The sequence below is a fragment of the Tauraco erythrolophus genome, chromosome 3 (assembly GCF_009769465.1).
Source record: "Tauraco erythrolophus isolate bTauEry1 chromosome 3, bTauEry1.pri, whole genome shotgun sequence".
In the NCBI taxonomy this organism is placed as follows: domain Eukaryota; kingdom Metazoa; phylum Chordata; class Aves; order Musophagiformes; family Musophagidae; genus Tauraco; species Tauraco erythrolophus.
In genome coordinates this window covers 96,687,269-96,892,772 of record NC_141467.1, presented here as the reverse complement: position 1 = coordinate 96,892,772, position 205,504 = coordinate 96,687,269, and the positions used below count along the sequence as shown (strand labels likewise).

Sequence of the window (205,504 nt, the reverse complement as noted above, 5' to 3'; positions counted from 1 at the left end):
TGTTTGCCAACCCAAAAGACGCAGTCCCGAGGCAAAGAAAGGGAACGGAGCACAGGAGGTGACCTGTAATGCCAGAGCAGGCCACTGCTCCAAGCTCTGCTGTTTGTGATCAATGTCCACCTTGCTCCATCCCTGCCTCTTGTAACAAAACTTTCCACCTTCTACTGGACTGAGGGGACCACACAGAGTAATCCTTGTTTTCTTCTGGGCTTATTTTCCCTTCCTTTTCCTCCTGTCAGTGTTTTGGAGCAGATGAGGTGCTACAGACTTGTATTCAATCTGAGGGAAAGGAGAAGAACAAGCTGGAGCGAAGGCCTGAGCCTCCATGCTCAGGGTAAAGGTTGCTGAAGGCCCAGCAGCCAACATCTACTTTGATCCAGCAAAGACTTTTCCTCTTCATGAAGTAATAAAATGGTTTCACAGGTTCTGGCAGTACTTCTTTCCCTTTAACACGGCTTTGGTCCATCTCCCTTTAATCACGCCTAAAATGGTTGAGTCCCTGAGGAATGGCTGGGCTGCACATGTTCAGCCAGGACAGGCTTCCCAAAGGGAATTTGGACAAGGAGGACATGTTTTGGGACACTGCTGGAGACAAGCACAGAACAGGAATGGGGAAGGAAGAGAAGATCCCCTCATGGGATCCACAGCACTGTGCTCCTGAGGCTGCATTAGTTATTCCTGGTTTTAAGCATTGGAAAAATATACAGAGGGTAAATCCTGTATCTCCCACATTTAGCAAAAATTGTGGCCAGTGTGTGTTTTTATTAAAAAAAAAGAAAAGATAAAAATACAACCTGTACATACATCAGCCCTGAAAAACAACCAGTTTCACTGATGGTTGCACCTATTATTCATAAATTGGAACCCAATTTGGCATTAGTAGCACCGTTAGGTGTCAAAAATGAAAATTCTTCACAAAGTTCCACAAAATAATTTTCTGCCCTAACACCATCTCCTTTAACAAGGGAAAAGTTTGTTAGCTTAAGTCCAGAAGGAACCAACTTGACTTCAGATTTCGCAGATTGAGGACTGTGGGACCTGACTCGAGTGAATCAAAGGGACTTTCTCACTCTGTTCTCACTTGAGCAAATTTTTGATTTAGCTATTCCTTTCTACTGGGTCACAAAGTGTAGTCTTTACGTTTGCAGAGCTCAGGACTGTTGTTAGGGTCTGTCATAACATAGTTTCAATCCCTGAATAGTGTGTTTAGGCTGCAATACAGTGGGAACTACTTTAGCTGTAGTGAGGCTGCCTCCGTGATCCCGTAGGGTCCTTCAGCTCCATGCAGGCTGGTTTCCGTTACTCCCACTCACTCTGGCTCCTGACCTCCGTTTGGTCCATCACAACATGACCTACATATCTCAGATTGTCCTTTGGGGCACCCCACAGAAACACCTCTCATAATAAATACAAGTGCTCAGTTTTAAAGGAGGAGACTGGAATTTCAAGCAAAAGTGTTCACTTCCGACGGTTAACTTCTAGCTTAATTTGGCAAGCTCTTTCTGCTGTCTTTTACAGTCTTATCTGTTTGCTTTTACAGTGTCAAAGGCATTGCTCTAGCATGACGTCCCTGGTTTCTGGTGGCAGCCCTTGAGGGACTGGCTGGCTGCACTGCCAGCACCTCACAGGGCAGGATTCAGCATGGAGCCAGACAAATGCACAGCTTGCCCTCATGACTGAGACACCAAAATGCCCTTGGGGAGTAGATAGTTTCTTTTATTTTCGATTACTTTGAGTTGTTGTAGGCCATGGAGGTGACGGGTTTCCCAGGAAAACCACTCTTCTCTTTGCACAGTGGGGACTGCTGTCCTCGGCTTGTGTCACCTGCCAGAGGCACCTTAGGAAGAAAAACCTCTGACCCATTTGAGGCCTCAAGGTGGCTGGTGAGACTACAAGTAAGGTGGCCAGCTTAGAAGAGCTTTCATGTGTTAAAGTCTCTTGGCTTTATTTATTCACCATGTGGTAGGTCAGGGTCCTTGAAATGTGCCTGGGTAATGTGTGCCCAGGTGATGGAGAGCGTCTGCATCCTGCAGGATACCTGTGATGGAGTGTAGCTCCAGCAAGGCACCTCTTTAGGTGGGAGCCATCAAAACCTCTTTCCTGCCTCAGGACCTCAGGCTTATTGTTTTTTTTGAGCAGGGAAAGGCCTGGGCTGAGAATAAGGCCAAGACACTGAGCCTCTAGTGAGCACTCAGGAGCTGAAGAAGAAAAATGGGAGGTGAAGGGAGGCAAGGGACTACAACTGAGGCACAGTCAGAGGGCTGGAAGAAACTCAAGGGGTTCTCTCATATCTTCCATGCCCCAAGGCACAAACCACATTACTAAACTCTTCCTGACAGATGTTTGTCTAACCTTATCTTCATGGAGCAAGACTGCTTCCCTCTAACCACTCTGCAGCTACCTGTCCTGGGTTTTCACTGTCCTCAGAGTTAGAGAGTTAAGCCTAATGTCCACCTTAAATCTCCTTTGTTGCAGTGTAAGTCAGTCCACTGTTCCTTGGGCACACTGGAGGAATTATTGGTTTCCTCTTCATTGCAGTATTAAGCAGTTTAAAGACAGTGCACATGTATTTACTGCAGCCTTCTCTCCTTCCTCATTTCTATCACTCTTTGCTTAGACATCATAACTTCTTGCTCTCCTTGTAATCTCTGTGGTGCCCAAAACCAGAACTAGCACTGGGACTAGACAAAGACCTCCTGTTTACATTTCCTGGAGTTCACTTACTTTTTCTTGACCTGCAATCCCTAGATTACTTCTGCAGGAAGCCACCTATTCCCACCTCACTGGTTGCTCCCACTGAGGTGAATGACTGCCAAGCCAAAACAGGCAGTCATCTGAGTAGTCACAACCCTGTTAGCATCTGGGAAAGCAACTCTGGTCACCACTGCAGCAGAAGAGGGAAGATGTCTGTGACATCAGTTAGATCTACTGGGATAAAATAATTGACAATAGCAAAAAAATCTCAACAGTAGCAGTAACGACCCTCAGATATGCCCTGGCAGAACCAGTAATCTGCAGGGTTTTACTTTTCTCCCACTCTGTTATTTCTCCTGTGTTAGTTTTCTTGTGGCAAATGCGTGTCAATCCTGTTCCTTCATCCTTGGAGAAAAAAAAAAATCAGTGCTGTTGATACAACCGAGGAGCCTGAGCCAACCCCATGCCTGCTGTTATCCGGAGCTCCTTTATGAACTATTTCAGAGGGTCTCTATGGGATTTTTTGTTTTCAAGCCTTGACTTGCATCATCAGTGAATGTAGCACCTATGTGCTGCTGCCCAAGACAAGGAGATTTTGAAAGACCCCAGGCTACATCCCAGAGCCTCACTCCAGCTATTCCTCCAGGGCAAGAGAGCAGCACAGATAACCCCCACTGAGGACAACTCCTACTAGATAACCATCCACACCACAGGATTTAATCTGGGCTATATTCCCATCTCACATGTGAGATAGTGTCAAAAGTCTTACTATAGTCGAGATCGAATCCCACCACAGGAGCTTCATCACCTTCTTGGTACAAACTCTGTCTCCCATATTCTCAAGATCTGTCACAAATATGGTATTCTTTTAATCATGATTTGTTTTTAACCAACACATTGGTGTGGCTAAGCTTCTTCTGATCTTCAAAGTGATCAAAAATGGTCTGTTCCACTTGTTTCTACATTTTTCTTGGCATTGAAAGTATGCTTATTGGGTGATAATTCCCTAGCTCTTCCTTTTCCTCCACATCAATAGACCCATATCTGCTCTCTTCTCTCTCTTTTAGGTCTCACATATCCTTCAAGATAGTGGCTAGCCAGTTCTCTGATTTCAACAAAGAAAATTGTCTTTTCAAAGAACTCGTTTAGACTGCCTTTTGCTTATTGTAGACTGAATTCCTCCTTCCCACTCATTGGTGTTAGTGTTTTGGTCATTGGCTCATAGCTGTTTTAGTGAAGGCTGATACGTGAAGGGCACTAACCACTTCAGGCCTCCAGGCATTATTAGCTTTCCTTTCTCACTAAGTGGAGGACCAGCTTCTTCCTTCATCTTCCTCTCTCTGTTGAAATATTGATAGAAAGCTCTTTGTTACCTTTCATGTCCCTTGCTAGTTGTATCTCATTCTGTGCTTTGGCCTTTATGGTTTTGTCCCTACATGCTCCAGCAATTCTTTTATATACATCTTTAGTAAACTGACCTAGTTTCTACTTCTTGCACGTCCTCATAGACCATCTGTCTGATATATGCAATTGACAGCCGTTACCAGCACAAGCTGCATTTTACCTCCGGTCTGGAGACTGGGGGAACCAGGATCCTCTACCAATTCATTTTCATCACGATGAGGTCATTGAGAAGAAATATTGCAGGACCATTGCTTCCGTGAGCAAAGTGAAGAGTAACCTCAGTGTTGAACTGAGTTGGAGAAGCAGATGCCTAAGAAAGAGTTGTCATCAAATGACAAAAGGTGCCAGCTCTCTATATTCAATTATCAATGTCTCTTGATTCAATTATCAATTACACACTCTCCTTGAAAATTGGTGCATGGGAATTCTGAGAGGGATAGGGCATTAAATGATCTCAGACGCACACTAGTGTGCATGAATCTTCTCTCAGCTTTTCTAAAAAGTTTTGCTCTAGAAAAAGTAAAATGGCAATGTATCCATACCAAGTCCAAAGCCTGCATTTCTTGTGCCATGTCCAGTGTAACCATTCCTGGGAGCTGCAAGTACTTACGAGGGATAGCTATTTCCACTGTACTTTCCTGTGGAGAAGTATGGTGAAGAAAGTGCTGGAGTAAATTATCTGCCGTTTGAGTTATTGTCATGAATGATAAAACAGATGTTTCACATGCATGAACTTTTCATGATCTCAAACTGCAGGCTGGCTAGATAATGTGAAATTCTCTTACAGCATGGAACAAGGAGTTGTAGTGGGCATATAAGTTTCAAATCTAGTTCCTGATGATATATTTTTTTCCACAGCTTATCCCTTAAACCATGCACGTGCTAGTCCTTGCACATCCAGCAGCATTTCAGTACCCATTCTTAGCTGGAAGTGAGACTTTTGGCAAATTATTTGGAAAACTTCATAAAAATATATTTCTGTTTCCCCAGCTAATGGTAAGCCAAATGCCCCTCAGTGTGCTCGGGGTCTCTGGAAGGTTTCTGGGCGTTATTGTTTCCGTTGCTTTCTCCCAGGTGAGAACATTTATTCTTACACCTACCATTAGCATGCCCTGGGCTTTGCAAGAGAAAATGCATCAAACCCCTTTGCACTGCCCCAGAGACACAAAGCAGCTACAAAGTAAGCTAAAGTAGTTAATTGCTCTGCTTCCCCAAAGCAGCTTAAAGGATCTTGAGTACCCTGGAGAATCTGGCATTTACAGAGTAGTTTCTGTTGCATGAAAGGCATAACCCTTAAAATCATAGACATAAATGCTCAAAGGGATTTTAGGAGATCACACAGTCAAGGTTAGAGGTATGTTAAAACCGATGATGTTCACTTACACATTTTTAAAACTAAAGGTGATTACACAATATATTTCTGGACACTAATTTGCACCTGCACATGCAGAATGGCTGAGGTCTCAGAAGAGATTTGCACACCAAATCCTCAGTCTATTCTTTCAGTTTGCTGTGTAGTTTTCATACTGTAGAGTGGCTGACTGGAACCAGCCTTGGAGACAGTAGCAGAACTCCCTTCTTCCAGTAGTCCCTGGGACTTGCATCAGGACTCGCAAACTTTTGGGCTTGCTGCCCTATGTAAGATTGTGACCCCACACTTGAGAAACAGGCAAAGCCTTCCTCCAGCTGCACAGCTGGGAGAGAACAAAGCCCCATTGACAGCTGCCTCTCCAGTGGGCCTGAGCACACGTAGCAGAGCTGAATATCCCCAACAAGCTGTATGTGTTGGTCTAAGATCAACCCTAGATTATGTGACTGCCATATTCTCTCTTTGTAAACAGAATGAAATGAGATGGAGTTTTGGTGTAAATGACACTTATCGTGAGTAATTCTTTGCAGTACTTTCATTGCATTCACTCTACTAATCATGAGGTTAGGGAAATATTGCTTGAAAAATGTGGTAATGACTTGGAGGCCAGCACAAGCAGTAAAAAATTGCTCTCTTTTAGAAAATATGGTCATTATCCCATAAATATGGCATATCTGCATAGTCTCTGCCTTAGAACATATGGACCATGGAGAGGAAATTATATTACATCATCACATTGTCATGTGCAGTTGGCAGGAATTCTGGGAGCTGTTCCTTAACTCTATGTTCAGATGAGAAGAGAAAGGAGAAAGAAACAAGTAACAGGTAGAGCTGTATCAAGGTAGAAGGCATGATTCTTTAAATAACTTTTCATCTGAGACAGATGTAGGATGATAGAAATGTAAACCCATCTTCCCTCAATTTGGCCACAATTTCTATGTGAATAAATCCTTTGCAAGCAGTTTATGCGTGTGTTGAAGTCATTTGCTTGGCTGTGTCCTAAAAAAGCAGAGACATGAAGTTTCCTTTACCATATGAAATAAAAGTAATTACAATATAGGCCATAGCAATCTATTCAGTTTGGCCCTATATGCTACTCACATCAAAACCCTCAGCAATAGCATTAAGGGAAGATCTGTAGGAACAAAAAAGATGGCATTCATCACATCTGCCATTGTAGGAAGTAAACCTGAGCTGGCTGTCTGGGCTGCTCATATTCAGTTGAGTCAGTACAGTTTATGCTTCAGTTTATCCACTCATATATAGGTGTGTCCTTCAGGAGATGAACCACCCCCTCAACCCCCTGGATGCTACTGGTTGGTTCTCCATTGACCATAAAGGGAGCCTGGGTTTGTTTGGTCATGTATAGACACCTTATGGAGATGTACATTATCTAAAGTCAAACCCACTTACTGACGTGTAGGGGGATCAGCAGAAGTCGCCCTTCCATGGACCTGCGTGATTTTGGGGTTTGTTTTTTGTTTATGTGTTTGTAGGGTTTTTTTCAGTAGGAAATTTGCTACATGGTGGAAATGCATCACTGGTGCATATGCAATGCCAAATGCATACATGAGGCCTTGAGGCATCAGCCATGTTTGACATACTGGATTTCTACCACTAAAGGAAAAGAAAGGAGTCAAAAAGAATAGAAAAATGGGAGAATTCTCATATATCCTACTTCATAATCCTTCATTTAAAAATGGGATATGCCTGCACATATTAATGCAATGGGTTCTGAAATCTCTGTACAGTAACATATAGATACACCTTGTGCATTACTAGAAGCTTAAGGCAAGGACATTTTTACAGGATTGAAGACCACCTTTCTTGTTTCTTGTGAATTGCAAGTCACAGAATATCAGCCAGATGTCTGCAATCAGGTCATGCTGAAGGATTACCTTGAAAAGCATCCAGCCATGGCTGGAAACAGCAGGAGACTGAGCTGCTACCACTCCTCTTGCTGATTTGTTCCCATGATCTAATCAGTCTCCCTTTGCAGAGACTGATAGACCTTGCTTTTACCTTAAGCTTGTCTCATTTTAACTGCTAGCCATTGTTTCCTGTGCAACTTCTTTTACTTTGCATTTTCTCCATGCCTCCAAGAGGCACCTCATTCTTCTTATCTAGCAAGTTACAGAAGCCAAATCTTTCATTATGAGATATTATTTTGCAGCTTTAGGTTTTTTTTCTGTGACTCTTTGCTTTTTGTACAATTTTTCAACATCCCTTTAAAAACATGGTTATCAGGCCAAGACGCAGTATTCCAGTACACATGGCTGATACAAACCCAGGAAGAAATCACATAGAATCATAGAATGGTTAGGGTTGGAAGGGAACTCAAAGATCATCTAGTTCCAACCCCCTTGCCATGGGCAGGGAAACCCTCCACTACACCAGGTTGCCCAAAGCCTCATCCAACCTGGCCTTGAACACTTCCAGGGATGGGGCATCTACAGCTTCTCTGGGCAACCTGTTCCACTGCCTCACCACCCTCTGAGTGAAAAATTTCTTCCTTATATCTAATATAAATCTCCCCTCTTTCAATTTAAATCCATTGCCCTTTGTCCTATCGCTACACGCCCTTGCAAAAAGTCCCTCTCCAGCTTTCCTGTAGGCCCCTTTTAAGTACTGGAAGGCTGCAATAAGATCACCCTGGAGCCTTCTCTTCTCCAGGCTGAACAGCCCCAATTCTCAACTCTCTCAGCCTGTCATCCCTTCTCTTACTCACTTTTCTCCTCTGTGTATGTCTGATGATTGCATCAGTGATGTCATTTCCCCCAGCATCATTCTGAAGGTTAAAATTCACATGTGTATTCAAGATCAACTTTAGGTCTGCTTTGATCTGTGCTTCTAGGATGGAGATGTCACCTTTATTCAAGTGCATTCACTTTGAATGTGCCCAATTTACAACACATTTCATCATCTTTATATTACTGCCTAGATTCAACCCCAGAGTTGATAATAAAAACCTGGAAGGTTTTGGATCAATATCTGTGAAATCCACTAGAAGTTCTATTGCTTGATAAATTCTACTTACTACAAAAAATTTGATAGCTGTCAGTTAAGTGGTCCTTTAATCCGTTAAAAATGTGTTTTAATGTTGCACAGGGCATATTTTATCTTATTTTATTTAGACTATTATGTGGTACTAAAAGCTTAAAACATCTGGAGTATGTTCAAGCTATGCAATCTCTTTAATGAGTTTGTTTACTGATGTATACAAAATACCAGTTTTGTTAAATAAAAGTTATTTTCATATTAACATGTCATTAATGGTCATTAATTATAGTCTTAGCCTTCAACCTCGTTGTTGACTTATGAACATGTCTCTCTGACACAAATGCCTGGTTGGCTTTCAGCCTATCTTCACGTTGTCTTGTTTGTCCTCAGCAAATATTGGCAGAGAATTAACATTTTTCCAGTCGTATGTAATTTCCCCAGTATTGTGAGATTAAAAGGAAACATCAGGGAACCAGAGACCACATCAGCTTCACTTTAAGATGCCCGAGTCAAAGTTATCCAGGCCTGCTGATTCCAAAAAGAGTTGTTCCATGTTCTCTGAACCACTAAAGGCTCAGCAGGTAGTTTATCATCCTCATGTGATCTTAGTGCATCATCCCGCTTGCTCCCAAATACAGACTAGAAGCACGCTAACTTTATTGTTACTGGCATTTAATTTGTTCCTGATACACTTAAAAAAACCCTTTTCTTTCTTCCTGTCTTTGGCCTTTTCAGGTCTGGATAGGGTCTGTTGTCTTCAGCTTCCCTTATCAGTGACCTAATTAGAGAGAACTCACAAAACATATTTCCAATCTTCTCATTTGTTATATTCTTTTATTTTAAAATTGTTTCCACTCATTGCCTTTACTTACCAATTGCACTTTTAACTAAAACTGGTGTAGTGGTTGTTTTTTTTTCTTTTCTGATGATCTGACACATTCTTCATAAATAAAGACCAATTGCTATTCCTAATGATTCTTTACTTTTCTTCCTTTTAGTGCACTGCAGTGCATTTTTGGTTGCAAGCCACAAGCTTATAGGTAAACTTCACTGTGTCCATTTCTGCTATGGGCAATGTTGAACAAGTGATAAAAAGTGTCTGAAACTTCAACAGGAGAGTCTCAGCATATAGACATGTTAGCTGTGAGCATCTAAAAAAATAATAGTTAAAAAAAATAATCAGTGCAAGTAACCTATTGGTGGTTTTGTCAAAGTATCTGCCCGAGAGCATCAGAGCAGTGCACAGGGCATCAGTTCGATTATCGGGAGAATTAAGGCATCGGCTGACCTCTGCCACTGCCTGACTGTGTGACCAGTCAACTTTTTCTCTGTATTTATCCTTTGAATATGAACAGATAACAATCAATAAATTATATAGTAAATATCTGTGCCCCAGAAGAGTTCAGTGGATGTCACAGATGCGATCACAAATCTGGTGTTCCTGAATCTTTGAAGACTTACTTTGCAATGAAATAATTTTCTTTTGCATATTTCCTCTTGTTTGTTTGTTTTGGTTTGTTTTTTGTTTTTTTTTTTTTTAATATGCTGTTTCCCATGGATTTGGGTTTTTTTTACTAGGGAAGAAAGCAGCTTTCTTTTTATACGTTGCTGTTTGTTTGCTTATTTTTTTAATGAGCTGGTTCCATGGATTTCTCCTTTTTTGTGGTAAGTGAAGAATCCCACAATGTGTTGCATCAGTCTCCCTGCTATGCACCAGCAACACGGCTTGAACCATGCCTTGGTTCATGAGCAGACAGCAAAGATACAGCCAATATTAACCACTCACAGGAAGCATCTTTCAGCCACAGCCACCAGCCAGGTGTTGAGAAGCGCTGTGCTGCTGAGCCTGATGTGGTAGGCACAGGTGAGTTTACAGAGAGATCTTGTCTTTCTTTTTTTGCCTCCTGCTTTCATGTCTCTGAACTACTGTCAATATGTTTTTACAGGAGGGGGCCCTGCTATGTAGAGCACGAATATATGTAGCCACATATTCATGCTCCAGCATTGTAGTAGGCTCACAGAGTTTTCTTGAGTATCATTCATGATGGAAAAATGTTGATTTTTATGACTAAATGCAGCTCAAATGAATTACATCTGGAATTCCACACAACGAAAGAAAAAGCTACATCTCTAGACCCTGGACTTCCTTGCAGTGACATTTCAAAGGCCAGCAGACAGCAAGTCTCTTCTTGCATTTCTCAAAAAGATTAGAAAAATTCAGGAAGTCTGAGAAATGTCTCTGTATCTCTCCCTGTGTTATGACAAGGTCAAGATAAATATTTGCATTGCTCAATTCTTAACCCTGCGATACCATCGTGGCTGCTGCTGTGCATGTTGTGACCTATCAGCTGTGAAGGCAATTCAGGAGACACAGGGACCAGAGGAGGCAAAAATAATTTACCCCCTGGAAGCTACTGAAATCCTGTGGAGGATTCCTTTACAGATGATGGGATTACTCCTGGCAGGGCACGTTCTTCTCCATAAAGCAATCACTGGCTTATCTTTTAAATGCTGAGTGGCACCAGCTGTGCTCTTCTATGCTGGAACACTTTTTAGGAAACTATTAGAACATGTGATTTCTATAGTCATTCAAATTAATTACAGATTGAACAGTTGTATAGGAAACTTAAACTCATGACTGTATTTCCTGACTGTCCTCAGAATTTTTTAAAATCGGATCTTGTTCTAACGATGATGGAAAACAAGTTCTTACTGGAAATTCTATTGAAAAGTTGCAAACAACATGTCATCAACTCAAAGTCCAGTGTCTGTGTCTATATTTTTTTGCTGAGGCCACTTATTAATTCCACATTTATTATCTTGTTTTGATGATTTCAGCTAGCAGGATGCAAAATATCAACAGCACCAGCAAAAGTCAGCATGATCTATTGGTTGATCCTAATCTCTGAGCGATGTACTTGCCCGTTTCCACTCTTTCTTAGCGAATATTGGGTGATACATTTGCACTGTCAGAAAACATCACCTAAAATGTACTTTAAAGTCTACTCCCTTGAGCATTCACTTTGACTGAATTGTAACTTGTGTTTCTTTTGGAGTGAACTGTCTCATCATCCAACACAAAACCCATCATGGGAGATAGTTCACCTAAAGGGCCCTGGGCCCTTCCCAATAAACAAGATGAATAAGACTGCAGCGTACGTGGCTCCAACCCTCACACTACATCCTCCAACACAAACAGTCCTCCAAGGCATGTCATGTACTTTGATGGTCCATGCCATCAAAACACCCCTGGTCCACAGAGTGGTCCACAAACTATTTTGGACAAATGAAACCAAAATAATGCACATAAATGGACAACGATATCTTAGAGGCACAGGGCACCTGATGCCCAGAAAAGACCAGTGTCAAGTGCTATTTAGTGTGACAACTAGCACTGAATGATGTGGATACAAGTGCTCTGCACCATTTGACTGCGGGCCCGTATTCACTCCTCAAAAGGATATAATAGATATATTTATAAACATAAAATGCAGCCTGAAATGTCTTTGCCTTGGCTATGCAGCTTATAAAGTCTTTCCACTTGACTCCTCTGTGTCCAAGTCTCTAGGCTTAAGAAAGAGATTTTACTTTTCTCTTCCTCCTAACATATTCAGAATAAATATTTTTTTAAGTTGAAATATCCAAACCATATGTCTCAATCCCCATTTAACACACACAAATAACCCACTTATTGTTCACTAAGCAACTCTCACAGCATTGTAGAATATACCAATAGCCATAAATGGTGAAAGAGCTCTGGAATCCCCAGCAACCCTCCAAAAATAAAGAAATTAGTGTTATTATCACAATGTGTAATGGGAATGCTATTTGTGATACATCATACTCTTTACACACTGCAAGAAGCATCCTCTGGTGCTTGAATCCCATCATTTCCCTTGGAAAAAGGTCATAGAATCAAACCCACAAACCTTATGTTTAAATAACATTGCAGGTCTGGCTGCAACCCATGACAGTAATGAAAATGCTTAATTAAGGTTTCCAGTTTACCCCTAATTCACTCCACATTGGTTAACTATTACAGCATATGTCTCATGCTGTACTTACAGTGAGATCTCTCATGGACTGAAGGGTCCCTCTACACCCAGTCTGGGTGAACTGGAAAGGATTTTGTCTTAATTCTTGAACTTATTATTTCTGTGGGTTTCTAGTGATCTTTAATGTTATTTGAATACTATAATCTCGGTAGCAGAATCTGGTTTTTACAATAACACTCAAATAATTCAAGAGCAGCTTGAATATGGCGACAATATTAGAAAATTGTTAAAGACTACCACTGTTTTTTTCCTTCTATCACTATAACATTCAAAGACAAAGCACTAAACAAAGGTCTTAGGAGACAGGGCTTTCTCACAAGGTTTCTAGGTGACTCTGGACAATCACCTCGGTCCAGATTTAACTCGACTAGCTTTGATTCTAGGCTTGTTAAATGATAAGAAAGACAGACGAAACAAAAAAGAAGGAGTAGACACTTTCAGAGAGAAGTTGAGTGCACCCTCAGCAAGTTTGCAGATGACACCAAGTTGTGTGGTGTGGTCCATACGCTGGAGGGATGGGATGCCATCCAAAGGAACCTTGACAGGCTGGAGAGGTGGGCCTGTGCGAACCTCATGAAATTCAACAAGGCCAAGTGCAAGGTCCTGCACATGGGTTGGGGCAATCCCAAGCACAAATACAGGCTGGGCAGTGAACAGATTGAGAGCAGCCCTGCGGAGAAGGACTTGGGGATGTTGGTACATGAGAAACTCCAGATGAGCCACCAATGTGTGCTTGCAGCCCAGAAAGCCAACCGTATCCTGGGCTGCATCCAAAGAAGCGTGACCAGCAGGTCAAGGGAGGTGATTCTGCCCCTCTACTCTGCTCTCGTGAGACCCCATCTGCAGTACTGCATTCAGCTCTGGGATCTCTAACACAAAAAGGACATGGAGCTGTTGGAACTTGGAACGGGTCCAGAGGAGGGCCAAGATGATCTGAGGGCTGGAGCACCTCTGCTATGAAGACAGGCTGAGAGAGTTGGGGCTGTTCAGTCTGGAGAAGAGAAGGCGCCAGGGTGATCTTATAGCAGCTTTCCAGTACTTAAAGGGGGCCTACAGGAAAGCTGGAGAGGGACTTTTTACAAGGGCGTGTAGTGATAGGACAAGGGGCAATGGCTTTAAACTGAAAGTGGGCAGATTTAGATTAGATCTAAGGAAGAAATTTTTCACTCTGAGGGTGGTGAGGCACTGGAACAGGTTGTCCAGAGAAGCTGTGGCTGCGCCATCCCTGGAAGTGCTCAAGGCCAGGTTGGATAAGGCTTTGAGCAACCTAGTCTAGGGGAAGGTGTCCCTGTCTATGGCAGGAGGGTGGGAACTAGATGATCTTTAAGGTCCCTTCCAACCCAAACCATAAGTTCATCCCATATTAATGAGTATTGCCCAGGTGACTGACTTTCTTCATTGAAAGCTGAGGAAAGCCTGGCCAGCTGTTTTCCTGCTTGAGGAGCTTCAGTCAAGTAAATAAACTAAATAAGAGACATTTGGGCATATGTCTCCAGGCAGCAGATCTTTAACTGGCAAATGTTGGCCTTTGTGCGATGGGGAGCATTGAAGAAAGATGCAATAGAGAGCAAGAGATGCTGCATCCACAGTAGCTCAGGTGGGCAACTGCCCAAACACAAGTCCTGTCAGTAGGGTATGATATTCATATGGTCCTTAAACTCACATAGTGGGTAAGGTCTTCACTTGTGCATTGGTTTCATAGGACATAAACTCGCACCATTAATAAGGTCTGGAATATTTTAAGCCCTACATAGTCTGCAGAAGAGTCATTTTTTTTCCAGCATCCAGCACATGAGGTTTTACTCCATGTCCTGCAACAGCAACATGCCATCCTGTCAAAGTTGGTCCAAAAAAGTGTTTAAAGAGCAGCCACCTAATTATTTTTTTTCCAGACTAAAACAAGTCAGCTCACACAACCAACCATCCCTACACAGAAGTATGGCCTGCCTTGAACTCCCATTGCAGGTTCTGGAGGGAGTCCTGGGATGTCACGCAGAGGTGCAGCAGAGTCATGCAGCGCAATTCCAAGAGTTACCTGCCTGACTCTGGGCGTTGCTCTGATGAATGGTATACCCCAGAGAAGCACTGCAGATCAGTTGAAGACAAGCTGAAGCTTCACTGTTGCTGTCCTTGTTAGTGTCTGGTTCATCTGGCCTGCTTCAAGACTGCAATTTATCAGCTCAGGTCCTGCTGCTCATTTTAAATTACTATTTACCTCATACACACTTCTTTAATAACAACCTAAATTTACAGCAAATTTAACACAGGCTAAATATGAAACGTGTTTGGCTTTGTAAAGTTGTTTCAGTGCTATGTAGACTTTTATTGACAATTGTATTTATTTTTACAGGGATAGTGGTTTTCTTTTCCCATGTCTTGCAACATCATTAAGACACAGGCAGAAGATTAACCCTTCTATGTCCAGACTGTTAAAACCCAAAGCACATCCAGCCAAGCTGCACAGCCATACACAGACTCTGCTCAGGGAAAAATCTCTAAACCCGTGAGGCTTCCCAAAACCAGGGGCATCTTTGTACAGGGAGGATATGTTTTGCTCGGAGAAAGTTGTGCCCTTAGTGAACACAACACAGTAAACTATTGTTATAACCAAGTTTATCGTGTCTTGACTCTGGCAGCTTCTTCAGTGAGTGGCTTTGCCTAGCACAGTCCTACTGAGTCTGGAAAATAATTTCAATTTCGAAGGGGTCTGTAAGCTCTATCTATGGCAAATGACAACCATGTATCATACAGTTACCCAGATATGCTTTAAACTGGCTAGGACCATCAACAGCCCAGAGCTGTGTGTTGTTTTTTTTTTTCTCAGGCAGATAAACTAACTCACTGCTGAGCCACGGACAGGCTGCTTCAAACATCGAAGGCGAGTGCTGATCAGCATGGGTCAAAATTGTACCAGCGTTTGTGCTAGCAATTAAACTTTAGGCATGACCACAGTACAGTTCAGCCTATTGCCCTATTTTAACAGCTGTAGCCATACAAGCAAGTCTGAATCTAGCTTGATGTTCCTAATCCTGATGTATGCCTGCAAGTTAGCACAGACACTAAAAAATCCAGAGGGTCGTACTTTATTAAGACCTCATGTTATTTCATGAGGCAGGGTTATTTCATGGCAGTTGAGGCTCACGTTTTTACAAGATATAAAACAAAAAGAGGTCGGTTTGCCAAGAATGGATGTGTTCATTACCACTCCATATATGTACTGCAGATGTCTCACAAGACAAAAAGCTGAGACTGTTCTGCAACAGCACAGATAATTTATGTTCCCCTTCCACAGCTAACTGTCCTTCCACGATTACAAAATATTTCCTTCTCTTTACTCCTTAAAAAAAAAAAAATAAAAGTACTTGTTGGGATGCTTGGTGGGACGATGGAATGTCTGAAATAGGGGACTGTGCTGGCTAAACATTGGTATGTGGAGTGTAACTTTTATTTAAGTTATCATCTTTAAATTTTTAACAGCTGCTCCTCACACAGGATGCCCTCTTTCCCTGCAGAGTGAGCACACAACGAAGCCTGGGGTGCTGAAATGTTTTGTGCTCTGGGATTTAGAACGTTTCTTCTCTTAAGGCAGGATATAATAAAAAACTAACCCATGGATCATTATGAAGAGTTTAGAGGGTGAGAAGGCAGGCAGTGTTTTTATACCCAACTGAGCCCCTGTTACATGGTGGATAATAGATGTTTTCATCCTGAGATGAAATGCAGATTCAAGGTTCAAAAGTAGAACCTGTTGCCAGCTTGTATTTCTGAGATAGAACTATGGGAGTTTACTGGGACTAAAGCAGATAATGTCTTCCAAAACAAAGGACATGGAAACACAGCAAAACTTTGAGCCCAGTCATGGGATGAGAACGCTATCATTTTTTCTCATAATGGAACCAGTTAAGGGCAAATCTTTTGTGTCCTCTTTTTTTTTTGGTTCTTTGTCATTGTTTATAGGGAATAGGATGGAGAGGTTTTATTATTCTTGGTTTTGAATTTATTTCGGCAAGTTACTCATCTGTGACTAATTATATTTGTTATAATGCCATGGTCATTTGTTCTAGGAGAGTTTTCCTGTGTTTTTTTTTTTTCTTTAATGTGTGCTGGATATGAATTTCCCCTATAAAAACCTAGCTAGGATCTCACAACTCTTATTTATGAATATTTATTAATCACAATAATTTGCTTAGGAACCAGGAAAAAAATTACTGTCAGCTAAATACCACATATACCCAGAAAAGAAAAGAAGATATGACTCCAAGACCTGCATTGTTGTCCATGCTCTAAGTTCTGCTCTTTAATAACACAGTATCTCAGGCATAGTATGGAGGATAAGCCTGTTACAGTAAACAGATTCTTTCTCTGATAGTTCTTCACCAGTAATCCCAATTCCACCACTGATTCAGAAACCACAGGACAAGGCCATCACTAATACCACTTCGCACTCAGAACTTGTGGCTGTTTTCATTTGCCTTCCACATTTTCACACAAAGAGATTTGCCTTTTTAACGAAACCACTACATCTAGAAACATACTTTTATTTAAAAAGAACAGGAAAATCCTTGCAAAATCACATGACCCCAAAAGCTGGTTTTTGAAGAAAATCAAAAGTCACGGGTCTTTTGATGATATCATTCATTCTGCGTCCAGTTTTATTCTTACCGATTGCCAGTCGGTCTAATCCTACATCCCTTGCTAAATAATAAAGACAGGATGGAGAGCAAGAGAGACAGAGTTCATCAGTTTGACCACGAAAATGTTAAGATGTCTGAGCTAAGCTAACCATAGGCACATTCCAGAGTTGATGGACAAAGACAGAGATGGAGGATTGAGCCGATTTATTTTAAACACTTGTCTTAGTATGAGAACAATTTCCCTCTGGGATTGATCAAAGAGAGAGTGTAGTGCACTCTTTGGAATACATGCATAACAGATGCATAATCTAATTATTTTAGATGATCTTAATTTTACCCTATATGCCTTCAACAGAGCCCCCGGAAGTCATGGTATGCCTTGCAGCATGAAAGCGTTCTGGGAAAATACCAACCTCTGCAAAAGGCCAGAGAGAAACCATACATGAAAGAGTGCTTCCAAATAGCAGTGAAGCGGGGCATAAACAACATGCATCCTCTGTGTAAGGATGAATTCTGCCACCTCATTGATGTCCCGCTCCTGAACTTTGGATATTGCAGCCCTCTGGGATCTGGTGATGTTGCAGCTCTCTGGGATTTGATAATAGGGCTAAATTATTTCACTTATGAAATCAGTTCTTGTCATTCACATGGTCACCTTAAAAAAGCCAAAATCCTACTGGAAGGGCAGTGTACCCAAGATGGAAACATCTCTAAGATTGCTTATTGGTTTTCTACCCTGTGCAAGTACTTCCCACTTGCAGTACATCTACACAACAATATCTTTGGAAAATAGAAACACACTGAATATCTGCTGAGGATCTTCAGCTCCATCTTCACCACAAGCTCTCCCTGGTCTGATGTTGAGGTATAATTAGAACACATGCTTTCTTTCGCCACACAAATCCAAGCCGCAACAATGCGCGGTGATGGGTACTTCCGCTGTTATTATGACTGTGGGGCAGACAGGGTCTAGCTCAGAAGCACGATGGTGAAAGAGCACAACCCTAATTGCCTTGAAATTGGGTCTAGAGGGAGCAGTTTCCTGTCTAAATCTGCTGGGCTAATTATAGTCCTGCAAAATGAACATGAACTTTGACCCATGGTTGCAGACATAGCTTGAAGACAGCCCTTGGCCAGGCTCCAGTAACAACCTTCAGGCGGGTGGGTCCCGGCACTCATGAATCACCACAAAAGCAGATCCTCCATGTGCACATTGAAAGAAGTGAAACAAATGCTGGCTGAACAAAAAAGTTATAAACAAAATCTCTAATGCAAACAGGGCGGGTAGAACTGCCCAAAGACTGAGGATAGCAGATGGACCTTGTGAAAGTGTATTGTCTAAGCACAGCCTGGAACATAAAGATTGTTTTATAATTAAGATATGAAATTGAAGGGAATCTAAGTTCAGACTCCGGCTCATGTAGATACTTGTTACATATTTTTCATCAAGACATTGATTCAATCCTTCAGAGCTAATAAAGACCTTTGAAGGCCTGGGTCCCAGGTCACCTTCTCTCTGCAGATGGAGAACTTGTAATTCCTTCTCTTTTTTTGCAGGTTCTCCTCCCCACACAGTCTTGTAACCTTATGAAGGATAGTTAAAATGTGTAGACACAGCTATATACTTCACATTCATAACTTACAGAGATTGCCATAAAACTCTAGGCTCTGAAATAAAGAAAAAGGATGAAAAGTAATTAAGAGAATCCATTTAAATGTGTCAAAAGTTTAACTTCCTGGAGATTTTTCAGCAGCAACAAAGTGAACTGAACCTTCTTGGATCCTTGGTAATTATCAGGCATCCTGAAATGGCAGTTTAGTTGATGTTTTACATCTGTGGACTTTTACTGAGATTCTATATTTAAATATAAATGGGCATTATGTTGTTTAAAAATTTTGAAAAGAAAAATAATATCCTAGAGGACATAGAATCATAGAATCATAGAATCATAGAATGGTTAGGGTTGGAAGGGAACTCAAAGATCATCTAGTTCCAACTCCCCTGCCATGGGCAGGGAAACCCTCCACTACACCAGGTTGCCCAAAGCCTCATCCAACCTAGCCTTGAACACTTCCAGGAATGGGGCATCCACAACTTCTCTGGGCAACCTATTCCACTGCCTCACCACTCTCAGAGTGAAAAATTTCTTTCTTATATCTAACCTAAATCTGCTCTCTTTCAGTTTAAATCCATTGCCTCTTGTCCTATCACTACACATCCTTGTAAAAAGTCCCTCTACAGCTTTCCTGTAGGCCCCCTTTAGGTACTGGAAAGCTGCTATAAGATCACCCCGGAGCCTTCTCTTCTCCAGGCTGAACAGCCCCAACTCTCTCAGCCTGTCTTCATAGCAGAGGTGCTCCAGCCCTCGGATCATCTTCGTGGCCCTCCTCTGGACTCGTTCCAGTAGCTCCATGTCCTTCTTGTGTTGGGGACTCCAGAGCTGAACACAGTATTCCAGGTGGGGTCTCATGAGAGCAGAGTAGAGGGGCAGAATCACTTCCCTCGACCTGCTGGCCACAATCCTTTTGATACAGCCCAGGATACGATTTGCTTTCTGGGCTGCCAGCGCACATTGCCGGCTCATGTTGAGCTTCTCATCCACCAGCACTCCCAAGTCCTTTTCCTCAGGGCTGCTCTCAATCCATTCTCCGCCCAGCCTGTACTTGTGCATGGGATTGCCCCGACCCACGTGCAGGACCTTGCACTTGGCCTTGTTGAACTTCATGAAGTTCTCACAGGCCCATCTCTCCAGCCTGTCAAAGTCCCTCTGGATGGCATCCCTTCCCTCCAGCGTGTCCACAACACCACACAACTTGGTGTCATCTGCAAACTTGCTGAGGGTGAATGAATGAAGAGAGTGTATATTTGTGTCTCTCAATGCATAAGAAAAGTGTCTGTCATTTAGGTCAGCAGTGACATATTAATTCACTAGAAGTATCTCGTAAGTGAGCAGACAGATAGGCTAATAAATGTATAAAATACTGAGTGGGAGGGGTTAACTCATCTTCTGATCCTTCTTCTAATGTATTCGTATTTTACATCACCTCCTGCCATGTCAGCCCTGGCTCTAAGATGAAGTGTGTTGATGTGATTGGTGATAACCCTGTACTGCTATAGTGACAAAGGCAGCTACTCTGCCTGTGTACTCCTTTGATTAGCTAAACACTTGACGTGAAATGCAGCTCAGCAGACATACACTACTACAGTGTACCAAAACGTTGGCCCATCACACTGAAAGAAGGTGTATGTCTTGTGCTGTCCTAGGGTGATTTTTTCCGTACTTTTGCTTGTAAAATCTGGCAAGCTAACCTGCTCTGCATCCCTCCCTGCTCATAAGGTCATCCCAGGGAATTTAAATTTCATGGGCCTTTGATTGAGATAAACTCGAGACACTCAGGTGAAATGTGTCCATTTTTTTGGTCTAAAATTCCAGGAGCTAAGGCTGACCTAGGTCAGATGTCAGATCATGATGTCTGAACTATTTAGTAAAATAAATCCCTCCGTTGGTATTGTCTCAGCGTAATTTCTCACTGCACCTGAAAGACAGACAAACCTTTCAGAAGTCAATGGTATCACTGTAAGGTGGCAAGACATGTTAACCAAGAAAATAGAAAAGAAGGAAAACTATCGTCAGTAAGTTCCCCCAGAAAAAAAAAATCAGTACAGCAGGGAAATCATCACTGGAATTGTTCATGAGGATCTTGGGGAATGGAAGGACTTTTATAAAAGAGTATTTATAAACAGGTCAATTCATCCACTGCAGCCACTCACAGATCCCATTTCATTTTCCTTCTAAGCCTGGCAATGTCTTGCACAAGGCACTGTAACCAAGGCTGCATGGTTAAATGCTGAGTGTTAAGGACAGCAGGCTTTTCATTAAGGAGGGTTTTCAAAACCATCCCAATTCAAACCTGTTGTTCAGCCTCCTAGGTGCATGTAAAACACCTGCAACTCATATAGGATCATGCATTGTTAGTAGGGGATGCTGATCATTTCGTCTTTAGCCTCAAAAGAGTAATTGTTACTCAGTTCCAAAAATCTAAGCACTGACAGTCTGAGCACTATTTATCAATGCACTATATTAAATACATCTGACAACGGCACAAGAATTTGAAAAAATATTGCAGCCAGGGTGGAATTACTGATGTCTCGTCTGTTACTACAGGTAACTGAGAACAGCAATCAACACTAGTGATGTGATGACAAGAGGAAATGTCCAGAAGTGGATCTCTCTTTTAGTAAAAGGTTCTCTGAACTTGGCAGTGTGAAAAATTGGAGTAAAGGGAACGTTCAGCTTCCAGGTTTCCAGGTTATGTTAGTCACACTGGAATTACTAATGCTTAGAAACAAAACGCCTTCTTTCAAAAATACAAATTTAACTTTGGTAAAAATGATAATTTTTTCATTGATACAGGCACTGAACATAATCAAGAATAAATCTGTGTTAATCATGTGAGAAGCCCACAAAGCACAGACAATCTCTAGTACCTGTGTTTTCCGGGTTAGGGAACAAAAGGATCATACGGCCATAGGCACAGTGGAATTTCCATCATAGCAGACCAGAAACCCATGTTTTCTCATCTCAACACAAAAGAAAAAATGAACACATGCTTTGGAATTATGAAACTGTGGTTGAATTTCCAAGAAAGCTTAGCAGCTGTGATTGAGCCAAATGCCTCAAGCCAGGAATCCTGGTGTGCGCACAATTAGAGGAGGAGAGAGTGTTTGGGATGCTTGTGGCAAGGAACATCTTCAGGCTCAGGGAGGTCAGAGAGGCTGCTCAGAGAGTGGGACAAGCTACCGTGCTGGTGAAAAGGATGTGCAACTGGGTCTCCTGCCAGAGGGACTACAGCAAAAAACAGTCGGAGATGGATGTTTCACTAAACAAGACCTCCTTGACATTTCATGTCTTCAAAATTGACTGATGTTGATGAGCTCTAGAGTAGTCAGGCAATTGGGAATCCCAAGTGAGAACGTTTCAAAGAAAAGGCCCCAAAACTGAAAGATGGTTGTGAAATGAAAACCGATCTTCAAGAGAAAGCCTGGGTTAGTAATGTATCTTTCAGCTGAGTTTTCTTTAATCCCTTGTCCTTTCCTTAGCTCCCTGGTCTCAGACACAGCCGTGAAGATGGCTCAAAGGAAAAAAAACTCTGCATATTAAAAAAGAAGAAAAACTAAGAGGGAAAAACAAACCCTACTAAACTTGTCACTTCAAATTTTTATTCAAAATGTATTCAGAGCTCTGTCTTCAGGACAGTGAAGGAAGAGGAAAGTGGAGGTAGGTAACACATTGACTGACATCTGGACAGTCTTTACAGCAGATGAGACTGCCAGTATTTCACTTTGATGGTTCACCCTGGGAGAGAGCTGGTCTGAATTGGGAAGTCCCCTGCTTACACCGGCATTTTAGGATCTCAGTGTGGGATTCCTCTGGCTACACTGGCTTGTCTCACAGGCATCCCTTATTAGAAAACAACCAGTCAGTAGACTTTTAGGCCATGAATAATCTGCTCCATGAGGTGCATCAGCCCCGGGAGAAGCCCTTAGGCCATGCCCCAGGCTGCTCTGCCTCTCCTGCAGAGGAACGTGTCCAGCCGAAGGCACAACCTCTGTCAATGCCATGGGTCATTCCCTTTGAAAGGCACCAGGAAAACCTACTCCCAACATTTTGTAACTTACGGGGAAAAAAGAGAGATGTTATGAGCAAATCTTAGAAAATGGAGCCATTTTCTGGAGTTACTCACTTCTTTCCATTATCTACAGTGGTTACACCTGCATTAGTGACTTAAATAAAGCTGGGATCAATCTCTGACCCTGAGTGTATGCATTGGGTGTCTCTGCGCAGGCACTGGCAGTGGGGCTGCAGGGCAGCCTCTGGAGGAAGCGGCAGAGGCAGAAGAGGAGGAGCCGAGGAGGGCGCAGCAGCAGAGGGAGCCCGAGGCCGGAGGAGGAGGAGGGCAGGAGATGTTGCAGCCCGCAGCGGGGATCCCCTGCAGCCCTAGAGAGACCCGGCTGGAGCAGACATCCAGCAAGATCTGTAATGTCTTCCCTAAATCTGAGCTCAGAGCACTCATAAATGTTTGGCCAGTATTTTTTTATTCTCACACGATTGATAAGGAGAAAAGTGTCAAGTTGAGGCCCTGAGCAACCTGATCTAGTTGGAGATATCCCTGTTCCTTGCAGGGGGGTTGGACTAGATGACCTTTGAAGGTCCCTTCCAGCCCTAACGATTCTATGATTCTATGATTCTATGATTCTAAGTTCCTAAATGTTGCACTACTGTTAAACTTTGTAGACTTCAGGAGCTGCAAGTGGAGGAAAGGATTTTTCCTTCTCTTCCTACACATCCTCCTCTCCTGGGTGTTTCCTAGAGGACTGGGACCAGATCTCGCTGGTCCTTCATTTGTGATGTTGAGGGTGCTGGATCTCCACTTGTCCTACCTCACTCCTTGCCAGTTTGAGATCTCCAACTCTAATGCATCTTCTGTGCAAGACAGTCAATTGTTCCTGTGTTTCCTGGCCCTGGATTGTCACCATCACTTCATATCATCCTCCCTTTCAGAATGATTTGTTCTGAAGGATGATAAACAATATCAGGGAACATAGGATGAGGCAACAGAAATATTTTTGTGAGGATAAAACATTTCAAAACACTATTTAGACAGAGATTAGAAAGGATTGAAGTCATCCAGACGTTTGGAGTAGTAGTGAAACACCTGGCCCCAGATTGTGATTTCTTGCAAGATGAGGAAAAATGAGGACCCTTAAGCAGCTTGCAAAGCAAATGATTCAGGGACTCTTGTTTGCTACGCAGGCTTATTTTTTTCAGTCATTTAAGATTAAAAAAAAAATGAAACTTGCATTTTCTATTGTGTTTGTTGCTCTTCAGAAACAAATAGAGAAAGTATTCTATTTCAAATTAAAGGTCTGCAGACTGAAAATTTCTGCCTTGGCTTTCATGGTGAAGCGTGACTGGAGCTTCCACAACAAAATCTCCCAAACAGCCACGAGTTTATGCAAGCAGGACTATATCGCCATATCCTTCCCCTTTTTTTCTCTTTATCTGCCTTTTGTGCAGCAATTGGATCTATCAACACTTTATTTTTCTTCATTGAGAAACAACCTTTAATCCCGAAAGGACCACTGAATGGTAGCCTGAGGCTTTTCAGAGCTTTGAATGTTTGGATTCCTTCAGCAGACAAGAAAAATGAAAGAAAACTTCAGCCCTTCATCTGAAGGCTGTCTCTGACTCACCAGCTACTGGACGACAATCTGGAAAGTTTTAAACTCTCCTGACAGTTTCAGCCATTAATAACTGAGATGAGACATGCTTTTCTGAGACAGCTGACATCCTCATCTGTCACAAGCTTTATTCAGGACTCTGTAGATGATTTTTATGCCACTTAACGCTGCCTCTGCAGACGACATTTCAGTTAACAAAGTTGTTCACAAGAGGACACTGAAAAGTGGTGAGGAAATTCGGCAGGTGGCCATGGAGGGATTCCTGGCTCCACAGCCCTTATCAGCTCATCCCAGTACTGATGCAGAGCCTCCCAGGTCCTTCACCGGGATTGTGCTGTGGATCCATGGATATCTTGGATATCTCCAACCAAGACCAGGTTGGACGAGGCCCTGAGCAACCTGATCTAGTTGGAGATATCCCTGTTCCTTGCAGGGGGGTTGGACTAGATGACCTTTGAAGGTCCCTTCCAGCCCTAACCATTCTATGATTCTATGATCTTTGTCATCTGCTATTTCTGTAGCCATACACTAACAGAGTGGTGCTGTCTAGAAGAATGACTGAGAAACCTGCTACTATTAAGTGCTTTTAAAGTTCCCCTTTAGCTTCCAATGGTACTCTGTGTTTTGAGGACAGACGATAAGAGGTCTTGTTGCAGCTCTCAGCTGCTGCAAGTTATTTCTGTATTCATCATATCTGCTGTCTGCCTGTAGGGATTTCCCCAAAGTTGCAATAAAAAATGACATGTCACCAACTCTGCAGGTTCAGATTATAGACAAAGAAATAGCGTTCAGTGAAGGCTGTAGCCACTGGGGCAAAACAAATATATGAGTGAAGTTAGTGCCTCACGTTATGAAAGATGCACAGACAATTGATGCACAAGAGAAAGTCTGCGGTGTTACTGAGCTGTTAGCCATGCACCTGAAAGCCGTGTAAAGACTTCATCAGTCATGGGGACCAACTTACACTGTGTCTTACTAGAGTGAGCAGATATTGCGTGCATGTGTGTATATATAAAATGTACTTTCTTCTAACAGAGACTAGCACACTGTTCCTGCCCAGGATTTGTTGAAAATGGTCTGCTTTGGGCTTTTGTTTAAATGATACTAGCAAGTGGCAGGAAACATGCACTCCAGTGATGCATCGTGCTTGGAGATTTGGCAAGTAGTGAATTGTTTGTACCTCCCTGTGTAATCATAGCAATAGTTTGGTTGCATTAAGCCTCTGGCTTGGCTGTGTGATGCTGCACACCCTTGAATGGGGGCTTACACTGACAGAGGGAGCCTCTATCCTGCTGGGCATGGCTGTGTTCAAATGAGCACCCTCCTTAACTCTAGCCCTGCTCCTCCCCAGCACTGCTGGCTGATGCTTTGAAGGAGTCCCCCACTCATTCTCTGCACATGGCAGTCTGTCTCTTCTCATTGACCCTGCAGATGGTCCTTCTTCTTGCAAGAAGCGAACACCTGAGTTAGTTATCAAATATCATGATCTGATATGTGATGTTCTTACCTCTCGCCCTGGTTCTGTCTATGCTGCAGCCCACAGGGTGGTAGGGGTTTGGAGCTATGCCCCAGTTATTTCTAAACTTAGTCAAGGGCCAGGCTCAGCCCTGCATCATCCCCGGTTTTTAAGGCTGGGGCTCGGTGGCCTCATAGTGCCAGCACTTTTGTTTTACCCTTCCCTGTCCACTATTCTCATCAGGGAAGTCTTTGACTTGAAGTCAGAGAGATCTTTGCTGCAAGTTTCAGTGGGAGGAAACCTCAGCTCTGTTTGACCCTCTACTTTCTTTCAAAGTACTCAGAACTTCAGGCTGCTTCCAGGGCTAGACACTTTCTTGGCCAGTTGCAGGAAACCTTCCTGATCTGGCTGCGGTACAAGTAGTCAGAATTTCACTTGGATGAATTGTTCTCAAACAACGTCTCCAATGTATTAGGCAAAAAAAGGCTTTTCTTTTGATGTCAGCTGTGATGCAGGTTTTTTTTATCTCAGCAGACTTTTGTCCACAGACCTATTTACTGTGGTGTGTGAATGAAAATGTTGAATGGGAATTAACCATGTCATGTCTCAGGCACCACTGTAGTGCAGTTTTGTTTATTTTTTCCCCTATAGTATCACCATTAGATTTTATTTACTACCCTTTGCTCTCTGGGGCTATGAATCAGCCCCTTTCTGCAGAGCTCCATTCTTTAGTTAGCACAGACTCACTCCCCAACTACCTTTTAACAATATAAACACTATATTAATTTCACCGGTTTTTGCTCTATTTTATTTTTCTATTCAAAGCCATCATAAGCTGTGCAGTAAATTTCACGAAAAATGAAAGTGGAATAGCTCCAAGTTCTCCACAGCAGCAGCACAACCACAAACAACAGTGAAATTGCAAAGCACAGTGGGTAAAAAAATTTCTGTTGGGCTTTGCTGCGGTTAAGGACAGCATCACAGCACAGAAGCCCAAATGAACAGGAACTGGATTCCTTGCTGAATGCCAGTCATCTGGAGAGAAGAGGGGTACCTTGCTAGGACTTTGCAATGCACACCAGCTATTGGCTTTGCATCAGAGGCTCGTCTTGAAGACAGGCGAGAAGAGTAGCATGAAATTAATATGGACAGTGCGAAGAAATTGGATGAAGTGGTGATAAACAATTAGGGGTTAAAGAGAATAGAAAAAGCAGCTGCAGAGGGGAGAGGGAAGTGGAGGCAGGAAAGAGACTGTGTGCTGGAAACCTAAGCCTCAGCAGGCCAAGGAACGGCTGTGGACATAGAGCAGGACTCTTCCAGGACAGCATTTCCTGTTGACTCAGGGGCTATGATGAAACCAGTATCAGTTACGGAATGTGGATTTCTTGAAACATTTCTATACTGGCAAATGCACCACCATTGTAGATGAAAAGGGCCTTTTTTTTTATTTTCATGAGCAATAGCAATGCTTCTTCACTAATACAAGTTGATTTGTGTAAAAGGGCCTGGCTGGACCAAACAGTCCAGTCCAAGTGTCCTCACAAACCTTTTCTAGCATAGACCTGACCTCCAGCAGTGTGTTGGGTTCATATGGTGGGGGTTTGGTAGTGGGGGAGGGGCTGCAGAGGTAGCCCCTGTAGGGAGCTGCGGGAAGTTTCTCTGGCTCGAAAAACTCGTCGGACCCACCTCAGTCCATGGAGAACCCTGAGCTGGAGCAGAGATGCCTGTGCCTAAGGGAATTCTTAGAGGGCTGTCTCCCATGGGAAAGGACCCCGTGCTGCTGGAGATTAACAGTGGAGCAGAGATGCATCTGCAGTCTGTGAGAGGGGACTCTATTCCAGGGCGGGTGGCTGCACCTTAAGAAGCTGTGACTCTGTGGGAAAAGACCATGCTGGAAGAATCTGATGGGCAAGGACTGTACGCCAAGGGAAGGACTCATGTCGGAGAAGTTCGTGAAGAATTGTCTCCTGTGGGAATGAACCCCATGTTGGAGCAGGGGAAAAGTGTAAGGAGACCTCCCCATGCGGAGGAAGGAGCGGCAGAAACAATGTGTGATGAACTGACTGCAGTCCCCATTCCCCATCCCCCTGCACCGCTGGGGGAGGAAGATGTAGAGCTGGGAAGAAGGGAGGAGTGGGAGGAAGGTATTTTTAAGATCTGGCTTTGTCTCTCATTATCCTCTCTGAGTGAACTGTTAATGAATTAAATTGATTTGTCCCCAGGCTGAGTCTGCTTTGCCCCGAGGCCATGGTGGGTGGGTGATCCTCCCCTGCTCTTATCTCAACCGTCAGGCCTTTTGTTGCATTTTTCTCCTTTCCACCCCACCCTGAGTGGAGGGGTAGTGAGCGAGCTGCTGTGTGGCAGCTCAGCTGTCGGCTGGGCTGAACCACCACAGGCAGCATCAAGAGCAGGATGGGAATGTGTTCTCCTCCAATTTACCTCTTCTTGAGAGTAATTTTGTGCATTGCTATACCTTGAAACCTACCTGGCTTTCCACTCTACCCCCCTCCTATGGCCCTCCTGAGACAGTGGTAACAGAAAAAGAGGAGTCAGGGAAATGATAGAAGAACCTCAGGTAAATGTGTCTGAGGGCTTGCAGCTCTGCTGCTCAGGCTTGATTTTGAACCAAGGCACTGCAGAGCCGTAAGCACGACACTGCTGGCAAGATGAAACACAAGAGCCTGCTGAAAAGCTGGAAGAGGTTCTTATCATCTGGGAGTTGGGCTACTTATATCAGGTCTTTATTATATTTGTCTGACTGTAAAATGGGGATAATAAAAACTTCAGTCTTTGCAAGCAGGAAACAGAAGTAGATGCCTCATATTAAAAGCTATAAAAAAAATAGGATTGATTTTTTTTGGTTTATGAAAAGTGGAGAAAAATTCTATAGGGACATAAGTTCTGGAGATAGAGAACACTCACCTTCCCTCAAGGACTGCTGTTGGGCATTAAAAATAGTGGCTGCTCTTGAGCATCATGTTGCACAGCCTCTAGTGGGACACACCATGCGTGTCATTCTTACACATGATGTCATCATGGTCTGTAAGGACCATGTTAACTGAATTCAAAGTGATGACCATTGCCCAAGGAGGACCATAAAACTTGGCAGGTATTAAGAGTGGCAGGAGAGGAGGATTAGCCGAAGGAGGTGAACCACTGACAGCAGCCTCTTGCAAAGGGAAATATGGAATCCTCTACCAGATCCAGCCTAGTCAGCCATGGGGAAGTGCATGCAAAAGAGAGCAATGAGAATAATAACAGGCAAAGCAAATTTCACTCAAAACAAAAGGTTATGGATTAAAGTAGTAGGTTAGATTTATCTGGGCAGATCCCAAGCACCTGATCCCTGGGAATCACCATCAACGTTTAGCTTTCTAGTCTTCCACGAGGCTTTATTGAGCTCCAGTCTGTGACACAATGGCCTTACTGAGAGCTAAGCATAGGCCAAGAGGTTTATTTTTAACATGTTAAAATATTCCAAAAAGGTGAAAAAAGGGTGTAAATCTGGAACTGGATTCCAGGGTGGAAGGTTGCGTGTGGTTTTCTTTTGTGAAAAAATGGCTTCTCAGAGAAAGTGCTCCTTTTGGAGCACTTGTGGCATCTTGGCAAAGGAATAATTCGTTCCCTCATAAACACAGTCACCACTCTGAGTGCAACTGCTATAAATCAGCGCAGCTTGCAGCCCCTGGCTCTGCTGGCATTTCTGACTTCAGCTGAAAGGCAGGCCCATGGCTTTGGATAGAAAGATCACTGCCAAATTTAAGAGCTTCAGCCCTTGTTCAGGCGTTTATGACCAGGCGCGAAAGGAGCGCAGACTGCCGTGGAAGCAAACGGTCTGTCAGAGTTTGACTTCTCCCTCTGCCTGTCAGCCCTCTGCTGCCTTTGAAAACAGGCAGGCTTGTGACTGCACGTTTGACTGTGTTGGCTGGCTCAGAGACAATTTGCCAGCCTGATCCTTTAACTGTCTCCATGGCAGCCTGTCTACTGAGAGTGCTCATCCCTGAGGATTCCCAAAAGTGGGCATGAACCCCTTGTGTCGTGATGTCCAAGAGGTTCAGCCTTCATCTCACAGGAGGCTGTAAGAAAAACTGTGAAAAAAACAGGCTACTGCAGAAATCAGGCCATCAGGCACAACTCTGGCTAGTCTTGAAAGTCTTATTTCATGCCCACATCTTATGTAGGATTTACCAACCAGAATTAAGGATAAGACAACAGGTGTAGCAGTATGCTCAGCTCCTAAGGTGCTAAGTTAGGTGCCTAAATAACTTGCTGAATTTGGACCAAATGGGGAGATGGCATAGGGCTCTCTTCAGCACATTTTGGGAAGTGACTGCCTCCTTTCTAGGTGCTTTGTCCCCCATGGAGTCCCTCCCTGCCAAGGGAGAGACAAGGTGAGGTCCATCCTTCCCCTGCTGTAAGCATTGCTGGAAACACCTCTACTACTTCTGAATGAAGTGCTGTTGGTCACCGCCCCAAGCTGATCTACATCCCATGTGATAGGATCTGACTTGTGTAACTGCCATACACCTTCCTCTGTGACAAATTAACATTTCGAATGAAAACTATCCATTTGGAGTTTTTCTGCACTTCAGGCTGGACTGAGATGCTGAACCTAATGATGATGCTTCGTCCTATTCCTTTGATAAACCGATCAATCAGTTGGTTATTTGCTTTCACCTGAACGTGGGTTTTAATTCGGAGTTAAATCTCCCAGTGACCAGCATCCCAGACGATCTAACCAAATCCAGGTACTTCATATCCCCATCGCAAACTGCAGATCCGAGGTCACATCCCTCTGACCAGTGAGTTGCCAGCCTTCCTACTCTGATAGCATCTCTCATCTCCAGCTGCCTGCTTGTGGTCCTCTGCATCTCTGCTCTGCGCTGCTAAATACAGTAGTACCTGCCTGCGGGTTTCATTACACCATGATGCTGCAGAATTGTCTCTTGATCTACTACATCACTGAAGTGACTCATGACAGCAGAATCATTTCTGCTTCATTTCAGGTTTCTTAAGCTCAGTGCTTGCCGTTGGGAAAAACTGTCATCATAGTCATCATCATAAAGGGTTATGCTAGATGCAAACTGAAAGCCTGCCGGAGATGGGGACTACCAGTCTTTCGAGCTTCAGCTGTGCCAGTTTTGGTAGTTACAGAGTGAGGCTGTCAGCATCCATCCACTCGTGTTTGACTTGTCACTCCAGAGATCAGCCGTTAATTCAAACTTGTATTTAGTGCATCTTATGATACAAGTACTGGGCAAGCTCTTCAGAGCCAGAATAAATCCCTGCCTTATCTAGATATTCTGTTGTTAAGATATCTAGCCCAAATCTTTTAAATAAAGGATTTTTCACTGAAAATTCACCCTTCTATTATTTAAAATTGATGTATTTCAACAATTAGTATTGCATAATGTAATTCTTTTTGTGAGAAGCTTAAAATCAAAACCATAGCTTTCCTGGTGTTGGTATTTTATTGGTTTTATTTTTCTCCTGTTCCTCCTCCTCAAAAATAAAAATAAACAAACAAAAAACCCCCAAAAACCCAACCAACCAATCAGAAAAAACCAGTTCATCTGGAGTCCCCAACACAAGAAGGACAAGGAGCTGCTGAAGTGGGTCCAGAGGAGGGCCATGAAGATGATCCAAGGGCTGGAGCATCTCTGCTATGAAGACAGGCTGAGAGAGTTGGGGCTGTTCAACCTGGAGAAGAGAAGGCTCCGGGGTGATCTTATAGCAGCTTTCTAGTACTTAAAGGGGGCCTACAGGAAAGCTGTAGAGGGACTTTTTACAAGGGCATGTAGTGATAGGACAAGGGGCAATGGATTTAAATTGAAAGAGGGCAGATTTAGATTGGATATAAGGAAGAAATTTTTCACTCAGAGGGTGGTGAGGCACTGGAACAGGTTGCCCAGAGAAGTTGCAGATGTCCCATCCCTGGAAGTGTTCAAGGCCAGGTTGGATGAGGCGTTGGGCAACCTGGTGTAGTGGAGCATTTCCCTGCCCATGGCAGGGGGGTTGGAACTAGATGATCTTTGAGGTCCTTTCCAACCCTAACCATTCTATGATTCCATGATTCTATGATGACTCCTGCAGGGTGAACACAGTCTTAGAGTTCCTTACAAAGCCATTTTTTCCTTTATTTTTTTTTTTTTTTCCTTTCAGCTGAATTTTTGACCAGGTTTGATTTTTAGCCTTTCAGCCCAGGAGGACTCCATTTGCTTTGCTGTGGAAGGCGATTCTACTTTACACACTCTCTGCACATGATGTGTCAGTCTGTGGGAGAACTGAGAAGAAACAGCAAGCCTCTTTCCTCTTCAACTTGGGCTCTCATTTTACTTAAACTTTCTGAAACATGCAGACCAGATCACTACCTTGGGTGGCACATATAAAACACTGTTGTAAACTGGCTGTGACTCCACTGACTTTTTTTATATTGTTGCAAAATAGGAGTATGGGGCGTGAGAAAGTACATGTATGTTCATAATGAATAATAGTTGTGAAAAACGCTAGCTGCCCCTGAAAACTGGCCAGCTATTTACATTAAACAAAAATAATAGGTGGACTTTTTTTTTGTCTCTCTTGCTAAAAATCTCAATCTTCACTAAGGAAGCTAAGCAAAAGGCTAAATTCTCAAATTCTCCCTTCACAAGCCCATGAACGGCTGCCAATTGCAATGGTGCTTTTCAATGTGGACATCCGCTCATTACGAAAGGGCCAAGACTCCTAAATGAGCACTGACCATTGCACAGATGTTGGGTGGGGTTTCCAAAGCCATAATGGGAACCGGGCATCTGAATTCCCTACAGGTTAGTGGGATCTGACTTACAGAATTCCTTAGTCAGCTTTGAAAAACAGCTGTCATGTTTAAAAATATCCAGTCCTGGCTGACTTTGATATGGTGGTCTACAAGATACTATCTATCAAACAGCCTCGTGGAGTTGCTTTCTAGCATTTCTATAGAGTGATTGCATAGGAAGCAGCCAAGATAAACTACTGCTGAGATGTTGCCCCTCGTAGCGTGATAGCAGAATACATAGGGAATAACAGCAGTAGAGGTCTCCTTAAAACAAGAAAACAAAGACAACTCAAAATCTGTGCTGTAAAAAGTGGCATTTTCCACACCCAAACATGCAGCCAGCCTCCTAAAGAGTGAGTAAATTTGGCAGAAATCTTGATGCAAAACTGTCTTAATTCTCCTTGACAGCACACCATCTCTCAGCTGAAGTTCGCTGAGTTTTAGTTGCTGCTAGAATCAAAGGGTCTTTCTTGGACGGCTGGAAAACTAGGAAAGGGAGCATACATCATCATGACCAAAGGCCACTCTAGAGGATTCACATCTGCAGGGGCAGGAACTGGTGACCTCTCGGCTTTGGGCTAGACCAACGTCATGGAAAGAGAAAAAGTAGAAAGCACTGACTATCACACTTCCTATTAATCAAATTCTCTCACCACCTGAAACTTATATAAAATCCCTGCTAGGCCAGGGTCTATGTTTCAAAGACCAAATGAAAACCATGTGGAGGATCTTTGGCTTTGTGATCATGTTTATTTTTTTAGCTTCATATAGGGAGGGGCAACGGTCCATAAATGTATAATTACTACTACATAAGCCACTGCTATATACTGTAGCCGGAGCAAGTTAGAGAGAGAATACGAGCCTTTTGTATAACACAGAGCATTGACTGTGATGGGGAAAAACTGAGTCATTAATTTTAACCAAGAGAATTACATGATGTGGGTGCCTGCAACAGCAAGAAAACAACCATGATATTCCAGCTGTATGCGTCAAGCACTTAAGAAAACAATTAACATTCCAGCATTGCCATTTAGCCAGTTGTTTTCTTTCCAACTCTGCATGGTAAAATCTTCCTAATACTCTACTTTTGTTTTTCCTGTTGTCTAATATCTCCTATGCAAAAGGATCACACAAAATGCTGTAGGTTGGATATTCAAGCCTCAGCTCCATTTACAGAAAGCTTCTGATGGCTTGTCTTTCCAAAAGTTCAGATTAAATGACTTAATTGGCATTAACTTCATTTGTCTCTGCGTGTGTTCATGAAGAAGTTTCAAAGGATGCATCACTTTTGATAAATTATAGCTATTTCCAGCAGGAGGGAGGAAAACATAGCTCTGCTCATCATGCTTCTGTGCCTTGTTTCACTACCAGGTCACTGAAGTCTTTGGCATTTCAGCCTAGAGCACAATGACCTGAATAGTCTGAGTGCATTTTTCTTACTAAGAATTGTATGTGGGAGCAGACTTGGCCTCTCAGTATCACTAAGGCTAAAGTCTCCTGACCTTTCTGTCAGTCAGCACAAACGTAGGCTTTCCTAATTAAATCTCCTTATTGGATTTGGCTGGGCTATTTCTAACGATGTGGTTCCCCATAAGGAAGAGTAGTAAAGTCAGGAAGGTGACCAGATTTACAGCCAAAGACTGGATCACTTGTACTGCTGCAAAAGTCTCTTCAGATTTCAAAGATGTTTAAGGACCCAGAATGGAAGATGGGTGAAATATGGGATTAGAGGAACACATGAGATCATGAGTCCGCATCAAAATGCACCGAGTTAAAAGAGGTATGGAGAATGAACAGAACTAGCGTAAGGGAAGAAGAGGGTGGAGAGAATTGGGAAAGAGTATTGCTTTTTTTAAAGGAGGAAACAAATTGTGGGCTACAGAAAAGAACATGAAAGCATCTAGAAAACCCAGAGAGAGACAGAACGGTCTAAAGCCCTGCAGCCGGTGCAACCAGGTGGGTTTGGGGCAGTCAGTCACTAATGAAATAAAGATATTTTACAAAAATTCTGTACTTGAAAAAGGCCCTTTTGCCAAACTGGTAGTCGAGCTGAATACCTCAGGAAGGGTGACCTAAAAGCCCAGTCATACCTACCTACCTGCCAAGCCTGCCAGATGTCCAAGACTGTAATTAGGAGGCTACAAGGCTAAGCTGCTGAATTCCTAGCTCAAAATTAAAACCTCCTCTCAAATTCCAGAGGCATATCTGGGCTCAAGGTGGAGCTGAATAGTAGGTGGGGATAGATGATATATTTGGCTTTCACTAATATGAGTCAATACTGAAGCCTTTTAAATCTGTTCTCTGTTTACCAGCTCCATGAGCAGCAAATTAATTCTGGAGTTGCTGTGTACAATAACGACTTCTCAAAGATGTATTATTTTGTATGTTATATTTTATGCTTTATGATTTTGTGATGCGGAAAACATGTTCACAGTACTATGAAAGGAACTCTGATGAGCTGAGCATTTCCTTTTGGAGTTATGGAATTTATTGGAGGTGTTTGGATTTTTCTTTGGATCTGATGGTTTAGAAGCTAATTGAGATTAACTACTTTTTGGGAAGTTGGCCTGTTTGGAATGACATTACCAAAGTTAGTATACCCAGCTGGGAAAAAAAATTCTTCATATACATTTCTATTTGTAAATGTTAATCTGTATAAAATAATAATTAAAATAATATGTTTATAGTTTACTAGGATTTAAATTATTTAAGCATTATATTTAGCATTCCAATGTTCCTACAACAGCTTTTTAACATCTCTTTAACAGGGGCTATGTGATATTGGGTTGATTCACTAAAAATGTTAGCCCATTTTTCCCCAAAGTGATTATTTGACTCAGTGTAACAATACAGCCCGGCATATGGCTATACTAAGCCCATTCTCCACTAACAATAGCCCATTTAACATCAGTATTACACAAGGATTTGGCTGGTGTTCTGATTTCCAGAAGCAGTCTCAACAAAGGAAAAAAGTAGACCTAGTCTTGGCCAAAGAATCGCAAATGCTGCAAAGAAAGCATCCTCTGTTGTGCTACACAATTAAGATCTGGGTTTTTCGAAAAGTTCTTAAATATTTTCATTATTAGTTAGCTAGCATAGGTAAAGGTAATGATGGAAACCAGTTTGATTTCTCCTTTATTTTTTTTTTGTATTTCATCAGTTAACAAGCTTCTCGATTCTTCTGTTCTTTTTATTGTTTATTGAACAGGAGATACGTATAAGAACTGTAAGTGTCACACAGTTTTTCTTCTAGCTAGGTAAAATCTTTGGAAACCTGGATACATGGCAGATAGCAGTAACTGCTCATGCACTGGCAAAGGTCCCAAGCAGAAAACACAACTTTATGAATTGTTTTATTCATTTCAACACTGCACAGGAAATTTGGGTCCTACTGAAATCAAGGGAAATTTTGCTATTAGTTTCAGGGCAGCCTTGATTTTACTTTTTGTTCTCAAGTACCATGAATGTGTGTGATATACTGTCAATTGAGGATTATCTGGTGCCAAATGATCCCAGCAATGAATTAACAACCTAACCCAAACTACCTTCAGAGGCATTAAAGATACCCTATGATGCACTTTTCCTTATGCTTTGTCATGTCCCATCTGGGAAAAAGGGGGAGTGACTCAGATTCGCAAATCCCCTCAATGTGGACAAAGGTGAGATAACACTCAAGGTCCAAAACGAACATCAACTTTAATGGGGAACTTCTATACAACGAATACTTGGAACATTTGGAACCTGTCCAAGTTATATTGGCCCTCTCACAATTATATCCACCCAAGCCACGCAGCTTTACAGAAAATGAAGGTAACCCTTGTGCTACCTAACAACTTTAAGTGAAAAGGGGGAGAGGGAGAGAGAGAGGAGACAGAGAGAAAGAAAGATCACCAGTGTTGGTGATCCAACTGGATCCAGTGTTGGACCTGCCTATGGGGGGAAGAGAGTCACTAATTGGAGGAGCGGGAGGGTTGCCCTTGTTTGGGCCCTATTGGCCCCTGTTCCTGGAGTTCTGGAACCTTCCCTGATCCCTGTTCCAGGAGTGGTTGAGACAAGAGAAGAGACACTCAGCCCCTCCACGTAACTCAACCCTGTCTCGAGGCGGTGCTTACAACACAGAGACTTGGGGCTCGTCCATTACATGCTTCCGAAACTATTCTGTATCTCACCTGCTTCTTACAAACCGGAAATATTCCAAGGACAGCATATCTAAGCTTTAATTAACATATGCTTTGTATTACCTCTGTTGTGTGTTGTGCTTTACCCAATTGGTCTTATACATATTTTCACAGGCGATCATGAGCTGAATATAGCATGTGCCTGACTTCATGTGAACACACTCAATACACACCCTTGATTCCCTTCTTGCATTGCTCTTCCTGGATCAAACCCATCCCCATTTTGAAGCTTTTTAATTTTCTCTGGAATGCCAAACCAGGCTCCCACTCAATAGGAGTGTTTGAGATAGGATGAGTAACAAAAAAGAACAAGTCAGATATGACATGTGGCAAATTTAAGCCTCATCAGATGAGGGACTTCTCAGAGTTTCAATGTACATCCTTTTCTGGCTGTGGGTACTATTATGTGTGGGCATTTGGGTACTTGCAGGAAATAAAGTCCAAGTACTTCTGTTTGAGATTTTTGCATTTTTTATTGATACTTCAGTTTTCAAATTACAGTTTTGTTTGATCTAAAGTAATAGCTTTAGGGCTTATTTTGTGCCATATACAACAATTTTCTTGAAAGACTACTTTCTTGAAAGGTCTAATTTACTTGTTCAGAAATTTAACTCAAGGAAGCAACTTGTTCATCTGGTATGCCACAGTTGCATGGATGTACAATTGCATGACAAACCCATCCAATAGCACTGTGACTTTCTATCTGCTGTAAGCCACCTTGTCTCCCACTGGCTGACTCTCCGGGGAAGTACGTTCTTCACTGGGAGCTTCGCTGGGGCTGTTTTCTGCAGATGGCTCTCCATTACTCGCACTTCCTGAAAACACAATGTAATTAAGATTAAAATAAATGTAATACCTTTGATGCCGCAAGCTAGAAGGTACACATACACTTTGTCAATGCCACTGAAAAGCCTTTTTATGCAACCATAACTGTTGAGGAAGCTATTTTTCTCAGTGTGCAGTCCATTTGCCAAATGCTTTAGAGTAATGGTAGATCACCTAATGGTAATCAAGTATCATGCTTCCAGTATGCTTTAAATAACTGCCAGTGGAATGCATAGTAGTTTGCAATCCATTTGTGCAAGACTTCTTGTCTTCTTTGTATTATCTCCTGATAATTACCTACCAGGTAAGAAATGTGGGGAGCATTATTTTTCTTTTGTCTGTCTGGAATATGTAAAGCACCAAGCACCCACCTCTTGATAGATTTCTTCTTCCTTATTCTTTAATGTTAGTCTTAGGTTGCCCAGAGAAGTCGTAGATGCCCCATCCTTGGAAGTGTTCAAGGCCAGGTTGGATGAGGCTTTGGGTAACCTGGTGTAGTGGAGGGTTTCCCTGCCCATGGCAGGGGAGTTGGAACTAGATGATCTTTGAGGTCCCTTCCAACCCTAACCATTCTATGATTCTATGTTTCTATTCCACCCTGTTTCAGAAACGCAGTTACCTCAACAAGACCAAACTGTGCTATAAAATGTACTGATCGTGTTTATTTAATCTGTCCTAGCCAGAGTGCTCTCATTGCTGTACAGATGTCGCTCATACTAAAGGAATCTGTTTTCTAGTGGAGATTTCCAAAAAGGTGTGAATAGAACGAGTAAATGATGAATGCTAACCACAACATTCCTGATGTGGTCTTGATTCAAGTCTAACTATGAACACCGTTGCTTTATTTGGACTCCTGTGTGGCTACACATGGTGTCTCAGAGCTAATGGAGAAAGCGTCAGCTTTGCTAGGCATTGAATTCTCTAAGCCTGCAGGTTAGGTCCATTCTGGCTAATGTGGACACCTAAAATATACCTAAATGTCTAAATTTAGGCACATGAGTTAGGCAGACAAGATTTCACTTTGGAGACACTAAAGGTATCTCCTCCCCAGCTGCGACACTGCTTACAGAAGTACTTATTTTAGGAGAACTGATACTGTTTAGATATCAATTAGATGAGTAAGAGATGTAGACTGAATCCAAGTCTACCTGTTTGGGATGCAGTCTGAGGCCCCTTATAAAGGGACTCACCGATATGCAGTGCAGTCCACCACACTATGCAAGAGGAATTTTAGCATTCAGATATACTGTCTGAATATGCATAAACATTCTGGAGCTCCTGTTTTTAACTGAATTTCAAGTTGTTAACACATTCCCTGGAAAAAGCCATCCACAACTTTTTTCCACAATGGCCACTCTTCTTGGTTTTGGTTTTGATGATTCCCATGGAAACCATCATGATTCAAAATATAAAGCATGTCTTCGAAATGCAAGCATGGGAACTCCATTTACTAAATCCCAATCTTTTCACGCACCCTTACTTTCGTAATTCCCCAGGTAAACTGCCCCTCAAAATGCCAACTTTACAAACTGGTTTCAAACAAAACTTCAACAGATTTATTGATCATCTGCAATGAAACAGATTCAAACTTTCCTCTATAATTTGTAAAGGCCCTGCCAGTAAATACCATGAAGAATCATTGCATTATGAAATGACTTTTGGTAAATTATCTTCAATTAAGACAACATACATTTCAGGTATATGCCAGAAACGAATGATACATTCTGTCACTAAATATTACAGTCTGATTACAAAATGAAATATCTACTTCCCCTTGGACAATATTTTTACTAAATGGAAAGAAAGTTACAGGTATCAGTTATGCTGGATATATACACAACAGCTTCTAGATCCAGCAGTGAATAACCTAAAAGACATGTAACTTCAGCTGTACAAGAGATGCTAAATATGAGAGGTTTTATTCAAGAAATTGCAATTTATGAGTTTAGGAGTAACTCAGTTTTCTGTTGGACTGAGATCTAGGGTCTAAGACACTGGGCTTTGAGCCTTTAGTTATCCCTAATTCGACATTTCTAAGTCCAGGCATTTCACATGGCAGTAAACAAAGGATCAAGAAAAAATTTTGAAAAGCCAGTTGCAGTTAGATTTTATGATCACTGGTTTGTCCAGTACTTCTCTATTTTACTGAAATATGTTGATTTCTGTTTTTGCTTATAGATGACATGATATATGAAGTGGGAAAGATACTGATTTGAAGGAAGAGGTGAGATGGACAAAACAGGATTCATCACAGTTGAGATTGCATCAGAATAGACCCTCCATAGCTTTGCACTTGAACATGAAAACTGGATCGTTTCATTAGCAATGCCTCTTGCTGGCACACTCGTGAACTCTGTCTACTTGGTGTGAGGCCGCAAATCGCAACACACAACAACTGAAAGTGAGCAGTCAGAATGAAGTGTATCATACAGTTCAAAACTGCTATCACGAAGATTTATAATTTCTCGAAGGCAGGAAACTGCTCTTTCTTCCACTAAGTATGTGTCATGTTGGATCTCACAGTAGCTGACAAATAGTTCCCCATCAGGATAGAGTGCCAGGTATATGAGCCAAAAATAGTTTTCAGCATTGGTCTCTCAAATCTAGCATCCAACATCACACCAGGATCCCATATGATGGCCTGGAAGCACTCCAGAAACACAGTCTCTGGCAGTCAGGTAAAAACAGAGGTGCAGTGCTTCAGCTCGGAAGGGAGGTACAGCAAGGTACCTTTGGTTGAGGGAGGCACACCAACCAAGCAGCAACATGATGTTCAGTGGCTTAAAAAAAATACGAAGAATTCAGTTCTTTTGACTGAACAGACTGAACACATTCTACTGTCCCACTTCTCTGCTCCTGCTGAACGTGATTTTTGGGAGCAATGCAAGCGATAAACTTGTACTGATGGACTGACACTGCTTTGGCATGAATTTTGGCACAATCTCCTCTCAAAAAGAAATTGAGAGTGTTCAGCATCTGAAGTTCATACAATCCTTCTAGCTGAACTGCTGAACATTATGAAGCTTTTTTTCTGAAGGAGGTGGGCTCAGATTGTTACCAAGAGACCACTGCAGGAGTCTCTGTAAATTACCATCCTATGCTGAGGTCTGGAGCAGAAATGGGTTTGATGTGATACCTATTTAAATAGAACTCATACGAAAAGTTTCAGTATTCCAGGGAGAGATAAGATTAAAGATGACTATCGAAGCAAGGTGACAAGCCAAGGTTGCTATGAGATGGAATTACAAGTGAACTGTAGCTGCATTACCATGGTGCTGAGGCCAAGCAAATATTGGCTTGAACAGCAAGCAGGGTGTACTCACTTCTGCTTGCAGAATAACATGTCGACATGTACTTTTTAAACCTTCTCCTTGACAATCTATACTCCATAAATCTCACACTGTGTGGCTTGCTTTCCAAAATTTGACTCATTTTATGAACTCTTTCAGTGTGTTTTTCTCTCCCTCTCTCAATTTTTATGTCTAACATTCAAGTATTTGGTTTTGGCCACTGATGAGGGCAGGATATTGAGCTAGGCAGATCTTTGGACTGACCCATATATGGATATTGTTGTATTCTTATGCCAGTTTGGATGGTTTTAAACTTTCTCCATCTCAAAAGTAATCTGCTCTGGTAGAGGAAGGTGTCCCTGTCCATGGCAGGGGGGTTGGAACTAGATGATCTTTAACGTCTCTTCTAGTCCAAACTTTCTATGATTCTATATTTTCCCATCTATTTCTGGGATTTTCTGTAAATGCTGGGAGTAGCCTCTGTCCGTGGTGCTCGGTCAACAGTCGTTCTGCCAGAGCTGTGACTTCAACTCAATCTGGTGTTACATAGCCATAATGCTGTGACATTAAGTCCCAAAAGATCTAGAAGCTCTAGTCAGGACTGTTTAAACATCAGAATCAAGTTTGGCAAATGACAAATATCTCGACCAGCAAAAAGTCATCAGAGAGATCAAAACATGCCCTCTGATCTTGAAAGACACTGAGGGATACCAAAAAACTATAGAAAAGGCTTACAGCCAAATCTTGAGTGCACATTTGAAGAAAGACCATGAATAATGATTCAGACTATCTCTTAATCAAAAGCATTGAGGCTTTGTGCTTGTGTCAAAACCACCAGCTTCATGGTTCTGAGACATTACACTTCGTGTCACTCAAACATTGGCCTCAGTCCATTTGAGGTGGTCTGTCAGGCGTAGATAGCCTAGGTAGCTCAGTGTCCTGGAGAGTACATTTTGTTCCCAGAAATACAACTGCCCTCCAAAGCAGAAAGGGCTTGGACTGTGCTCACAGTGAAGATGAGTCCTTAGGACATAAAAAAACACTTGTAAGCTTGCAGGCCTCCAAGAATAATTCAAAACATCTCAGCCTGCCAAAAAGGGATGGTTTTGTTTGCTTTTCTTGAGGCTATCCACATTTATTTACAACATACACAGACATGATGGGGAGTTTATTTACCAGAATAGATTGAGTGTTCAGGGCAGAACAGCAGATTGAAATCTCAGCAGAGTTGGTCTTACTGTTCTAAGCAGTAAGAAAAAGTTGAAGGAATCTCACAGTTGCATGGAAATTTATGGCAACGAAGGAGAAATACAAGGGGCATAACTAGCACAGCTATAAAAAAAACTCAAAGAAACTATGTAGTGTGAAGTCAAAGCATGCAGGATTCATACTGAGATATATCTAAAGCCTCAGTTACAACTTTACAGTGGATAGAAGTTACTGTGCTCCTCCTAAGTCATATGATTGTCAACATTCTCATGTTAGTTGCTTCCAGTAGACAAAAGAGGCCACTTCTAGTTTAGTCAAAGTCTACATTATGACTGCAAATAGCAAACTATTAAAAGATATAGCTTTGTCATATCTTCTATAATCACTGCATGAAGATTTCTCTAGCTCTAACTCGAGGACAATGAAACTTTATTACATGCTGTCTGCTCTAAAATAAATTTGTTTGGCGTTGCAACAGGAGAGTCTCAACCATATACCCTGGACAGTGCAAGATGTTTCATCTATGAAAACCACACTGACATAACCATTATATTAACAGAACTACAGACAGAGGGAAATATTAAGTGGAGAATTTAGGTTTTATTTAATGACAGATAACATTCTTCTTACCTGTGAATGCTTTCAGTCTTCTAATATAATCAGACCAAAAGGAACAGTCTGCTTTTTTCAATCCTTTGAGAGTCGGCAAGGAAACAGTGAACTCCTTGTAGTTATCACCATCATCATTTGCCAGATACATTGGCCAAGGGGGCATCACCCCTGACATTCTTCTTGAGAAACTATGAGGGTAGTTTGGATTCCTAAGGCAATGGAAGAAATGATCATTAGAAAATAATGACATGATCAGTAAAGTGCAGAAGGAGATCAGCTGGGTCAAGGACATGTATCCAGTCCCTCTGACCAGTAAGGTTCAAATTCATTCCAGACTGGTGAGTTGTTCACAGTGTCTCATCTGGCAGTAACTTTTTAGTCCTGTCCACTTCCTAAGGAACAGGTTCACAGAACCTGTATAGACACAGGCTCATGAACACCCTCAACAGCTTTCAGTCCCAAAGCAACCCAAGATACTCAAAAGCGTGTAAGGTCACAGTTCCCATACTAGCTTTCCAGAGATAGTCCTCATTCTCAAGCATGGATATAGCAAAGTAAAGCTGAGGGTTATTTGCAGGGTAGTTGGTAAAGGGTGCACTGTGTCTTCATGTGCTTTCCCCTTTCTTCTGGAATAAGGGAACTTTCAGCCAAGACACTTCAGAATTGGGGTCCTAGAACTAAGCTCTGGAAACACCAAGGTCTTTGTAGCCTCCATATATTTAAGTAGAATTTTCAGCTGTTCCACAGAGATAAAATTCCTGTTACTTCTAGCTAAATGTCATACTACAAATCTTTGGTCTCTGCTTGACAACTTGGCTATGACTTTCCAACAGCGTTGACCAAATCCCCCTCTGTAGGATTACAAATTGTTAGAAGAAATAGAGGCTACTTGAGTGAGGGCAGGATCTGGATTACATTCTCCCTACTCCTTAACCCCTCCTCAATCATAGTAATTCTTAAATGTCACATTCTTACCCAGAATTTACAAAATTGGAGATATACTGCATAATTTGCAAGGAAAGGCTCTTTTCTTCCAGAGTAAATTGTTCTTCATACTTTGGGTAGAATGGCAGTCCGAATGCATACTGAACATCCAGCAAGAACTCCTGACCTGAACTGAAAAAATATTTATATAAAGATAATTAAAATAATCATGTATTTATTTGGGGGAGAAAGGGAGGTAATTTAATTCAGAGAGTATGGCAGAGTTTTAAACAATTAATGACCATTAATTAAAGTGTGGTGAGCTGTGGGGCTTCTTCAAACCAGAAAACAAAAGAAGAGCAAACAATACAAAGGAGAATTTGTCATTAAGTTAATGTAGGGTCTTTAACATTTGTTACAAGAGGAAATTGTGAAAGCCAGCAGGGCACATTTTCTAAATTAACTGGCCATATAAGAGAAAACGATAGACAGAGAAAGCCACTTGGCTACTCCTTAAATGCCTTTTAAGTTTTGTACAGATTTTCACTATAATTAAATTCAGAAAGTGGAAGCAAGTGGTGACATGGAATCTGGCAGCCATGATGGAAGGTTAATTATGGTTTATTTAACAGACTTGGAATAAAATCCTGGCCCTTCTTAACAGCAACTGGAATTTTTCCATTCAGTTCATTGAGGCCAGGATTCTGCCCCAAATCTTTGGACAAAGAAAGATGTAATAAGAGATGTTTATGAAGATTTCTCTTAGACATAGTTCTAATCTAATTTCTCTGCTGGCTGGGTGGTTTTGGTTTATACAGTCTATTCTCCTCAAGTTTTCTATAGCAGTCAAGTCAAAACAGCTTGAGATAATCACCTAGATCGGATTTAAGACAGATCAATTGTTTAGTTCCATGTAATAATTAACACATATAATAAGGAATATTTCAACAATTCAGAGACAAAACTAGCCGGGCAAGACAACAATGCTTGTAGGACCTAGTAGGAAAGGTTATACAACTCAACATCTTCAAGTCCTGCAGAAAAAATGTGGCCAACTTCTGCTAATAAAATTGTAACTAAACTATGCTCAACACATAGCTTTGAACCAGAGCTCAGGAGACATTTCTGGTGTGGTCCAATTGCATTTTCTGTATCCTACATTTAGACAAAGGTCTTATTGACTTGGTTGAATGCTGCATGAAGGCAGCCAGCATTAGGGGACCTGGGAGAAAGAACAGATGTCTGTGAGGCAGGAATAAACAAATCCCAGATCCACTCCGCAAGATTTCATTTGCAGTGGCTGCAGAGGTTGTTGTCAAAAGGTGGCACAACTGAAACTGTTTTATTTTTGGACATGAAACGCAGCAGCATTGGTATGACCCTGATACTGTCTCTAATGGAACAAAGCTTGTAGTTCAAGCCATTTTGGGCAGGTGGACTGAAAGCAAGATGACTCCTTTACATTTTATGAGTGGTGGCACCAAAGCCTCTATTTTGAAAAACAAACACACAACCCTCGAAATGAAATACATCTTTGGTTGTATTTTCCTTAGTCTTATCATAATACCTCAGTAATACTTTGCATCTGGAAAGTGAATTATTCACAGATTATTCACCAAAAAAATGTGGAACTGAAACAAGATTAAAGCATATTTTTCTTCCCCAAATGTTTATAGAAGGATTAAGCAAGATCATAGTTTAATAATTTTGCTTTTAAAATAATTTGCTTGGCCCAGTATATTACAGCAATATTTAGTGTCAGTATTGCAACAATGGTACTATGTATTTAAAGGAGCTGTTTTCTTTTCAGTAGAGAATCACTTTTCAATAGAATAGAGGCCACAAAATTAGTTGAGATGCAACGAAGGGACAAATGTACCCATTTAGGGAAGGCATAGCAGAGGTAAACTTAGCTCTAAATCTAAAACAAGTGAGCTGGGACTGAGGGTTTCCCCCAAAATAAGACTGTGTTCTCAGCACTCATGTTTCTAGAAGAGAAAACTGTTAAGGTCACAGCTCAGACTAAAATTCAGCAAAATCCCAAACAGAGAACTGATTAGGATTGAAATTATTTGTACAGCTGTAATGGGTTTGATACAGAGACATAAAGTGGTACAAAACTCTACAATTTCATGGGCTGCTTTCAATATTTCTGGTTGACAGTACGACACCCCGGCCAGTGAATATCAATAGTAAGAGGATGAGAAAGAAAACATAAGGTTAAGAGGGGAAAGAGGCACATATATACACGCACAGAACAGCAGTAAAGACAACTGTGAAACATGTAGATGGCAGCTAGATGGAAAATATCAGCGGAACATTTCTGTCTCCTCCCTCAAACTCTGAGCATCATCCATTACTGCCAGAGGGGAGTGCAAAATGGCCAGAAACACCCAAACAAGGCTTTTGGAGTCTTTTGGAGCTCTGAGCATACTCAAGGTAGCACCAAGTAGTGACTGTTTTCACTGGAAGAAAAGTGGAGTGAGAGAAAGAGAGGAGTGACAGATAAGCATATATAACTTTGCTGTTGTGCACTGCGAACTCAGCACGGAGCTGCTCCAAACTGCACTCCTGATACCCCAGGGTGCCATACAGGTGACTCAACAGCATCAACTCTAAATGGGGAAATGCAGAACCCAGCAATTGGTGGACTTTAGAGGACAGTTTGATAAAAGGGAGGACTGCAGAGACAATGGCAAAAGGGATTTTTAAAGTGTTTTTAAGGAAGAAAACTAATAGCAACCAACTTCCCCTACATAAGTCCCTTTTCAAAGAACAGATTTGTTATTTTAATAACAGCAGTGAATGTAGTTACATATAAGGATGATATCTTGGCTTTGGTGACTTCACAGGACTAGTACTTCATGCAAAGGTATCACTTCAAATCTTCTGTGTATACCTTTTCTTTCTTAAGATGTCAACATGTTTAGAAACAGATTCACAGCTCTTCTTATGTGACAGCATGATAGACTGGCAAGTTGAGCCATGGAGAAGCTAGGAGCCAGACCCTACCACTTTGTTCACAGTAAGGTGAGCTCCCCTTGGAGAACTATTACTTCACTTCAGAAGGAGACACTTCTTCTGGAGTTCAGTTATCCAGTTTACAGAAAAACGGGTAGTAAAATCAGGAAATTTGTGACATTCATAGTCAACAATTTAACAGCAGACCCTGAAATATCACTTGCTGGGAATTTTCATTATACAGTGCCAACTCATTTAATTGAGAAGGTATTGCTTCTGAGAAAATTTTCCTTAAGCCTGAGATAGAGTTTCCATTTAAATGTTTCCAAGAAAGAGAGAAAGGGTTTTCTTAGCATCAAATACTCCACTGCTCGCTCTATAGGACTGTGGCTACTTTTGCATAGAAAGAACAGCTTCAATAGGGAAGAGTAAAAGAAGAAAAGGTCAGAATTTAGAACAAAAATACTCAGATTACAGTTGACTTGGTTCAAATTCTTGTTCCGAATCAAACAGAACACAGATGTAAATTCAGATTACCAACAGTTGAAATGAATATCTTAACCACAAGCTTTTGGAACAATAAAACAAACAGACAAAAGCCAAAAACCAAATCATCTCAAAAAACAACCAAAAAAATAAATCCAGAAATACTCAAAAAAATTGTTTGCAAAATAGAATTGTCATTAATGGCTATCCATAATCATGGCAGTCAGAACAGAAGACTATGATCTGGCAGACCACCATGCTATTCTACATTAGGACTGAATGCAGAGCTGCAGTTGGGGCTGCAGAGACCTCACACTGTGATCCATTGTAAATTAGGACATATATCTCATTTTGAACTTTGTCCTTGTTCTAGATTTGGCTAATTCTTTCATACTGGAAACTCATTTCGATGATTAATGACTGACTGAAGCGGATGGCCTCATGCTTCCTTTTTTTTTTTTCCTCTTTAATTTAAAAATAGTCATTACTCTCTTAATGTAACAATTCCAACTAATTTCAAAGCCTTTTGAGTCACAGTTTCTATTCTTAGTTGGCTTAATGCAGTTTTTGGTTATTTTTTAAAACTCAACACACAGATAGAAGCCAATGTAAATTAACTCAAAATTCAAATGACGTCCCATACCATACCAAAATACCAAACTTTCCACTGCTATCCAATCATTTAAATTTTAAAATAACAAGATAAATGTAACTCTAGCTAGAGTTCAGCCAGAGTTACCAGTTAAATCCTGAGGATAAAAAAAGCAAGTTATAGAATTGGTTTGTCAGTAGTGAACATACCAAAGGGTTACTTATTTATCAATCTATCTTTTTAGCTGTATTGACTAATGACAGATATTTTAGTCCTCATAGAGAACAGACAACCATCAACAGAATACTTTTCTAATAGATACGGTTTAGAACAAGAAATTCACATGTGACCATAAGTTTCCATTTCTTATTGTGCTTCATTTTTTTTTTACTAATAACTAGACAAGAGAACCATACAAATAGAAATTAAATCTACTGAAGAACCTGATACCACATCTTAAATAATTTATGGAAGGAATTTATTTGATATTTTCACTTCAAATTTTTTTCTATCTTCATTCATATGAACAATTTTAGTCAATTTTCTTCATACTCCTTTTATACACTCCACCTACTGCCCATTTTATAACACAAGCACCCTCTTTTTCACAAGGATACTATTTTGGCTGTTGGGTTTTTTTTTTATGAATGATAAGTTTGGAACAAATATAGTCTAGCAGCCATATTTCTCAAGCCCCAGCCTGAAAAACCTTGACCCTCAGATGATCTTCGGTCTCGACTAGACTTCTAGTCATCTTCTGGCTTCGACTAGAGATGTTGACCAAAATTCCCATTACACTATGTGACATGGAGCTAGGCTACACAATCCAGTAAGAGAGGCCTAGACAAAACCTAAGTAGATAACTTCAGAGGCTTAAGTTTCCAGCCCCATCACATTGAGGACAGTAGCATCATTAGCCATAGATGGTCTGCTAAGCAACTCCTTACTTCTTCAATGCCTAAACAAACCCTTTGGTTCAGCTAGAGCATTGCAACCCAACCTCTTCAGGAGATGAAATAGAGAGATCTGCTCATTTTGTTTCAGCTACAATGATTGAGAGATGTAGAAGAAATAGTGTACTCAAACTCATGTTAGTCACTAAACTTAGCAGATATTGGTGATCTGTGGCTGATTCGTGAGATAAGAAAACCATTAATCCTTTAAATGTAAACTTTTATGAGCTCATTCCAACAATTCTTTGAAAGGATTCATGTTAGAGATGAGATCATGGGTTTGAGTTTCTAGCCTCATATTCAAGACCCTGTTTAGTATCCCATTGGCAAGCAGAGACCTATCACTAGGAGCTAGGAAAACAAACTAAAATGCCCACCGACAGTCACTTGGCTTTCGTAAGAATAGGTATTTACACGCTGATTGGTTTGAACAACATAGGGGATAGAGCTGGATAGTAGATAGATTGTTGTTTATCAACAACTCTTAGAGTTGGTGATAAAGTTCCCACTGATTTGAGTCGATAGGATTTCATAAAGACCACTTCCTTGAAGAAAAGAGTCATATGATTCATATATAAAATGCCATTGCCTGCAGGATCTTGCGGACTTGTTCTATTTTCAATAAATGAGTTTAAAATATATTTTTTGCAAGTATTGGAAATACTAAATGTGATTGCTTGCACACATCTACATTCTCTTCATATTAATATCAGAACATTTGCAGAGTGAGATCAAGTATCCTAACCTGTTAACAGGCACCACCTCATCAATATCATGGGAGAGGAGCAGCCTACAAACACTGCACTTTGCCTAGACTGAAACATTCATTTTGATGATAAGCAAAAATAATTTTTTAAAAAATTATATATAACCCATATCTTAGAAAAGGAAACGATATGTCATTGCAGGGAGAAAAAAAAATAATAATCAAAGGATAGCTAGATATTTATAGAAATTTAATGAACCAATGTAAGGCCTGGTGTGACCTCTGCAGTTCTAGGGATGCAAAGGATGCATTTGGCTCATTGTGTCTCCTCATATTACAAAGTCCTGCCAAACAAATGGAGGAAAGCATGTGAAAAACAGATGAACATTTTTCTTTCTTTCTTCTTTTCAGGAAAATCAGGACATATGGAAAAAGCCTAACTCCTAATGGGATTAAACTGCCAAGTTTATCCACCTTTGTACCAAAAAAGCCCTATAGATACATGTGACTTGCAAAAGTATCCTGGAGTTTGCCATGTCTTTTCCACTTGGATTACTCCCAATACACGCAAAGTTCTACTTTGCATTATAGCTGTGCCAATTGGAGAAAATAAAACCAAAGTAGCAGATAATAAATTCAAGGACCTGAAAGCTCAGAATAATTAAAAAAATTAAAAAAAAAAAATAACCATAGATCTTAATACAGGAAGGAAGCATTTTTATCATCTTGTCAGAACTCCTAAGTAATAGACTACAGAATTTTGTCAGGGTATGACTGTATTAAAAACCTAATAATAGGCATATTGACACTAGAGTGTGTCTTTGGGGGGACAGAAATTCATGCATTTGTTCAGTATGCCTACTCCTGAGCCGAATGAATGCATGAATTTCCTTAAAAACGTGATGCGTCCATCCAAAGACCCCAGAGCACCAAGGAAGGTCTTTCTAGATTTATGGACTTTGTGCTTATCTTCTAGATTACATTTTGTGGGAATAGCCTGTCCCAGTGCAGCACATGGAGTTCCAAAAATCGCTTTGTACTTTTCTGAGTCTTTTTGCTGAATTTTGGTTAACTTAGGTTGGTTAACTTAACGCGAAAGTAGGTTTCCTGAGCTTGGAACAGGATACACTTTGCCTCAGTGCAAATGTGTATTGCAAATGTGCAAATTATTAATGGCTAATTTCCAAGATCTGAAAAATCTACTGAATGATAAAAGCCCATAAACCACTCCGTGGGAAGAAAAAACAAACTGTCTAGACCTCAAGCCTTTAGCAAGACAGAAACTGTCTAAAGACTTGAGAACGGTATGATGTGGTTGAATCAGTGGGAGAGTGTTTTCATAGCTGCAGCCGGTATAACGCAATAGATAAGGCCAGAAGGGTGAGAGGCAATTCCAACAAGGGCAAAAGAACAACATTTAGGAGATGACTTGGAGTATAGCTTCCCAGAGAAAAATTACAGGCTGTGGTTGCAGCAAGTGTACGTAGCTACCCAAGGTGATTGTGATATCTGCCCAGTTGTGGAGGCAACGTGCGTCTGATCGTTCTTGTTACCATCTCCCTGGCACCTTGCTTGCCTTCTGTGTTTAGATGAGTTTCTTTGAAGCCTAAAGACATAACACTCAGTTCACGCTGTGGCCCCCGAGTCTGTGGGTTGTTGGTACCCATGGACTAACAACTACAGTCAGGGGGAGAGCCTCAAGTGAACAAGTGGCAGCCAAATCAAAGGACTGCAGAGCAGTCTCCCAAGGATATGTTTATTACAAAATCAAGAGAGTAGAAAAGTCTCCTTTAAGTAAAGCGATATTAAGAACAACCAGAATTAGCACAGCATTTATATACTAAATAGAAAATGAAAATACTTTGCATAGTTGAATGAGTTTGTACAGAAACTTTTTTTTTTTTAATCAGTCAGAAGTTCTCGCCTTCAGTGACAGGAATCATAAAAAGTGTCACTGAAATCCAGCCAACTATGTGAGCATTAGCACGGAGCAGTCTTTTAACAACTCACACCAACGCACACAAGAGTGCATAGTAAGGAGGTAAAGAAAACCCCAACTAAAATGACTCAAAACAGACAGCAGCTCATTAATCTTGGATCAATCTGTCCAGTGCACAACAGTTAACAAAACCTTTTGTGACAAATTATGGTAATGTTACTGACTATAAGACAGAGCCTCATTAAGTCTCAGTTTAGACTCCTTCAATGACAATAACGATGCTTTACCATGCTGCTGCAGCTGATGATCTGGTCTCCTCATTGAGGAGAGAGTTGATTTTTATCCACCATCTTTAAGACAGCACATTGGGTACCACAGTGTGACCTGGAATCTACTCTGGCACGGCAAGCAGTGCTACTTCATATAATATGCAAAAATCACCCATAAATCTCTTGAAGGGTTAATGAGGCAACTTTTTGTACAGTTAATAATATTATCCTTGTCAAAACATACTTCTCCTATCACATATTTCTTTACTGTAACGAAAGCTATACTCCAGTCCTCCTCACTAATCCTAGGCAATGCTGAGCAGTCACATTCCTCCTGCATTGTTTAGAATAAATGTTTACTCCAAGGCCTAAGTGTTCTCAAAAAGAGAGTGAGAAAACAGCATCTGGGTTATGTATATATTTTTACCACAGATCTTTAATGCAGGAGTTGGCCATGCATCCTGCTCCTTATTCAAATAGGAACTGAAGACTAAAGCAGACACTGTGTTATGCCAAGCTGGAGAGAGTGCTACCACGTGGAAGGAGATATTAGTTTGCTTTCTGCAAGATCTATAGGAAAACTGTCAGTTCATGGTTTTATGTGATTTTCCACGTCATAGAAATCAGTTTAGCAAAGCCTTTTTAATCCTACCCCTGTTTCTATGCACGCTTGAATGTGTGTATGTGTAATGTGTATCCATTGTAGAAACATCCAGTTGTGAGACAAAATTTTGCTAATTGACTTGTACTGGAAAAAATTCCTCCCTGTTTAATAACTTTTTGACTACTTTGCATCATTACAGTTGGGTCTGTCTTTACTGGCTGACTTCTCCCTCCCTCTTGTTTATCTTGCTGTGAGTTATTAAGGGACTGCTCCATGTGAAACAAGAGGAAATATCAGTATTTTTTCATCTCTGTAATTTAACTCTCTGTTCTGTTACATATTTTGGGAGACACACATAAAGTAGGAGAGAGGTGACAGAGTAGGAATTGGAGAATGGGTTGCTATACTGTGCCTTATCTTAATGAGCGAATGGCCATTTCCCCAGTGAGAATATTTTATCTAAGAGAAAATAGTCTTCCATTGTTGTAGTTATCTGAACACAGTATTAATGTACTCTTTCCAATACCCTTGTGAGGTAGCTATTAGTAGTTATTATAGATAACATATAATTATATTATCATCATCTTTATGATGTGGATAATGAACATAAAGAGGGAAAGGTCCATATCCTGTGTAAACTGAGATATTAGGAAGAATTTAGACACCAAAGACCAAAAAAACCATTATTTTATCTCTTATGTTACCCTATGGACATAATACTATAGAAATTTCCATTTTTACAAGTGAAGGTCTATATCTCAGCAAACACAGATGATACAACATGAAACAAGCTGAGAAATCATTTTTCTGTAAGATGCCTATGAGTGACCAGCAATATCTAATGAGGTGTTCCTCCAGCCACAATGCATCAAGGAGGATCTGATCCGGAATGTGTACTCACAGAATATCCTGTATATGCCTACAATGCACAAAACATGTTGTTAGGTTTTGTGTTCATCAACACAAAGAAACGGCTAAAACAGGGTTCTTCTATTCAGGAATTTAATAGCTAGAGTGTTTGCAGGGTCCCAGATTCAACTCTTGCTTCAGCTGAGCAAGTTCAAACGCACACATCTTACCTACCAGCCTGAGCTGTAGATTACTTGGCGCAGCATGTGCCTCTGCTCCTCCTCCTAAGAAGAGTCACAGTTTTCAAAGAAGAACTTGAGAACTGACAGGACTCATTGCTCCAGTGGTTTGGTGTTGCTCACCAGCCTGGGCTGCAGCACCAAGGACGCTGTTGCATCCTCCGCAGCCAGGAGGAAATGGCCTGCCTCTTGTAGGCAGGATAGGTACCTTGAGTTGATTAGTAATTAGTAGTTCATTATCTCAACTCAGTCCAGCTGTGTAAGAATGATTGGTGCCATAATTCCCCCTTTTTGTTTTACCATTTTTGTTTTCACAAAGGCTTTATGGGTGAGCAGAGACCTGGCCCATTCATCCAACTCCAGCACGCTTCCCTCCTGCGAATACCACGTCGGGGCTTGCGGCTTTACCTTCTTCTCCGAAGGACTCTCGCTCGAGCTCCCGGCTCCGGCTCTTTTGGCTCGGGCTCCTTTGGCTCGGCGAGGGAGTCGGGGCTTCCCAGGGTCTCACGGATGTATCACATCAGGGTCACCAGTTGTCACTCACCAGCCTGGGCTGCAGCACCAGGGACGCTGTTGCATCTTCCACAGCCAGGAGGAAATGGCCTGCCTCTTGTAGGCAGGATAGGTACCTTGAGTTGATTAGTAATTAGTAGTTCATTATCTCAACTCAGTCCAGCTGGGTAAGAATGATTGGTGCCATAGTTTGGGAAGTCCCTTGGGAGTCAGTGGCATGGTTGCCAGATCTTCCCCAAGATTAGTTTATATATTCTACTTGAAAGCGGTTTCATATACATCATTGGTTTTAATTCAGTAGGGCAAATTGCCAATAATATTCCCAAACACCGTGTTTTGTTGGTTTCAGATTACTGATGGTTTCTCACAGTTTTTAGTGGTTAAGGCCACGCTCCCACGTGAAGCTCCTACCCTCGACAGCATCGCTTTGTTGGCATGCAGTGACGCTGTAGGACAGCCTGCAATGCATGTATACTATATGGAGGGAGGAATGCTGTAGGGAGGGTGAGGAAGAGAGGTCACATGGCAAAATTGGGATGAAGAATAAGGAAGGATTCATTTAGGAATGAATGAAAACAACGTTTAAACAAAAAACTTGCAGTACACTCAGTAAAGGAGCTAGGGTGGGATCCCTTGGGAAAACGAGGGTATCACTTCATAAATAGTCACGTAGTAGTGTCAAATGAGATCCCTCTGTACACGAACAAGCTGAATTCTGGAACTTCTGTTTAAGTGCTTGTCTTTGCAACCTAAACAACATTTATTTTAACAATACTTCAGCATAAATAAAGATGAAAGGAGTGAGAATGCAAACACAGCATACCAATTTGGACCCATTCTCCTTGCAAGTGGCTTAGCCTAAGGCATTTGAGCCTCTGCTTCACATTCCCACAAGCCTCAGACAGCATACTGTCCTTGTTTGTTCTTCTAAAGAGGGTTACGGAAAAGATTAAATAATAAGTTTTGTACTAAAATTTAAAGTAATTAGCTTAGAAGACCACTGACAACATAAATGTTATTAAAATCTGTAGCTAAGTGCTACATAAACTATTACTGCACTGAAGGTTGTGAGGAGAGCTAAATAACATGAGCACAAGCAAAATCTTAAATAGGGCTAGACAGAAGAGAAAATTCTCATCAATTCAAAATCACTGGCTCAAAGCCAGTGACTCTAAGTTGTATAAGTACTATTTCAGCTACTTTCAAATGAGATCTTATCATAGACAACTGGGCCACTATCATTCTCTAAAGCAAGAGAAAACTTGCTAGCTAATTTGAGAACACATCTTTTCTTTCTGTGTGGCTGGATTTTTGGCATACCATAGCTCGGTCCTATTTGGAGCCTTGTAAATGTCACTTATCTGAGCCTATCGGTAGCCAAACGGAGCACTGCGAACATTCCCGCCCGGAGCTGCCAGGGAAATAACAGCTCCCCGGGGATTAACTTTTTCCTCGGCTAAAAGAAAGCGAGCCTGTGTAACCGCAGCATAATGGCCTTCATCTGTAACCTAGATCTTGGCTGGTTTCTTTCAAATGCTTTTTCACTGTGCTATCAAGAAAGGAAAAAAAAACCTGCATAGTTCTCAGGGAACTTCACAGTATCAAACGGTGCTGGTAGGAACTCACTGTCCCTCTCCTGAGCCCTTTCGGAGAAAGCCTGAGAGAAAGGAAAAGGTCTCAAAAATGTTTCTTGGAGAGAGGTATGGGGACAAGCACTGCTCCCTCATAAGGAAACAGCTAGAAGATATGCGTCTCCTGTGTGCTCTGCTGCCCTAATGTGTGGATCTAGGGGACCGGAGGGGCTACGGTCACTGCTGTTTCTGATCACTCAGCCTTTGAGAGCAACGGACCTGGAGCTACCACAGTGTGTCACACAGCAGCCCAAAGTGCTGACCACTGCCTGCAAACATCAGTGTCTCATCCTGACTTCTGGGAGGGGCTGGGTCTAAAAACCAGGGAAGGTCACCTTAACAACCTCTGACTACCAGCTCATTCTATGCCCAAGGGAACGAGGCATTTGCATCGCCTACAGGCATTTGGACCTTTCTGTCTAAAATATGATACAGCTTCTCCTGCTGAATATTTTTCAAGTAAGCTTCTAACATGAAGGATGACATAGAGCTTAAGTCTGCAAATACTTGTGTTCAAGAATATTTTTCCTCCCATGAGACAGTCTGCCAGCTGATCAGAAGTCACACTGCTGGAGCAGGAAGGAATAAACCCCAGACCGTCCACACTGGAAGCCAGTCAGCGTAACTGTGGTACAACTGCCTTGACTTCAAAAGGGGGCAGTGTTAAATTAATGTTGAGTCCTTAGAAAATGTTGCCCCATTTTCTTTCAGAGCTGTGGACTCCCGGTGATTCAGACCACATCCTCGTTCTTTGTGGAAGATTTATCAGATATAGAGTAGAAATCTAAAAGGCTCTCTGGAACTGGTAAAGCTAAGTAAGCTGGAAAAGGGAAACTTAATTTAGACATCTAACATGAAGTGCCTTGGTTCAGAAACAGCATTCCTATACAGTCAATAGAAAGAAATAATCTATTAGAGCCCAATTCCTCCTTTGCAAATCCAAACTGTTTATTTGATGTACCTACATCTATCTATTTACTCCACAGGGTGCCCAAACAGACAGCCTTGGGTTTCAAACTCTAAATTGAAGAAATATAATAAAATACATCTCCTTACCTGCTTTGTGAGGAGCTTTCAGGTACATGGTACATGAAGACATTTCCTCTGGAGGCAGCAGCCCAGTAACTGGCCATGTTTATGATGGGACATGTGATAAACTGGTCACTAATAAAAAAGGAGGAGCAGGGAATAGACACAGTCACATAACAGAAAAAAGGAAAGAAAATCCCCCACAACCAACAGATCTCTCTCTGTATTGATGGTCTTCTTTAAATCTTCCAAAACAGCTCATATGTCTGCCTTCAAGTGCAGTGAGGGAAACCACATTCACCCTCTATGAGCCCAGTACATCTTAGAATTCACTAAAATTGCTGTTTTATGGAGCGTTGAGCAATGGTAAGAATACTAAATTAACAAGATCTGACACATAAGGAGCATCCATCTACAAGTCCCGTTGTAGTCTGGTTTATGGGGGCCCATGCTTGTAATAATATAAAGCTCCTTCTTTATAGTATTCTTTAAAGCATCACTAGATTGCAATGGCATCTAGTAAAAGGACTTACATATTTCCTGGATTAAGGATCAATAATATTGTTTCTGCTTTTAGATCTGTGTGATTTTTTGAGGTAGAGTTTCTAGAGCTGGAAGAGGTAAAAGACCACTTTTGGAAATGTCCTGCAGAGCCTCTGGCAGGGCTTATCAATATGGAATATCTGGTGCAGTATGTCTGGGAGAGAAAGGTTAAACGGGAAGAGTGCAATGCAATAGTTAAATGATCGATTTATCACCAGGTATTGCAATACAAAGGTATGAGTGAAGTAAATATATCCAAACTTTCCCAGCTTCCATTGCCCCTAGAAGCAGGGCTTGAAGGTGGCGTGAGCAGTAGGTGAAACGAGCACAAGCAGTTCAAGAAGCAGTTCAAGAAGAAAACAGGGAAAAAAAAACAGAACACATTACTGTGGTACAGAAAACAGGAGCAGAAAACAGGACACTTTACTGCGAGATATCTCTTCATGATTCCTCAAGGCAATATTATATGCACACATATCACCACTTTTCATTCGACATGTGCCTGAAGACTCAGCACGCTCTTTGAGTATCTATATGTACATAACTACATGAGCACACACAAATGTATCTGCTGCGGAAGTGAGAGGTTTCAGTTCTCAGCCTGGTGAATCCGAAACAGTAGCTGCTCCTTCAGACCTGGTCGGTAAAAAAAGAATGACTGATGGCAAGAAAGAACAGTGTCAGAAAAGCATAAAAACATGTTGCTATATTTAACTGGTATGGTTATGAAAGGCACTGTTTGGGTAGGTATCTTGGTTCAGCAGAGTTTATTTTAAGCCCATCTGTGAGACCACAAGCTATGGGCTGACTGACCACAATGCTCTTTGACAGTTATGGTTGACAACACCCATATGAAACAAAAATTACTGTTCTTCACATGCCTGCCAGCATGGGGTTTTACAGGAGTGGATGGCCTTTGAAAACTAGGGAGTCTGTGGAGAGCATTAGCTCTTGAGAAATGCTTTGAGATACGTTTCACCACTTAAAACTGATTCTTAGTTGGTGCTATGAGGGAAAAAAAGTCAGCTATTCTGGGGAAGCAGGAAAAAAAAAAATAGTAACCACAAAAATGAAATGACTGTTTCTTACAGGTATGGAATACCAGAGTTAAAAAAAAAAAAAAAAAGACAGAAGAAAAAAAAGAAAAGAAAAAGAAAACGAAACTCATTTTATATCTAGGAAAAATATCATAGAATTGCAGCTGAAAATTTTAAAAGTGGAAATATTTTAAAACCACAAAATATGTACAATGTATGTAGTTTATAACAACCAGTTCTGTTGCTTTTTCACACTTCATAATCCTATTAAAATTTTAGCAACTAATTATAACTTCCTGACACAGAACTTTTCTTGGGCTACACATCCATGGTGGTAGCAAGTCTTTTGTTAAAAAAACAAACACACACACAAAAAAACAATCAACCAACCACCAAAAAACCATAACCAATCCCCTCTTTTCTCCTCCATGTATGTGACTGTCATTCTGTAACTGCTGTCTCCCGTCCCTTCCTGCTGTAGCCAGAGTAATTTCCAGAGTGTTTAAAGCAAAGGATTATCATCGGATGTCCTGCTTTCACTACTCATCCTTCTGCTTGCTCGTGGTGACTCTTCAAACCATTCACTTCTTTCCTTAGCCCAGTCATTTGCCTTGTTATCATAAACAAGCAGGTAACCCCAGTGCCCACGGGGCTGCTGCGGGATGCTCGCAGGCTGAGAGCGGGAGGAGCTATTTGTGTATGGTATTTCTGCTGCAAGCAAGCGGTGTGCTACCGGTTGTAGCTTTGCAAAAGTCAGTGCTTACATCATGCTGAGCCCTGGGCTGAATGTGGGTGATTAAATGTGACAGCCCTGTGTTATAACAGCTCCTTATGGAGGTATCTCTGGATGGGAGAGCTGGTTAAATTTTAAGTCTTTCAGTGTTTTATTATGGCTTAAAACCTTACTGATCTGACTAAAGAATTATAGCCCCAGGGGTAATGGTGATGATGGAAAGAGATTGAAGAAGAGTTCTGGCTTTAACACCCATGAACCACAGTGCTTCCATGTGTGCTGCATGCAGTGGCTCCAGACACCGCGATGATGGGTGGCCTGTCCATGGGACAGGCAACGAGGCAGGGCAAACGCGGCATGGTGCGAGACTCAATAAATGGCACGAAGCTCAACCCACAGCCTTCTGGCTTGTTTACTGCATGACCTCAATGCATTGGCACACCTGGACCACCCAGAAACCTTCCCCAAACAGATTTGGTCACTGCTGTCTTGGATCAGATGTTTCCAAGTGAATTTTGGCTCCTGTTCGTCTCCCACTCACTGAGGCTCCCCTGGAGCAAGACTCTGCACTTCTGATGGAGGACAAAGACCTACTGAAAGGAAAACCTTGTCTCTAAGGTCTCATGGAGAGGCTCATGGTGGGACAGAAAGCTGTAATGTTGAGAGCACAGATACTAAGAGCTTGTAGCTATGTCTGGGTTCAAAACAGAGGTGAAACAGCTTGGATGGGCACACCAGGACTCAAACTCCAGCTTATAAAACATATCACCTTAGTAAAGAATTTTCATAATGAGTCTGCTCATGAAGCAGAGACAGAAATAGGGAGAGTTTTTTTGATTCATTTTCTGAAAATCTGTTCCACTTAAACATTCAGCCCCGAGTTTGCGCAGAAGCAGGAAAAAGGAGGTAAGGAGGTTTCCCCTCCGTTTGCCTCCTTTCAGAGAAATGAGCTCACCCTCCCCAGCACCCCTCATCTCAAGATCTGTAACTGGCTAAAGTGAACCGGCTCCCCATGGGAGAGACAGCAAAATCTACAGTCCTCTCTGCAGACCAAACCACCATCATGTGACCCAAACTAAAGATATGCACTAGTCTCTACAGCCTACCATAGGTGTCATGACGGCTGGTGAGTCCTAGTTGAAAGAGCAATGACCTCTTCAAACTGACTGGTACCCAGAACTGCTGGACCCTGATGCCATATCCAGCTAAGGGTCAAAGCTATGCATGTATACTAGGTGGTGTGAACATGGCCCACTGCTCATCTTCCACTTCCCAATAGTCCCTGCCTGCCATGTTTTAATGCAAAGTATGGGAGTGTATACACTGAAGGTAAGTTGCTCATGTGTCTGTTGACATTTCATCACAAGTATTTCCTTTGGAAGAGGCTGGGAGGCACAGTGAGTCTACAATGTGTCCTGATGGATCATACAAGGCAAGAGACAGGTATCGTGTGTTTTTCTTTCACCTCCACAAGAAGACTTCCTACAGAAGCATCCTACTGCCTTATTCTGCTTTCTCTCACCATGATAAAAAAGGGAGCAAAATGCCGATTGGGTGACATTATACAATCACTGTATACTGGCATTAATGATTACACAAAGGTCAAGGAAATACATGAATAAGCTTAAAGGAATTCTTCTCCCATAGGTAAAATGGAGATTAGCAATGCACAGAGTGGGCTTGAGAGTCACTTTTCTGGATGTTCATAAATGCTTCAGTTTTACACAGGATACTCACCTGTAAAAGGCCTGACATTGTAAAGAAATATATTTTGCAGATTTCATAATATAAAGATTAGTATAATTGCTGAAATCAAAGTTTTCAAACTTGATCACTCTCCAAATTTCTAAAACCTAGGAAAAGTATCTAACTGTATAATTAGGTGACTGAAAAACAGTCAGTCTATTACTTCTTCTACTATGACAGGGATGAGACAACTCAAGAAATTTTTGATGCAGAGTGTGAAAACGACCAAGACATCTTTGACATGAAAGAGCACACAAAGAAGCTTTAGTAGTTTTAGTCCAATACAAAATTCAAGAAAGACAATTCAAACTTCACAAGGCATAAAAGTCAGTACAATTTCTGTTTGCCAATGATGTTGAAAATCTCAGGGAAAATGAAAACATATTCCCATTTTCTGCTCATTTGCACAAGAATGTCTCAAGTTTTTCAGAATATAAATACATACTTGAGATAAGGAAAACAAACCTTGCTTAACCCCAATCACATGGTTGTAACAGGATGAGTTTCTTACCGGGTGGCATTTTCCAAAGCCCTGGAAAAGGATGAATAATCATCGTTTGAGTGTTCAAGGGAGTAATACCATGTAGCCGCACTTTCAATGAACAAGTTGGAGTCTTCTCCTCCTAGAGAATTTTGCAGAGCCTGATAAAAGGCTGTTTTGCTGTTGGCTCTTCCTTGACTTTCTTCAAATTTCTGAGAACAAAATGCATACATGGAATTTACAAACAAAAATAAAAGATACATTTTTAATGGAAAAACATAGGCTTGGATCTCTCTGCTGGAACGAGTCTTCTCTGCTGTGATCTCTGATTCCTAGGGGAAGAAGTAGGGGAAAGTCCTATAAGACTATCACTGGACAGCAGTATCGGCTTCCTCAATACATACTCTAGGACTGAATCCCTAAGCTGGTTAAGTCCAAATCATAGGACCAGTGCTGTGCAGATTTAGCTCTAATACTACAGAAACCCAGGTGGCTTCTGCAGAAGTAGTCCACATGGATAGTTCTCCAGTGTGGGTGTGCCCAACACTGTCTTTCTGATGAGCTCACTGCAGGTAAACTAAAGGGAAGAGAAGGAGATACTGCTCCTTTGGAAAGTCCAGAAAGCAAACATGCCATATAGCCATTTCATTTCATGGCTATATCACTGTCTCTTCTGGAAACACCTACAAAGAAATGTGACTGCCATAAGGCCTGTATTTAGGTCCCTTCTGAACTAATATCGGCCTTGGCCTTGGAAGAGAAATCCTCCTCCTCCAAATCTCAGTGAAAGTAGCAGCCATGATCTTCAAACTTCGTAACTAGTAAAGAGGGGCTTTTCAGAGAGACCTACCTTGAAATGCCCTTTTCCTGAGATCTATGGTCTGAAACCTTTCCTGACATAAAGGCATTTTCCCCAGGGCAGAGTGCCCATGTCACTGCAGAATTACTGATAGAAGTGGGATCATCTTCTCTGCCAAACTGTTTACCTGACCCTATTTTTACCAAATTTAAACACTGCTGGAAGTTTTCACTACATCTTTCTTGAGGAAGTTTTTTTTTATTTTATCAATTCAGATTTTTCACCTTTTTTTTTTTTTTTAAACCATTTATTTCGAGTTCAGAAAAAGAGCAGAACTTTCCTGTGGATCAAGGCCTTTCTAAAGAAGATACCTTGCAGGTGCATGCTGGCTGAAACTTGGTATAACAGCTCCAAAGAGAAAGATCTAATAAACCACCTATATTATTTTGGGCAGTCAGTCTGATGAAAAATAGGCTGGTGTCTGCCCAGCCCAGTTACCATAGATGCTTTACTGAAAATATTATTTTGATGGCCCACAGCTGGTTTTCATCATGCTGCTAGAAGGTGTTTCCACAACCCTATACAGAAAGTACAGAGGGAATAATTACTTTTCAACAGATTCACAGAAATGAAAGATGAAAAATAAGTTCTCATCTGCTGAGGCTGAGACCTGTCCTTATTGATGTACTCTAATGCTACGTGCATTTTGATGAAGTGACTTTACAAGGGATTTCAAAACACTACCAAATATCCTAAAGTCCAAAAAGATCTTGGCAATTTTCCTTGTATTTGTAATAAATTCTTCTTTTGCTAGATTTTGGCCCATGCAATGTGAAAAGAGTCATGTGGTGCCAGCTTCAGTAATACAGCTGTACTTTGAAAAAGATCTGCGACTCACAGATGACACGTCACTTCTTGCGCACAAGTGCCACATATGAAACTGCATAGCACACTTGCCTGCAAAATCATTCAGTTTCAATACAGCAGGGATATTTTACATATATTTTTCTGCAAGAAACAGAAATTATCACTGCAGACCTGACTGCAGATTGACTGAATTCAAAAGCAATCTAACCATCGGCTTCGGCACACGTCAGTTCAGCTCCCTACTAACCAGCAGAAGCATTGCTGCTGCCTGATTAGGAATCTCTCATTTGGTGACTGGAGCTGGTGGATTTGGCTAGCAGATATGGATAAGAACTGATGCTTTTCTGTGTCAATGCAGAACCCAAGCTCTAATGTGTAAAGCATCCTGTACAAAGCAATTTTCATGCAATGCTTTCCTTTTGTTGTTGGTTTTTTTTTTTTTTTTAACAGATATGTTACTTTATTCTACACCTGTCATGGATAACTGAAAACAGAGAAAAAAAAAGAAAGGGAAAAAAACCTTAGGGTACTGATTATGTACCCTAGGAACTGATCCTTCACCGCCTCATCAACCAGCAAACATCAAATAAACATTACAGTTGAAAACCACAGAAAAGGAGATGGGTCATCATACAACACATGGTTAAGCTGAGAAACACCTTGCCATGTGGTTTTGAGGATGCCAAAATTGGTGAAGATGAAGTTTCATGAACAAGTTCTTGAATTAAAAAAAAATAAATCAGATAATGGTTATTAATTACGGAAAGATCAATTGAGGCTAGGAATTCCCTGAGCTGCAAAGTGCTAGAGGTTTGGAGAGCATTGAGCAGAAGTATCAGATTTTCTTACCCTGTTCTTACAAACATCCACTCTTAGCCACTGTTGAAAACAGCATTTTGTGCTAAATGGGCTTTGATCTGACTCAGTGCGGTCGATCTTAAGTTTTTACTGCACCTATGTACTAGTTTCTGTGATCTTCAAAACGCCCCAAAAATTCTGGTGACCTTTCTCAGCAATCATTGATAACGGAGTGGGGTCCCTGAGATGGGCTGAGTCAGATGAAAGAAAACTCAACAGCCAGAGACGGATGAGAATCAGAACCGGCATTTGTAAGACATTTTGCGACTTTTCATCCCAACCAGCGCTAAAATAGCACAATCTGAAACACATGTCGAAAGTGCTGCTTTCGCTACAACGTAATATGATTTAAACTTCTGACTTTAACATGATAGTACAAAATAAAGCAATACATTTGTGATAGTTTGATGTGTGGGGGTGTTCTGGTGGCAGGAGAGGGGATTTGCTCCCTGTGCCACCAGATCTGAGTCCCATCCCCCTCGGGCGGTTGAGCCAAAGTGGCGCCTCTGCGAATTGCCCTATTTAAGTTGGGACAAAGGGGTGGAAAAAGGTGTTTTGCTCAGGAGCGAGGAGAGAGCAGGAGGGCGCTGCCCTCGCTCCCGGCTCCCGGCCGGGCGGCCGCTCGGGCCCGGGCCGGTGCCACGTGCTCAAGATGGCGCCGGGGGAGCCGTATGGGGGACTTGGGAAGCAGCTCGCTCCCAGGGTGCCCGCCGGGCCGAGCTCCCCCAGAGAGAATTAAGATCTAAGAGAAAACAACCACAACGACCAGGTCAGTCAAGATGGAGCAGGAGGAGGTGTGCTGGAGCTGAGGTTTCCCTTGCAATCGGTGTGAAGATGGCAGGCGGCCCCCCTGCAGCCAGGGTGCACTCGGCGGAGCAGAGACCCACTTGCAGCCCGTGGAGAAACCCACGTCGGGGAAGAGACGCCTGAGCCCAGGAGAGGTCGTGGAGCAGGGGATGCACAACGAGGTACTGTTAATCATGGGCAGGGAATGCACGACGAGGTCGTGGAGGCATCTGGAGTCCGTGGGACGGCCCACGCCGATGCGAGTGGCAGCAGCTCCCTAAGAGGCCGAGACTGGTGAAGCCCGAACTGGTGCAATCCATGGGGAAGGATTGCAATCCTGCGGGCAGGACTCATGCTGGAAAAGTTTGGGGATTTTTTCCTCGTGAGTAGGGGATCCACCGAAGCAAGGGAAAAATGGTGTAAGGACTCCTCCTCCTTTAAGTAAGGAGCAGCAGTAACGACATGGATGAACTGACCTGCACTCCCCCATTCCCTGTCCCCCTGCGCCGCCGGGGGGGGAGGTAGAGCCAGGAACGAAAGGAAATAGGAGGTGGGGAGGTGTTGTTTTAAGATCTGGCCTTGTTTTCTCTTTCTCCTCTCAAGTAACCAGTTTCGTTCCCTTATGTCTCTTGTTATGTAACTGTTAATAAATTGGGTTTTTTTAAGAAAAAAAAGCCTGAGTCATGTTTTGCCTGGGACCATGGTTGGTGGGTGCTCCCACTCGGTTCTTGTCTCGACCCTCAGTCCAAAAACCACGACAACGTTGAAAATAAAACCCATGAAACATTAAAAAGACAAAGCATTTTAACTTTTCAGAAATTGATTCAATTTGACAAACTTTCCATGTCCAAGAAATGTTTCCCATTAGAAAATATATGACCAAGGAATAATTTTCAAATAACAGTAGATACAACAGCTGCTATGAGATTAATAGAAACAGCTGCACATTATGTAAAATAATTTACATTCTGCTAACCTTTAAAGAGGTATTAGCAACTGATCTCAGAGTTATAGTGAGGTTTTCAACTTTTGTTAGAAAGTAAGTAAGAAAAAAATAAAGATTCATCAGGTATATTGCTTTCTACTGTTCTGGCAATGCAAAGTAGTCATAAAAATAGTCTAAATAATGAGTTATATAATGCTTAATGTTCTTGTTGCTGCAGCATAGCTTCTGGATCATATGAATCAATCTGGTCCAGTGTTTTATTTAAAAAAGAAATTGCAGCAGTTGGTAGATGAAACGTTTACATTTTCCAAGGGGAAAAAAGTACTTTTCTGACAAACTGGAATAGTAAAAACATTAACAGAGTATGTACAGATCTTAAGTCTTAAATGGCTTTTGATAAACGTTGTCACAAAAGATGGTGGATGAAATGCTGCCAGCCATTCAGCAGAGTATTTCAAAGATACCAGAAAATGACGTAAAGAGGCTGATATCAGCCCATTCTCCTCACTGATGGCATTTATCAGGACACTGCTCCCCTGGTCATTGTAATTAATATGCACATATCTGCCATCTGTTGCATGTTGCTGAATACTTTGATCCATAAAGAAATTAACTGGCTGCAATATGGTGCAGGATGGAAGATCTGGTCTGCATAGATGCAGTTGCTTACACAGGGTAAATAAACTATATTTCTATCTATTCACTCTCCTATGTCCTAGTTCAGGGTTCTGCAGCCAGCTAAATTTGTAGTAAGGAGGGAAAGAAAAAGAAAGAAAACACATGAAGTGCAAACTTAGTCTTCCAACTAAAACAAAAGTTAACGATCCTTGCAATGTGGAGATGACATAGCAGGCACAGAACATATGGAGGATATAAACAGGGTCATACTGACTTATATACATATATAGACAAACACAGATATAGATCAGCATGAGTGACTCCATTTACTTGTTGCCAGTAGGAACCATTAGATCTTCCCACCTGAGCATCACATATAGCACATGGATAAAATTTTGCCCAGCTGGGAATTGAAATCAACATTTTTAGAGGTTTCTGCTCAGCTGCCCTAATCTATGACTGCTCAAAGGCAACATCCCTGAAGGTCTGCCATGGGAATTGCAGTTAACGGGTTCAGGCTTAACAGCTCCATATGCCACATCATAGTGCATTATGGCACCACTTGCCATTCCCTTAACAAACTCTGCTTTGTTTCTCACTTCGTTTCAACCATCTGATGGCTGCACTGGGGACAAGTACGGAGTGCTGCAGGAAGTGGTAAATCTGTCTCAGTTCACATGAATAAGCATTCAAGTGAATGCCATAAAACGGTCATTTCCATGGGCAAGACATTGAGCAGGAATATTCAGCATATTCTCTGCTTCGAGCATCTCCGAGAGATCTCAGCTTTCAATTGTAAACAAATTGAACGCAAATGCTTTGCTAGCACATAAATGGTGCCTTCTGTATTTCTATTTCATTTTTAATAATGAAGTTCTTAACAGGCGTAAGCACAGCGTCACAGTGAGAGTACAGAAACACCTAAAACAACCAAATGCCAGTAAGTCCCCACAGAGCAACATGGTGCCAACTGGATTTACCACCTTCAGGTCTGGTTTTACTTTCACTCCTAAGTCTCGAATGCTAAGAGCTTATAAAACTTGCATTCAACTCCAGTCCAAGGCAATAAGAATTGCATCATGTCTTAAGCTTGCTTACATCCAAATGGCTAAAAGTGTCTCCTCACCATTTACAAGATCAGGATTAATAGAGCAAGACTGGGATTAATAGATCAAGCCCTTTGCATCTGACCACACTGAAATCAGTCATCCTAAAGGAGATGGAAATGAAGGACTTTGCCATTCCATACGCTTGCCACAGGACCATTTAGCTGTGCCATTTGTCCACCCAAATACATGCATGGTTCTTCTCTCTACAGAGTTGGAGCACATCCACAGGTGGATTTTCACTCCCCTCTTTGTAGAACAGGGAGGTTTCGTCCCCTCTTTGTAGAACAGATTAAATAACTTGGTTGTAGTCAGAGGCAAACTAGGAACTATGCTTTTGTTCCCCAAGTTGAGTCCAGTGCTCTGTCCACCAGCTAAGCCCTCCCACCTTACTTAGTATATCAGTAAAACCAGCTTTAGGTTTTCCCAGAAAGACGCAAGTCAGATCTCCCTCAAGGGAACCCTTAAAGTGATTAAAGTAGAACAGTGGTATACAGTGTGGGTTGTTTGAAATCCTTCTTCTATGTCTACTCTGGGGAGAGGACAGATAGCACAGATCAAAGATCCCTTATGACAGTATGACAGAGGAAATGGGGCACAGACTTCTCAATAACAACCACCACCCGCACCAGTTTCTGCCACTGTAGCTAAATATGCCTGTGGCCTACTCAGGACTTTATCATCTGACTTTGATTGCAGCCATGCATGGTCATGGTTATGACGTAGAAATGCTCTTGAGGACCTGGAAAATGCATGTTCTTAAATAGCTCAATGACAGAGGAAGCACTACAATTTCCCAGCAATTAATACACTAACTGCGTGGACAAGGAAGAAATTAGGAAACTTTAAACTTGCAACAGGTCTTGAAGAAAACAATCAGACTGGTCAAACCAGTCATCTTTCCTGAAGCCCTAAAAACCTGAAGACACAGGAAAACAGAAATAGAGGAAAACGTACATTAAAAAAAAATCATCAGCTCTTATTGAGAATATAAAAACAGCTTAAGGAAGTCAAAAAGGAGAAAACAAAATACAGCCATCTACTATGAACATTATGAATTTTCTGGAACAGAGATGGAATCTCACAGCAATAGCACCAAGTAAGGCAGGTACTATTAAAATATCTAGTAAAGAAGTTAATTAACCTTCTAAGATCAGAAGATCTCCAATAGCAGGAGATTTTAAAGCAGGTCTCTCAGGGTGAGGTAGACACGGCCATTTCTTAAGGTTGAGTTACACTAAATTTTTGAGTCCTCTTCCAATCTTATTTTCTGTAAGTCTTTAAATAAAGAAGATATTCCAGGTTTTCTTTTTGGAAAAACAACATTTTATTGCTGAGCTCTCAGTTACCAGCGTTTTTCCTTTCCATTTCAACCTGACAGTGCTAGCTTTTAGCAGTTGAGTCTTTCATTAACACCATAATTTTTTGTATAATTTCTAATACATCATGAAATTTCATTTCAGTTTTGCAGACAACTGTCACATGGAAATAGTGGTAAAGGAAAGAATTTCACTTCCTAGTCTTCATCATATGACTTGTAATGAGGTTACTGAGATTTATTCCCCTCTCACAGAGTCTGGATCACTATCTGCAGGCCTCCAGCATCACAGTCCATTTCCGATGCTTGACTTCCTCTTTTAATAGATTCCAAAAGAGAAAGATACATGAAATAAGAGCAGGAAACTTCTGATGAAGACTAAGTAAGCAATATGAACTTTATTCAGATGGCTTAAAAAGCCTTCTTTCAAAGGGGTAATTTTGTCATTAATTCTGAACTAAACTGGTCTATGTATTATTGGGTACCAGCAAAGAGAAGCAAGGATTAACCTTTCACTGCCTTCTAAGAGATGAAATCCACACCGTTCTAGAAAGATAGCAACAGACCTGCAGCTCACTTAGATAACCCTCAAAATAATCCCTGCTGTGTCACATTCTCCTGTTGATTTGTTAGCTTATCTCTGAGCACGTCGAAACATTTAATTTAATTTGGCAGCGTTAAACAGGGAAGTGCTATTGTTCCCGTTGCAGAGAAGGACAAATGAACTAGAAGAGGTTGATATGCTGTCTCAAGAACAGACAGTGCCAAATGGTTCATAAGCAGATGCAAAATCTGTCTGGATAGACCTTAATGATTTGAGGACTTTTATGTCCTACTATCCCATTCCTGGAGGTGTTCAAGGCCAGGTTGGATGAGGCTTTGAGCAACCTGATCTAGTGGAAGGTGTACCTGTCCATTACAAGGGGGTTGGAACTAGATGATCTTTAAAGTCCCTTCCAACCCAAACCATTCTATGATTCTATGTTCAAAATACAGTATGGATGCAATTCTTTTTCATTTCACTAGTTTATGCCCTGAAACCCTAGCCCACACATCAGGCCAGTGCTATTTTTAGTCATAGCTAGTCCATATTCAGAATCATATTTACAAGAAAATGTACTTAAAGGCAACAGAGAAAAAAGGTTGCCACAAAAAATAAAATAGGTTGGCATAGAAAAGACCAACTTAGCACTGCTTCATGGTGAAGAACCTCATAACCAAGATATGAGCTTGCTTTCTTCTTTGTGATAGACATCTGAGATAGCAATATAATATAGGGTTTCAGAGACAGTAAAACATACTGCTGTATATTTACACATACTAAATCATTGCTGATATTTTACCTTTTCATATCTCCCCCAGTAGTGTTAATCAACAAATATAATAATGCCATTAATCAGCCTAAAGAGGACTGGCTGGAGATGGACAATGCCTTTGCATATTTTCATGGAGTGTAATTCACAAATTGTAGAAATCAAAAAGGATCTGTTCTGGCTGCATATATCATCATCATTATAGTAATAATAATAGTAATACCATCAGTTCCTTAACAGTGAGTCTCTTCCTACCTTAATTGCCTTAGCTCTGGTGATCAAACCATCTTGCTGAGCACTTCCAATAAGCAGATCTACTTTCCGAAGTCGAGGGCGCTGCAGGGCTTTAGCTAAAGGTTCCTGAACGTAAATTCCGTCCATCACTGGACCCCAGTACTGGAATGGACCACTTATAGCTAGAAGCTAGATTAGCAAAAAAACAACGAGAGTGCAGTTAAATTACTTACCCTGGTCATTTCCTTCCATTTTACTTATGTTTCAGAACACTGAGCTGATAGCCTTCAAGTGAACAAGGGATCAGTTAATGTAAGTGCAAACTCACCATTGGCAGGAAGTAATGCTTTTGTTGACAGTCTCAGTAGGTGAAAGGAGCTGAATAGGCCAAGATAATTGATGATTTGATAGCCATAAAAATATTGTTTTAAGTTAGGGATTGGGTCTATGCTGGTCCTGATCGGAAAATGTATTGCCAGCGGATGTTTTTATCTGTGATTAAAGGATCCATCTCTAGAATCATTTATGCTGCAGCTTTCACAAGTCTCCCACTCAAGAGGCAGGGAACTGATGTCCCTACCCACTTCCTTTTCTGCAAAAATGCAGTTACTGAAGCTACAGACACTTGATTCTCCTTTAGAGTAACACCCAGGGGCAGATGAGAGGGGACTGAAAGAAGGTAAAACTGTATTTAGATTAGTTTTGGAAGACATGGTGAAAGTACTGTAAAAGGAATTTAGTCTGAAGGAGAATCAAGCTGTGAGTACTCATAGGTCAGAGGTGGATGTCATGAACATCATCACTCCACTGGAGATAGTACAGTTGCTCTTTCACAAGGATTCAGTCCAATTTATTTCTTAAGCTTCCTCACAGCTACATGTCAATGACAACTCTCTTGATTCCTTGCCAATTGCATATATTTTGCTATGGTGTACCTTAGTCTGTGCATCATTGAGGACACGAGCAGGCAACTGGCGGAGGCAGGCTACAATTTCCTCGCTGTTGGATATAGGGCATCCCACATCTTCGGCCAGGACTGCTGCTTGGGTCTGCGCTCTCCTCTTAGTAATAATAGATGCTGGAGAAAAAGCTGAACCTCCCTGGAAAAGAAAGACAATATCAGTCAACACCTGCTGTCAAAACACCTGATCCCCTGGTGCAGGTAACAAAGATGAGAAGCATAATCTACTCAGTTGCAGAATGTAAAACACTGGTATTTAAACCATAAGAAGTGAGTTCCAACAATCCAAGCAAAGGGGAGAAGGATAGGTTGGGCTGTTTCCAGCTCTGCCATGGTTATTTTGGAAGACCTCTGAAAAGTGTCTATGTTATGTTATGTTTACATTGAGGGTAGTAAGGCGCTGGAACAGGTTGCCCAAAGAAGTTATGGAAGTCCCATCCCTGGAGGTGTTCAAGGCCAGATTAGATGAGGCTTTGAGCAACCTGTTGTAGTGGAGGGTGTCCCTGCCCATGGTAAGGGGGTTGGAACTAAATGATCTTTGAGGTCCCTTCCAACCCAAACCATTCTATGATTCTATGTCCATAACCAAGTCACAAATCTTTCTGAAAACTTTGCTGGAAGGATAAACATTCAGATAGGAGCGGATACAAAGAAGGCACTGCGAGGCACATTGGGGAATGGAGAGTCCATCTCACAAGAGGAGACTGAAAAGAGTTTTGCTTTCATAAATGTGATAACAAGCACTGAGAGCAAGCATAATCTTTCTTTATAAATGAATTCACGAAGAAGAGCTATTTATACCTTCAGCCATTGCTGGTACAAGGCCAAATAGGCATTAACTGTTCATATTGAGTGTAAATAAATTTAGGCTAGAAACGCCAAAATAGCTAACCCAAGGAGCAGCGAGAGTTTAGAAGAGCTATGAGCAGAAGTAGTAGGAACAAAAGGCTAAACCAAGCTGCAGAAGATCAACCAGAGCCAGAGCACATCAAAATCAAAGCATAGGCTACAGTACAATCTCTATCCCAGACTCTCTGTTTCCTTCCTACAGCTGGGCCAGCATGGAAATGGTCCTCACCAAGAAAAGAGGGTACAACATTTTTGAGTAGTCATGAAAACTGCTTATTGAAAATGAAGATAGCATAAATTTGATAAGATCTGACCTAGAACAGAAAGGCTGGAATAGCTCTGATATGGTTCAAATGACTAATTTCCAAACATTTACATCAGTTTGCTACAATAACTGCTAAGATTAGCTCCTGTCTTCTAAAAAAAAACAAACTCTAGATGCATGATATGAAAGACCCTGATCTATTCAGCCGATTAACTTAGCTACTTACTTAATTTGCTCAAAGCATAACTACAAGGCTGAAAAGGCATAAAACCAGGAGCAAGTTAAAAAGAAACAGAAAACAAACAGGAAATCCTTAATTTGAAATTGTCTCAAACCTTTGAGCCTGAAGAACTCTGTGCAGCCCTGGCCAGCACCCAGGACATTTTTTATATTTCAAACAAGCAGACCCATTGATGTTAATAGGATACCATTGCTCATAACTGGAGAAATTGGTTTCCAAAAATAATTTGAAAGAGGTGGTTGTTTGCATGTAGCGACAGTCTTTTTAGTTCACTGTATGTAGAATTTCCAGTGCCACTACCTTCCTGAAAGGTTTCTTTTCCTTTTTAAGGGATCTGGAAAACAAGCACTGTTCTTAGCTTAATGACTAAGATGCAGATGGTTGCAGATAAGCAAAGGAAAAAGCTGAGATTGTCAATCCTGGGGCACTAGAAGAGCCATCTCTGGTTTTAAGAAGGCAGAAGAAAAAAAGAAGAAATAAACATCACTTAGACTTATTCTTCACTTCCATCCTCAATTTAGATGAGAACTCAAGTGAGCAATGGGCTTTTTTCTCATGTGGGATTTGTGGTGGCCTGTTTTATGTTTGTAAGGCATGATATTTACCAGCTGCTGACTAGGTGCACTGACTCAGTTGGTCATGAGAGAAAAAGAAAAATATCCTTGATGAGAGCATCTCTGTGTGTAGGTGTGTCCCCAGGACGCAGAATGAGACCGTTGCTTTTTTGCCTGGCCTTTGGAAGAGCATGTTCACCAGAACTAGAATTAGTGAGACTAGAGAAGGGAAAACATGGCATGCTAGCTTCCCTCAGAAGAGCAGCTTCCTTACTTTTCATTTAGAGCAAGGAATTATGTGCTTCCTTGGCATAGCAGAGAAATTAGATCGAGAATTGCACAATATCCACTAGTCTGGCAAATATATTCTTCAACATCAGATCTGAATGTGCTCAGCATGTTTTAGCAAGTATTCAGTACCTTTATATGGCATTCATTTAAAACAAACAAAACAAAATGAAACCATAAAAAATTAAAGGGCTTCAATTTCCCAAATTCTGAAAGTTTCCCAAATTCTGAAAGTTTCCCAAATTCTGAAAGTTTCACAAATTTTGAAAGTGGCAGTTTTTGTGGAAATTCTGAAGTTGCCTTATTAAAAGGCTAAGTTTGGTAGGGAAAGGGAGTACTCAGAACAGATGACATATAGAGTCCAAAAATTCAATAGGACCAAGCAAAACATCTTAGTGTGTGCTTGATTTCAAACACATCTCCTCGCAGGGATTTTAAAAGCTTTGCAGAGTTCCCCTGTCTCTGACATCTCTACAAACTGAAAGATTGCCCTTGGGTCAAGTGCTGAGTCAAAAAACGATTGCAAAAGGTTCTGGACAGAAGTGTTTTACAAGTCCTCTCTGCAGAGGGAAAGCTAAAAGCCTGGACAGGCAAATCTTCACATCACAGCATTGGATGGGCCACCATTAGATATGGTCCAAGCTTGACGAGTCAAAGAAAAGCCCAAAACTTCTGCAAATACACTTGCGAGGTGAGGAGAGATCTCGTCTGGAGCCCTACTGTAGCTGTGAATATTTTCTCTTCTTTGTGTGTGTGGTTAGAACACGTTTACATGCTCCTCTTCATTCTGTTTTTTTCTTCTATTTTCCATGCTAATGGCCACTTCCTCAGTTTGCATTTTCTTTTTATAACATCTGCTTTCAGGAAGCATGTCTGGTGTTTGGGGTTTGAAAGACATGTGGTATTCACTACCGTTACTCCTGTTTAATTTTTGTTGGGACTGGAAGCGGGTGATAGAGGAACTTGGGACATCATTCAAGCGGTATTTGGAAGCAATACTGTTATGTTCCCTCCCATGGTGCATCTGAAATATGTTCCAGGCTCTGGAAACAAGGCTTCTCTTACCACAGAAGTTAGGCAAGCAAAACTGTACCAGTTCTCTGTTTTTCAAATTCACATCACAATTCAGGATCATTGTTTCCTCATCCTCACCAAAAAACCTCAGGAACAAATAAGTGAGAGCAGAAGTTAGAGACTGCTCAGAATTAAATTTCTTCTTTTTTTGAGCCTGAAATTTTTACATTAAGAAGAAATCTTCCCTGAACGCTGTAGCCACATTAGAGCCAGGCTTAGGACACAGAAGGTAACATAGCGACACTCAGCATTTCCCTCTTTCCCTATAAAACTATAATTTATTTGTGCGATTAGTCTCAGTAATGAAGGAGTTGTGTGCTTTGAAAAATAGGACTATTTAGGCAGAAGCAGAAATAGCAGAGGGACTATTCATTTCCATTACATGACACCCATATTACCATCAACATGACAGAACCATGAATCAAGAAACCAAAAATCATGAGATCAGCTCAAAAATAACAACTACTGTGTTCTTTTCGTTAGTCCTCTGTTTTTTAATTCTCCAGGAATTCTTCTGTACCTATAAACACAACAGCTGAAAAACTCACTTTTAAAACTAACAGCTGCGATCTTCACATAATCCTGCAGAGTAGTTTTTTTGAAAGCAAACTTCTAAACAACATGAGATGTACAATAAAATTGTGAAAGTTAGCCGTCTTGCCGTCACAGGGTATTTCCTATCTCAGCATCATTTAGAAGAGCTTTACAAGGAACTGAAGCCACACGCAGTTCTTGTTTCAGCTGTCCTCACGGATTGACCCGCTGTCATCAGAGGAAGTTCCAATGACATTTTTGACAACAACCTGGATGAAAGCATTCTGTACTGAACTGCTGAGAAGACGCAGCAGCAGCTGTGTTGTGCAATCCACAACAGCAATGTTACACTGTCCTCTTAAATTCATAGGAATAGAAGGTACATTACAATGTTGGGCAATGATACCTACTGTAACAAGTGATGGTGTTAAAAATAGAAGGCAAAGCCTTCAGTACTGTTTAGTTCAGAGACCAGCAGCTTTGCAAGCATTTATTTATTTCTCTTTGCAAAATTAGAGGTGAAGCTATTCAGTAGAAATTCAGATACTAGGAAATGTTGCAGCTCACAGTGGTGAGAAGCTGATGAATGCAAATCGGTATTACACCAAGAAGAATCCTTGCTTTGGTGTTAGGCTGTGATCAGCTGAGTTGAGGCTGGTACCTCTTGCAAACTTCTCTCTTGGGACACTATAGCTCACAGATCTGCACTGGTGCTATCCTGTCCACCTCCATTCGTTGGGCACATCTAACTCTTCTTGTCTAGCCAAATGCTGGCCTTCTGCTTCAGATGTCTTACAGTTTAGGAGCTTTTAGTTAAATAGCACCCCTTACTGCTATTCTGATGAGATAAGAGCAAAGAATATATGGACCATTACTGTAAGCTGTACCTCTGTCTCCCAGCACACCTGGAATGGACAATTACCATATAAGCTGCATATAAGCCGAATGTCTTTTAAATTCCTCATTTACTCTGGAAACTCACTTCCGCAGTTTTTCAAAACTGTTTCACAACAGATCTAATGATTAGAAGTGTCACTGCAACTAGTTTCTATCACCCACACTCTGTTAACCCAAACCCTTTTTCCCCTCCTCACACCGTGACCTCTTGTTTTTCCAACCTGACTTGAAACTGAAACCCCTGCTTGAGCCACATTCTCCTCTACGGCACATGCATTCCCTTCAAACTAACGCAGTTTCTCTGATGGCTGCAAGGCTGCAGAGTCCTGTCCAAGTAGGCTCTCTGTCTGCCCAGAAGCATGCTATAGCCCATACAAACAGTAGTAATGGTAACGCCACCCAAAAAGTGACATCAAAAAATATCTCATGAAAACAGTCTAACCAATGAAATGTCCTGATAATTCTACTTTCCTAAAAGAGCCAGCTGCACAGCAATATTTTATTTGTTAAAGATAGGCATTCTCCAGGCTCAGATGCACACAGTTCAGAGCCAGAAGAATCTGTCAGACCATCTGGTTTGACCAGAGCCAAGGCTCTTCCATTTCCTGACTGCTGAGCTCAAGTGCTTCCTATCTCTTAAAACATGGCTTGTGTTTGTCTAAAGCCTGATCTTGCACGAAGCATTTAAGCTGGGCTCAGAGACACCGAAAAAAGGATACTGCAATCTTCTCCTCTACAGTTCGTGCCTGAAGATAGTCACTCCACTGACAGAAAACTGCACTTTATTTCTGTTTGAGGTTTTTCTGTCTCCAGTTTCAGTTAAAGCCAGATTAGAGACTGTTTATATCCTGTTTTTTCTCCCTGCAAAAATAAGTAAGCTGCAACTAAGTGACCACTATCTCTTCTCTCCAATTAGCTTAATAGATTATTCTCTAAAAGACTGAATTTAAAGTATTTTCAGAAGCTGTTTTTAATTTGGGCCTTTTTTTTTTTTTGCTTGCAGCGTTGTTTTCCAGTGTCCTGCATTTCTTTTCCTTAGACATTTAATTCTGCATAGTGACGAGTGCTTACAACACACCAAGGTTGACAGGCTCTATGTGAAGACATTAATGTCATTTCTTCCAGGCTTTCAAATAAAGTCTGTCTTCAACAGCCTGGAGGAGTCAAAATCTTTGGGACCAACTCAGCAAGTGTCTACCACAGCTAAGGAGGTATGTGGCAGACACATAGCAAACACTGGCACATGAAGTGTAATAGGGAATTGACAGGTCAGTCCAGCAACGGAAAGGGAGACTGAGATATAAACAATTTCCCCTCCATAATCATCTAGGTCCTCTCTCTTCTACCAAAACCAACATTTTGAAGAAGGAAGATTTCTTTTTTATATATGAGTCTTGGCAAATACCACTTTGCTAATCAGAGGCAGTCCTGCAAATCATAGCATCATAGAATCTTAGAATGGTTTGGGTTGGAAGGGACCTTAAAGATCATCTAGTTCCAACCCCCCTGCCATGGGCAGCGACACCTTCCACTAGATCAGGTTGCAAATGCCGTGTTCCTCTCTTAGGTGACTCACTGAGTTCCCATGTCATGTTAGTGACTTGAAAAACAGGATATGAATACTTCTAAGATGACATATAAAGCCCCACTTAATTCATATCAAAACTTCCTTACATTTAGATGTAAACATTGCCTTATCAATTATCATTTAAAATAAGTTATTAGCTGAACACACTGAAAAGGTAAACTGGCTTTCATCATTGTATGAGGTTAAATAGCCACCAGAAACAGGCAGAAATGACATGGAAATGGAGAATTTTATTTACCTCCCTCCACCGCAAGCTCATCTGCTCCTCTACAAGCATGGTACAAACCATGGCTGAGATGTATCGTGTTTCCAGTGGAGTATGTTCTATCAAGAAAATCCAACCTCTTCTTTAGTGTGACCAGTCTTTCCTGCTCAGTCTGAGATCTGCCCCATTCGTGAGTGCATCTTAGGATGTAACCTTACTTCTTGTAAAGGCACAAAGTCTGTCAGAGCCAGCCTAAGGCAGATATTGGTGAGAAGGATCAGGAAAAGGCAGAGTTCTGCCCCTGTCTATTCCTGTGTGTGGTGCAGACATCCCCCAACCCGTGATCTTTTAGTAATTCCAGAGACATTGTGCATCCATTCGGTTAATGCCGTTAAGGACACGCATGTCATGTCCTTGTGATTTGAAGAAAACAATAAGGTCCTAAACAATCAGAATATAACTGGTGGAGATAGTCATGGGCATTATGGTAAAACCAGCTTCCCAGAGCACTGGCTCTGATGCTGTCATGGCTCTGTGTTATTGACTGATTTGCTTATCAAACTCCCTAACGCTCTCCTGTCCCTTCAACATGAAGGCTGCTAGCACTGCCCATCAAAGAGAAAGGATATTCTCCTGAAATTACCATAGCTCTAAATTTTGGCACAGCTTTGGGAATTTAGTCAGTGTCTCCTGGTTGAAATAACGCTTACACAACAGCTCCCACACTTGTCAACTTTTAGTTTTGATGATCAAACAGATTTGCATTACAACGAGCATCTACTCAGACGTACTCTGGTGTGAAGTTGGAGCTCTACTTGGGTTTGCTGGTGGGGTTTTTTGTTTGGTTTGGTTTTGGTTTTTTTGTTGGTGTTTTTTTAGTTTTTTTTTTAAATTCTATTTTACTATACAAGATTAGGTATATGTGCTTTTCAGATGACGTCTTGATCATAAAAGCAAAGGGCAAACCTTAATAAATCCCTTTGACTTCCATACTCGTATCTGCAGTACTATATTCCTGAGGGAATTTAGTCAGGTTATTTAACAGGCTAGTATCTTGTTTTACTCATCTCAGACACTGAGATGAGAAAGGTCCTGGGGCTCCTGCTTCTGAACTTTGTACAACTGATATGAAAACGTGCTTCATAGACAGGCTTTCACTCCACATTCTTTCATTGCTGATATTGAACTTCAATTATTTGAGGACAGAGGTGTTTTGGAGTGCAGAGAAAAGAATAAAGCAAAACTTGCATTCCCATCCAGGCTCAATACGAGTGGAAAACAAAGTTTTGTGCCTCTTCCTGTCTGTCTGAAAAAATTAGTGAAACTACATAAAACAAAGCAGTTGGATACAGAACATCACTGCATAAATAAATTTGGAAGGGAAAAATAATAGAAACTCTTTTGTGTAAGTAATATAAAACAGGTTATTTTGTTCATTTTTTATATCTGCTAAAACTAGCCCTGATGCAATGCCTTGAAAACTTCCCTGTATTTCTCAGCCCATAGATAAAAAGTGTCTTGAGTAGTGACTTGCAACAGGAACCTCATCTGTTGCAAACACGTTGAGCCTTCCTTGTTTCTCAGAGAGGAAGTATGTGGCCTGTTTGGCAAATGCTGCTCTACATGACAGCGTGAACTTCACAACACACTCATTCGACCGGCTGCTCCTCGACTTGATCAGCTAAACCTTGCTGGCAGCATGCGAGCAGTATTATGACTACGGCTTTTTTGAGAAATACTGCAACCTGGAATATCATGCCTAGCATTTAAAGGTAATCATTGCTCTGATACATTCTAGATTATCTGCATACGGGATCAAATGTTTCAATTTTAATCATATAAAAGGGAGTTGTATTTCTTTAACGATGACAGTATTCAGACCATGGATTTCAAGTACCACTAAAGGTAGAAAGAGAAAAGCCTGCCTTGATCCTTTTCAGTACTAAAGATAGAAGGGATAAGGAATATTTCTACTGAAAGCTCACAGTAAGATAGGACCTTATGCTGAAGCAAACTGTATTTCACTATAACACAAAATATGAGCCTACAGATTAGTGGGGTTTTTTATTCAGGTTGTTAGAAGTTTGCATAATGTGGCATTTCTGTGTCGTTTCACAGTTGCATGTTTCTCTGAATTACCTTGGTTACGGCATTACATTGTTGTTTCTAAGCGCAAAGGTACAAGTGCCCCAAAGCTGAAAGGATGCTCATTTTGATTAATGACAAATTAAGGGAAACTCACTAAAAAATAAACAGCTGCTGAAATCTAAGCTGCTTTTTTTCCCACATGAAAAATTACAGGATGCTGGTGTTCTCATGTTCAAGTTAATTGGGATTCAGACATTACCTTTGAACCTGACTGAGAATTAAGTCCTAAGATCATGGGAGTATAGATGTGAATATCAGGTAAAAAAATAAAATAGGGTATACTATCTCAAGAATGATGAATGTCCTAATTTCACTAGTCTGCAGTACTCCTTGCAGAGGGGCTTTACTCACATGCTTATCTCGTCTTTTTATTTATCTTATTATTTTTAATTTCTTTATATTTACTGATTTTCAATCCTTTTAAATATAACTTTGAAAAAAATTCTTACAAAGCAACGGACTTTCCTATGCGCCGTGCTGTTTAACTGCTCCAGAAGCACATTTTCTCAGAGAACAGATTCCACGAGAGGAAACTGTTGCTGCATGTGTCGCACGCAGGAACGGAAGGTGTAAATTCTACCAGAGGTTTTGGGGACGTGTGATTTAGGTCGGTGAGATTCCAGTCTTGACAGGTGAAGTGTTCGTGTCTGCCAAGAGCTCTGCCACTGATAAACAGGACACAAAGCAGGACTGGGGCTGTAGATGTTTCCTCACCTTCCTTTGGCAGCAAAATTAAAGCGGTAAAGATCACTAAACCCCACTGGCTGTGCGTTTGCAAAGAGCTATGTCTGCAGCGACCAGCTTTCCTTAAACAGCATGTGCACAAGTGGAAAGGGGAGGGGAGGAAGGACCAAAGCTTGGAAGACTGCAAATGTGATCTTAATGTTTAAAATCAAATTTCCACACCAGCCTGAGGAGGTGGCCTGTGAGCAGGGAAAGCTGCAGGTAGAGTTTGGCGTGCAGCACAGCGGTTCCTCCGGGCTGAACAGCAGCTGCTGTCCTCCATGCAGGGCTTTGGGTTGATAAGACAAGGCGAGCTTAGAGTCTATCATCTCTCCTTAATTGTTCCCAAATCACCCTCAGTGAACAATTTTCTTTGGATCTGGCATAATTACCTGCTTCTCCGACTGAGGGGTGCCGCCTCTACTCATATCCCAAACTCCGTCACCGTGTATAAGTGGGATGCAGTGCCTGAAGCAGATTCGCCATTTCAAAAGAATATCATCTATAAAACTGCTATCATTCTGCTATTGACTTAAATGATAAAAAATCAGCTCAGCCACAAGATGTTCTACAGTTTCCTGTAAGTTAATTTTTGTAGAGTATCTCAAAATTTCAGAAAACCACCCTACAATTTATCATCCAGTGATACAATGGACTTGTATTGCGCTGCCAATACTCAATGCAAGCACAAGCTACTTAAGCTGTTAAGTTCTATCACACACTTGAGAGTCATATGCACTGTTGTTTTAGAAATACTTAGGATACTAATTCATATGCTGTTACTCTAAAACCAGTGATACGTCATTGCCAGCGAGCAAGTAGGAACAATCTTTTGCTCCCTCTCGCCCCATTTCAAATGAAACTTCCAATTCCATCCCATTTTCAAATGTCTGAGAGTTGAGCCATACTTCAGGGCATGCACTCCACCACCTTTGACTGCACTATAGGCACATATTTACTCTGCCCAAATGCATAATGACAAGTGGCCTTAGTGTTAAAACCTAGTCTGATATCTCTCTTTTTCCTTTTAATCACTTTGGATAAGTGAATTGACAGCAGTGGCCACAGCTTTCCATTTGCTTACTTTTATTGAACACTTCTGTCATGAGTCTAGAGAACATCTTGAACTCTCTGCCCCTTTCAAGACTTTACGATGCCACCAATGGTAATTATTAGTGACAGTAGAACAGCGTGGAAAATGTAATGCGACACAGCAAACTGGCACGTCAGTGACATCAAAGTCCAGAATGTCATTGCTCTTCACTGTTACTGTAAGTACCTTATAACATTTGTATTTTCCGTAAGTCAGATTCTTCCACATCTAAAGCAGCAGCACAGAGCCGCATGCTCTATGCTGTAGACCTCATAGGTCTTTTGAGAAGAACAATGATTTGTATGGCAGAAGTGAGCCAGGCCAGTTTTGGATGTGCTCTGCAAAAATATGTAGTAGGCACATGTCTCTTGGCCAGTACTTAATCTGTCTGGACTAGGCAGCAAGTGGTTTAATTACAAACTGCATATAAACCATCCTTCAAACACGCTTCAGGTATTTTTAAAGCAACATTTAGAGCTCAGACCCCTAAACACCACCTAGGAAAATGAAGGTGCCTTGCTCAAACGTGGTGCGCTTTTAGAAAGTTTGCAAGTGTGAGGTAAAGTTCTCAGAAGTCTTTCCATCACGTACAAATGTTACATACCACTTTCCAAAGTGACTCAGGCACACCTGAAAATTGTATGCACTGTGTCTTAAGTGTAGGAAAAAAGCCCTTGAAAGCACTCTGTCACAAGCCTGATCGCTAGTAGGATGACTTACTTTCCCAGCCCTCAAACACCAAGACCCAAAATAAAGGGGTACATAGAGGTAGGACTATTGTTTTTATTTTTCCATACTTTTGTGACAAGAAATTCAAGTAGTATTCTCCTCTAAATAACAATTGCATATTTTAAAATTACAGATGGACATGAGATATTTATGCTCCTCTGTTTGGCATCTATCTGGAATTGCTCAAAACTTCTGGTAACTGCAGCTTACTTACTATACACTTTGCCAGATTTGAACCGCCCTTTTCAAGTACTGCAAAACTGCAGCTCAGTACAGAGCACAGAGCAGGGAGGTTATCTCTCCAGATATTTATCCCACTTTTCCAGTTGACTTTTTCAGCCCTGTTGAGCTCTCTGTTGCCATGCCCAGGAAATTTTGCTGGCTAGTTTGAAGATGAGCCAGGAACATCTATTTTAGCTGTAGCCAAAGTACTGGCTGCAGTATTCCTCCCCCTGTACCTCTTATTCTTGATGGGATACAACTGAGAAAAACATTGAAGAAATTAAAATTGGGTCTTGTGAAAAACTATTCATAGTTTGTCCAGGAAATTATAATCTTGCAAGTAGACAGTGCCTGCCAAAATGAATTTTGATTTCAGTTTTAGAAACTTAGGCACAGTTAAATGGAGATTGATTTTGCGTTTTCGATCAAGAGAGACCCTTTTATTCAAATGTGGATATCCAAAAGGCTACTTTTTATTCAGCTTCTAGACTTCCTATATCAGGCAAGGAAATAGTTTTTTGTTCTTGTGAAAGCAGATTTCAGACACTTGTCAGAAAGACGCTGGCACAGTTGCATTCTACAGATGTGCCACAAACTCGTTCCCGAGTGCAGGCAGTGAAAGCGTAATGTGCCATTTGGCTGGTGAAACAGAGACTTCTAGCAAAGAGCCTTTGGGAACCAGCACCAAGAAGCTTGAAAATCAGATTAAGTAGAGTCCAACTGTGCCTTACCATCTGTTCTAGCACTGATCTATTTGCATTTGATAAGAGACAAACTCTTTCTCTTTCAAATGGCATTTTATTCTGCAGAATGTCTCCCTAAACTCGCTGTAAGATACCAGAAATTTATGGTGTTCAACAATATACTCAATTCTGCCAATCTTATTCCAAACAACAATCAAAAATAAAGTCTCACTGATTTAACCAGTACTGCTTCTCAACTCGGACACCTCTCCAGTTAACACCATCAAGCTCTAGGCTGTTGTAAGTAAAGAGGAGCATACCAAAGGCAGTCGTCATCTTTGAAATATTTAAGCTAGAAAAGACTGAAAGATGAAGATTGCACTTGAGTGTAGTAAATATCCCCATGATGCTGCTAGAGGTCCTGTTATCATTTTCACAGGGCAACTGACAAATATCTTTTTAAAAAATAATTCATTATCAGCTAGTGGTATTGTTTTGCTTTAATGTACAATTTCAAACAGGTATTATAGCTTATTCTTCTCTGCCTCTGAAAATATACCATATAGTGAGACACCTTCCACATCCATAAGGTTTTTCTCTCTGTCCTCTGTTGGGATGCATTACGATGGCCACAGCAAAGCCATGAGAAGAAATTGTCCCTCTCACCATATTCAGTTCCACAATTGTCTGATGCTGTTTCTTGTGCATCCACCAAGACTTTTTAAGACAACTACATGAAGAATTTGCACCAGTGGCTTTATGCAGGAGGAGTGTTTTGAGATCAAACATTTTGAGGCAAGGTGTTACTCAAAAAAAAAAAAACAAAACACCATTGCCCACATTCGCTGAGAGCACAGCTGCATCAGAAAAAAAACACTGAACAACGTGCTTAGCGTTCAGCAATAAAGCAACATAATATACACACAGCACTGAAAACCAGATATGTCACTCTTATTAATTTCTTTGTAGCTTCAGAACTCCAAATGCTGAAAAGAACATTTTGTATATGAAATGACTGTACGGGCATGGCTTTGCTGTGACTTCCTATTGTGCTGAGGTACTGGTAATGGAAACTTTTACTACATTGCGTTCTTCTGAGCAACTTCCCTAGCTGTGGTTTTCTGCTATTCCCCTGATAAAAGCACCAAAGTGGTGAGAGTTTAGCAAGTATGTAAAACTCTCACATGAATTTGACACAAGAGTTCTCAAAAGCAAAACTGCACAAAATCGGAGACACCCAACCCAAACTAGGTCATTTCTCATCTGTTGGCACAGCAGGTGTTATTCTGATGTTTAATTTCAATGTCTCCTTTGATTTAGTTCTGAAGAGCTTTGACAGAATTAGAGAGCGCAATGGGAAATACGGTGAAAACGCTGAGAGCCTCCGAAGAAACAAGTGTGCCGAGCCAAACGGGTAAGCACTCATTCAATTTCTTTCAAGAGAAAAAGATGTTAAAAATGTTCGGTACGTTCATCCATGTGTCTGCCCTCATCCGCCTGACGTAGTAAAAGTAGGCAAGTGCACGACTGCTGTGAGAGAAGGAGGGCATCCCCTAGGCAGTGCTTATTTTAGGTGCATTCTACTCATTTTCCAATAAGTACTTAAATTAAAAAAAACACAAGTGTTAAAATTATTATTTGCTGATGCCCCTTGGAAGACGTTTCTTCCAATTCAGAAAGCACTGAAGCACTGCTCCAGAAACACTGTATTTTGACATACTTGTAAGTGATATTTTATACAAATTTGTTCCTGAAATTTGGTTTTGCTTCATTTAAGGTTAAAAATCTTTATGATGTTATGCTTGCACTGAACCTGAAGTATCCTGTTAGACAGTTGCACTAAAAGCAGCACACAGCCAACTTGTCACCAGTTTTATCAATAAAGGTTATACAGAAATACACATTTCACAGGCCAAGCTGCCAAAGGGGGATATAACCCATCTGCCCTGTCCATCCACACATGAAAATATCAAGTTGCAAAGCCCTCGCCATAGGCTGGTAGAGGTTGTGCATCTGAAGGCAAAACCAGGAAGGACTCAGTGACCTGCTACTCCCAAACTGCGAGTGAGTACAGCCTCAGCTCTCATGCTGTAGTATGACGGACAGCTGGTACAAGAGCTGCAATAGATCACTCCCCAAAGGTGAGGAAGAGAATACAGTTTTGTTTTTATTCTTTTGGGTTTTGGTTGGTTTTTTTTAGAGGGGGAACACATTAATAAAAATTTTTGAGTTTTCCATGAAAGATGGCCCAGTTGTGCTGCTCATTATTATAGGGAATCAGTCTGGTTTTGTCAGTACTGGAAGGAAACCCAGACCTGCTTTTAGCATGGCCAAGAACTAGCTGACAGGGGCAGTCATGAAGCTCTAGGTCCTAATAAAGAAGAGACCAAATACTGTTAATGGCTACTCAGAGGCCTATAATATGAGCTGACAATCTCTTTTGTGAAGAAGAGTGCCTTATGTTGATATTCCCAACAACTGCTGTCACAATACCATAACCATCAAAACAGACATGCACTTGCATCAGAGCAGGACCTTTCTGATGAGCAGGGGAGTGAGGGGTCGCTGCCATGGTTGTGACCAAGTTTGTATTGTTCCTGCACATGCTAAAAACCAGGATTTATCAAGGCTAAAGCCAACTGCATGCATTCAAATGACGTAAAAAGAACATACCCCTAAAAGATTACTCAGCAAACATTGACACCACAGAGACTTCAAGGGGAAATTACCCATTTAGGAATTCAGGGCTGATCTATTTGCATTCTCTTACCTGTCTAGCACATCTAGAAAGGTGCTTTGTCAGATCTGCTGCCACCTGGGGAGGAAACAAGTCTCCCATAGCTGCCGTGGTGTCTGCCAAGGCCACAGGGATGTTTTAGATGCTCATATTGGGTACCTATGTTTAAGCACCCAAAGGCAGCTTTTTGGCCATAAAAACTAATAGAGTGCCATCGCCCTATGAGGATGGTAACACCTCTCCTATGAGGAGAGGCTGAGAGAGCTGGGGTTGTTCAGCCTGGAGAAGAGAAGGCTCCAGGGAGACCTTACTGTGGCTTTTCAATACTTAAAGGGGGCTTATAAGAACGATGGAGACAAGCTTTCCAGTAGTAATAGGACAAGGGGTAATTGTTTTAAACTAAAAGAAGGTAGACTAAGATTAGATATAAGGAAGAAATTTTTTACAATGCGGGTGGTGAAACACTGGAATAGATTGCCCAGAGAGGTGGTAGATGCCTCATCCCTGGAAACATTCACGGTCAGGTTGGATGGGGCTCTGAGTAACCTGATATAGATGAAGATGTCCCTGCTCACTTCAGAGAGGCTGGATTAGACGACCTTTAAAGGTCCCTTCCAACCCAAACTATTCTATGATTCCATGATTTAACAACCTGCATAGCTCTTTGGATCTAACTCTTAGTTTGGATCAGACCAGCATCTTTCATAATGGCTTAGATGCTGCTAATTAAAGTTGGGAATAGAAACATCAGTCCTATCATCCAAATCCAATGAAAACAGACTTTTGAAAAGGAACTTGGTGCTGAAAGCATAAATTTGGGATAATGCAGTGAGTTTGCGTCTTCCTGAGCAGACCAAACTCCAAATCACATCACCAAACACAGATTTCCCTCAGGCCAGAAACAGCCACCTTTGATTTAAGTGAGGAGGAGGATCCAACCCACAGACTTGCAACAGTCCACATAGTTGTTAGGAAAAGTAGGTTTTACACTGGCTCATTTCAGTAAGGCTAAATAAAATGAAAGACAAACAGAAAGGAAGGAAAGAAAGAAAGGAAAGAATATCCAACAAGAAGGGGGAAGAAAACAGTTAATTGGACTCTGCAGATTTGATCTGCAACACGAATGTGTTCATCAGACCCCTATAATCCCCTCGTGCTGCTTAAGAGCTGCACCAAAAGCGTAACCTTGTTCTTTCCTCACCTGCAGTACATCAGCCTTGGTCCTGAGAAAGGGAACAGTGCATAAGCTGCATTTCCTAAAGAAGCATTTGGACTCCAAATATGACTGCACTCCATCTAAACACACACTGTATGGGCATCCCAGACACAACCTAGGTACTGACAACCAAGTAGACAGATCAACAAGGGGTCATCAGGGGTTGCGAGCCCACCCCCTCTTCTTTCCTCTCTTGGGACCCTGAATCAAGGGTTAATCCTTACTGAGCTGCACCTGCATAAGTCTCAGTTGCCAAGCTGGCTGACTTAGATCTAATTTGGGTTCGTCAGTGCGACTCTGCAGCCACACCTTACGGCTGCTGCACAGACAGCCTCCCAGACACACACGAGTGCCCTCCTTTACCCTCTCTGGTATACACCGTGCCATAAATCATAGTATCTCTGCTGGACAGTAAAGCTGGGATGATGCAAGGAGCTGAACTCTCAGCAGCTTATTCCCACTCCAGACACAGACCCAATGGTGCACAGCACAGCGTTTTTTGAGGGCGATGAGCTGGATCTGGATGCTCTGCTGATGCTCTGCCTATGCTCTCCCTTCTCTCTAACAGTGCTTCCTAGTCCATTCACAATGAATAATTTGAAACATGCAATATTCAGTCTCACACTTGCAAGACATCCAAGGATACAGACATCGAAAATTAGCATGTACTTCATATTCATTTCCTACTCCTAAAAAAAAACCCCACCAGAATTAACACCTGATTCAGTGGAAATGACTGTGCTTTGATATTTCCACTCTAACTTCTAAGGTGTTCCATTTCAGACGTAACCTATGCTTGCACTGCGGAGGAGAGGTTGTGTTAGAAAAACTCAGGCAAATCTTTTTTCTTTTACAACTTGAAAGTGTGGGGAGCTCATCAGATCAAATCTATTAGATCACTGTGAAATTTAGGTGTGGAGAAACAGTGTAATTTGTTTAGTCTCTGTTTCGAGGCTTTTGTGTTTGAAAGGAGCTAGTATGGGTTCCATGAAATGTTGTAGAGTGCAGTGGGGTACTTTACATGACAAAAAAAAACCCAGTGAGGTTTGATTTAAATGCCAATTAAAATGAGGTCTTGTTTGTGGAGTAGGAAGGTTCAAAGGTATTGGGTAACACAAAATCCCTTTACTTTCATTCTAATGTAAGTACATGTAGTTTAAGAGGAAAGTTTGCATGGATGTGGCAGCCAACACTATGATTAATTCCTTCCTTTTCAGAACTACAAACTAATGTGCAAAATTGAAACAAAAACGATTATAAAGATGAAAGTGTAAGCAAAGTAATGCAGATCCTGCTAGAGTAGAGAAAAAGTCATGTACCCCGCAGAGCATAACGAAATGCAAACCACCGATACGCAAGGAAGGAGAGCAGAAAAGCACTTGTTTTCCATCCTTTCAGTATGGAAACAAAACATTTATAAATAAACCACATAAGTTTAAAAAAAGTATTGCTAAAGGGATTTTCACTAAGCTAAAAAATAATTGCATTCCCTGTAGAACTGCTATCTAACAATCTCAATGAGAAATTAGGTGACGGCACTTTATCATCACTCTGTCGTTCTTACAACGTACCTTCTGGCGTTTATTTCTTGTAGCCCTGGGTGAAGATTTTGCTTCATTTAAGAAGTGTCAGCACCAATAATTAGGTCTCGTTAGCCTCAGGCAGTAAGCAGTTTCATAGACAGAGAAGGAGTCTCTTAATTTTTAGTGCAGAACAAGGAAGCAATCAAAGGCATGCTTAGCACAAAATTTCTTCAGTATAGTTGAACTAATTGTGTAACAAGTTACAGTAGACTAATCACGGCAGTTGGCTGATTAATACAAAGGTACTGGACTAGTCCTGCTTAATTCAGTGATACTAATCAACTAAGAAAACTATGGCAATACTAACATATGGTCAAACTAACCAATGTCTATTCCAGACTCCACACATCTATACATCCATAAGGATGCTCACTAACTGTACTGTGGGGCTACTTCAATAGGCAAAAGCTAACAAAACTAAAAATGCTTACAGTCAGCTTGACTTTTAAGGTAAAATGACCCCCTACTCTGCATAACACAAGTCCCTATGACATAACAACAAACAGCTACTCAAAATCAACTGAGAAAACACTACTTTGTATTTCCTTCAAACCACAGATGTGGAATGTTTTCCTTAATATGCATATTCTTATTATCACTGCTATAAGGATAACAATTGTAAAATCTCTCCTCTTGAAAATATTTATTTTCTGCAGACTTGCATGTTTCCTTCAGCTTTTCACCATTATCGTTATGAGTTATTTGTAAGGCCCTGGGACCCAGATGCTGCAAACACAGAGCCAGTCTCAGCATCCATTCAAGATACTGTTAGTAGGTTTCCCTGAAACATTGTCTTCCTTAAAGATAAGTTGATGAGGAATCTAAATTAAATGAGAAAATCTAGCAAGATACAGAAGTGTGTCTCTCTCTCTAGGTAATTTCTTTCCTTCCTTCCTTGAATTCATTCCCATTTTCACACATGTTGAGCGGCACAGAGTGGGGAAGGATGGACATCAAACCACCTCTGCAGATGTACTGTGAGATAGCATTACTAAGGAATGGGGCGCTGATCCTGCGGGAGGCAAAGGGAAAGTTTTGTCTCCCCGTGTGCCAGAGGAGGGTGCTGCGACATAGAGAGGGAAGGGACCCACGTCCAGGAGAAAAGAAGGCAGCGTATTGCACGATCCCTCTTGCCAAGACTTCTGCCAAAGAGCTCAAAACACCCGGCAAAACACATTTCTGAAGCTATCATCTGCCAGCGTTTCCTGGACACCACAGATTCCTGCTGGATGAGGAACTCTTGAATATTTGATAGTCCCAGCCTTGCAAAAAGTACCTCCTCCATCCCTCAGGAACCCAGGAGGCTCAGCACATGTCCTACACAGTGCTGCAAGGCCCAGAGTCATCCCAAATGACTGTAAAAGGTCTTCTTATTTCTTTACTGACCTCAGTTCTGTAAATTGCAGTTGTGCACTGACTTAATTATAAATACCCTTGTTGACCCTCTTCTTTAATTGAAGATAAGGACATCATGTGCTACCTCCAGGACAGTTTCCATACAAGGAGGGAGAATAAAGCTCTCTGGCTGTTCATCAAGATAATTTACAAAACTGATGGGAAATGGGCAATAGCGGCCATGCTCTCATTGCTGTTCTTCTAAACTAGTTTCATACCTTTGAAAAAGTATCAGCGCTGTTAAATGATGGAACAATTCAACATGCATCTTCCTTTCCTTAAATGCAATGCATCAGCTTGGCTCGAAATTGTAGCTGGAGGCATTTAAAGACAGTGGCATTAATTGAACTGGGTTACTTCCTAATACTACAAGTACTTACTAATTTTGCAAGTTTCAGACTGAATATGTCCTTTAAATATGGTAATTACTAGAAAAAGTGGTCTAAAATTAGTGACTTACAATTAACCAAATTACTTTCATTTCTAATATCTTCACATTCTTCTTACAAATTTACAGGCTCATCTTTAGCTCTTTATGTTTACAAAGTGACATTTCAGAGTGAGATTTTTTTCCCATTTGACCTATTATATAAAATACAACATACATAATGAAAAATCCATTTCTGCTTCAGAACTCTATCTTGTTTGCAATTGACATTTTATTTCTTCTTTCACAGGTCAGGAGAGTGATTTCCTTGCTGTCCTCTATGACTATCCCTCAGCAGACATAAGCCAACCTATATTTCATGTAGGGGAAAAACTGCGTGTGTTATCAGAGTAAGTTGATTCTTTTTTTTTAAATTATGTTTTGTTATAATTGATGCAAAGCTCTGTTTTATGCACCTGGCACAAATTGGATGCAGTTCAGCAAAATTAACTGAGTTCAGAATCTGCAGTGAAGGATGTTTAGCCATGTTGTAAATTTCCCTACAGTTTAAGGATTTGGGATTTCAGATTGTTCTTTGATCCTTGGATTCCTCTGACATAGTTTCTGAAGCTCGATTCAGATTCTATTCTAAAGTAGAACTTAAAGCAGAATTCTGCTTTGAAAAATTATTTTGATAAAGTATCCCCCCGCTGTTAGTGGTAAACAGAGTAAGAGCAAAAATAGTTTAAATCACACAGAAAAGGAAAATTATTCTGAATTTCTCTATGTCAAGCATGACTCTCATTTTCTCTCTCACCTTTTTTATCTAACAACTCCTTTATGATTAGGGTTTAGAATTTCACTGTAGATTTAAGACAAACCTAACAAAAACAAGATAAAAAATAGCTTTTTTTATCTTTTATGTTAATTTTTTATTTGATTCTGCGTTTTCTTAGTGGGGGGGAAAGAAAAAAAAAGTCACAGATTTTCCAGCCAGTTCCACTTAAAAATTCATGAGCCTCAGAGGGAAGTAGGCTTAAGAGCACTAGTTCAGACTGAGTTTAAGCACAGTGCAAATATTGCCCCACACAAGAGTGAGCATACCTCTTGAAAAATGGAAGGCAGCAGCCCTGATGTTCTTTTATGCACGACTTGCATTAGCACACAGTGACCTCCTCTGAGTTACTCAGCCCTACAGCCACTGTTTGCACTGCTTAAGCATATATAAAGGATTTTATTTTTGCAGCTGGTGGAGCAGATGGATTCAAGGAAAAACCAGACACATTCGCAGCAGAGAAATCCTCTGAGGATTTCTAAATTAATTTAAAAAATTCTTTACCTGAGGAAGTCAGAACGCCTAATGGTTAGAGGACAGAAGTACTCAAGAGAAGTATCACAGATGGTTGATGAATTATTGGACTCTTCTCCAGGCCATGATGACCCTTTGACAGCAACAAGATATGGGGCTATGTGGACCTTTGGTCTGACCCAGAATAGCTGCAGTTATGTTCTGCTGACAAAGTGCTTTCCCTGTGTCCCTGAACCTAGAGGTCACAAGGCTCGGACAATACCACTAGATGAATTTTCTGCTGATGGACAGCTTCCCTAAACCAGGGGAATTCTTCTCTGGTAACTTTTAGCTGTTTAAACTTTCCTGCAGTTTGCGTAACATACACAACATGGTACAACAATTTCTTTAGCTTGGAAATTATGTGTAGCAGCTATCAGCCCCACCAATCCTGCCAAGAACATGATATATGGAACTTTCATAGAAAATACAACTCCTAACAGATATTTGTGACTGCTTTGGGTTGGAAGGATTAGATGAGCACCACTGGCACAGTTTCTCACTCTTCACACTTGTCAGGTACCTTTCATTACCAGAAGAACAAATAAATTTAGCTGGCAGAAGTCAAACCGAATGTCCTCCAATGATCTTCCCAATCTACATAATTTCTCTGGCTCCTTCCCCAGGAGAGGTGTGCTGCACTGGGACTTTTAATCATCACAGGGATTTTTCAGGGTTAACAATATCATAATTCGGAGGGAGAGAGTTGCTGAGTCTCTGTTATTTTGTTCTTGCAATTCTTGCTTCTGTCTTGGAGAGTTGCAGGGAAAAATCCCAAAATATCCTGAACTTCTTATAGATAATTTCATGTCAGTTGGAAATCCACAAGCAAAACTTGTGGGGCCCTGAAATTTCCAGCTCTGAGCAGTAGACACTTCCCTTTTTTCCCCAGGATCATGGTCCCAGCAGCTATAACTCACGAGGTTTAACCTAAGTGTTTTCAACTCAGCTGTTTCAACACACACTGAGACTCTGGTCCACAGTTTGGTCCTTATTTGGGAGCATTTATATGAACATCCACAAAAACAGCATTCAAACAAAAGACACACTATTACTTGGATTCAAACTCTTAAAGGAAAAGGTGGAGAGAACCCATCAATCATCAGTGCCTTTGCATTAACCACTAAAGCTCCACAGCATCCCTGTAAAAATTCTTGTTACCCTGCCCTTCCTAAGCGATTCAAAAGATAAAGCCAGCATTCAGTATCACAGCAAGAACCTAAGATATATCAGTGAAAAAACATATGTCTAGTCACCTAGTTTCAGCTGAGGTCTTTTTTATTGGAGTCCGGTCAGCAACTCATTGAAGAAAAGAGCAAACCACAAACCGGGTTCTGTTAAACTGAAAACCTGTTCCCAGGAAGACAGGGTCCATTTGCTGAGCATCTCTACCCTGATGTTACAGGATTAACTACAGAGCTGTTCAGACACAGCATACTCAGACATAAGCTGAATATCTTGGATACCAGTACAAGTCTAGCTGTGGGAAGGCAGAGCACAGCATGGTTTAACCACTGAGTATTTATCCTTCTTCTTTTAACTGCAGAAAAAATATTTTATTACTTACGTAATTTAGATGGAATAAATGTAGCTTACTTGTGTGTCCAAATTTAATCCTGATGTAAGTTTAGAAATGGAACTGCTCTAAATGAAATAAACTTGGGTCCCTTTCTGAATACGTAGATTCAGGAACACAGATAAAAGGTTACAGGCTAATATTTATGTCTTAACTAATTTCTAAAATGAGGACAAGCTCTGAAAGTACATCTGAAAATATCCTTTCTCTTGCTTTCACATAGTGAAGGAGGCTGGTGGAGAGTCCACTCCCTCACAACAGGTCGAGAAAATTATATTCCAGGAAAATACGTAGCAAAGGTTTACCATGGGTAAGTAAATGTACTTCATATAGCCTTTCAACACTACATTTCTACATATACTGTCCTGATTAGTTATTCAGTGTCATAGTCAAAATGAAGCCAATAAGTGACTAGACAGACAGAAATTTTATTTATTGACGGTCTAAAACATTTCTTATGAAATCTCAGAACATGAAATCCACATCTAGGTTTAGATTATATGAAAAGGAAAATCCTAGTTTTAAATGCTGGAAAGGGTCAAAAATCCCTCAAATGCCATATAAGATATTTAAAATACTTCTTTTGCATGGACTGATCTCTAATTTTAAGTCATTGATAAAGAGATCCTATTTTAAAAGAATTTTTAATATTTACAAAGAGTAAAATTCAAGCTAGAGTTGCTCATGAAAAACAGATCAAAAAGAACAAATAGAAAGACTAATAAGTTGCTCAAGAATGTAAACTCTCACACTTGTAGAGCTAAGGAAGGCTCAGAGGTTTCTTGTTGCCCTAGGCACCAGTCAGGAAAAAAAACATTAAAGCACACACTTAAAAATTTTCTGGCAAAAGTTTTAATACCTGTTTAATTTCAAGCATATGAACGGTGAACTTCACTGTGATTTATGCAAGTGCTTAAATTTTAATGTGCTTTTATATCCTTCTGAAATAGAGATGCTTTCCCAAAGACAGGTCACAGATACGGTAACGGAAGCTACTGTCGGAAGCTTCCCCAAGACCATTTTGCTGATAGCAGACTGGATCAAACACACAAGAACAACTTTAAAAAGAAGTGCCAGTAACTCCTACAGCAGCCAAGCAACCTCAGTTACATGGTTAGACACTAGCTGTGGCAAAATACAGCAGTGCACTGAGCTATGGTGAAAATCAGTAGGGCTAATTCCACTTTCTCTTATCCACAAAGTCAATTAACTTAAATGTCTGGACTGTTCCCTAACATAAACAGAAAAATTGTATTTAATTTTGGGCTTACTTAAAATACAATTAAAATACAATTTGGGGTTAATAAAAGTGTTATAAATGAAAAAGAGGGATTTAACTAATGCTATAGATATGCCGTCAATATTCCACCTGGATATCTCCCCAACAATTCAGATCAAGACAGCTCAAAAAGTTTTGTTTTCAATAATAAGTCCAAACCTTATTCACTCTTCTCTTAGTCTCACAAAACTTAATGGAACTCAAAGAGGGCAAGATTTTTCTCCATAAACTGGGGAAATATGCCTGGACACAGTTGAGAGAAGAACTACAGAAAGCCACAGTGTTATTTTTGCAGTGACTTTTCCTGGCTAATGCTGTACTTTCACAGCCTCATGCTGTTCTCTGTTTCACTGGTGCCCAAATTTCAGATCTTGTTTTTTCCTGCTTCACAGCTGGTTATTTGAAGGGCTGGGAAGAGAAAAAGCAGAGGAACTTCTACAGCTACCCAACACCAAGGTCGGCTCCTTCATGATTAGAGAGAGTGAAACTAGGAAAGGTGAGAAAATACGATTTTCCCCCCTTGATCTCAGGTGTTAATGAATTTACAACTCTCTAATTGAGTCCCTGTACTGCTTAATATGTATCAGTCCGAAACCAGAAAGTGTATGTAATGGGAAAGCAAAGGCACCCAGTGCAGCATGCCAGTATTCGTCAGTGCCCTACGTTACGAGTGGTGCTGGAAACAGGGTTAGCGATGGCCGTGGAAAGTTCCACAGGCATCAGCACAAACAAGACACAGTTGTTTAAACACTAGTATTTACTTTGGTAGCATGCAAAGCTTATTAGGCAGCAGGACTTTTCAAATGGAGGAAAAGTCACAGCTTTGCCTTGGTCCACAAGAGATTGTCTGAAGAAGAGATAAAATACACACCAAGCAGCGGGGGTGGCTGATAAGTGCATTTCCTATAAAAACATGTGGTTCTTTTATTTACCTTTTAAAAATGACGTCTTTGTTATTTTCTTTCATAGCAATTCTGTTGCTACATGGGAATTGCACTGTACACACGTTACACTTTTATTCTCTTCAACGGGAATACATCTTCCATTGTGCAACATGACATCTTCCCTTTTTCTAAAGCACCAGAACACATCCTAATATCATGATACTGCAGTTAAAAGGGAATAATAAACCATCTACTCTGACCTCTTGCATACCACAAGCCAATTAGTTTCATAATACCTATACTAAATTAAAAAAAAAATTAGGATCAACATTCAGTCCTTACCAACTGAACGCTGCACATTGGTTTTAAACAAAAAAACAGGAAAATCCAAGCTGTCATCTCCTGCCAGGACTGCATTATCAGTTACCACCTACTGCATTATTGGGATCTGACTAAATCAGCATACCAGCCCATGAGTCTGGTCCCCTTCTCCAGAGGAAGACAAACAACTTCTGTTAAGGCCTGTTTCCTTTACACCATTTCAAAAAATCCCATACCAGCAAAAACAAAGGAAAAACACACCAGAAATGTGAATTCAATCAAAATCACAGGCCTTGATACTGAGCCCTTTATTCCCTTTGTTATATTTAAGTATATACATAATATGTACTATAGAAGTAGAAATTAGGATGGCCAGTCAGTTGTTTTCAGATCTTTCTGGGACCTTTTTGGTCATGGCGTCACATCTTACAGATACTCCGATTGTGGTCACTGCTATCCAGGCACAATTATGGCCCCGCTTTAGTGTAATTAGTTCTCCTCTTTCTCCAGGGTTATATTCCTTGTCAGTGCGGCACAGGCAAGTGAAACATTACCGGATCTTCCGCCTTCCAAATAACTGGTACTACATCTCTCCACGGCAAACCTTTCAGTGCCTTGAAGACCTTGTGAACCACTACTCAGGTAAAAAGAACTGCAGAATAAATATATTTTCCACTGGCAACTGTAAAACTATCTATCAAAGGTCCAGAACAACAAGCAAGAGACTTGCAGCTACTGCCACAGAACCAGCAAGGGAAAAATTTGTGGTTTATATGTTTTACTTTATTTTTGATCCTAGATACAAATATTCTACCCTTAACAGTATGACCGAAATCAACCCAAGAACTCAACTAAATAAAGACAGATAGGCTCTGCCCATATTGGTACATGATACTGTACAGCCATGTCAGATCTGTCCCTAACACTATTTGGTCCAAACACTAGTGTGTAGCACTTCCCTAGATAACTTCCAAATACAGCTAGGAGGTTAGTGCAGGCGGGGGATGCCCAGCCCCTCTCAGAGCACAGCTGAAGTCAAAGTTTGGGTGCACGAAAATGTTAAGCTGTACAGATGCAAGTCATGTTTCTGAGTCCCAGGGCCAGAGTCCAACTCCTGGCTCACTTTGTTTACCAGCATGGACATATCTGTCATTGATTTATTTACCATATAGACAGACAGATAGCATCAGGACATGCAAGACCAGGTTCTGCAATCACATTTCTCTTAGGAACCACTACATCACGCAACCTCATCTGCAGCAGAAAATTCTCAGAAATGTTGTTAGTTTCTTCCCTATTACTTTAGAAGGGTATGGCTGGATTTTATGAGCAGTTCTCTCAAGAGGCTCAAGCTGCTAGGTCAAACCTAGATTCAGCTGTCACTTTTACTAATATCAGTCCAGTGGATAACACCTGTTTCAATGATAGCTTTCCAAATTTATGGCAATTTAACCCGTGCCAGAGAGACAACTTGACAAATGACACAATTAAGTGGCTGCAGTTACCATGCACAACAATTAGCATATTTTAAAATGAGGAAGGAAGATTGCAATAAGTTAATTGCATAAAAGTTATAAGAGAACAAGAGGTTCTGTGCATTAACTAGTAACAGGTATTTGTTAATTTTAGAAGCATAAAGCTACCGTATCTCTGTATTTTATAGGTAAATGAAAAAGTGTGTTAGCCAAGGAGTACTCTGATAAACTAGGCAGAAAAGCCATATTCACATTGAAAACATCCAAAAAACTTTCAAGTCCAATGATATAAAGAGAGGAGTGAGAATTTGAACAGGAGTGATTTTTTTGTTTTGTTTTTAACATTTAAGTTCGCTGACATCTTTCTCCATTTAGAAAGAAGCAAACAATCGAAGCCTAAAATTCGGGGCAGGGGGGAGCCCAAAACTTAGAACAATTAACATTTTTCATTGAGTTACAGGTGTGAGAGGAGACATAGTGAAATTTAGCCCTCCTCCTTTCACCATGAGATGATACAGAATCTGACCCTGAAGTAAGGCTCAGAGCTGTAAAACACTAGCGTTCAGCCACGATGTTCCCTGCTTGGGCAGCAGAACATTTGCACGGTTCCTAGTAGGTCAAGGAGAAGAGGATGGAGAGAAGAAACACAGCTGAAAGTAACCTGAATGCAGCATGAACATGTGAACCTTGATTCATTTCATAATTCACAGTAGAACAGGTGCACATACAATCCAATCTGAGTGGTTGTATCTTCCATCTATTTGCACTCTGTTTGCACAGCTGAGACAATAGGAGGCAAAAGCAGAACTCACTGAGGACTCAGGAAATCTGGGTTTGAGTCCCTGCTCTGTTACAAACTTCCTTCTAGATTTTGGGAAAGTCATTTTGTCTTTCCACGTCTCTGTTTCTCACTTGTACTGTGGGAAATATACTCCATGATCAATTAAAAGGCAACGGTATGAGGAAAGGAAAAAGTTAAGCCTGTGTTACAGTGTCCTTGCTCAGGGCAAACAATTTATTGACTCCTGCTACAATGTCCAAAAGTGTTTACTTGAGCATGCACCAGAGAAGGAAAACAGTGAAGATAACAGTGAGCAAAGATTAACTTTCTGTGTATTCATTTTCCCATTCAGAAGTTGCTGATGGTCTCTGCTGTGTCCTTACAACACCTTGTCTTACCCAGTGCACTAACAACAACAGCGTAACAAATCAAGTTCCTCCTGTGGTGATGCGGAATAAAAACTTCAACTGGAGAAGTATTCAGAGGTACCACTTACAACACAGGCTGCCAGAAACAACAAGGGGTTTTTCCCAGCCTTGTATATGCTTGCACTTACAACACAGAAGAAACAGCCATTTCCTTCTCCTGAGACTGATTTTGAAGCTTAGTCAATCTTCAGAGCTGCTGACAGCAGGCTAACAGATGAAAACTGGATGTCCAGCTCGCTAATTGATAATCTTGGGCTAACTTTGAAAGAAAATACAGTCAGCATAAATCATTTTTCCTATCCAGCTAAGAGTGTGGCCACATATGCAGTCCCTCTGGGACTCATGAGACCTCTCCACCAAGGAGACAGGAGTAAGAGCCAGGCCCTAAAGCCTAGTCAGATCCACCACCAACAGCACACGAACATGCAACGGCTCGCAGATGAGCCCTGATGGTCAGAAAAGGCTCCCCCTTGTTCACATGGTGGCCATCCATGAAGCAGTACGCGTACAATGAACGCACACAGCATAAACCTCTCCTGCTGTGCCTCTCTCAATGCACAGCCCAACTCAAGGTTCCTGAGATTTCTAATATCATGACTGCAACTAGAGAAAGTAGGTCAGGTTTCAGAAGCTGGTGAAGCAACCACCTTCAGAAACAAAAGCACCTCTTATTTTTGCAGTATAAATTTCCCTCCACTACCCTTCCTTCACAAAGCAGATTCATTTGCTTACAAATGGAAGAAAATTTTGTGTGGTATAGAGGCCATTTTTCCTACAGATTAAGAAGAAAGAGAGAAAGTATATAGACGTTATTTCCTTTTCAGATGGCAAAAAATATTTAGATAGTACTGTTGTACTGATCGTTTCGGAAAAATCACAAAGTGCTAGAAATGTCTGGTGATCTATGAGCCAGGAAATTTTTTACACACCAAAATTAACATTGTTTGCTTTAATAACTGTTAATATTATACTAATAAGCTCAGTTCAAGTAGTTGAAATGGTAACAACATTTTTTTCTGTTAAAGGCTGGAGGTGACTGAAGATACTGAAAGCACCCTGGCAGCAATGGATGATTCTTGTCTCAGCTATGGCCTGAGGGAAAGTATTGCTTCCTACCTGTCCTTAACAGGGGATGACAACGCTTCTTTTGCAAGCGCCAGAAAGAAAAAAGCCCAATCTCTTATATACACAGGGAGCAAACGTAAGAGTACCTTTCACTTGCCAGCTACATACTATGAAGACTAAAAATAAGTCAACAAGGGGAAAAAAGCAACAACTGAGGGATTAGAAAAGAAATCCAGAACATCCTGTGGTCCTGCAGTCCTTCAACAGCTGAGATACACAAGCACAACAGCTGACGACCAAACACTGGCAGTGCTTCTGCATTTCCTCTTCTGAATGTTAACCTGAGGCCTTCTTAAAGATGCTATCTCAGCCACAGCATATGCAGGGATCATCCCCAGTGCACCTGAAATTAGAACCTGCTCACAAGCAGGACAAACTCAGATGGACTCCAGGTCAAGAGCCAAGTGAGGAAGATGACTCTTCAGCAAGGGAGGTGCCCACCCTTGTACAAAGGTGATTGCACAGAGAAGGACTCGCTACAGCTCTAGAACTTTAATTAAGCCTTACTCTGGTATTGTCCACAAGTTTGAAAATCATCTTTACAGAACCTACCTACACTGAAAAAGGAAGCCTTTTACTTCTTCATATAGAATCGTTCACCCTCATTGAGTTAGAAACTCATCAATAACCCCAAGAAAGCATCTGGCATCCAAGAAACACCTGATCATATTGACTCCATACTTCTGTCACTTTTACCTTTTAGTAGAAAAAACAAAAATTATTGACTTTCCAAGTGGCATTTAATTCAACTCCCGGTAGTGGTCGGCAGTGTCACAAAGATGTCACAAAATTAAGAACAGGCTTAACTCAAGGAGAAGTTCCTGCTTAGCCCTGAGATGGGAGTATAGGTGTATCCAAAAGCATAACTCAGCTGCTCATAATCTAGCAGATACACATCAGAGAATAAAGTGGGTTTTTAAGTGAAAAGTAAAATGTGGTAATATCATGCCTAACTGCAAAGGTGGGCTTGCAAAGGTGTGACCTTCTATGTGTAGAGGATCAGACTTTAACCTCGTCTCCTGAGGGCACCCTCATATTTATGTATAATATTTATATTAATAGCAGCTTTTTAAAAAATAAATAAACTAAGAGAGCAAATCAGCTACAGTGGATGTTAAAGAGTTTTCTGAATTTCTTGTCTGAGAAGAGTAATGATGTCAAATAGCAGTGACACATTTCATCAAATTGATTAAAGATTTGGAACTGGGTTATTTGAAATTTCACAGATCAGAGAATTTTCCCATATATACGTATCCTTTGCTAAGTTACAAATGAGCATGATCCTTTGAGCCTGACTGGTGACTGCTTTCTAAACCAAGTAGTCACATCTAGGGGTGTAAAATGCTGCAATGTATGTTCTTGAGCTGAGGTCTTTTCAATCTAATGTTCTGTCATACCTTTTAGCACAGATTTGAGTAATGAAGATTTGAAGAGATAGCAAATTGGGTTTATATATGTATATTTTTCCCCTGTAAATATCTCTTAGCACAAATGTGTGTGCTCTTTAGATCTTGCAAAAGATCATTTGCACTAGCAAGAGAGACTCAGAGATCAAAACAGTTGACAATCTATTTAAACATATTTCAGAACTTAAAGGGTGAATGTAATTTGGCTGATAAACGTTGAACACCACAAAGTAAAATGAACTCAGGAACTCTAGATGTTTGTATAATCTCATTATCATTACTGATCATTAATATGTTGTGGTGCCTGCATCTTATCCAGTGAAATGTATATGGGGAGCATTACAGATTTCTAAGTCATGACTTGTATTTATGCATTAAAATAATATCCAGTAGTTATTTTTTATTGCTTTTAGAAAATGGAAAACCTGGCATGCACCTAGTACAAACACTCAGTCTTGCAATAACACTGTCAAAAGGTATCGTTGATCATAGAATCATAGAATGGTTTGAGTTGGAAGGTATCTTACAGATCATCTAGTTCCAAACCCTCCACCATGGGCAGGGACACCTTCCATGACGGAACATAAAAAAGAATCCAAGAGCCCACGTAACTTGGCAGCTTGGAACATGCTCTATAGGAAGGGGATAAGACATGTTGTGATGGCGGCAGGTTCACACAATCACAGACCAGTTCAGGTTGGAAGGGACCTCTGGACGTCACCTGGTGCAACAGCCCTGCTCAAGCAGGGTGACCTAGAGCTGGTTGCCCAGAACCATGTCCAGACAGCTTTTGAATATCTCTGCGGATGGAGACTCCACAACTTCCCTGGGCAAACTGTGCCAGTGCTCGGTCACCCTCACGGTAACAGCATGAGAAGGTGACAAAAACTTGTGAATGGTACCATAAGGGATGGCTGGATTTCACAGATGGTCATGGGGCAATTCTGTGAGGTCTGGCCGTTTCTCACAAATAACTGAAAGACTATATTAGGTACCCTTTGGGAAGCACGATCTTGCAAGGGCCAACAGCACCGAGGTGATTCTATACAAATCTGAGATTATCTAAGAAACAGTATCAGAAATACCAAATTTGGGCAGGGATGTAGCGAAACTGGAACCAATGGAGAAAAAGTAATCAGAGATGGCTGGAAAGATGATGGGAAAAGAGGGAAGAAAGGGGATCTAAAAGGTCATCATAGGATCACAGATATATAGGGTCTATATCAGACAGCTCTGCACATGATTGCAGTAGTTTTCAGTAAGGCAATAAATCTGCTCTATCCACTATTGGCTGACCTGCTTCCATAGCAAGGAGGGACCTGGTGTCTTCCCTTGCCTTGAGTGGAGGAAACCTGGGAGCTCTCCTCCATCCACCCACAGGGAACGCCTGGAGGGGACAGCTAAGACATCTGCCCTCCACAGCCTCCACAAGAGATGGAGGCAATCCATACCATCGATCCACTCTTCTACATCAAAATTGCACTGGTAAATAAATCAATTAATCAAAAGATGAAGTCAAACACCATGTTTGCTCTTAAATGATTTTAAACAAGACCACAATCAGAGACTACTTTTTTCCAATCATACTGCTGAAAGATTAAATACGTTATAAAAAGTCCCCATGACAGCTTTGCATTGATTTTGTACAATCTTTTTTCAGAACTGTTCCAAACAAAATCTATTACAGGGCAGACATAGGAATCTCAAAAGCATTTTGCTATTTCAGCTGCACGTCTTCTTGTAGAGAAAGTTTCATGTATCACACCTCTCTGTATGCTAAGAAACAGTATAATTTCTTTTTAATGCATGACAAAGACCAAAACAAGGAGAGCAAAACTAAGCTTTTGCAGAAAAGCTGTTTTGCTTCATGGGATTTTCCCTCAGGAAAGCTATATTCTCAGTTCCATGACTCTTAGTCTGTGTGAACCTCCTTTTTTTTTTTTTTTTTTAACAGTAAAATTAAAAGTATGTAATGATTCTAGTGTCTTGGAACAAAACCAAGACTCATCCCTTTATAGGAGGTCTAGGTGAGACACCTGAGCAAATTAACAGTTGCATTCTGCATCACTTCATTACAAAAAAAAAAAGAAAAGAAAATATAAAGTATATTTTTAAGCCACTGCTCTTAGTGCTTCCGTGTGTTTCACAAGAAAATCAAAGCCGTTGTGACACTGTAAGGATAAATACTTAACATTACTTTGAAATAAGTAGAAATCCTGCTTTTTCCAAGACAATGGTCTGCACAGTCCCCTGGAAGAAAATTGTTGTTACAAACACTAGATTAATTGGAAGAATTGATGCATCTGTCTGCTCATTGCACTTGCTACTGTTTTCTATTTTTTGATGTCCTGCTGTAGGAGAAAGGAGGAGTTTAAACTTTATTTTATAACAGAAAAGACGTAATGTGGAAGTACATTCCAGAAATAACAATAAGCAAAAAGGTCCTTGCGTTTCTCTCTCATCAGTTGCTCAAGTGGTAAATCGCACTGTATCCTGTTACAGCTTTCACAGAGCCCCATCCTGAGCCATGTCAGTAAAGGGTTTGTGAATTCAGAGAAACAGTAGAATGAAACTGTACTCTGAGAGAAAAGGACTCTGGTTCTACTAGCAGATTAGCTGCTATGCCAAGAGCTAAGTAAAAATCTAGGAACTGTAAGAGGAATTACCCGACAATGACACAAGAAAACAACTACTAAAGAGCGATTTTCAACAATTTCCCTTGACTTTCCCACTAGAGTGATGCAATTAAAATAATCTTACTCAGACACGGGGATGCAAAAGACACACTGAAGAAAATCAAGTAGTAAACAGAGTTGTCATTATTTTCAAGGCAAGATTTTATTTATTTGGGCCCTAGCTTTCCTGGACCTAGAATTCTGCTCCTCTGCTCACATTTCCAAGTGACCATTGCTAGCAAAGAGATCATTTTGTCCAAGTACTGGTTCTACCAAATATATAAACCTCCTCTTAAGATTAAGTCTCAATTTCAAGGCACACTACTCTCATCTGAGGCTGTAAAGGTTGATGGCAGTATCAACACTGACAAAGCTGATCTCAAAGTTCTGAGACTCGACATGAGAAGGGCTGTAAAAATAGAGATCGCTTGGGGTTATTGTGAAAATGGTCCAAGCTGGCAGCAAACAAGCCCATGGGTAAACGGATTTTTACCCTCTTTCTGAAACTTGCATTTGCTTTTAAATGAAATCTGTCATGAGATCAGATAAAAAGATTGGATACTTTAAACATGCGGATGTTTGGCTCATCAGTTTTAGATTCTACAAACTGCTGATCAACAACCGTATTTATGGAATGGAAACTAACTTCTAAGTTGTACCTATAAGTTATGAAAGAAGGCTATTTATATAATACACAAAAAACCACAGTGACGAAAACCAGATTCTTACTATGACTAAATCAATCACCAAAGTGCATCTCTTGTACATCCCTGTGAAGCACCCAGCTCTTGGAGACAGCAGTCACAGGTGAGATGAAAAATGATTATAGCAATAACAGCCTTATTAGTGCTGCCAAGGCACAGATGAAATAAACCCAACACCCACATGCTGCAGCATCCTCACATCTGTAACAACATCCTTTCACAATGAAGGTGAAGCAGAAGGAATGGGACTTACCATCAGCAACGTTCTCCTGAAGAGATCCATATCCGCAGCCTCTGTGAGTAGGTGAATGCTGGTAACATCTGCCCCACCACGGTCAGCTCCTAAAGAAACCTGGCTTGGATCTCCTCCAAAGCTAGCGATGTTCTGCTGCACCCACTTCAAAGCTGCCAATTGATCCAAAAGGCCAGCGTTTCCACTCACCTCAGGAGAGCCTATTGTAGAAAATAAGTAAATAGGTCTGAAAAGAAATAAAACTATAAACATTTGAAGTTTTGATTAAATGTTAAGTTTTTAGCAGCTCTTGCAGCTGAACCTTGGCAAAACTGATACTGGAGCTTAAAAGCCTGAAGTGGTCTCTTCCAAGGTCATCACTATATAAATAGACCCTATTTCAGGTTTTTAGCACTCCAAGAATTTAAAAGAGCTAGTATTCATTGCTGTAGTTACCATGTACACTTATTCATTAAGCCGCTGAAATAATCAGGTATTTTGTAAGACAAAGTAGAGAACTTGGCTGTCTCTATCTGAAAAAAAAATACTCTGCACCTGTACTTTGGGTGGATGAAACTAAGAATAATTAAACCTTATTCTGTTTAATTTTCTGTACTTTCAAAAACATTCGATCATCTCTTTCTCTAGATAACATTCTTCAGGAGCTCTATATTCAAGCTCCATAACATAGTGTTTTTCATTATAAGGCCACAAATTAACAAAAATACAAAAAAAGACAGTTCATAAAAAGCTAATATAATTAGCAGTTCTTCCAACTGCATCCTTGGAGGTGCCTAATTATCCTGATTATAGAAAATAACACTCCTATTTCTAAGCTTCACTTGAACACCTCATGGCAGGAGACATGAATCCAGGCTCAAGTATCCATAAATTGAGGCCACAAGATTCTTTTTCTAAATAAGTAACATGATCTTAAAAAGAGTCAAAAGCAAACAAAACAAAAATCGAAGTGTTTGCCAAATTCAACCAACTGTTTCCCTGGAGTACACCTAATTGCATCTTTTTTTTCCTAGATCCCCTTTACACTTGCCTGACCAATTATTTATAAGCCACATCATCTTGCATTTCTTTACACACATACAGATATTATTTTAGAATTTATAATATCTCAATATATATCCTTTGAGATTGACCTATGTCTAACTGATAGAGATCTGAACTATATGTATTGATATTTTTGTTTCCTTGAAAACAAAAGAAAAACGATTAATCACATACTTCCACGCTTAGCTATCACCACTGAAAAAACGACTTTTCAACACCAACTGATGGTAACCTGATACTTTATTTATATAGGAAAGTAATGCTGAAAGCATCTAATTATGCAAACCCCTAGGCAAGCTTAATTTTATATCAACAAAAGCAAAAATAAGTAATTCCTACACAGTCCATAAGAAAGGAACAGAAAATGATTATTTACTATCTGCTTCTTTTCAATTCACAATGAGCCATTCATTTTTAACCATTACAAATTCTCCACATTCAAAACTTGAAAAAAAAAAAAAAACAAAAAAAAACCCAAAACAACAAGACAAGACAAAAGCCAGGAATAGAAACACAGCTGAAACTATTTGTTTCTTCCATTGCCAAGACCAAATAGTACAATTTTAAAGTAAGGGTACGCTCAGAAACTAGAGATTAGCAGGAATAGATAGAGGAAAAAAAAAGCCACCACTTTGTGGACAGGCAGCCCTATCTCAGGCAAAGAGCAATTGAAAGCATCCATCCTGGTAGATACCCACATGCCTACCATAATGAATTACTGAAAAATTATAGAGATTGATTTAAGCAGAAGAGCAGAATATAGAGGACATCAGATTATTGATAGCCTTGCAGATCTTACAGATACTCATATCACAGTAGCCATCACTATAAGTGCCCTTTCAGTAGGACAATCAAGAACTAAATAACCTCAGAAACTACAACCTTCTACCTATAGCTACCATTTCAGATGATCAGGCCAAGCCACACCAGCAAAGCAATGGAGGGAAAAAACTTCTCCTGCTTTAGTTATTAGGTGTTTTTAAAGTTTGTTCTGCACACCATGACCAGTTTCTAGGGTTCTCAATTCACCAATAAACCCATCCTACGCTGTTAAATAGAAACTTCATTTCAAGGGTTTGCTGCCTCATGAGACCTCCCCAGAGGAAGTGAAATCCATGTAAATGTTTTAGCCACACAATGTGCCTGTTACTGGTATACTAAACAAAAAGACAGAGGAGGGAAATGAAATCTGTTCCTTCTACCCTGGCAAAAACCACAGCCAGGTTGTGACATGTACCCTACTGGGGAACAGATGCATTCACAGACATTCATGGTAGTTAGACCAAAAGAAATGTGTCTGTCAGGAATCTTTCCCACTGTTTGAGTGATAGGTCTGGATATAAATCTCATAAGTGGACTTTTTGCAGGAAGACATCACATTCCTGGGGACCACAGGAGAATGAAAAGAAACTGGTGTTCAGAAGGAAGCAAACAATGACAAACATATGCATTTCCGTTATTACTAAACGGGAGAAAAACAATACTGCTAAATTTAAGCACAAAAATCATTCTGATTTATATGACTTCAAGGACACTTCAAAGAATCAGGCCTAAAACATGACTGTCTTCTCCATACTCTTTCCATCCATGTCACTGGCAATTCACCTTAACTTTTCTGGATGCAAAGTGATAGGCGAAGGCACTAGTAAGAATGTGCATCACTTTTTGCAACATTAATGGGTGATAGCAAATTAAATTAAACATACTTTTTACTTAGAAGAATAAGAGCTCTTTGCTTGCAAAGAGCCCTGTCAATGAGAGACCAAAACAACTGCAGAACTAAAAAAAAAAAAAATAAAAATCATAGAATCATTTAGGTTGGAAAAGACCCTTAATATCATCAAGTGCAATCATTAACCTAACACTGCCAAATCTACCACTAAACCATGTCCCTAAGCACCACAGCTGTAAGTCTTTTAAATACCTCCAGGGATGGTGACTCAACCACTTCCCTGGGCAGCCTGTTCCAATGCTTTACAATCCTTTTAGTGAAGAACTTTTTCCTAATATCCAATCTAAATCCCCCCTGGTGCAACTTGAGGCCATTTCCTCTTGTCCTATCCCTTGTTACTTGGGAGAAAAGACTGACACCCACCTCGCTACAACCTCCTTGCAGGTAGTTGTAGAGAGTGATAAAGTCTCCCCTCAGCCTCTTTGTCTACAGTCTAAACAGCCTCAGTTCCCTCAGCCACTCCTCAGGAGATTTGTGCTCCAGACCCTTCACCAGCTTCGTTGGACATGTTCCAGCACCTCGATATCTTTCTTTTACTGAGGGACCCAAAACTGAACACAGCACTTGAGGTGCAGCCCCACCAGTGTCGAGTACAGGGGGACAATCACTTCCCTAGTCCTGCTGGCCACACTATTTCTGATGGGAGCAAGGATGATATTGGTCATCTTGGCCACCTGGGCACGCTGCTGGCTCATATTCCGCTGGCTATCAACCAATAGCCCCAGGTCCTTTTCTGCCAGGCAGCTTTCCAGACACTCTTCTCAAGCCTGTTGCATGAGGTTATTGTGACCTAAGGGCAGGACCTGACATTTAGCCTTGTTGAACCTCATACAATTGGCCTTGGCCCATCAATCCAGCCTGTCCAGATCCCTCTGTAGATCCCACCTACCCTCAAGCAGATCAACATTCCCACCCAATTTGTTGTCATCTGCAAACTTACTGTGGATGCACTCAATGACTACTCTTCATGTTTGAAGGAGTCAGAGGTATTCCACTAACCTGTTGTGGACCAAAGAATGGATCTTGCAGTGGGACCATTGCTCATCAGAATGGGTATGACTGAAAATCCGTGCTGACAGGGAGCCTGGTACAAACATACCACACCTCATCATCTCTACATGGATAAAAGGGGACATAAGGGAGACAGGAGTGTGGCACTGAAGGAATTTTCAGGGCTTCCCATGAACATGGCGCTTAGATTGCTCCAATGACTCTGGCAAAGAGCTTTTCCTACTTGTTCCAGTTCCCTCTGGACCAACGGGATTTTCCAAGATGCACACCAAGGATTTCCCACAGGTGAAGAGGCCAGGAAAGACTGCACTTTTCCCTGGCCACAGCTCCACGGTACAGAGAAGGAGAGAGCCCCCACTTATAATGAACCACCTCTATTTGAAGGTTTGCAGGAATGCAAATTCAGCTCATGCATTGATATTTTGGGACGTGAGTGCAGATCCCTACGAAAAAGAGGCTGGAGCATTTTCCTGATCCCTAATTTATGGACCATCACATAAATATTGCTATATAATATTCAGCCCAGCTAGAAGTTTCCACTTAGGAAGAAACCTAGGTGAGAATCACAGGGCTGAAGGAGGTTAGTGGGTAATGTGTGGGCAGTGCTGCGTAATGGAAGTTTGCACAGCACGTATCCACATTGCATTTGGCCTTAGCCAAAACGATGCCACAGTATCACTTTCATAAGTGTCTGGTTTGCACTGATGAAAACAGTGATTCTTTCCCCAGATACACCTATTACCAACTTCATATCTAAATGAGCAAGGAGTTTGTAGTGCCAGCTCTCTAGTTACTGAATGAAAAAAAAAAAAGAGTTTGCTGGGACTCAGCTTTGAACAAAACAGTAAAACAGAGAAGGGAAACAAGAACCAGTAGCTGCAACTATAACTTCAAACTAGGCAAAATCCACCCAGCGTCACTAGTAGTAAATACTCAAAAGAATCATGAGGCAAATTATGTAGGTCTGGTATTTGCAAGAATGGCAAATAAAACCTCCCACAGGTTATAAAGGTACTAAAATGTCCACTAGAGAGACCAAGGATTGCCACCCGACTGATGGAGCCAGAGCTCCACTTGCAATTGTTGCATTTTCTCTCCACAGCTCTCTACCTTAAATTCCCCAGCCCCAGTCAGAATTTAAAGATAGTAGAAAGAAAAGCATTCCCTACTTGCTTAAACAAACAAATCTAATAAAAGGCAAAATGAAAAAAGCAATCCCAAAGACCAGATGTTTAGGGAATCATGAATGCACATTTTCATGTGTGTATGCATCTTTGTGCAAGGTAAAATCCTACATGTAATGGGAATTTGTATAAATTTTAATGGCAATTAGGAGGCAACAGGAGAGCAAAAGTGTCCTTTGCAGTAGTGTAAAGGGGAAAGGATGCAAGCACAGAACACATGAACGTGCAGTCACCTCCAGGACAGTAAAAGAGGCTAACAGAATTCAAATGAAACATGGCAAGTCCTTCAGAGGAGAAGTCAGGCTGAATTACTGAGGAAACAACCAACTACCTACCTTTGTGCTGTACTTTCCATGCTTTCATGCCTTTCTTACAATTAATCTGCAGTTATCCCTCTCTGCCTCTTCCCCACTCTGACATGTGCACAAATAGAGCATTAACAAAATTTTATGGATGGAACCATGGAAGTTGGAGACATTGAAAACCATATCCACAATGAAAGGCCACTGGAATTAGCAGGAATTTTGATGTCTAACTGCGCTGGTTTTACAGGAGGGGCTGCGGAAATGGCCAAGAGATCTGAGAGAAACGGCCATGCAGACACTAAGGTCAGTGAAGACAGAGCAGGAGAAGGCGTACCAGAGCTGAGATTCCCCTGCAGCCCATGGTGAGATGGTACGCGGCCCCTCTGCAGCCTGTAGATGTTAGCGGTGGAGCAGAGATCCACCCGCAGCCCGTGGAGAACCCCACGCTGGAGCAGAGATGCCTGGGCCTGAAGGAATCCATAGAGAATGGTCTCTGTGAGCTGCTGGAGGCTGACAACGAGGTGGAGAGGCATCTGGAGCCTGTGGAGAATCCCATGCCAGAGCGGGTGGCAGCTCCCTAAGAAGCCCTGACTCTGTGAGGAAAAAGCCATCACTGGAGCAATCCGATGGGTAAGGATTGCATCCTGCAGGAAAGACTCACGTTGGAGAAGTCTGCAGACTGTCCCATGAGGAGCGGATCCATTGGTACAGGGAGAAAGAGTGTAAGGATTTTTCCTCCTTTAAGAAATGAGCGGCTGAAACAACATGTGATGAACTGACTTGCAACCCCCCATTCCCTTTGCCCCTGCAAAAAGAGACAGAGCTGGGAAGAAGGGAGGGGTGAGGGGAAGGTGTATTTTTGAGATCTGGCTTTATTTCTTGTCATCCTCTCTGAATGAGCCATTAATTAATTAAATTAATTTGTTCCCAAACTGAGTCCATTTTGTCCGGGGTCATGGTTGGTGGGTGATCCCTCCCTGTTCATATTTCGACCCTCAGGCCCTTTGTTACATTTTTCTCCTCTCCACCTCACTGAGGGAGAGGAGTGATCGAGTAACCTCGTGGTAGCTTTGCTGCCAGCAGGGCTGAACCACGACACTGATGTACCTTCATGTGTGTCCGCAAAACCCAATATCCACAGTTACATCTGCAAACAGAAGTCTAGCCAGTGCTTTGATACAGATGCTTGGTTTTTGTTTGTTCTTGTCCCTTTGCATCCAGCCTCTTCCCTTTCTCTTCAGATCAAGTCCCTACCATTTCTTGGCCATTTTTTCAAAAAAAAAAAAAAAACAATCAGTGAAAGATACAGATTTCTCAAGTTAAAAAATAAGTTAACTTAAAAAATAAAAAAAAATTAGAAACGGAAGTGTTGCAGAATGCAATTTAGCCCCTAGTTGTGTTTGTTCTAGAAATCCATGACTTACCGGTACTAAGGAAGCCAAAAACACCAACCCGGTAGCTTGCTATCACAACAATGACATTACTGACGGCAGCTAGGTATGATCCATCTACGGTTGTCTTTCCCACCTCAGCATTGTAACTCCCTCCGTTGTGGAAGAACAGCAACACTGACATGTTTTTGACCTGTCATGACAACAAACAGGTTAATACTCCAGTAGCCAACTGCTTTTGTAGGTCACGGATGGGAATACAAGCATTTTCCCCATTAACATTATCTAAGCCATCCACAGCTCTTTAACAGTGACCATAATGAGAGGATATCTTTGCATCTGTCGAAAGTTCTAGAGCTAAATTGTCCACAATGACCTATATACCATTAAAGAGGACACTATGTCCAGTGTAAAGAAGATTTAATGACATCACTGTCTTCCACCAGCAAATGACTATACCAGGTTAGTTCATAGATTTCATAGATTTTCTAGGTTAGAAAAGACCTTAGAGATCATCCAGTCCAACCGTCCCTAATCTCCCATGAAACCATATCCCTAAGTAGTTCATCCACCCTTTTCTTAAACACATCCAGGGATGGGGACTCAACCACCTCCCTGGGCAGCCTATTCCAGTGGCTGACAACGCTTTCAGAGAATACGTTCTAACATCCAACCTGAATCTCCCCTGACAAAGCTTATACCCATTTCCTCTTGTCCTATCACCCATCACTAATGTAAAGAACCCTTCCCCCAAAGCAGACCCATCCTGCTGACTTGGCCATTGAGTATTTGGGGGGCTCATCTTTGTGGTAACATGTCTGTTTCACACAAACACAGAGGAAAAGTTCAAACAAGTGAGAAACAGAAGAAGGAAAAGGCCAGTTGGGTTGCTTCATCTTGAGCAGGACTAACTCAATAGTCGTGCACGGCTGTTTCCTACTCTCAAGTCTTCAACATTAAACACTGCCTAGTCTCAAAAATCTCACTTGACAAGAGCTCCCCATTGCTCCTTCAATCCCCATGGAGGTTTTCCCCTACTAGATATATAGAGGGATCCTACACAGAGGATTTTGTCTCTGCATGGGAGACACTTGCCTCTCATGAAGCACAGAGGGTGTCTGCCCAAGAAAGCCCAGCGAGACTCCCAGGATAGGAAGGAGCTACCACGGGTTGCTGCCCGTGTCAGCACTCTTTGCAGAGCCACCCAGTTTTGCTCAGAAATGGAGGTTTTTTCCCAACGCAGCACCCCATCTGTGCTGACCCTCTGCACATGCAGCACAGCTGCAGACAGGCTGCTGCTGAATGAGCAGCACAAAAACAGAACTGTCCGGGAGACCTCAGCATTTACCAGCAGATGACACCTCTGTCAAGATGACACTTGGAAGAAATACCAGTGAAGCATACAGAGGGGTTTTAGTTTAAGTTTTTGTCTTTTATTTTCTTTTTTTCTTCTCACTGCAGAAAGCAGAATAACCTGTTCCAATGCTAAAAAGTTTTTTTCAAAGTGTAACCGCAATTTTCCATTCAGCTCTTTCATCCTGTATTGCCCATTTTGGGACTATCCTGAAGGAGGTTCTTCTCTCCTCTGCTCAGCACCGGGTCACACACGCCCACCATCCCGCTTTCTGCTTTGGCAGCTGCTGGTGTTTTTCAAAGAAGGGCTGGTGGCCCCAGCAGCATCATCAAAGTACATCTGACGTTTGTTTTTCCCTGCAGCTAGAGGGCATTGGGCTCTGTTGCTGTTATTTTCTGGATGGATCTTAGCTAAACACAGCAGTTCCATCTGCTCTGGCAAAGGATGTCTTCAGCAAAAACACAACTGGCAGTACGAAAGAAGCAGCAGAGAAGTGACGGTTGCAGCCGCTTGCAAAATTACAGGGTAGGAGGCAAAGTCCCCTCAGCTGCCCTTAATTTGTCATGATTGTGTGTGCTCCTCACTTACCTATCCGGAGAATTACTTCAGAGGCTTCTTGTGAACACGACAGTGTTACTAAGAAAACCCAGGAAATAGCAGGCACTGAAACAGGCTGCTCTCTCTCAGGAACTTCTGCTCCTGAATAAAAATTGCCTAACTCACAGTGCCTTGTCTCTGGTTCCCATTTCTGCACCGCATGCAGCACAGAGAGACAGATGAGGGCAAAGAAAAAAAACCAAAAGAATCTGTTTTGACACGGAAATTCATTCTGAAATACAACCACATTGAGCTATATCAGCTGAAATGGTGTTAAACACGATGCTGAGCCTTCTTCTTCCCCTTGGCTCAGCATGGTTAAGTTCAAACTAGGCATTTCCCACATGTCCAGAGCCCACATTCACCATGACCTCCAGCTGCCCTGTAAGTTGTATATTGCATTATGCTGAGCGACTTTACCCAGCGCTCCAGTGATGAAAAGCTTAAGAAAGGCAACGATGAGAAATAAAAGTTAAAAACAGCAAAACAAAGTCTGCTGCAACAGGTATGGAGCAATTCAGGGAAAGATTTAGCACCAGGACTGTGCCTAGTGCCAAGCGTCTGGACGTAGCATTCCCATTTCTAGTCTGCATCGAGTAAATAGAGATCCCTCTCCTATGTAAAGATAAACTATCATGAAAAATAATTTGGGTTTTAATCTCAAGGGATTTCAACCTCAGAGCTCATGGATTGGGGCATTTTAGATGAAGGCTTTATGATATTCTGAACCATCTTCTCTATCTTCCTATAAAACATTTAATGAGCTACTTGGCAAGGGATAGATTTAAACTCTACTGAGCTGGGCAACCTCAAGGGCTTTTACTACTGTACAGTATTGCTCTGTAAAGAATTGAGTGCAACAGGGATGATGCGATAAGGATGAGAGTGACACGTACAGGGAATGGGACAAGAGGAGAGAGGGTGCACTTTCTCTTCTTATTTAGCTGAGAGTTTCAACTCTTCATCTTACATTTAAGCCCTTTGGAAATCAGGCTGAAGCATAGCTTCGCTTTGCTAGTGTGACAGGTAGCGATGGTTATACGTGGAAAAAAGTCTCTCAGAAGTGCCAGTTTTATTTGGAGAGTTATGTGGTACACGTAGCTATGGAAGCAAAATGAGGTGATGTCATTCACCTTCTTCACTGCTTGACACTAAGAGTGCAGGCAGCAGTCATCACACCATGCTCTTGTTCAGGCTTGAAATGCTCCTGAATGACCTCTGAGGTTGCTGCTCTCCAGGAGGCTTTATATTCAGTATTTACTAGCAAATTTAACTTTCCATGGGCCGAAAATACATAACTATAGCTCTTTGTATGTGAGTAAAAAACAGAGCTCACCACAAAAAGAAACAGGAAAATGCCATGCCTTCTGCTGCCAGCTACTTCTGCAAAAACAGAAGTTTTGGTTCTCTCTTAGACTAGACTTGCGCATGTGAAACTGATTGACTTGATTGGACCTACTTCTGTCTTACCGCTCTACAAAAGACAGGAGGGATGCAGTTCTCAGTACCCTCAGGAGAAAAGATAAGCCTGTTTAGTTTATCAGATGGTAGAAAATACGATGCTTTCAAATAAGCTATCTTGAAAGCAGCACTTAAGTGGAGAGGGCAAACTGCCTGGGACAGTGACCTGATGTTTTGAATAAGCAATGACTGCACTCAAGGCAAAATGACAGTCTGGTGCTGCAAGGGGAAAACAGGCTGCTGGTCTTTCTGGTGATTAAATGGGTCTGCAAGGGATTCTGCATGCTGCTGTCAGATAGCTAGATCAGCTCTTTCCAGACACGCAGTATGACAGACTCATAAATTTCTATTATAACCACTGTCACCTGCTGAAAATTACAGTACTGTGGAAAGAAAAACTCCATTTTTGTGCTCTGGGCCCACCCTTCGATGGGATTCACATGTTATTCAACATCGTTATCCCCAGCCCCCCAGGGGTTTGGCCAATCATCTAATCTTGGCTCTGACTTGAAGCTTTATTTTATATCTGTTTAGAATGAGAAATTCAAGAGCTTTCAAATTACAGTCTCTCAGATTGTATCATTGGCCCAGTCATCTTTGAAACATTTATTTTTATGCTCTACGGGTTGTGCACAAATCTAGCATTTGTTACTACCCTCATTCCTCAACAGCTCTCACAGATGTCAACAGGAGAACAGTAAAGATGAGGGTGAAGAAAACCTTATCAGCTGCCGCTCAACTGGTGGTAAGCGTTGATGTGACATGTTGCATTGCGTTATCGTCTCCTGGACAAATGGTCTCATTTGAGGGACATTGCCATTTCTGTCCTTAATTTCTCCTCCTTTGCTGCCACTTTCCTCTTGTGTTTTGTTTCCTTCTTCGTCTCTGTCTTATTTCTAGCCTTTTAATTTGCTACCATCCGAGTTACCCAAACACAGCTCATGGAAAGCCTATAGGGAATACTCTTGTACCAGTACAAAAACCAGAGTGCCTAATTTAACCTTGCAGGGCTTTGTGAACACCACATGAAAAAGTTATTCATGCCAATTAAAAGTACTTTGAAAAGAGACAGTGATCAGCTACAAAAAAATATTCCACTTGTCTCCTACTTACAGTGGTGGCAGGAACAAAGACGTTCAGATAGAGGCAGTCTTCACTGACAGCGTATGATGGGGCGTCTCCATCTCCTGGCTGCCAACAAGCTGCCCTAGAGACATGGATTGAGAAAATTATAATAAAAACGCTTGTACTCTTTTTCCACTGCTGCTATTTCCTTATATTTTGATGAACTAAGTTGAGAAAAATCTTTAAATATGTAGATGTCAATCACATTTAAAACTATGCCCACCTATACCATAGTAACAAATACATCAGTTTGTATACACATACAGAAATGCAAAAAACACATTGCATTTTCATGTCTAGAATCCTTTCCTGAGAAAATCAGCCTCATTTTAAAAGATGAGAACTTTAAAATAAGCCATCAGAAAACTCATGCTCAACATAAAGTGCACAAGATTAGCATCAGATGTAAGGGGAGCAGGACTGGGGGGCTCAGGTACAGGTCCCTCCCGCTATTGCCTGCACATCTAGGTAATCCACTCTTCTGCTGAAATGCCAGTTCTTTATTTTACTTTTCAATAGTCTGTGGGCTATATTTATTTTTATTTATTTTAATTTCTAATAATACATGGGAAAATACAGTAAGTTTATAATTTTAATGTATTTTTAAAATCTATTTGTTTTAAGCGTCATAGCAGACCATTAGCAGTGCCCAGCAATGTTAAAAGTAAACTTTGAGTAGGAATTCAGCCAGCCAGCCACGTAAAGAAAAATAATTTTCTGGCCATTATCTTTATGAGATTCTTATGCTCAAACTCTCTCCACAGCAAGAATCAAGTGGATGACTTTGGCAGTTCAGATATAAGCTATTTCGAGGTCAGTTCCTTCTGCTTCGCAGCCATATTTATATCACATAATGCGTTACGGAAAAGAATCACAGGTTGTTAGGGAAGAAGTCGAAAGAGGTTATGGAAAAGACAGTAATATCTCAGAGAATTATTTCTAAATCATCATTTTTAATGCCTTTTTAAAATTTTTAAATGAAGGTATGAATAATTTAATAGAAAACTACAAGGAAAAGGACCAGCTATAATGCAATTCTACAAAATCTTTCCATAAAGGAGGTTCCTAGGATGGTGATATCACTCAGTAGCTTTCACACCAACTTAGAGAGGCACATCATCTCCAACCAAAACTGCCAAAGCCATTTTAGGCAGACAAAATACAAATTCCCAGGTGGGAACCTGGCCAGGACAAAAGGTCTAACACTACTAATTGTGTAGCTTTCCACAGAACAGTACGAATCATCACACATGCTCGTGGATACTTTTTGAGGGTTTTTTTTAGCAACTCAAAAAGATTCCCAGCACCTCCAACTCCCAGGATCGTCTCATGCCAGGACCGACTCCGGGGAAAGGCTGCCACCTGCTGAGGCAAGTCCACAGCTCCTCCAGCGGCTGGAGACTCCCAAGAGCTGGACAGGTTTTTGGTTGGGTTTTGTTGGTTTGTTTGGGTGTTGTTTGTTTTTTTTTTTAATTTTATCAGGTCCAGGCTGATAAATAAACATTTCTCTTCCATCAATCATGTCACTGTGAATTTCTTATATAAAAATATTGTACACCACCAATACAGAGTCCTAAAAAATATAGATGTCAAGACTTTCTATACACATAGAGAGTGAGGTCCCTGATTCTCCAAGTGCACTTCCATGGTGCTAAGCCCAAAGAATTTTTTTTAGTCTTAAATGAATAATAGAAGATAATGGCCAAGTTCTTCATTGGCCTAAGAAAGCACTGAGAATTCAAAAGATAGGAGCAGATTAACTAAGATCCCTGAATTGCTTTGAAAACCTCAGCTAAGCTGCTCCTTGCAACACCAGGTCTTCAAAGAGAGACCACAGAGGCAGATGGGTCTTACCAAAGTTCTAGCAGACACCACACTGTGGCTGCAGACACAAAGAGCTGATGGTGTGTGTGCTAGCTCATCACTGTGCACTTGAGGAAACAAAAAGCCACGTCTTGCAAGATCCCTCCAACATACATGAGGCTGTGTGGCTACTGTGGTTATGTTGTTAACACCTTCACAATTGAGGTGCAATCCAAAGGATGACACCACCAAAGGCCAGATGCTCTAATAACTCCTCAAGACAATGCTGCATCTCTTTTCACTCAATTCATCACAAGCTTTACTAGAAACCTCTGGAGACAAATTCTGAGTAATGGAGGGACCAAACAGCTTCTACAAAGCTGATAGGTCTCTAAATCTGTAGCCTCAGAGTGAATTTCCGTGAAAGCAGGTGGCTATTGATGTCAGGCCTGCAGCCTGCCACCCTCCCAGCTGCCTTGCAAAATCTATCATTTCCTTAACCATGCAAGCTCTTGGCCAGATCAGCTAGTTAGCTTGAGTAGTTCATCACTAACCACATGAGGACCACTCCTGGTGCCAGGAATTGAACAAGACTGCATGACTAGCTGAGACTGGAAGGATAACACAGGATCACAATAGAACTCAGGTCCATTCTAGCGGCCTTGGAAGCTCTTATAGAATCATAGAATGGTCAGGGTTGGAAGAGACCTCAAAGATCATCTAGTTCCAACCCCCCCATCTCGGGTCACTAAACCTCAGCTCTCAGCCCTGATTTCTTCAACTCCCTCTACAGAAAGTCTACCAAGTCCTTCCACCAGACACTCTCCTTTTAACTGTTCTGCATCTTCAATCTCTTATTTCTTGTTTCTATGATTTATTTTGTCCTCACAGTTCCTCATGTAAGCCATGAAAGAGCCTGCTTTTTATTGATAGGAATGTGATCAGTTACCAGCCCTCTTATATCAGCCTCCTGTGTACATGAGCAGCATGGCTCACTCAAACAGTTTTCATGTGTCTGTAGTTTGCTTTCTATTAAGTGGAGCAGGGATGTACAGTGAGAAAAATCCTGTAAAAATTGCTCCACTTTCATATCTTGTTTCTTGTTGTTGCTACGTTTCTATTTGCTGTGAGTTTTTTTTTTAAAGAAATCCACTGTCCTAACATGTTCCACAGCACAGACCACTAAGTAGTGTCACCCAATCCCTCTTCTCTTTAGAAATACACATTCACAATTCGTCGTTTTTGTTCCCCAGTGAAAGAAAATTAAGACTCGTATCGTAAGAATGAAACACAGACGTGCACAAAGGCTATGTCCATAGAGTATCTCCAATGTAAACTCACTGAACAGTGATGTCTGTGTAGCCCTGGAGAGCCAGGGCCAGCCAACAGGAAATATTAGATATAGAGACTTAAGATAAATTTAGCCCATCTACTAACACAGTTCCCAGCTCTCGTTTCCTCTTAAGACATTACTTAAAATGTTTATAACTTCTGTACTTCTGTCCAAGCCATTTAGCAACTATTTGCCTCTCAACAGTTTTTGGACAGAAAATACTATCTTGGTCCTTCAGCCTGATCTCCTAGACACTACTAGGCAGAGAATTTCTATATGAGGTCCACAGCTTTTTTTTACATCAGCATTAAAATGCCTCTGTTTGATTAAATATTCCACAAATTTATGGTTCAGCAGAAGCAAAATGTATTTGCATAAATATTATAAATATCTGTATAAATATTCAGAATAAAAATAGACTGACAGCAGTCAGTGCGGAGTTATGCACAGATTCAAGGCAATGTACTGGAATCTGTCTTTTTTTCTTAAAGTGCTTGCATGCATTAACATATAGATGGATAAACTATTCTTTTTGCTAAACAAAGTCTCAAACTTGCACTGATCTGTATCCTAAAGGTTCTTTTGCAAGAAAGCACATGAATATTGTGATCATCACTCCAGCTACTTTCATACACCTGGATGGAACAAGCACTTCTGCAGATGATCAAAGGAGTTTCTTACCGAGCCACAGTAGCATTCCAGGTTTCCACCCAAGAAAATGTCCCTGGAGGACTGAAACGCCTCTCTGCAAGGGGAGGTGAAGCATATGGGATCCCCAGGAACCGGCTGATATTTTTCCACTCTGAGCCAATGCGGATCACCTGGGACTTGCCTATCAGATCTCCATGGGACGGGATGTACACAGATGGGGTTAAATCCGATTCAGATATGGGCAGGAATAAATCTATTGCAGGGGGAATAAAGGAAAAATAATTTGCTTTTTTAAGTTATTACCATTTCACAAATGAAAACTAATCCCATTTCCTTTAATTTTAAATTGTTAACTAATTCACTTCTTTAAATGAAACACAAATAAATTTGTGTTATTCTCTCCCTATAAAATACTTCATGCTATGCGAGATGTTACATACTGGATATGGACACTTAACTTTCCAAAGCCTTACTCAAACCTTTATTCCAGATCAGACATCACATTAGAATATAAACCTGAGCATTTCTACAAAAAAAAAGAGAGATTTTCAGACTTTCCCCTCTCTTCTGAGTTTAAAAAGCACAGTGTTAAACCTTTAAACATTTATAGCAAGTCAGAGAGAGGAAAGATAACCCACAGGTCATTGGTTTGGGCTGTCACCAGGAAAGACTGGTGCTTTGGTCCCCTTTCCAGTAGCTGTTTCATCACGCGAGATGGAAGAGTTTCAATAGAAGGCACTGAGCACAACCTGTGTCCAAATTCTCTACAGCCTTGAAGTGGGAATCACCAGTGCAAGTGCTTGCTTTAAGTAAGTCAGGCACATGCATGCCTTCTACATGCCAGAGAAGGGAATGTGAGACTTCAGGGTACCAGAGAGCCTTCATTACCATCTCTCACGTTACACGCTATTGTGAATATTGCCATTTTCTTTCACAGAACTTATGCCAGTATCTGCATTTTAGATCAAACATAATTCCTACCTGAATTTATTTTTTGCTTGCAGAAAATTATGAAATATTACAGGGTTTATAGTCTGATTTAATCTTCTTTTTTGTATAAGGATTATTTGGTTCATAAGCTATCCATCCAAAGAAGAGCTTCTTCAATAATATATTACTTTAAAACAGATCTAAGTGATACCTCGTACTATTTCTCTCCTAAAACAATGTATCAATAGCCAAGAACCAAATTCTAAGTTACGTGACTAAAATCAAAACTGTAAATAAATATCCAAACACACAAGTCTTAGCTTTTATGTCTCAGTCTGTGATTTTGGTTCCCTTAACAATGATAAACCCTTTTTTCACTCATTGGATTTGTCAATTCTTCACAGAAATTTCAGTGAAGAGAAAAGGAAATATTTCTTCCCTCTCCCCTTATTATTACCTGGTTTCTAAATACTTCTAATAAAAGAAATAATCAGTATTACATGAAAGGAAAGCAATCTCTCTTAAAATCAAGGGAAAATCAACACAACTTAAAGTTACAAATAAATACCTAGCTAAACAACAAAATTTTTAGCTGTCCACACAACTTCTATTTCTCTCTTAAATAATTTTCACTTCTTTAAAATATTTGTTCACCTTGGTTTAGGGGTTTGGGGGTTTTTTGGGTTTGTTTGTTTTCTCCAGAGATAGTCTTTAAGACTTTCAATTGACAGTGAGTTTTCAACACTCCTTGTGTTATTCTCAGATTTTAAAAGGAAGAATATATAGAAACATCTTCTGCAGATGAAAAGGAAGGAGCTGGACATTCCTTACCATTTTTTTTCTTTGTTCCTACCAATCTGCACTTTCTGAAACATCTCTCATAGACCAGATGACTTTATTATGCCTGCTTCAACAACAGATGATAATACCATGATTTTGTGCATTTTTATAAAAAGTATTTGGGGACATTTTCCCATCCGTCTTGGCTCTCAACTCCACTGAAGCCGCAATGGACAGCTGTCTAGGAGACATCCGTATTGCTTTGTCTACTGAGGATTTTCTCACTCTTCCATTCACAAGAATTTTGCACAGGCCACCGTGTTGAGTTCTTTCCTCCATAGCCTTAACTTGCTCTTACCTTGTCTCCTATAGGAATATGTAGCTGGCTCTTTGAGTAAAACCCAGCAGCGATGCCCTTGTAGACCATGTGTGCATATCTGTGTATCAGGGTAGAAAAGGCACCTTATCACTGAAGGCTGGATTTCCAGTGTAACCATTGTACATGACTGGTTCTTTGAACAAGCTGTGAGGTGAAACGTGAAGAAAAAGAGCAGGTAAAAAGGAATTCTCAAAGTGCTTTGTATGACATTGTAAAAAGATGCTTTAAAGAAAGGTTTTACAACAGGTCAAGCAATAAGTATATAAAGTAGCTCTAAAGCAGAATAACATGACATAAAAGTCCCCAGATTCCTAGAACATTCTCCAAAATAGCCAAAGGACAAAATGTTATTTTGGCTTTAAAAAAATTGAGCAATACAACAAGAGAATTGGTATCATAGGCTTTAGGAGGAGAAAAATATCTTCTAATAGAATAGTGAAGACCTCAACTGAATTCAAACAGCCCACAAGGAGCCCCAGGGAGACGTTTCAGAATAAGAAAAGTGACCCTCTCACTCATCCCAGTTTGTATACAGAGATGGGTATCCAGTATTTTCCTTCAGAAAAGCTCCTTCAAACAGTTATGGGAAAAGGTAAGGGAAAAAAATTACACTGCTCACCTTCATAATGTGAGGACCATCTACTGCAGAAAGTGGGACCATTCCAAGGACCATCTGCTGCAGTAGGTAGGGGCAGTAACCCGACTTTTCCTTAAATCTACCACTCTGTGGTGCTGGAGGATTTGCCAGTCATGTAAAGTTAAACAACACTCTGCTGTCTAGTCAGGCTACTGACCAAAGCAGTTCCTTTTGTTGGTACTACAGCCCAATCCCTGCTTCATCCCAGCTCTCAGCTAACCTGTCCTCACGCACCACAGCTACAGGTTACTTTAGATAATGGCAGGTGGCTCTATCATCTGTCTCACTCGATGAGCTTCCCTTAACTGTTCCTTAGAAAACAACATCACCCCTTTAATTATTCACTACAATAGTCTCCAATTCGTACAATGCCTGGAGAAGCAAGACATCTCTTTGTCCAAGAGGTGTCAAAATTATTCAATCACTGTGTGATATGTTATGTCTACTGTATCTTTCATTAGATAAACGATTTCAAGTGCCTCCTCTAAAATTTACAAATACTGGGGTAGTCTTTAAAATTAAGTAAAATCAGTGTATCTATGTCAGAAGATGTGGGGGAGCTGTTCTTGTGTTTTTCAGGCTCATAAGCCAGTAGTTTCTGTAAATCTATAAATAACTATTTCTTACCGGATAGACAAAATTCTCTGGCAGTGGAGAAATCATTAGATACATCTCTGCTAACTTGCACAACTTCAAAGTTTGAGATGGACGAATCCGTGAGAATAGAGGACACATTTAAGGGTTTCCATATATCCAAATACTCTGTAAAATTAACCATACAAAGATAATATAACTAGAGGAATCAGTAAAAGTTTCAGAATAAAATAATATAGAAGTAAAAGTATTGAGGAGTTCCCCAATGAAAGATTTTCACCTTCTTTTGCATCAACTGGAAATACATAAAATATAATACTCAAAGGCTTCTGGTTGACTAGAGGGTCCGGTCCCGTTTTCAGAGGTCATGTACAACTAGATTTACAAAGGTATTCAGTTAATAAAGAGATTAATCTGGAACAGCTCCATCCAGGTTTGCATGTAAATCCAACCGGTTTAAATAAAAGATTTCTGAACAGGCCTAATAACATGAAAGGACATGGGTCATTATGCTTGCACACAAGTTTCTGAGCAGTTACAGCCACCAACTCCTTGGAAAGCAAGTCGATCTCCTGCGTGTGACTGAGCACTCCCAGAACCTTCAGCAGACGTCCGCATCTAGATCTAAAACAGGAGCTGGTTTCCTAAGATAGGCTTCACCTTAGTCACCTGCAAGGTAGGTGTCTACATCTGAGTTTTAATTACACTGGACTCCTTGTATGATCAAGAGGAACAGAAAGTTTTGCTGTACATCTCCATCCTGGTTTAGATGTCTGCTTTAGGATGAGACAAATCACCTCCAGGAATCCATTGATTACATGAGCCAGATGTCCATGTTTTCTGTACAGGGAACTTCATGTGATAGCTGAAATGGAGATGTCTATGTTGCCTGCATACATCTACATACAGAGAGCAAGTCCTGACCTTACAGACTAAGTGAAAGTAATTCACAAATGTTATATTTTGTCTTCACTTCCCTAACAAGTAATAGGCCAAAATCCCACAAGAAGCAAATAAAATTTTCACAGATTTACAGACTTTTATTTTTAAAGGTCACAAGGATTATTTTGATCATTTTAATTTGATTTCGTAGACAGAATTACATGAAGTTAGATGAACTCTTCTAATGTCATGTAACTGCTACATAATTAAAATTTAATTCTATTTCATATCTATATATACACATAAACACAAATATGCACATATGTATATACACATGTATTACACATATACTAACATGTATACTCACATATATACATGTACATGTTTGATCATATTTATACACACACATACTGACTCTAGTATTCATCAAGAATTTTTCTTCTGTCTCACAGTGGTTTTTAAAAAAATACCACAAACATTTATTTTCTCATAGACAAACAGATGAAAATATCTGCAGGCTCTCAATTTTGCACACAGACATCAAAAAAGAAGGCTTGGGAAAGAATGGGCCTTTAATTATTTTAGTTTCTTTCAACAGTTCAATATGTTTTAAAAGCAAAAGGGCCCTGCTGTGGCCACCAAGTCCTCAACAGGAGGCTGGTGCTACCGTCTGCATGTGATTATGGGGTGAGCACAGAACTGAGTCAGCTGTTGTCTTGCTATTCCTGGTGAGCAGATCTTGCCCTGTTGCTTGTTCATTTACCACACAGATGCAAAAGTTGTGACCATTCATTACATTAAAGATTTCGTTTAGTCTTCTGAGAAATGGGTGACTTGCAAAAATGGCCAAAGTTTCCTTCCTTCCTTCCCCTCCTCAGAGAAAGATAGCTGCGACCACACCACCCAACATCAAATCTGAAGCTGAGGAAGTTCATACAATCAGGGCTATGTCATGTCCTCCTTGCAACTTGGAAATCCTGATGCTGACATATTTTTCCAGTTGACGAGAACCCAAGATCCTAAACAGACCACAGACTAGCCTGGCTGCATTGTTCCTTGAGCAAATAGGCAGGGAATAGCGATGACTAAATTAGATTTCAAATTTATTTTATTCCAGATAATTCATGACAACACTGGGCATCTCCCACAACCCAAGACTCTACGTTGATGTTAAAAGTCTTTGCTTTTGGAAAGTAAATCCTTCCCAAGGAAGTGTAAGCCTCAAACATGGGCTATCTCCCAGAGGACTAGCTGAAAAGAGTTGATGCGCTGCCACCATTGCCAAGGCTGCTACCTTAGTGCTAGCTCCTTTGCTCTCACCCTTGCTGAAGAAAACATCTGAGGGATTCATGGAGTGATGAACCGACCTACTGTACACCATATACATTTCCAAACAGCCCAGTCACACCTTTGAACTAGAGGCAAGAAAGCAGCACTGGGTTCCATGGGTCCTTTTTAGCCACTTCAAAATCATTCTATTCCTGTTATATATGGGAGCAACTCTTCTAAGAGATAGAGGCTGAAAGTCTCCAGCTAAGTAGAAATGAAGGTTAATTTGGTATTGCATTGTTACGTGCTAAAACGCATTTTATTTTTCTTATCGTTTGCCCTGAATCTCAACAGAAGTGACCCTTGCAACCTTCTACTACCCATGTGGGTTGGTTTTTTTTCGGTTTGTTTGGGGTTTGTGGTGTGGGTTTTTTTTCCATTCTCAGTTCTGGGTGAAACATTCCTAATCAGATTTAGACAACGAGACTTCCAGTGTTTTCCCTTTCTGATCTTCTGCCCAGCTGAACCCAGATGCAGATAAATGCAGAAACACTAATGCTTATTTTTAATGACAGAGCAAAGCCCTTTAACCCAAAGCTGCTCATGGCACCACTATGGACATTGCCAGCCTGCAGTTAGCTGCAAAAATATGCCTATCAGTCCTTCCTCCTTTTCTCCTCTTGGCAGCAGATCCAGCAATGCCCACAGCCATGCACATCCACTTCATTAGGTGGGCAAAACAGAGCCTTCCATGGCTGATCTAAACTTGCCTCTTCTAGAAACTGTTCTCACAGGGCACACAGCTACAAACTGGCACTGCTTTACTGAAAATGTATAGTGCACCTGATGGCCTGGAAGACATTTCTGGTTTATATATAGGTTAAGCTCTGACCTTCCAAACCACATTTTGGTAAATGCTTTGATTAGATAATTATAGCAGTCTGAATCCACTCAGCCCTGAAATTTTCATTGCAAAATTACAGATGTCCCATACAGAGAGGCTCTTTCTTCCAGATGTTATTGTTTGGGTAGGCAAGGTTTAAGTCTGGATTTGCAAAAGGACTCACACAGGCCTTACTCAGTTCCCACTCAAGTCACAGGATCAAAAGACTGGAATAGATTTCCTGGGGGCACAGAGTTCAACCTCCCACTTTCACAGGCAATGACATTATAAAATCCTTTCATAAAGTCAACAAAAGTTTCATCACTGGCTTAAGTGGAAGCAAAGAGAAGTCAGTTCTGAGTTTGCTGGAAAATTTGACATTTGATATAAGGAGACACATACAGAAGTGCAGTAAATCAAGAACTTAAATTTAGAAGAAAAGTCATGAAGTTGAGGAGGTACATAAATCAGACGAGGCTAACATGAGATTAAGGAGGTAACAAATCAGATCTCTGGGTCCAGATGCCTAATTTATGTTTGAAAGAGAAATTCTGATCTTAATTCTGAAATTTTTGAGCCATATTTAATAGCCCTGACTAAAACCAAAAACATGCTCAAAAACATGGCTTTTTGAGCCATATTTAATAGCCCTGACTAAAACCAAAAACGTGCTCAGTTCTTTATACTCCTAGCATTCAGAGTTTTTTTCCCAATGAAGACTGCTAACCTGCCTGTATACCAACAATTTCCGAAAATAGCAAATCACCAACTCAGAGCTGACCTGCAGAAAATATACTCTTTCTAAGTTGCTTCTCATTTTTGTCCATCCACTGAGATTTGAATAATTCAAAACGAGTAATTTTCTTAAAACTGCTGCATAATAACTATAATGACATCTGAGACAAACATATCCCAAACAAACAAATGTGTTATTTATGGCCTTTAGCAGTGAGTTATCCTGCTATGCTGATGTTACATGCAAGCTTTCTGCCTCCTTCAGTAGTGCAAATTATAGTAAACGGTATAGTTATAGGATACTAAAAATGTACCAGATATTTATTCAGGTTTAAAATAAGCTGTTTTCAAAAGGCTAAAGTCTTCAAGTTTATAAACAAAATAAAAATCAAACTTAAGACCAAAGACAGAGTAATTCTACACCAGAGATCCAATATGTTGTATAGGCCATGGTAGACTTGTTCCCGAGGATGGATAAAATAGACTGTCTTTGTTTCACACCAAAGATCTCTCTGACATATCCTCAGCATTGTGGGAAAACAGGAAGACAAATGATACAATTAATCACCAAAGTCAGCTACATCAGCATCTGTACTACCATCAGCATCTCTGTTGAGAATGGAAATACTCCACGTGCTGAGTATAGGTATAGCCCGATGGAAAATTTATTCCCACGTCAGAAAATCTCATAGCCACTGCTCAGTTCTGCATCGAGGGAATGACCATAAATTATCAGGGCATCACAGGAGGCAGAAACGGGAAAGGCCTAACAGATCATTACATCCATATGCCTCCACGGTTTCTCAATTAATTACTTGATTTGGATAGAGTGAGAATGGAGCCCATATGATCCCTCTACACATTTCTGTATACAATCTACAGTCCCATGCAGAGACCACCATTTAAGGGCCATTGTCTTCTAGAAGTTGCCAAATCTAAGACAGATAGCCCTATCCTATATAAAACTGAGGAATCTGAAGACCCAAATGCTCATTAAAGTTTGGATAATTACTGTATACAATTCATAAATCTCAAAGTACAAAAGCAGAAGTTATATATCAGAGTTGCTCCTCCCTTCCACATGCACGGGAATATTTTCAGGCTCTCTAGTTTGCTTTCAGCACACATATTCCTTCTAAAAAGCCATGTAGCATGATTCATAGATTCTTTTGCTTCTTTTAGTCTCCATTGTAAAGACATTAAAGCTTCCACAGCCCAAACCTCTGTGCATAAACCATTTGAACAACAGCATTATACAACCGTAAAACAACAATATATAATTTCTCATAAAAAATCTTTCGTATCTTCCTATATCTTAAAGCTGGCTGCAGAAAGTTCCATCTGAAACCTTATTATGAGACCTGATTCTTTTTTCTTTTACGTAATATTCCTCCATATTCAGACAACTCAGAGGTGGTGCTCTTTAAATATCAGTGTAAGTAAACCAAGACTGCAGCGTGACATATGACCATTTTCAGCATGGGTATTCTTAAAATAACAGCTGTCCTCCCATCATTAAAGGTCACAGACCACACCTGAAACTCACCACAGATGGTTCCATACCCAGTGTCATCACAGCACGTTAACATCTTCAGGGGAAAAAATGCTCCAAACGTAGCAAGTTGGACTTTCCCACTCTGTTCAGGCTATTTATTTTTCAAGCATTATTTCTCAGGCAACAAAAACTATGGGAAAATCACAACAGACCAGCAGGAGCATGTGCTGCTCCGAGTAATAGATGTACAGAAGGCAAATAAAAGTATTCCTGTAGCTAAAGGTGAAAACCACACTCTCAGTTAAACGTACTACGGATTAGTGATGGAGATGACTTCCCTCTTGCTGTGTCTCTCCTGAGGCTGGCCTCGGGTCAGGAAGGGGTTTGGGTTTATTTTCAATTTCCCTTTTCAGCTTTTAAAGTTGCAGTGACTGCAACAGAATTCCCCTTTGCATACGGCGGGACTAACACAGCTGGACAGTCCCTTGCAGCCCCTGGCCTCAAGGAGTTCTACCTTCAGGCAGATACTAGGATAAAATAAATCATTCCATCTTTTCCTTGCTGACTTTGGACAGTTAAAGACTGTATACACAAGCTTTAAAAGAAAAGAAAAGAAAACAAAACAAAATTTAAAAAACAATGAGATTCTGAGTTTAAATAACACAGAAAATGAGGCAAATTAAGATCTGGTGACAGTCCAAAGAAAGACAATCTAGCTGTGGGAGAACTGGCTTCATTGTAGAACAAATGGACAAACAAAATAGTTTCAGGGCCATAACATTTTCCTTTAAAGAATATTCTCCAGCTTATTCAGGGAGAAAATGGAGAATCTTGACTGGTTTTTTGTGGTGTTTTTGTTTGGGTTGTTTTTGGTTTTTTTTTAATTAAAGAATGGCACCTTGACATCTCCAGGGCAGAATGGTTCTACTGGCTCTTCAGAGATGACCAAATCTGAAGTGATATCCTTCCAATAAGAGCAGAGATTAAGAGGAGAGATAACAATCTGGCCTCCTGCAAGATATCAAAGACTCCTCGAAATGCATCTTCTTACAACTACATAAGCTAGCTAGTCCAAGATGTGGCATCAGCTTGTAAATCTTGCTCTCCTGACCCCCTAAGGAAACACAGCAAAGGAGCTAACAGTCCTATTAATTTGAACTAGAAAAGCTGATGCATTTGTGAACATAAGAGAGAATATTGATTTTCCCAGAAGGCTAATTGTTAAAACAGCTTCCCCATACAATTGCTAGACAAAAGCCCTAGCCAGTTTTCAGGCAGAGCTGAAAGACAAGTTGATGGAAGACAGCTTGAGCCAAGATGCAAGTCTGCCCATTTTTCCAGCCTGTTGAGGTCCCTCTGAATGGCGGCACTCTCATCTGGTCTGTCAGCCACTCCTCCCAGTCTTCTATCTTCTGCAAACTCACTACAAGTGCACTCTGTCCCATTGCCCAGGTCATTATTCAAGATATTAAACAGTATTAGTCCCAGTATCAACTCTCCAGGTACACCAGTGGCTGGCCTCCAGCTGGATTACAACTCCATGCCCAGCAGTTCAGCCAGCGGTTAATCCACCTCACTGTTGACTTATCTAGACTTTACTTCATCAGTTTCTGTGAGGACGTTATGTGAGACAGCATCAACAGCCTTTCTGAAGTCAAGATAAACAACATCCACTGCTCTCCCCTCATCCACTTAGACAGTTGCCTGGTTGTAGAAGACTATCTGGTTAGTCAGGCGTGATTTTCTGCTTCATAAATCCATGCTGACTACTCCTAATCACCTTCTTGTACTTAACATATCTGGAAATGATTTCCAGGATCAGTTGATCTATTACATTCCTAGGGATCGAGCTGAGGCTGAGCAGCCTATAGTTCCCTGGATCTTCTTTCTTGCCCTTCTTGAAGACAGAGGTGACATTGCCCCAGGTCTCCTGCTCCATTCAGCAGCAGGCCACATCTTCTCTTTCTTTTGCTGCCCATGTACCTGCAGAAACCCTTCTTGTTGAGGCTTTTTCCACTGCTCTATGGTCCTACATGCTTCTATCTTCTCTATCAAGAAGAAAGATGCATAAAACAAGCAAAGCATCTACTTCCCACAAGACGGAAAATAAGTCTGCTGGTTTCGGTTTCTTCACAACATCTCGGGGCTAGAACACCATAGACTTGGAAAGGAGTCAGCACCCTGACTGCAAATGGAGGGAAGCAAAGCACTGGGCACCCTGTCCTGAGCATTGCAAATGGGCTGATTCGAAAATGAGGCAGTCAAATTAATTCAGTGTCTGTTAAAATATAGGCCTTAATTGTGGTTCAGTAAGCTCGGACTCTAGATTGGACATGACATCAATTTCACTAATTCACAGAACCTTCTGGTAAAGTATTCATATTTTAGTTTCTTTCTGATCTTTAGTTTTATGTATTTGTTTTCATAGAGAGAGAGACACATATGCTGACACGCGGACATCCCCGTATATAAACACACGCACAGCACTACCCTTTAAATAGTGATATCCTCTCACACTCACCATCTGATCACCACACAGGAGTCATAGTATCATTTTTTTTCCCCATTTACAAGCAATACCACAATCTAGCAAATTCGGTCACTGCCAGCTTTTCTTTGATGCCCAATTCTAAACCCATTGATCTTCTATAGCATATATTAGTACAACATATATAATCATAAAGAGTTTGAAAACGATACTTTTAAAAATTTTCAGAAGCCTCTGACAACTTGACAGAGATAGCAATCTGACCTAAAAAAACAGGCTGGTACTTTTATTATCAAAATGAGGCAGAACATAAGAAGGACAGATGGTGTCCAGTTGCATTTTGAATGCGTTACTGCACACACTGGTGTTAGAGACTCAGAGAGGATATGAGTGCTAATTTGACATCCAGGCTAGTTGTGCTCTTTGTAATTCAGTGACTTCTCTTGACTGCTGTCCTCAGGACAACAACTCCAATCCATAATCCTGCCTCCTTGTGGGAGGCTATGCTCACTTGGGTGGTTAACCAGACTTTTGCAAGTCAGAGACTTCCCTAGTTGCTCTGCATTTGGAAAGATGACCTGGAAATGGGTGTGATGGATCAACATAAGTACTAAGGGTAAGGTGAGCACCTTGCTTGTTGTGGCCAAGTTCTAGGAAGTCTTTAGAGTAGAAAATAATTGACAGATAGAAAGGCCTAATTTCCTTAAGCGCTGCTTAGGTCACTGATTTCCCTAGATTTAAGAAAACAAGAAAAACAGAAAGAGAAAATGACAAAATTACTACAAAGCTTCACACTGGAAGGAAGAAACCTTTAGTAAAATCAGTTTTCTACATCCCATGGGAAAAACATTTTTCAAAGGAGTTGAATTGCCCCATCTACACATTACCCCACTATCTCTTTCCAGCATTTTACACAAAAAATATTTCTGCTTACCTATAAAGATAGGAGTTTTCCTTCTAGTACATTAAAACAATCATTATAAAAGCACAAATTCTAATAATAATACAAGTTGTTTGAACATGATCATGACGAGTGGTCATAGACATGATGATGAAACAGTTAGTAATAAATTCCGAACTCAATACCAAATATTAACCATCTCCTGCAAGCCCAGTTGCATATGGTTTAAGAAAAGACAGGTACAAAAAGATCAAGAAATTTGCTCGGAAATTTGCTCAACCTGAGGGTTAAATTGAGTTATCTAATGACTAGTCAACCTGCTTCCTTTCCGTTACACACAGCATTTAGCAGATACACTGTGTATTTCTGGAAAGGACACATCAGGGAAGCCTGTAGCTGTTGACAATTTGCATATATTTTTAGATGGCAATACACATAAAGCCCTGAAAGAGAGCGGTTAAGTTTCGTTTATTGACAGGATCCACCCACTTTTAAAATAACACGTGAGTACCATAAGATTAATTTACTGCAAGACTGAAGTAAATTTTTCTTCCTGATGCAAAACAGATGGTGTCATAGCAAGTTACAGCATCTCTTCAAAAGTGGGATCCAACACACATCTCAAATATTATATTTCTTCTAATCCAGTTCTGAATAATCTTTGAGATAATATTCCCACCCTTGAAGGAATCCACAAACATGGACTAAAGGCAGTACAGTTTATCATTCTTCTGTATCACCAATTATAAAGCAGTATAAAACTTGCATTAATTTCTGGAGGAATTGTCCCTTTCATCATATTTTTGGGGGAAAACTAGACTTGATAAATTTGACTTTGCATCTCTGCGACAATTTTTTGCATCCATTTGAAAACACATTGTCACTCCTCGCGTTCAGCATTACTGACAGAAACTGCTGGTGATTTGTCGAATTTGACATCCCTTGCCATCCTGGCAAGCACCAGATGCCACAAGAAAGGTGCTAGAAACTCCACAATAGTAGACAAATATGCAATAAACAGCTTTTGAGGGGGCTACCCTTTCCAGAGCTTTTCTTTGTCAGCCACTGCACTTCAAGTATGAAGTTATATCTATTGAAAGTGATGTGACATCCACACTTAAAAATGACAAATTTCTTCATCAAACCTGCCAAATATTTTGCCTCAGTGACCTCTTGTGGCAGTGAGTTTGAGAGATATTAGGCCAGCATTGTGGATGACAACAATTCTTCCATTTAAATTATACACAAATAATAAAAATGAGTAAACAACTGAATGAGTAAACTCATGGGGAACATAACCATTTCACTATAGTGTGATCTTTTAGCAATTTAGCTTAATACATGAATACACTTACCACTTTCTGGCCTGAAAGGTAAACTAACAGACGGACACAGGTTAGGCATGGTGTTTTTCAAGTCAGCTAAAAGCAGAAAAAAACCAAAACATTTTAAAACAATTACACTGGAAGGTTTAAATTGTAATCAGCACCTCAATATTTTCAGCATTACTTCTGGGATCTGAATCTTGTATCTTCTCACTACAACCATCAAGAGTAAGGATGTGAGGCTGCTTTGCTATCTAACCATTTTGGGCTTGTCCATGAAACCAGACTTCCCTAATTTTCCATATTTATAAACATTCCTAAAAACACTTTTCAAAACTCAGCTATTTATATACAACTCATTTCAGTAGTTCTGAGGTTTTATCCATGTCCATCTCTGTATTTGGTTTTCTGCACACAAGAGACATAAGATTTTCTCTGCTTCCTGAGCAGCAAACTGGAATTTCTCAAAAGCAGAATTAGGAGCAAGTCAGTTTCCAGCAGGAAGCTTTTAAAATTAAAATTCAAATAATCATTCATTTTCCGCACATGAAACTTCGCATTTACTAACATTTCCCTGAAACATTTTGCCATTTTAAATAACAAATAACAAGTTTCCCCTGTGCAGTCATATTTTGTAAAACACTTTGGCTAATCAAATCAGTTATAAACTCTCTACCGAGACAAAATAAACCGCCGTCCCTACAGAAGCTGAAGTACATCAGATTTTCTGTTTGCTTCTTTGTACTTTCCGTGCATGTAACCATTAGATATTTCTTCAAACTCAGGAGTTTCGTCATTCACTTTGACAGAAGCCAACACTGGGGCTATCCAGATCTCTCCTTAAAATGCTGCTATTTTTTACTCATTGGCTGAGCTGCAGTCATGACTAGACACATGAAGCCAAATTGCTCAAGAGCAGAGCTGTGCAGGCAAACAGCTCACACCTCAACTTGACATATTATGAAACGCGGAGACACAAGTATCTTCCCACAGCAGAAGACTGTGGACTAAAACCAAAGACTCCGCTTCATGCTAACGTCCCACTGTCTACAGTAAATTCTTCCTTCAGATTTCACTCATTTTCCCTTTTAGCCTCAGAGCTTTCTTGTTTCTCTTCCTGGTTCCCAGATCCCCAACACAGCAGCACAACTGATACAAATTTTTGTCTGCAAATATCTCACTTTGCATAAACATCTGTGCCTTGCTGTGTGTTATGGTGGAAACACATCTGAAGCTTCCTCACTACATAAGGAAATGTCATCATCTCTCCTAACACTCCTCTCTTTGCATACACCCCAGGCTCCTTTTCATCATCCTTCTGTCTGTGAAGCCAGGAGCATCCTTTATTTTAAGTTGGTTCTTTGCCAATGAAAGGAAAAACAATTCCAAGAAGTGGAAGTGTATCTATGCCTCCGTTGTCTCCACTTTGCCATTCTACTGTTCTTCATTCTTACCCCTGGTCACCTCTCAGCTCTGCCTGCCCACAGGCTCCTGCCGTTGCTTACGTTACTAAGGTTGTTGTTCCCTTCCTCTCAGTGCTAAACACTCAGCCAATCCCTTCCCAAGCCCACACCAAGGATCTGGGAAACCCTACAAGGGTCTGTGATGCCTCCTCAACTCCATGCTGTCTCCCCTTTAACAAGGGTTGCCCCACTGGGGGACGAAATGGATGTCTAGAGGGCAGAGTGCCAGCGTAGGACTAGGAAAAGCTCAAGGTCAGGTTCGTATTTCAGACACTTCCAGTGTGAATGAGGGTTTTCTTTAAGTTTACCAACACTGTAAAATGCAGTGTATTGCCAGGATATCTGATTTAGCTCTACACAACTTTAACTGGATTATCTTTATATCACATGCACTGGACAGTATATATCCACACTCCATGCCTCCCCTCTCTACTCAGGTATCAGTCCTTCTCTTCTCTGCAAGAACTAAGGGAGTTTAAAAGAAGGAAAAAGCATTCCTTATTGATTTTCTTTCTCTTATTCCGTCAACATCACTAGATCTGCCCTCATGGGGTCTCGCTGCTTTCAGTGGAGTTCAACAAGTTCTGCCCATTTAGATTCAATAACAAGCTATTCTCCCATAAAGGGAGATAGTCAGACAGGTGTTCACTTTCCTTAGTGTTTCAGTTATGTTAAATCAAAGCTTAACAAAGTAGAACTAGAACTGTTCATGAGGAATGTGACAAATGACAAACCCATTGAAATTGTTCAACAAAGTCAAGGAGCCTTTTGGTTTGCTACGGAAAAGAAAATTCACTTTGACTAGATCTGGTTTTGATTCCTCTAGAGAAAATAACCTAACCTCTCATAACTTCTCTTCTGTTTAAACACATGATGGCTTCTTACTGCTTGAAGAATACAGTGCTACCTTGGAATGTGGTCTTGGCCCTTTCTTTATCAAAAAAGTCAAAAGTTAATTTTAAATTCCATAACAAAATGAAAAATTTTAAAGTTATGCATCCACACACACTGTTAAACCACAAGTCAATCAGTGAATCATAGAATCATAGAATGGTTAGGGTTGGAAAGGATCTCAAAGATCATCTAGTTCCAACCACCCTGCCATGGGCAGGGAAACCCTCCACTACACCAGGTTGCCCAAAGCCTCATCCAACCTGGCCTTGAACACTTCCAGGGATGGGGCATCTACAACTTCTCTGGGCAACCTGTTCCAGTGCCTCACCACCCTCAGTGTAAAAAATTTCTTCCTTAGATCTAATCTAAATCTACCCTCTTTCAGTTTAAAGCCATTGCCCCTTCTGCTGTCACTACGGGCCCTCGTAAAAAGTCTCTCTCCAGCTTTCCTGTAGGCCCCCTTTAAGTACTGGAAGGCTGCAATAAGATCATCCCGGAGCCTTCTCTTCTCCAGGCTGAACAGCCCCAACTCTCTCAGTCTGTCTTCATAGGAGAGGTGCTCCAGCCCTTGGATCATCTTCGTGGCCCTCCTCTGGACTCAATCCAGCAGCTCCATGTCCTTTTTGTGCTGGGGAATCCAGAGGTGAACGCAGTATTCCAGGTGGGGTCTCATGAGAGCAGAGTAGAGGGGCAGAATCACCTCCCTCGAGAAACAAAGAATGATGTCCTGAGCAGGACTGTGCAGTGAGTTAAAATATATTTGGATTCTGACATTGGCTGTAAGTCTTCCATACCACCTAAGTAATTAAATTACACCTCTTTGAGGTATTTCTATTCTTTTTCTATCAAAATGGAGACTAAATTGCACCTTTCTTCCCCTTGCACATACTTGTCAGCTTTGTATATTTGTGATCCTTGCAAATCAGTCCTCCATCTGAAAGTTGAAGCTTCCATATGTCAAAGCTAAATATTAAGTTTCAACACACAGAAACCAGTTAGAAAAGCCATGTGCCCTGCATCACTTACCAGGCTTTTCATACCAGCCAAACGGGTGTATTCTGGCTTCAGCATCTGGTGAACTACAATTTGAAACTTGCCAAGCACTTCTTGTTTCCTCAGCACATGTCTGGATTCCCAGGCTGTTCAAAGTCAGGCACACAATCTTTCCACCTGCCAGGGAAATATATGGTTTTAGCAATAATGAGGAAAATTTTCCTCTTCTAGACAGTATTTTGAGGAAAGTGAATACAGGATGGTTGTACTGAGTGTTAAGAGGAATTCCACTGACTTAGAAATCAAAGGAGGGAAATAGCTGAAATGGGCCAAGTTTTACTGTTGTTGAAAATACTGTTGAAAAATCACAATTCATTCAATGTGAGGGAAGGTGAGTAACCAACATCGTAACCCATTAAAGTCACTAGGAGTATTTCCACTGAGCAAAGATCAGGACCTCTTTTTTGAGCAAGGAGCCCCCCCCCTGGTTATTGCAATCCTGGAAATTAAAAATCTGCATGTATGTTGAAACACAGCCCCTACTTACATCAAGATAAAAATTCTGCCTTTCAAACACCTAGTACAAATGTTTCTATACCTGAAAAAAATGGAGGGTTTGAAACACAGCTAGGAGTTTCATTGAAGATTTATCCTAGCTCATGTGAAAATCACTACTGAACATTCTCTTGACCATATGAATGCCAGGACTGGACATCTGAAACACCACAGATAATAAATATTAATCAGATAAATCAAGAGGTGTCAGTTTTGCATGTTCAGTGCTTTAAAATCCTTAACTTATTTTAGAACTACTTAAAGAAACTTAAAGTCATGTTCAGTTAAGATTTCAAATTTCACATGGTCACATGAAGGTATGAAAACCATCAACTATTTTTGATTTGGGCAGTAACTCCAATCTAAACTACATTGAATTAATTTTCCAAGCTACTCATTTTTGACTGAGTGAAAATTTTGTCTGCTCAACAAAAAAGGGAATTAAAAATACATATTTACAAACTGTTGCAAATTCTCAAATGAATTGTACAACCAGCACATCTTAATGGCCTCAGGAAGAGTTGATTAGCACATGACACTTCTGAAAACAAGGCTAGCCATTTTAGTGGCCTAAATCTAAATTTGGAATAAAATATTAAAAACTATTTCATTGACTTGACCTGGATGGCATTCAATTTTAAAACATCTACTAAAGACTTTCTTTTAAACAGAGCACTTTCTTTACAGCCAGAGGAGAGAAAGAAAAGCATCTCCAGAACAGGATTCAGTCAATCATAGCTCTTAATGACCCTATAGTTGTGTCTATACATCTCTCTGCTGACTACAGAGGGAGCTTAGGGTTGACAACACCTCTTAACTTAGCCATCTCCAGTGAGATGATTTCCTCAGACTAATAGAAATGCTACTTGAGATGTCTTCAGTAGCTAAAATATTAAAGAGGAGAAGATAGGCAATCTCTATCCCCAATCAATCTTCCTCAAGCAGAAGACTAAAATTTGGGAGCAGAGAAGTTCAGATATCCAAGAAAGCCAAAAGGCTAAGCTGCCCCAAAGTATCCACAGACATTATGTGTTTAACATGCATTTAATTTCAGTAATATTTAGGCTTCTAAGTCCCTTAGGCTTTAAATATCAAACAAACAAACAAAAACAAACAACAAAAAAATCGCAAAAAGAAGTCAACCAACGTTTTCAAAGAGAGGTTGGTAAATGAAAAGTGAAAGTTTCCTGGAGTTTTATCAGTTTGAATTTCATGCTCTTGGAACTGCAGTCTCTTAGTGACTCATTCTCGTGAAGTTTTCTTAATAACTCCTGAGATGTGGAGTAAGTCATTGGGCTAAACTTCTAGAAATGGTTACTATTACTCAACAAGGTGCTAAAGAGAGTTGCATAAGATCTGCAAGGGCTTTCAAAGTGCCCTTCACAGCAAAAGAACGGTAAAATTTGTAACAATGAAGGAAGACTGAAATTATTTAAAAAATAAAAATACTGAAAAAATACCTGATAGCTGCGAGTCATTAAAAAAGCCAAATCCCGTGCAACAGGGGTCAGCATCACACCAACGCTCACACTCAAAAAAGCTGGGAAAGAAAAAACATCATTATTTTTATTATCAGCAGTGATCTGTCTCTGCCATGGAGAAGGGAAGAGAGGATACTGCACAGGGGAGAGACATCAAGAACCTGTAGAGATGCCTTTCACAATAAGATCACCTCATGGTTCTTCATACTGCATAGACACTTCCATACATTTTCCATTTATAGATCAAATTACTTTCTATCAGTACACATCTACCAGACTACATCTAATAATTTAGATGAGTATTTTGATGTCTGTCCTAAAAATACCAGCTTACATTAAGCTGGTGTATTATTGCCAAGAGATTTAGCTGGCCAATCAGCAATTTAATAGCAGTATAAGTAATAATTCACATATCTATAATTACTAATTATATACATAATTATTTATAACTCAATTATAAATCTCCTTTAAATCATATGCTTTTTTCTTTGTTAAATATTCTCAAATAATGCTTTTCTTGTGTCAATACATCTGATCCCCTTCATCTGTATAACAGGGCCTTGGTATTCCAGGCATGTTTAAACTTCCAGTAAAAACAAAGGAACAGTCATGTCCTACCCATCTGAAACAGATTTTCCGCTCATGTCAGTCTTATTCCTCACTGAGATCCCAGTTACTTTCTGGAATGGTATACGCGTATAGAAGCTCTTCACGGAACTTTTTAGAGTGACTGGAAGGAAAAAGAGAAAAAAATTGGGAAAAAATCATCTTAACCTTATAATTTACGTATGCTGGTCAAGTAATCACATGGTTGGGGTAAAGTTTGTTTCTATGTTTATGTTATGTAAAGTTTATGTTTCTTAGTAGCTTGATCCATCAAAATTTTTACATTATCACAGTAAATTTTGGACAATTAAGCCTGAAGATGAACAAAATTCCAGTAAGTGAAGGCTCTAAAAACTTAGCAAAGTATATCACCAAGGAAAGATTTCCAACCCAGGGTTTCTGTTTCTGAGACTCGTATTGGTGTTACTCCTTCTTCAAGGTCCAAATACTGGGTGACAACTCCAGATTGGAAGACTCCAGTGTACTCATGCATTAGTTAACTTGTGCTGCACTTTGAAATCCCCCAAAAGACATAATTTAATAGTTTAGTTCAGTGAACCTCTACATTTTTTGCAGCAAAACTGTAGGTTCCTGTACAGTGATAACAGGCTTGTTTGTCTAGTTTTCACAAGAGCCCTATGAGAAAATAATGAAACTTCCGAAGCATTGAAAGAGTAGAGGTTAAAATCCATGTTTATAACTGAGGATTTGCTAAAAAATAATTAAAAAAAAATACACTCAACGACTTTCAATTTTTATATTGCTTAACTACCATGGAAATTTTAATGTTTGAAAATGGGATTGGTGACATCTCAATGACTTTTGCATTTCACCTACATTATAAAAAGATCTAAGACCTGGTATACAAATTATTTGAGCTACCCTTGGCCTCTCTGAATTGGGAATAACTGAGGTGGAGAATGGAACTCATGGTTAATATCTTTCCATTCTGAATTGAAAATGAAAAACCATATGCAGAACAGCCTGACCTTCCCTTGCCCCATCACATCCCAGGACTCATTCATACATTCAGACTTTTTATCTCAGAATTAAGAGCCAAAATACCAGCTTGCATTATCAGGGTTAGAGCACATGTTATACATCCGATTCCCAAAACTTGCCTATTTTACGATACAATGTCTGTGGTTGCCAGGGTAGCACAGTCCGACAGTTTTCTGGAATTTGATCGATGCTGCCATCACAAATCTGTGCCTCTGGATAGAGGGTGCACACAAAGTGTATGTCTGTGGCATTTTGAAGATCTGCCATTCTACAAAACTCATCTTCTTGTGCACAACCTAGGAAGCAAAGTCACTGAGTTACATACACACAAGGGTTTCTTCCCCTCTCTATTCCTCTTTATGACTTCAGCACACTTAAAGCTACCCATCAGCAAACAACTAAAAGTGAGAATGCCAAAATTATTCATTATTATGGCGCAAGAGAAACTGTGGCAAATTCTGTTTCTAGTGACACTGAAAGGAAGGTTTACCTGGGGAGCACAGAAAAGGAGCTACACCACAGCTGTTGGAAAGATACATTCCCCAGCTGTGACAAGCATTACCCTAGTGTATTGGCGTCACTCTAACATTGTGATTCATAAAGACCTCTCTCATTTTTTTTTAATAAATTTGACATATTATCTGTATATAAAATAAGCCTGCATTAGTTGTGGATCTCTTACTTTAAAGAATAAAAAGGACAATGAAATCAAACATTTTCTACAAAGTCTTAGGAAGTTTTTGCAAAAAATATTTCTGAAGTGTTCATACATTGTACAGAAATATAAATAACTTTTCCAGAATCAACCGTTCAAGCATCTGCTTGGAGTTATCTGCACTGAAACTTGCCCCAGGGCAATAATGCACCTTCAGATGAGAAACAAAGCAGTCAAACCCATTTCTTAATCACTGTGGCAATGGCTTCTGTAATATGCATGTCAATGTTTCATTTTAAACAAGCGTAGCTCTACTGACATCTTAGAGTGATGTTTGTGCACTGTTTAGTACTCTTGGTCCTGTCTTCCTGGTAGTCAGAGCTCGAAACTCTTCATTTATCACATCCAACTATACTTTATCATTAACCTCAAATATCTGTATTTTACCTTCTTTTTTTACTGTTATGTCATCTAGCTATTTGGAGGGGTACATTTCAAGGACAGCAGAGTATTGCCTTAGCTGTATCTTCTACTTCTTTTGCCCATAACAGGGACATCCCGATGATGGATGATGGGTATACTTTCTACCACATTAGACAAAGATTGTAAGGAAGAAACAAGTGACCCTCCAGCAACTTCCATGAAAATTTTGTGAGTTTTCCCCAAAGAATCTCTAAGTCTAGAGTTTCTACTCATTGAGATTGTAATACCTATTAAAAGATTTTAATCAATTATTATTCCCTACAGAATAACAGTCTCCAAGATGTCTTACGTGTGAGACACCAAAGAACAGCTTCCTCTGCTGAGTACTTCTGCCTGAAGACCCAGTACTGCTGGTAAGGGAGAGAATAGTTCTGGTCACTTCGTATCCGGCTGTTGTCCATTAGGTAGAAAAGATCCTTTGTGGAATCTGAGACGAACAAACAAACAAACTGCTCAAACTCACAAAAAAACTTAACTATGATCTGGAATAAGTTCAGTTTACTTATATATAAAATTCTGCCTTTCACAATAAAACAGCTGCAAGTATTTTGTAGGGCTACCATACACCAAAGGCTGCTTTTAATAACGGAATTGTTCTCCCACAGTCATTGATGCCTGTGTAGGCAGTGCCTCCTCACCGAGCTGCACTGCACAACACAGCGTTGTTAGTCTATTTCCACCACCCAAAAACTAGATGAAAACCACATATCCTAGAAATAAGATGGTTCTCTCTACTCTGTCATGCAACACATCATCCTAACAGTGAAGTATGATGCCTCAGAGGATGTTTACAATACCTTAAGCAATCTAGTTTTATTAATCCAAAATATAGCAGTTTCCTTATATTCCCCTTGAGAAGTTTTACACCTCTCAATGTTAAAAGTTTCCTTAACAAGCTTAATACCTACTTCAGTCATTTAAACTTATTTCTCCTAGTTTATTCTCCCACAGATCAGATTAGATAACTCCTTTCTGTCTCTTTTCTGTGATCTCTAGACATGTATGCAATGTTTTACACCTGCTGAGCTCCCTCTGAAGCAATCAATCACAACTATTTCAGGCTGTTTTCAAATCAATCCCTTTAAATAAGGGTCCAATACTGAAAGAAATGGACACTCTTCACTGATCTCTTACAAATTTCTTCAAAAACACCTTTTTATTTATCAAATGCCATCAGCAGGTGTCATCGCCAGTTACTCCAACATTATGAGAGATTCTGTTGTTTGATCTTACATGTATTGAAACAGACAGACAAAAATGAAAATAAGGATAGTGAAGACACGCTGATGATTGCAGTTGTAACGCTGAAGCACCTACTGACATGCTGGGAGTGCACAATAGCTTTGAATTTTCTATCAGAAAATAGAAAAGATGTGTTATCATGTGCTTTAAGGATGATTATCAAGCAATAAAAGCTCTGTAGACATTTTCCCAGATGTATCCATAACATTTTTTAAAAGCTGACTTATAAGTCTTGTTACCTCTTAAGCCTTAACGTCAACCTTCAGTTTCTCTTGAAACAGTTTCTATAATGACTAAGTCTAAGGGATGGAGGATGAAACTGCATTCCTTGCATAACTTCAGGTTTTAATGATATCATCAGCCACAGCAAGGTAAATGGAGAACCCTGAGGGCTGCACTCGTGCCTTGGCAAGTAAACACAAGAGAATTCCACCCAATGTATTAAGTGCAGTTCTTTCTCATTTTTAAGTCTAGACTTCAAAATGCCAGTAATTGTATAGGAGTGCCCTTCGGTCAATTTTAATTTACCTTCCTTTCAAATTACATAGCAAAATCAGTAATTCACTTCATGTTAGGATTTTATACGTTATTATATCACACAGTCAGGTATTCATCAAGGCTCCTCAGCAAAGATTACAGTTTGTTAAAGATGAACCAGTGCTCTCAACAGGCTCCACTGCTCCCTTTCTCCTAGGATTATGGTGCTGAAGACCCAAAGGAGATCTAGTAACTTAATACAAATTGTTTTGGACATACACATGACTTAGTCTAAGGAAGAGCAGATCTTGGAATAAGAAAGGAGCTAAGGAACTTCACAGGTGACTCACTTTCATCATGCATAGAAGAAATTCTTGTGATTGCAGTATAATCTTGAGTTTCTGTAAGCATCATATTTACAGTCATATTGTTAGTAGCAGTAAATATACCCAGATACCCAAGCTAAGGATTTGATTCCTGGGTTTATGAAACATTTTTTCTCAGCCAAATAATGTTTCCTGAATCTTTGCAGTTCAGTAAGTCTGAAAGAACAAGCTCTCACAGAGCATTTTAACACTTTCATTTCCAGCCTGGCCTGGGAAGGTAAAAAACATAAAGACAGGAGGCTCACATTTTGAATGTCTTTCTCAAAACCTGTATCAGACTTCCTACATAGAAGAAACCCTCTGAGCTTCACAACGCTTATATCATTACAATATATATATAGCAATATATGATATTTTCTGGTTAAATTCTGCATCCTGCTCTGCTACCTTCTGCTGCCTTCTCTGTCTGCCCTTACTATGATACCTGATAATGTTAGATCATTCTCTGTCTTCAAAGCAGTAGCATCGCACGCAGCTTTAGGCCGGGTGACCATATCAGAGCCTGGAACACAACAGGAATTAAAGAGCATAGTAATTCTCTTTATCTTTCTTCTACAAGACAAGATCATCCTTAGTTCCCAAAATTTAACAAATATTTTCAAGTGCACCATTTAGGTAGTTCCACCAACTGTTGAATCAAAAATAAGTGAAACCAACTCCAGGGAAAACCTAAACCAAAACGAGCTATTTGGAAGCTAAAAGCAAATTCCATATCCATAATCACTATGAATTCAGCATCAGTGCTCTGGAGGCTGTGTGCATTTATAAAGCAGTATCATAAATCATTTGTGCAAGTCCTGCTACATAAGTTGCAACATTCAGAAAGTAACTTTCAAAGCCAACACATACATGGTTATCATGCTAACAAAAGTAATCCATCTAGTTACGTACAATGTGCCAAATTATCATGGTACTTGCACAAAGTACTGATAGGACAAAGGTAAGTGTCTCCATGACACCATTTTTCACAGGTATTAAAAGTTATAAAGCATACTCTCAGGCACAAGAATTTAACTAAATTTCATTAACCGACAGCAGCAGAATTACTCCAGTTTACACCTGTTCCTGCCAGAAAAGACTTTTGAGTAGTGTCTCAATTTGAACAGCATAAAATAAAGTGAGAATGACACCTCCATTATAGAACACGCATCTGCCACTGCCTACAGTTCATCATAAGCTTTAATAACAACTTCTGTGAGATAACTCACCTCTCCACAGATAAACTTGCTGAAAGGTAGTAAAATTTCTTTCTGCCTCTTCTGCCAACTTAGAAGCTAATAAAGAAAAAGCTTTGTTAGAATAGTTGCTCGAATTCAACAAATATTATTGAAATGCTCAGAAATTGCATTAAAAACACATCACTAGACTATGCATCACTTTATGTACAAGACAAGACCCTAAGGAGAAGGACCCAGGTGTCCTGTTGCTGGTCTGGTTCCAGGGTGCCAAGGCTTCAAGGCTTTACTCCATTTTCCATCATTGCTTTTTCTGTGCAGCTCTGGGCATCTCTCTTTGTCTTTGCTTCAGAGTTTACCTTTCTTTCAGATTATTGGCTTAAATCTGCCTGAATTAAATGCTGGAAGTATTACAGGGTAACACACTAAAACCAACACATCCTTGATTTTCATTAATGCTCACATAGTAAAACATGAGAGGTTCATCTATCTAACAACACATCTGATTAGGGAGATCTTACTCTCTTGTGGTTACATGGATACAGATTTACTTGAGAAAAAAGCATTAAAGTACAAGATCAGTCTGCTAAAAAAGGCAGCGTCTATACAAGAATTAAATAAAAGAAATGTAAATTGAGATAATTCATTGACATACTTCCACTAAACACTTGTCCTCCCAGGGTGAAGGAAAACATCTTCTCTTTCTCGTCATAGCTCACACCTTTACATATCCTGTCTATGACAGATGTTGGTGTGGGACTCCAACCATTTGCATTGCAGATCAGCACGTCTGGGAAGCTCATCAAACTACATAAAATGGTACCTAGGTTCAGGCAAAGAGAGTTACATTACTCCAATAACACTTGCACCTACACAGAGTTTTTCACCCAAGCATCCCAGTCCTTTCTCTAAATGCCAATTGAATCCATGAACTGAGATAGATACTCCTTTGTATTGCTACCAAAAGAAAAAAAAAAGAAGAAAATCAGAGCCATATGTTTAAATTGGAGTACTAAGGTTAGCTATTCATACCTAAACTAAACATTTGTAACCTGCTTTTCAGAGATTTCAAGCACATACTATTACCACCTAATAAAATATTACAATTATCTGATAATATCCAACAGTGTTCTCAGCACTTCATGGCACCACAGAGACATACTCAATGCTTTGGCGGTCTTACAACCTCAGGCTCTGAACCAAGAAAGCACTTATATTTTTACTGGGGTGGTTTCCTGGGTTGGTGCCTGATTTCAGTCAGCCCAGGCCTGAGTCTCCCCCAGCACCGCGATGTGGGTCAGGGGACCAGCACGCTTAAGGCCAGGTGTTCTGGAGTCAGTCTGTTACCATAAGGTCTAGACAATACTCAGCTCTTGCTTTGTATTTGCTGTCACAGGTCAAGCATTTCTACGGTGGTACAATGACCTCTCTGGTTGTTTCTATGGACTGGGTATGCAGGATATTGAATATGCTACTTTGTTCTTCTTAAAATTCTAGTCCAAAGAACATATTTACCTATAGTATTGATCTAAACAGGCCACCTCAACTAAAGACAGAGCTCTACAACATTCACCTTCTCCACATCTCCTTCTACATTGACAGGTATGGAGAATCCAAACATTTGATGGTAAGTGTATGGAGAAATAGACTTTACAAGATGGTCTAGAATATTTTGATGAAAAAAAATATGAGATGCCAAAACAGAAAATAATTTTCTGGAAACATTTGTTTGACAACTTCCACAGAGAAAGTTTTCTTAAATCCAGGATCAGTTTCCACACCAAACTGTAGAAGTGCTTTCTGCATAGCAGCCAGTAGCACGTGCCTGGATTTGTAAGAGCCCATCTTCAAAAACTTTAGACATCTTAATTAGAACTTCACATTTTCTATAGGACATGCACCTCCAGTGGGAAAGCTGATCCCACGTGAGTTGGAAAAGAAACTACAAAAAGCAGGCGCTGACATGAAGTACATAAATTTGCTAGCAGAAATCTGGTCTCTGCCTAAGTCCCAACTCTGCCAGACTCTGTCCATCCCACTCCCACTTGCTTTCCTAGCTAGACACCCAGACTTAGGAGATTATAGCTTTCCCACATGCAATAAAACACTATGATTCCCTGTTTAGCATCCTCTTTTCCTGCTCTAAAAAGGGAGCTGATTTACATTTGTACTACAAGGGCTCTGTCTGAAGGCACCATCTTAATTCCCTCATCAGCTGAAAGGCACCAACTTCTGGCAATTGAGCTGCGTTATGGGAGGAGAGAGGCTGTTTCAGAATGATGTATCCCATCTGGATGCAGATGTCTAAAGAAGCTTGAAAGAATTATCCTTTCAAAATGTCCATTCCTCTCCAAAAGCAGCTTGCTACCTCAAGTCTTTACTGGTCAAGTCCAAGTCTTGGGCATTACTCAAATTCTGCCTTCACTGAAAAATATCGGTGAAGTAGAGGCAGGTCTACTGGGTCCAAAAATTAGTTCCACTCAGTTAGTGCTGTTTTTCTGCTGCAGAATATTTTTTTTTTTTTGCAGTTAGACAATACCTCCGTCAAGCACAGTCTGACTCAAGATGAAACCATCGCAGCAAGAGTCCCTGCTGCAAGTCTGCCGACAGAAGAGCTGGACATCTGCCAGAGATGCGTTAGCTGCTGAGAGCACCACGGAGCGATACACGCCAGAAAGCACGTTCTGAAAACTGGTCCTTTCAAAGGTCTTGAGTCCAGATGAGTTAAACTCTTGTTCTAGGTAGGCAGAACAGGAAAGAAATGTTTAAAAGAGCTCAGGAGGAGATGGGATGCTTTCGGATTGCCTGCAGACAGGAGCTGGTTGAAAGCTTTAAACCCAGCCCTAAAAGTCCTTTTCTGGACTTTGAGGTTCAAATGCAAGATACAACCTCCAAATGGTTTGGTGCAATTATATCTGAGCAGTTGATTAGAATGTATTGCAAGGCTAGCAAAACCAACCCACTGCACCAGCAAAGGGCTTCTAAATTGATGTACATTTAAAGTTGGTAATATTCCACTTTCCAGCGCTATGTTAATAACTCCCAGGTATAAATGAAACAAACTTGTTAAAAAAAGTAAAATGTGCAATTTGGCCATCAAAATTGCATCTGGAATTAAGGCTTCTGCTGACAAGATACATATGTAAAAGGACTTGACTCATATAATCCTGGATCTAATTAGCAATGTCAACAGACACCTAGCGTAGATCTGGTATCAACAAGATTATGTTGATTGCAACAAGCTCAGGGGACTTGCCTTTTTTCAGGTGAGACTTGCCTCTTTATTTTTATTATTCTTAATAAATAGTGACCCAGAGTTTTGGATAAAAGCAAAAAGAAAGCAGTGACAGCAGAGACTTTTGACTCAAACACTGCAGCATCCTGCATTTGGTCATCTTGTTTCAAATTTGGCATGAGGCTTAAAATTAGACACACACTGGACGGATGTGATACCACTGTGGTATCAATCACACTTAGGCCAAAAAAACCCCATATCTTGTACATTTGTTAGTTCACCTGAATCACTCTGTAATTCACTGGAAATCAGGTTATTTCTTGGCTGGTATATTAGTAGGACAATTTACAGTTAAAATTAATGTAAACTGTTAAATTGTGAACAAACTGGTCATTGATAATGCCTTATATAGTCAAATAATAAACTGGTTAATAAAGAGGAATCATAGTACAACAAATCAGACTACAACAGAACAGAGAATAACACATTGGATAAAATTTGAGCTTTTGCGAGTCTGTCTGCCACACAATGGCTTACAAAAGCTCTATTCCTAATTTCTAGGGAACAAGACATGACAGGAAGATTTGCTGAAGTTTCTGGTCTGTCACTAAATGTTAAACTCTGAAAAGCACTATATCACCTTGAACAAAGATGCTCCCCCACCTTTAATCATGATCTAACATAAAAGTAACTACAAAGTTGAGCACAGCAGTCTAACGTTAGATGCATGATTTGCATCTGGTACCTCTCTTCAAATAGATCATCACTGCGTCTCCCTCTGGATTCCTGACACGAAGCAGGCAGCTGAGACGACCAATGCTAGTGGCAGCAGGGTTCCCCAAAACACCTTGCACCTGAGACAGAAAACAGATATGTACAATAAATACAACCTAATGGATTTCCTTTTCTAAACACATTTTCCTTATCCAGAAACTTATGGGGATGAATTAGCACATATGGTTTATAACCACCACAGGTCCATGTGGCCATTTTTTTATTCTATCAAACTGAAATCTCTACTCTTTGGTGTCTCTTTGTGGTGTTTAAAAGCAGTGAGTAGGAAGCTGTTAGAGAGCTAAAGAGCTCACAATTCAGACCCTGGGCTAGAGGAAGAGATTGAGAAATACGACTGTTTCAGGTGATGTGATTACCAACCTGGATACTTCTAGTTTGGACTGTCCAGATGAACCTCTCTTTCAAATTAACCTGATTTCCAGACTGCGGGAGCTCAGTATGTTTTAAGAACGAAAGTGTTAAGGGCATGTAATGAACATGGGGCAATAGCTTTAAACTGAAAGAGGGCACATATAGATTAGATATGAGGAAGAAGTTCTTCCCTCTGAGGGTGGTGAGGCACTGAAATAGGTCACTCAGAGAAGGTGCAGCTGCCCCATCCCTGGAAGTGTTCAAGGCCAGGTTGGATGAGACTTTGAGCAAGCTGGTCTAGTGGAAGGTGTCCCTGCCCATGGCAGGGGGTGTGACAGTTTGATGTGGGGGGGTGTTCTGGTGGCAGGGGAGGGGATTTGCTCCCTGTGCCACCAGATCTGAGTCCCATCCCCCTCGGGGGGTTGAGCCAAATTGGCGCCTCTGCGAATTGCCCTATTTAAGTTGAGACAAAGGGACGGGAAAAGGTTCTTTTGCTCAGGAGCAGGAGAGAGCAGGAGGGCGCTGCCCTCGCTCCCGGCTCCCGGCTGGGCGGCTGCCTGGGCCCGGGCCGGCGCCATGTGCTCAAGATGGCGCCAGGGGAGTCGCATGGGGGGCTCGGGAAGCGCCCCGCTCCCGGGGTGCCCGCCGGGCCGAGCTCCCCCAGAGGGGATTAAGATCTAAGAGAAAACAACCACAACAACCGGGTCAGTCAAGATGGAGGAGGAGGAGGTGTAGAGGAGCTGGTTTCCCTTGCAATCGGTGTGAAGATGGCAGGCAGCCCCCCTGCAGCCAGGGTGTACTCGGCGGAGCAGAGACCCACTCGCAGCCCGTGGAGAAACCCACGTCGGGAAGGAGATGCCTGAGCCCAGAAGAGGTCGTGGAGCAGGGGATGCACGACCAGGTACTGTTAATAATGGGCAGGGAATGCACGACGAGGTCGTGGAGGCATCTGGAATCCGTGGGACGACCCATGCCGGAGCGAGTGGCAGCAGCTCCCTAAGAGGCCGAGACTGGTAAAGCCCGAACTGGTGCGATCCATGGGGAAGGATTGCAATCCTGCGGGCAGGACTTACGCTGGAAAAGTTTGGGGATTTTTTCCTTGTGAGTAGGGGATCCACCGAAGCAAGGGAAAAGTGGTGTAAGGACTCCTCCTCCTTTAAGAGAGGAGCGGCAGTAACAACATGGATGAACTGACCTGCACTCCCCCATTCCCTGTCCCCCTGCGCTGCCGGGGGGGAGGTAGAGCCAGGAACGAAAGGAAATAGGGGGTGGGGAGGTGTTGCTTTAAGATCTGGCCTTGTTTTCTCTTTCTCCTCTCAAGTAACTGGTTTCGTTCCCTTGTGTCTCTTGTTAAGTAACTGTTAATAAATTGTTTTGTTTTAAGAAGAAAGCCTGAGTCATGTTTTGCCCGAGACCATGGTTGGTGGGTGCTCCCTCTCGGTTCTTGTCTCGACCCTCAGTCCAAAAACCACGACAGGGGGGTTGGAACTAGATGATCTTTGAGGTCCCTTCCAACCCAAACCATTCTACGATTCTACGGTTCAACCAAACACTGAGGCATTCAGATGACAGTTTTGGGAACATTTGGATCTATCTTCTTTACCAACCTGAAGGAATTTATTACTGCCTTAGTGAAGAGCAATGTCCAATGCCTTTCTTCTGTGATGCCTTCTACTTATATTAAACCTACAGTATTATTTTAAATATGAATATTTTTACCAATCCAGAGGTGGTGCAGTTGAAGTTGACTTCTGAAACACTGTATAATTCACACAGAACTTCAGCACCAGCAGGAGTTAGAGTGGCAAAACCACATGCTGCTTCACTCTCACAGCCTGGAAAACAGTAAAGAAACCTTAGGTTTCCCAGCATTTCATGTGCAAAATTTCTGCTGCAAATTCCACTGTTTACTGCCATTTACCTAGTTTTACATGCCTCTTTCAGACTGCATACACATTAATTTCTTTAGCTAGACAATCTTTAGTATTTAAGCATGTTAGTAGAGGGTCAGGTTTTTAAATTAACTTGAATTAATGCAAAAAGCTGTTTGAACATTCATCACCTCATGATACAAACAGCTGCATTAGGTCTAACCACCCACCTAAGCATTTAATATCTGCTAGATAGTTTTACCTGAGGCAAAATTTCACTTCCTGTTCTAGGAGCAGAGCTGTGGTAGCAAGTTAGTGGTGAATCTGCAAGGATAGAAGTATCTTCAGCTATTCCTAAATCTGGAGGGTATGGCTGCTTGCTCCCTTACACTGGCCAAAGGATTGCTGGAGAGGCAGCTGGAATGATTGAAGAGTTTGAAGTTTGCCTGCTTCCTATCACTCTGATGTTTGTCACAACCTATTTGCCTAGTTACTGCATCAGGCAGACATGATATGCTGTGAAAGTGGTTCAATGTTTCCAAATATCTTTAGAATAAAATCAACCACCTTAGAACAAAACATCATTAGAAATGTAAGCTAAGCTGTCTGACTCTGTCAGGAAGCAGAGAGGGAAGGGCTAACCCACATTCTTCAGTGAGCACCTCAACAGTAATAATTTGCAATAGTGCTGCCATTCCACAGTGGATGTAACTTATAAAAAAAAATAGAGACTATATGCACTTGAATCAGATCACTTGTCAAAGGGGCGTCTTTTTCTCCTAAATTCATTCCCATAGTCTTCTCAGCTCAGGGCCTTGATTTGAAGGTCTCCAGTTTCAGAGGAAGGTTCAAGAAACCTTGCAGATGATCTGGTGAGGGAAAATCATTCTAGTAACACATAGAAGGCTTCACAGATTCATCTTTTAGAATGAGACAACTGCTGCAGCTAGACCAGGGTATGTGACACAAAGATGCACCACCTGTTATTAGTGCCAGGGTGTTTCTGTTTTGAACGTAATCCCTCTGCCTCCCTTCACAAGTCTGAGCATTAGGAGACACAAGGCAAGGCACTCTGAAAGCAGTGAAGGGATTCCTCTTGGGTTTAGATGCCTTTGAATCAATATAAACCAGCAAACATGATCTATCCAGATGTAACACAGTATATACACTGTAAGGCTCAGCAGAAGAATATCTCTGCACTCCTTGTAATATCCTTCTGATGTCAGCAAGGATGATTATTCCTCTTTTTTGTGCCAATTAGGTAATTTGGGAAGAGGTGAAAGCTTGATTTTCATATGTCATGAACACCTAATCCTTCTTTTGTTTGTACATCTCAAAAGTTAGATGAATGTTTTCTGGTCTGAATCTCAGCTCTCATTTATACTGCAAACTAGATCAACTGCCTTTAAAGTCAGATGACTTGTCTAACATGGCACATAAAGTCAGAAGACTTCTTTCTGAAAGAAAGACTAATCTCTTCCCTGAACCAAGGTCAACAAAATATATGTAAAATATTGTAAATATCTTGCAGTGAGTTGGTGTTGAACAGCAAAACATATAGTTCACCTAGGAACTTAACTATAAGCTCATCATATGAGAAGATCATTATTTTCCATGTTGATTACTGTTATCTTTCCTCACCTGAGATACACTGAAAAGCTGGACTTTGCAGGTCTCCCCCAAATGACTGAGACTGAAGAATCTGAGCTTCTTCTGACGCATAAATCAATCTGGAGGCAGGAACTCTCTCAAATTTTCTGAGCACTAAAAAACCAAACCAAACCAACCAGGTACTATTATCAGTTACCATGCTGCACAGAGACAAAGACACTTTAGGTAGAAATAAAAATTCACGAACTCTGTAGGAAGAAAGATTTGCTCATTAAATGATGTACCATAACTCCACAAATAACACAGGAGACAGCTGGACTGCAGATAGAATTTCTATTCTGAAAAAAAAAAAAAAGTGTCACGAGATCTTCTAAAAACAGTTAGCCAAGAGTGGGCTGGGAGTTTATATTCAAGTGAGACTTCTTTTCCAGCAGCAGACTGGCCATCTCCCATTACTTGTCCATGGCACGGAACCAACTATTGAGTCAACGGGGGAACCAACTTTCTGCAAAACAGCTACTGAAACAAGAGCCAGCTCCAACAGAATGTGGTTAGAAAAGAAATCTAGGAGCCTTATCTCTTGTTTATAGGAGCACAACAGCCTGGTCTCCACTGACTTCAGGCTTAGGGATCTATCCAAGGTAGTATGTCCTACATGCTCTTTTTTTACTCCTCCATCCGAAAATTAACTCCAGACTATCACTTTACTTACCAAACTCTTTTATCTAATCTCTCTGAATTGGACCCACTGCGCCTCAGTGTAAGGATGTCTGACGAGCAGCACTGTTCATGAACTGGGAAAAGCTCATGGGGTCTGGAGATACAAAACGCAAAGGTCGCTAAATGGGGCGAGGAATGCAATCTAAGCTTCAGAAGTTTTGGCCCTGGCTGTGCTCTGAAGAAGATTGTAGTCTGGTGAAGGGACACACAGTGGTACCACCACTACCCTGCTCAGGTTGCTACTACCTGTATTACTAAGGGGTTTTGGTACAGTGCACCCACATGTTGCTACACTACTATCTTTCTGTGAGCACAGCATACTAAGGAGAAGGGAAGAACGTGGTGACTCAGCATCATTCCTGTGGTGACCAGACTTCTCTTCTAAATGCTCCATATGAAAGCAAACCTCTAGCTCATTGCAGTCAATGCCTGGCCTAGAACTAAAGGAGCTATGAAGCAGGAGCCTTGGTCTGATCTCAGCCCATGGGAGATGTCTGCACGTGGAAGAACCAGAGGCTCAGATCCTCTGCGCACATGGGCACAGAGGACTAGCAGGAGGATCTCAGGCCTTTCTCTCTGAAACGTCTGGATAAACCGCAAAATAAAAGTCAGGGATAAGTTCTTAAAACAGTCATTTGTACTCTTACAGCAAAACAGTCAGGACTAAATCAGAAGCAAATGTCCGCTGTTGTCAGAGCTGAGTCAGCAGGTGCTTTTGATAAAACCATTGTTTCTGCTCAGAAAAAACACGAGGGCTAGCCAAACACTTAACAGAAAAATCCTTGTACTCCAGCTCGGCTGCGGAGAGGGTTGAATTATGCTGTCAACAGAGATAGAAGTTTTTTCCTTCCTAGAAATACAGGACACCAAAATACAAGCATTAGCTTAATTCTGCACCAAACTGAATCCCTTCTACATCTGCAGCTTGCGGTACTGCCTGGTTAAAAATAGAATTCACAAATTTTCATAAAACTGAAAAGAATTACTGTTTTTGTGTTGTTTGCTGCCCTCATTTCTAATGCAAAATTCAAAATTAAAAATGACATTTTAAAATGTCTTTCTTTTCTTCTGATTTTGTTTTCCTAATTCTGGCTTCATCCCATCCCTCCACTTTCTCTGCAATAATATAAGAGAAAAGTAGATAAGAGATCAAAAGTGTAATGAAACATTCAAATGAAAACTTTGCAAAACTAATAGAAAAGCTGCCTTTTTTTAATTCTTGGGTTTTGTTTTTTAATATAAAGAAAGGTTAAAAAAATGCATTCATAAAGCTACTTCGTCAAAAAAAAAAAAGAGTACAACAAAAATATTCTACTGGTTCCCATTTGAACAACTTTAGTTCTCACTGCCCTCTTCTCAACAGTAATATAACTGCTCGGCCAGTTCACAGGCATAGTGCACAGCAGAAATTCTCCATCTCACATACTACTGGAGTAAAGCTCTAGATCCTATCCCTGTCGTTGCAATAAATGTTAAGCGTGGCTTGAAATATAACGAGAGAGAGAGCAATAAGTATAAGCATGGGTTGTTAACAGCTTATTACTGTGCATTCTTACAAGGGAACTCTTCTTCCATCTGAAAACTCTAAAAACAAAGAATAGCTGGGTTGTTTATTGACTCTGCCCAAATGCCAGCCTCCCATCAAAGCAAGATCAGTCTTCAGACCCTGCTGTCTTGTTGCGTGATAAATTCTGTTAAGGGAAATAGAAGGGGCAGGGGGAAAAGTAAAAATAGAGATAAATGGTTTCACTTCATATAATGCTTTCTGGAAATGCAGACTGATCTTTGAAATAGAAAAATGAAATTAAATTAGCCTGTAAATTATTTTTTAAAAGCAACCAGACTTCTTGGGTGTTTGTTGCTGTTTTTTTAAAGCCTGAATTGTCAACACTTATACATATTTACTTGTACTGAACTCTTCTAACATGATCCACAAAAATAAGCACAGGTATCTACAACAGCTCCATCCTGGACAGAGTCAGAAATGCTGGTGAAAGAAGGCTCAAGGTAAATAAGCAACAGGAGAATTAAGCTGCTGTGTCTCCTATGCCCAAAGAAACATCCCAACTACCCCATGACTGAAAGCAAAAGAGACTAACACCTCGTGTTCATGACTACGATCAGTCTCTGAGTATGCTCAGAGAAAAAAATAGCTCTTTTAACTGAAGATAGTTTTGCAGCCTCTTCACAACCAATGGCTTTCATTTCACACTCCTTCCACTGATCGCACTTGTCATAAGACATTGTCTAATTTGGAGCAAACCATGACATCAGTTTCTAAACTGCATATTCCATTAAACCTGATACCAATCATACAATGAGTAATAAAAACTTCTGGAAAACTCTTTTTTGGCAAGAGAAAAGCTTTGAGGCAGAGAAACGTAATTAGACCTTACTGCAGGCAGGCTGGGGACTGTTTGATGGATGACTTTTTCAAATTATTCATCTTTGAGAACTTGCATTTCACAACTGTGTTCAAGCAGAAGTAAGTTCCCCCAGCTTGCAAGGGTTCACCAAGTCTGATACCATACAGCAGGAGCCCAGAGGGTGATGTTATGCCAAGGCTATGAGGTCACTATCAAACACAGTCTATTTCACGTGAACACACTGATAATTTTACAAAGAAATTAATAATTTCCCTTCTTTCCAATTAGCCCTCTCTTTATTCTTTTGGGTTTCCAAACAGAGACCAGGAGATCAGCATTCATCAAAAGCTGTCAGCCATCTGAGAGTGCAAGAAATCTGCTTCTCTCTCTTCCTTTACTGGAAATAACTTCCCCAATGTAGTCAAGAAATGCAAAATTAAGGAGGAACATGTTTTAAGGCAGAGGTCACAACTATGGGAAAGCGAATCCCCATAAGCTGTGTGATGAGTTATGAAACTCTCTTTCATAAAAAGGTTTCACTTGTGTGGGGTCAAAACATACCCAAAATATTTTTCTGCCACTTACCTAGACACTGGTAGTCTGTAAGGAGACTGTCTGTTTCAGTCCAGTCCAGCACTACTCCAAAGCTATCAAGGCAGAAGGATTTCTCAGTGTCAGGGTCTTGCTGGGAAGGTCTATACTGGCCATCTTCATCACACTGTAGACTCTGCTCATCACTTTGACAGTACGTAATACCTGTTACAAGTAAACAAGGAAAGACAAAAAGATACTTTGATAATGCTGTCACTGGGTTTCACAGAATGGTTCTGGTTGGAAGGGACCTTTGGAGGTCATCTACTCCAAATTCCCTGATCAAGTAGGGCCACCTAAAGCCAGTTACCCAGGACCATGTACAGATGGCTTTTGAACATCTCCAAGGTTGGAGACTCCACAACCTCCTTGGGCAACCTGTGCCAGTACTTGGTCACTCTCACAGAAAACAGTGTTTCCTGATGTTCAGAGGGAACCTCCTGTGATTTCGTTTGTGCCCAATTATTGTGGTCCTGTCAAAGCAGTAGGACAATGTTTCAATGCTGTAGAACAAAAGTGCTCTAGGTACAGCAGAGACGCCACTGAAAATCAATTTATAATTTGCATGGTGTTTCATGCTCTGAAACATGGTAGTCTCACTGCTTTGTTGTAAAATAAAAATATTCCAAATATTTTTAGGATTCTCTGCCATGGATCGAATCTCCATTTGTGCCAAGTACTGTAAAGCAAAGAAGTTCGGAGGAGGAACTGTATTTTCATACAGGTTTGTTCAGTGCCTACTGCAACAGATTTGTGAAATCTTATGAACAGCCGCACAAGAGCCATCACAACAATTAATTCAGCAAACTCCTCAGACTTTGTAAGGAGACAGTAGGGAAAGAAAGAAAGAAGCAAGCTAAATGTGTACAACATGGCCTTTTGGAAAGGGCTGGCACTGAGACTCAGCACATGGGTAAGGTGGAAACGGGGCAGAGAACAGATTTAGTTGCAGGCACTTGCAGTAAAGAAAACTCAAGGAGCAAACTTTTAAGCATATAAGTCCAATACCTACACAGGGAACACATATGGAAATGACGAATGACAACTTCAGGCAAAAGCTAATTGATGTCAGAGTGCATTACAATAAACCTGGTTTTTTATTCCATCTAAGAACATAGTGAACATATCAATAGTTGCTTTGTGAGAAGTATTTGTATTTGCAGGGGAAATAGCTTCACAAAGACAAGACTACTTTAGTGTTCATGAAAGTGACAACAAATGAACAACATAAGATGTTTCTCACAGATACCGAACACCCAGATATCATTCCTGAGCGCAATGAACACATCTTAAGGAACCACAACATCCTGGATAAGACTGACCACTCATTTCTCACGCATTTTTGGTCAGAACACCAGACAGTTTGTTCTATCTTTGTAAAATGTCTTTGAATGTATGCAGAAGGGATCATATCTATCAAAAAAACCCAGAGGGAGGATCTTTTTTTTTTTTTTAAGTTAACAGGTGAAAAAAATATTCCATTATTTATCTGAAGACAGAGTACAAAGGATAAGGGAGAAAATGAGTTCAACTTACAGTGATCAGCACTGATTGCCCCATAGGAGTTGGTAGTTTTGCCCACAGGACACTTGATACAGGAGGAACGTCCTGTCTGATCCTGATAGTAGCCAAGAGGGCAGGGAATGCATTCATCTTTCTGGAAATGACTACCTGGAGGACAAACAACTGCAAAGGGAACAATCACTTTATTACTCTTTCGGAATCCAACCAGTTCAGGCTTTTGTGCACAAATGTGTGAGTGTATATATCTATCCCTATATATATTTATATAGAGAGATATATCTATTTCATGCTGGTACACTTGCCATAGGCTTCAAGATCTTAATATACATATTTCTAAGTGGTATGACAAAGGCAAACACTCCTTAAATGTTGATTAAACTCACCAATGACTGGAATATATACTATGGTCTTTTTTTTTGCAGATCACCCTAAAAGTGTTCTTGAATTAGTGCACATCAAGCTGTTTGGAAATGTCAAGTCCAGGCCTGATTTCCATTTGTCAAATCCATTTGTAATAAGATAATGCACTTTGTGGATAAGTTGTGAAAGGAAACAAAGGAATGCAAGCTACAAACAGAGTAACTTCTAACACTACAGACAGAAACAGGAAGGCTCCTAGGAGTAGAAACTCCAGAAACATCATACAGAAACCCACCATATGGTAACACTTTCATTCAGAATTCCTGGTAATGAAATTTTTGGTAAGCACTTCCAAACTAAACAGTAATGGCTGGATTAAAAGTCACTAGCTGTGCACATGACAATCCAAACACAAAACATAAAGGTATTCTTAGTCTGTATATATTTCATTTTCAGAACAATCAGGAGTAATATTTCCAGCAGACCTGTTGCATACTACAAAGAAAACTCTTTGTCTTCTGGGAGGTCATGAAATACTGTCTTTCCCTCCAGCTCGTTCAAATGAACATTAAAGCAGAAGAGTCGCAGACACATTTGCAGGACAATGCCTTTACTTGTTATTTCACAGCTGCTTTCCAGATGTAGCTTTCCCTCAAAACACTATCAAATGTATATTTTGGGACCTTGACAAGGTGCAAAACTTTGTTTGTGTTCTTGCCCTACGTCTTGACAGCACTTTAAGCTTGTATGAGACAGAAACAGTAACGGAAAATTGGCCATCCCTACTGCAACCCATATGATGAATTGATGTTCTGGCCAACACACCGGAATGTAAATTAAACTTATAGGAGCACCTAAATTATAATAGACTAAAAAGACAACTAATAGAAAAATGATTGTATCTTCCTTCATCTGCTCTAAATGGTCCAATGGCAAGGTCTAGGATGAGACAACTTCAAGATTGAAATTTTCGTCCCAAGTACATATCAAGGCAATTACTCTAGGTATAACACATATCTAAAATCAATTACAGAACCAAAATATCCTGGATCAGACAGAATTCTCCTTTCTCAAGCACGTTATTTAATACACAAGAGTGTCTGATACATTTTAAAGACATTTTCCAACACATGCAAAAAGGATCACACTCATTGCAAATGAACAACAGTAGAAAATAAAATGAAATGAGTAATGCATGCTTAAATTGAAGACAAAATGCAAAGGATGAGGGAGACTAATTAACCAATTAAAGTTTTAAAAGGAACAAATCAAGATTTTCAAAGCATTCTCCTGTTTTTGTAGTTTTAGTCACGATATGAAAGTAACATCTGTGTCTCCTATCACATTTTAGGCAAGCAAAATTGCCTCGTCTCACACATTAGATTAACAAAAAGGCACAAAGAACAGTAAAACACTTTGGTGCAGAGATGCATGTTTTCTAGACTCTATAACTCTTGGAGGCACGTATCATTTCAGCTATAGGTTACACTTGACACAATCACATAGAGGTTAATTTTGATTCTAGAAGTCAGACAAATCATCATATTCTTTCAAGCTTTAACATCCATACATTTTAATAATATAAGAAACTACAGAACAGCTTTGAGGCAAAATCTCAGAGCTAAGTGTTAGCACTGGGCCCAAACTTTGTATCCCTAAAATAGGAAAAAATAAAATAAAATATAAAAATAAAACCAAAATTTAATCCCTTGCTCCCACACATGAAATCTGTAACCTGGTCTCACTTCTAACTGTGTACCAGAGGAACGACAGGCTGAGTAGCAAATTCCAGGCTAAAGAACAACTAACTGGAGCAACTGCGCAAGGACACCGCTCCTCACAGTAGCCCCCTTTTTACTTAAGACCAGCTCTCATTGTGCTAAGCATGCTTAAAAACTGGCACAACTGATCATTACCCAATGCTTGTACTGCTCTTTTCTCCTTCCAGGGATACTGCAAAATGTTGGGATATCAGATTCTTGATCTAGATTATTAGAAATGAAGTCTTGAGCTGCCAGCTCATCTACAAATCTAGCACTTTATTTGATTTGAGTTACGCTCTGCTCAAAGCAACTCGGATAGAATTGCCAAGCATTCTAAATAATAAAAGGAACTAGCATAAAAACATATAATAAACCAAAGATAACTCACAAACAGGCTTCAGGTTTTATCCTGAAACAAAGGGGGGGAGGTGGGTTGAGTTCATAAAGCTCAATTTCTAACTCTCTTCCACTCACACCTTTGCAAAGAAAGTGACTTTTGTCTCTTTAAAATTTAGCTAAAATAAAACAGTTACCTCAGGCTCTTAACGAATTATATTCATAAATATCTGCGGGGTAAAGTAAATCAGTGTAAGACTGAGACAAAGAATAAAAGTCACATAAGAAAAACTAACACATGATAAATATTACCCGTTTTACAGGCAGGAAAACATGAAACGAAGCTACAATAAATACAAACCTACAGAAACACATGACTGTAAGAAAAATACAGGAGATGAAGAGGCAGATTCATGCAAACTGCATGATCCTAAATGAAAATATTAAGTTTACTGAGAAAACCAGAAAGCTGCCTCTACTAAGAGCTGCACATGCTCTCTGGTGTAAGGGGAAATGTCACTTACAGGGAAATAAACCCAAACAAATTAGTAAGATCAGGATCTGAAAGGACAATTTATATTTTAACAAAAAGGTGGAACAGGAAAGGGAAGAGAACAAAGAAAGAATCCCTGTCACCCTCACATGACTTTAATTTGTGTAATCACAGGTGATACTGCTTACTTCTAGTCCCTATTATTAGCTGAGAAACAGACAGGATAAATGACCGGAATATATCCATAATGTAAAATAAAATGAAATACATATATATCTTAGAGCAACTAGAAATAGAATTCCTAAATTCCCTGTTCAGAATAAAATATGCAGTCCTACTACACGAACCAGTGTCCAGCAGTGTGCATACCACGACATCTTAGAATACAAAATCTCTGCCAAAAGCCTGAGCAGAAACTGTCTCCTTTCCACGTTTCTGTGATAAGTCTGTTTTTCTGAGTAACTTTTTCTACAGCTAGCTGGTTCAAATTTGTATAAACTAACTTACAAGGTGAATTAATTCACTGCTGCTGAGAGGCCTTTATCCCTGGCAGGAAATACTTGGCAGAAAGATCCAATTCTTTGTAACTTCTTCTGCTCTAAGTGATGGACTCTACTTAATAAATAATGATACTTTTAATCGGTACAACAGTACATCTTGTTAAGTAACTGCAAGTTGTTACAGACTCTGGATTCCCAGCAGGAAGTGATCTTTTTTCTGCATGGTATATTTAAATAATGACAATATGAAGTGTTTCAGACCATGGCGATGGAAACTGCAGTCAATTTACCCTTAGAGGTCGAAGCTAGAAACTGCAGCAGTTCAGAACAGTCTTATCACTTGATTACTTTGAAGCCCTTGCCCAGACAGTAGGAAGCTCTCCTAACTTAAAGAGAACCACCATATCAAGCAGGGAGCTAAATAGTTTTCATGTATTTTGATTTGCTCTTAGGGTCTCTAACTTAAGCTGCATAGTGCTGAAGTTTTCCCATCTGAAAATATTCCTCATATTGGAAAACTTATCCAATACCTGCTACTGTTGATCTTATACCTAGAAGTGGTACATCCCTCCTCCGTTCCCATAAAGAATCTAGACGTAGTGAATACATCCCACACCAACATCAGCAAGACACAGACCAATGAGGCTAACTGGGCCAACGAGAACGACAACGGTTGCACTGTTGGACAGTTGATGTTGACAGAAACAAGAGTGGGGCTGCTAAGGGACAGGCTCTTTGGCAGCGTGACCTGGTACACCGGAGTGCTGGGCACAGCCACGGGGATCCATCGAAAAGGTAGGTCTGGCAGCCCTAGGCAGGATGTTGGCAGAAAGGCCACCGTTCCAGGGAAGCAGACTAAACAGAAGGAAAGAAGACGAAAAGAGGGCAGAAGTGCAATCAGGTCTGGGTGCTGGCCGACACCGAGAAAGCTTCTGTCGTGGTTTTAGGCTGATCCAGCAACTAAAACTCACACAGTCTCTCCTTCTCCAGTAAAGTAGAGAGGAGAGAAAAAAAAACAAAGGGACTGAGGGTTGAGACAAGAACAGAGGGAGCACCCACCAACCATGGTCCTGGGCAAAACAGGCAGAGCTTTTCTCAAAGCAAAACAGTTTATTAATGATTACTTAGAAGGACAAAGGGAAAGAAAAACCAATTACTTGAGAGGACAGAAAGAAACAAAACCAGATCTTAAAACCGACACCTTCCCCCCCCCGCCTTCCTTTTCCTCCCGGCTCTACCTCCTCCCCCCAGCAGCACAGGGGGCAGGGACTGGGGGAGTGCAGGTCAGTTCATTCCGTGCTGTTACTGCTGCTTCTTTCTTAAAGGAGAAGGAGTCCTTACACCCTTTTCCCCTGCTCCAATGGATCCCCTACCCACGAGGAAAAATCCACAAACTTCTCCAGCATGAGTCCAGCCCACTGGAAACAATCCTCCCCACAGATTGCTCCAGTGTGGGCTTTACCACAGTCTCGGGTACTTAGGGAGCTGTAGCCACTCGCTCCGGCGTGGGTCGTCACGCAGACTCCAGATGCCTCTCTGCCTCGTCGTGCACCCCAACACGACCATCCTCAGGCTCAGGCATCTTCTCCCCACGGGCTGCGAGTGGGTCTCTGCTCCACCGAGGCCGTCCTGGTTGCAGGGGGGCCGCCTGCCATCTCACCACCAGCCGCAGGGGAAACTCGGCTCCGGCACACCTCCTCCCGCTCCATCCTCACTGACCTGCTGTCGATGCGGCTGTTTCTCTCAGATCTCAGTCCTCTCCAGGTGAACTCAGCCCAGTGGGCACCCCGGGAGTGGGGTGCCCCCGAGTTCCCCAGCCGGCTCTGCCGCCGCCATTCTCCGTGGGCGGCGCCGGCCCGACGCAGGCAGCCGCCCGGCCGGGAGCCAGGGAGCGGGGGCAGTGCCCTCCTCCCTTCTCTGCTCGATCCTGGGCGAAGCACCTTTTCCGGTCCCTTTGTCCTGACTTAAATAGGGCAATTCGCAGAGGCGCCCTATTGGCTCAACCCCGAGGGGGATGGCAGTCTGATCTGGTGGCCAGAACTAAGCCTAACCCGGTTCCAAAACCGGGGAGGTCGCAGGGAGCAAAACCCTTCTCCTGCCACCAGAACCAGCCCCCCCTCCACATCAAACCATGACAGCTTCCATCTGAGCTGGCTGGACTTGGCCCAGGAATTCACAATCTCAGGACTTTTGCCATTTCTACATCTAGGTTTCTGTTCTGGGTAACGTATCATCATCTCAAGCTCTGGCTTCATTATCTTTGTGAAATCTTCTTACTATGTATCACGTACATTACAGAAAGACCTTCTAATACCAGACAGATCTAAAAAATAAAAAACGTTTGCAAAACGTTCTATACAATGCCAGCGCCATGATGCTTATTTCCAAACCATTGGTTCAACACAAGGACTGAACAGTAATCCAAGCACTCATTCCCATCTCTCCTCAGATTTATCATTCACGTTGGTGCTTCATACCTTTCACATATTGACCATAAACACAAGTTTACTGATGTTTTTATAACTTCAGCTTTATACTGATTCTTAACAACATCAAAGAAGGGAAAGCTAAACTGAGACATACCACATCCTTGTGAATTTGGGACTGCTTTCCCAGGAGACGAAGTTCTTCGAAACCCACTTCTACATCCTAGCTGCACACTTGGAGACAGATCAAACTCTTCATCCCGGGGAAAATCAATGAAAGAATCTGCCAGGAATTGCTTGGAGTCCAAATGTAGCACAAAACTACCATCTTTAATCTCTTTTATAAATGCTCCAATGAGATTTTCTCCAACAATTGCATTTTCTAAAGGGGGGGAAAAAAGGCAGCACAATAGCATGAAAGAAATTTCCAATATAGGAATGGATAACCACACAGAAACCGATGAACTTTTAAGTTAGAAACATTGGCAGATACAGATATACAAGCATGTTAGCAAACAGCAGACAAGAATGAATCTGTAGAGTGTCTATCAGATTTAAGTCCTAATCTAATATACGTAGAGTGTGCTAAAGAAACAGAAGAAAAAAAAATAATAACACCAACAAATAATGGCATATTCAAACACCTAAGCATCAGAGAACAAAATTTGATTTCTGAATTACAAAAATTCAGCAGATGAAAAGCAGGATTATCTGACATTCAGATTTAATTTATTCCAGTTCTTTTCAATTAGGATCATTCGCTTCTTTTTCAGCATTTTGTTGGTTTGTTTTTGAAGGCCAGCATCTGTAGCGATACAGTAATCACCTTCCATCACACTACTGATATTCAGCATATCCACCTACGCAACACACACACCCTTCACAATTGCTGAAGCTGGAATTTAAAGCTGGAAAATGGGGAGTACCTTTCCTACTCTCTAAATTCTTAGCTGCCCAGACAGCTTCCCTTTCAATGACTTGTGCAAGGACAATTTTCAGCGTTAGATCAAGAGCGAATTCCACAGTTTTGCTGGATCAGAAGTACTACAAGAACAGTGTTCCCAGCAGATCTTGTTTGCTATCACGTTCTGTTTGTCCCTGAAGGCCTCATGGCATTGAATGAAACGTTGGAGTGGTTTATGGCTTCAAATTTGCAAGACAAGAGCCTCCTGTAGGTGATGGGCAGTCCAGTAACCCAGCAAATGGGAAGTTCTACACACTATATACTTTGAGTTTTGCAAGCACACCAAGGACCTTGGACATTGAATTTTCACAGGCAGGATGTTATATACATAAAGAGAGCGTGAGGAATGTTACAGCTCACACGCTGTGCAAAGATCATTATTTTGTGACGGATGTGTCCAAGGCAAACAGCTGAGGGTACCGCGGCCTTCTCACGCGGCAAGTTTCCTAACTTTGCACTGTAGCCCAGGGGTGGCTTTTCAGTTGTGTGAGGAGAGAATTTCACAGCCAGGTATGAGGCTCCGGTGACGCAGTGCTGCCCTCCTGCCCGTGCTGAAGAGACCACAGACATACGATGTTTTTTCTGAAAGATCATCCTAGACCTTGAATACTGAAAGCATAGGGGCCCTCTCTTCCTGAATGTTGGTCTGTAGACAAGTGCTGTCGTGTAGATGTTGTTTCCCCCTTTGCAGAGGAGGAACACGAAGTTTTTACACCTACGGGCTAAAGGTGAACAGACCCCGCACCAAAGCTGACAGCTGTGTCGTTGTATTCTCAATGACGGTTTTGTTTTCTCTTTGTATTCTCAATGCTCAGCTTTGAGCAACCTATCCTTCTGCTGCACTGACACATACTGTAATCAACAAAATAGCCCTTAGTTTTGCTCAACTTCAGGCCAAAATGATACTTAGCTCGCAAGAAAGTAATTGGAGAGTACCACATAACCAACAACACTTTGTAAATATTTTGCCAGAAATTGTCTCATAATTGAAAGCAGGAACAAGCGGATTAGACTTTTATTCAAGCAAATATCCTTCTGAATTGTCTAGTGACAAGCTGTAGCAGAATTAAAAATAACCTTGAAATGATAGCTGGAGGGAATTCACGTGTACAAAAGAAGCAAACAGTCAAACCAGTAGGAACTCACTTAGGTCTGTTGAATTTCCTTTACTCTAGAAAGTTTACCCGTGCTGAAAAGTTCTTAACCCTATCACTAAATGTGACTATGTATCCATGCATATATAGTATCCTTTACATTCAGAGTATATAAACAAGTGTTTAACTGTAGCATACATGTTCATACGCTGCAAGTAGACAGGTATGTCGTGGAATGTCTCAACAGAGAACAATTCAGTGTCTGATGGACATACCAGACATAGACTTGCTGGTAACATCTTACATGAGTTGCCTTGATCCAGTCTTCCCAGTGTGGCTGGTTAGCTTGGGGCCACACTTCCCTGCAGGACCAAGATGAGCTTCCCAGGATTATCAGCATGCTCTAAAGCATGGCAGATACAACAGGGCTTTCCTGGTTTTGCCCCTGCTTTGCTGCAGAATTTTGGCAATTCAAGCTACTATGCATCTCATACTTGTTAGATTTACTGGAAGTTCTTACTAAGCATCTCTCCAGAATCTGGTGTATCTTTAGGGACCTGGGCTTCTGGTGGGGACAATACGTCTTTTCACATTCAGAAATAGTCTGCAAATAGTTGCATTCTGTGTTATGCAGTGGGAAGAAGTCTGATTTAGGGCTTGCTCCTGTTGATTGAAACACTAATTTTAGTGTCAGAGGGATCATACTGTTACTTAGAGTTTATATTGTCCAATAAGAAAGTAAAAAAGTAAATTTGTTCCTTTTTTTTTTTTTTTTTTGGTAAGGAAAACACAGTGCACAAAGACAAGCTTAAAATATCAGTAAAAAGCAGGGATTGATTTCCTCCAGTCTCACAGACGGGAACTGCTTGCTATATGTTCATCCACCAAAAGCTCATTTTTTAATCATTAGTATTTTTGCCTGTTGAACAGAAAATAGAGAAGTTGCTGCAAGTGTTCCACACTATTTTAGAGCTGAGGCCTAAGCTACGAAGCCAAATGGCATAAGATCCTTCAGGAAGGGATTTGCACAGCCTCGAAATTTAATACATGAAAATATCTGGAAGAAAAAAGTAATGAAGCATTCATGAGTGATTTAGGTTTGAGGCTCTTCACAGGGAACTCATAGGGAACATATGCACTCTGCGCTGCTGTTTGGCAACTTTTCTCAGCTACTTCAAGAGCAAGACTTCTCATTTACTCGTAAAGAAGCTAGGAAAAGAATAAAGCTATTTTAGTGATGTAGATTTCGAATCAGAGAGCCAATTGCTCACTCTGTGTAAATGCATCAGAAAACACCTCAAATGGAAAGACCCAAAGCTGCCTTAGAAGGTAATGGAAGTTGATGGAGCCAAGAGGATATAGAGAGTAGGTTCCCAGTTCTCTGATCTCCCCACACTAGACTCATACTGCATCTTCTGAAACCATACAATCATTTCCTGAAAAGCAATTTAAGTACTACAGGGAAATTATAGTGTGGAGAGGGTAAAAAATGTAACGCCCTCAAAACAGAACATTTTCAAAAGTAAAGTTAAACATAAAACCAAACACACTTATACTTTGATCCATCTTCTGCAAACTGCTTGAATATTCGTGTTTCCCTTATAATCTGGAGCAACTGAACGAATATAAATGTAAACAGACTGTAAAACCAAGAACCACATGACCACTGCAGCCACTGTCTGCATCTTGAAGGCTTTAGAATTCAGTTCTGATCAGGCAAAAACTGCTGTAGGGAACACTTCTCCAAGTCTCAAAGATAGAGAGAACAACACATGCAGGCAGAGTTATTTCTACTTATTGCTGGCAACACCATTGCAAAGCAGTAAAACTGAAGAAAAGGTGGCACACAGGGCATTTGAACTTGGGATATGTCTTTTATGCCTTTTACTTTAAAAAGAAACATTGACTGTTTTGAAAGAAGTTCCTTACACCATCCCTAACTCACTTGGAAACCACAGTAAAGATCTGCCAATCAGTGGTTTCAGCATAATTGCTCTAGGACTTCTGAGGCAAGGGTCATTCTTTAGTGTCAAAGGTAAGGTAATAAATAGAAAAAGGAGTAAGAGAAAGGAAAAAAAAAAAAAACAAACCAACAACCAAACTTGGAAGAAATTAGTTATACTTTTGGCAATGTGTGAATTGGGTTTCTCTGAGTCCAACCCAGTAAGGAACAAAATCTTTTCCACCACTGAGACCCTGCCTACTGGAAATTAACATCTGGGACAGATCAACTCATGCCCGATAAAGTAATTTTCAATCATCTCAGTTAAGGAAGCTGGGAGAGGCAGTCCTATTTAAAAGAAACATTCAATTACAGCTCCTTTCCACTGTGAAGTCGCAGCCTGAAAAGAGAAACACATCAATACCAAAAGCTCAAAACCACAACTCCAGTATTATAAAGACAGACTACTTCAGTGAGCACTTATAATGCCTTGTTAGTGCCTCCTAAGAGCAGACACAGGGAAGCAAAGCAATTAAAAGTAAAGTAAGTTTAATTCAAAGAAATATCAGAGTAAAAATAATTTACCAATATCATGTAAGTCAGGGAGAGAACCTGTTGGAATGTTTTCCAGCTGAGTCCTCCATGTGATGTTCACCCCAAGGCGGTCCTCACCCAGGCATTCAACATAGACAGTGGAATCATCACAGACAGGAACTGAGCCAGTATTTCCAAATGCATTTACCTCGAGTTCAAAATTAAATGAAACTACAGTCAGTCAACCTGAGAACCTTCTAGTTCTTGCCTTTCCCCATTCATTTGTACTGTGCTATGCTCAAAGGCAACATTTTCAAAATGTTCTGTAAAAACAGAAGTAGGAAAAGATAACTTCAGCAGGCCATTTACTCACTGTAAGAATACTCGAAACGTTCTTCCCCATCAAAACACATTTTTAATAAATATCAGGCTGATGGGATATGACTTCTATGGCTACAATTAAGCTGATCTGCCAATGTAGGGTCAGTGAGACTAAATATCCTATTTTCCCAGTCATCCATATGAGAGTGCTGCCAATCCTGACAGATTTCATGGCATGTTCTGCTTTTCCACCTCTCTCAAATAGGCAAAGTTCTACTTTGTCTCACCTTTTTTTTAAATACAAAAGAAACACCAATCAAACAAAACCAAAAACAAACCAAAAAATAACCCCAAACTCAACTACCTACAACAGAGAATAAGGAATTGAAATTACCTGGAGGTGACATAAACCACGAGCCTTCAACTCATCTAAAATGAATATCTGGAATGCCTGGAGTAATCCAGAGTAGTCAGAACTGCAAGTCTTCTCAGGAGGCAGCAGTAGTTGAAAGTGCGTTTGAGCTTGGACTGTCTGAAATAACTGGAGCTCTAAAAATTAAGTACAAAGAGCATTTAGTAGCCTTACTAATGTAGAAACTGACTTTCAAAGTTACTTTGAAAAGAGACAACATTGATTTGGCATTTTGATTTTGCATCAATAGCATGTCCCCATTTCTAGGTGAAAGCAGTAGAGTTAATCATAGAATCATAGAATGGTTAGGGTTGGAAGGGACCTCAAATATCATCTAGTTCCAACCCTCCTGCAATGGGCAGGGAAACCCTCCACTACACCAGGTTGCCCAAAGCCTCATCCAACCTGGCCTTGAACACTGCCAGGGATGGGGCATCTACAACTTCTCTGGGCAATCTGTTCCAGTGCCTCACTGCCCTCTGAGTGAAAAATTTCTTCCTTATATCTAATCTAAATCTCCCCTCTTTCAGTTTAAAGCCATTACCCGTTGTCCTATCACTACACGCCCTTGTAAAAAGTTCCTCTCCAGCTTTCCTGTAGGCCCCTTTTAAGTACTGGAAAGCTGTTATAAGATCACCCCGGAGCCTTCTCTTCTCCAGGCTGAACAGCCCCAGTTCTCTCAGCCTGTCTTCATAGCAGAGGTGCTCCAGCCCTCGGATCATCAGTTGTCAGTAGTAAATAATAAGCAGTAAGAGACATGCTTAAATCATATATATAATTCATATTCATAAATTCATATGTTGTCCACCAGGGAAAAAGCCAGGTGATATGGTTATGCAATAATAAGGAGATATTTTACACTGGAGCACTAAATCAGAGAAGGATAAGGAACAATCTGGATCATTAATATAACTTTTTACAAGCCTTGGCAGATAGGAATTTCCAGAGAACTAGATGAAAGCTGATGGTATGCCAATATTTAGAAGAGAAACAGGAAGACAGGAATTATTGACCTGTCAACCTTCGTTTCTCTTAGTCACAAACATGAAAAGATTTCTATTAAGAAAGGAATTAAATAGTTAAAGCAATTAATACTAATTCAAATGGGCTTTCAGAAACCTCGCTTGTCAAATTAGCTGGAGATCAAGTTTTAGGGGAGAATAAATTTGATTGTATAATAGTGGCACTGACATGGACCTCTACAAGGGCCTTCCAAATTTTTGATAGCGAACCAAAGTGACGCAAATCACACAAAGCTATCAGAAATTCGTGAATTCAGCCACAAAATGGATATCTATTTAGCCAGTTTCTAGCCAGAAAAAAAAAAAAAGGTGCACATTTCTTGTCATCACTGGAGTTACGCTGATCCCAGGGTTTGTTATCTCAGATTCAAGGCAGTGGTCATGCTGTCATGCCACCTCCAAATGGAGCTGACTTATCACACCAGCCTGGACAAGTGGTAGAGCTCTCTCTCATTCACCTCCTCTACAGACCCTCACTGCAGCATGTACAAGTGCCACTGCTGCAGCACAATTCCCCGTCTCTCGCCCCAAAAGGAGCGTGGGAAAGCCTGGAGAGCATCCAAGGAGAATGGTGGGAGGGACCAGGGGACATAAAAGCCTGCTTCTTCCTGCAAGGCACAAAGCTCTCTATCTGTTTAGTTTATCAGAGACTACTGAAGAGCTGCCTTAACCACAATCTCTGAGTGTATACACAAAGAACAGGAAATAAGATTTTTAAGGGTGTGGGTAATTATTCATTGGAACAAATTGCTAGGTGTTGTGGTGAATTCTCTATTATCGAGAAATTTATTTGATCACCTTCAGAGGTGTTGGGAATTTTTTTCTCTCTCCTTAAAACCATGCTGTATTTCAAACACAAATTAGTGGGGCAAGTCCTTAGCTTGCATTAAATGGCAGCTCATATCAGATTGCCACACGCTCCCCTCTGGCCTTACAAACAGTTATTCAACTGCCGTCAGGTAAACATGGAAGTTGCTTTGTAACATGCTACAAAAACCCAGAAAACATGACTGCAGATAGACAAAAGTCTCGGTCTGAAATTTAAAATTCAAAATCATTTACATCTGGAATAGAAGACCTGGGTGACAACAGGAAATGCGTCAATACAGTAGTTTCCAGAATGGGTTTAACCCATTCTGGAGATGCAGAGTAGCTGCAAACTTGGCATTGAGATCTGCATTTCTCAAAGTTCAACGCTGCTACAAATCGCTGTTTTGATCAGCACGCATCTCTGTTTGAAATAATTGAAAAGGCCAACATTAATATCTAATTGCATGAGCTCTGAATAGACAACTGACTCTTCTAAGATTTAAAGTGCCATATTTTTCTTGAAAGAAAAATAGTTTGAAAATACCACAAGTCAGCCAACGAAGACAATAATAATTCTAAAGAATAGACTGCTGCAAAAAGATGCAGAAGTAACAGTGACTTGATTATGCAAATAAACAGTCAAATTCTGCCAAATTCAAACATCTGGTGCTCATCTGTTCTTCCAGGACTAACTGGTTCCATCAGAATCACTTCGTGGTGCCAGCATCTTTTAACTTGCAAAGAAAAATCTGCATATAGATTGAACGACTATTTATAGCGATACTGTTACAGAAAAGTGGGACTGTTTCTGGCGATGAACATGACAGAAGACAGGACTAATCTACTGCACCTTAATTTAGCAGCTCCTATATAACTGTTGTGTCCTATTATTGTCATTCACACAGTAGCTTCATGAAGAAAGTGTGTTTTTTGTACATCTATTGACGCCGCTCCGCACCCTTCCCAACCCACGGCAGTTCAGACATACTCTGGCAGGCCTGATGGAGCGGGGCAGCTGAGACCCATCGCCGCTGCTGCACATCACACTGAAATGACGTGCTGGAAGATGTGCTGTAGAAGCCCTGCCGACACACCAGCCAGCACTGCTGAACGCCTGGAGCTTCCTCAGAAGCATTGTCACAAAATACAGCTCCGTTGAGAACAGATGAGGCACCGAATGGCAGAGCACACTGCGGACCTTTGGGCACATGAGGAAGAGGATATATTAGTGGCATATTATGAAGCACTTCTAGTACAAAGTCCACACAACCCTCATATCAACGGAGAAAACCTAGACAGCACTCCGTGCGTTTCCCACTCATCTCAGCTTGGATCTGGTTTGATGTCAACATGGTTCAGTTTACTAAAGCTGGTGAAAAGACACATACTGACTTTCATGGGTAATGCCTTGGGTCCAGAAAACTACGTGCATGGTTTATAAGAACAGATAAGTTTAAAACAGTCATGAATAAATGTAAGCAGGAAATGAGAAGGAGGTTTCTAACCATCAGCAGAACAAACCTTTACAAAAGATATCCAGTGAAAACAGGCAGGGCTAAAAAAAACCCCAAAACCTACCACCTCAATTCCCTTTAGAGTGAAGTTTGAAAACTTTTAAGATCAGGAGCTTATGACTATGGTGTCTTCAACAGAACCAGAATGTTTCTGGTGATTCAGCAGGTCCTTAACAGTAGTATACAGTTTTGGAGTGAGAGCTCAAAGTCTATCCTACCAACTTACTCTGCATGGATACAGTCATTTCAACCCTGCTAGCCCACTGTAACAGACTATTATAGCAGGCTAACTACAATGATAATTAACTTCTACTAATCGGTACAAACCAACTGCTTCATTCAATATTAGCCAAATCCCAACCTAATTACTGACTATATCTAGTAATAATTAAACACTTCTTAGTCCTAGAGCTGCAAAACAGGAAGAAAAAACTAATTCCTCACTCAGAAATAAATATGAAGTAAAAGATGCTCTCATATCATATAATTCACTTGCTTGGTGTATATATAGATCATTTTCCAAATTGCAATGCTCAGAACAGTCCCAAGCTGGAGGAAGCTGGAGTCTCAGCTGAAGTCACTGGAGGAAGGTAAACATTGCTGATGGTTCAGGCCTGAGCAGCCTCCCTCTCCCTTTCTGATGGAGATACGGAGATTAACTCCTTAGCTTAGCAGCCACTTCAGTTAAAGCTTAAAACATCACAGGATGAATCTGGGATCCAGTGCACAGTACATGTTTGTTTTCCAACCCTGAACATTCCAATGCCAAAATAAAAGGCTTTCATGTATGTCTCTCTGAATAGCCAAATGCATTTTTTCCAAGTGTCCTTTATAGAATCTTTTCCGCAATAACTCTATAAACGGGGCCACTACATTCCTCCTCTTCACTCACTGACTCTGTATCCAGTCTCTTTTTCAGTAAACGTAGAAACCTGGCATCCTTGCTTAATAAACTTTTAATAAATCTCCCGAGATTCTACGACCAAAAGATATGACTGTAAAAGAGACCGTAATACTTAGCCTGACCATTGTAAACTACATCCACCATTTTGAGTAAATTACATTAATGTCTCTTTATACAAAGTATATAAAATCTGTCTCTTTTCTCTATTGCTCTAACACATTCCTATATCCAGCCAGTCGAACCCAGTCTCAGCCGTATGCTACTAGAGTCTTTCACTGTCTTTTCCAGTGACAGTTGGTGTGTGAACTAGAGAAATAACCAGCTCCCAAAACAAAAGTCATGGATGGTTTCGTGGTGTGGTTCACAGGTTTCAGTTCACAATCAGTAACTTGTTCATTTAACCCTCTACAAAAACCATCTCATTTACTATCGTTGTCAAGCCTGCACCATTTCGTCATTCTACTGTTTCTGCCCCAATTTCTCAAGTGAATTAGAATCCAGCTGAACATTGACATTTCTTCATAGGTGTTTCCAAAGATTTTCATAAGGAAATACTGTCTCCAGGATCTTCTCTGGAAGGCTTTCTCTCCTCTATCCCCACTCAGAGCTGTGGAAAGTGGGCATGAGGATGGGAGATGTGTGAAGACTTCTGGGATACTTGGCTTCACCTCTTCAGTGTATGTCAACTAGAAAAAGTTGGATTCTACCTCTGATGGAAATGATTGAGCTAATGAAAACCTCATTGCATGCGCTGGGCACTGTGAAGTTATTACTTGCTGTTTACAGCTATCTGTTCTGATGTTGGAGAAGTTTATCATATTTTCCTACCACGACAGCTTCTTTTGCTGATAGACAAGATCTCCAAGATAGTGAGATAGTACTCCCTTCCCCTTTTCCTGAATAATAATTAGTAGTAGTTCCCAGGACTAAATGTATAAGGCTGGATAGAACGAGGGGAAAAATAAATTTTCTTCTTTATTCTTACATAATAACTAAGTTGTTTAGCATGAAAAAGTTCCATTGCTATTTCAAAATCCAGGAAAATCATTAAAGATTATTTCAATGGTATTTATACGCAGAAAATAACAAATAGCTTTCAATAAAGCCAGGTTTCCACTATATTTTCAGAGCAGTTCTCTCTCTTGGCGCAGTGTTTTAGAAAAGAAAGGTCATTAATCATTCAGTCAGTATTTCCTCTAGGAAAAGTACAGCATTACAGGATCCCAAAAAACATTGGATGTGCACGCAAAATGTAAAATCACCTTCAAGGCTGTCCTGGGGTATGCCTACACCCTCCTTAGAATGTATTCTATAAATTCTCTTGGAATTTAGGGGAAAATCTAGAAAATGAGCTTTCATGGAGAGAAGGAGATATCGAGGACTTAACAATTACAACTAGTTCTGACTTTTCTCTGGCCTATTAGAAACACTTCCACTTTTCCCTGTTCACCTTCAGAGCCTATGGGAAAGTCAATCCATACTGCTGAGTGCCGGGTGTCGTGCTGAGTTCCTCCAGCTGGTCCAAACAAAACAAATATCACAGAGCCCCACGTCCTACAGAGATATTAGCCCATAACCTGAAAGCAGGATGGCAGCAGCACTGTACTTGCTAGACTGATCAGTTCCACCTCTCTGAAGAGCTAGAAACCTGTACTAGGCTGCTAACTCACATAGCTATGTCACCCGAGCTCTGGAGCTCATCTTTTCAGAGCTCGGATGGGCATCTCTACACAACACTACACTGTATGGGGCAGATACAACCCTGGAGTCTCCTTGTGGCTTCTTATAAAATCTCATCCACATAGCTCTCTGTTGGTACAAAAAAGTTCAAAAAAAAAATTATATTGGTGGTGGTTTCCAAGTTGGCTAAGAAGCTATTTAGTTGATTGAAATGTCTTACAGCCAGTTGGGCTGACACAATCAGGTATTTTGTTGGTGAGTATGTGTTGCTTTTTACATAGCAAAATCACAAAAGAAAATGGAAGAAATTTCTTGTCATGTAGGCTCATTTTCCTAAATCTACCAACAGCTCTCATTTAAAAAACCCAACAGAAGCATGGAAACAGTAGTGTCCTGCAGGCACTAGTTGAAGGTTTTTCTTTTTACATCTCTAGTTTCCACTAGTCATTACACTTTGGAGCATAGCTTTGTAGAAAGTTTAATTTGTTTTGCTTCATTTCAGTGATAGGGAGATGTATAAAGGCTACTGAGAATTAAATTTACCCAAACGTCTCCCATTTGGACATTTCACTGGAAACCATGAGTGAATTCCAGTGCTTCGCAACTCTAGTTATGCAGGAAATACTCTGTGAATATGTAGTGTTTTGGCACATCCTTTTCACAACTCTAGTCACAAGCCAAGAGTAGGAATGGCAGAAGCAAACATTTTTCAAATTTTATTTCAGTCAGTTGAATGGGTTTTAATCCCAGAGCCAGCTCAGACTGGAACAGGTTCAAGTTTCAGCAAGTTGTTCAGATTGGCTTTTTAGCTAAGTTTAATAGCTCAACTGCTTGGATTTAACCAATTTTATGAATAAGGGAAGGTCAAAGATCCATTCCCTTCTCCTTTCTCCCTGACAAGGCACTTGAAGAAAACTGGACATTGTGCCCAGGTAGGTCTGAAAACTGCTATAACACAAAGACAAGCATACTGCTTGAGCAACAGTCTCTTTAAAGCTCTGAACAAAGAAGCTTAAATTCAACTAAATATTGGAAAAAGTTAGGATCTGGGTCAAGTCGCAGATCTGGACTTGCTCAGAAGCAAAGTGTCTCCAGCAGGAACTCACTTGCACATGCAGGTCTTCCTCCACTTACGCGTGTCCCTGGAACCTCTTCTCCATTGTAAAAGACACACCAGCAGCTCTCTTGATCCTGGCTGCACTGCACAGGTGAGAAAGGCCCGTTGTCCCCTTCGCATTGTGGGATGTAGCCTTTGCCAGCTTCTCGTAAACCAGTTTTAGACTTCAGCATATTACAGAGACTGGGGCCTTCAAAGAGAGAAATTCATTGCAAGATGCGGAACAGAAGACAACAAAACGATTATCTGCAGAAATGAACAATACTAATGTACAGAATTGTCCTAAAGACTTTAACAGCAGCACTTTCAGCCTGTTTCTGTATAAGGAAGAAAGATGAGTGATCATAAACCATAAATAATTTGAATCATTACAGAAATATGGAATTTTACTTCCACTAGAAAACGCATTTTTTCTAAAGATTAAAGTGCAGGTTATATGGATTTGCATCAATAAAATAGTGAAAGAAATACTGATATTTATTCTGCATTAACATCTCTTTTTTTGCCATAAATTTGGTAGTGTATCATTTAGATGCTGATATTTTAATTTTTTTTTTCAATTAATCTTTTTAATAAGAATTTTTGAGCACAGTCATTTTAAGTGTTACAATACAATTATTTACATTTTAAAATAGACAAAATGTCCAGCTTTAATACCTTTAAAATTGGAAAAAAAAAACACAACATGGAACAGTAATATTTATCATCTTCCATAAACAAACAAAACAGGGACATGAGCATGCAGAATCACCTCCTGACAAGATGATCCAAAAAGTTCAATCTGAACTTGAGACTAAGTAGGTTCTTATTAATTTTGTTCATCTGCCAGTGTCAGAGTAAGCTTTTAAACCTGTGTAATGAATGATCACACAATTAATTCCTCAGATAAGTAACATGTAGTTACTTATCCCCCACCAGGCCTGTTGCACGTCTTCATGGACTTCTATCATTAGCCCATTTATAAGGAAAAGGAAGCAGACTTGCTGGGTCAGCTGGAAGTGCTATCTAACTCACTATCCTCTCTTGAGCAATTATGTACTCTATTACTGATATTCCAGGAGAAGGTTTGCCTAAAGCCAACAGATTATTCTCTCAAATTTTCTAAGGGAGATGGCAAGCAGAAAATCACTAGCTAAAGAACCAAAGAAACAAGCACAGCAGAACTGAAAGCCCTTGGGCTGCTTGTGTTGCTCAGAAAAGCAGAGCCAGGACACGGGCTCCAGCAGGACATCCCAGTTCCTGCAAGTAGGGATTCTTCAACTTTTTGGATCAACCATCTCCAATGAGACCTCAACAGTTCGCTGTCTTTATTTCAAGATAACACAAAGGTATTATAGACAGAATCGCACTCCAGTGGAGCAGTTGTTGATCACGTAAAATGGACTTGCTGACTGCAAGTGGCTCAATTCCCACAGTTCAAGATTCACTGCCTTAGAAAACTCATCCACGAGCCCAAAGAATTTTCTACGGTGGTAAGAAATGGAAGGTAAAAAAAAGTGTAGAAGTCTGGGTTTGTTTGGGTTTTCTTCTACACTGGTTTATGTCTGGTGTTATGAAAGGAAAGGATAACTATTTTCAGATCCTCTTTCACTGTTGATGTGCTTGTATGTACCATATCACTGAGGAATTAAAATGTAAGCTCCTTTTGTTTCCTGGGCATCATTCCGAAAAGGAAAATACGTATGCTGCAAAGCACAAGGCACTGCCACTAGCATCACAAGCTGTGGGTAAAGCACTACTCACACTCAGGATTGCCATCCAAGCCTTTGCTGCCGCGCTGAAATACTTCTCCTGACACAGGATCTACACACCAAACATTTGTGTCGGATCTCTGTAGCACAGCGTACTCTCCTGTCTACAAAGAATCAATTACATGTCATTGCAGAGCAATATATATTAATACAGACACACCATGATCTATACCCCAAAGGTTGGTTAAAATATTTTATTATTTTTACATTTGTCTATTAATGCAACACTTCTTTGAAAAGAAATGCAAGATATTAAAATGCAGTCTATTTAATTTAATACATGGATCAGGCCCTGAGAGAAGCAGTATGCAGACTGAAAGCCCACTGAGATGAAGTTCTGGTACAATCTTGGGTTGAAATGTCTGTTCCTTGCCTGTCTCAGGGCTCTATTCTGCTCACTGGCGTGTTTGAAGAGCAACATGGACCCTACGTTGGGATACCTGCATCCAACTCCCTCTCATCCTGACATTCTCTCCCAGCTCAGGAAGAAAGAGTCCCCCAGATGTCAGTCAATTAAGTTGTGCCTTTTAAGCATATCCTTGCAAAAGGACCAGGCAGAGCCATCCTGTAGGAGAGACACGTAGGCAGGGACAGAGCTTCCTACTCCTGGTCTTCATCTCAAAACTGTTTAAATTCTGCCTTATGAAGGGCAACACCTGCTGTTAGTTTTGTCTTACCCTTTTCTTTCAGGTGAATAGGAATGCACAAGGGATGCTTAAGGAGCACAGACTGAAACTGCACGGGCTTTGGCACGGTGTAAGCGAAACTGGGGAGGTTTTGTTTCTTCCTCCCTCAGTTATGTAAAATCACCTCAAGGCAGTAGGGGACAAATAGATCAGCTGTAGAGGCATCCAGATTTGAACCACTCCGTCTCCAGCTGGAAATTAAGGCATTGGTTCGAGATCGCTGACATGATGTCTGGCCTGTAAGAGGGCAAACATACATACATGTTAAAGCAAAATCAAGTTCTCAAACCTAAGCTAGAGAAAGGCATACATCTCCAGCTCCTTCGCACGTCTCCATTAGGCTCTGCTAAAGGCTCAGGCAGGGAATTCCTGATTGGTGTTTGACAACCACAGAATCACAGGATGGTTGAAGTTGGAAGAGACCTCTGGAGACATCTGGTTGGACATCTGGTCCAACTCTCCTGCTCAAGCAAGGCCACCAATACTAGAGGGTCCATTTCCAAATCATGCAAGACAAAATCACACATAGTGAAATGAAATGAATTGGCAAAACAAGCATAAAATTCCTTTTTATTTTCTTGCAATGGTAAGAAACAAGCCTTGCTTCATGCATATCATACTAGAATTTTCAATAAATATTAAAATTTGTAAGAACGGGTAAAGACAAATATTTTGAAAGAAAAACCAACTGACATTTGGGAAGTTCTGCTGAGCGTGAGACCAAGGAATCCATGACATAACGTCCTCTCTCATCCACGCACCAGCAATGACCTGGTCAGGGAAGAAAAGCAGCTTTATTTTAGATGTTGTACTGCAGTATGCTCTGTTGTGCACTGGGAAGATTTTCACCCCCAGCAGCACTACAGAATGTGGTCAGCAAAGCTAAGTCACAGTTAAATCTGCTATCCAGAGATAATACACCACACCTGAGAGCAGCAGTGAGAATGGAAACATAGCAGCTCTGGCAAGACTCTTCCATTGCAGTCCTGCAGCATATCATCTACTCCCAGTAATTTTGTATCATCCACAAACGTGCTGAGAGTGCACTCCATCTCATCAGCCTGGTCATTAATAAAGGCATTAAGCAATACCAGCACCCGAACCGACCCCCAAGGAACACTACTAGCAGTGAGCAACTGATTTTTGAGCCTCAATGTGTTGGCACTTGAGTCTCTCCAGTCAATTTTCCACCCATCTTGTAGATCACTTCACCTCTCTCCAGTTTGACTGTAGGAATAAAAGTTTTCCATCTTTTTATTAGAATTCTGCTTAGCTTTTCTTTGTTCAGACAGCCCAGAGTATCTGATTAGCAATCGCTCACCTGTGCTCTCATAGCACTGAGTTGGCTCCCAGTTTCCCAGGCCATCACACTGTGGGATGTAAGGGAGAAATCCCAGCTGTGTTGCTTCCCCAGCAGAAAGTTCTGAAGTAAAGTGATTCCGCCAGTAGAAATGCAAGACTTTAAAAGATAAGTAAAAGAAAGCTATTAGTGGCTAATACAAGATATTTTAAATGCACGTTTGCAAATACCTGAATGTTCCCCGTACTTTAGAAGGCAAATTTACAAATGCTGCAAGTACATAAAGGCTGGTAAGTGTCCAGATCTTATATATGCATCGTGTCATGCATATAAGACAACTGAAATCAGCTCTTAGGTTGGCAGGTTAATTACACTGATTAATTACACCTGCTGAGTTGCATCTGTTTTTCAACAAAGTTGAATTTGACATAGAATATTCTGACACAGATCCCGGGCATTAATCCATTTAATTAAGCTCTCATCTCTCTCTCACCTACCTGACTGTGCAGCCAGCTGGAGAGCATAGTCACTGCCTGATAACAGCTTTTCAGAGACCACCACCTCTGACTCATAGGGCTGAGCAGAACGTAGGAGGTCATTATCTGTGAGCTGTATTCCCTTTGCCATCAAGAAGCTCTCTCCAAAAGCGAAGTGGGAATGATTTGATGCAAGGATGAGCTGCTCTGCTTCCTCCATAAATTTCATGGCTTCCTGCTTAATACCTTCACATATACCAGGACCTGTGGAACCAGAGAGTATTTTAATGCCTTTCATCTAAATCTAGTACAGATTTGCATGTGAAAACTAGCTGGTCATTTAATTAGCATCTGCTGTTTCCTTCTTCACTCACTTGGTTTTGAATTGTACAATGAAGCAAGTAAACAAACAAGATTAGTCAATGCTTAGCTATATAACAGCCAGAGTCCAAGAGTACCAGGAATCACCCAAACGTTCTCCAAGTCTTGAGCCAAAGCCTAGATGATTTTAAGTTACCTCCTCCTCATTGGTGACAAACAGACTTAATATGTCTCTACAGAACAGTCCTTCAGTTGTTGTCATTAAAAAAAGTGGATAATCATGTTGTCTAGCCATGGAAAAGTTACAGATTTAAGTCAAGGTTTGCTTGAATCTGCTAAGACTTAAGTTAGCAGCCTGCTTTGCACGTCCGCAGTAGCCTGTTTGCATGTACTTAGATAAAGCAAATATGAACATAATGTTTGAAACCAGGATGATCACCCTTGAATTGTCAAGTCATCCTTAAGAGAAGAACATCCTGGAAAATATGTACTGACAAAAAAATGTACTAGACATTGTTTCTTTTGAGATAATGAGGGATAGCGGATATGTCAAGAGAAGGACACATGTCCTTGTAAGACCAAAACATCTGGTAAGTGTTAATGACTCTGCTAGCCATTAATCACTAAAGAAAGAGCCAAAGCAAGGACTTCAAAGACTGATAAGGAAAATATCTTGTTATGAGAAAAGGTTAACAAGATTGGAAGAACACCACAAATACTAAGTCAGCAAGAAACAGCAGTAACTGGGGGAGAGGTAATTCCGTCAGGGGGAGATCATGACCACCGACTCACGGACCACCCACCCTAAACATATCCAGACCCAAAGGAAAGGGGCAAAGGCAAAGGACTCAGCATGCGAACTAATTCACATGCTAGGAGAGAAAATTAACCAATTGTTTACAAGAAAAACACTGAATATGTAAATATGCTAATACATACTGTATAAATGTTCACTGAATTTTGGAAGGTGTGTGCCGTCTTGGGACAGGCACCTAAACTTGCACAACTTTGTAGTGAAGCAATATTTTGGCTCAGTGTGTGGATTGGCTCCTTGCACACCAGGCAAATGAACCCTGATTTTGGGAAAACAATCAGAAGATACTGAGAAAGGAAAATGAAGGTATATCCCTTGGGTCTAGCGTAGTAGCTGACACTTGGTCTATCCTCTCCATACATCTACTGACTCAGAAACAGCAATTCAACACACAGAACCAGCTCAGTGAAAGCTTCTCCACTAAAATAACTCTCTGTTTATTGCTTCATCCCCTTTATTCTTTTTTTGCCCACAGAACTGGCACCTCTGGCACTCCTTGCCCATTTGGAAGTTTGCCATGCTTCCTTCCAGCTGGAAAAATACTATGTGATGAGAATGGTTTTAGTGACTGCATTTACGCAGATCATCTGCTGAAGTAACCTCAAAGAAGGCCCAGCAGCTTTGGTGGAGGTGTCCAGACAGAGAGCTTACCAAACTTCAGTGCTGGCCTCACTGTTCTCCTACTGACTTCTAGCGGATATCTGTTACTCTTGACTGCATAGTAAGAAACAGTAAAGAAAATTCCTTTTGCCTCATTTTAAGGCACTCTTGAAAGTAATTTACACCACAGTATAATCCTGGATTTTCCAAACACCTCTTCACCCACTGTTTCTAACTTCAAAGGGTCCTTTGCCATCTGGCTATATGTATTTTCTGCAAAAGCATTATATGTCCAAATTCCAGATTATAAAATTTACACAAATTTGATATGGAACTTTATTCCTCCTTATTCCCAAAGCTGAGACACCACTTATTTATCAAAAATGAGTCACCCCACCTCTGGTGGCCAGTGACAATGGCAGTATTGATGATCTTTCCAATAAGTGCATTGTCTCCTAATTCGCAGCACTTGAAAGGACTTTCCTCTTGTGGCATAAAAACAAAGGCCAGAAACATTGCTACTTATGTGCCAGAAATTCTGTTACTTACATGCTGGGACCTGGTTCACTTCTGCCTTTGTTCCTTGCAGCTCTTCTCCTTTGCTATCAACACACCAACAATCACGAAGTTCAAAATGGCTTAGAGGAGTGCTGAAATCAGTATAGGGTCCTGGGTAATAGGTCAACTGCTCATTCAGAAGCTGCCAGAACATATATGGATCCAGTAAAATGTTCTCGGATGCATCAGTCACATTTCCTTCCATCACTTCAGGTGGGAGATCAGTGAAGGAGGAATACATGGTGAATGCTGGGAAGACATTTTGGTGCCCAGCCTCATACAAAGCTTTAACAAAAGCTGAAAAACCTTCAGAGGATGCCTCTTTATATCCAATTATGATGTTCAATAGATCAGCAAGGGGCAGGGTTTTGCCTTCATTGTTCTCTGCAATCCACCTTTCGTACCACTCAAAGGCTTGCTCGGGAGGACCACTGCACTGCACCTGCCTCCAGGCACCATCACCATCGCACTGCGGGAGGTAAACGCTGGAGAGCTGAGACACAGCGCTTGGATCTGACAACAAGAGTTTCACAGCCTTTAGAAACTCCTGACCAGCTGTCACTTGGCAAGCACTTGGGCCTGGGGAAAAGAAAAACATTCATAGCAAGTCTTATGGATGCACTGAAGACATACAATACCTCCTACTCCCCTAGTACTATAAACACCATTACTAAAACTCGGTCACTTATCCCAATACTAACAACATTTCTGGCCTGTTATTAAGAGGGCTAATGCTCTTAAGCTTCTATGCTGAATCAGGTGAGATTTCCAAATGTGTGTGAGCACTGAAAGATGCACATAGCTATCATTTTTAAAAATATCTGAGCACATTATGTGACTGAAGTTCTGACTGGGGGGAGTAGGTGCTTCATGCCACTAAATGCCTTCCTGAGACTGTTAACATCAACCAGGCATTTTCAGATACACTTGATAATCTGGCAGTTAATTCTTATGTAAAAGCAACCATCTGAACAGTAGGATAACACTGTTAATAATAATATTTATTTATTATGTTAATATTTCCCTTTGGACCTAACCAGAATTTTCAGATTCTGTTGTCCTCTCTTCTTATTCTCTACTGAATATTGCAGCTGAATATAAAAATACCATCCTTCAAAATTCTGGAGTGATTTTTTCTTGGAAGCCTTCTCTGCCATCTCCAGAGCCAAATTTATTTTGCCACCAAGTCGCTCTACAAACATAGCAAAACATGGGAGCTCATCTCTTTTTAGCACCATAGAACTTGTTTATTTTTGATTGCATTTCAGATGAGTTGTTAGATATAAATCCCCTACCAATTCAGGTCATTGCAATAAATTCCCCACTACTTCTGCAAAACTGCTATTCCAAGGAGCTCCTTCACTATGTACCACTATCATCTGCTGGATATTCTGCTATTCTTTCCAAGATGAGAAGTAGGCTTTTCTCTTGGTCTGTCCTTCCACTGATGTGTCATTTTCATTTCATAGGAAAATGAAATACAAATACAGCCTATATGCTTCCTTCTTCCTTTGTTTTACATTAATAGAAGGGCAGGAAGAGGCAGTTCATAGTCTACAAACAAGTTGAAATGCCAAAGTGATATCTGACAAGTCATTTGCAACTCACTTTTTTGGCCTGACTGCATGACTTTTATGAGAAATCTATTAGTTTTTGAATCCCTCTCCTACGTTTGGACTCCTCTGACATCTTACCAAGTTGTGGGTATATTCTTGAGCTAAAAGACTAAAAGAAGTTCATGGCTTAAGGCACTGAAGCTCTTCAGTTCTCAATACGAGGATGGGCCAGTGATCGTGCCCCCAAGTGACGTCATCCTGGAAGTAAAAGGGCTTCTTCACTTGGCACGGGTCACATTCAGTTACACAGATGCTCCAGCTCTCATGGGCATCACAGTCGTTACACACACCAGCTACACGCTTAAGCAGAGGCAGAGGCCAATGACTTGCTCATTAACACGGCAAGACTTCAGGCTCCTCTGTTTTGAGTTTGCCTACCCTGACCCATTGAAAGAAGAAGAATTTAAGACTTAGGATAACAAGGTTTATGTACACTGTATTTCCCACTATTCCCCTGCAACTGTAGGGCTGACTTGCTTTCCTTTTAGAGGACAATATTGTTTGTATACATCATCCATACATTTCCAGATATAACCAGATACAAAAAAGAAACCTGAAATTCCAACACAATAAGGAAGTGTCTTTAAATTCCCAGTCCCTAGGACTTACATTTCATTGGCTTTCCAGCTTTTTCCCTTAGTCCTGGAATAGTCTTGCCACTCATATCAACACAGAAGCAATTCGTTCCATAACACTGGAGTGGCAGATAGTCTCCATCCTTTGTACAAGAGGGAATAAAAAGATCTGATCCCGCAGACAGGCTTTGCTTCAAGTTTTGCAGGTCTCTCCTTTGCTTCTCACAATCAGTGGGACACCTTGGACGTTTGCCTTGAACTCTTGAGCCTGGAACTTCCTTACCTGAAGAGTCCAAACACCAGCACTCTCCTGCATAGCACTGAACTTCCTCATACCTCCCCTCCTTGGTGCACGTTGGAACAAACAGGTCCTTTGGCTCCTCGCCACAGTCTTTGGATCCCAATGCTATTTTCACTACTTCACCTAAATCTTCAGCAACGCTTTTGGGGACAGAAATCACTTGTTGAAGAAAAGTAAAGAACTCTGGTAGTTCCAGAACAGAGGAAAGGAATTTCATCACATTCTGATTGTCCTGTAGAGCTACTGTGCGGCCAAAGCTGCCTACAAGAGGTTTACTCAAAATAGAGCTCCCCTTTGATACCTCCAATGAAAATGCCTCAGCTGATTCCAGAAGGCCTTGGCTATTATCCCTTTCTGCTACATCCTCCTGTGAGAAAAATTGGCCAATGCTGTATTTCCCACTAGTGCCAAGTGCCCCTGTGAAGTTAAACTGGATCAAATTCTTGAAGAACCTTCCTCCAAAGAGGTTTTCTTGGAAACGTTTTGGATTGGCAGTAAATCGCAGCGCCACTTGAGCCAGTTCCCTTGAGGGGAACATCCCCGTGATGGCTTCGCTAAGAGTCATTTCTAGCCCAGGAATCTGGCTGACATATGGGCTTTGTGTAACTGGGGATGACAATCCAGAGTCCAGAAATAGCTCCTTGAAGGAGGGAGGGCAGGGTCTTGAGAAGCCAACTATTTTTCCTGACTGCATATCTGGTGTGGAAAACAAATTGAGCTGACCGAAGTACCCAGCAGGGCCATAAAAGATCCTCGACAAGGCCCGTCGTCTCTCAGAGATGCACGCTTGTTCTTCATCTAGACAAAGATTTTTAAAAAAAAAAAATCAAATTTTGGAACTTTCAAAACTTGTAACTCTATGGCTATCTTTCAATCAGTCTCAGCAGAAACCAGCTAAAAGCACAATTTAACCTGTCTCTAGATCCTCAACTACACATCACACACATTGATAATGAAATTTGAACTGCTGTTGCATACGGTCTGTAAATAAAATTATCTAGTCAAGATACAGAGTGAAAGGAAACATTCCTTCACAATGTCTGAGCTGTCTGCTCTGTAGTCTTTTTCTGGTTCTTTTGTTTCCCAGAGTAAATCTTCATTCCTGTTCCTATTCCTGCTTCTAATGAAAAACTCTGATGATCCAGGCACAATATTTGAACCCAAGAAAGAGAAATAGACTGCAGAAAACCAGAAAGTTATTTTAACCAATGCCCGCTAATGAGGAATTTATGGAGGCTTCCTATATAGATCTTCAGTTTCATAGTGAAGCATTCATTACAAAAGATTTGAAAACAAACTATTAAAATTATAGAATACTAAGGACCAGAGGGCATTCACAGTAGAGTTCTAGAGGGAAAAAAATTAAAAATTTAACAAAAATAGTCAAATTTCAGGGTACCGAAAGGTACCAACAGTGGTCCTGGCCACCCACATCCTGGGCCAAGCTATATCATAGATGTGTCTGCATCCAGACCCTTCTGTATGTTCGCAGACAGCAATGCCTCCAAGTTAGGATGCAACACATCACTGAAGAAGGATGTCTGAAAATGTCAGCTTAAGGCTCAAAAGACATGAAAAAAGGAAAGACTTCGTAGATATGAAGACATTGAGAATCAAACAGACAGCATGGTTATGGCACTGACTGGATCTCTGGAGTGCATGCAGCAGCTTGAATAATGTGCCACACAGTTACTTTTCCTTGAAAAGCTGCAGAATTATAGAGAAGAGATGTGAAAGTGGCAGAATTATAGAGAAGGGATGCAAAAATACTTTGAGGACGGAACAGTTCTTCCAGTAGGAGAGACTATTCAGCTTGGACAGAAAAAAAATCTGATAAAGGTTTTTAAAAACCAGGATTCTCCATTTCATTTGTAATAGAAAATTATTATTCAGTATTTCTCACAGTACAGGAATTAGAATGGTCCAGAAATAGAGCACATATAATTATGATCATGAAATTTATTGCCAGAGGATGCTAGGAAGGATAAAAGGTTAAAGAGCAATTAGGCAAATCCCTGTAAGATGACTCCATAGGGGACTGCAGAACACAATGATCTGGGTTCAGCCTCCAGTCTGGGGCCTCCCTAGCCTGCAGGAACCAGAGAGGATATATGGAGGCTATAGGCATTTCCCACATTTCTCATGCTTTCTCTGTCTTTGGACAGGATGGTGGATAAACAGCGTTGGTCTGCTCCAGTATGGCCTCCCTGCCCCATTCCCATTTATTCCACATTCAAGCAATATGATAAAGCAGTCATAAATCCTGTTAACAGTACGGATAAAAGCTGGAAATCTTAAAAGCTGCTAGAATAGATTAGGAAGTAATTTGGGGCTCTGCGATCAGCATCTTTCCCACTCCTCCTTTCACACCCTTGTCCTGCTCTGCAGCTCCTGGCAGAGGCTCAGGGTCTCTCACAGTGGTCCCTTTGTAAAGGCATTTTCTGAAGGATGGGCCCCTTCTGTTTTCAGTGTTGGCTTTTGCTAAGAGGGATGAAGAACATTCCTCTGGGGACCAATAAGTTAGTGTAAGCCACAATCCCGTGAGTATGCTAATATGAAACAAATGTAGGATCCTGGTCTTTAAACGCTCTCCCCTCCTACCCACTGTTGAATCAAATCAAAGCAGAGTGAGAAAGAATAAACAGAAAAGCATTGCTGGGGTGAATTTACTGTAAAGTTCTGAAAAGGAGCATGTCCCTATCGGAACTGCCTGATGCCCCAGGTCATTCGAGTACTCCTCCAGCGTTTACACTGCTGTGTGTGAGAGTCAAAGATATTAAAGAGAAATAAAACAGAGCAGAACTGGAGACACACACATGGCATGTGGCTGCTGAACACAGACTGCAGCTATATTCTTATGAAATACCTTCTCGGGAGTCAGTCTGTTAAACCTCTGCAGAAATTTTTCCCTGTTTAAATTTCCTGAGTCTGCCAATAAAAGCTACGAGGAGCCCCAAGTCATTGCCTCCCCGCAAAAAAAAAAAAAAAAAAAAAAAAAAAAATTCAGGAGGACTCAGTAAAGCACATTTTAAGAGAAAACAACCAGTCCCAACATATGGCGAGGCCTCTCAAAGGTTTCCTTGCAATATCCTTGGTGATCAGCCTCGGAGGCACGCTAACATTTTCATTTCACAGCAAGCCTGTCTGTGCCCAGAGCACTCTGAGCGACTCGGAGCCGTGACACCCAGGGTAGATTCATAGAATCATAGAATCATAGAATGGTTAGGGTTGGAAGGGACCTTAAAGATTCCACCTTCTCTATCTGCCTGGTAAGACTGTGTCTCGCAGACAGAGCAACTACCTTCTCCGAAGGCGGCCGCCGCGTTAAGACCTTGTGCTCCCCCAGCCCTCCAGCACAATCCTGAATATTTAGGTACCGCGCTTCAGAGCGAAGGTTTTTAGACTTTCCTCCTCCCCTCCGGCCCTTTGACATTTCTACTGTCGTTTCCATTTGGGGCACTGGTTTGATGGTATATTCTTCGTGAAATCTCTCAAAGCCCAAACTCATACACCTTTTCTGAATTATTTGGGTGTGTTTTTACCGGATTTGGCAACTTGCACGGCCAAATACGCAGTGACAGAGATAGGGAAAAAAATTCTTGGGGTGAGAAATGCCTTAGAAATTCCATAGCATTTCACCAAAGGAAGGAGGTAAAACCCAAAAGCATCATCACTGGCTTCCTGATATTATTCCAGATATTCTGACTTAACACCCCAGCTCCTGGAGTCAAGCGACAGGTATTACAGCTGCAAAGAGAAGTCTTGCCATACGCAAAACTAAAAGCCTAAAGAAAGGTTGTAAAGGAAAATAAAAGGAATATAATATTTAATAGCTTATTAGAATGTGGCTTTTAACCCCAGAGAGTGTTTTGGATCTCAGTTTTTGAACACCAGAATCTGCCAGAGCCAAGAAGGGAACTGGTCCTTCAGGTTCCTTTCTAAAGACACTAAGAGATGTGCTCGTTCTCCCTTTTCCAAACCTCACGCATACCACAGGCCGGGGGCTGTCCTCGTCTCTTTGTGCCCTGCACCTCCTGCCCTTTGGCGTCCACACACCAGCACTGTCCTCCCTGCTGGCACTGCACTGGTGCGTAGCTCCCATCGGCAGCACAAGACGGCACGTAGGCGTGCTGGTAACGCTGGGCTGCGGACCGCTCGACCTCACACTTTGAGGGGCCTGGAAATAGAACAGTACTCATTAAGGCGGGAAAGCTTAAAGTTTCAGAACCAGCTCTGCTTGATCCCACTGCTTGTTTTCAGTGACACTTTAAGTATCAGCCCAACACGCGAATCCTCCATCCTCTTTTCCCCTGGAGAATTGGCCCCAGGGTTTTCTACTGTAGGTATGTGTTTCTGAAAACTGAACAGAAGATAAAGCCTCAACGCATTTTTCAGCCATATTTGCGGGCAGGCAGAGCAGCAGCATCTCTCGCAGGGAGCCGTGCTGGAGGCTAGGAGAGCTCTGGCACTTAATGCCAACACAAAGCTGGTCAACAGAGATAAAAGTGCAGCTTGGGAGATTGAAATGAAGGCAAACATCAGTGCTCCTGAAGAGAACGAGGCATTGCTCCTGCAAAAAGATTTGCAGTTTTATGTGGAGATTTAGTCTGGGACCGTCCAATATCTTTTTTTTCCCTCCACAGGGATCTGAAGACTCTATTCCTGTCAAACTGGCCTTAATGGCAGAGAAGCCAAAACTCCATAATGCGTATTTTCTGAGTTATGATCTCTCCAATACGAGACTCCACCCTTCCAACGGAAATTTTGCTTGGTTGTATAAACGTGCAACCCTACAGCCTAAACATTTCTCACCTTCATGAGCTTTCCAGCCACACTCAGGTACCAGGTTGAGGCAGCAAGAACATCACATCAGGCCAACCTGTTCACCAAGGCTGACAACTTTGCTAACGCCTGTGGCTTCTGGCGGCGGTGCGAGATCTGGGTACGGCACCAAAGCCGTCCTCAGCGGCTGAGGAACGTGGTCACATCTCCACCTTGTGGCTGTCAGAGCTCCATCGCTGCTGAGAGCCGCTGCATCCCCAGCTGCAGTCTGAGCTTGTTGCACAACACTGTGCAGTGGGAGGGGGAAGATGCTTTCCAGACTCCCCAGAATTACCAGCTCGTCTCAGAAATAGAAAAACCGTGTGACTATGTGGCCGGAAGACTTACATCAGTATCTGCTTCACATCTCGGGTGATGCAACTCCTTAGCCAGCATCAGACAGCAATGTCAGAGGAATTTGAATGGGAGGATGAAGGATCACATCAGGGGGTTTGAACTCCCCCCCCAACCAATGCAATACTTTTGGGATCTCGTGTAGGAGAGAGAAGGAGGTACTTGACCTCCTGCCTCTCAGAGTTCACTGCCTGTAGGCAGAGAAGCTCTGTCCCCATTTGCCTGACCCGACCAGGAAGGAATGGACTCGAAGGCAGATCCAGAAGTTCAGCCTTGCTGGCTAAGGCACTACAAACTGTTATGAAGCCTCCTGGGAATCGAGTGTGCTGTGGCCACTGTAAGATCCTTCCAATTTCTAAGTGTACCATCATAAATCAGGGAGAATTTTTTCAAGCTTTTGATTTAATAAATCATCAGATCCATCTCCATAATCTCAAGGCAAGAGATATGGAGAGTTCATGGGATTTCAACTAATGCAAACTTCAAGCGCGTGGGAAAGCATTGATCAGAGGACAAGTACAATCAGCTGGTAAGAATGTGCAGTCCAGAGGTTAAAAGCCAGCTGCAATTCGGGGACCTTGATTCTTGCACTGAAACTTTGATATTATATGCTTTTACTGAAGAGACTCCCAGAACAACTCTCCCCAATGGCAGCTGTCACATATAAGCTCCAAAATTATCACCTTATTTACAGGGCATCACCCGGGTGCTACTTACATCTGAACTTGCCAGAGGTAGCTAGCTGAACCCCCAGAAACCGCCTCTGCAGGATCCGATAGATGCTGGTCTCCGTGAACGTGCGAGCAGGCTCCAGGGCAGAGAAAACTGTGTCGTAAACTTCATCGAGCAGCAGTTCCAAGCCTGGGGAAGAAAGACTTCTAGCACAGAGCCTGATTTTAAGACAAAAGTCACCTGCTTTACACCAGGTAGCCTATCAGGAGGAAGAAAACTCATCCTCTAAACAGGCCAAATGTGAACTTACACTGCATAACCCTAATGGTCCACACCATGCACCCCACTGCTAAGTGCCCGGTCGTTAGCTTTATGCCTTGACATCTACCAGAATGAGCAGGAGCAATATCCAGCATCTGGCACTGTGCTGTGGTTTTGTTGTGTTCCATTGGCAGTAGAAAAAGCGGTGGTTTTGGGAGCCAATGTTTCTGAAAACTAATTCCTAATCATCTTGGTTGTATACATGAAGTAAATGAAAAGACTTGCAGTAGTTTCTCTGAGTGCACAAATTTTTGGAGAACTGCTCACCATGGTGGGAATTAAATGCTGGAATTCTCATTTACCATCTAAATTTTAAGTTATCATATCTTGCATTTTTCAGAGATTTATTTAAAAAAAACCAAAACAAAACACAACTCTATATCTGAGGCAGAGGAGCTGGAAGTTCTCAATCTTCTCATTCTTCCATCTTGGAAAAAACATTCTTCTAAAGTGTCCCATCAACTATTAACATGCCTAAAAGGTATTCTGAGGCTACAAGAGAAAAGGAAGGACCATATGATGTCCACGGCAGTGGCCTTGGACTAGATGATCTTTAAAGGTCTCTTCTAACAAACCATTTCATGGTTCTACCCGAGCAAGAAAAAAATAGTTTGATCTCCAGGCTTTTTATATTCCCTTGGCTTTGCTAATCGGACTTATCAAATATGACACAGCCTTCTAGTGTGAGCAGAAGTTGGACCTTGAGAAATCCTATTCCACCATCTCAGAAAGGACAGGATTAGCTCCTGGTCAGCACCTCCACTTGCTACTGACTGAAGTGGTGCTCCTAAGGGTAGGATTTCACCAGTGAGCTCCAGCCTTTCCCACGGGCACTACACTGGTCACAGAGGTCATACCCCTTGTAAGGAAGAAATTGAAGTCCTAAATGAAGCTGAAGACTGATGCTCGTTATTTGTCCTTTCCCTTGGGAATTCAAAGCCACTCAAGTTAAAGGATCAGATGCCGGAGGGTACTTACCAGTGTCTGCTAACTCTCTCCCCAGGCTGTCCGAGCAGTAGCAGTACCCGGAGACCTCTGGGAATGTCTCCCGCAGGGAGCTGAATGTTTGGAAAGCCCCGGGGAACCTGGAAGGAAAAGGAGCCTCCTGTGACGAGCCTGAGGAGGGAGGCTCATTGACAAAAACAAAGAAGCATCTGTGCTTCCCTCCCGAATTTGCACAGCAAGGATGTCTGCAGAGCACAAAGCCATTACAAAACCCTTCAGTCTCCTTGTGGCAACCAGGCTCTGACATGATCCAGATCGGTGTTTCAGCAGGCTAACAAGTCTCCTAAATGCCATTTTTTTAAACAAACACAGGACAATCTTCCTTCAGACAGATTTCTGACCTTTCCTAAGCAGATACCCAGCATGTAACACTCATTTTTAATTCTATTCTCATCTTTGAAAGTCTGTCAAAGAGTGTAAAATACATGGACGTGGGCTTAACGTTACTACAACACCCGTCCATTAGCTCCTTCCACAAATCTGCACAGCATGGCAGAGTGCCTAAACAAACAGGTTGCTTCCTCTTCCCTACATAGTATGTATGCTTTCTGCACTGAATTAAGCACAAAAGCTGATAAAAAACCTCACCAATCTTTTTCATTGTCAGAGCATGGCTCAACAGATTAAGGAGAAAGGTTTTTTAACCTATTGCAAGTAAGATTGACTCTTACTTCTGGAGATCAAAGAGACACCAGTTTCCAGTAGAATATTCCAGGAGTGACAACAGCCAGATTCCAGCAAAGCAATGATTTAGGAAGGAAACTTAAGAAAGTCTGAGTTGGAAAAAACATAATAAATGTGATCTTAACTGACAGACACTCTAGGGTTTCTCCAAGCAAACAGAAGATAAGTTTTTCTAGATTTAAAATGCCAAGTTCCAAAACAATCATATGATTTTACAGACACATACCCTTACCCTGAAATATGATAAAGGTCTGGTGTCCCAGCAGCATATGGCTTATTTGGGAAAATCTAGCAACGGGGAAGAGGAATTTTCTGCTCAAGATATTCAGAGAATTACACAAATTAGGTTTTTACCAAAGAAGGACACTTAGCAACAAGAGTAACCATGGATTAACCTGCTCAACTGGGAAAAAGGTTAACATGCCCAAAGAGTTTACAGAAATCCTGTGAAACTGGGACTGTGACCAGCCTCGATTCCAGGGCTACCCTCTTGCAGCCTCAGGGCTGCTCCAGCATGGGCAGCCAGCAATGTCCCCAGGACACCAGCGAAACACTTGTCTGGCTCAGAGCCAGTGGTCAGGCAAGAAGAGTGGGGTAAGGGGCCTTTGCTAACTTCAAGAGTCTGCCCAAGAGCTCTGTCACCTCTTCCCAGGAGAGCTGAAGACGTCACTGCTTCCTCAGCACATCAAAGCACAAGCTGGGGAACTCACGAAGCAACAGCAGCCCCCGGCAGGGAAGGGGCTGGTAACCTTGGGGTTGTCCCAGCGTCACCCAGCAGTGCTCCTGATTCAGAGCTTGTACATCTCTGCATAGTGCTGCTTCGCTCTGGCGCTCCTCCACATCTTCAAATCAAAAGCCTACTGACTCCCTCCACTTTGGATCATCAAATCCTGCTCCACTGCTGACACTGACACGATAAAAGCAATCAAAATCTCATACTTCAGGGCACAAAGAGACTTCTGCCAGCATTAAAACAGTACAATTTAAGATATAAACACCTAAATACCATCTTTCTACAGTCTTCAACATACACGCAGGCTTAAAGAGTTTGGGGTATTCCAAGAACTTTCTGCTCCCCTGGATTTTGACTCTGTCCCACACAACATGCTTGTCTCTAAATAGGAGAAACATGGATTTGACAGACGGACAATTTGGTGGCTAAGGAATTGGCTGGATGGTCGCACTCAAAGAGTTGTGCTCAATGGCTCAATGTCCAAGTGGAGACCAGTGACAAGTGGTGTTCCTCAGGGGTCAGTACTGGGGCTGGTGTTTAACATCTTCATCAGAGACATGGACAGTGAGATTGAGTGCACCCTCAGCAAGTTTGCTGACAACACCAAGCTGTGTGGTGTGGTTGACACACTGGAGGGAAGGGATGCCATCCAGCGGGACCTTGAAAGGCTGGAGAGGTGGGCCTGTGAGAACCTCATGAAGTTCAACAAGGCCAAGTGCAAGGTCCTGCACGTGGATCGGGACAATCCCAAAAACAAGTACAGACTGGGCAGAGAATGATTGAGAGCAGCACGGAGGAAAACAACTTGAGGGTGTTGGTTGACTAGAAGATCAACATGTGCACTGGCAGCCCAGAAAGCCAACCGTATCCTCGGCTGCATCAAAAGAAGCGTGGCCAGCAGGTCGAGGGAAGTGATTCTGCCTCTCTACTCAGCTCTCGTGAGACCCCAACTGGAATACCTCATTCAGCTCTGGAGTCCCCAACACATGAAGGACATGGACCTGTTGGAGCAGGTCCAGAGAAGGGCACAAAAATTATCCAAGTGCTGGAGCACCTCTGCTATGAAGACAGGCTGAGAGAGTTGGAGCTGTTCAGTCTGGAAAAGAGAAGGCTCAAGGGAGATCTTATAGCAGCCTTCCAGTATTTAAAGGGACCTATAGGAAAGCTGGAGAGGGACTTTTTACAGAGGCATATAGTGATAGGACAAGGGGCAATGGCTTTAAACTGAAAGTGGGTAAATTTTGATTAGAGATATAAGGAAGATATTTTTTTACGATGAGGGTGGTGAGGTACTGGAACAGATTGACCAGAGGAGTTCTGGCTGCCTCCTCTCTGGAAGCGTTCAAGGTCAGGCTGGATGAGGCTTTGAGCAACCTAATGTAGTGGAAGGTGTCCCTGCCTATGGCAGGAGGGTTGGGACTAGATGATCTTTGAGGTCCCTTCCAACTCAAACCATTGTATGATTCTATGATTATCATGCACTGGCCACTGCCCAATCAGGAATATGATCTTTTCTCTTTGTAGGAGAGCAATGCTGCTATATTCAAAGGCAGTCCTCTGTACTGCTCATGTCCTTGGAGCTAATCGCTTCAGTATCTCAACATCTAGCTGAGAGAAACAGGATGCAATGAAAAACTTCTGCATGCTGCTTTCTTTTGTTCTCAATGTTAAGAAGTCACATGCATAATTATACTACTTTTATATAGGGCAGACGTGTAGTCATATCCTGTCATTCTGGTTATTTTTGTTCCAAGTTGAGCGTACAGCTAAATAAAGTACAAACGGATATAAATTAGGCCCACACAAACAAGAGGACAGAACTTTTCTCACCTTACTTGGAAAACTCACTTCCTACCGCTCCTTTTCTTTTCTTTTCTCAGCCTCTTTTTAATTACAGGCCTCAAGATGAGTAGCAATAACACAGAGTACCTCATCTATCCAACCCAGTCCAAAACAATGGCTCAAGCAAAGATGACTATATTTACGTTATGGATAAATTTATAGAGTATCCATGTGTTTCAACAAGAATGCTCACACTCAAAAATATGGAAAAGTAAATCACTGGGAGGTTGTTGATCTTTTCTTCAAACTGTGAGCCTCTACTCTTGGCTTCCAGCAAAGACAACTCATTACTGATCTTCAAAAGTTGGTTTGCAAGTAACCTCTTCTATGTTTCATATGTGCAGCTCCAGTTATGGCTGCCTTTCTCATTGACTATTCAGAAATGGACAAAACCAAATCATGGATTTTCCACTACCCTCGAAATAATACATAACACGGCAGAACCTCTAGTGACCTGGGATAAAGACACTGACACAAGGTCTTCAGTCTGATAAAAATTAAAGCAAGAAAGTAAAAAGATCTTCCTTGACTTTTGATTTTTTGATCATTTCCATCAATCTGCTACAGGGCTTCCTATATGGCTGCCCATCCAAGCAGGACTTGAGCAGTCTCTACAAAATAAGTAACAGCAGCCAAGCCACCAGGGTGAGACAGGAACTTTAGGCTCACCTCTCATCTTCCTATCTTTCTTTCCAAAAGTTTTCCTCTTGGGAAAGTTTTAGCTCTAAGCTTCTGAATTTCTCCTTTTTTTTTTTTTTTTTTAACATATTGATTTATTCTGGAATATTTATGAAGGTGTAGGGAAACAATTTGGGAAGGGAATTAGTGTGACATGCCTAGATTTCAAAAATCAGTCTGTGGAACCACTGGTTCCACATGAATATAAAATGTGGGCTTAAATCCCAGTTCTACTATAGTCCTCCGCTGTGGAACTCATCCCTTCAACTCCATATTTCGGCCTTCTGTTTATGGGACAGGATAATGACATTTCAGGCAGGAATAATGTGAAAATAAATATATCAATGACCTGAGATAGTCAGATATGATGGTAATGGGTTAAGTCAATGCTGTAATTAGAAAAGACAGCTGGGAGTGAAATCATCCTGTGTGACTAATTACATGACATGGACACAAGAAAATCCCAAACTCACAGGTCTTTGTGGTCAAATCTCCTAATGGGAGGAAAAAAATGTTAATGTAAAGCATTGCTTTCTCCTCTGTAATCGTTCTTTTAGAATTTCCACACTCCACAGGCCAAATGAAATAACCATGTTATTTTGCTCTTGCCAAAATAACGTCTCCTGAAGCTCTGACAAATTTGCACTGTGCATTTGGGCCTGCCTTTCAGTTTTGCTTAAATTAAAAAAGAAAACCCTCAAACCAGCAAAACTGACATTTACTATAAAATGCCTTTGCTACTACAGAGCCAAGTCAGAATGAGACATTACATTTACTCCACTGCCCTCCACTGGAGAAATTTGTTGACTGAGACGCCAACATAACGGCACTTCATGAGAGACCAGAAAGTTTCCTGGGAGAGTATGAGCATCTGCACCAAGAGGAACTCCTCTCCCTGCGGTTCCCCTCGCCCTTCCCTTACTTCTCCACCTAAGCATTAATTTCTCCACAGTACAACAGCTTTCTCTTCCCACGGACAGGTAATTGATCCAACATTTTGAAGTCTTCCTCAGCCCTCTCCAACCACTCAAAGCCAGTCGTATGTTAGCGTGTCTGTTCATCACTTGCTGGTTCACCTGTGTGAGCAACCCTGGCGCTGACTAAAGGGACAAGAGTTTCCCGTCATCACATGGAACTGGCTCTTTGCATGCTGCCATTTGTCCAACTGTCCATCTGTTTTCATCTCCCATATGGAATCATCTTTCCTACCTCATGTATGCATCTGAATTCCTCTGTTCCTTGTGCGTTTATCTCATTTGCTGTTGTGTGTCTGTCTGAAAGGTAGCCCTGGCTACTTTTCCAAATATAGATCTCAATGTGGTATCCACTGCTGTGCGAGGACACACTGATTAGACTGCAGGGATGGAATGTCGGGCTTTTCTAAATGAGAAAATTTGATTCAGAAGATATATTTTTACTTGGCCCAGTCACTAACAGAAAATAACATCATATAGGGTCATAGGATCATAGAACGGTTAAGGTTGGAAGGGACCTCAAAGATCATCTAGTTCCAACCCTCCTGCCATGGGCAACGACACCTTCCACTAGAAGGAGAGCTTCATGTGGAAAAAAAACCACAGTAAGATGCTAACTCAAAGAGGTATGCAGGATTGCCTCCCTGTTTCAGGAGCCTACGCTCTTACCTGTTGTAAGTATGAACGAGATCAAAAAACATCATGTCTGTAGTGTTGACAAACTTGCACTGGACAGGCAGAAATTCTCCATCTGCTGAGCACTGTGGTGGGCTCTTCTCTCCAAACCCATGAAGAATGCGACGGTCTCGGATCTCACAGTTCCCCGGACCTGATGGGGAAAATAAAAGAACATTTACTGGTGTTTTAACTCCCCACAAACAGCTGAGCAGCCTTCCCATGGTTTGGAAGGAGGTTAGGTTCATTACATTGAATGTGGATCCCTAAGTGTCTTGTAACCTCTTTACAACCAAAGGAAACAGAGACTTAAATTCCTCAGTTAAGCACCTATATTTCTGTTGGTAAGTGTAGGTTGCAGTGTCCAAGCTCCTGTTCTACCACCTTTCATTCACACCAAACCTTCCCACTCTACAAAACCCATTATCGTGTTGAATGTTACTTACACCGCGTTGGCTTTCCTCTCTGCCTGGTGCCATAAATCTCCATTCCTTCTGGATCTACACACCAGCACTGACCCAGCTCCATGTCACACTGCACTACATCAAATGCCCCTGAATCCAGGCACTGAGGGATGTAGGAGATGCTGCTGCTGTTGATGTAGCGACTGACCAAGATCCTCTGCTTTTGTAGCTGGCAAAAGGATAAGCCTGTGGTACCAGAGAGGAGTACGGTTAGAGGAAGGTACTTATTGGGCATTGAATCATTTATTAAGGCAACATCTGAGTTTTCTCAGAGCTGCAAGTTCTGATTCTGCCACCCAGGCGGCATGAGAACATTGATGGACTTGTGGTCATGAAAACTGGTATACAGAAACCCACCATAGATGGGGTTGAAGCCCTCCAACTCAAAAGCCAATAAATTAAGTTGACCTTTCATTCATGATCTACATTACTGTGACCTTCATGAATATAGATCATCCAGGTGTATTGGGTTTCCGTGATCAGCTCTGAAGAAACTACAGAACTTCCACTAGAAAGACTCAGCAAATTAAAACCAACTAGATTCCATCAAAGTCTGAGGCTAAGCTATTCTTATCTCAGCAGTTCAAATGCAGATTTAAATGGCTCTTTACGCAATCTGAACAAAAATAGAAACTTACAAGATACGGGATATCCGTTCTGTTTGCTGCCAGGTACCTCAATGCCATTCTCATCCACACACCAACAAGAAAGACCATTCCTACTGCACTGAACTGTCCTGGAGGAGATCACAAGTAACATGTTTTATTTTGTTAGTGACAGAGTCCTCAGTCAGTATGGGACATAAACCAAGACATAAAGCAAGCCAAATGACTTCAAGTATTTTAGTACTGCAAATAATGGAATCAGAAAGGCCTGTGTGACTCTAGTGACTCTGAGCGCACCTGATGGGAGCTCTTAATTCTAGTGACTCTCTGAAGTTTTCAGGAATTCCAAATAAGTGACTTGAAGTAGTTCAGGAAGAAAGCAGGTTGGACAGAATCCTGATTCTCAGTATTTGAGAATTACCACACATTTTGAGACATTTTTTAAGACAAATCTAGCATGGTCTAGGTCCCCCACTCTAAGCAACAACAGTAAGATTATAGTCGAATATTACAATTTGCACTCCCCTTCGGTCTCAGCTTAACTCATTAACTTTTGCATCTTCAAGCAACACGCTGCTCTCTAAATCATCCTTCTCCATGTGCTTTAGTTCCTTTATTGCCTTTAGAAGGAAACCCAACTGTGCCACTTACAATAGGGTGGATAACTTCTCCAAGACAACTTGGCCGAGCTGTGCCAGCTGGCACACTGGTCACAGATCATACTCCCATGATCATGCGTAGGAAGACAGCAGCTGCATTACACAATAACCTGCACCAAGTATTTAACATGCAAATGCTGCTGCCAAGGTTAGCCTATTAATATCAGATTGACCTGTTAACCCAGAGATTATTTCCAACAACATGGAATTCATTCAGGAGAGGCTGGATCTGCAACATGGCTCAATGAAGTCCCTTCGGTCCCGTACATCCCTCACCATCTAGCCCACCAATATGGCGGCTCTTCAAAACTGAAGCTAAAGCTTTCATTAGTAGTGAAAGATCACGTCACGTAACAGCAGAATAATAGCAGGGATGAGTTACCTGAACTGGCCATCTTCTGAGCACTGAGGAACGTAGGTTTCTCCTCCTGAAAAAGCCTTTTCCCTCTGAAGTTCACATGGACGTAATGGTTGGGAATCTGTTTGGTACTCTGAAAGCAGCAAAAAGGTAAACATGTAAGGGCGGTTCCACCACAAGCCCGTTCTTATCAAAACCCTGTTAGTGCTAATGCAGCATGGTGAAAGCCCTACGTTCACGGGTCGCCATTGCCCATTGGATGCATTTCTGCATGGGACAGCACAGGGAAGTACTGAACAAACTTGCTGGGCTGCCAGCTGAAGGATAAGCACATGACGGAGATGCTCATGAACCCCTTTCCCAGGCCGGTGTTTAATTAGCTTCAGCTCTGTTCTGTACTAGTACAGCTTTCATTTGCTGGTACCTGAGGTAGTCTACGTACTCATAGTTAGTCATGGCTATCACCACAAAACAGCCCTTTGCCATAACCACACACATCCTATTAATGTTTTATGAGTTTTTACTCTTTATTGAAGCTAAGTCACTCATTATTCTTCCAAAAGGACAGGTATTTCTTCTTAGTCTCATGAAACACCTAAAAAGAATCAATGCCTAGCAGTTGGCATCAGACTAATTCATATTAGGAACGCTTCTCAATTTTTACTAGGGCAAGTGATTAACTACTGATCATTCAGTGATTCAAATTGTTTGTTGTGCAGGTCTTTCAAACTCAGACCAAAGAACTGGGGATGGCACACAGACTATCCGCTATCATAAGTTATAGTTCAAGCCTAAGTTAGATGATGGCACATGCAAGTAGAACATATAATCTTAGGACTTTCATGTCCCTGCAGCATCTCTTCTCAGCCAAGCCTTTCTCTAGTCCAGCTTGCTCTTCCAGAAAACGAGTTTTTTCCACCCAAAACCCAGGTGTACTGAACTCAGATAACTCTGACCCTTTAAAGATTTTTATAGCTTAGTATTTAACCTGGAGCCCAAACTCGCTCCGCAGAGCACACAATAACCTGCTAAGTTTGCCACGTGCCAAATTCAAGATCATTATACACATCGTTGGAATAATACACAGAGCAGCACAAAGATCACAGGAGCAGAGTCGCTACTGGACACAGGCAGGAGAAAAGAACAAGGGTACTTACCAAATATATTGGCTGCTGCCATGCTAACAAAGCAGCAAAGAAGGGTGCAAAATGGGAGGGAGCCCATCTTGCGATGGGAGAGTTCCATCCCCTTCTGCCGGCAAGGCAGCCCTGCACACCCCTCGTAACCTCCACCTGCCTTTTATACCAACCACAGCACGGATGGGTCCACTTATGTGCTGGTAGACTGGCCACAGAATTGGGCGAATGACGCATACGATGCTTCTGAGAAAACCACAAGAGGGCCGTTCACCTGGAACAGCCCTCACGGTTCTCCTCAGCCGGATCTCATCCCTGCTCCACGGAGCGCTACTGAGCCTGCTCACCGGAGAGGAGAACAAGCGGCCGTGGGCACAGCGAGGACTTAGTTAAACCAACACACAAATTAAGCATATTGACAGGAGCCCCTTCTCTCACCTGCACTGTGGTGCAACCAGACTTTGTGCTCTGTATCAGAAGTACAATTTTTTGGTGTTCCTGGAGAGCCCAGCCTGCTGAGGGGACCAGTGAGAGTCAGGCCTCCAAGCACTGCAGCACTCGGAGTAAATATCATTCATGATGGGGTTATTTATAAAGTGAAAACCAGGATGGATGCAGCTCCACTGACTGAGAAGGGAATTGAGGGTCAGAGTCAATTGCAGCTGACCTTTTGCTTTTACTCCCACTCGCATCGTGCATGTTTATACAGACAAGAATCTGGCTGGAAGCAGCTTTGCTTTTTGGGCTCCAGCACTTGGGGCTACAAACGTGTTTCCAGCATGCGGAGCCACATCTGAGCAGATCCAAGAGCCTGAGCCTTTATTCCAGCCTCTGTAAGCTCTGTCTCCATCATCTTGGAAAAATCCCTATTTTGGTGTTATGGAAAGCACGAGTGCGCTCCCATTCAAGCACTTCAAGCAGGAGAGGGAGAGTAATTAGGCAGAGGCATCTGCACCACCACTACCTGATTTCTCCCCGTGCCCGTAATGGTCCGGCTGCTCACCGTAAGGCAGCTCAGCCTTGTGTGTTCTGTGTGGGATCCTCAAGGGGTAAGATCAGTGTAAGTCTGTGAAGTCCAGCTTTTTGGTACTAATTACATGCAAGATCCTCAACCTAAGACACATCAGAAATATTATTTCTGTGGTTCTAGAGTATAATTTCTTGTTATAGAATCATAGAATGGTTAGGGTTGGAAGGGACCTCAAAGATCATCTAGTTCCAATCCCTCTGCCATGGGCAGGGAAATCCTCCACTACACCAGGTTGCCCAAAGCCTCATCCAACCTAGCCTTGAACACTTCCAGGGATGGGGCATCTACAACTTCTCTGGGCAACTTGTTCCACTGCCTCACCACCCTCTGAGTGAAAAATTTCTTCCTTAGATCTAATATAAATCTCCCCTCTTTCAGTTTAAAGCCATTGCCCCTTGTCCTATCACTACATGCCCTTGTAAAAAGTCCCTCTCCAGCTTTCCTGTAGGCCCCCTTTAGGTACTGGAAAGCTGCTATAAGATCACCCCGGAGCCTTCTCTTCTCCAGGCTGAACAGCCCCAACTCTCTCAGCCTGTCTTCATAGCAGAGGTGCTCCAGCCCTCGGATCATCTTCGTGGCCCTCCTCTGGACCCGCTCCAGCAGCTCCATGTCCTTCTTGCGTTGGGGACTCCAGAGCTGAACACAGTATTCCAGGCGGGGTCTCACGAGAGCAGAGTCCCCCTCTTAACGATTGTCAGTTAGCATTTACTTGCACCAGGAATTACAAGATTCACTTATGCAGAGCTTGTTGGACAAACGGGCCCAGAAGAATTAGCTAAATAATAACAGAAGCATGTGTTTGAGGCCAGGCTTAGGCTGATTTCAGGAAAAAGTGACAGCAGCACTCTTGTTTGCTACTCAACCCCTGCCTTGGGTACTAGGCAGTCTAGAACTAACTTTACTGATACTGTCCCACAGACCAAGACTGTGCCAACAGTGATTCAAGCATCCTTCTGCCTAGGCTGTAGGCCACTATAGTGTTTGATATATATGATAAATGTGATTTCAAACAGCAGTACAATCTTGCTTTAGCACGGCTAGCCCTTTTTGAAACTGTATTTGGATTGGGCTTTTGAGCAACCTACTCTGGACTTGAGGAAAGCCAATAGCAGAAAGATCAAACCAGGAAAAGATGAAGAACACACCCAGTGTAGATGACAGACCAAAGAAATCAACCTTCAAAGGCATAAAGAAAAATTCTGCAACAGGCCTGATTAAGCAGGCACAGAAAGAAAATTAACTTCTGGATTAGGCTAGAATTTGTGGGGAAACATAAATGCAGATGAACGGAATCAAACTAAATAGAAAATATCCAGCATTAGCAATAGGGTGGTTGGATTATAAAAGATTAAAAGTCTGTACATGACATATATTTCTGACTCAAATGTGCTTCAAGAGTCTCAGGTTTGTGTTTGGTCCCTGTTGCAGTGGGGCAGTTTCAGGAGAGCGACAAGAGACAGCCCAGCCCCGTGTCACGGGCTCCAGGGGCAGCAGGTCGATGCTTGCAGGCACAATGATGTCTCCAAGCCACTGAAACACACGTCCAGAGCATGTGTGTTGGGGGTGTGCGTGCGATATTTATTTAGTCCAGTTTTCTGAAGCTAGTAAAAAAATTGTCATTCAGGTTGCTTGCACAGCAAATGAGGAGAGAAGTAATTCATCAAGGATGCTACTCATTAAGGGAGCCATTTGCTTCCCTCCCTTATTCTTTGCTATCAAAGGTCATTAGTAGCTGTTAGTGAGTAAGGCAGACAGGAAACCGAGGAAGTATCAAAGGGCTATTATTAGCAGCAAGAAGCACAAATCTGCAGTATCTACACAGCGTTGATTGTCAAGATTATTTTTATTTCCTTCAGAAAACAACCTCTGAACTATGCAAGTTGGGAAGCATAGCCAAGTCTTAAAAGTCTCTTAAAAAACAGAGTGAGAAAGTGAGTTTTGGCAATTGGCATCACTTAAACCACTTCTAGATGTGCGTCAAACCAAGATGGGCATCTTGGTACACACAAGTTCAATGAGATGCAATAGCCCGTGGAGTAAAAAAAAAACAAAACAGCAAAAAACACAAAAGTACTTCACAGAGCAATATGCACAATCCATATTCTTAAGAGAAAAAAAGGCACTTGTCATCTATGGCGGGGCAAATTCAAATTAAAAAAAGCCTCATAGCATAGCTTCAGTGAAGGGACAATTGAATTTACCTCTATTTTTAGCATCTGAGAAAAGATGGAAGAATATCTTAAACTAGCTCACTAACAAACGGGAAAAAAGAGTAAGTGGAAAAGGTCCCTGTGGCTCATATGGCCTTAAAACTAACATGTCTTCAAAGTTATTGCTCTCGTGCTGGTAATGAGGGTTTTGGTTGTTGTACACACTGGCATAAAGCTGCTCAATCTAGACTATACTTGTTGGGGGAAATAAAAATTTCAGTGTGATGAAGCATTGAAATCACAAACCTTAAAGGAGAAGCAGATCATTTATTCATTGTTCCAGTTTTCCATACACTTTCTTTAGCAGAAAAGATGGTTTGCGCAACTACAATTTTTACATGTTAAAAAGCCCAGGGGTAAACGATTCCTGTATATGAATACATAAATATCTATACCCACAGAAAAGTTGCTCTCACCCAAATAAAACTTGAGCCTGAGAAGTCAACTTTAGTTTAAGAAACAAACAGAAGGGAGCCTCCTGAATGAGGCAGCAAATTGGAAACAAAAATTTTAAGAATTGAAAACATTGCCGAATTACGTTCATATCAATTAGTTCATTTACTTTTAAATAATAAACTGCTTTTCTGTGTTAAACAGATCACCAGCATTGGACAATCCTCTCCCACCTTTTAAGAAAACTATGTAAAATCATAGACACACCATTTGTTAGTAACTTATTACACTCACAGATAGAGAAGAACTATGATTTACATTTGGTACATTTCTTCCCAAGCATGAGACATTTGTCTCAATCTTCTTCACATGATTTTGGCACAGGTAGCAATAACAAGACCTTGTGAAGTGCTTATCATCTCTGTTGTATCTGATTAAGTTAAAGAGTCCTCATGTGATGCAAAATTAAAAGATGACAAGGCAAAAAGCATAGCCCGACCAGATAATACAAGTTTCAGTCACTTCATACATGACACGTTCTTCAGATCAGAAGAATGATAGGGAAGTAACTTCTACACTAAACTTGGCTAGATCAGAAAAGTGGGCAGAGGACTTCTCAATTTTTTTGTATTATAATTTACCAGCTGGCAAAGTGCCTTTGCTGAAAAAGAACCTAAAGCAGCCTTTGCCCCTGCAGAAATGAACCATTTCTAGGACAGGTAAAATAGCTTCTTTCTTACTTATTCATTGAAGATAAAATAGTTTTCCTCTATCTAATAGTACCACAGTGATGCAAGGTAGAAAAATATTTCTATTCTCATGAAATCTGGGATGTAGGCTGCTTTGAAACCCCAAGCAGAAGTCAGTCCTGCAACCCGCAGTGGTGCGAGGGATAGATTCGCACACTGAATCGACTCAGTGTTTGACAAGAGCAAGCTACTGCAGTGAGAAAAGGCATCACCAGTGACACCGGGAGAGCAACATGGTGCCAAACTTCTGGTGTTGGTCAGACAAAACTATTTTGGTCTTTTCTATAATGCAGTACTTCACCTTCTCTGAACCGAAGGCAACAGCCTACAGCCCATGGAGTCAGACACCAAGTTCAAGGACAAATACGACTCCTGCCACACAACAAAGCTGTGGAATCCAGTACATCACCTGGTGGTGTGGAGAGAGATGAATGAAAAAAAGACGGATTAAGCTCAAGGAGCACGGATCTGTCAGTGACTGATAAAACTGATGGTCTTCATAAAGATTTTGGTAAAGGTAACCTCAGTTCACCAGAAGTGAAAGATGCATTAAGGGAAAGACCAATTAGTACAGATGTTTTAAAGTCAGTATGTTTCTACAGATGCTGACATTGTATTTCTACTGAAGATAAGACACTAGGCAGGCTCAGTGTTTGGACTGTCTCAGAAAAACTCCTCTTTAATAAGTCTGCTGACTAGAAAAAGTACTTCAGTGTATTACTCCAAGATCTGAA

The 205,504-nt window shown here is 41.1% G+C and overlaps 2 protein-coding genes across 2 annotated transcripts; one reads left to right on the top strand and one right to left on the bottom strand.

Annotated features, from left to right (window-relative positions):
- Positions 1-37,528: 37,528 nt before the first annotated feature.
- Positions 37,529-200,497, bottom strand: TG (thyroglobulin). Its single transcript, XM_086609570.1, has 48 exons — positions 200,410-200,497; positions 199,277-199,385; positions 198,269-198,366; positions 197,613-197,816; positions 197,161-197,320; positions 191,554-191,660; positions 190,300-190,443; positions 188,399-188,584; positions 184,141-185,205; positions 181,907-182,494; positions 179,644-179,886; positions 179,168-179,305; positions 178,540-178,617; positions 177,971-178,083; positions 177,153-177,264; positions 175,399-175,599; positions 171,183-171,392; positions 168,345-168,499; positions 167,681-167,837; positions 163,253-163,477; positions 157,230-157,379; positions 155,688-155,858; positions 152,047-152,169; positions 150,254-150,369; positions 148,134-148,242; positions 146,693-146,890; positions 144,809-144,976; positions 144,187-144,252; positions 143,403-143,480; positions 141,163-141,300; positions 139,855-140,031; positions 138,746-138,857; positions 138,107-138,186; positions 136,125-136,268; positions 132,772-132,837; positions 122,797-122,931; positions 121,512-121,676; positions 119,474-119,696; positions 115,645-115,738; positions 111,153-111,312; positions 104,453-104,652; positions 70,781-70,945; positions 69,867-70,034; positions 61,031-61,212; positions 56,488-56,595; positions 43,741-43,881; positions 42,784-42,974; positions 37,529-37,644 (listed from the first exon to the last, which is right to left on the bottom strand). Exons 1-48 carry the CDS (start codon positions 200,495-200,497, stop codon positions 37,529-37,531), a joined length of 8,325 nt encoding a protein of 2,774 aa, XP_086465696.1.
- On the top strand, positions 78,965-100,616 carry SLA (Src like adaptor). Its single transcript, XM_009981918.2, has 8 exons — positions 78,965-79,073; positions 84,220-84,313; positions 90,508-90,607; positions 93,345-93,431; positions 94,793-94,896; positions 96,116-96,247; positions 98,214-98,346; positions 99,315-100,616. Exons 2-8 carry the CDS (start codon positions 84,253-84,255, stop codon positions 99,532-99,534), a joined length of 837 nt encoding a protein of 278 aa, XP_009980220.1. The 5' UTR covers positions 78,965-79,073; positions 84,220-84,252; the 3' UTR covers positions 99,535-100,616.
- Positions 200,498-205,504: the final 5,007 nt, after the last annotated feature.

Bases quoted from the DNA above. Each gene is read 5' to 3' on its own strand.
- SLA (XM_009981918.2), top strand. From the start codon at position 84,253: ATGGGAAATACGGTGAAAACGCTGAGAGCCTCCGAAGAAACAAGTGTG. The intron at 90,608-93,344 runs GTAAGTTGATTC...GCTTTCACATAG, and splicing joins AAACTGCGTGTGTTATCAGA to TGAAGGAGGCTGGTGGAGAG. The intron at 93,432-94,792 runs GTAAGTAAATGT...CCTGCTTCACAG, and splicing joins GTAGCAAAGGTTTACCATGG to CTGGTTATTTGAAGGGCTGG.
- TG (XM_086609570.1), bottom strand. From the start codon at position 200,497: ATGGAACTCTCCCATCGCAAGATGGGCTCCCTCCCATTTTGCACCCTT. The intron at 132,838-136,124 runs GTAAGTGATGCA...TTCTGCTTTTAG, and splicing joins TGGCTGGTATGAAAAGCCTG to CTGACTTGAAAAACACCATG. The intron at 70,035-70,780 runs GTACACCATAGC...TTGCTAATCTAG, and splicing joins TCAATGATGCACAGACTAAG to CTTCTAGCTATAAGTGGTCC.